This window comes from Anolis carolinensis, chromosome 2, assembly GCF_035594765.1.
Source record: "Anolis carolinensis isolate JA03-04 chromosome 2, rAnoCar3.1.pri, whole genome shotgun sequence".
Taxonomy (NCBI): Eukaryota; Metazoa; Chordata; class Lepidosauria; order Squamata; family Dactyloidae; genus Anolis; species Anolis carolinensis.
The window spans coordinates 74331142-74619499 of NC_085842.1; the positions used below are offsets into that span (position 1 = coordinate 74331142).

The window sequence follows — 288358 nt, forward strand, 5'->3', positions numbered from 1 at the left end:
GTCCTCCTCACAGCCTTCTTTTGAAGCAGATCAAGATGGAGGGGTGGACAGGGGATATCCAGTTGAAGTTTTTTTAAAAATCCCTCTATTATGCACTGTGTGTTAATGTGGGATTTGTGTATTGATAGTGTTTAAATGAAATTTGTGTCTTGCCTTGTATTGCATACTGATTGCATCATCCAGAGTGTACTATAGTCTGTAAAGAGTTAATTACTAAGAAGCTGTGTTGACCTTGATGTGTGGCTGGAACTGGGGAGTGTCCAGACACAAGTGTGTGTATGCATTACTGATTGCATCAGTTCAGTTCTGTGTTGAGTTGAGTGCTGTCTGCCTAGGTGTTAAGTCCTGTGTCCATTGTCTGCAAGCCTGTTTGTCTTGATTATTATTGCTTACAGTAAAACTTTGTATATAGTTTTACTATTGTCTCTGGGTGTCTCTTCGTTCTGCGTTCCACTGACTCCATCCAACTACTGCTGCGCTGCAAAAATACTCTGACACTGTGCACGTATTAGGACCAGTGCATAACGAATGGAATTTTTTTTTTTTAAAAAAACAAGATGCTGTTGGATTTCTCTCTTCTCCGAATTCTTAATTCAATCTCTTTTAAAAATTATAAAATGTAAAATAAAGAGTTTCAGAGAGTTCTAATTGTTCTCCATTTGTGTTTCCTTTGAACGATCTGTATGTCCATTTGACAGCCCGATCAGCTGATCAGCTGTTTCGGGCTTTCAAAAAGTGCACATGTGCCGGAGCAGTCCACACAGGAGGGAAAAAAGGAAAACACAAGTTTTGCACGACTGCAGGGATTACAGTAATGCAAAGGTGAACATTTTTCAGGCTGAATTGGGTTTTACAGTAATGTAAAGGTGCACATTTCTCAGGCACAGCTTTTTAACATATGCTTTTAAGCTCTTTAACTCGGTCCTTTCCCCACTTTGGCTAAACATTGTTTAGCCATCCCTCCTTTTAACCCAGTTACTTCCAGGTTTTTAGCCACATGTAGCAGGGCTTTTAGGTAGTGAATATTGTATTCAGAGGCTATTTCTCCAGTTCTGTACTCTGAAATATCACCTATAGCACGTGGTATCCATTGTCATCTCCTATCTAAGTTAACCCTGCTTAATTTTAAAGATCAGATAGGATTTGGTGCCTTTAAAGTGTTTAGGCCCTATTATACACAAAACAAACAAAGCCAGTTCCTTAGCATGTTCTCCCCTGGTGAATATTAGATCTGGCTCACTGTGTGAATGCAAAAATATGAATATTCAGAAATAAATAATAATAAAGATAGCTTGATCTTTAACTATAAGAATTTTTTGTCTTGTCTTTCAAGACAAATGCTTTCTGTGTTTACTATCAGCTTTATTGTCCTGACTCTATTAGTAGGCTGTGCTGGTACAGCCAAGCTCCAAGGAAGAGGAACACCTCTGGCAAAGAAGCTGGAAGCATTCTTTGTAACTCCTCTTCCTTGACACATTAATAATAATAATAATAATAATAATAATAATAATAATAATATAATAATACGTGGCCCAAATAATTCATTGGAACTTATGCCTCAAGTACCACCTTCCAGCAGCAAAGAACTGGTGGGATCACAAACCTGCAAAAGTATTGGAAAATGAACATGCAAAGATACTGTGGGACTTCCGAATCCAGACTGACAAAGTTCTGGAACACAACACACCAGATATCACAGTGGTGGAAAAGAAAAAGGTTTGGATCATTGATGCTGCCATCCCAGGTGACAGTCGCATTGACGAAAAACAACAGGAAAAACTCAGCCGCTATCAGGACCTCAAGATTGAACTTCAAAGACTCTGGCAGAAACCAGTGCAGGTGGTCCCGGTGGTGATCGGCATACTGGGTGCCGTGCCAAAAGATCTCAGCCGGCATTTGGAAACAATAGACATTGACAAAATTATGATCTGCCAACTGCAAAAGGCCACCCTGCTGGGATCTGCATGCATCATCCGAAAATACATCACACAGTCCTAGACACTTGGGAAGTGTTCGACTTGTGATTTTGTGATATGAAATCCAGCATATCTATCTTGTTTGCTGTGTCATAATAAAATAATAATAATAATAATAATAATAATAATAATAATAATAATAATAATAATAATAATAATTTTATTTCTATCCCGCCACCATGTCTTCATAGGGACCCGGGGCAGCTTTAAAAGGCACTCCAGGGCGCAACATATAACATAAAAGATACATGTGTATAAGAGAATATAACATAAGATTATAACAACAACCACTATCACAAATATAATATCAGAAAAGCACAATTTTAAAACACAGAACCTCTGTTGATACTAACTGCCATTAATTCAAAACTAATAAAAAAATAATGCCGCTCTCCAACATGCAGCTAGGTGTCCTGAACAGAACTTCATTCAAAACGTTCACGCTTCCCTGGCTTAGTGAAAGAAAAGAATGTATGCACCAAGTTTACACAAGTTTGGCTTTTGCAAATCAGATGTGAACCTTGAATTGAAATAGCTCAACCAACTGTACTTTGAAAAGTCCCAGATTCCATGTGTACACAATCATTGGTTTGGGGAAGCCTCTGCAAGGAACCAAATAATTTGGCAAATAGCTTCTCAGCTCAGAGGTAAGACTGTCAGCATTCATATAAAAGTCATGTCATTTCCTTGTTCTTGTTCCAGTGCAGCTGATGGGAAAAATCCAAAAGCACAGCACAGAAAGATCAAGGAAATGCATAGAGTAATCAAAAGCCACCACCAGAAGAAAAGTAGCACATTGAATCAAGTCTAGTCTTGCCCCTTCCTTTGCCATATATCCCTTGCCTCTTGCTTGCTTAGGGTTGCTGGATGAGGACCAGTCCTTGCCTTCAGATTTCCAAGCCTAAACCTGACACTTGGGGATGGCCCCTGGTGAGGTCATTATGCTTTAAGAAGCTACTATGGTTGTTTGCAGCTTGGCAGTCAAACAGGCATCCAAACAAATAGTTTCCTGGTTGGAAATGCAGTGTATTTACACATTGTTAACAGCTGATTTGATTACATTTTGCAAAGTGCCAGAAGCTGCCAAGCCACCTAGAAATGGTGACTGGAAATGTGGAAGGCCGCCTGAACTGGCTAACAATTAGCTTTTTACAGATTCTCCTGTGATGTTGGCAAAAATAAAAGTGCAGTATAACTTGGCAGTATCTATGGCAGACTAGGAAATATAAGCTCTACATAAAGCACACATGCATACAGTTTTTGAAGGCCCCTTAAAATGTTGTGTCACAGATACTCTAAGGGGGTCAGGGCACAATTTACCCATGTTTTAGTTCTTTGGAAGACTTTCTTGATCCTTTTCTCAACACTGGGTATGACTTCTGGATTTTTTAAACCTTGCTTTGTAAAAAGGCCTTCCCTGATCCCCAAATATGACAAAATTGCCCCCTGTGTCTCAAACAAATATATTTCAAATTTTAAAATTCAAATATTTGGTGACATAGGAGAGAAGGGCAAGACAGTTCTTGTCTTTGGACTGACAGAGATATAAGATATGCTTTACTTTTCTTCTTTCCAATCAAGCATTATGAAGGGAAATTGTGGTTAATGCCTATGTATGAACTTTGTGTTGCATTGCATGCAGTTGATAGATTTCTCAGATCTTTTTGTTGCAGTTCATGTCTATTCCTATCTAATGAGAAAGGACTTTAGAGCAAGTTATGTATGCAGTGTGAATAATATGATGGATAGGTGTGCTGTGGATTGCATATTAGTTCAGGAAGTGCAAACTGGATGGCAGGGCCGGCCGGAGATAATTTTAAATATTAAGCGGGGGTGGGGAAAAGCCCCCCCCTGCCGGCGCCGCGGGAGGTGTGACCATGTGCTGCGGGAGGCACATGGCCACGCCTCCTGCAGTGCCGGCGGGCCCCGCCTCCAGCACCCTGGCCCCACCTCCCGCGCTGCTCATCCTGACCCCGCCTCTCACGCTGCGTGAGAGGCGGGGTCAGGGTGAACAGTGCGGGAGGTGGGGCACTGCCCTGACAGTGCCCCGCCTCCCGCCCAGTGCGCCCGGGCCTGGCTGTCCTTGTCCGGCTGGCTGCCGGCTGGGCAAGGCCAGCCAGGCCACAAGGCCAGCCAGGCCAGGGCGCACTGGGCGGGAGGCAGGGCACCGTCAGGGCGGTGCCTCGCCTCCCGCCCAGTGTGCCCTGGCCCCGCCTCCCACGCAGCATGGGAGGCGGGGCCAGGGCACGCTGGGCGGGAGGTGGGGCATTGCCCTGACGGTGCCCCGCCTCCCGCCCAGTGCGCCCTGGCCTGGCTGGCCTTGCCCAGACGGCAGTGGCCATGTGGAGCTCGCTCATCGCCGAACAGGCCTTCCTGTTCACCGGCGAGCGAGCCCATGGTCCCCGCTGGGGCGGGGGAAGCCTGACGGCGCCCCCCGGGGACCTGCGCCCGAGGTGGCCGCCTCACATTGCCTCTATGGTGGGGCCGGCCCTGCTGGATGGGTGTCACGCCCGTGGCAACGGAGCACCAAGAACCAGACGCAGAGACCAATATCTATCTAATATCTTTATTAAGTAAATATATAAAAGTAATAAAAACAAGTGAAGAATATAGTTCAGAAGCAGACCTATCAAATGAGGTCAAATATAGTCCAAAAATGTATTGTCCAATAAATGATATTAGAGTTCAAAGTTTTTAATCCAATAACCGAAACACACACTATTGCCAAGCAATAGTGTGGGGAAAATGCCCAGAGTCTTTGAAGTCCAAGGTAGCTTGAGAACAAGGCTGGAAACAAACTTGAATCATTAAACAAGGTCCGTCACTAGGAACAAGGTGAAACAGAGATTCTAAGAACAAGGTCTGTGGCTAAAAACAAAGCTAGACAAATCTTGAATACTTGATCCGGAAAGCAAGGAACTGGGGTTGCGGACTTTGCGAAGTCCACACAAGGCTGGAAACACGAAGTTGCTCCTGGAGCTGCTCTGTTGACTCCGCAACAATTCTAACGTGCCAGGCACCTATATTGGGGTCTCGTTTTCCCGCCAACGACCTCTTTCCCTAGAGAACAGGAAACGAAACCCAACTTTGTCCAGATGTGAAACTCCTTAGAATTTCCCAAGGGAAGCATGGCTAATCAGCCTGTTGTTTAGCTGCAATCCGTAAGCTCCTGCGAGTCTGTTCTCTCACTCCCCTGTCTGCAGAATAGGACTGTCTCCTAGGGAACGGGGGTGAGGAATGCCCAAGGTCTGTTTTACTGGGTTCTTGGGTGAAAACATCAACATCCGGCAGCTGGAAAGACTCCGGCTCTTGTTGAACCGGTGAAAACCCCATGTTTTCGTCTTCATCTGTCACGATGGCACTAGGAGCAGGACTACAAGGCCCATGAGGCATCACAATGGGTGACCTCTAATATGCAGACTTCTTCCTCTGAAATCTCCAGGATTCCTAAGGTGGTGTGGTGAATGTGCCTGTATGGTGGTGCTATGCTGTGTTTCTGTGGGCCCTTGGTATCTGTTGAGGCCTGTTCTAGGACTCTCCGTGGAAATCAAAATCAATGGATCTCAAGTCCTATTATATATAATGGCATAACGAAATGGGGTTTCTTATATAAAATGGGAAAATCAGATATTTTCAAGCCATGGATTACTGAAACCATAATGAAGGATGTGCATATATGTAGGGCCAAGTATATGTGCTGTTTTTATGATGAAGGCTACATTTACTTGCACATAAATATAACTAGATTGCATTTTAACCTCTGATATTGAGGATATTGAGTAGTGAAGTAGTAATTACTCCCAAGCAAGTGGCCGCAGAAGGCCCAAGAGAATGAAATTTTAATGTGCAAAATGACTTGAACAAAACATACTTTAAATTGTATGTAGTAGATCAGTATTTTCAGATTTTGAATGGTGCTCACATTTTCTGGCATGATAAGTTCAAGGATCTACATTTAATTAAAAACTGAAATTGGTTGATTGTTTTATTATCTGTAGGGTGTGTTTTAAGTGGAGAGGCAAAAAGCCAGGGGTTTTCAAGCCAAGTGTGATTCCTTGGTTACATAAACAGAACTGTTTCAAGGACTCTTTAAGCTCTGCCTGCTTTCCCAACAGACTTTAATTGCTTTTTGATAAGGAGATGAAAAAGAAAACAATTGATGCACCATAGACAGGCAGAAAGGATTATTGGAGAAGAAGAAATAAACTCCATCTTATTGCCAATGAGAGAAGATCTATTAAAATGGCAAATCACAATTAAATTAATAACCATTATTACTTATTTTAGCGGCTCTACTATAGTTGAATTAATACTGGATGTGACCCCACAGCTTTTAATTTTGACCCTAAAACTTGCGCATAAATACTGACTCAAAGAGAATGGGTTGGAGAGCATGCTGGGCAGTCATTTTTGCCTTTGAATGTTTCTCACAAAGCAAGCTTGTCATGTCTGTTTTTCTCATGTAATGTCGGGAGGTGTATCTCCACTATTATAGCACATTGATACCACTTTAATTGCTGTAGTTCCATCCTGTGGAATCCTGGGATTTTTAGTTTGGCATTCCTCTTTTAGAGAGCTCTAGTACTGTAATTCAGGGGAGTATAATACAGAATTAAAATCCCTCATCCAACGACAATCCTAGATTTCTGTGGGAAGGAGCCATGATTCTTAAAGTGGGATCAGAATGGGTAGCAAAGCACTGGTAAGGACAGAGGAAAGTTCTTATAGGTACATCCTGTAGTACAGTTTTGTCAATGTACCTCATTCTAGTGAAGATATCACTGTTTATTTTCCTCGCAACTAGTACCTGCTGTTTTCCCAAAGCTTGAAGAAAGTGGCTGTTTTGGAAAGTTTCAGAATGCCTCTGGCAGCATGACTAGTAATGTTTCCAAACTCAGTACTTTCCTTTTCTCATAACTATCAGCATAAAATCTCACCATGTCATTTACCAGAGAACAAAAGGTATATAATATTGGGGAGAGAATTTATCAGCTTTAGTATCAGGAATTTCTCCCTACACCTGTTGGCACTTTGTTTCTGTAATCTCCAAGCAAGAAAGCATTTTTGATATTTGGATGGCAGCTCAATCCCTCTTCCAAGCCGGTTCCAAATTTCAGCTTTTCCTTTTGAAACAAAACATGCACCAGCTTGTGTATCATGCAGGTTAGCATACTGCAAAGCTTTAGATACACTTTCCTGGCACTCCCACTTTGGCGTGGGAGGTTTTGTCACGCAGGGCCCGTTGCATCACTTCCCCAAGCCCCGTGGGTGAGAAGACAAAGGCCGCTCGAAGGTCTTCCCACCCTTCGCCCCCTAAGGAAGAGGTGGGAGGGAATTTAATATTAATAAAGAGCGAAACTTTGCCCCAGGCCATCAGGTGGGGCTCAAACTAATAAGCTATCAGGATGGCATTCTGTAATCTGTACTGCTAGAATGAGATAGGTACCAATTATCTGCATGGGCCATATAAACACAATTATTTCCACTTTTACTTGGTAGCAATAATTAATAAGCTCCTTAAGTATGCCTTATTATTAAGAGTATAATCAATCTTTGGAAAGAAGCAGAATAATAATGGAAAACTTGAACCCAATGTGAAGGTAGATACATTTGTTTGGCTCTGACACTCTGGATTCTCAATAAAGTCTTTATCAAACTAGTCTATTACTTCATAGCTATCGCTTTGTTGAAACAAATGGAAATAAAGTGGTATGGAAATGATCATTACCAAACTTCTCTGCAATCACATTATGATGCTGCTTTGGCAATGCATGGTCTTGCAAACACTCTTCCATACTAATCCCATATTTCTAGCAATATATGCATACACACCCTTTTATTATTTATTTTTGCCGTGATTGCACAATTACTGCAAAACAATAAAAATGTAAAAGTAAAATTTAAAGGAAAAGAAAAATGGAGTAAAACTGACCTCACTTTTCTTGGAAAGGGAGAGGAGGGAAATCATGTCTGCTCATGCCATGTGACTGCTGGAATATTGGAACTGAGGCAGAAGGAACAATTTGCACCAGAAGGCAGTATTGGGACAGCAGTGATGTTGGGAGCCACTGACAGGTTTCCCCTGTTAATGGAAAGATGCACTCTACTAACAATTGAAATGCAAAGCAGCAACAAGAGAGAGTGTAGTGTGAAAAGTGCCAGCCAAAGATGATATTATTCTGCCATAGTTGTGATTTTCCAGCCTGGTGTCATAAAGCCCTAACATTTAAAATCAGTGAAAGTTTGATCTGTCACACTGCTTTTGCATTCATGCTTTTTAATTGTTTGAGTGACTATGCATTTTACGTGAATCAGTGTCCATTGTTTGTATGCCCAATTCTTATAGCCACCCAGCACTGTTCACAGTCTTGGGTAACTCTTTGTATTAATTATTTTTGGCAGTGAATTCTGAGTTGCATCCACCTGTGCAGACCAATAAAAAGGACTGAGCGAGTGTTTATAAGCATTTTCCTTCTACATTAAAAAGACATTAATTCTCTTTTTTGAGGATAGGAAAACAGCTTGCTTCTGCTTTGTTCTCATCCTCTGATGTTTATGGTTTGGAGTTGCACACCTTGAATAATAATAATAATAATAATAATAATAATAATAATAATAATAATATCTCCCCAGGGGGGATAAGGAGATGATCACCTGCATTTCAGACATCTATTGAACAAAACAGCACATGGTTAAAGAGGCAGTATGAAATCAGAGTGGCACCACCTCTTTATAGCAAGCTCTTTGTGTGCGGGGATGTATCCAAAAGACCTTCTGCAATAATTTCTGATTGTTATCAGATGATGTGGAAAATATCTCATGACAATCACCAATATGTATGGAGAAGTGGCATACAATATGTTGATGTGTGTATTGTGTTCTCTCATGGGCTGCATTTTCTTTTGAACAATTGCCACTGGCTTTTGACCATTTTCCCCCTTTCTGTTTCTACTGCCCTGCTTTCCCTGCCATGCTAAACTTTCAAAGCCTCTTTTTGTAGAAACAATTATTTACATTACTTGTAAATAGTGATTTAAAAGCAATTCACTATTATTAGTGATTGAAGTTCTACCTAGGGCCCATCTAGACAGGCCCAAAAACCGGGACCTGTCTCGGTTTTACTGGAGGCATCCAAATGACACCTCCAGTAAAACTGAATTAATTCTGAATTAATTAGATAACCTATTAGATCCAGGCCTTCTTGAAAGGCCTGAGTCAAATGGGGTAGTGAGTCTTTGGGGATTCACTTCCGAGTAGTCCTAGGACTACCTGGGGGTAGGTCCCCATTTGCCATCCCAAACCTTTTGGGATCCTGGAACCCAAAGGTCTGGGATGACACCCACTCCCTCTCTCTATTTCCCCCTAAAAAGTAAAAAAAAAACCTTACCTGGCCATCATAAGGTTCTTCCTAACGCCCTCCCCGGCCCCCCATCTCCTAGTGCATCATTTCCTTTCACCAGGAGGGTGTGAGGAGGAACATTATGGCAGCAGGGTAAGTTTTAAAAACTTTTTAGAGGGACATTTGGGTGGCTTCGGGGTGGCTGCATGCCATCCCGACTATAATCAGGATAGCATGTAGCCATCTCCCTGGGAAAGCCTGGGTTTTTGGGTGGGAGTGGGAACAGAAATCCGTGCCAAAGCTTTGACACAGATTTCTGGGCTGTCTGGAAGCGCCCATAATCAACAAAGTGTTTTCAAAGTGTGTGGAAATGGGGGGGGGGGGAATCTTGCATGTGCTGAACCCAGGAATCTTACTATGTTACTCTTGAAATATAAATTCATGGTATCTAGGCTGGCCAAAACAAAACAAACACATTCACCTCTATACTACTTGTAATGTGTGACTTCTAAGCGCAGCTCTTCCCTTTCTCCCAACTCTTTTATGTTGAGTCCAATTCGACTGATGCCTGAACACATCTGTTACTGAGGGGTGCATAAGTTCAGATGTATAGTCACATATGTGTTAAAAACCACGGGATGCCTGTGCCGTCCGCCGGACAATAAAAAACTATAAAACTGAAACGTGCTGTCCTTTATCCGGGCGAACTGCAAATCCCTATAAGCTGTCCTATAGATATTGAACGACTGAGTCTGGATAACTTCAAAAAAGGATGTTTATTCATACAAGGTTGTAAACCTGGCACAGATCTTAAAGTTGCAGAAAATGAAACAAATTTCTATAGGTTTTAGGTACAGAATTATCCCTGGTTCCAGAAAGCAAAGGTGATTATAAAACCACTATACCCTAATCACGCTGCCTATATTAGAAGGAGAAACTCTTTCCTTCCCTATCTTTACAGCAAAGATTAGTTCTAGAAGCGACAGAATAACCCTGCTCCTCTAACTAGATTTCCTATTCCAGATCAATATAATTCAATACTTATCTAATTTGGATAGGCTTAGATTGGCCTGATTTTGAGGATGATTTGTCCCAGTTAGCCTTGCACAGCTCCAGCACGTTGGAAGACTATAGCCAGAATGAAGCTCCAAAATGGAGACTAGACCCTGGTAAAAAGGGCGGTCCTAAGATGTTGCATTCTTTGACCAATCACTGCAAAGAAAACTGCAGCCAGCTCTTGCAGATTCCAAGCCATTTTTCCTAGGCTTTTGCAGCCAGAGGCTCAAACAAAATGTAAAGGAGGGAAAACAAACAAACAACCAATAGGTAAGGCAAACCATCGTCCTGGGGGACGGAACACTCCCCGCTAAATTCCCAGGATGTGGGAATTTACCAATCAAAAACATACAAACACCTTTGTATACACAACAATACAAACACTAGAACTTTAAACATCTCCAATAAGCAACACGAGGTCACTAATTGGTCTGTCCAAAATGGACACTTTGCCTCTGTTGCAAGTCTTTAATTGAACTTTCCTGACCTTACCGTCCGGGCAAGGAAAGGTCTTTAATACAATGCCCATGGGCCACGCATGGCGGGGCAAGTCTTTGTCCTTTAACAACACAACGTTGTTAACCTCAATGTTGTCCTGTGGGCTTTGCCAGATTCTTCTAGCTTGAAGCTGGCTTAAGTACTCGGCTTTCCACCTTTTCCAAAAGTGGTTGGCCAAGGACTGCACCTGTTTCCACAGGGCACGGTGAGTTCCGTCCGGAACTGGCAACATGACGTCCTTCCATCCTGGCACCTTTTGTGTCAAAATAAGTGCAGGAGTCAGTGGTTGTAAGTTCTCAGGGTCACTGGTAAGGGGAACCAGCGGCCGGTTGTTGATAATTGCGGTAACTTCCGCCATAAGTGTCACCAAAACGTCATGCGTCAATGACCTATGACTCAAAAACATGGCATTAAGGATTTTGCGACTAATACCAATCATCCTCTCCCAAACACCACCCATATGGGAGGCGTGAGGAACATTGAAAGTCCACATAATTTGTTCAGTATTCGTAAAGTTCTGAACCTTTGGGTCTCTCCCAAACCTAGACACACAATTGAGTTCTTTGGTCGCACCTACAAAATTGGTGCCACAGTCCGACCGAATTGACTTAATTGGCCCTCTGAGGGCTATGAACCTTTTTAATGCGTTTAAAAATGATGAAGTGTCCATCCCTTCTATGACTTCTATATGGACAGCTCGTATTACTAAACAAGTAAACAAAACTGCCCACCTCTTGTTATTTACAACACCACCCCTGGTTTTCCTAGTGACAACCTCCCAAGGACCAAACACATCGATTCCCACATGGGAAAAGGGTGGGTCTGTCAAAGTCCTATCCTGAGGTAGTTCTGCCATCAACTGACTTTGACAGTTTCGCCTAAGGCGCCTGCATTTAACACATTTGAAAATACAACTGTTGACCAACCTTTTGGCATTAACTACCCACAGACCTTCATTTCTAAGGGCTGCCTCAGTTAGAGTTCTACCCTGATGATGGATCCTTTCATGGTGATGCCGAACGAGCAGCAATGCAGTGTGACTATTAGGGGGTATGATGATGGGGTTTTTTATGCACGCCTTGAGTTTAGCTTTGGCTAACCTTCCTCCAACTCTCAAAATACCCTCCTTGTCTAGAAATGGGTTTAACTCATTTAGAAGACTTTGATTAGGGATGTTGAGCCCTTGCTCTAGCCTAGCTATTTCCTGCTTGAAAGCAGATCTCTGTACTGACTTGAATATGACGCTCTTAGCCTTTATCATATCCTGGACCTGTAAAGGCTCACTATCTTTGCAAGCTAAACGATGTATAAGCCTAGCAACTGCTCTAAGAAGACTGTGCCACTCCGAAAAACGTTCAAAACGGTGTGGTTCCAGGCAAGATCTTTGGCCCATCTTGATTTCTGTGGTTGATTTGCAGGCTTTCACCTCTGCACTTCGTGAGACTTGAGCATTCATAATGTCCGAAAACCTTTGCTCATCTTTCGAGAGCGCTGTGGCTTCGTCTCTCTCAGAGACTTTGAAAATGGAGGAATACTCTGGAGTTATTGCTTGGCAGTAGACTGAGATGTGACTTAGGCAACTGCGCACAAGTGTAGGACGTCCACCTTTAAGCACCTGTGCTTGATTGGAGTCCAACGACGATGGTGGGTGCATCTTGTTTATGCACACTGGGCCTGTAACTGTCCAGCCTAGTGGTAGCAGCTGAGCAATGGGTGCCCCTGGAGGTCCCTTAACTTGGTCGTTCACATAGAACAAGTTCGGACAGTCCGCACCAAGCAGAAGGGCAATGTCCACATCTGGACGGAAAGCAGGTATGGCATTCTTTAATCGTCGCAAATGTGGATGAGCCTCCACAACTTCTCTAGTTACAATTTGTTTTTTGTTCCGAGGGATGGAGGAACACTCAATCAGGTCTGGCAACTTGAACTGCCTCTTCTGGTCGCAAGAGGAGACAACAAAGCCAGATGCTATGCGACCCTGCAACTTCTTTTTTCCTGCACACGTAGTCATAGTGTAGTCAACCATCTTGGTTTTAAGGTCAAACATGCGGAAGAACTCTGGAGTAGCCAGGGAGGCGTCGCTCTGTGAATCCAGGGCCACATAGAGTCTCTTTCTAAGCCAAGGGCTCTTGGCTGGATATACATCTGCTAGGCAGATAGGATGACAAACTCTGTACTGGTGCGAGTCAGAACACAGCTCTGTACAGGCGACTGCTGAAACCTCCACCTGCATCTCTGGTACGACTGGCTTGTCGGTGTCTTCGACTGCTGACTTTTCTTTTGGTGAAACGTTCCCTTTGGGGTGGGAGATGACACTGGAGTTGTGCATTGCGGTGCAATGCTTGAGGCTGTTGCATTTCTCACACTTGACGTTTTCTTTGCAGTTGGACGCAAAGTGTGGAGTTGCTCCACAGCATCTAAAGCAGATTCCCTGCTTTTGAACTAGCTGTTGCCTTTCTTTGTATGACTTTCTACTAAACTCCCTGCAGTTGGCCAAGCTGTGAGGCTTTTGGTGGATAGGGCAAAGCAACTCTTTTACCTCCGACCTGGGTTCATCAGTCTTGTGTTGAGTTTCGACTGCCTTTACGCTGACAGGTCTATTGGCCTCTCTAGGTGGTTTCTTGTCTACTTCAGATGCCTTCCCTGGATGGGTCCCTTGGTATAAGGTGGGGAGGCCCGTCTGCGGATCATTCCTTTCTCTGGCCGCCCTGGTGATGAACTGGACCAAATGAGAAAATGGAGGGTATGCCTGGGAGTGGGCCTCCTTGTAGTTGAAGACCTCCTGTCCCCAGCGTTCTTGCAAAGTGAAGGGCAGCTTGATCAAGATCTGCCTCTGGGACAGGTGCTGATCGAGGCACTTCAAACCGGGCAGTTCTGGATTCTCCTTGGCCGACTCTAATTCCGTAAGGAGATCGCTGAGGTCCCACAAGAGTTTGAAGTCTTTGAGTTTCAAAGCTGGGAACCTTTGGAGCTTGTCCATAAGAGATGCTTCAATCTCTGTGCTGGCCCCATACCTCTGCTGCAACCTGGCCCAGGCCTTTTCCAGGGCTTTGTCGGGATCGGCTACGTGGGCTGCGTAGATCTTCTTAACTTGTGAGGATGAGGCTGGGCCCAACCATGCAGCCAGAAGAGTCAGTTCTTCCTCAGGCAATAACTTTAAGTCTCTGATTGCTCTCTGGAAGGTGGCCTTCCAGAGAAGAAATTCCTCAGGCTTGTCCGAAAACTTTTCGACACCCTTGTCCTTAAGATCTCTTCTGGGGCTTCTGATGATGGAGACAAGCTGGGACTCTGGCGTCGAAGGGAACAATTGAGGAGTTTGCTGTTGTGGAGTGGACTCCCACCGTGTACCTTGCGTCAACCTTTGGTCTCTTGGAGGGATGACATCGACCACTGACGAATCGATGGTTCCCTGTGCAGCTGTCTGTAGGGGCCAACTAGCACTCGGCCTTGAGGCCCTGATTGACTGACCTAGGGTTTTAGCAGGAGGCACAGGTAGCTCGAGCAAGGGTGAGCTCCCCGCTATGACGCTCTGCTCTGCAGGAAACTCAAAAGTGACTTTGGGGCCCTGCTCTGGTTAAGGAGAGAAGTCTCCCTGTTCCTCATCCGAAAACTGGCTGTTCATGCTGCCAAGGTGCGCAAACACTTTGGCAGAAGGATCCTGTATTGGTAACTGGCTTACATTTTCTTCTGTGAGTGGCTCAATTAGGGCTTTGGCCAAAGTCTCAGCCCTTACCCTTTTGGCTGCGGCATCCATCTTTATTCTAAGCATTTCTATTTCACATTGCCTTTGGGCCTGTTCTATTTGCATTTTGCTTTGCAGTCGTTGCTCTTCTTCTTTAAAGGGAAGGGTGAGATCAGCTGCCTTAGCATCAGCCTCCGCCCCCGCTACCTTGCTCTTTAGCTCCAGACGTGCAGCCTCCTTAATGTGCAAGGCAGCTAGGGAAGAGATGGCACTCCCAGCAGCAGAAGACTTGCTAGAGTGGCTATGTTTAGATGATGCACACTCCCTTAGTTTAGATACCTGGCTAGAGCGGTTGGACTTAAGACTAAGTGCCACAGCAGGTGATTTTAAAAGATTGGTCTCATGGCTGCATAAGGAAGACTGATTTCCTTTTGGCTCAGACCTTAGATTAACAGGTGGAGAACTAAATTCCAAGGCATCTAGAATTGCCCTCACCTTATTTTCTTTCTCATTAGTGTCAGCTAAGACACTCACTATTTCTAACTCTGAATCCTTGGCGTTAATGCGCTCGAGGACCTGGACTATCTTAGACACCAAACCCCTCCAGAGACCGAAGGTCTCTTCAAGGTCGGTCTGTAATATGGATGGCACCCTTGTAATACCCAAGCTCTCAATTCTGTCCATCAATGTTACAATTCGCTCCCATGCCGAACCTAACCTCACATGGAGGAGCTCCTTTTCATCTATTAGATGGGCTAGCATCTTGGCTGAAGGGTGCTTTATCCTTTGGGGCCTTTCATTCCTACTTTCAGCCTCAGAAGGAGGTATACCATCTGTATCATCTTGAAATTGCATAGACATTATGTATTCTTAATAGCAAGTAAATTTACAACAAAAGCAAATGCAATATATAATACAATGCACAACACTTAACCATAGCAATATATATCACTAAGTAACTATACTTTACAAAGATTGTGACCTTTGGCGCCAGATTTTAGTGGGCAAGCTGCAAAATGCCAACTGACAGCAACTTGCCACTTGATACCTCCCTTGCCCGAGTGACGTAAACTGCCAAAATGGCGACTTCGCCAAATTTTCAAGCACCTCGTGCTCTGCGGCTCGAGGCCTGCCGCCGAAGGAGCACCGAGGCTGGCTTTGGAAAGGAGGAGAGAAAAGACGCCTCCTCCCCGCTGTGAAGGGAGGTCACCACCGCAGGACGATGAAGCAGGTCACCACCGCAGGACGATGAGGCAGGTCACCACCGCAGGACGATGAGGCAGGTCACCACCGCAGGACGATGAGGCAGGTCACCACCGCCAGGCGATGAGGCAGGTCACCACCGCAGGACGATGAGGCAGGTCACCACCGCAGGACGATGAGGCAGGTCGAAGCCGGCCGAGTGCTCCGGCCGAACTCGCAGCAGCGTTGCCAGGCCTGTCCAGGTTCTAGCCTGGTTCTGGTGGGCTTCACGCCTCAGAGCCAGCCAAAGAACTGTCGCTGGTGCTCCGCGGCTCGAGGTCTACCGCCGAGGGAGCCCTGGACGTTGCTGGGAACTGCACAGCCTGTGCAAACCCAGAAAGCCACTGGGCCACGTGCGCACACGCGAGCCAAATAGCAAGGAAATAGAGCCCCACTATTTGACTCCTTCAGGTCTGAGAGCGGGCTCCACTGCCTCAGACGCTGGTAGAGTCTTTAGGTATGCAGACTGAGCTCAGGCGGAAAAGCCGCGGCCTAAACTAAACTTCCTAAACTATAAAAAACTATAAGCCGTGCAAGCTAGCTCAAGCGGAAAAACCGCTGATCTACCTCAAAACTGTGCCGTCCGCCGGACAATAAAAAACTATAAAACTGAAACGTGCTGTCCTTTATCCGGGCGAACTGCAAATCCCTATAAGCTGTCCTATAGATATTGAACGACTGAGTCTGGATAACTTCAAAAAAGGATGTTTATTCATACAAGGTTGTAAACCTGGCACAGATCTTAAAGTTGCAGAAAATGAAACAAATTTCTATAGGTTTTAGGTACAGAATTATCCCTGGTTCCAGAAAGCAAAGGTGATTATAAAACCACTATACCCTAATCACGCTGCCTATATTAGAAGGAGAAACTCTTTCCTTCCCTATCTTTACAGCAAAGATTAGTTCTAGAAGCGACAGAATAACCCTGCTCCTCTAACTAGATTTCCTATTCCAGATCAATATAATTCAATACTTATCTAATTTGGATAGGCTTAGATTGGCCTGATTTTGAGGATGATTTGTCCCAGTTAGCCTTGCACAGCTCCAGCACGTTGGAAGACTATAGCCAGAATGAAGCTCCAAAATGGAGACTAGACCCTGGTAAAAAGGGCGGTCCTAAGATGTTGCATTCTTTGACCAATCACTGCAAAGAAAACTGCAGCCAGCTCTTGCAGATTCCAAGCCATTTTTCCTAGGCTTTTGCAGCCAGAGGCTCAAACAAAATGTAAAGGAGGGAAAACAAACAAACGACCAATAGGTAAGGCAAACCATCGTCCTGGGGGACGGAACAATGCCACAGGATGGCTGCATGCCCATGGAATTTACTGTCTCTTACAAAATCAGCAGATCTGGGGGCCGGGGGGGGGGGGAATCAAGACTTCCTGCCACATTTCTTCCTTGATATGATCCCAGTGAAAATGGTCTCCCCTTAGGCTGCTGTCTGTATCAGGAGGGAAACTCTTATTAAGGTCCATATAATCATGGGATTCTTAAAGATGGGTATTTGCAGATGAGCTATGTAGATACGATGGGAAGTCACGCTTGCCAGATTCTTCATGATCAACATGCAGTACAATTTGCAGTGCAGTATGACTATTCAAACCATGTTCTCTGCCCTGAAAAGGGAATCTGGCCATGGGGATTAATTCTTCTTTTATAGTTTATTAAGATGCCTCTTACATTCTGAAGCATTATAGAGAAAAGAAAAGTTAGGTTCAGAGGAAAAACTGGAACCTGATTCATGCTATGTTAGAAATTATTGCCAAAGTTTTAGTGACTGTCTTAATTTATTTTCAATGAACATAATTATTATGAACAACAACAAAAAAAACATTTATGGATGAGCTGCAATATCATTTCAGCATCTGCTCCAAAGGACATTCTGAAAGGGAGACTAGAAGTAAACCAGCTCCTCTGGCCTCATGCTGAACTCATTTGGATAAGTTTTGCTCAAAATTTGTGTCAAAACTAATGCACATAAGGAATAAGAGGTTGAATGGTGCATGACCAGATCCTTCACATGTCCAGTAGCTGTCTCCTTCGTTTCCTATTAAAGTACTGTGGAAGAACCAAAGTCTAATAACTTCTGTCATGGGGATGTAGCAACAACTATGTTTTAGCTTGAATTCATAAATCTGGATTTTGTTGCAATACTAAATGAAAATATACCTAAGGAGACCAATAAAATTAAAGATACTATATTGTGGACTTCCAAAATAAGTGAATATTTTATGACCCAAAGTTGTATGTAAAGCAGCTGTAGGATTATAAATATTATACTATGTGGGCCTTCTTTTTACAGGCAAGTCTACAAGAGGCAAAAGAAAAGTACAAAGCCAGTCAAGGTTTTTGTGAATAGGATGCAAGTATGCTTTCTGAACAGAAAAAGAGATCTTTATTTTTGTGAACATGTGGTCCTTCCAGTATATTGGGCTATTAGTGTCAGGGCCTACTAGTCATGATTGCTATTTACTACTTTCAGAACTAAAAGTAGCATGTAAATTATTGGCAAAAAGGAGGGGGAGGGCTGCTTGGGCTGCTTGTGGACATCCAAACATCCTGTTGAATCTTATTGTTAGTACCAATTAGAATAAACCTTTTTCATAAGGAGGATTAACCTATGTGTTGTCACAAAATTGATTCAGTTGGGACTAATCAATAGGATTCAGGTCCCATTTGACTATTGTGAGAAGAGAACACTGAATGAGGCAGGACTTCGATCAGATCTAAGGGGCAGCTAATGTAAAGAAAAGGTTGAACGTTGTTATAAAAATGTGGCTTTGTGCAAGCATATGTTCAGAGTAATACTGTATATATTCTATGCATGTTAAAACATGATTTTCAGAGTTAGAGTCACAAACACATAGAATCTTGAGTTGAAAAGTCCACCCAACCTTCTGCTCAGTATAGGATCTCCATGTACAGGTAGTCCCCATGTTACAGATTTGTTTGTAAGTTGGAATGGGTACATTTTTAAAGTGTAACTCCAGCAGCATAGGGAAGGGTCAACAACACCCCTGTGGTGTTTGTTTTGCTGTCCGTGCCCCTCTTCAGAAGATTTCACCTCACTTGCCCCTGTGATAATTGGATTTTGAGGACTATATTTTGGCTTGTTGTGGATAAAAGGATTGGTGAGAAAGCTTCAGTGTAGACAACTTTCCCTGTGATAACTCTTTCAGGGGTAACGTTCCCTTTCTAGGTGTAGATTTCTCTCACTTCCTGCTGTTGTCACTCCCATTCCTAACTCTGAGTTGTTTGTAAGTCTGATGTTTGCAACTCAGGGACTGCCTGTATAGCAGCAGGTAGCTGTCCGTTTTTGAAGACAAATTCCTTCTAATGTTCAATCAAAATTTACCCTCCTGTAACTTAAAACCATGAGATCCGGTCCTACCATCTGGAGTGGCAGAGAACAAACTTGCCCTCTCCTCTCTGTGGCAGCTCTTAAGATATGTAAAATGCACAGTTTTCTTTTCATCAAACTGATCATGCCCAGCTCCATCAGTCTTTCCTCATGTCCTGTTTTCCTTTCCTTTTATCACCCTTGTTGCAGTTTTCTGAAACTGCTCCAGCTGATCTATATCACTCTTAAAATGAACTGATTGCAGTATTCAGGATGAGACCGGGCCAGTAAGGAACATAGTGGGACTGTTATTTCCCTTAACTTGGAAGCTAGACTTCATCTTTTTTGCTGTAGTCCCACACTGCTGGCTCATGTTGTAACCTGCCTCGAGCCACGAAGAATCCTGAAGAATCCATGGATGTTTACAAAATTTGAACATTTAACTATAGGTAAAATGTGGCTATGGGAAATTTTAAAGTGACTTCTGAGCGCAATGAGATAAGTACACTTCTGGGCAACAAAAGTATCTTGACACAAGGGAAAGTGTTGTTTCATCTTTCATAGAAACATCAAATCGTAGAGTTGGAAGAGACCTTGTGGGCCATCCAGTCCAACCCCCTGTCAAGAAGCAGGAAATCACATTCAAAGCACCCTAGACATCCAGCTTCTGCTTAAAAGCCCCCAAAGAAGGAGAATCAACCACACTCCAGGACAGAGAGTTCCAGTATCGAACAGCTCTCACAGTGAGGAAGTTCTTCCTAATGTTCAGGTGGAATCTCCTTTCCTGTAGTTTGAAGCCATTGTCCTAGTCTGCAGGGCAGCAGAAAACAAGCTTGCTCCCTCCTCCCTATGACTTCCCCTTACATATTTATACATGGCTGTCATATCTCCTCTCAGCCTTCTCTTCTGCAGGCTAAACATGTCCAGCTCTTTACGCCACACTTCATAGGGCTTGTTCTCCAGACCCTTGATCATGTTAGTCACCCTCCTCTGGACACATTCCAGCTTGTCAACATCTCCCTTCAATTGGGGTGCCCAGAATTGGACATAGTGTGATTCCAGGTGTGGTCTGACCAAGGCGGAATAGAGGGGTAGCATGACTTCCCTGGATCTAGACACTATAACTCCTATTTATGCAGGCCAAAATCCCATTGGCTTTTTTAGCTGCTGCATCACATTGTTGGTTCACGTTTAACGCGTTTTCCACGAGGACTCTAAGATCCTTTTCACATGTGCTACTGTCGAGCCAGGCATCCCCCATTCTGTATCTTTGCATGACATTTTTTTCTGCCCAAGTGGAGTATCTTGCATTTGTCCCTGTTGAACTTCATTTTGTTAGTTTTGGCCCATCTCTCTAATCTGTTAAGATCGTTTTGGATTCTGTTCCTGTCTTCTGGAGTATTAGCTATCCCTCTCGATTTGATGTTGTCTGCAAACTTGATGATCATGCCATCTAACCCTTGATATAAGACATTTCCTGGGTTTGCGGCTCTTTCTACTTTAAAGGAAGTAAAGGGCTGAGGGCAGCCTTTCCAGCCAAGGCCAACTTGGACCTGATTAGAATCTAAGCCAACTTTTGTGTAGTTGCTGGAGAGAAACCTTTGTTCTTTCTGTTCCTTTGCCCAGTTCACTCTGCTGGGTGAAGAGGTGGAAAAGATTCATACATTCCTAAATTGCCTGCACCGAGTGACTTTATACTCTGTGGCTGTGGTACAGGGTATTGTTATTTACAAAAAGGGAGGTGTGGGATTTAATATTATCAAGAAGTCCCACCTTCTGATAGCAGTCTTGCTGAGATATAAGACTATAAGCTGTGGTTACTCAGTTGCAGACTTCACTGCCCTTGCTCCCTTAAAGCAAACAAATAAACAAAGAAACCAGCAGGTAGAAATGTATGCAAGATTTTCCTGGTATGGAAGCCACAGAGAAGGCTTGAGCTGCTAAATGTCTGCTGGTTATAAATGAGGGAACTGGTGAATGAATGACAGAAAAGAGGGCTAATGAAGAAAAAAAGAGGACCAGTCCTATTATTCAGGGATGCTTTCTTCATAGATATCACTGTTATCAAGGTGTGTCAAACACTGACATATTTATCCCTTCTTTAAGAGCCTGTAGTCACAATCCTTAAAAAAATGTTAAAGGAAAAAATACAGTACAAATGCCTGCAAATCCATTTTTTTTAAGTAATGAGATTAATTATAAAGCTTGATAATGTTGTTTTGCTAACTTTGTTATTAAAGTCTTTAAGATCCTTAAAGCCACAAGAACTGTATACAAAGAAGAGGCCCATAGAAAGGACAATGTATAAAAGTGGGATCACCATAGAAAGGACTCTACTCCAGGTAGCTATCAAATTGATTTCTTAACGGCTGGAAAGAGCCAGCCTACTAATGCTGGACTTAGTGTCTGGGCTTTTGTATTAGTGTCAGCGGCCTTAGTGCTTTCAAAGGCTATATTGATTCGTGTTTGCATTTTAAACAGATGTTAGAATGAAACTGTTAACTAATGTAGCTTATGCAACATATGGCATGATTAAACCTACCAAAGCTCTCGAGACATTCCAGGAGCTGAATTTTGCATCTGCTAGACTTTCTGGAGTAACTTTCCATCAGCCCTATACAGGAAGTGTTACTCAAGCACAGACAGTTCTATAGCCATAATCCTGTTGATGACATTGTGCTGTGCATGCAAAGTGACTTCTTTGTAAAATAAGGAAGCAATATATCCAGCTGATGGTGGCAGTAGTGAAGTTCTGCCTATGAAACCCTTGCTGAATTGCAGTTATACACCCAGTATGTCAATGTACATTGCATACACTACACATTGTGTGCTGCCTCCCTGCATTGCACATTATCCATTCTGCAATGTAATGACTGCTTTGCACATTAAGCCTTTCTCATACATTGTATCATGGAGATACTCAGTGTAGACACAATATAGTACTACTGTAGCGTAACTCTGCTAGTGGATATGTATACTATATGTATTCTAGACACTAGCAATTTCCATTGCTGGTTTGGAATTAGGACATGAAGAGTTATAGCAAATTGCATACTGGTGGGATTTCATACATTCCCTTGTTGGTTCCATATAGATATTCAAATTCTAATAAAACTGGCTGGAATCTTGAGGAGCCCCAAAGATCAAGGGATGTGGGATTGATCAGTACTGTTGCATTCTAACACAACCTTCTCAACTTGTTTGTACAGAAAAGTCACTTCAACATGGTCTCAAAGTCTCCTGCCTCTCCCAAGGGAGGTCCTGAAGGATATTGGGCTTGATAGTAACCAAATAGTAACCAAGAAAAACTAAGTTTTGTCCTTACCTTGATCTTACCTGGTGAACGTTGTCTCTGAAGGCAATTTCAGTATCATAGGCATGCTGGAAGTGGGTCCCAATAATTAGTGATAAAAAAAACCTGTGAGCAAACATGTGCTACATATTTCTTTCTCTTTTAAAAATAATACATGGCCAGTAGATAAACCAGAAAGCAGGCTCAATCTGTGATCAATTGATTGATCTAGTCAACTGGGAAGTGTGAATGTTTGTGTGAATGTTATACATGTACACACACACAAAGAAACATATAACTTTTCAACAAATAATCTTGATGAATACCTTTCACTGGATTGAACTACATTTTCTTTTCTTTTAAACCATTGAAAGCTTACTTCTAGAAGTGTTAATATGTTCTAAAATAATTCTTGGGCAGATAGTAAATAATGCATTGTGTTATGTTTTATACTTCCTTATTTAGCTGTCCTTGGGGACTCTTGAGACAAAAAATTGGATTTAAATCTTATAGTGAAGTAAAACTAATGTTGTTTCTGTACACATTTTTTGGGGGGGGGGGAAATCCAGGTTTCACAGAATCTCTTCCTTTTATGGGCAGAGAAGGATGTTCTAGTGCTTAGCAGGTGTTCAAAAGTGCCACTGTGGTTGCTCCCAAGGTGGTAAGGACAAATTAGGAGAATTTCATGGACATGTTCTGTTCTGCTTTGGGGAAATTTTTGGGGTAAACCTGATTCAAAGCTCCCTCATTCCATGGCACTGAGGATGGGGATTGTATTGCAATTTATATATGGACTTAGGAGCTTCAAGACCCTGTTGTAGTCTGAGATTTCTACAGAAAGAGTAAGTATGGCCCTGCAGTTCTCTGAAATATTTTTTTTAATCCATGAAACAACCATAGTTTGCCACTGTCATTTTCAAATCCACAAATTGTTTTTTTTCCAGTGTCATACTTGGACATAAGTATATGTGATTTAGAAGTACATATAGAGCTCCACACCTGCAACTGTGGCACTGGTTTCTGAAATTCCTGCTATTGTTTCATACAGGTATTTACATGACAATGAATACTTTAGAGCAGTGGTTCTCCAGGTGTTTTGGACTTCCAACTGCCAGAAATCTCAGCCAGCTTCCCAGCTGTTAGGAATTGTGGGGGCTGAAGTCCAAAACACCTGGAGGACTAAAGGTTGACAACAACTGATCTAGATCAATGGTTCTCAATCTGTGGGTCCCCAAATGTTTTTGGCCTACAGCTCCCAGAAATCCCAGCCAGTTTACAAGCTGTTAGGATTTCTGGGAGCTGAAGGCCAAAAACATCTGGGCACCCCAGGTTGAGAACCACTGCTCTAGATGATGAATGCTGCTTTTGTTGTGGTGGGTCAAAACTCAGACTTGTGCGCCAGCTGCGCCCGTTCCTTGGGAGGTCTGACTTGGCCACGGTGGTCCACGCTCTGGTTACAGCTCGTTTGGACTACTGCAACGCTCTCTACGTGGGGTTGCCTCTGAAGACGGCCCGGAAGCTCCAACTAGTACAACGGGCGGCAGCCAGACTAATAACTGGGGCGGCTTACAGGGAGCGTACCACCCCCTTGTTAAGCCAGCTCCACTGGCTGCCGATATACTACCGAGCCCAATTCAAAGTGCTGGTTTTGACCTATAAAGCCCTAAACGGTTCTGGCCCAATCTACTTGTCCGAACGTATCTCCTCCTATGAGCCAGGAAGATCCCTGAGGTCATCTGGAGAGGCCCTGCTCTCAGTCCCGCCTGCCTCACAGGCGCGGCTGGTGGGAACGAGGGACAGGGCCTTCTCGGTGGTGGCTCCCCGGCTATGGAACACCCTCCCCAGAGATATACGGCAAGCCCCAACCCTTTTGAGTTTTAGAAAAGCCTTAAAAACATGGCTTTGTGCCCAGGCTTTTAATGAATAAATGATAAAGACGACCCAGATTGTTATATGGATAAAGTTGGAGGATATTGGACGAACGGATTTTAAACACGTTTTATGTTTTATATTTTATACTGTATTTAATTGGTTGTATTTTTATATGTTGTTGTTTTTAATGATGTATCGGCATCGAATTGTTGCCAATTGTACGCCGCCCTGAGTCCCTCCGGGTGAGAAGGGCGGGATAGAAATATTTGAAATAAATAAATAAATAAATAAATAAAAGCCATAGAAACTGGCAGTTTCATATAATGACAATGGCATCAGTGCTGTCAAACTAAATGGATCTGTGTGCCTTGTGGATATGGTGAACATAAAGATCAGGCATGTTAAAATTGTGGTTCTTTTTGCCTCAGCAGTATATGTGAGTGTGGTGCTTCAGAACAACATTGAACATAGAAGGCTCCTTGTGAACCCATTGCTGGGCAAAATAGATTGTTCTGTTTGTAGAGGGAAATGTTTGTTTCTATGGACAATATTCAGCAAGTGCAAATGCTTTTTTTCTGTCAGGCCTTGGATGGCAGTGAGGGTCATTCAAGGATGATTGCTAACGTGGCTGATATGAAAGTAGAGAAAGTAGGAAAAAGAATGTTTTGGATGTCACTCAAGCTGGTTGTTGGAGAAATCAATACAAGAGCTCAAACAATTCCTGCAGAATATGGCTTAGTGCCAGGTATATAGCTTTGCATTTATTAGGAGGTTACATGGAACTATGGGTAACAGAAGGTCATGCATGGCACTTGACAAATCATAGTTCACTGTTAACAAGTTGCAAACAATTGTACAACAAATGCGAGGATACAATAATAGAGACACACAGAGCTCTAAAACATGGCTTCATCTTGGGGTTTGCTTGTAACAAGATCTCCCAATGCTACATTTAACAAATGGTTAGCTTTATAAGGGAAGAAAACTGTTTTCAATAAGCTGAGAGGGAACTTCACAGAAAGCAGCCATGTAAAGTTGGAACCTAAAGGTATGGGGAGAGCATCATGAAAGCAGGTTGAAAGTCTGTACTCCTGAAGAACAGAATACTGTCACTAAATAAACAAACATGCTGTGGGTTCAGCACTGAAACAACTATGGTCAAAATTTACAACAAAAGGGTGTGGAATGATTTCACAATGAGATGCCTTAGTGCATTTAACGGTAAGGCCACAATATCACAGTTGACGAGGACTTAAAGCATTCTGCTGTATCGCTTTTCCTCTTGGCTTTTAATTTTTTAGTGGATTTTTATTAAATACCTGAAATTTACCTCATTATAGTCCCTTTTTAAAAATAACATATTGCTTAAGACAACAGTTGGAAAAGCAAACAAGGATCATTCACAAGGAGATTATGTTTGCAAAATGATGTTCACAGTAGACATTTGAACATGTTACAGATGCACAAAACCACACTCGCCATGGCTAATCAGAGAAGAGGCTGGCAAAAGATTTCCTCAGGTTCCGGATGGTTTCAGCTTTTGCTTCATCCTCATTCACAGACGATCGAAAGAAAGACGACTCCGTGAAGTTGAAGGCATTGGTTAGAGACTGGGATTTACTGCAAGACAAAAACAATAACAAAAGCCACACAACAGTTAGTATATTTAAAGCTTCCATTCAAATTGAATTAGATTCTGGTGACAGCAGCTTTCACAATTCCCTTTATAACGTTATGTAAATGAGAGCAGGAGATATAAATCGCTCATATCTCACCAGATATTTGACCCTGAGGACCATGTGTTGGTCACACTGTGAGCTCTAGCACTCTGCACTGTTATAGCACCATATTTCACTTTACCTGCCATCATGGCAACATTCTGTGGAATTATGGGGCTAGTAGGCTAGTAAGCCCCAAGACTTCTCTGGCTGAGAGTTCTACGTGCTCCTCAATAAACTGCAAATCTCAGCATCCCATACAGTGTTGCCAAGGCGGTTAAAATGGAATATAGCAATATAACAATGTAGCATGATCGTGGACTCAGATCTGTTCACAGATGTTTTCTCTGGATTTCTTCAGCATATAAATGTTACATAGAGGAATCTCACTGAAATCTCTATGGTCACATCTCTATATCACATTGAGGTTTGGAACAAAGACCAAAAAGAGTGTAATTGAGGTCCAAATGAAGTGGATTTTCATTGAAGGCAAATCGTGTTTATTTGGAAATGAAGCCCATTGATGTCGGTGACATTTGGTCCCTGGTAAGTAAGTAGGAATGCAAGCCTATGGCTTAACTAAGTTTAGTTTACTTTATCAGTGGCATGTGCAGGGCAATGCTAAATATGTTTATTTGGATTCCCCACTTTTAAAAAGTCAGATGTATGTCCTAATAAATCTGTTTAGGATTACAGCTTTATGTATAGGTAGTTTGCGTTGGATTGCAGCCAGTGTGTATGCATCTGGGTCAGTAAGACATATCTATAGAATGCAATAATTCCTGATGACATTTTGTAAGAAAGATTTATCTGTTATATATATTGGATTTATATGCTACTATGTTCCCTAAACAGGATCCAAACCCCAATATTGGGGTGGAGGTGGGAGAAAAGTATCTTACCCAAAGGATCCACTCAAAAGTAAAATGAAAAAGATCTAGCATAATCTAAAGATGTAAAACAATAAAATACAGATCATTGGGAGCAAAAGAGAAAGAATGACAGCATCAATCCCAGTCGTCTAGCTTGGCAACTGAAAACCTGCCAAAACATGCTGCTGTTGAAAAGACAAGGAGTGAAGGCTGCCCAGTTTCCTTGATTCAGAACCCAGGAACAGTCGGGTTTGGCTGAAGACTGAGAGATGTCCCAGAAAGCAGAGCAGTTGTTGGACAGGAAGCCCAGAGCCAGAGTTCAAGGAGGCTGAAAAATGGCTTGGAAACAGGCAGGGAAAGAGGTACCTATAATCTTTTCATCATTTGTTCTGAAATACTATTTCTCAACCAAATGGGACTGGACTGTTCCACCTGTTTTGTCCTATAAAATCCGAGGCTATTAAAAGGAAAAGGCTGCAAGGCTGCAATGCGATGGCGCTTGGGCTTCTTATTCATGAAGCAACCGTTCATAGCTTGCCTGTTTCCAACACAGACCTTTTGTTGGAAATCAGAGCAAGCGACGCAGCATGTGTGCTCAGTCTTTCATTTCTATTGTACCTGTATTTAACATTCCCTGAAAGGAAGGGGTGGAGAGGCAAAGCAGGACCTCACTTGATTAGGAACACAAAAATAAATGGTCTAATTAAATATTTATTCACAGGGCAATAACCTGCACACACATGTTAAGCAAGACCATGTGGGTGAGAATGCAAGGCAGAGACTTGCCAAATGAACTCAGTACAGTTAATCCTATTGGCAATTTGGCTTGGAGGGTTTTTTTTGGGGGGGGGGGGAGTTGGGAATTGAAATACCTCTCTTGTGCAGCTTGTGAGCCCTTCAAGCAGGCTCAGTGGCATACATATTTCAGGTCTTAAGGAATGACCTCAAGGTGAGCCATGCCAGAAAATAAGTGGCTTGGATGAAACATGCTGATACCAGCTGGCATGACAAACTATGATGTTATGCTGGTGTTTCCAGGGAAGTGGCAGCACTAACTCTGGCACTAACCCTGAATGTGATGCATAGGATGGGGGAAGAAAACAGAAGCATTTTTAAAAGTTGTATTTGAATACAGGGCATTTCAGTTCACGTGTCATAAAGAATTGAGATTGGTTTATTATTTGCATTGGGAAGTTTTAAGGCCAGTGTTTCATGATAGTTTTCATAATTAATCTGATGTTAAAGAAATCCTTGGCTTGAATCCTAGTGGTAAGTTTTCAACTACAGTAAACCAATTGAATCAACTGCTGAACAGTGAGTCAACACATAGCTAAACACCACTGATTCAGGGGGTTTAGACTAGGACTGAGGTCCTTCCTTTCTATGTATTTTATTGCGGTCCTTTGAAGCTAAACATAAAACAATGAGGGTGTTTTTATTTATATCTGTATGAGATCCAAAGCATCTTTCGCCATATGCTAAAAGCAATACAGCTAAAATCAACTTTAAATACAAAAAGTTCAAAAAGCATTAAATACAATCCTTTTAGACAAAATGTTAGTTTCAAGCAATTAAAAGTACATTTAAGAAATTGTATCAATTTTGATGGGTCAGGACTCCAATGTTTCTTTCATCCCTTCATGTCTTTCATACTTGGTATTTATTATGTTCACTCATTTTTAGGGAGGCATTTACATGATGATGATAGTTGTCATCCCCTTTTTCGCCTGTGCTCTTCTTTCTTTCAATCACAAAAAGTGACAAGGGGTGTGTGGGAAAGACTTTCCATCTTTTCAGGATGGCTTGATGTGTGCAGTGAAATATAAAACATGCAAACATGCATTTATAACTAGGCACATCTTCACTATTGTTTTAAAAGTAATCAACAATTTACTTGAAGCCTCTTTTTTATTTATGCTACATATCACACCAGCAAGTATGCAGGAAACTTAGCTGGATTTATTAGACTCACAAAAGCCCCGAACACTTAAAGTGTGGAACACCAATTGCAATTTGGGCACATTACTGTATTTTATTGGATCTAATGTTCATCTCATTTTTGAAGCTTTGATTTTAGGGAAAAAAGAATTTTCTTAGATTATGTTTGAGAATTTCCTCTGCATACACAGTACCTTTTTTGTTTCAATGTGGCTTTGTCTTTCCTATGGGGTGAGCAGGAATCTGAAGAAAACCACAAATCATCTGTCTGCATGAATCTATGTTATTAAGTCTATAGGCCCATTCTGGAGGCAGCGGAAACAGGAAGTAGCACTTACCAAAAACACCAGAAAAAAGCCGTGTGCCTGAGGACAAAATGTAGGGATTGGCAGAGAAGTTGGGGCTGGGACCCTTCTCCTTCCTTTTGGAGGTGAGACAGTTTTGGAAGACCAAAAAATGGCGAATCTAAAGGGTTATAACTTGGTTAATTGGAAATAATGGTTTCTTGTTATTGCCTTGTTTGTGACACCAGTTCCCATTAGTCTTCTGTAATTAAGGATCCCAGTAGAGAAAGATTCATGAAGGTGAAGGTAAAATACAAGAAGTCCCCAAGTTACAATAAAGATAGATTCTGTAGGTTTGTTCTTAACTTGAATTTGTATGTAAGTCGAAACAGGTACCTTTTATAGGTAACTCCAGCCATATATATATATATATGTGTGTGTGTGTGTGTGTGCGTGTGTGTGTGTGTGTGTGTGTATGTAGAGAGAGAGAGAGAGGGGGGGAGGGAGAGGGGGGGCTTTGGATAGCACAGGGAAGGGTTAACACCCCTATGATATTTGTTTTGCTGTCTGTGTCTCTTTTCAGAAGATTTCACCTCACTATCTGTCCCTGTGACAATTGGATTTTGACAAATTTGGCTTATTGTGCAAACAAGGATCGGTAATAAAGCTTCAGTTGAGAAACCTTTTCCCATGATAATTGTTTCAGGAGTGAATTTTCCTTCTTAGGGATAGATTCCTGTTGATAGATTCTCACTTCCTGTTGTCTCATCCCCATTTATAATTAGAGTTCAATGTGTTGTCAAAGGCTTTCATGGCCGGGAGCACAGGGTTGTTGTGTGTTTTCCGGGCAGTATGGCCATGCTCCAGAAGTATTTTCTCCTGATGTTTCGCCCACATCTATGGCCAGCATCCTCAGAGGTTGTGAGGTATATACTGCCGAGAAAACACACAAGAACCCCATAATTAGAGTTGTTTGTAAATGGAATGTTTGTAACTCACGGAATGCCTGTATTGTGGATGACCAAGTGTCATATTGAAATATCTTCACTAGAGACACTGGAAGCAATGACTAGAATTGTGTTGGTGACATACACTAGGTAAGTGGTTCTCAACCTGAGGTCCCCAGATCTTTTTAGTCTACAACTCCCAGAAATCCCAGCCAGTTTACCAGCTGTTAGGATTTCTGGGAGTTGAATGCCACTAGATTAACTTGGAATATATGGAATTTTTGGGATGCTGCCAACCTCTGCAGAAAGCAGCTTCCCAGCCCCATAACATGGCCTCACAGCCATTTAGAAACTGGGGAGACTCAGGGAAATCCAGTTGCAGCTTCACAACCATGGAGAGAGGACAGACATTTCTCTACCACATTTCTAGTCATAATACTAGTGCAGCTGGACACTGTCTGGTCATCCCACTCTCCCCCAACTACTATAAGACATGGTGCAGCCAGCGAGGAAGAAGAGAGACAGAAGCAGTGGTCCCAAAAGGCTAAGGTAATGTATTGCTCTCAAATACCAAACAAGAAGTATTATTAATGTTACATTATATGTGTGGCGAGAGAGCACATTATTTAAAAGTTCACAGTATTTCCTTGTTTTTTGTGTTATCTGCTATCCATACCCGCATTTAAAGATTTTGAATTCCATAAAATCCAAGGTTAAAGTAAGTTATATCAAATCTATTCCAAGTGATCAGTTGGGGTTCACTGTGAGCAGTCCCATGTATGGCATGTACCACTTGTGCAATGATTGTGGGCATACATTTATTTTGGCAATAAAAATATCTCGAGGCTTTTAGATGAGCTGTTTTAAACTGGAAATTTGAGGTTGTCTGAGAGGCTAAGGTTAAAAGTTTAAGTAGATAAGGGTTCCTTTTTTCCTCCTCAGCAGTTGTGTTCTAGATAGCAGAAGTGTGAATGAGTCAATTCCTTTTGGAGTGGTGGGGAGAAACAGAGAATGACACATTCTCCAAACCTGGGTTCCTATGAGAAGAAATCTGCATATACTACAATAATTTTTGCTTTTCCAGCATATTATAGTCTTCACTGGAAATTCTCCCATTGCCGGTCAATCTGTTCATTTTTTAACCCGAAGAGGGTATTTGTATTTTGTACAGCTTGCATTCAAACCTTTCTGGCAAATCAGTGCAAAACAAACATGGAGAAAATAAAACATAGTCTTACTTCAGTTGTGGGTGTGACTGAGGCTTCTGGGGTGCCGCTGCTGATTGCTCAGTCTCTTTGTCTGTCTGTGGCCCAGCAGTTGATGGACCTGGGGCCTGGGTGCGGGACGGTTGAATTGCAGGGCCAGGTGGACGTGGAGGCAGGGAACTTGAGGGCTTTGCAGATTGCCCCGGAGGGAACGCACGCTGTGGTTGCAATGGCTCCTGGTTTTGTGACTGCATTCCTTGGGGTTGCACTGGGCCCCCTAGGTTCAGCACAAGAAAAACTTCATAATGTATCAGTAATTTTGTACTGCCTCTTATATCCAACACTCTAAAAATATAATCCTAGAGCCAACAAAATTCAGTGTTAGGATGCCTAGCCAACTTTTCATTACCGTTATTATTAGCCATAATTCTGCACAACTGGAAAGCTGATGGATGTCTACATTAATGCTAAAAAAAAACATTACTGTTAGTAGGCACACTTCCTTGTTGCCTGGGATCAACAATTTAATAACTACCTAAACCAAGACACATTAGTTGCATTTTTCCATAACATTTCCAAACTTCCCCAATAAGCAAGAAAAATTTCGCAAGTTGTTCCATTGTAAACTGAATGCAGTGGCAGTTACAACAGAAATCTAGTAGGTGAAACTTACACAGTGTCAAAAAAGGAACAAAGGTGGGCACAGATCTACATATAATCTCCACTTAGATGTCTCAAACACCTAAATAATTACTATAATGTAAACAGAAATAAATATTTTTTTCTCTGCAATGTATGCGCTTGCCCTCTGTCCTGATGGAATAACATGTTGAGGGGCATCCTCAAGAACCCAGCTGCTTTCCTTTCTTTATTTTTGAACTGGCAGTTCTACAAACAGAGGATATACTCAAATCACAATATCATCCTAAGCTAGTTATTTTGCTACACATTATGCTTTTGGGTATCTCATATGGCCTACAGCCATTTCAGTGCCAGTGCAGTTTAAAGACCAGAAACATAGTTGTTGAATTTAAATATATTTATAGTTTGATCATAGGACTTACTATGCAAACAAATGAATGCTTAGCCAGGGTATATTTTGTCAACAGTTGTACCACAACATAGTGTTATACCAGCATTGCCATTATGAAACTCCTTGGCTAGGACATAAAATATGATGACCCTAAGGAATTCTCCACCCTGGACAGTATGTCTACTCCATGGTATAGACAATTTGACGTATAATATGAGAAAAAACAAAATTTCCTCTATGCTACCAGAAGCTCCTCATTGGAACCTTATCAGATGTTTGCAATTTGCTTGTTCACTTTGAATGTTGGCTGTGATGGGAGTCTGTGCATACAATAACATCTATTCAGAGAAGTGGCTTCTCTAGAAAAGTGATGGGAAATCCACTTCATAGAGGAATTTCGTGTTTGCATCAGAATACACATGAAGCTTCGTATTGGGAAATGGGAACAAACAATATTTTGCTCATTGTAATCGTTAAGGTGTAAGCAATGCTCCCACAAATAAAACTATGTTTTATTCTTCAGGATCTATCTTGATGGAAAGGAAACATACCTGTATTTTAGTAAATAATGAGACAGGTTTGTACACCACACATTAAATTGTGAAATCACATCAGATGATGATGATTAGTCTATCAGAATGATGCTGCATGATCAGCCAAGCTCGCTTTTGTTTAAATGAAAAGTAACTTCTGAAAGCACTCTTTCAGTATGGACAGTCTACATACAGTTTCACCTATAAGTCTATAAAGATTTAATAGATGTTGCAAAATATTTTCTTCTATCACATCCTGAATATCATGTCTACATTAAGGCCAAACATTCATTGGACTTTTTCCTTGGTTCAAAAATCAGTCATTCGGTATTATATAGCTGAGCCTGGGGCAACCTTACTATTTTACTATATGATGATTTTAAAATACCTTGCAAAGTAACAGCCGTTTTTAAAGGAAATTCCTGGGCAAGATCTCTCATTTTCTCTTTCAAGATCACATGCAAATTGATGCAATTATTTCAGAAAAAAAATCTAAAGTAGTAAAACATGTATTCTTTCATGCTGTAACTTGTCACAACTTGTTTTAGTTCTAGGAACATATACTTTAAGAATCACTAGTCAAAGTCCTGCTCCTCTGATGTAGTAGGTAAAAGAGACACATAGAAGAAGAGAAGCCAAGATCATATCTCCTTTCCTGCCTTGAATGTATAGCTTATGTTGGTATAGCTTATGAATAGACCCTATGCTTACTTAAACTGTATGTGTGATGAAATGTTGAAAATCTGTATGAATATATTTCTGTTTACAAGCTTTACCGAATATGTGTGGGTCACAAGTGACCTCAGTCTCCTCATGCTCTCTTTGTAGCTGTCTGGCAGAATGATTAGGTATGACAGAGCAAACAACATTGTGCCCAATAGTTATTTGGACTGTAGCTCCCGCCACCTGCAGTCACTGGCCATTCAGACTGGAATTGTAGTCCAAATCACCTCAAGGGCACTAAAATTGCTTACTTCTGGATCAGAAGGTTTTGCGTTTGGGCTGCTTTGTTTTAGGATAGAAAACCAAGCTTCCTTGATGAATATTTTTGGTTACTTAGAGTTTTTTTTAAAGACTTTGATTAAAAGTTTTTCCCCATTTGGTATGAAACCTTGTATGCCAGAAACTATACACTGAAGACAGATGTAACTTTTCTTTATTGCACATTAAGCTGTACAAGAGATTTCACAAAATATATACTGCAGTCACACTTCAGCATTTGCTCACTTTCTTGCAGCCGGTTTGGTACAAAAAGGCAACAACAACAACAACAATTATTATTGGAAAAGCTTTTACAAAAAAGAAAAAAAATCCAAAAACACACCAAATCCCTGGACATTAATCTTATATTGAAAAATATCACTTCCCTATTTCTCACAATATTGCACCTAAGCATGCTTGCATGCAGAGAGACATTTTGGTTTGCTTCTGATTTGTGGCAGGTAGTACTGGCGTGTGCCCTTCTAAGACCTTTTGTGTTAAACACATTGAAGTCCCGCTGGGAGACAAATAATTTCTCTATGGTCTGCACATGTGCACGTGCACACACACGTACACACACACATACGGCCCATCAACAATGCACAAAAGCATCTGTAAATACTCAAGAGTACTACATGCAAGAAAACACTCATGGCTTGATATTAATGGCATTCAGTCAGTAGGTTCATTTCTTCAACCCCAGGAGGGGGATGTGTTTTGACTGAGATTTGGAGGAGGGGAGCAGAGAGGACCTGATGTGCATGCATTTTACACAACCCAAAGGATTAGTGTGGTCATCAAAAGATCACTAACAGGGCCGGCCCCACCATAGAGGCCACGTGAGGCGGCCGCCTCGGGCGCAGGTCCCCGGGGGGCACCGTCAGGCTTCCCCCGCCCCTGCGGGGGGGGCACTTTTCCCCACCCCCTGCGCGGCGGGGGCGCTTTTCTCCACCCCCGCTTAATATTTTAAATTATCTCCGGCCGGCCCTGATCACTAACTAGTAACAATGACGATAAAAACAGAAGGTTCTTAATTATAGTAGACCAAAATGGGCATGAAACAGTAGCATGCCCACCTAACATCAAAACTGCAATCAAAAGCAGCTTGAAATCATCAGCTTACCAGCTGAATTAAAAACAAGAACAAAAACAGAAACAACTTCCCAAATGTACAACTCCCTCTACAAAAAGCTAACCAAAAATAGTGCAACGACCACTGGATAATGAGCTATAATGCTTTGCTGATAGTGTTTAAAAGGAAAATAATGTCAAATCTTGGCATGGTTTCACATGAAAACAGACTTGATTGTATTTACCTAGGGGACTATTATTAGTATTAGAATCTATGATGAAACAGTTATTTCCTTTGCTCACAGCTATTTCTACAGTATGCTTAAGATGTGCACCTTATGTTTACAGGCTAGATTTTCTGTAATTGTTTGAGTGTCTGCCTGGATATTGCTTGTAAGATTATACACATAGCCAGTGGTTATGTGACAGTCGTAAGCAATTATGGCTATAAGAAAGTTTGGCAAAAGCAAAACTGCTCAGGTCACCTTGCACTATACTTCATATTTACATACACTTGAGTCAAACAATGACATTCTAAGCCTAAGCTTTTTTTTCCTCCTTGAGGGTCGCCAACTGATATGTAAACATTTCTTCATGTTTTCTGTTGCTTATGCTTAAAACAATTAATTCAGCAACAGCTGAATTTTTCTGGTATTTAAATTGTGTGGCCACACTATTAGCTAGTACAGAACAACATAGCCACATACTGCATCTATGAACTATACTGAAAAAAAACCCGGAACCAACAACAAACAAATCCATAAATATTTGAAGATCCCAACCAGAGTGGTAAGTGCAGTATTTTTAAAATAAGGCTTTGAATGGCCTATCAAAAGTTGTAATTTACCTGCATTATTTAGGTAGGAATTTCTGGTAAACACTTGCTTTAATTCTGGGCAAGACCAGATGGCTACTTCATAAACACCAAAGAAGCTCTCTCATTGAACTTAAATACATTCAGTAGCTTCATGTTGAACCAATATTGCACACTGATGGCCCATTTTATAGTACTGAGGCTAAGAATTTAATGCAGATTTTTAAAATAGAAAAAACATCTGCATTGAAAATACAGGATATTTATGCATGCCTTGAAATAATTCCTTCTTATATCATAGGAAATGATGAAAATAAAAATACTAATCTTTCATTTCACCTATGAGTATGAACTCAATAATTAGTAATCTTTACAAAATTATAAAAAGAATGATTTTATTTAATATCCTACTCAATGAGATTTTTTAAAAATATTAGAATAAACTTTCTGTGTTAATCATGCACATTTTTTTTAAAATGACTGTAACACACGTTCTCACACAATTAAGCAAAAGTATTTAAATCTCAACCTGCATTGGTTATTCTTTTTACCTCACAATATAGAATACTTCAAAAAATACTGTCTAACCATTCTTAATATACAGTCAGTCTGACTCAGTAGAGGCACAATTCTTGTACACTGTTGACAACGGCCCTGAATCACAAGTTATACAGAGAAACGTTAAGTAAGCATTACAACACAAACATGAACAGATAAACAACCAGACAGTATAGTTGACACTGCATAGAAAAAACACAGTCCAGGTCAGCACTGAAACAATGCAAAAACTGCACAAAAACTGGTATTGTTTGATTCCTTTTTTTTTTGGCTTTAACCTGTTTATAATCTCAATAATTTAAGTAGCCTGGACTTGTTTTGGTCCTACTGCAACGCCATTACAGTCGAGAATGTACTGTAAACAACCTTGAGGAGGTGGTCGCTGGGGTGGGACTTTGCTTGATTCTGGATCCTTATTTGAGCCACTCTGCAGTATAAAACAAACAAAGCAAAGCAGAAGAAAAGTTTAAGAAGACAATTACAGTATGGTATCATAACAGAATCATAAGTAGGGGATGGTCCTAGTTGATCTTAGGACTCCCATATAACAAGCATATCTTATCAAATAAAAACCAACTCTGAGGATTAAACTCACATAATTCTAAATAGCACTAGAATCCACATCATATGTTCCCCTTACATAACAGCAGGTGCCAAATTGTGTGCTTAACATTTAGAGACATTGCTGCTGCTGGTGGGAAGAACACCAATCCTTTATTTCCCATCCCCACACTGTTGTTATCTATCAACAAAAAACCAGATCCAATTTGTGATAATTAGTCCTTTTCTAAGGGGAGGTGATTTTTCCACAGACTATCAAAAAATGAGGAAAAATTAAATTGGGCCTCAATGCCCTGCAGTGAAAATTTGCCAATAATTCCTGTCAACTATGGGCGCTTTCAAACAGGGGTAAAACCTGCACTGAAGTGGGTTTAAAAAACCTGCTTTGGTATGAGTTTTTGTCCCCCCAAGCCACCCAACACCTGGGCTTTCTTGGGGAGGATGGCTACATGCCATCCAAAACCTAAAAAGAAAACTTGCCTGGACACCATTAAGGTGCTCCTTGTGTCCTCCTGGCACAAAGAAATGATGTGCCAGGAGTTGGGAGGGGGGAATCGCTCCTAGGCTCCCCCTTTTCCTGGCGTGTAATTTTTTTGCTCTTAAGAGGTCACAAGGAGCACCTTAATGGCGGCCAAGTACGTTTTCTTAACTTTAAAGAGTTGTTTTGGGAGTTTGGGGGAGGGGGGGGGAGATGTTGGGCACTATCCCAGACCTTTGAGCTCCAAAAGCCAAAAAGATTCAGGATGGCAAATGAGGACTCACCCCTGGGTAGTCCCATTGAGTATTTGATTAATTCAGAATAACTGAAGTTATTCCAAATTTGTTTTTACCGGGGGTGTCATTTGGATGCCCCTGGTAAAAACCCAGACAGGTCCCTGAGTATGGGACTGTCTGGATGGTCCCTAAGAGAACAAACCCAAGTAGTTTTTAATTGCGTGTTTAGCATCAGGTGTGCTTTGGCATGTACAAAGCTTGCCTGCAACCCATCGAGATGAATTCAATTTCATAGAGTGGTAGATGACAACAAAAAAGAGAGATTTAGCTGGGTGTCAACAGTGAACAATAGCTAATTTACCAGAACACAGAAAGAAATATTCTCAGGAACACAAGATAAATAATTAGCTATGCCACATCTTTCTTGATACCTGTAGAATGTAGAGTTTTATTCTAAAAGAAATGTAGAGTTTTATTCTAAAAGATTTACAAGTATTTCCATTTTCTGATGTAGCAGAACCAAAGGCCCTCTCTCCACATGATTTACTCCTTGGTTCTGTTATCTTGCCCCTTGATAACCTGTGTGGCTCACTTTTTCTGGACACAAGTTCCAAACACAAAGTGAAGACATAGACAGACAACACAGCAGGGGAATATATGTGATGTTGCATAGAGAAACTGAAAAGTGCAAGTCTGGGATAAAGAAATGGGAACTTTATGGAAATCATTCCTGTACACATAAATACAGTTTTGCTAGTGCTCTGCAACTAAGCGGGGGAAATGTTCATGGTTTTCTTATACCTAAAAAAATCACACTGGGATTCTTCACTCTGGAAAGTTTTTGAGGGCAATTTACTGGTGCAGTAATACATCTGGTTTATCTAACTGACACAGGGATTTGTTCTACTAAAAGCAGATAAAAGCAGTGTTTTCGAAGTAACCTTTGGACTAGTAAAAGAACGTCCATATAGAGCTGGAGCATATATAAAATGGAGATTCATATAGTTCGTGCAGCATTGGGAACTTACTGGTTTTCCCTAGCAAAGAAAAAAGGACTATAAGTGCTTCTTTTAAAATTTCCTTTTCTTTTTAGTCTTTGCCTTTCCATTTTAGTTGAACATAGAGATTTTTGCTTATTCAGCCCTAACATTTTTGACTGATTGAAACTGTTAAGGTAGACAGATTTCCTGAAAATACGTTTTTCACAGAAACACATAAAACCAATGTTTATTGGATATGGAAGCATCTGAATTTGCCAGAGGCATTTATTATATTTCTCAAGTGTTGTTTGAGTGTGATTATTTAAAAACTTTATCAAACCAACCAACCTGCAATCTAAGCTTAATATAGACCATCTCAAAGGAAATGCCTTTGGCTTAAATTAGGCTTCCCAGCATGCTAGATCATGCTTCCTGTTCACTGCATTTCCTCAAATATATGCTTTGTTTGAGGATTTTGTAGGCTTAATAGCCCTTGCACCCTTTCCGACGGATGCACTTGCTGCTCCCTAATCACTGGCTGCAGTTCCCTAATTGTATCAGATACACAATCCTTTAAAAAGCAAACATCCACCAGAATTTGCAGGCACTTCGCATCACTCATATAGCCATATCATGCTGGTGAGGTGATTTGTGTAAGTTGAACTAAAATAAATTAATTACTGCAAGAAATTAGGAAGGGTAATGACTTTTACTCAGAGAATTTTGATTTATTTTTGCCCAAGGAGATTAGATGGCTGTTGTGGTTTCTCCATATTTAGGTCTGGAAGTATAAATTACTATCAGGAAAGTCAAAAGCTTTTTACAGTCTGACAAAATAAAGATGTAAATCCTTATTTCATCCTCACATGCAAAAACAAACACGCCCCTCACCTCATGAGAAAACATATGCTTCTTGGTAATTGGTAAGATTCACCCCATATTCAAACATAATATTCTTGATTACAGATTGAACATTTTTCTTCCTAAAGGTATCACTGGATTACTGTAATGTTAAACAGATATATAAATATTATTTAGCTTGTAGTCTGCACAATATGGAACTCACTGCCCATTGAAATCAGGCAAGCCCCCACTCTTTTAGCCTTTAGGAAAGATTTAAAAACATGGCTCTTCCGGTGTGTTTTCGGAGAGTAACTGTTACACACTTTTTTTGTTACTCCCCCCATCATCTATCCTCTAGACTGTTTTTCTATCTTATGTCTCTGTTCCCCGTGGTTTTATTCTTATCTTTTTCTCACCCCAAGTTTTAACTGAGTGTTCATGCGGCCCGCCCTGTTATATTGCTTTTTTGTTTTTGTGTTATACTGTACATGATTATTTATTGTATTGCTGTAATTGTATTATGATATGTTGTTTTTATATTTTGCTATATTGTATTGTCCTGGGCATGGCCCCATGTAAGCCGCCCCGAGTCCCCGTTGGGGAGATGGTGGCGGGGTATAAATAAAGTTTTATTATTATTATTATTATTATTATTATTATTATTATTATTATTATATGGTAATCTATTATTAGAATAGGAGCCCCCAATGGTGCAGTGGGTTAAACTGCTGAGCTGCTGAACTTGCTGACCGAAAGGCTGCCAGTTCGACTCCAGGGAGCAGAGTGAGTTCCTGCCATTAGCCCTAGCTTCTGCCAACTGAGAAGTTTGAAAACATGCAAAATGTGAGTAGATTAATAGGTACCGCTTCTACGGGAAGGTAACGGCGCTGTCTATGGACAACGCCAGCTCTTCGGCTTAGAAATGGAGATGAGCACCAACCCCCAGAGTCGGACACGACTAGTCTTAGTGTCAGGGGAAACCTTTACCTTTACCTTTACTTTTATTATTAGAATAAGGTAAGTGGCCTAATGAGATGCAGTGAGAGTATTAAACTAGTTGAATGGTCAGGTACTCATTTGAGTGAATACTTAGTTTAGAATTAGTTGAATTAAAGCAGGGATAGCAGATCTAATAGTCAGAGCCATTTTAGCCAAGGGTGTGTATGTAGTACATGAGGTGTGGTAGGATATTTTGAATAAATAAGTAGCTGTGATGGTTAAGTTAGAACACTTTATTGTAACTACATGCTTCAGTGCCCTAAGTCATATGTGTCAAACGCAAGGCCAGTGGGCTGAATTGGGTCTGCAGTTCCTGGACTCCAACTTTTGTAGTCCCCATCATTAGCCATCATGACTAGAGGCTGATGGGAGTTGTGAGACAATAACATCTGGAAGACTGCAGTTTGTTCTTTAGTCAGGAGAGTGGGGTTTGAATAGATACAAGGTTTGTGGATATGATGTCTGACTTTAAAATGTCTTTTAACCTTTCCTCAAGCTCAGAGCCATAAATGCTGTCGGGTTGCAATTCCCATGATCGTCAGTCTCCATGGCGGATAATCAAAGTGATGGGGATTGTTGTTCAAGAACATCTGGGGACCCAAATTCAATAAAAACTAAACAGCACCAATCATCATGTTAAAAAAGGTAAGGTTGTCCCTCTGTACCCATGGATGCTCCGTCCAGGGATTCAATGGCCCCTTCAAAGCAACCATAAGGCAAAGTATCCCTCGATGAAATTGAGTTTATCAAACATGAGTCATGTTTGATAAACCTTTAATTATTTTGTAACACACATTGGTTTATGCCAATGTTTCTCAGGCTAACTGAGACAAGTACCATATGTGCCCATCAGCTGCACATTTTTCTTTTTTCTAAATATTCATCGCAAATCAGCAACCAATGGCTTGCAGACTGACTACCACTTTGAGTCAGGGTGAATACAGAGAGGGAGAAAGAGATTGGGGCAGCCCATATTCCTTTTTGGGATATTGGCTTCATACTTTTCAACCATAACAGGCTGTGCACAGTATTGGGAATGATCAACATTTTTTGTCTTGCACACATACAGCAATGCTGGAGCAGGAAGTGGGAAATAAAGAGTTTTGTTCTTGCCCTCGAAAGGATCCCACATAAGATAAAGACCAGTGAAGAGGAGAAGGAGGAGCTAGTTGCTCCTTCTCTTGCCTCAGAACAGAAAATTAAATGAAGCAAAGAATGAGCAGTGGTTGCTCGGAAGTTGAGACCAAAGCAGGCATTTCTATCTACTCTGCTAGATGAGGCAAAGGGCCCTTCCACACAGCCATATAACCCCAAATATCAAGGCAGAAAATTCCACAGTATCTGCTTTGAACTGTGATATCTGAGTCCACACTGCCATATATTCCAGTTCAAAGCAGATAATGTGGGATTTTATTCAGTCGTGTGGAAGGGGCCTAGGATTTCCTGTTAGCTGGAATGGCATATTTCACTTAGTCACAGGATCATAATGGCAGAACAGTGTCAGAAGCTAAAGGCAATTTCTCAAGTAGAACATAACGTGGTTCTAGTTGCAGAAGCATATCAAAAGTCCAAAACCCAAAAGGACAACTTCTAAGTTAGCATCATTTCTCCAGCTATACTCTGATTCAAATATTTCAGGAAGTGGAAAGCCCCAATTGGACCATCCAGTGGGGCTTGTTATCCCTAAAATGCAATGTGTGGAAGCAGGGGCAGGATACCTCTCAATGTGAGATCCTGGGGAACCTGATGAGAAGGTGTGATTGCTCGCATATCCTGTGAGTCCTTCATAAGCATCCATGAAACAGATTCATGCATCTAAGTGCCCACTGTGAGAACAGAGTGCTGGGCCAGACAAGTCTCTGATTTGATCCAGCAGAGCTTTTCTGACATTCTTGAAATGTTCCACTTCAAATGGTTGACCTTCCTTTAGTAGATAAGATATTTCTGCAGGTCTTCAGTGCTGTCTCAGCCTTAAATTTTTTGATTCTTAATTTCAGCATGTATTTGCCTCGAAGATTTGATTTATCGATATGGGCATATTTCTTATTTGCATATTTTGCTGTTCTATATTTCTCAGTCATTTTCCTTCTCAGCAGGGTTTTTTTTAAAACAGAAAAGTCACAATGGGATGTCTTTGCACCTAGGAAGCTTCTGGTAATTATACTAGAACCACTCTTACCTTAAAAATTCAACATGCATATTGCAGAAGACACAACAGAATGAACATATTTGTTGATGAGAGTGACGTGCATTTTTCTACAGTTGTTTTTTAAAATAGACAGTATATAAGTAAATTAAAGACATAAAGTAGGATAGTGCTACTCATAATGGTGGTCCATGGATCGGTGCCAGTCTGTGAATTAATGGCTGCCAGTCTGGGGTGTGTTTCCAGGAAACAAACAAACAATTGGAATCAGTCAACACAAATGTTGTGCTGGCCCAAGCACAGTTAGTCCTAGCAGCCCCCCACTTCTGACAGCTTGAGAAACAATGTTCTAGTTATCTTGGAGAAGTGCTTTCTCATTATTCATCAAGACCAGTAATAAAACTGAGTATGAAGTAAGCTATTTATCTTTTTGCCATATGGCAACAGCTCCATCTGCCGGTTCATTGAGGCAACAGGCATACTTATAAATAACTATGTCTTCATGTCCTCCTGCCTTGGATGTCCATACGTTTTAACTGTATGTATTTGTGTCCTTGTGAATATGCTTTGGGGCTATCCTTATTCACTATCCACAAACAGCTAATCTTAAGCTAAAAACTTGGCACTCGCTGGCCAATAGGAGACCATCTATGAATGGACACTGTCTTTCCATATTGTTGGTCAACAACACCTCACAATGGCACTGATGACCTAAGAAATGCTACCTCAATGCCCCAATCTGGTGTGGGGAGGTATGGAGAGGGAAGGGACAGGAAAAAAAAAACCAAACAGATGAGATAAAACTGCATACTCATTTACTCCTGCCTTACATTCTTTAAGTGAGGGTATGATGTTTTTAAAAAGGTTTTTTGATATTTCAGCCTTATGCTTTGTTTTATGTTGCATGTTTTTAACATGATTTTCCTTGTCATTACAGACTGGGGGTGGTGGGGATAGACATTGCCCTTGCCTTTGTAGGACAGCATCTTTTTGAAGTCTGTCCCGGTTCAGAAGCGGCACATTTTAATGACAAATCCCTACATTGTGATAGAGGGGCCCATAGAGACTGCCAATCAGACAGTTCTAAGAGCAAAACAGTTTGGTAGGCTATTGTAATATACTTGATTTTGGTTGCAGTTTTGTTTGTTCTTGTGAGAAACCTTTGTACTAGTGAATAAATCCTAAACAGAATCTACAAATTTCTTTGCAAAACTATACCATGGAAATATTCTGATGTGACTGTTTAAGGTCAGAGTACTAATACAGATGTAAGATGTTCAGTTAGTTAGGTCAAATCGTTAATTTATTTCTTAGGGTTGTTGTATGTCTTTCAGGCTGTGTGGCCATGTTCCAGAAGTATTCTCTCCTGACGTTTCGCCCACATCTATGGCAGGCATCCTCAGAGGTCAAAATGTCAGGAGAGAATACTTCTGGAACATGGCCACATAGCCCGAAAGACATACAACAACCCTGTGATCCCGGCCATGAAAGCCTTCGACAACACAATTTATTTCATAATTTATTTGTATTAAATGAATTGATTTCAGATGTATATAGTCAGAAACTCTGGGATAATGGCACCCAGTCATGCCATCAAGTGGAGGGGGGGGGGGGGGCAGACAAGAAAAAAATGACAAAAAAATCCTCCACTGTAGCTCACGATTTAAAATTTATTCTGTAATTCTCAATACATTAGTTCAAGGTGCTATCCCACCTTAGTTAAAAATATAATGTATTCACAGTATAGGAGTGGAATTTCCACAAGATGGGGCTATACTCCTAATGGGAAAATGCATATTTTAGGATAGGTGTTGTTTAAAAGCTGCAAGAACATTTTAAAACTTGAAGGACTCTTCTAACAGAACAGGATGACAGATTTACTTCTATGAACCATATGTGTGACATACTGACTTCTGGGGTAGACACATATGTTCATTTGGGATTGGAGGGAGGATATAAGTTTTAAAGTCATTTTAATGTATTTACTGTATTTTAATTCTTTTTTTAATTTTTGTACTGCACTTTTTATACTTGTCTAATGTTGATTGTATAAAAAGTGAAATACAAAAATTAAAAATAAATAAATAGTAACTGTGGTAAAAACTCTTGTCTAGTGTAGATTGTGGTGAGCTGCAGTGGCAAAATGGGTTAAATCCTTGTGCTGGCTGAACTGCTGACTTGAAGATTAGCAGTTCAAATCTGCAAGACAGGGTGAGCTCCTGTCTGTCAACCCTAGCTCATGCGGGGACATGAGAGAAGCTCCCTTCAGGATGGTAACACATCCGCGCATCCCCTGGGCAACATCTTTGAAGATGGCCGATTCTCTCACACCAGAAGTGACTTGCTTCAATTCGCTTCTGACATGATTTTAAAAAGTGTAGATTGTTAGCTGCCTTGAGTCTCCAAGGGGAAAAAGGCAGGGTATAAATGAAGATGATGATGATGATTTATTTATTTACAGCATTTTTACCCCGCCTTTCTCGCCTGAGGGGACATATTATTATGGCTCTTCATAGTTTCCACTGTATTTTTGTACACATTTTTCTGTAAGAAATATTTTTTGCACAAAAGCATGTTTTTGTGCAAAATATAAATAAAGTATCCCTTTGTACAAAATATAGGGGACCAGAAGTGTCTACATTTTAGATTTCAGAATATTTACATATATCTAATGAGATATCTTTCAGATAGGACCCAAGTTTAAACACTGAATTAATTAATATATACTTTACACACATAACCTGAAGGTAATTCTATGCACAATATTTGGAATAATTTGTGCATGAAACAAAGTCTTGAATAATCAGAATAATCTGATTATCTGATTACATAGAGTAATCAGAAAGCAATGGTGTCACTATCTTATCCCATCATATGGACAAATCTGGATTTTTGGAGCGGATTTCAGAATAAGGGATGCTCAACTATGTATTTTTTCAAACGAAGTTGCAAAATGTGAAAAATTATTGAAAAAATTAAAACACTCTTGTAAACTTTCCCATTTCAGAGAAACATTTTGAAATATTCATTTTCAGATGTCAATAAGCAAAGTTTTGAAATAAGCAAAGATTTACATCCCTAATTTATATATTAGTATCCATTTACAATTTACAAAGGATGGCCCATTTTTGGCCTAGATTATGAATATAGAAAAGTACATTCTATATTTTGATTCAAGAGGCTGTTCTTTCAAAGAACCTTTCCAATGGAGATTAGTCATAGTAAAATTCTCATCATCTGTAGTTATGAGGCTGAAATAGTGTTTGTGTCCTCTTTCAAGTGGTACAGTACAATACCGAAACATCAACACTTGCTTCTGTCTGACTGCATTCTTTTTAAATACAATGCTATATTTAAATATTCTCCAAGAACAGGCCAATTTGAGGTGCACCACAAACTCCCCCCCCCCAAAAAAAAATTGTTTACGTGTGGTGTGTTCTTATTTCAAAATATAAATAGAGGTTTTGTTTCTCTTAGAAACTTGTTTCACATCGTTTGACTCTTGTTTAAGCTATTTTTCACAGCTACCATGAATATCTTCTATTCCTAAATTTGTTTGGATTTTGGTTTAAGAAAAGGGGAGTATATCGCAATGTCCACAGGACAGTCTGAGTAATCGTTTATAGTACAATGGCTCTGCAGCAGAACCGTATACTCTAAAGAGGTTAGTTCTATCTCAAATTCCTCCACGTTCTACTGATCATGAGAGAAGATCGTTTGTGGTGGTGGCAGCTATTGAAAAGAAACAACTTTAAGGGTTTTTAAAAATCTGAAATGTGGCAAGATGATGTCTGAGGTCCCATCCACACTGACCATATAATCCAGTTTCTGAATGCAGATTATCTTCTTCAAACTGGATTCTATGAGTCCACACTGCCATATAATCCAATTTAAATCAGATAATTTGCATTCAGAAACTGGATTATATGGCAGTGTAACTGGGGCCTGACCCTCTTCTGGCTCACTCTGGACTTTTAAAAGTTTTTCCAGGAAGTGATAATGATACAATCTTGCCATGAGCCTCTGATCTATCAAAGTACTGAATGATGGAAAACAAAAACAAAGAAAACAGTGGAATAAATGACACTCTGAAATGGCCATTTGAGTTTCCATTAAAGCATGCCACAAACCTGCTAAAAAGAAATGGCACTGTTATTTGAATAGATGGAAAACAGAAACTGGCATGAAATGTACTTGCTCATGGATGGGTGGGATTCAATTCTGACTCAACAAACTGAGTTGAGTTAGGAATAATATGAGGCTGAGCACTGGAACCAGCTTTGGCATGGTGACCATGTTGAAACCAATGAAATAGTTCCTTACTATCATATAGTGGGGAGCCTCGGTGGCGAAGTGTGTTAAAGCATTGAGCTGCTGAACTTGCAGACCGAAAGGTTGCAGGTTCAAATCCCGGGAGGGGAGAGAGCGTCTGCTATTAGCTCCAGCTTCTGCCAACCTAACAGTTTGAAAACATGCAAAATGTGAGTAGATCAATAGGTACCTTCTATGGGAAGGTAACGGCACTCCATGCAGTCATGCTGGCCACATGACCTTGGAGGTATCTATGGACAACGGCGGCTCTTCGGCTTAGAAATGGAGATGAGCACCAACCCGCAGAGTCAGACATGACTGGACTTAACGTCAGGGGAAACCTTTACCTTTACCGTATCATATAGTGAGCATTCATCTCCAGGAATGACTTTTTCTATGGGGGAGCAATCCATGGAGCAAAACACAAATATATTTAAGGTTTTCACAACAGTCCGTATGTGATATACCCATCAGACAGATAAACCCCATGAGAATAAATTAAAACCAATCTATTGAGGTTTCTGTTAAGGAAATTAATTTCAGCTATTAACATGTTGAACTCACTTTCACAAAGGATACCCTTCCAGTGAAGCATGTTGAGCATGGATATTAGTCATGGGCAGCCTGCTTTTCCCACATATCTCTTCTCATTTCAGGGTATATGACCACCACTATGGACCCCACATGCTCATTAAGATCCATTGATCAAACTCTTATCCTTTTGCTTTGATTATGTGAGGTGAAACTACCCATATGAATGGCTAGGAATTCATTATTGCAATAGTCCAGAGGGCTTGGAATGACCTCCACTATGGCTTTCCAGTGGGGTAACAAACCTCAATTATTCTGTGGAGCTTTTGGAGGCTGATTTCATAAGAGATCACTTATTATTTATCAACATGTTATTGCTGTTCTATGTTGAATTATAATTATGTAGTTTGTACTACACTTTACATAAAGTGCCTTGAGCCTTAGAAAACATTTGAATAAATACAAAAAAAAGCATTTTGGCATAAAAACATAACATCAACCCTAGCAATATGTTAAGGGAGCGCACAGGAACAAAGGAGCTCAAAGCACAGTTGAAGAAAGTTGTTGATTAAGTTTAAAGAGTCTATTAAGTGACCCCAATCTCATTTTTAATGTAATTATTCTGCCAAAAAGCAACACCTTCACTTTTCTGCAATCTATTTGGATATTTTAAATTTGTGATATTAGACATTAAGTTCTAAGGAATCATACAAAAGACATTCTATTTGTGCTTCTAAGATTTTTCGAATAGCAACTTGTTTTGAAATTTCATAACATTTTATAACTGAAATCCTTTTTTCCTCTGCAAGCATGTACACACGTCATCAATTCCCACCTGTGGCTGTTGAGTTGCACTTGGTTTCTGAGGAGATGGTGAAGGTGTTTTAGATAAAATTTGGTTCATTCTTGTTACAACAAGCTCGGTTATCAGTTGCTTGTCTTCAACCTGATGCTCGCCAATCAAAGGCATTGCAGAATCCATAACCTAGAAGACATCAAAGTTGATTAGGCAGAAAAATAGTTTTGAATATGTTTATGGTGTGATAAATTCTTATTATCCAGTCTAAACTGTGACGTCCCCCTAGGGAGATAGGGTGGCCTATAAATAAAGTTTCATTATTATTATTATTATATAAAGAATAAGTTATACCTAAATTAATGTTAGTGAGAAACATTGATTACAATTAATTACAAATCAAAGTCTGTGATTCTATGACTACAAAAATGCATCCATTTTTCCTGCAATAAAAGAATCCCTTTGTTGGAGGAAAAAATGATGCATTTTTGTTCAACTGTTAAATGTCAAAATAGAGATCTTATAATGACTCAGCCTCTTTTTGCTATGACCTCAGATGCTGTTATTTTACCACTGATTTTTCTTCTTTGAAGTGTAGAATTGGCTGGATAGGCAATCTGTAACTGTCCTGTGGTCTTAACATAGATCTGACATAAAACCAAATCAGACACAGGCTCCTAAGACACAGGGACTCTTGGAAAGAGATGAGTATTTATTTATTTCCAATATTTATATCCCGCCCTTCTCACCCAAAGGAACTCAGGGCTCAGTAGCTCAGCTCTCATCTCTGGCAATTAGTTGCCTTACTAGTTTTCCAGTAATGCAATTCCCAATGTCTCATATGTAGGCATCTAACATGATAGGCAACACACACACACTTGTGATAGTTCTACGAATTTCTTTTCTGTCAAACATTAAAAGATAGACCTTAAGTTTTTTGCTTTAAAAAGAGTTTAGAGACAGATGTGATTTTACGCTTAGAGATTATGATGATGATGATGATGATTATAAACTATGTGTACCAACAATGACTACAACAGAGACAGATGTTGTGGTATAAATTTAAATATTTAATTCAGAGAGCCAGTGTTTACACTGGAATTTTAGCAGACCTACAATTTTTGGTAATGGAACTACTTGAGTTTCAATGCCTAGGGTTCCCATATCTCTTTTTGAGGATCTTAAGGACATATATTCTTTAACTGAAATGTATTTCCTTGCAAAACCAGAACACTTCTGATTATAACTGTTTTGAAGCTGTACAGATGGGAATGAGTCTTCCTTACACATTCTCATTCAAATTTTTGGAACTACTGCCCCACAGCTACTCTGAGTTATCTGTACTACCAGAAGCTTTGAAGCTAGTCAATAAAGCTAGGATTATGCAACTAGCCTTCTAGCAATTTAATGGTTTTTAAAATTATCATTTGAACAGTCATTCTCAAACTCATTCTGATATAATTTTCTGCCTCACAATTCTCATAAAATATTTCCCTGAAGAAACAACTGCAATATAAAAATGCTTGCAGCCCCCCCCCCTTTGTTCACTGTTACAGAAATATATTAGGATTCAGCCAAAGAAATAGCTCTTGAATCTATTAGTTTTTAATCTTTTAATGTTTGGACTTAACATATCTACTTCTATGAAATTATTTCTCACCACCTGAGAATTCAGATGACTACAGTATTCTTCTCTTGCTGCAAAGTGATTTTTAAAACCTCAAGGCATAATACAAGACACACAATAGAGCCTAATTTCCCAAATAGAGCCTAATTTCCCAAATGGAAGCATTCTAGCCCACTTTTCTACAAAAGCAGAGTGAGGAGTAGCATAATTGTACACTGAAATGAAAATGCAGACAATGTACCAAAGTGTGCAACCATAAAAGCCTTGAAGTACAAACCAAATTACAGGAGAATGATTAAAGCAGCAGGATAGAAGGTCAGAGGAGCAGAATGGTGAAAGGAAACAAAAGATGTACAGCAGGCTGTATTAGCTATAGCTGACATGCGTATTGGATATCCCACCACTGGGACAAACCAGAATCACGTGGTTCTTGCTAATTTGAGTTTTTAAAAAATCACCGTTCTTACTGAAATGTAATAGCCTGAATGCACACAGACAGCTGTATCACAACCTTAAACCGTTCTGTATGAAATCGTTAGTTTGAAAGGCATGATTAATTTGAACATTCTGTTTTTCTACTAACTCAGTGGTTCTCAACCTGTGGGTCTTCATGTGTTTTGGCCTACAACTCCCAGAAATCCCAGCCAGTTTACCAGCTGTTGAAGGTGTTATTGGAGTTGAAGGCTGAGAACCACTGTACTAACTAGAACACATGTTATCCAAGAGATCGTGATGCAACCATTGGATCGTATTTAACTTTTAAAACATTCAGGTCAGGATGTATGTATGAGAACAGTTGCTGCTGTTAACTGACTAGAACTGTAGCACCCTTACCTCCAGACCACAATGGAGCCATGGATTATGACTCTTTTGGCATCATCCAGCCAGGTATTAGATTGGCAACCTCACTGATCATCAGCAATGGCTGATAGCTATTTATGGAGCTCAGCAAAATTGTACTCTGTGTTTCTTAGGTTAATAAGAGGACTGAAAGGGGTATAATTCATGAACCAAAGTATAAGTGCAAAGAAGTGAGAAATTTCTCTTGTGGCTAAATGGCAGGAAAAGAAAAAAAACAATCCCTTCCTCAGAACATGAGCACTAGTACATTGATTATTTATTATTAGATTTATACCCCAGTTTCTCCCAGGAGAACACGTATGAAAAAAATAAGCTTCCTAATTTAGAACTCACAAAAGAGAGCTCAGGGGAGAGTGTGTTGACAGGGATAGAAGCTGTGGGTCTCCCCAAATATTATAGCATTACTTTTCCCGGGGTTATTACATTGCACCATGCTGGGTTCAATATATGGCAACTCTATGAATGAGAGACCTCTGAGAATCTGTTAATAGCAGCTGCTTAAGTTTTGCAACTCATGGCTGTAATTTCCTTGATTAAGTCTATACACCTGTAACACAGGGCCCTTTTCCCACACAGCCATATAACCCAGAATATCCAGGCATATATTCTAGTTTAAAGGAGATAATGTGGGATTTTATTCAGCTGTGTGCAGGGGGCCACAGTCCTCCTGAGGATTATTTCATCCCATATATTTGCTGAAGCCATTCCAGTCATCAGTTGGAGACAAGAAGTAGGCCATCTCTGTCATGGCACTTTTATTGTGGATTGCTCTATTTTGTAGGATTTCTATGGTATGTGAAATGCCAGATGATGTAAAAATCCTTTCTGATTTAGAGTGCTTTCTCCAGTTGTCTGGGATGTATAAGATAATTTTTCAAAATGCTGATCTGCTTGCACTTGGATATTGAATACTCTTTTTATTCGTTAGGATCCAGAGAGAGTCAAATAGGATAAAGAAAAAGGACTTTCTTGCTCCATCCTCCCCACAGCAGACCTTACAGCCTCTTTAACAGCCTTGTGAACAGAAGATGAGGGAATCTGCTGAAATCTCAAGCTCCCAATTTATCGGAGACCCCTTCTACACTGTCCTAAAATCCAGACTATAAAGGCAGATAATCCACATTACCTGCTTTGAACTTGATTATCTGAGTCTACACTGCCAGATAATCCAGTTGAAAGCAGATGATCAGGGTTTTATATAGCTGTGTAGAAGGGAACATAGTCTGTTTGGGAAAGCAGAAGGTGAAGGAAGACACAGTGCAGGTATTTTGTTCCTTAAATTGAGAGTATATGAAAGAAACATAACACTTTCCAATACTTACGATTCCTCACATGCAGTCCCATTTAGCGGGATACTTATTCATGTAAATCTGTTCAAAATATTATGAATAACCTATCTGCAAAAAGCTAAGTGCAAACTGAAGGCATAAATATTTCTTTTTTCATCTTAACAAAGGTGTTTATGGAGAAAACATATTTATCATACCTCAAAAATATAATCCTTCCCATCCTTCCCATGAACTGCTTTGATAGCACAAATGTCCAAACCTCCAAACATTTCAGAGCAGCTGTCAACCCAGAGTTTGTATCTAGAATAAAAAGAAGTTCCAATGAATTTAAAAAAACCGTTTTGATCGTAACAGAGATCTATCGATATAGATTGAGTTGGTTCCCATATTGCTCCTCCCTGTCCCATACACACAAGAATAAGTGGCTTCTCATTTCTTGTAAAAATTCATTTCAAGGGGTTTGGTATTTTTTTTTCTTGGATGCATGTCAGATTCCACATCTGTAGAAGTATTGACTGAAGTGAACAAATTTATTCATTTAGAAATCATTCTTCCTGTAAACTGCCACAGTCACTTGAATCTAGGATAAGTACTCTTTTTCTTAATGGCAACTCTGGAGAAAAACCAAGGCAAACAAATAAAACTGGTTTTGAAAGACCTTTCCTATGCAAACCAAAGAAACATATTGAGGCCTGAATTTTAGTCTTCGTTAGAGTAGATCCATTGAACCCACTGGATCTACTTGTTGGCTCCCCATTCAACAACTGATTGAATGGGTTTACTCTAGTTAGAACTAAAGAACAGGGTGCCAGACTGTTTTTTTTGTTTTGTTTTTTTTGTAAAACTGAAAATTTTCGTATACATATAAAACATATGTAAAGAGATACAGTTGCTAAATTTTTATTTATCGTGTCAGAAGCAAATTGAGAATACAGTTATAATGTATAGAAAAACCACAAATGAAGTTAAAAACTTGGCATTATACTAAATTTCCTTTGACCAGAAGCTGGCCACATGGGCTGTCTCTGGTGTTGCTGTAAGAAGTCCTCCATTGTGCATGTGGCAGGGCTCAGGCTGCATTGTAGTAAGTGTTCTGTGGTTTGCTCTTCTCTATACTCGTGTGTTGTGGACTCCACTTTGTAGCCCCATTTCTTAAGATTGACTTTGCATCTCGTAGTGCCAGAGCACAGTCTGTTCGGTGCCTTCTAAGTTGCTAAATAAGGCATGCTTACACAGCATTTTTGGGGTCAAGAAGTCAGACATCGGCCCCATCTACACTGCCATATAATGCAGCTTCAGAATCCAGATGAACTGCATTGAACTGCATTGAACTGTATTATACGAGTCTACACTACCGTATAATTCAGTTCAATGCAGTTAAACTGGATTCTGAAACTGCACTATATGGCAGTGTAGATACAGCCTATATCAGATACAATCTAATTCAGATCCAAATTATGGATGACAAAAAAACTGCATACAACAAAGAAGATATTTCTAGATTTGACAAAATCTTTCTTCTCATACTTTAAGGCAGTCTTTCTTAACCTGGCTGGTAGCCTTCAGATATATTGTACTACAACTCCCATGATCCTCAGAAAGGTCTGGTGAGTGTATGAGAATCACAGTCCCAAAGGAGCTGGGAACTTATCCTTGTAATGTCAACAAATGCAGTTGGCTGTGTCATGGTTTATAGGCTTGAAGACGAAATTTTAAAAGGCTGTTTTTTTTTTAAAGATGGTTAAAACTCTTTGTCTTTGGCCTTAAAGAATAGAACGCTTATTGTTACAGGCTGTTGACATGAACAAACTATCCCGGTATTCTTTTAAAGGAATCTGATACCTTTATGTCTCAGGCATTATGACCTAAATAGGATGTTTGTCAGAGTGTAGTACAAAGTTTAAATTCTTTTTAAAATCCCAGTCAACTAATATTACTTTGAGAGCAGGTTCTCATATACCATTTCTGGACCTGGGGCACAAATGTTGGTTTTACACAGTTCTTGCTTCCATATATTTAAAAAGCAAATGTGCACCAAAACACTTTACAACAAACACAGGACATATAATCCTTCCCTTAGATTTTATTCACAACTAAGTACAAAATGGGTTGTTGTATGTTTTCCGGGCTGTATGGCCATGTTCTAGAAGTATTCTCTCCTGACGTTTCACCCACAGGAGAGAATACTTCTAGAACATGGCCATACAGCCCGGAAAACATACAACAACCCTGTGATCCTGGCCATGAAAGCCTTCGACAACACATTAAGTACAAAATGTTCAACTGGAAATGATGTGTGTAGTTAGACATTATTCATCTGTTTGTCCTATAGCTGCTAGCTCCATGAGATGATTTATCAATCAATCAAGTAAAATCCACATAAAAAGAGAAGTAGGAGATTAAAAAGTGAATTAAAAGCAAACCTTAACACAGGCATAAGAACAAACACTAAGTTTATGTTCATTCCAAGTCATTTCTGACTTATGGTATTGTTAAGGCAACCCTATCACAGTATTTCTGTTTGGATGGATTGCTTTTGCTTCCCTCCGAGGCTGAGAGTGTAATAATTTGCCTAACGTTGGCCAGTGAATTTCCATGATCTCCAGAGTCATAGTCACATGCTCAAACCACTACACCACACTGATGCTCAAAATAATAAGTATCAGAATTATTTAAAAACATAACAAAAGAGTGGAAATGAGAGTTCAAACAATTTGAGAGAGCAAAGAGCATTTTTGCATAGCAGTGAAAGTATAACAGGATGGGTGCCAGGGAAAGCTCTCTTGCGGATGGAATTTCACACCTCAGGGGATATGATTGAAAAGCCATGATCTTGAGTATATAAGGCTACTTAGAGCAGGGCATCAGATGAAGATGTAAGAGTTTCGATATGAATATAATTGAAAAGATTTGTCTATTAAAATCAACATTATTATGAGCTGCGTACAGAAGCAAACTATACTACAAATAAAGATGATAAAATACTGTTGACAAATACTAACTTCTAGCCAACACCTTAAGTTATTATCAAACCTTGTGCAAAAAAAAAAATCCTAGGGTCCAAAGGAAAACTCAAACAAAATACATTTCAGTAATATAGACAAGAGATTACCGAGAATGGATTACTGAAGCTAGACTGTCTTTATTCAAACAGAACTGTAGCTAGAGTCCTAGTGTACATTCCAAAAGGCATTTGGTGCTCATAATTTTGCTGATCAGGCAGACTTTAAACTAAGTTGTGTGGGGGAGGTGACAATATTCTTGGGAATGGTAGTTTATCAAGGCCTGGAGGGAACAGCCCAAAGCCTACTAAAGGGCTCAGCGCTTTCCTCCTCTTCCTGCATGGCAGAAGAGGGTCGGACTTGATGTCTCCTACTGTGTCTGCTATTGTTATTATTATTACAAAGGCTGGGTTGCCATCTGTTGGGGGTGCTTTGATTTGGAGAGAGTTGGACAAACAGAACAAGTACCAAACAAGAAGAGGACAATAATCTCAAATAAATGGATAGGGGAAATGTCTCATGCGCTCAGATGTCTCTACATCAGGGGTTCTTAAACTTTTTCAGCAGCAGAGCCCTTTTTGAAGCAAAGTTTTTGTGGAGCTCCAAGAAATGTTATATATATATATCAGGCATGGGCTGGGCCAGTGGCAGATGAATGGAGAGTGTGTGAACTAATTCACACAATGCAAAAAAAAAAAAGGAAAGAAAGAACGAACAATACAATATTTAAAATTAAGAACTATTTTTAACCAACATAAACTTAACAGTATTTCACTGGAAGAACCCCGGAGGCCATCTAGTCCAACCCACTTCTGCCATGCAGGAAAAGAACAATCAAAGCCTCCACGGCAGATGGTCATCCAGCCTTTGTAATAATAATAATAATAATAATAATAATAATAATAATAATAATAATAATAATAATAATAATACAAACACCAGAGGCCATCCAGTCCAACCCCTTTCTGCCATGCAGGAAAAACACAACCAGAGCATTTCCAAGAGATGGCCACCCAACATTTGTAATAATAATAATAATAATAATAATAATAATAATAATAATAATAATAATAGCAGAAACACTGCAGCCAGTTCAACCCTGGGGGGCAGCCAGTTCCTGTCATGCAGGAAGAGGAGGAAAGTGCAGAGCCCTTCAGTAGGCTTCGCGGAGCCCCAAGGCTTCCATGAAGCACACTTTGACAACTGCTGCTCTACACTACTGCTTTTACACTTTTAGGACAACAAAACAGTTACAATGCAATAGGCATAACCTAGTGGAACGAGCTATACAATTGGAATGTAGTAATGGAGGGGTAACTTAATTAAAAGAAAAAAAGGAAAACAGGAGAGGGGGTGCAGTCGCATTACATGTCAAAGATGTTTACACTCATGAATAGATGCAGGACTTCAGTCCTGGAAACCAGGTTGATAGCATCTGGATAAGAATTAAGAGAATGAGTACTGGAAAAAAATGTGATTGTGGGTGTCTACTACAGACCTCCAAGCCAGACTGAAGAACTGGATGAAGCCTTCTTTGAACAGATGACTAAACATGCAGAAAGAGGATATACTAATAAACATGCAGAAAGAGGATATACTAATAATACAGCAAGAATGATCCTAATCTTGTGATGACTTTTAGCACATATTTGAGCATTCTCATATTCCATCCATACAAATGTATGCTGGATATGGTGGGAAGCAGATGGATACATCTGCAAAATCTTTATGAGCTGGTCATTGACTGTAATAAAAGTTTACTTACTTACTGCAAATTTTGTGTTAAGTCTCTGTATGAATCTCCATCTGGAATTCAGGCATATCAGATATGTGTAGGGAAGTGGGAAACAGGCTCGCAAAATGGGGCTTTCCTATATGCATGTTAAGAAGTCACATCACACAATGACATTAACTGAATTACTAGTTGTTGCTGTTGTATGTCTTCAAGGTGACTGACATATGGTGACTTCATCTTTGGGGTTTCTTGGCAAGATTGATTCAGAGTAGGTCTGGCATTGCTTTCCTCTAAGGCTGTGAGCTTGCTCAAATCACCTAGTGGGTTTCCACAGTGGAGCAGGAATTCAAATTCTGCCCCTCTAAAGAACAATGCTGGCTCTGAAATATAATACTAATACTTAAAAATGAAGCAATATATGTACTGACATTTTTTTTTAAAAAAAATAGGCTTTGAAAATTAATTAGTGTCTTTGGGGGTCATTGGGGCTTTCATATTTTGTAAATGCAAAGTAACCCAGAAGGAAATTAGTATGAATGTATATATTTGGGAAAACCTACAAGTAAGGCCTACCATGTTACTTAAAAATGCTAGAGTTAGACTCCAACCTTTACACATAAGTCCCAAAGATTTTAAAGCTCATCCATGTATATACAGCGGCATCCAAAGGGCTCGGAGGCAATGCAGCATTGTGTCCTGCTTCTCTTTCCACCAGATGTGTATTACATATGTGGAAAATGTCTGAACATGGCCAAGCTAAATGCAGAATGTCATGGAAAATGAATGAATTAAAACCATCCTCAATGAGAAATATGAAGTTTCTTAATATTTGATGTTAAAAATGTAAAAAATGCCAGTAGTGAAAGAGCTAAAATGCTTAAAATAAAGTCTTGAAGCATCTTAGAGAAAAACGTTGGTCTTTCCCATTAAATGTTGCTTTCAAGCCAAATTTTGGGCAGAAGCTACTGAAAGATATTTGTACAAGTCTGCTACATCTGATATTACTCACAATACCATAACCCTTTTCAATGTGATCCCATCTTTCGTTCCCCATTCCATTTCAAAAGTGTTTTATATTTTTTAATGAAATGACTGCTTGTTACATTAATGCTTGTCTACCTATCTGACATGGCAATTTGTTCCAACATGGCAGATCCAGTGTTTGTCTTCCAGTTTCCAGATACAGAAGTTCTCCTGTGAGAAAACATAATGCATAATGAGGAACACACTCATCACTTCATTTATTATTAGCAGTTCATTTGTTAGAAATGTCAATTTTTAAACAGCAGGCATGCAAAACAAGTTGGAAAATCATAAAATGTAATGATGATGATAATAATAACATTCATTTTATTTTTATTCCATTATGAATAAACACAAGCATTTAATTTGATATGTACAGAAAACAGTAAGTAGGAAGCTGATAAAAGTAAACTTATGCATTGAACCTTTCAAAATGAAAGGAAAGAAAAATACACAGTAACCCATCTACCACCCATCCAGAATTTGAGCTCATTGCAGCTGTATTAAAGGCAAGAATATTCCTGATCCACTTAGAAAAACAGTAGCCTGGACCTGACCCATAATTTGTGTTCTGTTACAATAATTATATGACATTTTAAAGAGCTATTCCATTTATCATCACACTGTGAGGTCTGAATCTACAGAATATAATGTAATTTAGATCAGTGAGCTTCTACATACCAATACATAAATCTATGTAGTTAGTATATTGTTTTTGGAGAAAGGCAAGATGATATAACACAATTTGACAGTTTCCATGTGTAAAATTTTGTTCCTACTGTGTTTGTGTCTTTTTCACCCCATGTCATTTCCTTGAAACAATGAAGTATTCATATTAATAGCCATATGGGTGAAGCTCTAAACATCTGCAGTAGTTGTGGTGCTGGGACTAATCCTATGCTTTATCTTAGTTATCTGACCACTGGCATAAAATAAGCAACTATAATGGAGTTCTTTATCCCCAACCACAGGAGACACAATAGAAAATTACAATACAGGAGATCTTGATTACAGCTTTAAAGCTAGAAAACCAGATGATATTTCCCGTGGGAGCTCTTCAAGTAATTACCCAGTGCTCATGTTTGCATATGCATACAAAAAAGAATGAAAACCATCTGTGGAACATCAAACTGTTGACTAAATATAGCTGAATACACGTGAAGCTTGATAGAAGTTTAATATTGACTTTCAGCATCCAATTTTCATTTTTAAATTGTGATTTAACTGTGAAACCGAAAGGAAATTTGCAATATTAATTTTTTCTTTTCTTGACCAAGCACAAGTTTAAAAAGTAAAAATACATGAAGAATGTGATACCTGTTTGTATTTCAATTTTAAACCAAATCAACAGATAATTTTGAAATACAAAAATGAAGCAAAGAAATTACACAATGGTTTCTCATGGAAACACTTTTATATCCATCCTAGTTTCTAAGAGACCATAGTTGGATCATGAAGACAGTACTGCTGCAGGACAGTAACTTTGTAGTGCATTTGCAATAAAATGTATTTAAAATAAAGTATTGTATTGTATCCTACATTTTGTGAGAACTAGCCCTAAATGCCAGCATGTGTTCTGGTATCATAATCCATTGCTGAGGAAAATCTCAATTATTGGTTATAACATTTAAAGTTCTAGGTTTGGAGCTAGTTATCGAAAGGACATTCTTCTTTCACATCAGTCAAGTAGGCAATTTACGCAAGCCCAATTTACGCAAGGACACAGCATATTATTTGAGAACACAAAAATGCTGGACCATTCCAACAACTATCATGTCAGACTACACAGAGAAGCCATTGAAATCCACAAGCACGTGGACAACTTCAACAGAAAGGAAGAAACCATGAAAATGAACAAAATCTGGCTACCAGTATTACAAAACTCCAAAATCAAAACAGTAGATGGGAATCAACACAATGAGGGCTTGACTGAACAAAGGATGCCCCCAGGCAAGAGACAAAATATTTCCCATGCTAATTAGGGTGATTAACTGAAACATTAATGCTAGCTTCCCAGTGACAAAGGACTCTTGCCACACCCTGAACTTTACACAGATATATATTCTTTCCTTTCCTTACTTAGTTTATCCATACCTCACAACCTCTGAGGATGCCTGCCATAGATGTGGGCGAAACATCAGGAGAGAATACTTCTGGAACATGGCCACACAGCCCAAAAGACATACAACAACCCTGTGATCCCAGCCATGAAAGCCTTCGACAACACAAGCCCTAATTTTCTGAAGTAAGATGGACAGTGTACTCCTTGGTGCTATCATCCTGTCCTTGGAACTCTAAGAGGTATCCCTGCTGAATTATATTAGGTGAATATCCCTTTATTTACCTATTATCCTTTTTTATTCAATTCCTTCCAATTTTTCTCTCTCCCAACCATTCTCTGATTCTGCAAGTCAAATAGAATTTCACACCTATATCCATGTAACCCATACTGTTGTCTATGATTGTTCCAAATATATGAAAGCATTAGTTATCAAGACAGAATGTAAGTCCAATTCAGTAAAGACTATAGCTGAATTTTTATTACTAGCTGAGTATCCCTTACTTGAAATGCTTCTGAGCAGAAGGGCTTTGGGTTCAAATTTTAGAAGATTTGCAAATCCACTAAGAGGTATCTTAGAGATGAGACAAATGTTTAAACACAAAATTTATCTATGTTTCATATGCACTTTATAGACATACCCTGAAGATTATTTCATATGCCACAGTTTTATCAATTTTGTGCATGGAACACTGAACCATCAGAAAGCAAAAGCGTTACTATCTTTTCCACCCATGCGGATAATTCTAGAGTTTGGAGCATTTCAAATTTCAGGATGAGAGAAACTCAGTCTGCATACTTACACATTTATATCCCAACTGGATGCATTCTTATTTTATCAATGTGCCTTTATAACCTGCTGCATTTATAACCTATTCTTTCTATAAGTACTATTTTAAATAATAATACAGTAGAGTCTCGCTTATCCAACATAAACAGGCACCAAAATATCACACTGTATTGAAAACACTGACTACAAAAACATTGACTACTAAAAGGCAGACTGTGTTGGACAATACAGAACGTTGGACAAGCGAAGGTTGGATAAGAGAGATTCTACTGTAATAATAATAATAATAATAATAATAATAATAATAATAATAATAATAATAATAATAATAAACTATAGACTACCATATCTCCCCGGAGGGACTCAGGGCGGTTTCCAACATATATGGCAAACATTGAATGCCAGCAAGGAGAGATAATCAAATTACAACAAAGCAGATCACATCAAACAATATATAAACTACCTAACTTTAAAACTTAATAACAAACAAAATAGTAAAGATAAAACTTAAAAACCCATATAAACAAACGCATAATATAAATTTATTACTAAGTAAAACAACTAGAAGTTAGTGACTAAACCCTAAAGAGAGTTGAGGTGATATTTTTGTCAGGAATGGGTTTTTTGTCACAAGATGAAGGGAAAATAATGTGGATGGCAAAAAAAGATTATTGAGAATGAGGAGTGGAAATGAAAAAAAGACAAGAATGGCTTTTGACAAAATGCATCAAAAATATATTCAAGCCAACTGGAACAGGACTAAAGAACATTAATATTCATGTAGTGTCAAATTAAATTAAACAATAAAATACAAATGGGAAAAATAATTACATATTGTTTGCAAGTAAGACAACGAAAGCAATAAAAGTATAGTGAGTGGAATGATTGCATCTACTAAAATTCATTGGAAATAGAGCATGTGATTTATTCTACAACTCGTTATCATTATAATAGGAAGAAAATGTTCATCATGAAATGAAATTAAATGACAAGGTCCAAATGTAATGATAGCAACGGTATATGTGTTCAATCATTTAATATCAATTTTTTACCCCTTAATACATGTTAGCAACTCTGTTCAAGGTCTCATGCAATTCAGTCTGTTTTCTGAACTTGGAAGGAAATAGTGCTGCAACATTCAGTTGGACTCAGAAGAATCTCAAGTGGGTGGGAGAGCCACAAGCTTTGCAGATGGTGTCAGAATGGTCCCAATTTGCCATGTAACTCTATGGGTACTTCAACAAGAAACAATAAGTGCATGAACAGGAACAGGAACACTGGCACCAACTGGAGGAAGACCTCGTAAGAATTCTAGCAGGATTCCATGAAATCTCATTGCCAAAACTATGAAGCTAGTATGGGCAGAATGCAACAACAAGCTTTTCCAGTGTTTGAATGTTACACTTAAAAAGTGATCAGTAAATAAACCTAAGCTATGAATAAAGTGCAGCTGTTGTATTCCAACCTGCATCTGAGCTGTCAGGTGAGCCTGGGGTTGGGTCTATTCAGCCTGTGATAGTACCTGCATCTGACCTGTCAGATGAATCTGGGTTGGGGCCTAGGATTCCCATACAGCCAGAGGTAAATGATTCTGTACAGCCATAATTAGATGAGGTTGCTGTCCCTGAGGATTCTGGGAGCAGACATACAATGGTTTCAAGCAGGCAGCTTGAACCGCATTCCTTAGGAGAGTCAAGGTCGAGTTATCCCTTGGCAGATGGGCATTCCAGTCTTGATAAGAGTAATGAGGTTGACAGAAAGAAAGCAATATGTCAACAGAGAAAAGAAAGGGAGGTTTTGAGAAGGACCAAGCAGTTACTAATGAGAAAGGGTTTTAAGCAAACTTCCTACTGAAAGAGGCTTTGATTTTAGCTTTAAGTGGAACTGCTCCTGAGAGTAAGCTCAGAGGTGATAACTTTGCTCATCGACAGATTTGATCCTGCTTCATGGCCTCTTGTTTCATGTTTCTTTTGGACTTTCATGCCAAGTTCCTGTAAGCCTTGTATCTTGAGTATTGTTCCAGTTCTTGTTCTTGGGTATTTTGGATTATCAAGTCATGTTCAATGAAAGCATTGCATTTTGAATCTCTTGTTCCAGTTCAGGATCCTGTTCTTTGCTCCAGTTTATGATTCTGTTCCTTGGACTAATTTTGATTACCTTGATTGAAGTTTATTTTTGTGTTTGGATTTCTATGGACCCTTGCTTCAAGGTTTTAGCTTTGTAGACTAAAACCTTGTTTTGTTGACTTTGAAACTTTGATTTGCTAATGCTTACAAATTATCTTCAATAAACAGCTTGCATTGCTTATAGCCTGGGGTCCAGTGTGGTTTTAAGGTGTCTCTGCAGCTTAGGGGTGCAACAGCAGCAATGAGAGTTTTAAGTGGACAAAATTGGGCTGTTTACCTACATGTTGATAATCCCAGTCAGTGCAGTTATTGCAGTCACCCTAAGTGATGGGACCATGCAGGATGATACATATAGGAAGTCCTGTCACCAAGTGGTAGTCCAGGAACTGGACAATATGCAACAAATATGGTGTCAGTCTCTAACAATGGAAAAATAATTTCCAGTTCCTAGCATCAGATAGTTTGAGAAGCACTGGACTAAAGGATTTTCACGTGCTTTGTTTCATTCTCTTGCCTCAGAGGACTTGGGCGTAACCTGCTGCCAGCTGGCATTTGCTGGAAAGGGGAGACTTAACTCCCTTATCTGCTAAGAAATTTCCAGTTGCTTGGCATTTTTTTCTTGCCTTGGAGCATCTCTACATGCCTGGTAGATATTAGCTGAAAGACATCAGGGAAAATCCAGGGAAAACTGCAGGAAATCCTACCTAAACAGTTCAGACTGTGGTGTAGCTGATTAGTAGCCAGCAGAAATAAATCACTACTGACTGAGAGGTCATTGGTTTGAAGCCTGGGTTGGGATTAAGCTCTTGATCATTAATAGCCCAGCTTGCTGCCCACCTAAGCAGCTTGAAAATAGTTGCGTCTGTGAGTAGAGAATCTAGGTACCGTTTAATGCAGGGAGGTTAATTTAACTTAATTTATGACACCATAAAACTGCCAGTGTGCGAAGAGCAATGAGAAAGTACTACCATCAAAAGGACTCAGTGTCACAGTGGATGATGAAGCGGCAGCTTCCCCTGTAGCCAGAATCGAGCATACTCTCATGAAGCCGGAAGCTGGAAAATGTTAAATTGCCTCTATTTTCTGTCTGTATGTTGTATGTCTAATAATGGTATGCCATGTATATGTGCATTGTAATCTGCCCTGAGTGAGAGTGAGAAGGGTGGCATATAATACTGCAAATAAATAAACCAATGAGACACTAGTTTCTGGCATGTTCAATGCATGTGAGTACAATATGGGAACCATATTGTGTTCCTGATACACTTAAATATGATTGGAGTGTGAGAATCTTCTGAAAACTACATGTTTCAAAATGATGTACCAGATTCAAAGCTGGACTACTGTAACACCCTCTACATTGGCCTTCCTCTGTCGGTGATCCGGAAGCTCAAGTTGGTACAAAATGCAGTGGCTCGGCTTCTTGCGGGAGTCCCGTTGAGATGCCACATAACACCAATCTTAATACAGCTGCACTGGTTACCAATTGAGCACCGGATCGCCTTCAAAGTGATGGTACTCACCTTTAAGGCCTTACATGGTCTGGGGCCGATGTACCTGAGGGACCGCCTCACCCCCTACCAACCCCAGAGATCCCTCCGTTCTGAGGACCAAGATCTATTGGAAGTTCCTAGTTTTAAGACCTTGCGTCTAACAGCAACTAGATCCAGAGCCTTTACAGCAGTGGAGCCATCACTTTGGAACACCCTGCCACCTGAAGTTCGTGCCTTGCAGGACTTATCAGCCTTCTGCAGGGCATGTAAGACACACCTGTTTCGGCAGGCTTTTGATTTCTGTTATTGCTGTTGTTTTAGTCTAAAATCTAAAATCTGAGCCCTAGGGGAGTGGCGGCATATAAGTTCGAATAATAAATAAATAAATAAATAAATAAAGCAGTATATTCCATAAGATCTTCATTACAGGAAAATAATTCTGTGCTCATTTTTATTTTCGTAATTTTTCTGTTCCTCTGTTATACCTCAGCCACCTTTGGGTTCTGAATCTGATTCAGAAATGAACTTTGACCAGGATGAAGCTTATTCTGACCTTTTGCCCAGTTCTCCGAGCTCCTTCCAATTACAGATCCCAGCAGTGGATAGCTCCGATGCTTCCTTAATTGGGAGAGAGACTGAAAACATTACTCCCGTGGTAGAACCAGATGTCCCGAGTTCCCCAGGGAATGTAACCTTTAACAGATGGGAGTTTTTGCATCGCCAGAGATCAGAAAAACAGGAGCTTCGAACGAGTCAACGTTTGGCATCTAGAGGGGATAATGGATAGGAGATTTCCTTGGGAACCTTTGGGGAGTTGGTTTCCCTTTGCTGTGATTAGATCTAAGTTCCATAAAAGTGTCTTACACTGTGAACAATTTGTGGTGTCAACGTAGCGACTTCTGAGAACACTTCACCGATTCCAGTTCCCTGATTTCACCAAGCCAAGTCTCCTGTTCCTGGCGGCCGAGCCGAGCCGCGACTCCCGATTTAATCCAGAGTAAATTCATGTCCTTGCCTTGTTCCTGAATCCAGATTGCTTTTAGCTTCGTCTTCTGCCTGCCTTGATATCAAAGACTTCCTAGTGACTTTGGACCTTGTTATTCACTCCTGCTTTCTTGTTGTTTCCCTGCTCAAGAACTTCCCAACAGTTTTGAGCATGTTTCGATTTCTGGACTTTGGACAATAATATTGGACATATCTCTACAACTCTTTGGACTAATTCATACCATATCATAAAGGACTATTGCTCACTCATCCTTTCCACTTATTCTTTCCTGAATTAATAATTGTTTTAATAAAGATATTATATGATTATTGGTCTCTGTTTGGTTTCCAGTGCTCACGCTGCCTTGGGGTGCAACATCCTCAGTGTGTGGAACTAGGTGGAACTAGGTACAGGCAGTCCCCAAGTTACAAACAAGAAGGTTCTGTATACTTGGGTTGTTGTATGTCTTTAGGGCTGTGTGGCCATGTTCCAGAAGTATTTTCTTCTGACGTTTCACCCACATCTATGGCAGGCATCCTCAGAGGCTGTGTAGCATGGATACTTGTTCTTAAGTTAAATGTGTATGTAAGTCAAAACAGGTACATTTTAAGTGTAACTCCATCCATCCATCCATCCATCCATCTCTATCTCTATCTATTTCTATCTATCTTATCTATCTATCTATCTATCTATCTATCTATCTATCATCTATCTATCTATCTATCTATCTATCTATCTATCTATCTATCTATCTATATCTGGGTAGAATAGGGAAGGGTTAACACCCCTGTGATATTTGTTTTGCTGTCTTTGCCCCTTTCCAGAAGATTTAACCTCACTTCCTGTCCCTGTGAGAATTGTACTTTGAAAAATTTGGCTTGTTGTGGAAATAAGGATTGTTGAGAAAGCTTCAATGGAGACACCTTTAGAGACACTTGCCAAATTTGGGGAGATTGGTTCTCTCATGTTCCCCCTTTAAACTTTTGCAACTGCTTTAAAACATGGAAAAGACCAGTAATTTAATGAAAATTTCCTATGGCATATCCAATTTTAAATTTTGTGCAAAACCTTAGCTTTATTTTTAAGTCAAGTGAGTTATTACGTTCATAAATACACTTGCTGTACTTTATATGACAGAAAAAGATGAATTACTCAACTGGTTGTATTAAATAGGATCAGATCCTTTTCATGCATCCCCATTATAGTTGATTAACCATGTTGCTGAAGACTGCAGATAATGTTTCCTCTCCTATGTTAGGATAATAGTAAACCTTTTTGAAGTGAAATCTGGTTATAGCATATGAAAAGGAAATATGAAAGGAATAGAATATATTTGCTCACATGTATGCTTTGTAATTGTTGCCTATCTTTTGGATCCTGATGTCGTATTTGGAGTCTATGTAGGGTTCCGTGGTAGCATAGGTCTGAGTGAGTGCTACCACACTTGCTATATCCTGAAAATCATAATGGTTGTCTACCTTGACCTGTTATCAACCCACAAACATGAGAGACAAAACAGAAAGAAATGTTAACAGTTAGTATTCTCTTACAAAGAAAGCAGTAACCACCCTTACCCATCCCAGTTTTTTTTTTTTTGAAGCACATATTATTTTCTTTTCTAAGTGCTCTTATACCCAGGGCAAAATTGTACAGCCATGCAGATGATGTCAAACTGCAATGTTCCGCAGCCGTAGCCAGCAAGGCTAATGGTGAGAAAAGTTGGGAGATGTAGTTCAGCACCATCTGTTGGGACAAATCCCACCCCTATTTTATGCTCAGGGAAATGAGTGAGTACGAAATACAGAAGACAAAAAATTCAAAATACAGCTACAATTCCCACTATCTGTTCTTAACCAAGCTCAGTTGCTCAGCGTGTCTGCTGTTAGAGGTCTGTGTCTTTTGCATATTTTAACAGGTTTTATATTGTAATCAAATGAATAAAGCTTGATTTCTCCATATTCCCTCTATTCTACTTTAACAGGTTTAATGGGCTACTGCCAAGGCCTTTTGTTGCTCATGTTCTCTGATCTCATAGTAAATAGTTCGATCTAATATGTATTTATATATCTAGTTGCAGATGTTGGCTCCTTTAGAGTGGAAAATACAGAATACATTGTTAACATTAGCATATAAAAGTATGGCATGGTTTATGTTGGGATTACAGTGCTAATAAAATGAGAAAGGAACCTAAATTATGAACTTAGAGAGCTGATTGCCATAAAGAAAGACAAAAATTAGGATCCAACCATTTTTCTCTATCTCTGAAAAGATCTGAGACAAAGATTTCCTTGTTACCCATCAACCTCTCCTATGCTTGTCTTTCTTTTTTGTTAATACGGATAGGTAGGTAGCTGGGAGGGGGCAGTGCAGACTGAATTTAGATTTACTTGGTGAGGAGACAACTATTTGCTTTTTTGGGAAATTGTTCACTTTTTTCTCCCAGAGCTAATCAAGCACACTAAAAGAAATTTCTACACCACTAAAATGAGACTAGGGCCAGTTCATTACAGAACTAAAATGGGTTAAGTACTGTAAAAACAGGCAATATACAGTATTATGGGAACATATTATTTCTGGCTTATGAAGTTGTCAATTTCAGTAAGGAAAGTTCTTACTCTTTGATGTGTCTTTCAAGCAGGAGAATTATAAACCTATTCTCAAGCGATTTACACATATGCCTAAAATTAAGCCTGCAGTGATGAGCTCCTGAGCATATGCCTCGACACAGATTTCCATAATTACTGCCCCGAAGTTTTAACTGATTCCATTATAAAGTATAAATCTTGTCATAGTTAGGTAATAAACTATTTTCCCCGAAGATAGACAAATAGCACCTGCACCTTTCCCATGCCTGAATGAGCGTGTCCAATCTTCACAACAACGGGAAATGTTGGCAATGTCAGCTGAGAGCAAGAAAGAAAGAAAAACAATATTTAAAATGGTTTCTTAAGCACTGAACATTTCATTATCAAGATCAACCTACTCTGTAGGTAGTGAGGATTTGCTTGGCAGTTGGGGTTCAGCTTGTTTTGAATATCTGTATGTGGCAAATTGATATTGGCAGGCCATCCTCATTATTGTGGTGCATACTGGTCCCCAGTCCTGCTTTTTATTTTATATAAGACAAGAAGCACAGTGACTTCCAGCTAGCACCCCCACTTTAATAAAACAGTATTAAATTCACATCTTTTCAACACTTTTTCTGGCAGTGATCAATTCTAGATCAATGTTTAATTACATGTTCCTGCTACAGACTCACCTTTATCCCTTAGACAAAATCTTCTGATATTAAGGCTTCAGGGCAAGGGTTCCGCCTCCCCCCATGTTGTTGAAATGCAATTTCCAGCAGCCTCAGTGAATAGCCAGTGGTGAGGAATGCTGGGAGTTGCAGTTCCATAAAATTGGGAAGCCTGCATGATTCCAGCCCTGCTCCAAAGCTAGTCCTCAGTCCAACTTGATGATCCTTTTCTTTGAATCACGACCCCATGGTTTCCCAGCACAACCTATTCTAGCCGAAGATGCGAGAGAAACCAGGTTGATCCCCATGTTGTTTAAGAATACTGTATTTCATTGCATAATAGTTGCATTTTATCCCCCTTTTAAAAAAAAGGGGGGGGGTGACTATTATGCGAGGAAAACGTTTTGTAGCTACAGGCCTTTTCTTGGTTCCCAGCAGGGGGAAGCCCCATAGGGTTTCTCTCCTTCAGTTGGTGAAAGCAGAGGGAGGCCTTGCAGCTCTTACTGGCAGGCAGGCAGGTGAGTGAAGGCTCACCTGCCCACTGGATTGGCTCTTCCCTCCGAGCGATAGAGGGTTGCCCTGGCCAAGGCAGCCCTATGGAGGTCGAAGGGGAGGAGCAATCCCACGGGTGAACTCGGAGGGAAGGGGATATCGGACAGGTGTTGCCCCTTTGCATAATAGTTATACCCATTAAGTAGAGGTTCAACTATTACGCAAGGAATTTGTAAATACCAAAACTGGGACCTCAAAAGAGGGGGTGCAACCATCATGCGGTGGTGACTATTATAAAAGAAAACACAGTAGCATGTTTTATTTATTTAAGGCATTTTAAGACAGATTGCCAATATGTAAAACATTCTTAAACCAGTAGCAAGAACAATAAATATAACAAGTTAACCCCAAAGAATATGGAAAACATAAAAACTGCAGAAAACATATCTAACCTCCTGTCAAAACAGTGGTCTTGCCTGATCAGCTTGCTTTTAAGCTCCCTGCACTCTGGCCATCTGATGATACATTTCTGAACTTTCCTATGTTTGGCATGAAAGAAAAGTGTTAGGCAGGGAGAGCATGATGTCTTGTGACTGAAAGTTGCTATGGCATGGAGCAAGAAATTCAAACCTACTCTATGGTTTTATGATTCTATGATTTTACGTTTGCATTACATTTCTTTTGGGCAGGATACAAAATTAAAACAGGCATTGCTCAAGCATGTTAGTGATTTTCTAAGGTGATTCTTCTGAGAGCAGCAAACATTTGAGCAAACTATGGAATGGTTAGTTGACTAAGCTTGTGTGGTTTAGCCCTAATCTAGAACAACGTTTTCTTACAATGCAATTCTTTGCATCCTACTTACTATTTATTTCACAAAGGGATCTTGTAGCATCTTTGAGACTAACTGAGAGAAAGCATAAGCTTTTGTAGACTGAAGTCCTAAGCTATGATTCAGCAGGCTGAATGTGTGAATTGCAATAGAAGTGCAAAACCTGTGGGTATGGTGATGAGGTGACAAGTTCAGTTTTAACAATGGTTGTTAGGTAACAAAGGTAGGAAGAAAGATATTGCTTAAAGCCAAGGTGAGTAGATAATCATGAATGATGGAGCCAGTTATGCTGGCTGGGAATTAGAAAAGAGATATATAAAACTGAGCAACAGAGCCCTCATGAGCTAGGGTGTTAACTAATGCTATAATATGTGTAGTGGGACAGAAAACCATGGTCTCTGTTCAATCTACTGTCAATGGACTGAAGCTTGTGGATATATTCCAATTCTGCTGTTTCTCTTTCCAAACAGCAGCCAGCATTACTATATTTCAATAATTCCTCCACCATTCATCTATCTATCTATCATCTTGGCTTCAGACAATATCTTTCATGTTCCTTTTGTCCTGCCTTATCAACTATAGTTAAACCTGAGATATGAATATAAATGAAATATAAATGAATGGGATATCTTGGAGACTATTATATATGTATATGCAAATACAGGCATTCCAAACTGATTTAAAAATTGAAACACAAAACTATTTATTTATTTATTTTAATTTATACCCCACCATTTTCCCCATAGGGACTCAAGGGAGCTAACAACCACACATTTCTTGTCCGAAGCATTTTGGGTAAATGATACTCAGCCTGTATAGCAGTGGTTCTCAACCTGGGATCCCCAGATATTTTTAGTCTACAACTTCCAGAAATCCTAGTTTACCAGCTGTTAGGATTTCAGGGAGTTGAAGGCCAAAAACATCTGCAGATCACAGGTTGAGAACCACTGCTGTATAGTGTAGTATAGTATAGTACAGTATAGTACAGTGAAAGTTTGACTTACAAGCGAACCAACATACAAGTTTTCTGATTTTTTTTTGCTTTGACGTGCAAGCCATGATTTGAGTTACAAGGTAGCGCAAGAATATGCCACCCACCATCTAATGCAGGGCTTTAAGGGAGCAGCCAGGAAAGCTCCTTGCTCTTGTCCTTGGTGTTATTTCTGCAATCACAAAGCTTTGGGAAATTGTAGGAAAGCTGAGGGGCCAGGGGTCTATCATCAGTAAACTAACCCGACTAAAATGGACAAGTTACACAAATATCTGTCATTCAGAAGAATTTTATTGAAGTTTCCCACTCATAGCAGGAAAAGGAAACTTATGTTATTGGCTTATAACCTTTCAATCCTGATGAAAAAGGCAAATGCCGGTGAAGAAGAAGAAAAAGATTACTAAGTGAATTCTGACCTTGAAGGAAAATATATACTCTATACTTAATAAATCCAGTTTGTTTCTTGACATTCTGTTTTATTATGAATTATTATTATTTATACATTATTTGTTATTTATAAAGTACATTTTTCTTATTTAAAAGCACATAACAAAAATTTTGGTGTGGTTTTTGGGAGAGATTAATAGCATTTCAATTACATTCAATGGGGAAATTTGATTTAACATAAGAGCAATTTGAGTTAAGAACTCAGTCACATAACAAATTGAACTTGTAAGTAAAGGTGTCACTGTATAGTATAGGTCTGTCTTCCGCTATCATTTTTTGTGTGCATCAGTATGTGACCTGTGTGTAACGGTGCATTATATTGTGCACCAGGACTTCATTTTACTGAAACTTTTCAAATTTCAAGAAAGTGTCCCTTCTCTGTCAAATATGAAGCAAAAGCCTGCAATGCAGTTTCTGAAAAGTGAAATGGCATTGGTAAGGTCACTTTTTCCTCACATCAACTTGAAAGACATGCCAGCACAAAACCACCTGCATCTGTTTGCCATTTGTCAGGATTCATCTCCTCAGAAGCAGTTAGTATGACTGAAGATATCACTGCATTCTGCTCTCTTGGCTGATTTTAGCATTATAATCCAAAATGAAACTTACAGTTTGGAATGCCAAAATAAAATGTGCCTCAAATCCAAGGCAAAGCAGCTTTGTCCAAAGTGAAATTCTCTCATAACTAAAATAAATAATTGGGATCTTTAATTGTAATATCATCATCACCACCACTACTGTTATCTAATATCCTGACATTTTCCCAATACTGGGACTCAAGGATGCTTACAAATTATTAAAACAAATACAGATTAAAATTAACATCAGTAAAAATATTGATGTGAATTTTAATCTGTAAACATATGTTCTGCCATTTGAAACAATTTCACAGGAACCTACATAAAAGTCTGTCACTCAATTTCTTTGTCTTTGGAGAAACCATTCCCTGCAATCTCTTCTCCCAAACAAACAAGGTACTTGGAATAACAGAAGGTCGAGTGCTGAAACCTGGGTAGCCACCTGAGGAAGTAGCCAAAGCCTATTACAAACCAGTGACAGAAATAGGCTCAGACAGAATCATGAAGCCCAAAATGCTGCAAATGAGAAGAAAAACTAACTGAAGAAGGAAGTAACACTGAAGACCAAGAAGGTGTTGCCTTTCAACTACTGAAAACCCCAAAATTTCCAGCCAAATGGAACATTCCTCACAATGAGGTTCTTGCAATTGACAGAAGGTGGATGTGGAATGATAGAGTGAATGTGTTCAGGCATGTGTGGTGGTCAAACCTATTCAGCCAATTGCAGGTCTGAGCAGGTGCAAGACTCCTCTGCTATTTATATGACTCAGAATCTCAGAAGTGAATGCAGTATATTCCAGTTCTCTAATTGCTACTGTCATCTTCATGTTTTTTTCCCCATGTCAAGAGCAACTTGAGAAACTGCAAGTCATTTCTGGTGTGAAGAAATTGGCCATCTGCAAGGACATTGCCCAGGGGGTGCCTGGATGTTTTTACCATCCTTGTGGGAGGTTTCTCTCATGTCCCCGCATGGAGCTGGAGCTGGTAGAGGGAGCTCATCCATGCTCTCCCCAGGTTGGATTCGAACCGGCAACCTTCAGGTCAGCAACCCAACCTTCAAGTCATCAATCCTGCCGGCACAAGGGTTTAACCCACTGCGCCACCAGTAATGAGGATGGTTGTATATAGATACAAGGCATTCAATTAAGAGATGGCTCCACAAAAGACTGCAATAAAGTGTCACCGTGATAAAGCCCTATCTCAAGTGTGCAATTCCTAATGATTAGAAATGATGACCTCCTCCCCCCCCCCCCCCCCAATGAAGGCCACATGTGAACTTGGCTAGAGATGAAAAACCCTGACATGCACTGCTCTGAAGAGCTTTCAAGTTTATTCTATTATTTTAATTAAAAACCTAGGCTTTCTGAAATTTCAACCAATTAATATTCCATTTACACAATGTATATTCTTGACTCTGGAAATGAGATGGGTTTCTATTCTTATTTGTACACAGTTTCTAACGTAAGATCTATATAAGCTACATTACACCCACAATAGTACAATGCTAAGTAAGTACACATTAAGAATATTGTCACTATACATAATGGGTTAAGGTTTCTATGACCTTAGGAAGATATTTTCTTATGGATATTGTATTTATATATTACATTCAGAAAAATGATGAATGGATGTTGAAATGAAAGAGGCAGGAAGAACTAATAGCACTTGAATTTCTGATTGAAGAGCATTCCAAGTGAAAACTGATTTCTTTGAAATGACAGGTTTTACTGATGACTACTAAACACTTCTGTCAGGAAATAAATTAGAATATGCTATACCACAGAACTTTCACAGTAGACTTTGCTCATGTTTGACATGGAATTCAAGAGCATAGCAACATTTTAAAATACTTTGACAAACTGTCCATCTGCTCCCCTCCCCCCATTTGAGGTCTTATCAAATCTTGTTAAGTCTGCATCGATCATTTTCAAGGGCAAAGCAAATTACTTACTTACATAGGTGATCCCTCGTGGTTCGAGGATGATGGTCTTCCAGCTGTGGGGTCTTGGGGGTGGGTTCTTAGGTGGCTGAAGAGACCTATTCTTGATCTGCATGTTCTCCCGCAGTGAGGACATTGGTTTCCAGGTGGAAGGTGGTCCCAGTCAGGGTTGGCTTGACGGGCCTTCCTCTTGGCACGTTTCTCCCTTAAGCCCTCCGTTCGTGCCTCTTCGAACTCCACAGCACTGCTGGTCACAGCTGACCTCCAATTAGAGCACTCAAGGGCCAGGACTTCCCAGTTCTCAGTGTCTATGTCACAGTTTTTAAGGTTGGTTTTAAGCCCATCTTTAAATCTCTTTTCCTGCCCACCAACATTATGTTTCCCGTTCTTGAGTTTGGAGTAGAGCAACTGCTTTGGGAGATGGTGATTGGGCATTCGGACAACGTGGCCAGTCCAGTGGAGTTGATGGCGTAGGAGCATCGCTTCAATGCTCATCATCTTTGCTTCCACAAGCACGCTGACATTTGTCCGCCTGTCTTTCAAAGAGATTTGCAGGATTTTTCTGAGGCAACGCTGATGGAAACGCTCCAGGAGTCGAGTGTGACGTCTGTAGACCCTCCACGTTTTGCAGGCGTATAGCAGGGTTGGGAGGACAATGGCTTTGTAAACAAGCACCTTGGTATCTCTACGGATGTCCCGGTCATCAAACACTCTCTGCTTCATTCGGAAAAATGCTGCACTCACAGAGCTCAGGCGGTGTTGTATTTCAGTGTCGATGTTGACTTTTGTGGAGAGGTGGCTGCCAAGGTAGCAGAAATGGTCAACATTTTCTAACATTACACCATTAAGCTGTATTCCTGGCATTGCAAAGGGATTAGCTGGTGCCTGTTGGAAGAGCACTTTGGTTTTCTTGATGTTCAATGAGAGGCCGAGCTTCTCATATGCTTCTGCAAAGGTGTTTAGAGTGGCTTGTAGGTCTTCTTCTGAATGCGCACAGACTACGTTGTCATCAGCCTATTGGAGTTATAATAGATGTTGTGGTGACCTTTGTTTTGGCTTTCAGTCTGCTGAGGTTAAAAAGCTTACTATCTGTCCGATAGATGATTTCCACTCCAGTGGGAAGCTTCCCATCAACAAGGTGAAGCAGGGGTCCCCAAACTAAGGCCCGGGGGCCGGATGGGGCCCTCCAAGGTAATTTACCTGGCCCCTGCCCTCAGTTTTATAATATTTTTATATCATTTTTAATACTATAATATATTGTATATACATATAATATTGATAATATTATAATGTTATACAATATAATACTAATAATAATACCATATAATAATATTAATTATATGTTATATATTACATATAATATTACAGTATAGTGGTATAGTTCAATATAATGCTAATATTGTGCTATGCTAATAATATAATATATTGTATGTACATACAGCTGCTCTGAGTCCCCTACGGGGTGAGAAGGGCAGGATATAAACGTAATAAATAAATGTAGTAAATGAATAAATAAATAATTTTAGACTTAGGCTCACCCTAAGTCTGAAATGACTTGAAGGCACACAACAACCACAACCCTAATTAACTTAACTATCTCATTGGCCAGAAGCAGGCCCACGCTTCCCATTGAAATCCTGATAGGTTTATGGTGGTTACAATTGTTTTCATTTTTAAATATTGTATTGTTCTTTTATTGTTGTTGTTGTTTTGCATTACAAATAAGACATGTGCAGTGTGCACAGGAATTTGTTCGGTTTTTCCCCCCGAATGATAATTCAGCCCCTCCACAGTCTAAAGGATTGTGGACTGGCCCTCTGCTTTAAAAGTTTGAGGACCCCTGAGGTGAAGTATCATAGCGATGAAGATGGAAAATAAGGTAGGGGCAATAACACAGCCCTGCTTGACACCTGATTCCCCCTTAAATGGGTCACTTTAGGAGCCATTGATGTCCAAGACTGTTGCTATCATGTCATCATGGAGGAGCCGCAGGATGTTCACAGATTTGTCAGGGCACCTGATTTTTTGGAGGATGGTCCAGAGAGCACTGCGATTCACTGTGTCGAATGCCTTTGCAAGCTCAATGAATGCCATGTACAGAGGTTGGTTTTGTTCCCTGCATTTTTCTTGGAGCTGTCGTGCAGTTCTGGGATTCTGGGAGGGTGTCTTCTGAGACAGGGAGAAGGCGGTTTGCAAGGATTCCCTGCAAGAATTTTCCCAGAGGAGGTTAGAAGGGAGATACTGTGATAGTTCCCGCAGTCTGTTCTATCCCCTTTCTTGAAAAGGGTGATGATGATGGCATCATTGAAGTCTGCTGGGGTTTTCTCGGTCACCCACACCTTTTCAATGAGCTGGTGAAGTTGCTGTATCAGCTCAGGTCCACCCTCTTTGAAAATTTCAGCAGGGATCTCATCAGGTCTGCTGGCTTTGTTGTTTTTTTGTTGGCTGATGGCATTGCTGACTTCTTCCAAACTAGGCAGTGCTGCAAGCTCATCCCTGGTTTGTTGTTGCGGGATTTGTGAGAGGGCCTCTTCGGTCACATTGGAGCTGCGATTCAGCAGGTTCTGGTAGTGCTCTTTTCAACGTAGTGTAATTCATCTTTTGTCCTTCAGAAGTTTGGTTCCATCTGATGAGCGTAGAGGCTGTATGCCATGGTTTCTTGGTCCATAGATTATCTTTGTGGCTTTGAAAAATCCCTGAGCATCATGGGTGTCTGCAAAGAGTTGGATTTCTCCAGCCTTCTTTGTCCACCAGATGCTCTTGAGTTCTCTGGTCCTTCTTTGGACCTCAGCTTTTGCACTGGCATAGATCTTTTTCTTAGCAGCACAGTTGGTGTCTCTCTGCCATGTTTGGAAGGCTTTCCTTTTGTTATCAATTAGCTGTTGGATCTCTTCGTCGTTATCGTGAAACCAGTCTTGATGTTTCTTAGTTTGGTATCCAATGGTTTCTTCGCAGGCTGTGATGATGGAGGTCTTCAGTTTGTTCCAATGTTCCTCAACATTTTCGGGGTGTTCTGTGGGTAGATGATCCTTGAGTGTTGTTTGGAGAAGGGCTCATTTGGAGGGCTCCTGAAGGGCTTGGGTGTTCATTTTGCGCCTTGTTTTTCTACCTTGGAGTCTGCGTTTGGGGGCGATCTTGATAGCCATCGTGGATCAGAGTAACCTGTGGTCTGTCCAGCAGTCATCGGCACCTGTCATGGCTCTCGTGAGAAGCACATCACAGCACTTTCTGGCATGTGTAATTACATAGTTCAAGAGGTGCCAATGCTTTGACCAGGGGTGCTTCCATGATGTCTTGAGCTTGTTTTTCTGGCGGAAGAGCATGTTGGTGATGACAAGGTTGTGTTCTCCGCATTTGGTGAGAAGCAAGATGCTATTCAGGTTGCTGTTTCCAACCCTGTCTTTTCCTATGATCCCTGGCCACAGGTCGGAGTCCCATCCGACTCTTGCATTAAAGTCCCCCAGGAGGATGATTTTGTCATCCTTAGGTATCTCCGATAGGATGGTATCCACCTGACAATAGTTTTTTTGACTTGAGGTCTTCGTCAGCATCTAGTGTTGGTGCATAGGCATATATGATGGTTGGCTGTTGGTTTTTGGCAAGGTTAATTCGGAGGGTTGAGAGTCGTTCGTTAATGCCAATGGGTGCTTCAGTCAGGTGCATCACCAGGTCAATTTTGATAGCAAAGCCAACTCTGTGTATTCTTCGCTCTTCTTCAGGCAATCCCTTCCAGAAGAAGGTGTAGCCACCTTTTTCTTCCTTTAGCTGTCCCTCTCCTGCTCTCCTGCTCTCCTGAAGTACTGCTATGTCAATGTTAAAGTGTCCCAGCTCCCTTGCAATGATGGCAGTCCTGCATTCGGGGAGTTCACTGTCAGTGTTATCCAACAGTGTCCGTACGTTCCATGTTCCAAAGCTCATTTCTCTTTTTTGGCCACAAAGTGGTGACCCCTCTGGACGTGGCAGTCCAGTCAGGGATAAGAGAGGCAGACTATGTTTAGGGCACCTTTTCTAGCCCCGTCCCTGTGTGGTGTGAGCAGAGCAGATCCTAAAAAAGGTTGCTCAGTTATGGATACAGCTGCCGGACTACTCAACTGTCTCAGATCTTGAGGTAGAACGACTGAGTCCATATCCACCGCCCATGTGGCAGTCTGTGAATGGGGCTTCCAGATTTCACAGTCCTGCCCCCGTCGCCACTCGCTGATCACCATGGGAATTTTGTTGGTTTGTTTTTATTTTTCTTGGAAGACGCCTGTGCGTGATTTTTTTTAATGTGTGGAGGTCGGTGCACGGCCGGTCAACACACCGTCTTCACAGAGTGAGGTCTCAAGCAGTGGTGTGATTAACACAACAACAGTGGCTTCTCAGTCTGTTGCAGCCTTCTTCTGCCTTTACAGCCGTTGTAACATGTACCATGTTATCCTCCGCCTGCTCCGCTGTTGAGGTCTTAGGGTCTTCGGATTGTGCTTGGTCTGGATCCTCCCCTATGGCCCCTCCTGGGAGTACATGACTCCAGTGGTCGTGCCTGCAGGTTCATTGGAACACACAAGCCCTCTCACCACTGCAAGGTGACAATCCAGTGGGACTCATGTCCAAGGAGAAAAACACAGGATCTAGCCTTGCATATTGCAACCATTTTTTCTTCAGTAAAGCCTGTAGCTTTTCCAATCTCTGCATTTATTTCCAGTCACAGGGCACTAGCAAGAGCACTCTCCATCTCAACCAGACATCCAGAGGCCTATTATATTTTCCATACTGGATCTCTGCTCTGGCAAATGCCCAACATTTTGCTGTTTGGTCAGAGAGCAAGCGCTTTAATGTTGAGCTCATGCTGGGCCTATGATTTTACAGCTCAAGGCAAATGTTGAAGGCTAAAGTTATTTCATTACCTTCAGGTAAAAAGGAAATCCAGGACTAGGGTATGAGGCTGAAGTAGTCAAACCATCATGACATTTAATTATTCACTCTCAGATCATGGGTTCTCATATTCCTCTAGTAGTCAAACCATATTCCTCTCTCACAAGGCTTCAGCGTATGGTCATCTTACAGGTTTACCTGATGGTACTTGGGCTACCACTAGCTGAAATGAGAGGACATTCCTTTAGGAAAGGGACAATCATCTCAGGAGATCCAGGCAACTGGTAGGGGAAAAACCTGTCTTTAAACCATACACATGCCCTGAGCTATCCATCTGATCTCTTTAGTTGCCACATCTATTTTAGAATGTGTTATATATGCAGACAGAGTGCTGTGCATTCGCCTGTAAAGTATACTGCCTCAACTAGTTGTAGTCAGATGTTGGCATCTGAGACACTTTGCTTGGTCCAGGGGGAGTCCTGTGGGACATGCTTCTGCCAACCACCTGCTGCCACTTGGTCCACTTGATGACTTGCTTATGCAACTTGTGGAGAATGGTCTGGCTTCAATTGGTGTATGGGGGGAGGGGCCTCCAACTGGTGATTATACACGGACTCTGGTTTTGGCTACCGCTTCATTCTGTTTGGCAGCATGAGAATGGCATCTAAACTACATATTGTGGGGAATCAGGACATGAGTCCTGATCATACTGACTTTGAGGTTCTCCTTAAGGACCTTTAGGATGCAGATCTTTAGAACCAGGACTAGCTTGTGGGTTGCTGGTATGCTCTGGTAACAGGAAGATCACAGACTCACTCATACTCATGTTAAAATTTCCTTTATGCTGTTCCTTGGCTGACCACTGATGGGTGGGCTGAGAGATTGGTGCTGACTGGTTTCAAACGTCTGGTACCCTATACAATGCAAACTTTGTCATATTGTTTTGAAATACAATTTATTATAAGAAACTGAAACCCAAAGGTATTAATGATAGAACCTTCTTCCCCTGAAAAAATATGAATCATATGTTGACCTTACATTGTTATTGTGGTGGTGGTACCTTTCAAGTCGTTTCTGACTTATGGTGAACCTAAGGCAAATCTACCAAGTGATTTTGTTGCAAGATTTGTTCAGGGAGGATTTTCCCTTCGCCTCCCTCTGAGGTTGAAAGAGAGTGACTTGCCTAAGGTCAGCCGCTGAATTTTCATGGCGAAGTGGGGATTAGAACTCTGGGCTCCAGAATCTTAAGTCTAATATTCAGACCATTGCACCACACTGGTTTATTGCTTTATTACTCTTATTTTCTTTTAAATTCATTTTATTTTTAAACTGAAAACAAGAAGAACAAAAACTGCAATGCTTTACCCCAGTGAAAATCATTTTCTAACACTATTTAACATTAGCAACTGAAAAGTACTGATATTACCACATAATTTTCAGTAGTTTATATAGTTTATAATCTACTTTTTAAGACCTGACATTTCTCAGAGATTTTTTAAAATCAGGTAAGATTTAGTTAAATGTGCTTCATTCTCTATAAAAAGATGTAAATATAATGATGATATATCTGGTTCTCTGAAACATCAACTTTAATATACTGTCCTTGATATATCCATCTGAGGTAGTCACAGACCAGCAACTCTGACTTCTGTTATGAAGCAAAAATCTCCTATTCCTTACACAAAGGGAAAGGTCATAACAAAGGCAGTTGAAATCAAAAGACTTACATATAGGAAGCAGTTGCCAAGGTTGATGATAATGTCAAAGCTTGCAGGATTTCTAAAACTGATGGCATATATTCCGGTCAATAATATTCTCTAAGCTCCTATAGAGTTTGGATGTTGAACTCATTCCCACTACTGAATGAGAAGGCTAGGATGAGATGGGAGACAAAAGTGTAGCAAAACAATATTGTCTTGGCTGTCAGAGTTATGAGGATGCCACTCACATTATTGGGTCAGACTTTCACTATCACTCTGAGTGACTCAGTCATTTGTCAGCATGTTGAGATTCCTAGGAGATATTATGTGGAGCTCATGATGTTGTACTGGATGCGTCAATCCCAGAATTTGATTGTGATGTATGATAGTATCTTTGAATTTGTACTGCCTTGTTTGCTAATGTGGAAGACCATCGTTGAGCTGCTGAAAGTGATGAGTGTTGTCTAGAATTGAATATTTGTCAATACTTTGAAATAATTTATCACTTTAAACATTTTAGTATACTAACATATTGCTATGGGTCTAACATGGACCAGGTGCTTTGTACAATCATGTAATCTGTGTGAACTCCACAGCTTGTTTGAGATGTGTCCACCGGGCTGAAGAGTATTCCTTTCAATATTGTTTGGTACCATTCATTTCTCAAGAAAGTGATAGACAGAGATATATGGGATAGGATATTTAACAGCTTGTTCATCTGGATGTCAAAATGGTTGATATCCAGCTACATTGAGTGAGTGTTAGGACAGGGAAAATGGTGAGATATAAATAAATAAAAGTAGTTGCAGCAGCAGCAACAACAAAAATTCCCAGTAGAAGTACTTTACATCAATTATTTGGGTCCTCATAAAGCTGGACTTTCAAACAGTAAAGTACTTTGAAAATTTTGTTCCTTCTATATTTGTACTTTCCCTCTGTTTTTGGGAAATGTGGCAGAAAAATACTGTTTTCCCAAAGCAAAGCAACCAACAAAGTTTTGTTAAGACCAGAAATGTTTATTAAGACAGGCAATATCTCATTAAGACATTACATATTATTGCAACACTTTCATTTCTTTTAATAGAACATTTTCACTGCAAGAGTTTTGGGCTTCGGCTCCCTTTCCCTAAGGCCAGCAGGTTTCATAAGTCTGGGTCAGTATTATTCCTGCAAGCGTCCGACTCATGTGTTCCAAAAGGATGGCTTGGTGCTCCAAAGTAAAAAGAGCTGCATTGTACTAACAATTTTCCAGAAGCTTTCTGACCTGTTTTAACAAGAGCTATGGACTACTACGCTGTTGGTTACAAAACAGAAAGCATTTTTTCTCCTTGAGCCGTTGTGGCTTGAAGGGAAAGATTTAAATGCCAAGGTATTTCTGATTTAATCAGGAAAGTTAAATGGGAATTGCATGTGTGTGTTTTGTAGGTCCAAAATATCTGGGTAATTTGAATACAATGCACGTTTCTATCTATTGTTCTTCTGCTATTATTTTCTCATACATTAGATGAGCTTGGTTTTTTTACTCAAAGAAATGAAAAAGGACTGACAAAATCCAATGAAATGATTGGCAAACCATTCCACGCCAGTTTTACATTGTGTCATACATATGAATTATTCATATACATGTATTACTCTGGCTTGTGGTTAAAACTGTTGGTACAAAATCCAGAAACAGCTAATATAAGAAAATCTAGCTGTGAATGTGAAATTTATAAAGTTTGATTATTCATTAAGAGGATTTCATATCAGAAATATAGTCATATTTTGCTCAAGGTATGTAGCACAATGAGTAGCAGGCAGTTAAAGTATCCAGATATTTGCATAACTGAGTTGCTGTGAGTTTTCCGAGCTGTATGGCCATGTTCCTGAAACATTCACTCCTGAAGTTTCGCCTACATCTATGGCAGGCATTCTCAGAGGTTGTGAGGTCTGTTGGAAGCTAGGCAGGTGTGGTTTATATATCTGTGGAATGTCCAGGGTGAGAGAAAAGAACTCTTGTCTGTTAGAGGGAAATGTGAATGTTGCAAGGCCATTCAATGCTAATCAAGGTGACCAATTACAACATTCACACTTGCCTCAAACCGACAAGAGTTCTTTCTCCCATCCTGACATTCCAGATATATATATATATAAACCCCACTTGCCTAGTTTCCAATAGACCTCACAAGCTCTGAGGGTGCCTGCCATAAATGTGGGTGAAATGTCAGGAGAGAATGCTTCTGGAACATGGCCATACAGCCTGGAAAACTCACAGCAACCCAGTGATTCCGGCCACGAAAGCCTTTGACAACAAATATTTGAATAGCCTTTGTTATACCATTTTGAACTCAGAAGGGAGAAAAAGGCAGAGACATTGCAGCAATAATGCATTTCACACAATGGTTCCTACATTTGATAATGGCCACTGGTTGGGGAATGCCCCCCAATCTTCAGGACTAGCCTTTTAAATTGTATTTTTGGGGGTTTAATAGTTTTATCCAAATCTGTACAGGTATGTGGTGTTAGGTTGTTAAATAGTTTAATTTGCTTTTAGAATGTTTAATTCATTTTTAATAATTCTTTTAACTTATTTAATTTAATTGCAAGCTGTCTTGACATCTTATGATATAATATATGATGCAATAATGATAAAGGTAATACTGAATGATAATAATAAAAGCAATTAAGCTTGCAACCCTAATTATTTTTATTATCATTATCACTTTTATCATTATTATTATGTATGAAATAATAAAATAAATAATAATTAGCAGTGGTAAAGTAACTCCTAAGAGGATAATAGAACAGGCCCTCTTATAATTACAGGCAGTCCCCAAGTTCAAACATCGAACTAACAAACAATTCATAGAACCGGGATGAGACAACAGGAAGTGCAAGTAATATACCCCTTGGAAGGGAAATTCATTCCTGGAAGAGTTATTGTGGGGAATAAGTGTCTCCACTGGAGCTTTATCACCAATGTTTGTTTCCACAACTAGCCAAATTTTCTGTTTTAGATTCCTGCAAATAAACCAGCCATTAGGATGGTTTATTCAGTGCCAACAAAGTTTTATTTTAATATCAATTAGATAGAGCTGTAGGCTATTCTTATAAAAAGTGATATTAAAAGATATATTGCGCTGAATAATTTAAATTGTGCTTTGCAGTTTGTTTTGTTCTGCCGTAATAGTAAAAAGCCAATGGTTTGATTTATATTGGCACTAATTATACAATATTATTTTTGTTTAGTTTATCCTTCCCTCTCCCCTTTTGCTATATATTTAGTGAACTACTAGTTTAAAGTACTCTTTATTTGAGCTTAAGCTTTTCTGGTATGGGTGATTTAATTTACATAGTTGTTTTACTGCATTTCCCATAGTCAGTTATGGTTAATTGAATTTATCAGTTAATGGCACTTTCATAACACAAACTGCTGAATCGGAGTGAAACATTTAGGTTGTTTGCATATATGATTTTAAGATATTTTTGTAATATTCTGGAAGGACATGCTGAGCATACTGTGGCACCAGATTGTTATGGTGAATTTGTTTCTACTAAAATTTGTTTCTACTGCAGTGCTATCACTGTGAGAAAGTACTAGGAAATAGCAAAGAACTGGAATAACTAAAGAAGAAAGTACACAGACGGGGTTACAGTTGAACATTACGAAAACAAAAATAATAACAGCAGTTGATTTACATTAAAATAGAATTTTAAGTTATTTAAATAGTGAAAGATTTCCTATGCCTCAGCTCAATCATAAATCAGAACTGAGACTATAGTCAAGAAATGAGAAGATTAATCCTTGAAAGGCAGTCATGAAAGAACTAGGCAACATCCCCAAATGTAAAGATATATTATTGAATACAAAAGTTAAGATTGCCCATGACATTGTATTTCTGATTACTCTGTATGAATATTCACAGAAATTGAATATTCTGTAGGGCCCACACAACCTCCCCAGGCAATTTATTCTAAATATATGATCACAATTTTTTAGAGTTGGTTCTCCAAGGATTACGTAATCTAATACCCCACCCCAATGTTAAAGCTACTTTGATATATACTATTCAACCTCTGTTCAAAAACTTCCATCATGTTCTGGGATATTTCATGTTCAAACAGTTCTTCCCCTCAGAAAATTCTTCCTAATATTTAGTTGTAATCTCGATACTTTTAATTTGAATTCACAGATTTCAGTTCTACCTTCTGAACCAATAGAAAAGAAGCTCATTGTAGCTTTAAATGCTCAAAAATATTTTTTTAAATGCCAGAAATGTGCTTCTCAAGTGTCAAGAAATTTTGATGAGAGCAATCCTGAACTGGTGAAAATCTTTGCAATTTGGGGCTTATTTTATGAAAAAGTCACACATGGTTGTCTTGCACAGAAAACAGTATTTCCTACCCAAGAAACAATGTTTTCTACCCAGAAATTAATGTTTTGACACAAACATATTATCTTATGTGAAGAAGATATAGCAATGAGGATATTTTCTGTGCAAAATTTGCACATATTTTGTTTAGAAAACAGCATTTTCTGTCCAGATAATAGAAAATGCTGTTTTCCATAGAAAAACTATTAATACAAATTTTCCACAGTACGTTTTAAATTGTGAATAGGTTTTGAAAGGAGTTTCAAACTTTTTTAAAACAGGAAGAAAATTTGTATAAGGACTCATTGCTTCCCTATATCATATGAACTCCTGATTGTTTTTCTTCTCTAGGCTTACCTAGCTCCCTCAGCCATACCTCATGGGTTTGGTTTTCAGAAGTTAAGAAAAAATGAGTGGGTGGACATAAAAAACCTTTGTAAAAATGAGTTTCTTTATCTGAGACTTTGATAACACACAAAGCTTAGCAGTTGAGAGGTTTTTGTTATTTTTTTTTTAAACTGTGCCTCTATGAAAGATACAAAACATATGTGAGGGAAGCATTTATCATGCTGCACAAACATTACATTGATGATTCAAATAAGTTACCATAAGATCCATACAAGATCCAACTGTGGAAGTTTTATTGAATTTTTATTTTTGCTAGTAACATTAAGAAGGTGGCACCTTCATTAACAAGGATCAAGCAGTTTTTGAAAATTAAGAAAATTATAATAATCAGCAGGATAAAAACAATGAATTCTGAAGGCAGTAGGGAGAACAGATAACTAATTTCCTAAAACAGCATGAAATTGGCCATGAGCTTCAACTTTAGCAGTATAGCGACAGAGTCAAAGAACCAGTTTATTGGAGCAGTACCAACATGTTATAATTTGTCCGGTGTGTTGCAACATGGTGAAACAAACTACACTTGTTTTTTGTTATTAATTTCTGAATATAAATAAAAAGAATACTCACTTCTGTAGAGCCAAGGGCTATCACCTCATCTATTCATCTGTGAGAAGGGTAATTACTAGCTGAACTAGACTTATGAGAATATGCAGCCTTCAAATTAATTCAGTTTAAGAATGTGGCACCAGTTGAATGTGGCTGGTAAACAGTTTATTCCAAATCAAAGTGTTCACTTTTTTTTTTGCACTGAAACCACCTGACATTTTTTTCTAGTAACATTACAATGTCTAGTTTTAATTTTTGCAATAGACAAATCTTAAACCAGTAATTTTTCACCTTATTGCAAGCATGAGATCTGAAAAAGAAATTCTCCTTATCTTGTCATTCCCTTTACTTTTTTACGAATTCATCATTGGTCTCTAGTTTCAAAAGGCATTTATATACTTCTAAATTACATAGATTTTTGAACTGAGCAAATAAAAGCAATAATTCAGCATATTTAATAATTTCCTACTATTTTATTTTCAAAAAGATATGTACATCATCTATAGCCAAACTGGTAAGAAATATCCACCTCACTGTAATGGTTTGGTGAAGTTCCTTCCTCTGCATTTTGGAATGATGTTATCTTAATTTTGTAGAATCAAGAAGTAGGCAAGAGAAAAGCAGAAGAGGGTCTTGTACAAGCCAAACTCTGTGACTCTGGGCCCATCTACACATGTCAAATGTGTCAGGAAGGAGGTGAAAGGACTCAGTGGTCAACATATGATGCATGGAGTCCATTCATCCTATCACCTGCAACTTGTGACAGTGTAAACCAGTGGTTCTCAACCTGTGAGTCCCCAGGTGTTTTGGCCTACAACTCATAGAATTCTCAGTCAGTTTACCAGCTGTTAGGATTTCTGGGAGTTGAAGGCCATAACATCTGGGGACCCACAGGTTGAGAATCACTGGTGTTAAGAGTTGGGCCACTTCCTATTCAGTAGCAGCTGTTCACATGGCCATCCTGCTTTCTTTGGTCTCAAGTGGCCCGGAGACAGGGGATGGCACTTACCTTTCCCTTCTCACACTTGGCTTATTGGTGACCATCAGGAGCGAAACTCCTGGAGATCATTGCTTATTGCATTAACATTATTATGCTATTTTCTGAACAGTATCTGTACCATTTCATCCCTCCAATGGTGAATAGGTGCCTCCTGTGCAGCTGTAAACAAAGAATAATGAGCCTTCTCTGTCTTCTGTGCAGCACCTCATGAGTCTTCACCATCCCCTTTGGACTCATTTCAAGTTCTTCCATCCCATTATCAATTATTACATATATAGAAGAACAATTATCACATATACAGAAGAACACTCCCCTTCCTTTAATTATGATAAACATGCCATATTTAAGAGGAGGAAAAAATCCAAATTGCACACCCATGATTACAATGCTTTATCTCACAAAATTATTATTTTAAAAATAAATGTTAAATTAGGACATCAAATAAATGTATTTCAAGGTAGCAGCTACACTTCTCTCTTGCAATTCCCCTTCTCCTAGCAGACCCTGCTTGCACCAAACTATGTGGGCTTCACAAGCAAATCACTTTTATTTATTTCGTATCAAAAGAATTGCATAAATTAGTATAAAACTGATTAAAAGAGAAGGAGCACAAGTGGCTAAATATCTTTTGACCACAAACAGGAAACAGCTATTGCGTTGTCTGTAGCCTCAAACAATTATTCCTCTGTATATGAGGCAGGACATTGCAGACAAGCATACAGATGCGGAGTTGTCTGCTCTGCTCCACAGTCACAAAAGGTGGAGGATTCTTTTAGGTAGTACCATTTTGCCAGGTTGTCTTCTGATCTGCCCACTCCACTTCTGAGTCTGTTCAGGGACTTCCAAATTGCCCATTCTTGGTTTGCCCCTGGAGGCAGACCTTCATGGGGGCCCATCCAACTGGGATTTCCTGGCTTAGCTGCCCAAAGAGATGCTCTCGATGTTGCTGAGGGAACATCAAGAGGAGTGGTGGTCCTCATGAAGCCTTTCCATTATTTAAGTCTCCTGGGAGGAGGCTGATAGCCATGCAGTGGATGGCTTTCACAGTGTTCAACCTTGTTTCTCTTATAGTTAGCAGCAACTTCCCATCGCACATCAAGAGGGCCAATGCCAGCTAGCTTGTAGAGTTTATTGACAGGTGTAGGTTTAAGACATCCTGTGATTATTCTGCATATTTTGTTCAATGCTATGTTCACCTGCTTTGCATGGGCAGACTTGTGCCAAACAGGGCAGGCATACTCAGCAGTTGAGGAAGACAAAGCCAGTGCTGATGTACTTATTAATTTTTAGTCTGCACCCCATGCACTGCCAGTAAGTTTCCGCAGGATGTTATTGCGTGCAGCTACTTTGTGCTTTGTGTTAATGCAGTGTTTCCTATGTGTCAGTGTTCTAAGGTGCTTGCGAGGCAGGCGGGACCAAGAGCAGGGCCTCACCAAATGACCTTAGGGATCTTCCTGGCTCATAGGAGGAGATACGTTCGGACAAGTAGAATGGGCTAGAACCGTTTAGGGCTTTATAGGTCAAGACCAGCACTTTGAATTGGGCTCGGTAGCATATCGGCAGTCAGTGGAGCTGGCTTAACAGGGGGGTGGTATGCTCCCTGTAAGCTGTCCCAGTTATTAATCTAGCTGCCGCCCATTGTACTAGTTGGAGCTTCCAGGCCATCTTCAAAGGCAACCCCATGTAGAGAGCGCTGCAGTAGTCCAAACGGGATGTAACCAGAGTGTGGACCACCATGGCCAAGTCAGACCTCCCAAGGTACGGGCGCAGCTGGCACACAAGTCTGAGTTGTGCGAAGGCTCCTCTGGCCACTGCCAAGACCTGGGGTTCCAGGCTCAGCGATGAGTCCAGGAGAATCCCCAGACTGCGAACCCCCAGACTGTGAACCATGTTCCTATGTTGCACCGTATCATAAACTGCCATAAAATCCACAAAAACTGTTCCTGTAACTCAACCTTTCTCAATGTACTCAGTCAGATTAAGAATTTGAGCTGTACAGTTTTTCCCTGGTCTGAAACTTGCTTGTTGTGGAATAAGCTGGGGTTCAATAACAGGTCCTAATTGATTTAATAGCATCCTCTCATATACTTTATATAGATGGCATAAGGGAGAGAATGGTTGGTAGTTCTTGGCATTGGAGGCATCTTTACCAGGTTTTAAAATGGTAATGATCTTAGTTTTCCTCCATAGTCTGGGAATCTGTTTGTATGCCAAGCATTGATTGTAGAATTTCAAAAGCCAGTTTTCAGCTTTGGGGCTGAAGTGTTTGATTTGCTCCATCATCAAGTCATCTAGGCCAGGTGCTTTACCAGCATTGAAACCCTTCCTTTTCATGAATGATAGTCTGTGCAACTAGCGCAGAGACTTCATTCTCAGAAAATGCTGAGAGGAGCTAGGAAAGATCAAGGGCTGAAACTAAATTTTAGCCACAAAGTAAAAGTTTGTATTAGATTTTGACCATGCACTTTTCTTTTGACAGTGTGAGAAAATGGCATAAAATACTCTTGGCTAAAACATTCTAAAAAAGAGAGAGAATGGCTGTTCTGAAAGGCCTTCATGGTTAGTGCTGACAATGACTCATAACAACAACATGTGATGTAATCAAATAAAGTAACCTTTCTTTTGGTACCACAAACCTGTCATACAGTATTTTCACCAATGATGTGCTTTTTTGCTTAAAGGAAGGCGGGCTTACAAGTAAGTGTCAAGTCAATAAATTAGAGGGTCTTATGTCAGGGACATTAGAAGTCAGTTAACATAAGTATATGTTCAGGCTGAGCTGAGAAGGTTTTTTTTACCACCACTCCTCCTCCTCCTCAAAGCATTTAAAGTCTGCTGAAATTGAACTGCTGCTTGCACACAGAAGAAACCAAGCAGGCATTAGGAAGTTTAGATATAAACTCAAGAGTGAACGAACATTTGCCTCCAGCTGGTTAGCAAGCCTTGCTTCATGCAGCATGAATCCTCGCCTCAGTACCTTGTTATTTTCACTGCTACTTCTTCTAACCCTCAGAATTCAGGAGCTGATAGAAGCTTGCAGCTGCGCCCCTGCACATCCTCAGCAGCAAATCTGCGATTCTGCTTTAGGTGAGTCATATTAAACCCTATATACTTTTTCTCCTAGTGGAAGAAAAGCAACAGAATGGGGATTGACTGTAGGCATACTTTTCTGCAGGGCTCTAGGGATCCCATTTTAACCGCAGCAGTTTGGAGCTCTAAAGGAAGAGGTATAAAGATGGAAATGATTTCTGGCATCGGTTGAAAGCATTTGGAAGCAGTTATTCCTGTTTCTTTTGCTTTTCCACTTTCTTTGCAACAATTTGTTGGAATTTGTGCGAAATCTTTTATAGACTTTTTCTTACAGTGACAAAACCTTAGCTGAGATGGACTTTGATGACATTTAAATGTAAAATAATGAGGATATGGGTTACATAACATGTGTATTGTGCATAGATTTTAGGCTTGTCTTACACTGCCTTGTGAATAGAACAGAGTCAGTTCTGAATCTGATTTATTGGATATAATGAGTTGGATTTTTATCAATGTACTCCTAGCAGGCTATTTAAAATTTATCTACAGATGACATTTTTACAAAATATTTCTCTTTCTCATTGCCTAATTTTCATGACAAGCATTCAAGTTTCACAACTAATCAACAGCAGAATAAGAATTTTTTAAACATTTTGAAGTATTTTCACTTTATCAACTCAAATTGTGGCTAGTTGCTTTCCATCCAGAGTAAAGAGTAAATGTAGAACATGAGTTTCTAAAATGTCACAAAATTAGCATTTCTATGGACAGGCAATACGTTCTGCATACTGATTAATTGCTTTCATTTGCTGACAGAAAATCTTTGTAGCCATGACAAATTCTAAACTCTGTTTAATACCATCAATTAAACTGTTCCTCAAGCTGGCTGTGTTAAGTAATGTTTTCATTAAATTACCTTTGCCAGGCAAGCTAGTCGAGAATAATGTAAAGTATAAGAAGAATACCAGTTAGGTTATTTCCGTTATACAGCTATCATGTGTGTACAAAAGTCAAAATAGTACTCAAAATGCATCTTATGTAATTTGTTTGCATTCTTCTAGTGCCTAATATTACTTTGAATGTAAAATATATTGACATAAGTTTGTATTGGTGAACAGATAAAGACAAGGAAAGAAGACTATGTAATTTTACAATGTTTAAACCAAACAGATGTATCAAGATAAAATGACAGAAAAAAATAGGATTTGTTTCTCATTCTATGCATAAGAATTTTATTTTGTATACAACCAAACTGACTATATAAATGTAACTTTTAAATCTAACTAGTAAATATCCTAAGTTTATGTTTCTTTACTTCAAAGCAAGCAACTCCCCATTGCTATGATGCATTTAGGCCCCTTCTACACTGCCATATAAAATCCAGATTATCTGGTTTGAACTGGATTATATGGCAGTGTAGATTTATATAAGCCAATTCAAAGCAAATAATGTCGATTATCTGCTTTGATAATCTGGATTATATGGCAGTGTAGAAGGGGCCATAGATGAACTGTTTAGTTCCTGAGAAGATTAAATTCTCTTTGTATTTAATTTTATTATCTTCAAAACATTCAGTTCTTTTTGACCTTGTCTACTGAATATTTCATTACTCTTTGTTTCTAGCATATAGTTTAGGAAATGAACACTAAAGGCTATTATGTGTGTATGTGACTCCAGCTCACCTGTTGATTTATAGCCACCCCATACATTTCACTGGGTTTTCTTAGGCAAGGAATACTCAGAAATGGTTTCCCCAGTCCCGTCTTCAAAATATAGCCCACAGCACCTGATAATCATTGGCATTCTCCCATCAAATTACTAATTAGGGCTGACCCTATTTAGTTTCCAAGATCTATAGCATACCTGTAAGCTATAGAAAATCTGGATCATGTGGACTTTAGAGAGCTATCCTATCATGTCATATATAATGAGTGAACTCAATTAATCGGTGCCAACAGGAATGAGATCAAAAGGGACACACTAAAACACACCAATTATCCCATTTGAGTAAATCCAAAGAAGTACAAATAATCTTCATGAGGAAAAAAAACCCCAAGTCATGCCCTTCCTGTAAACAGAGACATGAAGACTGAATATGACCTGTGGTCAGATGCCATTATATTTGGATGTCTATTTTTAGAAAACTGACAAATTTTTGACTCTCTTCATATTTTCAGTGTGAATCTAGAATGTAAAAATTACAGAACTGACTTTAATAAAAATGCTAAATCTCACTTTCTTCCCTTTTTTCATAATGTAAAAGTGAACTAGGAACTCCTATCCACAAAAAAGGAAGTATGTATTATATAATAGGATAAATATCAGATTTGTGTCAATATGTCTGATTAAAAACTCTTCTTTCCCACCTCGTAACTTTGATTTTTTATTTTTGAAATATTGCATGTAAAAGAGAAAGGATAGCACAACTTTGAGTTGGGATAGCCTGAATAAGTAGCACAGTCAGGTGAAATGTATGTGAGGTATGATACCAGTAAATACATTAATAAAAGGGCTTCCTCCATCATGAAAAAAGATATACAGAGGTAAAGTGGGTACAACCTAGAGAAAGCAATGGTCAGTCTAGTTTTGCTCTGGAAGAAAAGGGCTACAAGAGATTTGGGATGGTTGGTCTTCATGCTCCTACCCAAGGGCTATAAGCCTGCAACAGGCCTTCTACAAATGACCTCGGACTAATTCAGAACTTTTAGCATTCCCTAAATGAAACCAGGAGTACTTTAATTGTAGCATTTGTTTGCGTGATTAGTGGAGTGAAATTTGTGCTATTCCTGGCAAAGTAGCTTTTGTTGTTTCAACCCATGCCTAGTTTCTAAGCGCTTTACACTATCAAACAGGCCGAAGTAGTTTGAAAGAAGTCAGATGGGACATTGACATTGAAAGATAATGTGTAGGAATACTGCACACAGAAAATATGGATATGGATTTTAAAGACACATTAGGCACATATATAGCAGCAGAAGCTGTGTAATGCAGTAACTTATACAAAAACATTGTCAACGCAGATAATCTAACAAACTAACTTATGTGACCCATTTCAGTAAAACAATGGACATTTCCAAGACATGTCAATTTTTTAAAATTACCATCCTACCCCAGACTTGTCTTAATTAGGAAACTATTCCCTTCATTATGTTTTAGCTTATACATCAACAATTGTTTAAACTTCTCATTATGTACCTGTTCAGGACTGTAATCAATGCATATTTGTTTCTGCATGCATAGTCCACAGAGCTTACTACTGTCGACACATGGGTCACTACCACCCCTGCTGCCATCACTTACTCTTGATGAAATGGAGGGTGACGCTAAGTCTACCATAGATCATCTCTCCTCCTTAGGGGGACCTGAGTGTTGGACTATGACTCTAAAGAACAAGATTTGAGTTCCCATGCAACTATGGAAAGCCAGTGACTAACTATGGACAAGTCACATTCTTGCAGCCTCAGAGGAAGGCAAAAGCAAACCCTCCTCGAACAAATTATGTCAAGAAAACCACATAAGGTCACAATAAAGTCACAATTGTAAATGACTTTTAGACAGACAACTCTTCCTGTTTTTTTCCCTTCTGAGAGGTTCTGTCCTGTCAATCTCCAGGGCTTTAGAGGGCAGATACTCCGGTATGTCTTTCTGGACCACAGACAAATGCACCACAGACCTCTTGCATGTCAACCATATACTGATGCTGAATTTTACTGGCAGATGTGACAATATGGTGAACTGGAATGGTGGCTGCTGAATTTACACGATGAAGATGGAAGTATGGCTTCTGCTGGGTTGAAAGGAGGCTATAGTGGAGTCACATAATGCTTGGTTGCTAATCTCTTGCCGATATTTATGAGAATCTCTTTGAGTCCTACCTCAATGTGCTTGGTATTGAACCTTGGATGCTGAGAAAATGAAGCATGTCTTCTACCACCAAACTTCTCTTGCTAATAAGCCAAAAGATTGACATTCCTAAATTTGAACAAGGAAGCACTCTTCAAACGTACTGTGCTGCTGCCAGTGAGTTATGGGAATACAAATGAATTTTGGTTATGGAATCTAAACCTGAATTGGCCTAGTGAATTTATGTTGTATAATTTGCAAGCTCAAGGATAGAATTCTGAAAGCTAAAAGATGCATTTTTGAAGCTTTAACACTTGTACTTGAAGAAGAAGCTCACCTGAACATCTCTCTCTTAACTGAATGCAAAGCTTTTGAGGGACAACCTCTCATCCCTGTGAAGTTTTTCTTTGTTGAGTTCATATGTAATCCTATTTCTTGGGTTTAAGATGTAGTCATTAAGATAACAAAAAAAGCTGTGTTCCATATGGGCTCCTTGATATGTAATGTACCAATTAACAGGCTTCTGTAAATGTGTTCATTTCCTAGACAAGCTGTGTTTTCCTTGCTCAAAATTGGGTTGGGGAGCTTTTTGGCAATGGAAGTATTTTGGAAATATTTTTCCTTCTTTTATGAACAAACCCACAAAAATCAACATATGAAATGTGAAAGTCCTTGTCAGCAATTCTATTATGATTTCTGAAGCTCTGGAGCACATAAAAACCTGCTGACATATTAATCAGCAAACTTGGGTGAGCCAGTATTTTACCACTGAAAGAATGAAATGAACTAATTTATATAATTATCACAGTTAGAACTTCTAAATTGACTACTATTCATCATGGTAACAATACTCTATTCCAGTTAAAATAAGAGTATTCCATAGAGCTAAAAAGAAATTGGATGAGACAGCCCATACTATCGCACACGACAGTGCCTTCATAATTGCAGTTTTGGTTAACCAGACATTTTATATGTCCCTATTTTCTTCAGGACTGCAAGACAGAAATATCTTTCTCAATATTGCATTTCAGACAAAACATGTTACATTTTTTTCTAGAAGCCACTGAATCAAATTTAGAACTTTGTCACCCATTGATGGGATTTCCTGGTACATTATCTCCTCTAAGTAAATGTGTCGTCCATCAATATAAAGTGGCTAACATGCATTTTTCATCTACATTACGATTCCTACAAACCATTTCTCATCTACTGTTGGCTAGAATTATAATCCCCTTCCCTCTTTCCTCTCCAGAAGAGAAGGTTGACAAGAGATAAGATGGCAATGTATAAATATGTGAGGGGAAGTCACAGGGAGGATGGAGTAAGTTTGTTCTCTGCTGCCCTGGAGACTAGGACGCAGAACAATGGCTTCAAACTACAAGAAAGGAGATTCCACCTGAACATTAGGAAGAACTTCCTCACTGGGTTGTTGTATGTCTTTCGGGCTGTGTGGCCATGTTCCAGAAGCATTCTCTCCTGACGTTTCGCCCACATCTATGGCAGGCATCCTCAGAGGTTGTGAGGTATGGATAAACTAAGTAAGGAAAGGAAAGAATATATATCTGTGTCCAAGGTGTGGCAAGAGTCCTTTGTCACATACAACAACAGAAAGGAAGAAACCATGAAAATGAACAAAATCTGGCTACCAGTATTACAAAACTCCAAAATCAAAACAGTAGATGGGAACCAACACAATGAAGGCTTGACTGAACAAAGGATGCCCCCAGGCAAGGGACAAAACATCTCCAATGCTAATTAGGGTGATTAACAGAAACATTAATGCTGGCTCCCAGTGACAAAGGACTCTTGCCACACCTTGGACACAGATATATATTCTTTCCTTTCCTTACTTAGTTTATCCATACCTCACAACCTCTGAGGATGCCTGCCATAGATGTGGGCGAAACGTCAGGAGAGAATGCTTCTGGAACATGGCCACACAGCCCGAAAGACATACAACAACCCTGTGATCCCGGCCATGAAAGCCTTCGACAACACAACTTCCTCACTGTGAGAGCTGTTCAGCAGTGGAACTCTGTGGCCTGGAATGTGATGGAGGCTCCTTCTTTGGAGGCTTTTAAACAGAGGCTGGATGGCCATATGTCTGGGGTGCTTTGAATGTGATATTCCTGCTTCTTGGCAGGGGGATGGACTGGATGGCCCACGAGATCTCTTCCAACTCTATGGTTCTGCTGAATATCTTAGAATAGGGTGGGTGTGGGCGAGAGCACTGTCCTGCAGGCCACAAAAAGTTTAATCTTTAGGCTGTCACAGAATTTTCTTGAAGAACCTTTTTCATTTCTGTAGCAAGATCCGCAAGATCCATTAAAAGGACATCTTGCTAGCCTCAAATCCATGTTTTACTACATTTTCAGGTGTAACAAATCATAAAACTTTTGTGAAATGTTCTGTGGCAGATTGACTCAGCTGCCTCCATTTCTGGAATCTTCTGTGTTGAAACCCATGTGCTCTCAGCTCCTCCTTCTTGCCTGTCAAATTATGTCTTCAAGTTGCCTTTTAAGTTGTAGTGACCCTATGAATTTCATAAAGTTTTCTTAGACAAGGAATATCCAGAGGTGGTTTTGCCTCTGAAAAATAGACTTCTGGAGTTGGTATTCATTGGTGATCTCTTAGTCAAGTGTAACCCAGGGCTAACCCTGCTTAACTTCAAAGATCAGACAGGATATGGTGCCCTTCGGGTATACACCAGTAAAAAAGGGAAAGAATTCCCTGGTATAACTTCCTGGAAAGGTTCATGTTTGACAGTGTAAGATACAGTATGGATATATGGCTTTTAAGAGAGTTGTTCTTTTAAGAGAGATGATGTTCTCTTTCTAGTAGTTAATTTGGAAAGGGAGACCTTAACAGATATAGATATGATGATTGTGATACTAATACTCTATAAGTATTTTCTTCTAAGTCAAATGTTTCATTTAACTTAAGCGGCCTTAATAGCCAAATGATGTAACTTGTATGACATCTCATGAATATGGTGTTGGTATGAAAGCTTTGTCATATAGAAGGGAGATAACATATCAAACAGCTAGGGAAGAAAGAATCTTAAAATTCTTGATTTAATAACTGTATATGTTTAACATTCAAAGTTACAGCCATGTTAATCTGAAATATGAGTGTGCAAAGTGATCTTGCAGCACCTGGGAGGGAGGGAAGGACAATTTAGCCAATAGAGGCAGATGTACCATAATGAAACGTATTAGAGAACTGTGGTGTGTTTTTATATAGCAAAGTTTATGTCGTTTTCCTTGACTTGGTACCTTCGCATTACAAAAATATGTAGCAGTAGAATATAATAAACAAAGTATTGGATCTGTAACAAGTATTTTATTTTAATTTATTTGCAGTGATTCGAGCAAAAATTTCTAGTGAAAAAGTGATTGCACCAAGTGAGGATCCTCTTCATACTCACAAAATGATCCGGTATGAAATCAAACAAATAAAGGTACATCAAATCCCTTGCCTTCATTTAAGCTAAAAGGCTACTGCTAAACAAATGCACAATTACTTTAAAGACGGCCTCAGTAAACATTTTTTCCTATGAAACTCATGCCTCAAGCACTGACAATCCTCTGATGAGACTTTACCCTGAATTCTGTTGTATGAAAAATTAAAAGTCAGACCTATACCATACAGACAGCATGTTATTAGAAGCCGAGAGCATGTTAGTGTTCCAGAGATGTGATCCTCCAAGAGCGTCTTTGAGCAGTAAGTACTGCAAATGAAGCCTATATTTACTGACCAATGACTAACTACAAAAGAAAAGCAATTGGCAAGCTATGGGAGGAATGAAAAGCTCCTGATTTGACAGTGAGTTTGTTTTTTCTTAGCACTCAAGGAATTCCCATTTCTAGTAACCTGCTGTCTCTATTATATGGTTTGATCTTACAAGCAAGGCCTTCTCTGTAGCAGCCTCAATATATATCTACACTGAAAGTTAATTCTTCCCCTCAGAAATTTTGCTGCTGTGCCATTAAAAAAAAGATATTTTGCTGTTATAGTTTATTTAGATTGTACCATTTTGTGGATATTTTGTTATTACTGTTTGGAGATCAATATGAAAATATGATATACCATTTTCTAAAAATATAAGCCAAAAGGCTACCAGCAGAATTTTTTCCCCTAACACAACACTTATTTGGATTGGATGTTGAAGGTCCTTACAGTGATGGTGCCCTCTCTTTAAATTAATCTCCCATGAAACGATGTCAAATGCGATTTTAAACTAGTTTTCATGTGTCAGTTAACTCAGAAGGTCTCTAATAACAACTTGAGGTAGCTGCTATCCATTTTATGAATATAAGAGCATGGTTTCTAGGAAAAGTAAATAAAGTGAAATATAGTGGTTTGGACTGAAACCACCTTTGGAAATCCAACTGTGGGATACGCTGCTGAAAGTAGAGAACCATACAGTCCACCAAAAGGTGTTGTAGAAATCTGGAGATCCTCCAGAATTGTGTGTAACTATGATCTCATCTACATGTAGCTCATAATATGTGGCCAGTCTGAAGTACCAATTCTCTTGACTGGCCCCAAGGGTGGCTATACTCTGCATGCTCGCCCTGCAGGGGCAACAGCGTGGAGTCCAGGTGGTACAGTGAGGCCAAAACCAGTTCGGTCCTGATGGATGGTCCTCACCTTGCCTTTCTTGTTCTCACCACCACATGGCCGCAGAGCTCTTGACCAGGGGCTTTTGCTGAATTAAACTACAGCAAAAAAGCAGAATACAATTTGGGATTGTTATGTGAATATGGGGCAAAAAATTAAAATACATGAAAAAAGTGAGAAAACTACCTGGTAAACTTAAGATACAATACTATTCTCATTTTAATTGGAAACAAGGACCACTGAAGTGAATGGGACATGCTGTTTGCAAAGGATTTCATAATATTTTGTGAGGAAAAGCTTCAGCAGACTTTCTTTTGCACAGGGACCAAACTTTGACCTGCATTTACACTTCCACAGTTTCTTTTAGAATAAACAATGAGGTATATAATTTACCATTTAAATGGTAAAGAGGATTTATGGGCACCCTGTATTTATACACTGAAGGGATTCTAGTGATTTCTGTCATTTACAAAGCAGAATATGTTTATATAACATATAAACATGTTGTGTCAAATGTATCTATTTGACCTAAATAGTATTTTTTTTATCAATGTTATGTCATGGTGCCAGCTAGCATTTACTAGATCATTGCTATTTATTTGATTATATTTTCCATTTCAGCATGTTCATGGACTATTAGTTACATATTTTCAAACATTACTAAAACTCTGGCCTTAGTTGTTAAAACTGCTTATAACTGTCAACATTTAGTATAATCTAATCACATAACAATTCATGGATGGCTATTTTTCAGTAATGTTACTGTAAATTGTGGCAGGCATTAAAAAGGTACTTAATGTTTCAGGTTCCTTTTAAACATGAATATACTGCAACAAATGTTTAATAAAGCCTTCTACAGTCCATTATATTTGATAAATATTCTACACATAGTATAGAATTGGAGCTGAGACTGACATACACATTATGAAAATGTATATATGAATTACCATACTTTCTAAATGCATATATACACATTTATAATGTGTATATATGGATTACTTTGTAAATATATATAAAAAGTGAAACTTTGGGAGCAGATGTGCTGGTATTCTAGTAAACTGTGTGATGGGTTCTCATGCAGGTTTCAGAGAAAAAGAAACTGAAATAATCCTTTTGAAAATAGAGGCACGGGAATGTCCGCACTGATGATGTTCTTACAAAAAATGATACTAGTAATTGGATTTAGTACAGCACTAGAATTTATCCTTAAATAATTGGCCAGCTGAGACATTTCATTCTTATTTGAATGAAAAACTTGTGTATTAGACATCATTACAGATCAGTATTACCCCAGATGGCTGTCCATGGACTAGTGCCAGTTCCTGAACCATTGGCTGCTGGTCCCTAGTGAATTTCAAGGGGAAAAACTGGACCCAATGAACACACAATGGTAGTTTCTGCTGTGGAAAAACGTCAGTTTCCAACATCAGATAGTTTGGGATGCACTTCATAGATCATTCATGATACTATTAGACCTAGTAAGCACCATGTAGCATTTCTAAATGACAGAGACAAATATTTCAGAATAAGCCTCCAGTTTTATGTGTTGAACTGGCTAGTAGGCTCAGTTGATTAGTCATACAGTGTACAGATCCTTGTGCGCAGAAGCCCAGAAGAAGCTGCAGAGATGAGCCACCAATAAATGATACAGTGACGGCTTGTTGCACTGTCTGCCACTTGATTTTCCCACACCATCATCTTCACCTAACATTACTGGACATAACAATGCATCTTCATGATAGTAGGAAACCAAGCTGTGTTAAACAGAGACAGTTTTTAACATTTTGTGTGGCTCATGGATACAATTAGCAAAAATCCTCTTTTTTGTCCTCTGCCCATATAGATGTTTAAAGGATTTGAAAAACTGAAAGATGTTCAGTTTGTCTACACACCTTTTGATTCATCACTTTGTGGGGTGAAACTGGAAGCCAACAACAAGAAGCAGTATCTCCTTACAGGTAATGTTTTAAATGCCAGAACGTAGGCACAACTATACAAAGTTCTGGGCACTGATAATAATCAATGATGTATTTTATTAAAATGTGCCATTTTGCGAATATACTTTAATGTAAATTGTTAGCTTGTTTTTTGTATTTGTATATAGGTTTGTAAACTACTAAAATAATAAATGAATGCATAATTCCCTCCAGGCAGCTAAGGTCTGGAAGAGAGGAGGTTTGAAAGAGATATGAGTAACTCACCCACCCATAAGATCAACTGAGTTATTTTGTGGCCCACAAGAGCCACAGAATGTCCTGTATTCACTACCTGGAAGTAAACTATATTGGACTCAATAGTACTTACTTTTGAATATATACATAAGGTTATGCTTTTATCACAGGAAGAAGTAAAATGTTGATTGATTTGGTAGTGTGAATTGCACACATGGTTTTCAGAACAACTACTGTTTTGTTGTATTCCTTAATTAGGACAAATTTTAGATGATGGCAAAGTTCTCGTCCATTTGTGTAACTACATTGAACCATGGGATGACCTTACCTTCTCTCAAAAGAAGAGTCTGAATCAGAGATATCAAATGGGCTGTGGCTGTAAAGTAAGTATGTAGCAGTGCTATGGATCCCATTTTACTCTTCGAGCAAAAAGAAGATAAATTCAGGAAGTCAATTCCTTTTACTTGACTATTTTGCTAGAATGCAAAAAGAGTGCTTTCTAAAAACAAAACAAAACCCAGGCCAATCTCACTAAAAATGATGAAGACAACAATTTCAAACAAATATTCCAGGCTGCTCTGATCAACATTGGAATCTGTCTACTTATGTTTCTTCTGGAGTGGCTAGAGTATTGAATTGCTCTAATCTATCCTGATCCCAATGAAAACTTAATCTATTCTAGACAGAATAATTCAGATATCAACATCCCCTTGCCCAATCCATGAATAATGTAATAAACAACGTAATATATTTCTTAACCCACATATTCAAAGAGAGATTATTTTGAGGTTGTGATGAAACACAAACTGAATTTTTAAATGTAAAGTGATTTATGTACTGTAAAAACATTTTTTTCTTGTGCTTAGGGTACACGAAATGCTCTAGTGGTGTGAGTGTGAAACTGGTGTAGTAATATAAAATAATGTACATATGTAGGCTAATATCCCTGTTGATGTCTCTGGAAGAACTAATGAGCTGCAATGTCTATAATTGATTTCCTGACGGAATCTATTGAATAAGGTAGCCACACAAATATTTCATCACCGGATTGTGGATTCCGACAATCACATGTTGTTAATGCAACATGGAATTTACCACATCTACCTTCATGAGAATTTGTTACCATGATAGAAATTATACTCAAAAGTGATTTATTGATACAGAATCTGAGCATGTGATTATACAACAGGCACAAATTTAATCCCTTTTCTTCTGAACTACACATATACTCCTTAAAAAAACACATCCACCACGGAAAAGAGAAATATAATACTCAGATAACATTTATATGCATAACAGTAGTTTATATTAGAAATTCTACGTACTATGATGGAATATTCTTGCTTGCAAACCTACCTCCAGTACCTTTTGTGCATAATGCAGATACTCAGCTGGTACTTACACTGCCCCTTTGATCTATGATGGCAATATTGGCACAAATTAATTGACAACTTGTTAAAGACATTCAAAGGAAGGTGACATCTCACAGAATACAGATAAAGTATTTAAAAACATTCCAAAATTATTAAAAACACCTTTTTATGTGTTACAAATCCTGACATGAATAATCCTAGACTGGAGAATCTTCATAGTTTGATACTTATTCTGAGTAGAATTTGAATGTGTCTGTTTTTCTGTGCCAAAAAAACTATTTCCTGTTCTATTTATTTATCGTGTCAGAAGCAAATTGAGAATACAGTTATAATGTATAGAAAAACCACAAAGTTAAAACTAGACATTATGCTAAATTTCCTTTGACCAAAAGCTGTGCTGAAATTTTTGTACTGTAATTGGGGGATTTCCTGTGCTGAAAATATTGTACTGTAATTGGGGGATAATTCAATACAAAATAGTATCTCAATGCAGAAATATTATTTTTTGTATAGAATATGGTTTTTGATGTGCAAAAAAGGCTATTGTTGCATACAAATTTTGAACAGCAAATAGTCTTTAATAGTGTCTGTGGAGATTTTGAATATGTTTGCAAAGTAGAAAGAAAAATGTTAAAATTACTCATTGCTTTCTTCAAGATTAGTGAATAATTACACAGTGTTAACAGGATGGGTCTATACCATCTTATGTTCCTATATTAGAAGAGTCTATCCACCATTTCATGTCAGAGTATATATATTATGTTGGTCCAAAGATCTAACCTGTTCCATGCATAAGAATGCATCCCTGTATTCATCATCTCAAATTAACTGAAGCTTTCCATATAATTCAGAAACAATGTTATTTTACTGCAATTATTTTTAATGCCAATACCTTTGTAAATTTTGTGAAATGGAATTTTATGCATTGATACAGTGTGTTTTAAAGACAATGGAATTAATGACATTTTCTGTATTTAGATTTCAACCTGCTACATGGTGCCTTGTTCAATCACTACACCAAATGAATGCCTGTGGACAGATTGGCTGATAGAGAGAAAGCTGTATGGGCATCAAGCAAAGCATTACGCCTGTATTAAGCGCAGCGATGGAACATGCAGCTGGTATCGGGGTGGTCCTCCTCCAGAGAAGGAGTTTGTAGATATGAGTGAACCGTGAATGATGTAATTTCTTCCAAAGCCCCAGAGGTCATGTCCATCCAAGTTCATGCACGCTCACTGCTGCTTTGAACTTCTGACAACTGTCTCTTGCATTGAAACAAAAGAAAATTGTCCTGTGCCAATAAAGTACAGAGTTCATAGAATTGGCATCCAGACAAGAAGAACAACAAATCTCCTGGAGGTAGCTGCCTTCTACCATTCTTTTTATAAAGGGGTGCTATGTGGGAAAACTGCTTTATTTCTAAGAACAGTAATTTTGCTGGGTTTTTTGTTGAAAAAGATCAAAATGAATGTACCCATACAAAACAAAATATATTAAAAATTTGACTACTATTTTTGTTAACAAAATGAATTACAAAACATCTTTTTTAAATCCAAAATTGTATTTTGGTGGGAGTCGTGGGGATGAACACCATTCTGTGTAGTTCTTTTTCTGCAGTGTAATGTTATGAGACAAACGATCTTGCACAATGTATTTGTAAGATTATAATAGCCTTCTGTAAAAAGCGTGAATGATTAATTTCTCATGCTTCAAATAACACAAGTGAATTGTTTTGTTGTGCGAGCATCATTTAAAATGCTTTATTTTACCTTTCTGTGCACTAAAATATATCTAATCTAGACTTATCTGAAGGATTCATCCAAAAGTATATCACATCAAAAAAAACATCAAAAGCAGATGCAATGTAGGAATCCAATATTATATAATGTAAAACAGAAAAACAGGTTGATTGCTGCATTTCACTACCAGAAAAGTAATATTTATCAAACAAAGATTTATTATTCTATTATGTAATTATTATCACCTTCCAGGATCAGAAATGATACCATCACATACTATCCCAAGTTTTAAAAAATTAAATCAATCAATCAATCAATCAATCAATCAATAAAAATGCTGGTGAACCTCCAGCAATACGGTCACCAGGGTTGTCATTTTTTCCAAGCAACTTCCAATGGTTTGAGATGTACCTAGTTACCACATTTTGGTAACTATCTGCATGAACAATGAAAAAAGGAAAGCATGGATGAAAGAAGGAAATGGTACATAATCATATGTAAACTGTTTAGTACATCAGCAATGGGAAGGGCGTCCCCTGGGCAACGTCCTTGCAGATGGCTAATTCTCTCTTGACTCGGGGAAAAAAAACCCACGGCAGGTAAAGTGGTTTCAAGCTGTTTTAATTCTACAGTTGTCAGTTTAAACAAGGCATACAATCATGCCACAGTAGACATATAGCCATAAATAGCAGCTGTATGTGCTCTCTTTAAGATTCTACACATTATGTATGTTGTCCTCAAAACTTTGGTTATAGGCTGATTATAAATAAGGCTATGATTTGCAAACTTGACTCTTGCATTATATAGGACAAGAGAATCAGTTTTTATAGCTTAGTGGCTGGGCAGAAAATATACTCTTTTAAATAGCACTTTCTCCTCATATTGTTCTGATATTTAAATATATTAAAGAATCTGATTTCATATACAGAATTACTTCACACATTTCATAACACTGAGCTGGTGAAAGTAAGGGCTTTGTAAGTATGTCAGTATTTCTATGTCTAATTCAACTACAATGTGAAACAATTTAATGATAGATCACAATTCCCCTGCCCCAAGTGCTATCTCGATGCAGAATTAATTTTTTAAAGGGATACCAGGCAGACAAATAGTTTCAAGTATGCTAACCAGTTCAAGTCTTTTAAGGAAATACACACTTCACAATCATCTCTGAAGTGTTGGCCCTTTCCAAACCTCATACCAAGGCAGCCACACCTCAGATAATAATTTAGGCCATGTGGCATGCATCAAAGCTGGATGCCACATGATCTAAAGCAATAAAACTTTTGCTGGCATTCCTGTATTCTCAGTTGGGACAGTTAGGAAGTGAGTGCCCTGATGACTTGGATGCCTGTATTACCAGATATGCAGAGGAACACTTATCAGATTCATTATTTAAAAGCAGTCTTAAATGTTTACAGATTCAGAATATAAATTTAACTCCTTAGTTAAGAAAGAAGAAGCCTTGAAAGAAATTTATATTCGTGCATATAATTAACATTTTAAAAATACCATTATACCAAGAGTGGGCAAATATTCTTCTTTTTGTGCAGCAACTTATTCAAGTGTTCTGTAGAGTTTGGAAACAATGAGTTCTAAAGTAATATTTTATTTGGAATTATTTCAGCAGGAAGGATTCCCAATGCAATTCCTTTCCCCCCCTCCAAATAATGTTAAGTTATTTGAATGTTCATTTTTCAAAGAATGAGAACTGGTCATCTTAGTTTCTTGTTCTGTATCTGGTCAATGAACAATGAAGATGACATCCTCCAGCAGTCCTGGAGGATGATGCCGTCTTTATGTGTCAGCCTGTAACAATTTTGATAGATGCTACTTGGCCACCCAATTTCAAACTCAGCCCCTAAATGGTAGTTCATCAGGAGACAGATCTGCTCTGAAGGCAGAAGGATTATTGCAAGAAGGAATAGTAAATACTTCTTCCTGCAGAGATCCCTAAAGAATATATGCAGATATAACGTAACATGATTACATATGTTACTAATAGGGTTAAGGCTCCAATTTGTTACTACAACTTTTATATTTTATTAAGTCCAATGAAATAATTCAAGTATATAATATCTGCAAGAAGAATAAAAGCACTCCAAAATGAATTTCCTTTGGAATCTGATAGTTTATTCTCATATATCTTAATATTTCAAAAAGATGATATATTCTCAACCATAACCTCCAAGGTTTTTTTTAAAGGGAAGACGAGAGCTTGAATTCCTAAGTCTGTTTATTTTTTATTATAGTGAGATCAAAATTTGAACTGTATATTTATTACAGTATGAGGTAAATTGGTAATAATCTGTATACTTGTGTTAAATATTAATGAATAGCTTGTATAAATAAATGAATTCAGCAAGAAACGTATTCAAATAAGCACTCTTACACTACAATAAATAGAGTTAGAATTTTGCTTTTAAAGTACTTTCTAATAATACTAAGCATAAATAATGTTCTTGCTAACCATAAGACCAAGGGATAATATTCCACTGAGGGGACTTTTGAAACTGTTTTCTTTCTCCCTTTCAACTCTTTTTATGTCTTCTGAAACCCAAGTTGCTCAGATACTTTTTTAATGGCTTCATTAAATAAGAATTATTATTTAGCAATCAAATCTCAACAGAAGAAAGAAAACAGTCAGCATCACTAAACCACATGCTACTGTAGCAAAATACTGGCAGATCACCTGTTATCCGTAATTCTGAAATTCAAAATCATTCAAAATCCTCTATATGGGTGGCTGAGATAGTGACAACTTCACTTTTGATGGCTCAATGATCATAAATTCTATTTCATGCAGAAAATTATTAAAAATATTGTGTGATTGCTAAATATTTCTGGGAGTTGAAGGCCAAAACGTCTGGGGACCTACAAGTTGAGAACCACAGTAGTAGAGTCTCAGTAAGTCCTATTATAAGGAGTTTTATTTCTAAGTAAATATGCATAGAATTGCATAGATACAGACATTCTTTTAAAAAAACCCAATAAAATGAGTAAAAATGTCTCTCACATTTTAGTGCCATTACAATGTTTGGACAGCTGAATATGCTTAAGTAATTGTTGATAGAAAAGGATGATGGGGGAGGGTATCAGCCATCAATGAATTACAGAATAGTGGATAAAAAGAATATAATAAAGATTATTTTAATATAAACACCTTGGAATTCAAGCATTACAGATGCAGGAAAGCACTATGAGGAAAGAAATTCCTTCCTGATTGTTTGTGTCCTTTGTTTTTTCTAGATTCTGTAAAAAAACAAACAAACCCTAAACCCCAATCCAACAATAACTGTGTTTTACATAGCAGTAAATAGTTACAGAATTTGTTTGCTCGGTAACTGACTCATCATAGTTAAGTTTTATTTGAAGCCCTTCAAACAGGAAATCCTGGCTTAACTTAACACTTCAACATTTACATAACATACATATGAAAAAAATATTTTGATTGACTTTTCTATTAGACTGTGTCTGCTTTATTTAGCCTACCATATATAATTTTGGATTACATAAATATCTCAATAGTAGATATTCTATGTTTTGAAGGAAGTGGTTGTCAATCACTGAAACAATAAACAGAATTCCTGTAGCTGTAGATAAGACCCATTTCTTTATTAGTCTAGGTGGACATACTATTCAGACAAGCCTGAATAGGTATCTGCATTTTTTCTGAGACATAGCCTGAGCCACATTAGTTTTCCCCACCATGATGTTTTCACCCTGGGTGTATCTACCTTCAAGCCTGTTAACTTATAGGACTCCATAGGGATTTCTCAGCAAGGAATACTCAAGAGGTGGTTTGCCAGTTCCTCCCTCAAAATACAGCTTACAGCACATGGTGTGGTATAGTTTGGCATTTGCCCTCTCACTCTGTGTGTGCAAGTGTATTGCCAATGTCATTTCCATTGTGTCACACAGTGAAAATAAAAAGAATCACTTCATAATATAATAATAAAATCTTCCTGCTAATATAACAGGATGAATGGACCTCTATATTTAATTTTTTGTCTATCTTGTGTGAAATCTCTCAATTATCTCTGTTAAAAGGCTTACCAGATCTTCAAACTACAACAGGAGCATAAACCTAGAAAAACCTCCTCAGGTTATGCATGTAATAAGTAAGAAAAATGGGATATGACCCTGGCAGGAACGATGGCAATTGCAGCAGGTACTGGGCAATTTTTTTCCACCTGCCAAAATATGTTTTGTGGATCTCCCTAGTTCTAGATTGTCACATTACTTGAGACAATCACCTCAGACTGTAGGCTGGTCAACCTGTAACCTTTTCTTACGTTAAAGCAAATCTGCACAACCTATGGCCCTCCAGCTAATTTGGACTTCAGCTTCCAGAATTCCTGGCCATTGGACAAACTGGCTAGGGCTTCTGGGAGTTGGAGTCCCAAACTCCTAGAGACCACAGGTTGTGAAGACCTATATTAATGTGAAAGCACATCATGGGATTTTTTAATCCAGTGGTTCTCAACCTGTGGGTCCCCAGATGTTTTGGTCTTCGACTTCCAGAAATCCTAACAGCTGTTAAACTGGCTGGGATTTCTGAGAGTTGTAGGCCAAAACACCTGGAGACCCACAGGTTGAGAACCACTGTCTTAATCCCTAAATGCAGTTGTTTTTAAAAACTCAGCTACAATGTATAACAGGATTATTGTTGTTTAGTTACATTTTATTGCCTTTTTAGAAGTAAAAGGTCCATTGCTCCTGCTTTGTAAAAGAAGAAATACAATGGTATCTGATCTAGCAACCTCAACACTTTCAGGACGTAAAAGTCTCAAAATACTCTCTAATTCCACAATATAAAATTCTGAATAGGAAGAGGACAGAGAAAGAGACAATAAGAGGAATTGCAGGGACTGTGAGAAACTCTTGATGCATTGCAAAGTATCGGCACAGACAAGACCTTTCAGTAATGCGGTTTGGCTCCCATGTTACTACGGACAAAACTCACTCTCTGGATCATGCCACAACAGCAGCTTAATCTCTTCATAAAAACTCCAACATCTATGTGCCATTTTACATGACTCATTGTCTGGACTAATGAGTTTACAGAGTCTTCCTCAGAGAAAGAGAATGATAGCAAAGAATATTCAAATTTACAGTAATCTTTACACATTTGAACCAGCCACATTAATAGAATACTGAAAGAGGGTAAACTCATGTTTGTGTTATATTCTTAATTTTATGCAGAATATTATATTAATTGGGAGTTAGCAGACAAAAACATTATTTTAATATGATTATTTTGTTGACTGATAGAGAGGGAGAAACAGATAAAATATTTTAATATATGAAAAAGGAAAGCTATATGCTCAAATGAACTCTTTTAACATCAGAAAACTAGATAATATAAGGACTGTAGTAATAAACATGTTTATCCTGGAATAAGTGCCACTATGCAGAAAAGCACTTGCTTCCATCAACATATGAAAATAATACAGTCTTTAGAAGCATACTGTGGAACAAAAAGAACTTATGCTATAATTCTGTACATAGTTATTTGGGAGAAAGCCCAAATACTACTGCACTACTTTTTTGAAATAAACATGTATACAATTATGCTATAATCACTTTTCGGATTTGATACAGGATCATTGAATGTTGTACATGTTAACAGTATGGTACGTTGCAGAACCAGCTGTTTTATATCTCCTTGTGCACAATTTGGTTTCCAAATCTTATAAAGTAAGTACCTCAATAATCTTCACCATTGTTATTAACGTTGTTACCAATGCTGAATAATTAGCAGAAAACAAGTATATTCTCTACATATAGATAAATGCTATGGAAGAAATCTTATACAAGACTTTTTTTAAAGCAAGTTTCTAGACATTATGATGTTTGAAAGCTCTTGGGTATGTAAATTAGATGATCTCTACTAATCCAGTGGGTACTCCTGCAATACACCATTAGCCAGGAATTCCTGACTACAGCTAAGATTTTCAAAGACTATCTCATTTGTTTGCAAGGCAAGAGAGAAACATGCTAAGAATACAAATGACAGAAGCTAGAAATCAATCCAACAGAGCCTAAATTAAGAGGTACTTCAGTTTCAACATGTATTCCTAAGCACTCAGGACTTAGCCTTCATACTCCATATAAATTAAACATCATGCTTCAACCTGTAATAGGCCTCATTTGGCTACATTTGTACTGTTTTTGAAAAAAAAACAACAACTCAAAAACGCTACTGTATTAGTACTCAAAGTTACCAGTGCTGGAGGAGACAGAAATAAGCTTTACGATGTAAACCGGTGTTTTAACTTCTACATAACAAACATGGTATTTTACATTTTGTGGAAGATATTGGGTTTGTTTTCCCCAACAGTGTTCCAATAAGAGACGTATTACTGAAATGTTACATCATAGAAATCATACTGCGGTAATTTTGCAACTCTATTTCTCCCATGGATGGCAGTAAGTACATGCTACAGACTGGTATTACCTGATGCCAAAGCAGACTGCTGGCCACCTGTTCAGGAATTAACATGGCTTTTTGTATCAGGTGCTCACAATTAAACACATCACACTTGCAGTACTTTGTTTCACTGCCATCTGGCATGCACAAATTCCAGATATCTTTCCAGTCTTGGAACTGGGGAGGAACAGTGATTGCCCCTGCAGTTGTGCAGTTGCACACAGACATTTAGAAGCATAATCTAACTATGAGGATATTCCTCTCCAGTTTGAGGAAGAACAGGGCTTGGTTTGGCACTGGATGTAAATACAGCGCTAAAAAGACAGAGTAAGGTTGTTTGGTACAATTCTAAGACATCAAAGAATTTCGGAAACATAGCAAAATATATTTTTTGAAAATGTTTATAGCTGAAGGCAGAGTTGATATCATCCCTGGAGCTGTACTGGATTTACTTGGTTTCCGAGTACCCTGAAAGCATAGTGTGATGGTGGATGACCCCCAAATTCTTTTCAAGAAGATGCCTAGAGTTTCCCTTTGCTCTGTGATTCTGAACACTCCCTCGTTCTAGGGACAGTTCTGGAGCAGGGGGATGGAGTGTAGGATTGTCTCTCACTCTAAATGGGTTGCAGCATAACGTGAGAGTCAAAGCTCAACCCTTGTATATGTAGCAAGGCCCTGGGGATAGTAAAATTATTAATGCCATTAAAAATTCCTGGACCACTCCCACCCCCACTTTCTCTCATGCTAGAACCCTTTCCCAGACAATGATGGTGGGATGGGCCCTTCACCTGTGACCTTTGCGTCCTTTATAGGCTTACCCAGTCCCTCTGCAAGCGGGATACCCTGTTGGTCTTCCTGCGACACAAAGGCCAATGCAGCAGGTGCAAAACATTTATCACTAATCAGCAAATGCAGCCTGCTAATCCTAGGGGGCAATGGTCCTAACTTCAAATATCCTTACACATACCATGGCATACACACGAGTAGTGTACTTGATTTAATCTGTGTCTTTGCTGGAAAAGATTATCTCTTCTCACAAATTGAAGTTCTTCCCAGAGCTGATAGTGATAATCAACCAGTCAGTGTTAAGATCAGGGTACCATCGGACCTTAGATTTACTAATGAGCTTGATCACTGGATTACAAACAGCACTGAGGTATAACTAAATAAAAGAATTGGGTGGCATAAGGTCAACATTGATGCGATAAACAGGTCCCTTGATTCTATAGACTTTGCACATTGGTCAGCTACAATACAAGCCTCCTCATCCGATTGGACAGCAGTTAACTCGGCGATTGAGAATATATGCAGCCAACTAAAAATAATTTAACTGAGAATGCTACCCCATCAATTACCAAAAGATATAGAGCGGATTCGTTTGATATTGATTGCCAGTCCATTAGGAAAAGATTTAAGAGCCTAATGAGAAAGGCGCAGGGGTCTCAGTCTAAGACTGTACATAACAATATGTTAGAACTGAGAAGGAAATATAAGCAAACAACTAAAGTGAAAAAGAAAAACCATTCAATATCCATCTGGAACGAGTTAGAACTCCCAGCTAAAGGGAGGAACACAGTCCTCTTCTGGAATTCAGTAGCTGGAATTCTTAAAGAAAGGAAATATGCATTTGATGCCCCTATTCCTGCAGCGAATTGGGAGATCTACTATTCACAACTGTTTGCCCCTTCGTCCCTTCCAAAGAAATATCTTACTCCTAGTATAGACAGCCTCGAAACTCTGCCAGACTGGCTCCTGACTGTACAGGAAATAAAGAGTATATTTGAAAGCCTTAACAACAATAAAGCTCCTGGAGAAGACTTTTACCATCAGAGTTATTTAAATCCAACCCTGACTGGTGGGCCCCCCTAATAGCAGGTCTATGTAATCACATAAATAACACTGCCAATATTCCTACATGTTGGAAATTGGCAATAATTATCCCTATTTTATTTATTTATTTATTTATTTTTCAAACTTATATGCCGCCACTCCCCTAGGGCTCGGAGCGGCTTACAAGAACCGACTAAAATTAACAATTTAAAAAAACATTTTAAAAACATCTTTAGAAAAAAAAACATCTTAAAAACATCCTAAAAGCACCTTTTAAAACATCAGCAACAGAACTCAAAAGCCTGCCGAAACAGGTGTGTCTTACATGCCCTGCGGAAGGCCAACAAGTCCCGCAAGGCACGAACTTCAGGTGGCAAGGTGTTCCACAGAGATGGCGCCACTACTGAAAAGGCTCTGCGTCTAGTTGCAGTTAGACGCAAGGTCTTAAAACTGGGGACTTCCAACAGGTCTTGGTCCTCAGAACGGAGGGATCTCTGGGGTTTGTAGGGGGTGAGGCGGTCCCTCAGGTACATCGGCCCTGGACCATGTAAGGCCTTGAAGGTAAGCACCATCACTTTGAAAGTGATCCGGTGTTCAATTGGTAACCAGTGCAGCTGCCGTAAGATTGGTGTTATGTGGCATCTTATTGGGACTCCCGCAAGGAGCCGGGCAGCTGCATTTTGCACCAATTTGAGCTTCCGGATCACCGACACAGGAAGGCCAATGTAAAGGGCATTACAGTAATCCAGTCTCGAGATGACTGTAGCCTGGATCACTGTAGCCAGGTTGTCCCTAGATAGATAGGGGGCTAGCCGTCTAGCTTGCCGAAGATGAAAAAAGGCAATTTTGGTAACGGCGGAGACCTGGGCCTCCATCGTCAATGAAGGGTCCAAGAGGACTCCCAGACTCTTTACTAGTGAAGACGGGCGTAGCACTTCGCCATCCAGGGTTGGCAACTGGATATCCCCACTGCCCGGTCGGCCCAGCCATAGGATCTCCGTCTTTGCTGGATTCACCCTCAACCTCATTTACAAAAAAGGGTGCAAAAAAATCCAAAAAACTATAGACCTATCAGCCTAATAGATATAGTGGCCAAAATCTATTCTAAAATATTTCTTTCTAAATTAGAGCTTTGGGAATATGAAAACAAAATCTTATCAGGAAGATCCACCATGGATAACTGTTTTGTCCTAAACCACCTAATATATAAACATCTAAAAAGAAAGAGCAGACTTTATGTTGCTTTCATTGACTTAAAAGCAGCCTTTGACAGCATCAACAGTGCAGAAACCATCATCATCATCATCATCATCATCATTATTATTATTATATCATCGTGTAACAGTAGATGGTATGTTTGAAAGTGAAAACAGAAATATTTTTAGCAGGAACATGAAAAGTAAAGACTGAATTTAAACACAAAACACAACTGTTATCAACAATTCCTAAACTAAATACATTTTTTAAAAATCAGTAGATTATATAATCTAGCAAAACCCACAATACCATTTGAAAATGAATTGGTGACAGCTGTACTTAAAATATACACAAAATATGCATTTCAATGTCTGCAGTTTCAAATGGGTAGTTACTCAGGTTCAATCAATAGGATTGTCAACAAAGCAACAAAATGTATTTTATAGCTCTTTTCCATATCTCCAAGAGGCAACTGTTATTTATGTATATTAACTACACCTACCATTTCCTTGTGATTTGGATAAAATGTCTGTTCAATAAGAGGAAACTTCTCTGGTCCCAGGGTTCTGTAGATGGATATCAACTGGGCAAACTGCAGAAAACAAACAAAACTTTACACTCCAGGGACAGATTGTGGAGGAATACTTTAGCACTATTGCATATAATTATGTAATTAGTATATCAGAAGGCCACAAGGCAGTTCTAAGGTGACCTATAACTTGCCAACTTATTACTATCCACCTACAGAGAAAGAAGATTAAAAGTGAAATGGGCAGATACAGATTGTTTCACTTCAGGTGAACACAACTTTTTCACTTGATTGCAACCATGAGAAGTCGGAGAAAAGGAGCGGAGTGTGAGAGTTCCCATGGGAATAAAGTGGTTTCCTCTCTGGGTGTACGCACATTTGTTAGCCTTCCAGCCAGCTGTACTTAAAGGTTTGTAAAATATATCAGCACTAGCCCTGTGCTGGCTAGCACTCTGCATTTTTCAGTCCAGTATTCCAGACCTGCATGGGATATACTCTGACCAGCTGCACCTGGTTTTATGGTTTATTCCAGAAATTTCTATGAATTTTTAAAAATGCACTGCTTCCGTCTCTGTGCTGCAGTACACAATGAGTCAGCTTCAAAATGCATTTACAGATGCACTCTTAAAGAGCTGAATTACTCTTCAATGCATAACACAGTGAAAGAACACTATACTCCGAAAATAGCATCTATCTATTGACTAATATTTCAAGACTCTTCTAGTGGTATTTCCTAGCCAAATGTATGCATGTCAAAGAGGTTAATATCATTTTCTGTGTAGCTGATTTTTATTCATAATCTAAATGTTTTTTCAAGGAGCAATAATAAATAACATACATTAATACCAAACAGACAGATACTGAAAACATAACTAAATTATCACCTATCTTGCACAAATTGTGCTGAATTTCAATTTGTTTCTGAGGTCAATTCAAAGTGCTGATTTTGACCTACAAAAGCTGAACTGAATTGGAACTAAGATATTTGAAACATCTCTTCCTCCAGCTACAAATGAAAGCAATGCCATAAAGGTCCTCTCATGTGTCCCACCACCCTGGAAAGGGCAAGTATACATGACAGAGCTTTCTTAGTACAAGCAGAGCCGGCCCTAGGTATTTTTCAAGGGTAGGCGAACAGAATTTTGCCCCCCCCCCCCCCCGCAAAAAACCAATCACTGAAAAATAAAAGCGTTGGAGAAGCAAAAATGTTTGATAATAAGGAGGGCTTAAGGAAACGCCTATTAAACATCAAATTACAAATCAACAGAAAAAGCAGTTCAATACCTTGCGGAGGCAGGAGACAGGAGTTGCGTCGATGGCGCAACAAGATGGGCCACAGGCAACTGCCTAGTTGGCCTGGTGGTTGAACTGCCTCTGAGTACAAGCAGCCCGACTGTAAAAAAAAATCCCTTCTAGAAAATGGCAGGCTGACTCCAACCCAAATCTGAATTTCATACAGACCTTGGACCAGAAAAACAGCAGAAACGGTTCCCTGTCCATAGATTTTAAACTGTTCTAACTGTCTGTGGGGTTTAAACTATTTAAGAAGCTTTTGCAGCCTGTTTTAATTTTTTAATCTGTTGTAAATAGCCTGGCAGACTGGGATTTATTTTTTCCCTCCAAATAAGAATTTTACTCTCTCAAATGAAGTTCTTGATTTTCTAGCATTGCAGAGAGTGAGACACTGAAAATCATTCACATTTCTTGTTTTTCTGTGGTCTCATTTCCTTGATATCTTTCTTTGCTTCTTTTCTTTGGATGCCTCAACTCAATTTCTAAATTCTCAACTGAAATTAGAGGTTACTACAATGCTAAATCGTTGTGGAGGGAAGGACAATTACATGGGCCGCAGAATTCTTTGGCAGAGGGCATATGTGTGTGCCCCCCAAATAACTATACTGTATGTCTTTGTCATTATGTGCTGGCTCCTACTTAAAAGTCTGAAACATTATAAACTTTTTTTTCATGGGGAGTTGCCCCATCCCTTGATCACCAAATTCAGAGGTGACAGAATGTTTTATTGATCTGGATCCATTTAGCTGCCTGCATTTCTAGATAATCTTTTGGGTATGGTTGTGGCAACTGTCATTTGGGGTGCTTCCCAAATTACTGCCATATCTTGAACTTTAATTATTGGGGTTTTCTTTTCTATATTCTGTGGTACTTTTAATGTGCCTTGCTACTATAAGGGATTAGGGGCTCCACGCAACTGTATTACTCAGACTTACTTTGAGGTAACAGTGAGAATATGTCTTTAAATTAGCATTTTGGGAATCCCACCAATACATTAAATATGTGGTCATCCCAATCCATTCTTGTTCTCTCTGTTTTGAGGGGACGAAAGATCTAGTTTTCTCAAAAGTGCTGTTCTAATCAATAATTACAATTTCTTTTCTTATGAGAATTACTGGAATGCTACTATATATTGTCAAACTACAACCATCCCTGCTATACCAAGATTATTGGGAAAAAACACCTTTGGTACATGTACAAACTTCAAGTTTCAATTGTTAACTCTGAGGAGCAAGGTAAAATGATTAGCATCAGTTTTAAGGAACTAGTATCAGTTACATTTCAGAGCATTCACAATGATAAAAATAGATTGACAAAAACCATAATTTAGATGGAGGGGGGGAGTCTCCCAAGAGGAGCCATCTCCAGCTTTGTCTGCAGCATTGGGATGAAGGGAACTCCTTTCCCTCTCCCAACAATATACATATTGTTTAAATCTATCAGATTACTTACCACCCAGGGCTTGTCACAGAAGTTGTAGATAGACTCTAGGGAGTTAACACTTGGAATTCCAGCATAATGCATCCCAATAATTAAATTACGGAAGTCTTCATTTTCTGCCATGCTGAATGAGTGTTGTCGAACAAGGACAAAGTCAGGCTTGAATGATCTAAAGAGAATTGGATTGTTTTTAAAATATACCCCAAAGAAATAGCAGTTTTACATTAAAAGAGTAAATGTGCTTTACAAGGGTAATTCTACTGAGGCCAGTAAGATATTTTTTTGGAAAAGGCAGGTTTAGAATTGGATGGGATATCCAGCATTAGATTACTGGGTAACACATAATAAAGAGTTTCCTTTGAGTTACATTTCATACCCATACAGCCTGAATCTTACAATATCTTAGTCTTAAATATAATCAACAGCAGCTTTGAAATCTTTTTATATTTCAAAACAACTTATTTTTAACAAAAGCTACCAATTTATGTGTTCTATGATGGCAGTGTAGGCATGGTGGGAATCAACTGGAAAGACCAACAGTATTTCTGCTGTTCCGCACATTCCTCACTATTTCCTTTGTTGCCTATGGGAAGGCTGATGAGAGATGCAGTCTGACAACGTCTGGAGGGATGCATGAGTCCCACCCCAGCTTTGATTATACATCTATCTCTATTTCATCTCCGATTAGATACAATTAATAGATATTAATGTGTTATTAGTACATAACACAGTTAATCAGCAGAAATATTTGTTAGTGTTTCTAGTACAACTGTTAGTGTGGACCAGAGAGGAAAACAAACCCAAACAGGGTATCACAGAGCAGTAGCTCCCTTGTTTTCCACTGTAGTGCACATGCAAAAATATTCAGCATATCAGACCATTTATGAGATTCTCATAAACACAGGGTTCTTGCCCCCTGGAATGCTTGACACCAACCCTTTGTCTATGTATGTACCAATGGTGAAAAACAAGAAACAAGATTCTGCATTAAGCCCATGAGCAGAACTGTACCTAGGAATGGGTGAAGTGTTAGTCAGCAAAAGGAAACACAGTTAAATTAGTTATTTATAAGATGGTTTTTCTGTTTGCTTCAAAGAGACAGGTTTTCTGTTTACTTCAAAGTCTACCTTGGTGCAACAGGAGACTTAATTTATAATGAATCGTCTGTCCTGAAAAGGCAGGAAGTTTTAAGCAAGTCTGTACAAATATTTAATTACCTTTAAAGAAACAAACACATTTAGTTAAATATCATAACAGAGCAACCATTTTCAGAAAATATTTTATAATTCAAAAAAATCAGCCCACACAAGGTTAATTTCATTACTACATGTTATTATTAAGGGGTTTGTTCTTTTTCTTTAACGATACCACTGCTATTGAAACACCAAATGCTAATTAAAATGGACTGTTATATAGCTCTAAAAACATTTCTTGTTTTATCAAAAATAGGAATAGGATAATTAGATAATAGGAATAATTAGATAATAGGAATCAATACTTCAATCAATCAGACTAGCTCTGATTCTTCCAAGTACTTCATATACATTTATTTTAAACTTCAGAATAGCTCTGTGAGATATGGTAGTTGTACTCTTTCAGATAAAATCAACTTGTACCAAACAGCTGCATACATGTGCAGTCGTCTAGTTTCATTCTGCAAAAACAAGCCCAGTAGTGGATTGTGGCACAAAAATGGCTACCATAAAAATTTACAGTAAAGCTAATGAGGTACACTAAATCAAAGTGCCAAAAGACAATCTAAAGAACATCACTGTGAAATTTAAAGTTTGTGTAAAGAAAGGATTTCTACTACTATGCCTAATTGACCAGGTCCCAGAAGAACTTTGGATTAAAACCATGAGCATTATTAGGGAAGAGCCAAAAAGCTGGAGCCAAAAAGAAAGAAAAACCTCATTAGATGACTGATGAAATTCTTCAAATAGTTAGAGGTAGGCAAGAACCACAAGCAAAAAATTATACACACAAGTTTGGAAACCTGATTGCAACTAGAATTGTCAGGTAATTAATTGCCAGGAAATCTTCAATGGGACAAGGTTCTGTCCCTTCACAGATTTTGTAAAAATGGGAATTGTTTGTGAGACAATGCTGAAATTCTCTCTTCTACACAATCATTAAAGGGCTAGCAGCCTTGTCACTTATTTCTTTTGGAAACTCTAATTGCTACTGTTACTGCACAGCAAGCTGTTCATAGGGACAAAGGGAACTATTACAATAAATGCAAAATAATAGAAGAACAGTAAAAAGGGTACAACAAGAAACCTCTTCCACAAAATCTGAGAAATTACATGGAGATTGAAACAAAAAATAGGAATACTACATGGCCAAAAGGGGAACACATTAAATGATCATGAAAAATTTTAAAGGTAGTGAAAGTAAAACACGGAAGAATCAAACAACATAAATGAGAGAGATTCCTTCTAGGAACACCTTTGATGAAGAACTCACACTTTGAGAAAGTGAAGTGGAAACTGCTCTCAAGCCACTTGAGAGAAATAAATAATCAGGAATGAATGGCATACCAACAGAGCTCTTTCATGCTACAAAGACTGAAAACACTCAACATACACATTAGGAGTGTGCAATTCAGCTAAACTCCTGTGCCATTTTTGGTGTCTGGATTTTGGTGGTCCCCCCAATCCGTTTTTTGGGAGTCTCCTGAATTGGGGCGGGCAAAATTCCATGTTTTGATCCAGCAGCTAAAATAGCTGTTTTTTGCTCTGGGAAGATTCGGCCCATCGGCAGCAATGAGGGAACTTCCCAGGCTCCCCTTTCCATCATTTTTAGTACATCAGTCTTAAGAAACCCCCTTATATACTTCAATAACACCAGGTTAAAGGCACCAAACTTAAGAAACCATCCTTTCTGGGTTTTTTCTCTCTTTATATCCTTGAATAACATCTAGGTTTAAGTCATCAGACTTAAGAAACTACCTTTTCTGGCATTGTTTCTCCCTAAATCCTTCAATAAGACTTGGGTTTAAGGTATCAGACTTAAGAAACCACCTTTTCTGGCATCGTTTCCCCCTTATATACTTCAATAAGACCTGGGTTTAAAACATCAGACTTAAGAAACCACCTTTTCTGGGATCCTTTCTCCTAAGATCCTTCAATAAGACATGGGTTCAAGGTATCAGACTTAAGAAACCACTTTTCTCACATCATTTCTCCTCAATGTCCTTTCATTAAAGCTGACTGAGAGGTCATGAGTTTGAATCCAGCTGGGGTTGGAATGTGCGCTCGATCATTACATAGACTAGCTCGTTGTTTACCTAAGCAACCGAAAGACAATTGCATCTGTCATAATAGGAAATTTAGGTACCACTTTATGCGTCATTATAAAAATGTCCAGCAGTGTGAGGAAGAATGAGGAAGTACTCCATCAAAGACTCGGTGTCACAGTGGATGATGAAGGAGCAGCTCCCCCGTGGCCAGAAGCTGGAAAATGTTAAATTGCCTCTGTGTCTCTGTCTGTATGTTGTTGGTCTAATGGCATTGAATATTTGCCATGCATATGTACATTGTGATCTGCCCTAAGTCCCCTTCAGGGCAAGAAGGGCAGAATATAAATATAGTAAATAATTAAATGAATGAATGTCAGAATCCTTTATAGATTACACCAAAGCACACAGCATTTTATTGTTTTTGTACCACACATTTGATGGTCCTGGTACCTAGAATCTGCAAAAGAAGCCAGTGTTACGAGAGAATATGATCCCATCAGGTGAGTTGTTCCTTGTCCCCACTGCAATTCTTTAAAATCTCTTCTTGTTTCTCCTACTACAAACAGGCAACTGAGGAAAAGGAAGGATCTCAGGACAGCACTATAGCCGCTTGCATTAACTGATGGGGAGCAGAATGCCATTTAGATATTTTGTCTATCTAGACTGGGGCACCCCTGTTTCGTTGTGATGTTTTTACACTACAAGTTTTAAAAAGCTACTCAAAGATCTGTCTGGTGGCAAATGGTTGCAGCTTGTAAACAGAAAAGCCATGGATCCTGCTGAATGATACTCTCTAGAATTTCATAAGAAAGGATTCAAATTTTAGACACTATAATTTGTGATCAGATTTCCTCCTGATTTGTTACTTTTAATTTTGCGAGTGGGATAGAGGAACTTACCTGACAACTTTTGTGCCATTTCGGAATGTCTGTATGTCTACAGCATAATTACCATCTGCATGAGCTATCAAATTTACTTCTGAAAATTGTGCCTGCAAGACATAAAAAACCCAACTTGCATTAAAAATATGATATATTAGATTCCTCATATATTTGAGTTTCTTCTCTAGCTCCAATGGGTATTCTGGGCTACCTTTTTTAAATATACTGTGAAGCAAAGTCTAAACATTGCTTCACAGTGAACTGTATTAAGTATTGCTAGCTACCTTTTAAACATTGCCAAGCAAAAAAAAGTTTAAACAATTCAAATGCATGAACTAAGAAAACAATCAATAGTTTGTTTCATTGATGATATTATCCCTAGCAGTTTTTCTTGATGCTAATTTTCTGAATCACCTGTCCATAAGCCACAAATACAACTACTTTTTCTTTTTCACAGTTTCTTTTTTCACAGTTCTATACTGTATCCATTTTCAAGTATATTTCTCATCTTTTCCTTCCATGATTTTAGTATATTGTTTCAAGGCAATATTTCTTAATGTTATTTTACATGCATCTTTTGTTGCTTTAAAGTTCAATGAATTCTCTTTCAATAAATCTATTTTTTTTTCAAGTCACTCAATTAACTTTTCTCTTCTTCAATGATTTGATTCACTTTTAATAATCTCCAGTGCCTCCAATAGATTAAAAAAAACCCTCTGGTGATCACTTTGGGGATGTAAAGCACAGTTTGCTTTACGTCCCCTAAGATTTTCTATATAGGGATTTAGTCCAAACAACAGTTCCAGCTCTATCTCAATTAAAGTTTTTAATGATATTCATAGAATCATAGAATTGTAGAGTTGGAAGAGACCTCACAGACCATCCAGTCCAACCCCCTGCAAGAAGCAGGAAAATCTCAATCAAAGCACCCCCGACAGGTGGCCATCCAGTCTCTGCTTAAAAGCCTCCAAAGAAGGAGCCTCCACCACAGAATAGAATAACTTTATTCATTCTAATTCAGCCATTTTACCTCCCTTCTTTGATAATGTAATATAGTTATTGATCTCAAATTTCTTTGAGATTATGGTGATTTACTCATAGACTTCAATTAGTTTAAAGAGTTATAGTCAAAATATTGACTGGGCCAAATAACAGTGAAGTTACATATTTCCTATTACAGCAGCTCTGCATGTTGCTCTATTTCTGGGAACAATTTAAGATATCACACAAAGGCTTGTACAGTTAAGGTTCAGTATTGTTTAAAATATTTTAATTCTCTGATAATTTAATTGCAAATTAATAAATTTTGGTACATTTTAATAATAATAAATAATAATAGTGATTTTATTTTTAAACCACCCTCTCTCCCTGAGGGGACTTAGGGCGGCTTCCAAAATAAGGCAGTCATTCAATGTCCCATACAATATAAAATAGCATCTTAAATTAACATTTAAATAGATTTAGAAACAGATTTGAATGTATGTCTTTGTGTGCATTTATTTTAATATTTTGTTTTAATATTAGGTCTTAGTGTTTTAACACGATCGGTTCATTGACCTCCCTCGCCTGTCCCTATTTTACTCATGAACTTTACTCAGAGCTTTGCACTAATCACTCTTTGTACATAGTAATTGATGTCTTGGTTTTAATAATTCTCTTGTTATTTTGTTTTATAACTATGTTATTATATTGTGTTTTAAATTTATGGACTGTTTTCCTTATGTAAGCCGCCCTGATTCCCTTCGGGGAGATGGAGGCGTGGTACAAGAATGAAGTTGTTGTTGTTGTTACTATTGTTGTTATTATTGTTGTTGTTATTATTAAAAACCGCACTGAGTCCCAGTTTTGGTTAAAGTCTGGATATGAATGAATAAATAAAAGTTGTATATTGACTTTATTTTTTTCATACAAATGTTTGTTTGGGTGCATGCCTCAAGTCACTTCTGGTGTGAAAGAATCAGCTGTCTACAAAGACATTGCCTAGGGGACGTCCGGATGTGTCATGATCCTGTGGGGAGGCTTCCCTCATGTCCAGTAAATAAATAAATACATTACAACTGTACCCTTGATTTCGTTTCTGATAAGATAAATCAATCAATCAGTCATACAACTATGCTAGCTATTGCAAAAGATTTTTGCATTGTAAAGATAAGATAGAAAGGCAATAGCAATTAGTTATATAGAAATAATTCTGAGTCAAAGTATTGTTCATAAGAGATTAATTACAATTAACTATAAGAACTTACTGCAAAGAGTATATCAAACTTCATACAAATTCCAAAAGAAGCTATTGTACACATTCAGAAGAAAACCATTGTGATGAATTTATATCATTTGCATTATATTGGATTATATTGTTTTTCAAAAATATTTGCAATATTTTGTGATAGCTCTTTGAGCAATCAAATGTTTATATAACAGCAATGCAACCTATTTTCAGCAATCCCAGTACTCTCATTTTAATGAAACAAGGGGATGGAGAAAATTGAATGCATAAAATTGAGAGTAAGTTTCACACTTAGTACCTGCTCAACTTTGATATCATATTCTCCGAGGACTTTTTTCCCACGAAAAGATTTGGTCCTGAAAAAGAAAATAATTATTGTAAATACCATGCATCTAGTATAAACATAACATTATAAATAATCATCCTTTAGAAAGCTGTATAATACATTTTTACTATTATTGAACTTATTTGATGTAATTTTACATCTAATTAAATTCACCTATTGCAAACATTCTGTTTATCTCTGAAATTCTAAAAATTAAAAGTTTTTGTTTTGTATATCTACACAATGAAAGGTTGTTATTGAAAAATATTTAGAATCTATTGATTTAGTGGCATATGGTCTACATTCCAATTAGGACAAAATATTCCCTCAGATTCACCTTTTCTTTCTAAACATCCTCTGGATGAGGCAATGATTAAACATCTGATCTCTGGCGTGATTCATGTTTCAACAAATGACTTCAGTTTTGAAAATAAACACTAATACTGGAGCACTAAATTATGCCATCTGGAATCTTAACAAAATGTTAAACAAAACGAGGTCAGGAATACTTCCAGTGACTTAATTCCACAGAAGCATTAAACACTGAAGCAGAGAAGCATTAAAAGCTTCCTGAATGTTTTAGGCTTAAAAATGCATTTTTGATTCTTTTTACACAAGCAAAACTTTATAAATTGTCTCAGACTCCCAGATTTAGAAGACTAAATTCTAACAAAGTTTTGAAGTGTTCATTGACTGAGAACTTGGGTTGTTGCCAAAATTAAGTGGCGCCTTTCAGTGCTCAGGGGGGAAAAACATATCAAGAAGCCTTAATTATTTCCAGCATACCAACTTGGGAAATTTGTAACCATGTTGGAAATATATTCATTTAATGCCTACATCACACCCTTCCAAGAAAAAAGAGGGGATATTAAACACAGGAAAGCTCCAACCAAACTTGTTTGATAGTGAGCTGTGATCCTCTGCTTGGCCAGCCTACTGGTCAGAAGAAGATCAGCTTGCCAGTTTGAGAAATGCTAACAAAACATAGTTTTTTTGATTGAACTAAGAATAGATCTGTTACGTTGGAAAAATGATGGATATTTTCCTGCTTTTTACAGCCCGAAAGTGTTTGATCAATAGAAATAGTCAATGGTTCTCATGTCAATGGGGCAAATGAATCTAATCTAGGTTTTTGTTGCAACTTTAAACAACCATTCAAGATACCGAACCCAATCGTCTTTTAAGCTGGCACTAAAACCCAAAGTAGATCAATTTGCCCCACTGCTGTTGCTTGCTGCTGTTGTTATTCACTCCATTTCTATCCCATTTTTCTCCCCACAGGGACTCAAGGCGGCTAATAATAACATGACACAACCAAATAAAATTTTAAAACAAGGTGAATACAAAATTTAAAAAATTAAATATTTCTGTCATAAATACAAGTTAAAATAAAGTTAAGCTACAGTAAAAAAATGAAATGTAAAACTAAATATCCCCCAAAATCCCAGCCACAACATTCCCAGCAGCATGCTCCTAATCCTGCCTCAAATGCCTTGGTAAAAGATAGCTTGCCTATCAGAATCTAGGTGGCATTTGTACTCCCCATGATTTATATTTTAATTTTAGGAATGAAAACTGTACTTTTATAGTTTGAACTCCAAGAGGTAGTTTTATCTCAGACTAAGTTAACAAAAGAACATCTTGAAATTACCTCGCTGGCCAGACCTGAACTAAGCACCAAGCATTTTTACCTTATTGTCATAAACCATTGTTTAACATCTTACCATGAATTGTTTATGAATTGGGGTTAATTATCAAGGTTGGGCCTAAGTTGAGGGTTAGGGAGGGCTATTTTGATGAGGGTGGGGAGGGATGGCCTGTTATTAGATCAGTGCTAAGTACCAAACATATCTCGACCACAGAAGACTAGTTACTTTGGCCAGACTATGTCAATGCACTTGGGTACTATACCAAATAAGGAACTATATAAGCCTGTTATAAGATCACTATTTCTGGACATTTTAACTGTAAATTTATTATTGCCTTTTAATCTCCCTTTCCCCCAGTGATTATATTATAGAAATTGATGAATTAGATCCCCCCCACCTTTAGCACTTTAAGAACTTTAAGGCAGGAAGGGAGGCAGTTAATATCTGGGTAACTCCTAAGGTGGGGGAGGTGGGGAAGGAAAGAGGTATCTTTGAAGGAGGCTGGAGTATTATACAGCAAAAACAGGACTCATGCCCATATTTAGAAGCTAATGCCAGCTTTATGATGGACCATGTAGAGGGGGTGGTGGTCTTCCATCAGTCGGGGGGGGGGGGGAAATAGAGGTGGTTCAGGGGAGAAGGAGATATGGGAAAGGGAGGCCTACATTAATTTGGCCTAGGGAAAGGAAGAGAGTTCTTGTAGATCTAAAACGGCCTCCTGACATGGTAAACTTGGGTACCTAGGCTGGTGGTCCCTCCGGATTAAAGGTGGTGCTGTTGAATGCCAGGTCTGTCAACGGAAAAACAGCGATCATCCAGGACCTCATCCTGGACTAGCAGGCAGATCTGGTGTGCATAACGGAGACCTGGCTGGATGAGGCTGGGGAGGGATTAGTCTCATACCATGCAGCACCAACCTATATCTGGAAGGCGGGGAGGCGGTGTCGCAGTGGTCTATAAGGATTCCATCTCCCTGACCAGGTGCCCCATCCCGCAGTCAACCTTGTTTGAATATGTCCACCTGAGGGTAAGTGACCAGGACAGATTAGGGATTCTGTTAGTGTACTGACCACCCCGCTGCACTACAGTCTCCCTGCCTGAGCAAGTGGGGATAGTCTTGAGCCTGGCATTGGAGTCCCAACGACTCATTGTGCTACGGGACTTCAATGTCCATGCTGAGACTATCCTTACTGGATCGGCTTAGGACTTCATGGCCACCATGGCAACCATGGGCTGTCCCAATTAGTATCTGGTCCCACCCACAGAGCGGGACACACACTTGACTTGGTTTTCTGCCAGGGTTGGGAGGAAGATGGAGGTGTGGAGGAGCCGATCCCCACTCCGTTGCCATGGACTGACCATCACCTGATCAGGTTTAGGCTTACTGCACCCTCTAAACTCCGCAGGGGTGGAGGACTTATTAAAATAGTCTGCCCTAGGAGGCTTATGGATCCGGATCGATTCCTGACAGCTCTTGGGGAATTTCTCACCACCTCTGTAGCTAATCCTGTCAATGCTTTGGTCTCTCTCTGGAGTAGGGAGCTGTCTAGAGTAATAGACACAATTGCTCCGGAACATCCCCTCTCAAGTACTCAAGCTAAACCAGCTCCTTGGTTAAACAAGGAGCTGGCAGCAATGAAGTGAAAGAAGAGGGAACTAGAACGTTTGTGGTGTTCAAGGCCGAATGAGTCAAACCGAAAACAGCTATGTTCCTATCTTAGGACATACGTCGCGGCAATAGATGCTGCAAAGAATTCCTTCTTTGCAGCTAATATTGCGTCTGCAAAAAACTATCTGGTGGAGCTGTTCCGAGTTGTCAGAGGGTTGTTAAATCCCGTCTCTCGAGACGGGATCCCAGACAACTCTGCAGCCCGCTGTGAAGCATTTGCTCTGTTCTTTGCGGACAAAGTCGCTCTGATCCGCTATGGTTTTGACACCATATTAACGGTATCTTCTGAGGATTTAGCACGAGCACCTGCTTGTCCGGTTTTGATCGATTCTTTTCAATTGGTCCAGCTCAAGGATGTGGACAAGGTGCTTGGAGAGGTGAGGGCTACCACATGCATCCTAGACCCTGCCAATCCTGGCTGGTGAAGGAAGCCAGAGGGCGTTTGGCGGAGTGGGTGAAGGTGGTGGTGAATGCCTCCTTTCGGGAAGGCAAATTTCCAGCAAGTCTTAAATTGGCTGTGATCAAACCGCTGTTAAAGAAACCATCACTGGACCCCACTCAATTGGACAGCTATCGGCCTATTTCCAACCTCCCCTTTTTGGGCAAGGTTGTGGAACATGTGGTGGCCGTGCAACTCCAGGCATTCTATCTAGATCCGGCACAGTCTGGCTTTAGGCCGGGACATGGTACTGAGACAGCCTTGGTCGCCTTAGTAGATTATCTATGCCGGGAACTGTACAGGGGGAGTGTGTCCCTGCTGGTTCTGCTGGACCTCTCAGCTGCCTTCGATACCGTTGACCGCAGTATCCTTCTGGGACATCCTGCGGGGATGTCCCAGAAGTGAAACATGGTGAAAGTCACTTTCAAAATGAATAGTGGCACTGAATCCCTCCACTCCCAAGGAAATACGTCTGAATGTTTCTCCCCCTCCTTTGTACCTTTAGGCTTCTGGTAGATCACGGTTCCATAATCCTAGTCTTCCACTAAGCCAGCAGATGGCATAGTATTGGACTGCAGTTTTTCTAAAATGCACCATATTATCAATCTATATAAACTGTAGAAAGACTCAAATAGCAATATGTTTGGCTTTGGGCCAGACAGTCCTCAAGCTAGACTTACACACAACTCCAAGTTACGAATGGCAGTGAGAAAACAAGAAGTGAGAAGAAATCTAGCCCTAGGAAGGGAAATTCACTCCTGTAAGAGTTCTCATGGGAGAAAAGATGTCTCCACTGAAGCTTTTATCACCAACCCTTGTTTCTACGATAAACCAAAAATTTCAAACTCCAGTTATCACAGGACAGAAAGTGAGGTGAAATCTTCTGAACAGGGGCACAGACAGAAAAACAAAAATTACAGAGGCGTTGATCCTTCCCTATGCTATCCTAAACTCTCTCTCCCTCTCTCTCCCTCCCCCCCCCCTAAATATTTGCCTGGTGTTGTACTAAAAATGTACCTGTTCCGACATATACAAATTGAACTTAAGAACAAACCTACAGAACCTATGTTGTTCGTAACCTGGGGACTGCCAGTATATTTAAAATATAAAAGGACATGTGTCTTGTTTATGCCATAATGAGTTTTCACTGAAGATATCACTGGGCTTATAGTGCCATAACTGTAGTGTGAATGGGCCACAGGCCCTTCCCCACTGTCTTGCTTCGGTGTAAACTTCCTGTCTTCTTCCCTTACAATCTTTGTCATTTTGCAACTTGGTTCTAATTTCAAAGCATTAGAGATACTGCAAATGTTATCCTGAGTAAAGCTTAGATAATGTTTACAAGTCTCTCTTAGTAATGAAATGGCTATATAATATAATTCCTGAACACCACACACTTTCTTTCTTATTGTTTATTTAAACTTTATTTCAAACCCCACTTCTTGCTTCTTAAAAGAAAACTTGTTTAATCCAAAACAGCAGTGAAAAGGAAACTAATCCATATTCTGGATGCTTAAAATAGCCAGAATAGCAGGAAGCAGCTGTAGTTGATTGCAGAGGAGGAAAGGGAGAGAAGGGGAGCCAACGCCACTGGTAGCTCATACCTCAGAAAGAATAATAGAATCATAGAGTTGGAAGACACCATGTGGGCCATCTAATCCAACCTCCTGCCATGCAGGAAAAGCACAATCAAAACACCCCCAACAGATGGCCATGCATCCTGCGTTTAAAATTCTCTAAGGAAGGAGCTTCCACCACACTCCAAAACACAGAGTTCCACTGTTGAACAGCTCATCATTTTCCCAATGGTAAATGCATGGGTAAATTTAATTCAAAAGGGGAAGACAACTTCTCCTACTTTTGGTAATATCAACTGGAGGGAACATCATTCTGGATCTGGAGAAAAAAGAACAATTGGGGCAGTGTGGTCTCCCCAGATTCTTCATTCTGGTTCTCAGTGGCTATTATAGGGAAGGTGAAAAGAGCACCCCAAAATCACTGGCCTGGCACAAAGCTTTTGGTTAAAATCCACATCCTCCCACAGCATGTTGTCTGACAACACTGTTAAAACTCGAAGTACCTTGAAAGGAAGTGCAACTTCTTCATCTCTAATGAATGAGAATCTGTATCTGAAGGCCACTGCCTTAAAATAGCTCGGTTTTCTGTGATGACTTCCTTCCTTGTGGGAAGAATTCAAAATCCCTTAAAGCTCTTAATGTTTTGCGTCCAGACCAACGCTACTCAAAATAGCGTTCCCTGGACGGATGCCGAACCATTGGTTGGTGGTTTCCAGTAGGTTACAAGAAAGGAACCCATTTTAGCCAATGAGTACAAAAATGATGTTTGTCCCCAGCACCCTGGGAGGAAAAATGCCACTCCCCTCATCAGATAAACTAAGAAGTACAGGTCAGCTCTAAGCAAGTGTTAAGATCTTTGAGAGAGCTTTCTCCTGGCCCAACCCTATCACAGGCGCAGTTTGTACTTTGTTGTTGTAAGCCACCTTGGTCCCTGTGCTAACAGAAAGGCAGGATATAAATAGAATAAATACCTGTGGAAACCAGAATGGTTTATTTTCATAAGCGGCATTAAGAACAAGAGTGGAAAAGCAGAATGAGTGGGTGAGATTGCTCTTCCACTGTGTGGAATAAGATACTAAATATAAGATGCATTATTAAAGGTAGTAGGAGCCCCTGGTGGTGCAGTGACTTAAACTGTTGAGCTGCTGAACTTGCTGACCAAAGGTCAGCAGTTCAAATCTGGGGGGCAGGGTGAGATCCCGCTGTTAACTTTTGCCAACCTAGCAGTTTGAAAACATGCCAGTGTGAGTAGATCAATAGGTACCGCTCTGGTGGGAAGATAACAGTGCTCCGTGTAGTCATGCCGGCCACATGACCTTGGAGGTGTCTACAGACAACGCTGGCTCTTTGGCTTAGAAATGGAGATGAGCACCAACCCCCAGTCGGACACAACTAAACTTAATGTCAGGAGAAAACCTTTACATTTACCTTTACTATTAAAGATAGTGATGGCAACTAATCAGAATCAGATTTCAGGTGCAAATAACTGATTTCGTTCTTGAATGTGAGCATGGAGATATTTTCTCAGCTGATTTATAAGAATTTGTAAACATCTTCAGCTGATTTTCACATCTGAGGACTTCTAAAGTGATATTTTAAAGATGTTTGCTGTGCAAAAGGAAGATTTATTATGGTTGTACAAGTCCCCCTGGGGAGATAGTGTGGGCTACAAATAAAGCATTATTATTATGCCCTTTCGATCTGAGCTCACTGATTCCCTCTGGATGCAGGTATAAGTGCTAGCACAGTTGTTTGTAGATTTTGGCATTGTTTTCAGGAGTGCTGAGAACAACCCTATCTTTTCTACTGTTTTTGCATTTTTGGACTGTGTGCTTTTTCTACTCTCTGGTTGAGTGTGTAGGTGGTGATGGCTCTTCTGCTGACATGGTACTGTCCCATCTCCTCATCCTGACCACAGTGTAATTGGTATGCAGCCACAATCCTATAATCACTTGCCAAAAAGCTAGTCCCCTTGAATTCAGTGGGAATTACTTCTCACTAGACATACACAGGATCACACTCTTGGGAGTTCTCAAAAATAAATGTGAATGAAGAAATAAGAACAAAATCATAATCAATGTAATTTTGCCTTCAAAGCACAAAAGGGTACCTTTAATATTCTGTTACCAAAGGCAAACAGAAATAGGTTCAATTTACTTCTTCTTTTTAGATGAGTCTGCTACTGAAAATGTGCTGGAATGATACCCTATAATTTGCGAAAGTACGAAAGGTACTTTTCTTACTTTGAACCACTTATTTTTGCTATAATAAAAGTCACAATATTTTCCTAAATGTTTTTTTTTTTTTTGCTCAATGGAGCATTGTTTTTGTAAACTAACATAAGGTTGCAGCTAGCCAATGTTTTTTCAGTGAAAGATGTTATATGCTTGATTATCTCACTGAAGTATTGGGACTTAAAATAATCTATGCTTCTTTCTTTTTTTCTGAAATGTGTACCACACAATTATATTTTTTCTATTAGCACATTAATTCTTAACATTATTTATAATCATACCTTTTTGTTTTTCTCTAAACTGGTTAAGTAATATGTTTTCCCAGAAGTTATCATAGTAAAATTTCACATAGATTCAGGCAAGCATTGAAAAATGTTGTGTTGGCCTCTTTAGGAATTTCAGCCCCTTTATGGCACCAAATACATAGGTTACTGGACAAAACGTGCTTTAAGAAATGAGACCCAGAACTACTTTTATGCAGCAAAGATAGAGTAAGTTTCATGGTTTAGGTGCTAAGACAAAGTTGCAACTGTTTTATGTGGACTGTCATAAAATAGAGCTCAGTATAAAATTATGAAAAACAGGATTATAATGAAACCATTCCATATCTTGGAACACAACTGACAACAGCTACAATGATAAGTTTCAATTTTATTTAGTTAGTAAAGATGAAATTGGGCTAAATGCAGTTATTACATCTCAACTACAGAAGAGTCAGTTAATCACTAGAACTTGGCAAATAGTTGGAACTGCACGAGGTCAGAAGAAGCATGAAGAAAGAGCTACTAACAACACCGTATCCCAGCAGTTGCCCTCTTCCATCCTCAAAGGCATCATGCCCCAGTCCTTTCTGCCACCTCCACTGTTTCTATGCACCACTTCATGATTAGGGGCTTATAGAAAGATTTCTTTTTTAAATCCATGGTGGGGGTGAATTCACCAATATGGACCCATGGGCATAGCGAATCCACTCTAAAACATCACTTTTCTTAAAAATTGCTATCACTTAGACACAGCTATTATACTTTCATAATTTGAATGTGGCTTCAGTAGAATTAACAGTGATTAGAACATTCCATTTTCTATTCCTAAAATACAAACATGCCATGCCTCTGCTCCCATTACAGGAATATTAATTTTGCTAAATGTTTTAATTGGAAAGAATGAACATAAATGTTCCCCTATTCATGCCCTCAAAGATGGGAATCAGATATAAAACGTTTTCAAGATGTTCACACATTCCAGATTTCTTGTTGCTTCAGGTAGGATGTTCAAAATCTGTCCGAATAGATATTGCCGTTTGAGGAAAGCCTTGCTATTGTAATTTGTCAGATACAACAGTAATTTTATAAAACAAAGACATGTTATTTCTGTAAGGTTGTACTGATCCAAACAAAAGACTTGTTGTACGAGTTTGTGGCCCTCTAATCCCCTCGAGGAGTTACCCCACCACCACTTCCACCACCCAAAACCTAACTTTATCGGCATTCAATGCATATACATTTCTAATATGCTCCAAAACTTTTTTGTCCATTTCTCAGTGTGAGCAAACAAAGTTCTTTTCCTCACCTGTCTCAGGATTTAGCTAATGTCTTCATAAGTTTATTCAATTGGTTTTTGTGTGTGTGGTAAAACATTAACTTGAAACACAGAGATGCTGGTGTCTGGTGCCCTCTTGTGTAGAAATAGGTGGATACCAATTCAGATTAATTTTACACTACTAATATATGCATTTAACTTCATTTTTTTTGGATTTCAAAACAACATTTTAACAATCACCTTTATGCTTTTTGAATTTTGTAATATGAAATGGCTAAACAGCTATTGCTGTCCACTCAGAATTCTCTACTTTATCAAAGTAGTCACTATTTATTGAAATATTATGAGATGAAACATTAACCCGAATGCTAAATGAGTTACATTAATCAGTTCTTATTATGAATATTTTAGCTGAATGTATTTTATATATTAAAAATGCACAAGCTATATACCAATTACTCACTATCTTTTATTAATACTGATTCAGCTGATCTATCATCAAATGCATATGACAGCAAAAAAAGAAACAAAAAAAACCCCTGAGGGCAATAGAACAAGGATTATGTTAGCAATCACTAGATCTTCCAAGTTGTCATGTGAAATACATCACAGGTTGAACGAAAGTAATTGTTACACAAAAAGAGAGCAGGGACTTGCAGGAACTCATACGCCAAGTCCAGTGCCCTGACATCTACATTAGACTTTCTGTCAGTACTGTTGTTATAGTGTACTGCAAAGAAAACCCAATTTGAATTCTACAGTTAAACATAACTGTTTTTTTTTACCAATCAACCCCCAGAGGTGCAATGGGTTAAACTAAATCCTTATGCCGGCAGGACTGCTGACTGACAAGTCAGCTGTTTGAATCCGGGGGAAGCGGGTGGGCTCCCTCTGTGGGGACATGAGAGAAGCTTCCCACAAGGATGGTAAAACATAAAACATCTGGGAGTCCCTTGGGCAGCGTGTAAAACATAAATACTGTTTGTAGCCATTGGTTCATCCAGTTCAGCTTTATCCATAGAAACAGGCATATTCTGTCCAGTATAGTAGACAGGTGTCCCTTCCAACCCTATTTGGAAATGCCGAGAATTAAACATTTCCAGTGGAAACTGGCAGCTCTTATTTGAATTCACTCTGAAAATTTAGTCTGAACTTTAAAAAAGCTCTCACACTTGTTGAATCTGTTTTGAGGAAAAGACCATGGCCTTGGGTATCTCCTTAAAGTTCAGATTTAAACTAAAAGCAGATTTTTTTCTGCTTGTTATGAATTATGTTGATTTTTTAAAGAAGCTAGTATTGCAACCATTGAACCAAATAATTACCTGGCTGCTATTCACATATAGTATCCTTACAACATGTACATGAAAACAATTAAGCAAAGCATTCCAACCATATTTGAGACCTTGGCAGTGTAGTGCAATTTTCAGAAATTGATAAAATTTCAATCTCAAAACCACAACATATGAAGAAATTCACTCAAATGTTCCATTAAAAAAAAAACAAGATGAAATGGACTCCAAACTCTAGTCCAGTGGTTCTCAAGCTGTGGGTCCCCAGGTGTTTTAGCCTACAACTCCCAGAAATCCCAGCCAATTTACCAGCTGTTAGGATTTCTGGGAATTGAGGGCCAAAACATCTGGGACCACAGGTTGAGAACCTCTGCTGTAGTCCTCCAGATTTTTTTTTTGGACTTCCAACTGCAAAGTTATGACCAATGAATATTAGTAAATACACCACAGCCATCTAATTCTTTCTTTGTTCATCTGCTAGAGGAACAATTGCATAAAGCACAGACAATCTCAATACAATAAGCATAATAAGATAATGATTATCTTTCGTATTCTGACTTTGAAGTATCATCATCCTACTATGGTAGAACACTAATCCATCCCGCTGCCAGAAGAGAAGTCATCACAAGTTCTTGATTGAATTTAAATACTCATATGTTGCTTGTCCAGGTAAAGATATAATAAAACTCAAGCATGCATGTACAGATACATGCACTCACCCATTCACCAAATGAGGAGCAGTGGCAGGGGAAGAGGAATGAAGAGGAATGAACATGATTTCTACCTGGGATCTCACATAAGTAAAATAAAATATAAATAAGATTTAATTAAATATATGAATTACCATTAGAAGTTGGGAAACAATGATCAGAATCACTGAAAGAAAGACGTCAAACCTCCAGCAATATTCAACAAGATTTGGGGGAGTGGACAGAAAGAGATTTTTACTCAGTTGGCACTCTCCATGACCTTGATATGGTCAACATAGTTGTCTCCTTAAAAGCTATCTGTTCCCCTACCCCTAATGAAGGTTGCTTAACTGGGAAGAGATGTAAATTGGTCAAGGTCTGTGCAGATCACAAAGAAAGCAGGCATGAAGAATACGTGGCTCTCTGTCTTTCTACCTGTGATTTGGGACTTTTAAGATATGAAACAACATTTTGAAGAGCTCACCATTGAAATATGCAGCAAATATGACTCAGCTATAAGAAGCAGCTTAACTAAAAACATTGCATAGTAATAAAACATCAGACATAAATCAAGCGAGCTTGTCACCTGTACAATTAGCAGAAACATCATTTAGATTGATTGCAAAGATTTGTTTTGTTGCCTTAGCAAAGAAAGCTATTTGATATGTAACATAATCATCACAGTTGGACCGTAACTAGTAAATTTTCACATAAATACATTAATCTTGCAGAAATACCAAAATCTTCTCCAAAAACATTTCCCTAGCTATGTAGGGCAAAGCATTAAGTTATGTAAGATAGCCCAAAAACACAGCAGCCATGATTTAAATTTTTTTTTTAAAAAAAATGAAATAAAGAGACCAGAAAGAAGAAAACAGATCTAAAGGGCCATTTCTTGACCTATTTATTTATAAGAACGTCTGGCATAACCTGTGAAGGAAAAATAATAGTTAAAAGGATTTAATTTGTAAGATTTAACTCATGGTATATTAGCCACATAGTGAGAACTCTTCCTGGGCAAGGTGTAAATTCTTCTAACCACCTCCAAGGACCTACAGGCACAAAAGATCCCAAAGGCCATCCAAAATTCTTTGGCTGCACCTCTTGGCCGTTCATAACTGGAAAGCCATCCTGAGGGTGCTCCCTCCCAAAGCTCAGAGTTCTTTAAGAGTGAGAACCCTCATTCCAGCCCCAAAGGTGGTCCTCTTTTCAGACATGCCAGAGGATCAGCTCAGGAAGGGATAAACTTAAGGCTCCATTAGTCCCAATGCCACTAATTTTTGATGATGAAATATCAACTAGAGATGAAGAAATTAGAATTAGAGGCAGAAGCACAGGATAAAGAGAGACAGGCACAGATGGAGAAGATGAAATTGGAGAAAGAGGCAGAGGAGAAACAGAGACAGGCACAGATGGAGAAGATGAAATTGGAAAAAGAGATAGAGCTGAAAAAGTTGGAGATAGAATGGGAAAAACAGAAGCTGACACTGTCTCAGCCTTCTGTGGTAACACAACCAGGAGCTCCTAGTGATTTAGCCTTAAAGAGGTTTCCTAAATACACTAAGGAGGATGTGAAGATGCAGCGGACTGAGCTCGCACCACTTTTGAAAATGCCATTGTGCCCAGGGGATTCTAGGTGCCTGATTGATTATAAGTGGTTCAAAAAGTGGCAGAGATATGTGGGTTTTGGAAGCTGGGACCTGTATTATGCAGGAAAACCTGATTACTACCCAGGACCCATTGACAATGCGAAACTTTTTGAGGATTCAGAAACTCAAACTTTAAAAAAGTATCGCATGGATAAAGTGGATTATGAGGTGATTCCTATTGAAGCCTGGAATAAGTTAGTCAATTGGTATGGCTGTACAGAGGGACAGAGACCAATTGAGAGGAAAGTTGTGGAATCTGGCAAATATTTCAAATACTGTAGAGTAGAAATTTATCCGTCAGAGGTGAAGCTATCTCAAAACAGTGACTCTACTGATCATATAAGCTCTCAATTTAAACAAGCAGAAGATTCTACTGAAGATGGAGGAATCATAAACCTCCAAGAAAAATTATCTGAGTCACAGCTTGAGACTCATTGCGTGGCTGAGGTAAATGTGTCACCAGTGGCTGAGGTCTCTATTCAGTGCCATAGTGACACAGGAATAGAGCAAGCTGAGGTAATGCAGGATTTAGAAGTGCCAGCCATTGATGAAGATGATTTGCTTGAGCACTCTAAAGAGATGAATGTTGGTATAAGGAGTCAGAAGTTGGTGGAAGATGGCAGTTGTTCAGGACAGACTTTACAGTCCAGTACTACAAAGGGCAGAAGTCTGGATGCCTCTTCACAGTCTTCAACTGACTCTATCTGCTCAGTAGTTACCTCTTTGGTCACCACAAGTATAGAGCATGGTCAGCAGTTGTGGCCAGAAAAAAATTTACCTCAGGAAACCACCAAATTTGATCCAGTTGAATTGCTATGTGCAGGAGAGCCTAAAGGACCGGTAGAAACCTGGAAGGAGGACAGAGCACTGACCGGTACCTCAAAGAACACCTTTGTGAGAGGAAAGAAGATGGACATTTTGAGCCTGTGGTTCATCGCCAATCGCAGGGGACCAAGAGACCGGCAGAGGTTATTTTCCAACGGAGAGAGTTATGAGGATTTCAATGCGGCAGAGATTTACAGTTTCAACTATAATCAGTTTGCTTTCGATGTTCCACGAAAGTGCTTGGACTATGTTTCACAAGATTTCTTAAATGACTCTTGGAAGTTTCGTAAAAGACATTTTGGGACAGAGGGAGTTCATTGTGTTGCTGGGAAGGATGAGTGTAATTGTCCCCAACAACACGTTAACCTCTGGAATGCTCCGCAGAGTGAAACGTCGAGGAACTGTACCAACTGGGCTGGAGAGGAAGATTGCTATGAGTTGGACAAAGTGTCTGAAAGATGTTTTGGTCCAGTGTATAAATAAAGACTTGGGAGATAACCTAGAATAAAAATTAAACTGTTAGAAATATGTTTTATGGAAAATGTATTTTAAAATGTCTTTTGATTTGGGTTTGGGAATCTTAACAACAGAAAAGATGGTAAGATATGAATATGTTATGTGTATGTGCAACATTGAAGGTTTGTATTTATGGTTTATGTGTTGCATGATAAAAGGATAAGATTATATGTTAAATGTATGTTAACATGTATTGTTGTATATGCTTAGATACAATCCATATTATTTTTGACTATTCTGGGATATAGAAAAGTCAAAAATAATCTTTATGGGTTGGGAGGTGTAAAGAAGTGTGATGTTTTAATTTATGGATGACATGTTTGTTTGATTTTGTTTAAACAGTCAGGTTTGGCTATGTTTAAGTATTAGAGTTGCTATTTCGTGGGGGAAGGCAGGTTACTCTAGCAACGGGGGCGGAGCCAACCGCCATTTTGAAAGGAAAAGGGGGAATGTTTTAAAACCCAGTTTCAGTCTGTGATTTTGAGTCGCAGGAAGAAGACTGATTCTCATGTGGAGGATCAGGGTGACTCAAAAGAATTTGAGTCAGGTCTAAAATAAAAGGATTTATTTTAGACAGTCTGTGATTTTAAATCACAGGGAGCAGTCTGGTTTCAAGACTGAAGGGAACCAGAAGGACAGACCTCTATTAGGCCAGACTAAGCAAGTTAGGGGACTTGTTTAGGGTCATTTACAGAGGCTGTGGATTAGGGAAAGTTAATCCCAGTAGATCCAGGAGGATCAGGTTTTAGTTTAGCTGAGAGGAAGAAGTATTTTGAAAGTTTGAACACCTCATATCTGTTTGTAACCATTAAGCTAAGTGCCTTTAAAAAGTTATAAGAAACCATCAAGCTCTGTACAAGCAATAAACTTGTTTTGATTTAATTCCATCTACGTCTCTGTCACAATTATATACCAAGTTAAGCGACATCATCATCTGAGGTAAAATAAACAAAGAAATCATTAAAAAGAACCAGTGCCATCTGCCTGACGTCTCCTCAAATGGTGGCAGCGAAGAAGATAATTAAATAAATAATTAATTAAAATCAACATCCATAAGACATCTTTATAATTGGTGGTATCTGTGTGTGTGGTGGGATCAAAAAAAGGATTCCTCCCTGTCACACTTCTCTACACACCTCTTGGCCGTTCATAACTGGAAAGCCATCCTGAGGGTGCTCCCTCCCAAAGCTCAGAGTTCTTTAAGAGTGAGAACCCTCATTCCAGCCCCAAAGGTGGTCCTCTTTTCAGGTCATTAACCACCAAAACTTATAGGAACTGTTATGCAAGTCCACCCTTTACCACCTAAAAGGGGGGAGCGCCACAGTGCCCACCAGGACTATTTCACTTTTATAATACCATTGATTATTTTTTAACTTACTCAGAGAAACCTATTGAAGTGATTCCACCCAAAGCCAATTTCCGCACCCCTCTGAAACAGTGTGGGGTAGGCGCCCCCACTTGCCCAGGAACACTTGTGGAGGGAAATGTCTACTTGGCCATAGCACAACCAGTGTAAACTCACACTGTCCACAGGGTGGGAGGGTAGGTCATGCTGAAGTAAAGAGAATGCCAGGGGGCGGAGCAGTTCAATATCCTGCAGCTCCGCCCTGTCATGTAATTGGGGCTGGTGAAGCCAACTGGCCCCACCAAGTATGGTCTCCTTCATGGGGGCCTTCAAATTCCCTTCCACACCTTAGGATTTGCCTACCGGTTGCAGGTTGTCGCACCTCAGGCTAAGCTCACCTTGCTAGGATACCCAGTCAACACACAAATAGTCTTTTAAGGTCTTTATTAAAGCAAAGCAGAATATAGATCAAGCAAGCAATCAAAAAATAATTCAATGTTGTAAAGAAAGAGTCCAAAGGTACAAAGGAATCAATAGTACATTAATGTCCATCAGTACAAAAGGCAAGGTCCATTGGTTCAAAAGGCAAAGTAATAGCAATAATCCATAAAGCACAGAGTTAGTCCATGAAGTTCAAAGCACAAGGTCTTAGTCCATAGAATCCAAAGCATGAAGTTCAAAGCACAAAGTCTTAGTCCACAGGATCCAAAACACAAGGTCCAGAAATATAAATAATCCACCAAGCAAGGTATTAATCCATAGGAAGCAAGGAACAGGGTCCAAGAATGCAAAGTAATCCCAGAGGCAAAGTGTAGTCCTGTCACGACCCAGGCTGCAGGGCACCAATAACCATACACAGAGGCCAGAATCTATCTAATATCTTTATTAAGGAAATATATAAAGTTAATAAAAGCAAGTGTATGAAATAGTCCAGAAGTAGACCTTTCAGGAAAGGTCAAAATTAGTCCAAAGAAACAATGTCCAATATGGAATATTAAGGTCCAAAGTTGTAATCCAATAACCGAAACACTCACTTGTCAAGCAAGTGAGGGGAGATGACAAGGTCCTTTAGTCCATGAACTTGAGCAAGGCTAGGAATGACTTGATTCTTGGAACACAAGGCTTGATTCAAGGCAACAAGGAAACGAGGAGCAAGGACAAGATCCGTGGAATTACTTGGCAAAATCCGGAAAACAAGGCAAGGCTGAGTCCTGGAAAACAAGGCAAGGTCCGTGGAGGTAAACAAGGCTGGAAACGGGAACGAAGGCTTGGAAACGGGAGCGAAGGCTTGGAATCAGGAACAAGGCTTGAAACAGGAACGAGGCTTGGAAACGGAGCGCGCTGTCCACACACAACTTACTCCAGTAGCTGACGAATTGACTCCGCAAGATCCCTTTGTGGGCAAAACACCTAAATAGGGTCTAGTTTTCCCACCAAAGAGCAGTTCTCTGGGGAACCAGAAACGAAAGCTAATCTCTGAGTCCAGATGCATGACTCCTTAAAGTTTCCCATGGAAAGCAGGCTTAATCAGCTGAATTCTTAGCAGCTATCCTAGCACTCCTGCGAGACGCTGCTTGAACTCCCCTCTGTTGTTTACAAAACTCGTGGTGAGAAAACACAGGAGATTTAGGCTCAGGGCTTGTTTGACAGACTTCTGGAAGACAAATCTCTTGCAGGTGCAAGGTTCCCAAATCTGGCTGGGAAGGTTCCAATTCTGACTGAGACGGTGAAAAACCCAAGTTCTCCTCTTCATCTGGCACTACAGTACCAGAAACGGGACTACATGGCCCATGACTCATCACAAGTCCTTAGAAAGCACAAAACAAGGCCCTAGACTCCAAAACGCTGGCAAGGGAAACATGCACACAGATGAAGCGATGAATTGCTCTGACAAAGGGCATGGTCTGCACAGGCTTCTTTTAATAACAACCCAGGAAGGCGTTTCTTTTCCCACAGCTTGATTCTTTCGAACGCTCTCTTTTGCGCGCCAAACGGTCACTTCTGCGAAGCTCAGAGCCCCGCCAAGACAAACGGTCTTGTCTGGACAGCTCAGGGCCACTGTTATCTCGCACCTGGTCTTCAGTTATCTCGCACCTGGTCTTCATTATTTCCCAGTTCTCCAGTTTCCTCTTCATTATTTCTTCAGTTATCTCGCACCTGGTCTTCATTATTTCCCAGTTCTGCAGTTTCCTCTTCATTATTTCTCACAACTCTCGGATCCTCCTCAAAAACTCCCAAAGGAAGAATGTCAGCCTGACCGTTATCTGACTCTTCTGGGGCCAGCAGGTCATCCTGCTCAAAGCGAAACTGCATGTCTCTAACAGGAGGCTCAGACTGCTGCAAAATCCCAAAACCAGAATCCTCTTCTGTTCCATCTTGGAAACCAAAGTCCCCTTCAATGTCATCATCTTGAACGTGGCCAGCCTGTGGCTGGGATACAACACAGGTTGGCCAATTCTGTGACTGATATATCACCCAACTTTTCTTCTCATTTGCTCTTTTAAAGAGTTTGTGGTGAAAGAAGATCAGAAGATGTATCTCTCCTTTTACAAACAAGTTAATTGTCTTCCAAAATCCAGTTTCTAACAAGAAGCTTTGTTCTAAAGAAAGGAATGTGGATTTCCACTGCTATTGCCAATATAGATCCCTCTCACCAAATTTTGACAAAGTTCTAGGAGTTTCATGTTGTTATGGTTTAACTTACCAAACATAACATCATATCAGATTTGAGTAATAGGTTCACCAAGTTTCTCTAAGGAACCATATCCATCTTTCTGTACATCTGTCTGGTCTGCTTACCTAATACCTCATCTTTCTCCAAGACTGAGATCCAAGAAGCCCACTAACTTTCTGCCTTTAAAGTAAAAAAAAACTTGCAACTGTAGTAGTCTTTTATATGGTTGCTTCAGTGTTTTTAGGGGAATTTAGCAATAATCTATTCCACTTTGGTATAGGTGAGGGAAGAAATATGCTCTAGCTAGCAGTTATTCTTGAGGGGACGGTGTGTGTGTGTGTGTGTGTATATATGCAATTATCTACGAAAAACTATCATGTTACATTTCTCATAATTAATTATGTGGTCTATCAAAAACAATAAAGTTAATTAACATCTTACCTGAATATAATCAAACAATACACAAACATTTGCAAACACAACTAACACCTTTTTTAGTTATACCTTGCAAAAAGGAAATATTTTAATTCATTAACCATGTTATTAATGTAGAAATTGGGCAAAAGAAAGTACTGAATTCCTCTGTCTGTACAAATGTTCTCCAGCAATCTCTCATTTGTATAACTCGTAGCTCTTACAGTTTTATTTTATACTATTCCTTATCCAGGAACAACAGTCCCTTGTCCCCTCTAAAGTTTGTCTTTCAATCTGCTCTTATTGATTAAATCAGAGGCTACAGAGGAATCAATAAAAGCAGCAAACAAATTACACTGTGCACACAAACAGCTGGTCCATTTTGTTAAGTGCTGCTTGCTCTTGGTATGAAACAATGCTCCCCAGTTAGTTTTGTTTGGTAACTGGAGTCTACTCTGGTTTTACTTCCAAAAGGTGACTGGAGATTGAACTACAACTGCCAGGATGCCAAGTATTTGCAGGCAATTCACATTCTGCCCACACACAATCTGAAAGCCAGTGCAGAAGAAACAAACAAAAGTAGCATGGTATGATCAGTCACTTATATCTCAGACTAACTACTGTTTTTTTTACACGAGCGACAGTTTCTAAATTCAAAGGCAACTTAGCTAAGAACTAGGCTAAGACATATTGCTGCCCAAAATAGAACTGCAATTGTTTCCATCTGCTGCCTGCCAGCACAGGAGAAGGGAGTCCTGCTGACCCACCTCTGGCCCTGCTACTCTGGCCCTGCTACTCTGGGGTAAGGAGGAAAGGAAGAGAGTGGAGGAAGCCCTTAAAAACTCCTGCTTCTGGACTCTTCTTGCTGTTTCTATCTGCTGCCTGCCAGCACAGGAGAAGGGAGTCCTGCTGACCCACCTCTGGCCCTGCTACTCTGGCCCTGCTACTCTGGGGTAAGGAGGAAAGGAAGAGAGTGAAAACATCTGTGTCTGGACACTTTTTGTTTCCATCTGCTGCCTGCCAGCACAGGAGAAGGGATTCCTGCTGGCCCACTTCTGGCCCTGCTACTCTGGGGTAAGGAGGAAAGAAAGAGAGTGGAGGAAGCCATCGGACCGGGAGGCTGCCTTCACTGGAGTCATCGCCTTGCCACCTCAGAGGGTCCGCTTGGACAGCTTTCGTCGGACTGAATGCTCCCCATTGGAGATTTTTAGATTCGCATATGGATATTGCTGTACTTGTCTAAAGAGTGTCCCTTATTAGATTTAATGTGTCGCCGCCACTTGGCTTTCTCCCCATTTTTGTTTCTTACCTATCCCTTTTAAACCTATGTTTTTAGCAGTGTGAGTCAATTGAGTATACTTAACTCACATTGTTATAATTGCTCTGAGTAATTAGTGCCTTGGTGCCTTTATTCAGGACTGGGTTGTGTAGAAGAAGGAGGGTCTGGCTAGAAGAGTAGTAGAGTTGTAGTAGAGAATGAGTCAGATAGATGCACATGGGAACCACGATCTATCCCAGTTATGCCACCTCATGGGTAGATCGTTTAGCCTCGTCCTCTCTCAGCTCGTAACAGTGAATGAGAAATTAGATCATCTCCTCAAAGGAATTTTGTTACTGGTAAACACCACTAGACTACAGGATGTTCCTGGGGAGGATAATAATAATACTGGTTATGATCTAAAGGAGGCCAGTTGTCCTTCAGATTTGGTGGGAGAGGTAGAACTTGGGCTCCAAAAGGGTATTAAGGAGCTAAGATTAGAAAATGACGAGGTTGAGGGAGGGAATGATTTGTTTGTTGATCAAACTGTTCAAAGGAGGGAAGGTATGGATCTAGATTTGGCAGCGGTGAAGCCGATAACTAATTCTCCGTTGGAGGGGGATTTCTCTCCTCCATACGTAGAGGATTACTATGAACATCTTGTACAGACGAAACAGCTGGCTTTTCAAATTGAAGACTCTATATTGAACAGGGGTAGATGGACCTCGGAAAGAGTGATCCAGAGGTCCTTGGGTCAAATTCTTTCAAGGAGCCTGACGACAGTCAAGATAAAGATGATCACTTGGCTCCATAAGGGCTATCAATCATATGATCGCTCTTTACGCCTTATCTTCACTTTTGAGGATAAGTCTATAACAGAGGAATTATGGGCCCTTAGGTTCCGGCTGCTCTCATGGGGCATTACCATTAGAAGAGTATTTGTGGACCCCGTGATTCGCCCTTTGGTGGCCAACCTATCTTTACACACTCAACCATCTGTTAGGCCCAGAGATAATAGGATGTGTAGTCCTCAGCGTAGGCTCCCCCCTTTAGAAAAGTCTCAATTAGAGACTCTGGCCCAATCATTTTCCGTACCAGACCAGCAACTTTCACCCTCTTCAACCTCACTACGTTTTTCCAGTAGGCCCCATTTATCCCCTTCTTTTGAAGTAAAGTTAGATGGTGTGTCTAGTAACCTTTTGGATCCAGGGAGCTGACTAGATTCTCTTAAGGATGCTCCAATTGAGCCAGACTCCTTGGGGGGTGGGGAACAGGCGGGGGGTGGCTCCATCGAGGTCGTGTGGGGGAGGAGGAGGAATTGCCGTCAACGCATTTCCAGGGAGAAGCGCAACAGGGTTCTTGCGACCCTGGAGAAGGATAGGTGTGGTAGCCTCCATGGTAGCCCCTCCCGGCTGAAGGTCCTGCTGTTTAATGCCAGATCCGTCAAAGGTAAATCATCTATTATCCAGGATCTAATCATGGATGAACATGCGGATCTGGCCTGCATCACCGAAACCTGGTTGGATGATCTGGGTGGGGTTAGTCTTACCCAGCTTTGTCCTCCGGGTTTCGGGGTGCATCAGCAGGCTAGGCCAGGAGGGCGGGGAGGTGGGGTTGCGGTGGTCTTTAGGCAGTCCATCGCCCTGGTCAGATGCGTCGCTTTGCAATCGGTCGGGTTTGAGTGTCTCCACTTGAAGGTGGGTACCCGGGACAGTTTGGGGATTCTGCTGGTGTACCGTCCACCCCGCGACACAGCAGTCTCCCTGCCTGAGCTAGCAGAGGTGGTTTCTAGCGTGGTGTTGGGTTCCCAGCGCCTGTTGATGCTGGGCGACTTCAACATTCACGCTGAGACCACCTTGACAGGTGCAGCTCAGGAATTCATGGCCGCCATGACGACCATGGGTCTGTCCCAAATAATATCGGGTCCCACTCATCAAGCTGGACATACACTCGACCTGGTTTTTGTTGCGGGCGACGGTTTGGTCGGAGTGGAAGAGCAAATTATTCTTCCATTGTCATGGTCCGACCACTATCTGATCAGTTTAAGACTAACCGTCTCTTCCAACCTCCGCAGGGGTGGTGGACCAATTAAGATGGTCCGCCCCAGGAGACTTATGGATCCTGAGAGATTCCTGAGGTCTCTTGGGGATCTGTCTACCATGGAAGCTGACGATCCTGTCGATGCCCTGGTCACTCGTTATAATGGCGAGTTGTCCAGGGCAATAGACACGATCGCTCCTGAGCGTCCCCTCTTGCTGCGTGGAGTTGCCCCAGCTCCCTGGTTTACTGGGGAGCTGGCGGAGATGAAACGTGCAAGAAGGAGACTAGAGTGCCGCTGGCGGACAACTCGTGACGTATCTGACCGAGCATGGTCTAGAGCCGCTATTAGGGCCTATTCCGCGGCATTGCGGGCAGCCAGGAAAGTTTTCTCGACTGCCCGCATCGCGTCTGCAACAAATAGATCTTCAGAGTTGTTTCGAGTTGTTGGGGAGCTCCTCCACCCTCCTCAGGTTGGGGGAGCACCCGACATCTCGTCAACTCGGTGTAGCGAGTTCGCTCACCATTTTGCAGACAAAGTCGCTCAGATTCGTTCCGACTTAGACGCCGGCCTTGATGCATTGCCAGGTGAGGTAACCGAGGCATCTGTCTGTTCGATCTTGTGGGATTCGTTTCGGCTTGTGCAGCCTGATGATGTGGACAAGATTCTTGGAGCGGTGAGGGCGACCACCTGTGCCCTTGACCCTTGCCCATCTTGGCTCTTAAAACAAGCCAGTGGAGGGCTAGTTGATTGGTTTGTGAGAATAATCAATGCCTCTTTGGAGCAGGGCATATTTCCATCTGGCCTAAAACAAGCTGTGGTGAGGCCTGTTTTGAAGAAAGCCTCCTTGGATCCGGCTAACCTCAGTAACTACAGACCAATCTCTAACCTTCCATTCTTGGGCAAGGTCTTGGAGCGGGTGGTTGCTTCCCAGCTCCAGGGATTCTTGGAAGATACGGATTTTCTGGACCAATCGCAGTCTGGTTTCAGACCTGGCTACAGTACCGAGACGGCTTTGGTCGCCTTGGTGGATGACCTCCGCAGAGAGCTGGACAGGGGGAGTGTGACCCTGCTGGTTCTCTTGGACATCTCAGCGGCTTTCGATACCATCGACCATGGTATCCTTCTGGGACGTCTCTCCGGGATGGGCCTTGGGGGTACTGTTCTGCAGTGGCTCCAGTCCTTCCTAGAGGGCCGTTCCCAGTTGGTGAAGCTGGGGGACACCTGCTCGGACCCCTGGCCATTGACCTGTGGGGTCCCGCAAGGTTCCATTTTGTCCCCCATGCTTTTTAATATCTACATGAAACCGCTGGGTGAGGTCATCCGGAGTTTTGGAGTGCGGTGCCATCTCTACGCGGATGACACCCAACTCTACTACTCCTTTCCACCTAATTCCAAGGAAGCCCCTCGGATACTGGACCAGTGTCTGGCCGCTGTATTGGCCTGGATGAGGGCGAACAAGCTGAGGCTCAATCCTGACAAGACAGAGGTCCTCCAGGTCAGTCGTACGTCTGATCGGGGTATTGGGTGGCAACCTGTGCTTGACGGGGTTGCACTCCCCCTGAAGGCGCAGGTGCGCAGCTTGGGGGTCCTCCTGGACACTGCGCTGACACTTGAGGCCCAGGTGTCGGCCGTGGCTGGGAGGGCCTTTGCACAACTAAAACTTGTGCGCCAGCTGCGACCATACCTCGAGAAGTCAGATCTGACCATGGTGGTCCACGCCTTAGTTACCTCTAGACTGGATTACTGCAATGTGCTCTACGTGGGGCTGCCTTTGAAGACGGCTCGGAAACTACAACTAGTACAACGATCGGCAGCCAGGTTTCTAACTGGGGCAGATTACAGGACGCGCTCAACGCCGCTGTTTAAAGAGCTCCACTGGCTGCCATTTATTTTCCGAGCCCAATTCAAGGTGCAGGTTATCACCTACAAAGCCCTTAACGGTTTGGGACCCACCTACCTTCGAGACCGCATTTCCCCCTATGAACCCGCACGACCTCTTCGCTCGTCGGGGGAGGCCCTCCTCTCGCTTCCACCAACTTCGCAGTTGCGGTTGGTGGGGACGAGGGAGAGGGCCTTCTCCGCCGTGGCCCCCCGGCTGTGGAACTCGCTCCCCAGGGAGATTAGGCAGGCCCCTACCCTACTCTCATTCAGGAAGAGCCTGAAAACTTGGCTATTCCAGAAGGCCTTCGTTGACTGATCCTTGTGGGATCATGTTATTTACCTATTAAGCAGTAGACCCTCTGGATTGTTTTTAGGATTCATTCAGCACTTTAAGTATTACACCTGCTGCATAATTATCCCTCCCTGATAACTTGATATTACTTTGCACCTTGGCCTGGATCTTTTGACCCAAATCGGGATCTTAATATTATTGTGTATATTGACTTTTATGACTGTTTTTAATCATGTTGAAGTTTTACTGCTCGGTTTAATGTTTTATCTGATTTGTGCTGTCGTGTCTGGGCATGGCCCCATGTAAGCCGCCCCGAGTCCCTCCGGGGAGATGGGGCGGGATATAAGAATAAAATTATTATTATTATTATTACCTCCCAAATAATCAAGTATACAGCAGTACTAATTAATCAAAATCTAGCTAAGTTATTGTATGTGTGAGGCAGAATTTTAAACAGATACCAGTCACCCATGTAAGGATAGGATATTATTAACATCTGGTTTCCTTTTCATGACACTTAAAATTCACTTCCTGGTGCAATCTGGCTGACCTGGGACAACCACGATTCCTGAGAACTTTAAGCTGTGTTTGGAAGCAGTGATGAGTTGGCTGCGAGCAAGTAGACTAAAAGTGAATCCCGCAAAAACTGAAATACTCTGGCCCGGCCAGCCACCAGAGTTAATCCAGTCACTGTCTGATTTTGATGGGGAAATTCTGGTTCCGTCTGCTACTGTTAAAAGCCTTGGGGTTGTGTTGGACTCATCGCTGATGATGGAGGCCCAGATCACTGCCATAAGTAAGCAGGCCTTTTTTCATCTTCGCCAGAGAAGGAAATTGGCATCCTACCTTTCAACAGAAGCATTGGCAACGGTAATCCATGCAACAGTCACCACTAGGTTGGATTATTGTAACGCCTTATATGCCGGCCTTCCGAAGACAAAAACCCAGAAGATCCAGATGGTCCAAAATGCGGCGGCCAGGCTGCTAGCGGGATCATCTATAAGATCCCCTATTACACCGATTCTGAAACAACTGCATTGGCTACCAACAGAACATCGGATCTCTTACAAGATACTGATCCTAACATTTAAAGCTCGAAATGGCCAAGGACCATTATATCTTAGGGACCACCTCATTCCTTGTATTCATCAGTGGTCACCTCAATCCTCCCAGGAAAATCTCCTATACGTACTGGGCCCTAGGGAGGTACACCTGGAAGCTACAAGGCGTAGAGCCTTTTCGACCTATGCTCCAATTCTGTGGAACTCATTGCCTCCATATGTTAGAGCAATGTCGGAGTTGCGACCTTTTGTAAAAGCGCTCAAGACTTGGCTGTTTGGTTGTGTATTTAAGTAAATCAGATCTAATTTGCCAAATAGTCACTGTTGAATGTTTTTATGTTGTGGAATGATATTTTAAATTGTAAGTCGCTCAGAGCACTCTGGTGGAGAGCGACTAATTAAGAAATAAAGTGAAGTGAAGTGAAGTGAAGTGAAAAAGAGTGACTTGCCCATGGTCTCCCAGTGGATTTCCATGACGGAGTGGGGATTCAAATCATGGTCTCCTGGAATACTAAACCAATACTTAAAGAACTATACTGTGGCAGCTCTACATATAGTTCCACCCCCACCACCAGCACTATCTCTCTGTTTCTCTCTCCCCTTCCCATTTGTCCTTGCAAAAGTGGCAATGTCCGTCTTGAGCTTATTCAAAATTCAACGAACTAATATAGAACTTCAAAACAATAATGCTCTTCATTAAACCTGCATAAAATACTATTAAAATTTATAAGAAAAACAACCATACAAAATAGTATGATGAACCACTGCCATCTACTGGTTAAATGGCTTTTTCAAGATAAGTTTCTTTTGCCACATAGTAAAATATATTTCTTGTTTTTCTTTAAAGAAAATTATGACAAAATGCATGTGAGAGAAGATATTTCATACAACCATGGTAAAAGATGCACTGTCACTTTACATATTAGTTATTACTCCTCCTAAAACTTGAAAATTCAATAATACCAGAACCGTTGTCTTTATTAGACTTTTACTACAGAATGTTCTCCAGCATCAATTCTCCTTGATTTTTATCCTAAATGAACTCCATCTGAAAAAATGTTTCACAGACTTTAATGGAAGAAAATCTCTTTAACTTTAGTGGAAACTTAATTTCTAAATGTCTTTAGATCCAGGGTCTCACCTCAGCATATTGCTTCAAAAGACAGGGAATTAAACAGGGATCAGCACAGATGCAGTATATTAATTCCTACAGTAATCTCAAACTGACAGGTAGAGAAGCTTTCGAAAAATCTCTTGTGAAGGACACAAAGAGGTAATGTAAACATCAAAGTCAAATAAATGACCTTGTCACATGGTTTCTCTAGTATTCAACTGGAAAATAATTAGAGATTAGCATCAATCTCAAAATTCACTGTAGAGTCAGTTTTGGTGTTTTAGAAAATGGTCAAACTAAGCTTGATCTGACATTCAGCCCAAATGCAAGTTGAGATTTAGAAATCCAAAGATTTGTGCTCACCAGTGACTATTGATGAAAATTTTAAAATATTTCGAAACCCTTTCCCTCAGAATTGGACAACATTAAAGACACAGTAGGGATAGATAAAACTTGCCAAATCCAAAAATGTTTGGTGCAGGATTTCTTGTGCTTGTAAAATTTGATATTTTTTTTTTCAAAAATAAATCTGGCAATTTGTTGCTAATTTTTTGGCGGAACTGGAAGTAGCTTTCTGAGAGATTCAAGGCTGCCAGTTCTCAGATGAATAATGCATTTGGGGAATACTTTAAAAAAGGACAGACTGATCACCAGTACTCTGATGACAGGAGAGCATAAAAATTGTCCCTAAGTAATGACATTGCAAAGTTTTGGAAAAATAGTTCATTTACCCAGTTTCCATATCAGGCATCTTCTTTGAGAACAAGAGACATATAACAATAATTAAAAAACAATTACAGGAAGTTACAATAACTAAATTAAAAAGCAATTTTTTAAATGAATCCAACTGGATGCATTGTTAACATCTTTATAAAAGTAGCATTTTAACAAAGAAATGAATACAAGTAGTAGCAGACGCTAAGTTCTAAAAGGAAATAAAGGAAATAAATTGACAGTGGTTACTTGATGATGCAGCAGTAACAGTAGCTGCAAATTTTCAGAACAATGATCTCTCAGTAAGGCCCCTGCTACACTGTCCTATATCCCAGGATCTGAGCCCAGATTATCGGCTGGATTATATGAATCTCCACTGTCAGATAATCTGGGATCAGATCCTGGAACATAGGAGCAGTGTGGCAGGGGCCTAAATCAGAATATTATCAGCAAGGAGAGGTGATGCCAAGTTTGTTATTTTCAGGCTTTGGTTACAAACCTTAATCGCTCAGTATGTAGGTGAGCATTACAACTCTTAAAAAGTTTTTACAGATTTTGATCTCAAGATAAAGAGAGAAACAAGTGCTTCTCCTATTCACCCACTTACTCATTCAACCAGCAGTCTAAAAATTTCCTCTGCTCCACCAACTTTCCCAGATACCAAAGCTTAATTTTCCTTGGGGTGGGAAACAATACTCTCTCTTTCAACACCTACAATATAATAGTGATCAAATGTCAACTGCCCTGGAAAATGGAGTTTAATCAGGAAAAAATCTTGGCTTATGTCAGCACCACTGGTTTGCCTAGCCAACTAGAACCAAAAGAGTGAGACTACATCTTTCCATTATGTCTAGAATGCCTAGATAATTCTGCCTTGAATTATTTTTCCTAAGTCAAAATTGCATCTCAAGAGCAGTATCAAAATTATCATCTACAACGATTAGCATTTTAAAAAGTTAATAATAATAATAATAATAATAATAATTTATTTTTTATCTCCCCGGAGGGACTCAGGGAGGCTTATTATTTTACATAACAGATGCTGCTCATATTCGCAAACGAATTAAAGAGAAGACTCACTAGGAAGCAAGGGAATTATATAAAAGAGGAACACAATAAATCTTCCACCCAAAGCCACAAAGAGAGGCATAACAAACTGAGTTGGGATGCATGAGTAAAAAATTATTAAATCTATAAACATCAGCTAGACCTGGAGATACAAATTCAGAACGAGTTGGGTGGGATTACATTTCTCCTCAAATCTCAGGTCCGTAGGTTTTGTACTCTCTGATTGAAGACTCAGCCTGGTAAATAATAATAATAATAATAATAATAATAATAATAATAATAATAATAATAATAACTTTATTTTTATACCCCGCCTCTATCTCCCCAAAGGGGACTCAGGGCGGCTTACATGGGGCCAAGCCCAAATAAAAACAACAGCAATATAAAACACAACGATAGACAAAAGACATGCACAATTATAAAAAATTAAACATTAGCCAATAAAAACAAATGACAAGAACTAATAAAAACATGGATTAAAATGGAGAGGTTGTAAAAGTAGACTGGGTAAGGTGCACCATATAAATATTGTAAACACGAGGTGACTGATAAAGTGCTGCAAATTCTTGGAAGTGTAAATTGGGATGGGAATAGACCCTGTGTCTATATCAAGTTGACAAAGGTAAAAAGTGCAAACCGGTACAAGAATGGTCACAGATACAGATTGTTATGGGGATGAGCAATCTTTATTCAAAGGCCTGAGTAAAGAGCCAGGTTTTCAAGCTCTTTCTGAATGCTACCAGGGTGGGGGCTTTCCTGATTTCCCTGGGGAGTGAGTTCCAGAGCTGGGGGGCCACCACAGAGAAGGCCTTTTCTCTCGTCCCCACCAACCGCGCTTGTGACGGAGGTGGGAGCGAGAGGAGGGCCTCCCCCGCCGAACGAAGAGATTGTGCAGGTTCGTTGGGGGAAAGGCGATCACTAAGGTAGGAGGGTCCCAAATCGTTCAGGGCTTTGTAGGTGATCACCTGCACCTTGAATTGGGTCCGAAAGGTGAACGGCTGCCAATGGTGCTCCTTAAGCAGGAGGGTTGACCACTCCCTATAATTATCTCCAGGTTCCAGTGTTGGCCTGGAGTGTATCTGCCCAGTCAAACCTAGTGTGCCAACTATACCTATTCCTGGAAATGTTTGATCTGGATACAACAACACATGCCTTCAATGCATCCTGTTTACTGTAACACATTTTGTGGGAGGATATTTTTGGAAACTGTCTGGAAGCTTCAATGTGCCCAAAATGCAATGAAAAGAACTACTTAGCAGTCTGGTTGCAGTAAACATGATCTTGTCACAACATTTCACTAGTACACTGTGGCTGGACCAAGACTGCCGGACTCTCTCATGGGAAGCTGATCTAACTTTCTGTGCTTCTTCCACTGGTGAGTAAAGATCTTTATATTTGGGCAGATTTTTTGCATATTATCTGGTTGTTGCTGCATAGTGCTGCATTTTTATTTTCATAAATCACAAGCAGGCTAATCTGCAGAGACACAGTCTGCTAGCCTGGCCTCAAGCCATAAAGGGTTTCATAGGTCATAAGCTCAGGTTTCACTGGTGTTTCAGCACTCAGTTGAACACTTAAAACTTGTGTTCTAGCTGTGACCGTTCCTAGAGATATCACACCAGGGCATAATGATAAATGCCTTGGTTTCATCCCATTTAGATTGCTGTAATATACTCCCTTTGACAAGGTCTTGGAAACATCTGGCCAAAGATGGGGAGGATACAGGAAGTATCAAATCAAAGAGGACTAGTATGTACTAGTCCTCTGATCACTCGAAACAGCTCAGCTAGACGGGTCTTTGCAGATGCAATGTTGATAGCAATGAACAATTTCTCTGCTACTCTCATTGCCATAGGCTTTCAAATACTCTCTAGCCCATGCTCGGCCAGATTTGCTTTGAGTTCTCCACCAATGTCACTCTAGTCTCCATCTCACTTGCTTCATTGCCACCAACTCCTCGGAAAACTAAGGGGTTGGTTTGGTTCTGCTCTGCAAGAGGGGATGTTCAGGAACAATTGTGTCCACCGCCCAGGCCATTTCCCCCCACTGCCCTGGCCAATACTCCTCAAGAGCTATCAGGAAGCAATATAGATCCAGAAGCCTACTGGGATGGAATATTTTCATAATTCCCTCACTCTGCAAAGGTTCAAACTTTGACCAGATAGTGCTCTATCTATGACAACATATCATTTCTCCACTTCTGTATCAACATCCAATCAAAAATAGAAAATGAAATCCAGAGTGTGCCCAGGAGCGTGAACGGGGCCAAACACCACTTGACATTTTAAATAATTAAACAACCTATAGAATCTAAAAGGAATCTAATATGAATATATTAGTTTTAAATATGTCATAGTTCACTTCTCTTTGTGAAACACTGCCATGAAGCTTATTTGGGCACATAAATATGCCTCTTCCTTTAGATTGAAGTAGGGCACATTAATATACAGCAACAAACAAATACATAATATGACTAAAACATGACCACTAATTAAAACACATAATTGGTTAAAAAATCATAACTCCAGTTAAGAAAACATACATAGAAAAACAATCCAATCATAATTTAAAAGCTCATAATTTAAAAGAAATTGTTTTTAATTAACCCAGACAGTTCAATCTCTTTCAGCAGGTCATTCCACAATTTGGGGGCAGCTGGAGAAAATGTTCTCTGATTAACAGTTGTCAAACTGGTCCTGGCCGACTGAAGTAAATGTCCCCCAGAAGACCTGAATGCATGGGGCAGATTACATGGCAGAAGGCAATCTTGTAGGTAACCTGTGCCCAAAGCATATAGGGCTTTGTATTTTGCCTAGAAACAAACTGGCAGCCTATTACAACCTGAACTTTCCAGAGACATCTGGTTGACCATTATCTGGACAGAACTCTGGACTAGACAGGCAGTTTACTGGTCAGATCCAGCAGGATACAGTCTGTGTCTGAATGAATAGAATGGCCTTCAAACATCATAAATATTTAAAACACATTTGGAAACATCAGATATCATAAATTTTTCAAATACATTTTGAATCTCTTACTAACAGCAACACTATAATAATGGAAGAATTATGCATAGTGAAAACAATGCAATGCTATATGGAACGTAATTATAAAGAGGATGACAAAATAAAGGATTTTACTTTTGTCCCCCTTTTCACTCTTGATATTTCTAAAGGATTCCAGGCATATGTTATCATGAATTGAAATGCTTTGTTTTAATGTATATGACTATTTTATTATTTGTTTGTTTTATGTGGCATCGAATTGCTGCCTATTGTCAGGCCGCTGCCTATTGTCAGGCCCCATCAGGGTGAAAAGGGCAGGGTATAAATACAGATAATAATAATAATAATAATAATAATAATAATAATAATAATAATAATAATAATAATAATTTGCTTTTTAACTGCCCAATTTTCCCAACCAGAGTATCTAACCTTTGTGAACAAGTATATCCTTTAAAATATTATCTCAGTGCAAACTATGAACTCTATAAAATGTTTTAAGGATACAAGTCCCAAGACTCAGTACAAATCTCAGAACATTAAGAGAGAAGCTAGTTTCTAAATCATATTTTGTTCTGGGGGAGGGAGAAAGTAGTGAATAGCACCACAGTGAGGATGACCTTTATGCAATGTAAAGGCTCAAGCTTTCATTTAATAGCAACCATGTTATTAATTAGAAAGGGTTTAGGATTGGTGGTCACAAAAGAGTCCACTGTGTGGTTCTTTTCTTTACAAAATATAACATTGAATATCAAGCAATGCTATTGTGAAAGGATAGTGAAATAATTTAAATGAAGTCAGACAAAAAAGAATTCCAAATAGTACCAATTAAATTTCACAGCTATGACATCAAAAGATTTGCTCTGTGTGAAAGCCCTGTTGAGAACACACTCCTCGAGTGATATCTATTCTCATATCTTGGTATCCTTGCTCTGTAGGGACCTTTAACTTTCCCTTTCAAATGGAACAGAAGGTAAGCCATTTAAGAGGCAGTCTGATTTACAGCACCAGAGACAAGATGATTTTATCAAGCATGCCACCCCATTTTCCGAGTGAAATGAACAAAGTACTTTAATCTCTAAACCTAAAAAGGTGGGTTTGCTTTGACATATTGTTGCAACAGATAAAAAGTAAGCATTATTAAGGGGTTTACCTAGTGAAACTCACTTTAAAAAATATTTTTGGGAAGTTATAAGCACAGAACTGCATTTGTGTCTCTGCAATCTTAAATCTAGTAGGAATTTTAAGAAGGTGCAATTTAATAAACATGAGAAGTGTACATTACACAAAAAAGGAAAAGGTAGAAAGTTGCCAAAAGTAATGGATTAGAGCAAAATAAAGGATGATTTAACAGCTTTCATAACATTGCTACAAAGAAGTATTTCTACAGTGCATCTAGATATGCATGACCTGAAAAAAATCCTATAGCAAATTCCACCTTCTGTAGACGCTTACATCTTCCCTTGCAAAAGACTATTTTCAAATCTTATTAAAAGTGTTGCGCTCACAGTTCAACCCACCCAGATGTCTGCCTTATGATTCTAAAAGAGGCTATAATTAGACCAATTTTGAAAAAGCCATCTCTAGACCATTCGTTAATGAACAACTACCAGCCAATATCAAATCTCCCCTTTTTGGGCAAGGTTCTGGAGATCATGGTGGCCTCACAACTCCAGGGGTTCCTGAATGAAATGGATTATCTACACTAATCCCAGTTTGGTTTCAGGCCTAGTTATAGGACTGAGATGGCTTTGGTTGCCTTGGTAGATGATCTATGTAGAGAGCTGGATAGGGGGAGTGTGTCATTACTGAGAAGTCTCTTGGACCTCTCAGTGGCTTTCGATACCATTGACCATGATATCCTCCTGGACAGCCTCATAAGGAATGGGACTTGGAGGCACTGTTTTGAAGTAGCTTCATTCCTTCCTGAAGGAATGGCCCAGAAGGTGGTATTGGGGGACTCCTGCACAACCCCATGGCCGCTGTCCTGTGGTATTTCACAGGGTTCAATATTGTTACTGCATGTTATTTAACATCTACATGAAACTGCCGGGAGAGATCATCCAGAGGTTTGGAGTTTGGTGCCATGTTTTCCACCAAATGCCAAGGATGGTGTCCTGAACCTGAGCTGGATGAGGATGAATAAATTGAAATTGAATCCTGACAAGACAGAGGTACTCCTGATCAGTTGTAGGGCTAACCAGGGTCTAAGTTTGCAATGTGTACTGGACAGGGTCACACTCCCCTGAAGTCACAGGTCTGCAACTTGGGGGTCCTTCTGGACTCAAGCATTGACCCTGGGTGTCCAGGTGTCGACAGTAGCCAGGAGGGCCTTCACACAGTTAAAGCTTGTGCACCAGCTGCGCCCATACCTTGAAAAGCCTGATCTGCCTATGGTGGTGCACACCTTAGTCACATCCAGACTAGATTACTGTAACGCGCTCTACACGGGAATGCCTCAGAAGAATGTTGGAAACTTCAGCTGGTTCAAAGATCAGCTGCCAGATTGCTCATAGGAATGGGATACGAGGAATGAACAACCCCTCTATTAAAACAATTGCACTGGCTACCAGTTTGTTTCTGGTGCAATTTAAGGAGCTGGCTCAAGACTATAAAGCCCTAACTGGTTTGGGCGTAGCCTGCCTAGCTGACCTCATCTCCTCCTATGAACCCACATGAGCCCTGAGGTCTTTAGGAGAAGCCCTGCTATCGGTCCTGCCATCGTCTCAAATGCAATTGCTGGGAATGAGAGAGGGGGTCTTTTCGGTAGTGGCACCAAGGCTCTGGAACTCCCTTCCTAAAGATCTTAGAATGGCTTCCTCCTTGCTTTCATTTAGGAACCAAGTTAAAACTTTATTATGGAAGTAGGACTTCCCTGAAGGAGAATAGTGGTATTGCAAAACACCAGATTTATGTGTGCAATGTGTAAATTATAGTGAACCTTCAGAAATGGATTTGACTACAGCTCAGGAATGGTTTGTAATGTTTTCGTTTACATGTTGTTTGTTGTTTAGAGTCCCGATCTGGGAGAAAAGCGGGATAGAAATAAATTAATAAATAAATTTTGCCAGGAGGTTTGAAATGAAATTGCCTCTGACTTCTGAGATAGGGGTTCAGAAATCTCCACTCATATGCTCAACTTTTAGGAAACCCATATCAGAAAAATAAATATCCTTTTTGACTCTTTGAAGGCACGCCTTACCTATAGGAAAGGAGTCATGCCAGTAGCAGCACAAGGCTTGTTGTTGTTGTTAACTACCATCAGCACAGGTCTCGTAGACTCAGAGCCATGAGTCCCTTGATTGATTCTATCTGGAATGCCTTTTCCTTTTCCCCCACTGCCTGCTATCTTTACAAGTATTATCTTTTATTGAATCATTTTCTCATAACATGTCTAAAGTATAACAGTCTCAGTTCAGTCATCTAGGCTTCAAGGCAGAGTTCAGGCATGATTTGCTCTAGGACCCATGCATTTGTCTTTTCAGCAGTCCATAGTATTTGTACAACTCTTCTCCAACACTACAGTATGCCATATTTCATAGGAGTTGATTTTTTTGTTATTTTTCTTCATTACCAGCTTCATTACCCAGCTTTCAAGCCAAATATAGAAATTTTAATTATGATGGCATGGATGATCTTTTCTTTGGTATTCAACAGGATATCTTTATGCTTGGGGATGTGGTTCCTGACCTGACTGGGTGCAAAGGGAGGAATTAGCCAGTTGGCCTTCTTTCCTTCCTTTTGTTCTTGTATTCCAAAGTGTGATATCCACTGACAAGAAAGGTACAGGGCTTCATGCAGCTCCCCTCCCCCTGTGCCTCCCTCACCCCGGGAAGGAGTTTTGTCTCAGCTGAGAAGCATGAGGTGGCAGAGGAAGTGAGCTGGGCATGGCCACAGGAGGCATTGCTAGCTGACTGGATGGTATTTGAATTGTATTTTGCTTTTTTATTGATGTTATTATTTTTCTGGATTATGTCTGGAATGGTGGTGAGTTAGGATTTGCGGCCACTGTATCATTTACAGGGTGACAAACTAGGCCTGAAACTACCATTTTGGGGCTCAAATGAAGTTAGGCCATAGTTGAGTAGCTCCGAAAAGAGGCCTTTGTTGTCATGGTTTGTTGTACCTGTTGTTTAGATCACCCCACCATCTGCTGGTCATTTGCCTGGGCAGAAATGAAGGCCTTGCACAGTTTGCACTGTCAAGAGGTTAAGTTTGGCACCCATTCATTTAGAATTGGAGTTATCTCTACAGCTTTGCTGTGGGATCTCAGTCTATGCAATGTATTGGGCATTGGAGTTTTTCAATTTTCAAAAGATATGTGTGCCCTCTCAAGCTTTTTTCCACTGTTCTAATTAATGTTTTTTCCCCCTGTTATGTTCTAAGTGCTGTTAGAAGAGATGAAAGGTCCTTATCTGAGGCTATACTGTAGTATGGTTTACTGGGTGGTACACCAAGCTCAAAGTTGTGATTTTAACCTCAGCAGACTAAAAGCCAAAACCAAAGTCACAACAGCATGTGTTATAGAGCTCCAATATGCTAATGACAATGTAGTCTGTGTGCATTCAGAAGAAGATCTACATGCCACTCTAAACACCTTTTCAGAAGCATACGAGAAGCTCGGCCTCTCATTGAACATTGAGAAAACCAAAGTGCTCTTCCAGCATGCACCATCCAATCCCTCTGCAATGCCAGGAACACAGCTTAATGGTGTAACATTTGACAATGTTGACCATTTCCGCTACCTTGGCAGCCACCTCTCCACAAAAGTTAACATTGACACTGAAATACAACACCGCCTAAGTTCTGCGAGTGCAGCATTTCTCCAAATGAAGCAGAGAGTGTTTGAGGATCAGGACATCCATAGGGACATGAAGGTGCTTGTTTATAAAGCTATTGTCCTCCTAACCCTGCTATAAGCCTGTGAACCATGGACTGTCTACAGACATTACACTCAATTCCTGGAAATAGTCCATCAGCATTGCCTTCAAAAAATCCTGCAAATCTCTTGAAAAGACAAGCGGACAAATGTCAGCATGCTGGAAGAAGCAAAGACCACCAGCAATGAAACAATGCTCCTACGCCATCAACTCCACTGGACTGGTCACGTTGTCCGCATGCCTGATCACCATCTCCCAAAGCAGTTACTATACTCCCAACTCAAGAATGGGAAATGGAATGTTGGTGGACAGGAAAAGAGATTTAAAGATGGGCTCAAAACCAACCTTAAAAACTGTGGCATAGATACTGAGAACTGGAAAGCCCTGGCCCTTGAGCACTCTAATTGGAAGTCAGCTGTTACTGACAGTGCTGCAGAATTCGAAGAGGCACAAATGGAGGGCTTAAGGGAGAAACGTATCAAGAGGAAGATGCATCAAGCCAACCCTGACCAAGACCGCCTTTCATTTGGAAACAAATGTCTTTTTTTTTTGCAATAATTTTTATTGAAGGATTTTTCTAGGGATAGGGATAGGGAGGAGGGCAGGGGGGGGGAGAGGAAAAAAAAAACCATCCGCTGGGATAAGGGGGGAGGGGGAGCAATATGATAAAAGCTGGAAAACAAAAGAGGGAAGGGGAAAAGAAAAAAAAAGTTGATAGAGAAAAAAGAAAAAAAATAGTCGAGCTTCCTTCCTTCATTGAGGTGGGGGTGGTGCAGGAAAAAAAAACCAAAAATGCAAAAGAGTATAAGGGCATAAATTCAGCAGGGAAAAAAAACCTCCATCATCCTTCTCTTTACTATGTCCTATTGTATATCCAGATTTGTTGTATGACGGGTTTATATAATCAGCTTAGCCTTGTTTTCTTTCATCCATTCTTTGAATACAGTCCAGTCAGTCTTTTTTCTAGTCTTTAACTGCATTGGTGCAATCTGTGAAGTCAGTTCATCCATATTCATGATGTCCAGCATCTTCTCTAGCCATTGGTCCTTTGTTGGTGTCACTTTCTGTCTCCACACTCTAGCGTATACAATTCTCGCGGCAGTAATAATATAGGTGAAAAGCTTGTCTGTGTTTGTACTCCAATCAGTGTTAGTTAAGCCTAGTCGGAAGAATTCCGGTTTTAGAGGGATTTTTATTTTCAGAATTTTCTGACTGATCTCATGTATCTCTTTCCAGTAAAGTTTGGCCTTATTGCAGTTCCACCAGAGGTGGTGAAAGGTTCATTCAAATTGGCCACATTTCCAACAGTTTCCATTCAGGTCTTTTGACATTTTGGCCAATTTGTGTGGGGTGAAATAGCATTGATGGGTCATCTTAATTAGATTCTCTTTTAATTCGTAGGAGTATGTATAGTTCATTTTTCTTTTCCAAATTGTCTCCCATTCCTCTAATGTAATTGATCTACCTATATTCCTAGCCCAATTTATCATATATTGTTTGACAACTTCCGTCTCGGTGCTCCATTCAAGTAGGGTTTTGTAAATTTTTGTTACAACTTTCTTCTTCTCTTTAATTATCACGTCCCAATAGGATATCTCTGTAGCGAATCCTACTTTTTTATCCTTATTGAAATACTCCTGCAGTTGGTAGTATTGGAGCCAAGATATCTTGGTGAGGTTTGTGTTAATTTCATCGTGTGATTTCAATCTGAAGTCTTTGTTTTCTTTTCTCAGTATGTCCTTGTAGACTGGCCACATATTCCACCCCATCTCTCTTCTTTGGAACAATTCAATTGGTGAGACCCACAATGGGGTTTTGCTGTAAAATCTTGTTTTATATTTCTCCCATGTTCTCAATAGGGCGGACCGGATAAAGTGGTTTCCAAAGTTCTTCTCTTCCCCCCCCCCCCCGTACCATAGGTACGCGTGCCACCCAGCTCTGAGATCATGACTCTCTAGTGTGAGTAGTTTTTTATTTTGCAGTATGGTCCAGTCTCTGACCCATTCAAGACAGCATGCTTCTGCATATAATTCCAGGTTAGGCAGGCCCAGTCCTCCTCTATGTTTGTCATCTGTTAAAATTGTATATTTGATCCTTGGTTTTTTATTGTTCCATATGAATTTTGAAATATCCTTATTCCACTGCTGAAAGGTTCTTTTATTTCTGATTATCGGTAAATTTTGAAAAATATATAGCAGTTTGGGGAGTATGTTGGATTTTACAGCGACTATCCTTCCTAGCAAGGAAAGTTTTAAAAATGACCAGTTAGATAGACTCTTCTTTTTTCCTTCCACTTTTTTCATAATTGTTTTGAAAAAGCTGGCAGTTTTTTGCGGTGATGAAGATTCCAAGGTATTTTAGTTTAGTGGTAATATCTAGACCCGTAAGTTCTTTTAATTTTTCCTTTTTTTCCTTTGAAATGTTTTTCGTCAATATCTTTGATTTGTCTTTATTGATTTTGAAGCCTGAGACCCTTTCAAAGTCATCAATTTTTCTGAGCCAATTGTGAATATTATTTAAAGGGTTCTCAATTGTGCAAATTAAATCATCAGCATACGCTCTAAGTTTGAATGATTCGTTGTGAATTTTTGTACCTGTCAGCTGTGGGTCTTCTCTGATCAAGTTTAGTAATATTTCCATAGCTAAAATAAAGATCAGCGGTGAAAGGGGGCAACCCTGTCGCGATCCCTTTTCTATTTTAATTTTCTTTGACTCCTGGCCATTAATTTGTAATTTTGCCTCTTGCTTATTGTAGATGGCTTCAATTGCATTATAAAAATAATGGCCTATATCCATTTCCTTTAGGATCATTTTAAAAAAGTTCCAATCCAACTGATCAAACGCCTTCTCAGCGTCCACTGATAATATAGCTAGTTCCTTCTCATTGTGGGCTTCGTAGTATTCAATTGTATTAATAATGCCCCTTAAGTTGTCTCTGATGTTTCGGTGTGGGAGGAATCCTGTCTGCTCTTCTTTTATCCACTGTGTTAAGAACACTTTAAGTCTATCTGCGATGATGTTGCTGAAAATCTTGTAATCAATGTTGAGAAGCGAAATTGGTCTGTAGTTTTTAATGTTAGTTGGGTCGGACCCTTCTTTATTGATTAATATGATATTAGCCAAATTCCATGTTTCTGGGATTTTTCTGTGGTGCAATGCCTCGTTCATTATTAATTTGAGGTGTGGTTTTAAAACCTCTTTAAATTTCTTGTAATAAGTTGCCGTTAGGCCATCTGGTCCTGGTGCTTTGCCTATAGCTAATTTATCTATTACTCTTCCAGTTTCATCCTCTGAGATATCTTTGTTAAGTGCCTCTCTCTCCAGTTCTGTTAAGCGGGGAATCTTTTGTTGCCCTAAATATTGGTTTAGATCTTCCTTTTTAATGTTGTCCTTCTTGTATAGGTCCTCAAAGTACTTATTAAATTGTTTTAGAATATCTTGATCCTTTGTGTAAGTTTTATCCCCGATAATTACATGTGAGATATGTTGTTGAAACAAATGTCTTCACTGCAGAAGAACATGTGGGTTCAAGAATAGATCTCTTCAGCCACCTACGCATCCACCGCCAAGACATTACACCTGGAGAACCATCATCCTCAAACTACGAGGGATCGCCTGAGTAAAGTAAGTAATATTTTAATCATTTATCTCAGTGGGCTTGTTGTAGGGGTTGGGCCACTTTCTCCCACATCCCACCATAGTTTTCTGATGGTGAGAGATCCACAGAGTAGCATGCTGTTCCTTAGAAACTTGCAACAGAGCCATGTTTGCTGGCCTGGTAAAGGTAAAGGAATTAAGCAGGTGCTTGTTCATTGTCTGTACCAGGTAGCAGATGGCGGAGGGAAATATATGACTTTGGTGTATACCTTGAAGGTTAGGACTCAGGAAAGATCTCTTTAGGTTTTGGGACCTGAAGGATCGAAAGGAGTTCACTCTTAAGACTGACCCGGGGGCTTGAACTCACTAATAGCATCCTGGAATTTGAGTAGGAGTGCCCTGTGTTTGCCTTCCAATGAATGGTTGAATTGCCTTCAAAGTTAAGGTGTTTTGCCCAAGAGAAGGCTGTCAAGTGTGGGTATTTGGCCTCAACTTGACCCACATCAGGTTGTTTCCCTGCTTGCTCCTTTCCAGGTTCACCATAATTTTAGTAAGTTAGAGGTCAAATAAAATGGTATTTATTTAACCCATCTTTCACTTTTTGGTCTCATTATTCCATAACTAGTCATCATAGGATCTCTGTGACAGTGCAATCTGTCACAGTTTAAAATAAGCCAAAACTATTACATAAGAATCATTAACAAAGAATCCAGTAAATATCATAGGGACAAAGACTTTTTACTCATCTAGTCAGGGCCGGCCCCACTATTGAGGCACCTGACGCCGCCGCCTTGGGCGCAGGCCCGGGGGGGCGCCGTCAGGCTGGGCGGGAGGCGGGGCACCGCCCTGACGGTGCCCCGCCTCCCGCCCAGTGCGCCCTGGCCCGTCTGGCCTTTTCTAGCTGGCCAGACTGCAGCGGAGGTCCCTGCAGGCCGCAATCGCGGCCTGCAGGGACCTCCGCTGCAGTCTGGCCTGCTAGAAAAGGCCAGACGGGCGAGCGGGAGTAGCGTGGGAGGCGGGGCCAGCTCTGACGCCGCTCCCCCCCCCCGCCCAGCGTGCCTTGGCCCTGCCTCCCACGCAGCGTGGGAGGCGGGGCCAAGGCACGCTGGGCGGGGGGGGAGCGGCATCAGAGCTGGCCCCGCCTCCCACGCTACCCCCGCTCGCCCGTCTGGCCATTTCTAGCAGGCCAGAGTTCAGCGGAGGTCCCTCCAGGCCGCGATTGCGGCCTGGAGGGACCTCCGCTGCAGTCTGGCCTGTTAGAAAAGGCCAGACGGGCAAGCGGGAGTAGCGTGGGAGGCGGGGCCAACTCTGGCGCCGCCCCCCCGCCCAGCGTGCCCTGGCCCCGCCTCCCACGCTGCGTGGGAGGCGGGGCCAGGGCACGCTGGGCGGGGGCGGGGCCAACTCTGGCCCCGCCCCCCTCACTATTCGCCCTGGCCCCGCCTCCCACGCAGCGTGGGAGGCGGGGCCAGGGCACGCTGGGCGGGGCCAGGGCGCCGGTGGCGGGGGCGCTTTTCAGCACCCCCGCTTCACATCAAAAAATATCTCCGGCCGGCCCTGCATCTAGTTTATCAATACATCTTTTAAAAATATGAATAACCAAATAAGCACAAAGTAAAAGAGATAACATTTTCTGTGGTGACTGACTTCCATATTCAACAAGAATATGTGATTACAGTCATTTAGAGAAAGGAGGAAGAGTATATGCCCTCTTTCCCTGTCCGTAGTATGATGAAATTAGCTTCAGTTGAGTGCATCATTCTGTTTCCCAGATGCAGTAGAAACCCCAAGGGTATGTATAAATGTTGATAATACTGCCAGATGCCAAGCAAAAGGCAAGATGAAGAACTACAGTTTTTCATATGATGAGATTCTGTTGTTGTTATCATCTATTAAACCTTCTAAAAGTTTTGTTAGCATTATAACTACTTCATATCTCTCTACTTTTACATTTTCAAAAGTAGGACATCAACCAATGTTGTTTTTATCTTATTCCCAAGAGTCCTAGAGACTATCCCAGGTGCAACCTGAAATCCTATGATCAAGTTGTAGTGTCTGATTTGCATTTATGCAGCTCTTTCCTTCCCTATTTCATCTTAAGGCTCTGACTAGGCATCATTTTCCTCTTTTGCCTACACTCTTTGCTTTTTGAAATATCTTTTTTAATAAAAATATCTATAGATTTTCAAATTGTGCACATTTAATGACATTTAAGTTGGTTCAAGAAAAGAATCATTATCATCGGCAATCCCTCATGTCCAAGTATGATTACCTTCCAAGTGTAGAATCGTGGTGGTGGGTCTGTAGGTGGCTGTAGAGACCTATTCTTGGATTGCATGTTCTTTTGTAGTAAGGGCACTGATTTCCAAGTGGAAGGTGGCCCCAGTCAGAGTTGGCTTGAAGCACCTTCCTCTTGACACATTTCTCCCTTTCGCCCTCCATTCGTGCCTCTTCGAATTCCACAGCAGTGTTGGTAACAGCTGACCTCTAGTTAGAATGCTCGAGGGCCAGGGCTTCCCAGTTCTTATCATCTATGCCACAGTTTTTAAGGTTAGATTTAAGCCCATCTTTAAATCTCTTTTCCTGTCCACCAATGTTCTGTTCTCCATTCTTGAGTTAAGAGTATAGTAACTACTTTGGGAGACAGTGATCAGGCATTCAGACAACGTGGCCAGTCCAGCAAAGTTTTTTTAAAAATAGTTTTTATTGAATTTAATTTTTTTATACAATAATTACTTTTATCACATAGCAGATATTTAATGTATCGTACAATACTTGCATCATTCTTTTATATCTACTGTTGATTTATATCTACTACAATGTTAACATTTGTCCATCTATATTTCTTCACCACTGTGTATCCCTCCCTCCTTCCCACCCCGAGCCACTTCTTATGCATTGTATAACCAAAATCTCATTTCTTCCTGAGGCGGTAGCCCTCATCCCTTTTTTTTAGTCCTTTCTCAATAAATTTCCCCCATACATCCTCAAAATCATTTTTTTCCATATCCCTCTTTTAACTTTTAATTTGCATGTTAGCTTATCGTTTATTGCCAATTTCCATACTTCCTTATACCATTCTTCAATCTGAACATCTATTACATTTCTCCAGTTCCTTGCTATAAGCAGTCTTGCTATTGTCAATAAATTTGTTATTGCTTCTTTTTCTTTTTTATCCATCTTATTGTTATTATAAATTGATAATAATGCAATACCAGGGCTTCTTTCCAATTTGATGCTCATTATATCCTCTATCTCTTTAAATATTTTATACCAAAATTTCCTTACATATTTACAATGCCACCACATATGTATATATGTTCCCACTACCTGACAGCCTCTCCAGCAATTTTTTGGATGGATTTTATTAATATTTGACATTTTTAATGGCGTTAAGTACCATTTCCAAATTATCTTATAATAATTTTCTTTAACTCTTATTGATAAATTTTTCAAGTGCCTTTGTTTCCACAACTGTGACCACTCCATTTCATTTATTTTCATCTCTAACTCCTCCTCCCATATTTCCTTAAGAAATATTTTTTGCCAGTCCAGCAAAGTTGATGGCAAAGGATTGTCACTTCAATGCTGGTGGTCTTTGCTTCTTCCAACACATTGACATTTGTCTGCCTGTCTTCCCAAGACAGTTGCACGATTTTTTGGAGGCAATGCTGATGGAATCATTTCAGAAGCTGAGATGATAAAAACAAGGTAATAGACATGAGGTCGGTCAAGCACAGGGAGAGGCCCTTGCTCTCGTGCCACTCTTGAAGTGGCTCTCCCAAAGGGGCGAACCATTTGTCCCCTGGCCTCCAGAGGCAAGCAGGTGTTTCTGCTAGGAGTCCAGAACGTGCCTTCAGTCAGGGCTTCAGTTCATGAAGAGCCAATCCTCTACACCAGGAGCTGAGGTCAGAGGCAGTCCACAGCAAGCAAACCCTGCCAGCTGATGTTCCTTCTGGCTCTTCTGGATGGTTCTGTGTGCCACTGCCATGAACTGACATCAGACCTGTACATTATAAACTATTTGTCAAATTTTAACTGTTGAAAATGTTCATTTATGTCTACATGAATATACTGAAAATCAAAAAGTGTCTTTTGGAGGTAGGAGCTTTTTGAAGTCTTTGAAAGCATAGATGTTTCCTTTGAGTCCTTTACTATATTTCTCTTTGAAATGATTGTCAGCTATGCTACCAGAGGGAATGAGGCTAAATGGCTTGAGCAAAGATCTGTCTTAAAGGTATATGAAATCTGGGATTGTCCTGGAACAGGTGGAGAGGACATCAATGTGAGACTCATTTGTAGACAAGATTTTCTCTGTAAGTTAACACTGTAAACACAAATTGGATATCATGGCTATAGAAGAAAATATGAGTACTGTACTAGTCGAAAATTATATCAGTATGCACTAAGAAAATTTCCAAGAATTAACCTAAGATTAATGTTTGAAATGAAACAATTTATCTTAAAAGAGTAAAAATCATTATTCGGAATTTCAAAGTCATTTCTTTTCTCTCTCTTGTTCCGAACTCCAATAAAATTCTGACATCTTGCAAAATCACAAAGGTACATCTGTCTTTTAGATGGAATGAGACAACTGGGTCAGAGGGCTACCATAGCTCCCAAGGATCCAGGAAGAAACAATATAACTCTCAAACACTCAGCTCTTTTAAGGCTGCTGCTCATCTCTCCCTTGCCGACAAGAAGCTCAAATGGAAAAGCGAGTCAGAGTGACTCTGTGGAGACTGCACTATAATTCTTGTTGCATAGCAAGCCATTAACACCATGCATTTCTAGTGGCCTAGGACAAAATTTAGTATTAGGAGTTCTTCAGAAGGGCTAATATATTATTAATCATCTCAAATGTCTTCCACCAACCAACATATTCTATTGATTCCAAAAGAAGACTAGCAGGAAACTTTGCATAGCAAAAACATGGAATCTACTATACATTCAAAACCCCTATTTGTTCATTTTAAATTCCCATATTGAATTAATTAGCTGAGGTGGGCCACCAGGAGGCATACACTATATTTATAATTCTAGAAAATACATACACAGGTGCACATTAGATTTAAATTTGATTTATGGTAGATTCTTGCAAGCCACAGCAGGAACACAGTAAGAATTCTAACTGCAAAGACTGCCGCTAATCATCTTTAAAACCTTCAGGGTTGTTCTGCTGCAGTAACATAAGTCAGCCCAACAATTTATAATGAGATAGCAGTCTTTATGTGAACTGCTACAAAAAACAAGTTATTAAATGTGGTGCAGCACCTTTATTTAACAGAACTGAATACCTCAGGAGAAGGGCATACTTTTGCACGATGTCGTAGACAATTTGCCAGAGCTATTGGAAACCATCAGATTCTGGTAAGGCACACAAATATTATGTAGATGCCAGAAACAAAATTACAGGTTCCAGAGTGATAACTGTGCTATCCATTAACAGCATTGACTAACAATGCAAACTTCACTTAAAGATGTGTCCGGTGTATTTGGTTAGGATTAGAAATAAGGCTCCTTTCTGTTGATAGAAATACCTTTCTCTTGATAGAAATGCCATTCTTCCACTCTTTAATCTCAGAGATTTGTCAATAGAGCAGTCTGCCGGTTAAGAATTGACAGCAGAAGCCTTTAAAAAGGGCAGAGAATGCTGTGGGGCAAGGGAGGAGCCAATCTAAATATATTCTAGCCCAGAAATAGATACAATATTGGCACAAAACTATCCAGAATCACTGTCAGCACCACAGCCTGAAATATATTTGGGTTTAGCACAGCTTTATCATTTAATGAATAATGGCCCTGCAATATGGGAAATTGTAAAATGCCTATGTCTATAACCATCATTGAGCGTTTTAATGCAACATGTCCCTAACAGGCATATTAGCAACACATACATTCGTACTGACCTTCATTTGCCACTATTGCAAAGGACTTATCCTTTTCAAATTATGCAAGTTACTCACGTATTTCAGTCTGCTCCTAGCCTTTATCCACACTTTTAATAAGGGAATCCTTTTTTTAAAAAAACAGCATGGTGAAATAATATTCAAATGCTACATAAAAATATATTGCTGGTTCTGAAGAACGTAAAACACTTATCAACTTTGTGCCAGAGTGACAACTAAAATGTTTTTCAGAAGTTGAAACATTTTTCTTGTCTGCCCACCTGAATAGCACTCTCAGGTACATTTTGTTAGTCGTGTTTAGGGCAGACAGATTCAACACTATGGACTCTAGAGGCAAACGGAATTGTACCAATTCTTCTCTGCTGACCCGAAAACATGGTACAAACAGCACATACAAAGAATGAAGAAAAAAATACAACCATGTCTTAAAAGAAGAAAGTATTGAGTTTTTTGCCTTAATTTTATTGAGTTTTTAAAAAGATCTAACTTAAATTCCCCAATTAAAATAAAATGAAATAAATGGACACAAAATAAACAATCAAGGCAATACTAAAACAATCCTCAAGACCTGACTCACCAGAACTCCCACCACTTTTTTATCTCCACTTTAAAAAATACAAATAAAATGAAAACTAAAAATTACATAGAAATGATTAAAAGCATGGTTGACTTCTCTCCCCCTGAAGCCAAGGTATCTGTCAGAATATTATACTAATAATTGCTTCATCTTCTGCTAAATATAAACAAATACTATATAGTTAAAATTAATATTAATTAATATTGATACAATTTGAACATTTTACTAAAATTCAATTCTTGTAATTTTATCTTTTATAGTTTATCTCAATTTTCCAATAAATGATTGTTTTTTTCCCAAGAATTAAAAATTGTAAATATGGAGCTGAGGGACAGTGAAAGTAAAATATTCTGAAGTAAAGTATTTCTATTTTGATGCCTCAAACCTCTTTTGATTTAAATGATATCCTCTGTCCATTTAGGAGAGTTCACAAAGGCATACACCAGGTAGAAACTGTGTACCCAGAAACAGAAAAAAATATACCAAAAAACAATTACCTAATTAATAATTTATTGAAGTAAATATGTATGAGACTTCATATTGGTTCTCCTGCTGCACAAAAAAGCAATACAGCAAGAGGAATGAACAAGTAATTCACAAGTCTCAGCGACATAAATACTAGCTTGTTCAGTAGCACATAATCAACTGAGTTTTCCTGAATAGAAACTGAGCCTCGGGAGATTTGCCTTCCCATTGTATGTTTGATAGAGTGCTCAACTGCATGCTTGATCAAACAGCCAATTTAGTTTGGCTTTCAGGCATTTATTAAATCATTATGCTATTCAGCTCTATGGTTTCAAGAAACACAGCCAAAGGAAACGGATGCTAGTGGTTGTTTTGTGCCTGAGTTTGCCTTTGCTACCTTCTTAGGGGACCATCTACATGACCCAAATGAGGTGGAGAAGGGATGAATGGACTCTGGTGACCACATGATGTATGGAGCCCATCTACCATCTACCAAGGTTGCTTAACAGGGCCTTGACCCACATTTTAAAAAGTCATGGGATGCTCTGGAGCTTCTCTGAATTTTGTGACACTGATCAAGAGTACCCCACTACAGATCAGCTCTGAAGTATGTGGCCCATGTAGTTTCTGAATAGCCGAATTTCCCACACAATGACTTTTCATGGCTGAGTGAGGATGTGAACCCTTTTCCTCCAGAGTCACAGTCTAACACTTAGATCAGTGCATCACAATGACTTCCTAAACTGGCAGTTACAGTGCCTTTAAAATTCTTCAATAACTAGTAGAACTGAAGAATGTATTAATATGGGGTATTTCACTTTAATGTACAGTACTTGCATTGTACAGAAGGATCTTGATGCTTATAGATATAGGAATAGATATAGGAATAGAGCTTCAAAATGCTATAGAAACAATATACAACATCCAAGAAGCAAAAATGATAATAAATGGAGTAGAATCTACAAAAATCCAAATCCAAAAAGGCACTAGACAAGGATGCCCTCTCTCACTGCTCCTCTTCATAACGGTATTGGAAATACTACTCAACATCATAAGGGACGATAAAAATCTAAAGGGTGCAGAAATAAAAGGTCAAAAATACAAGTTTAGAGCCTTTGCGGATGACATGATATGTGTTATTGAAGATCCGATAAGCAACGTGGAAAACTGGCTAAAAAGAATAAGAGAACTTGGTGACATGACAGGACTGAAATTAAATCTAGAAAAAACGCAGGCCATAACGAAAAATATCTCTAAAGAAAGACAAAAGTTACTTACAGATAGAACAGGTCTAAACATTACCTCAAAAATGAAATATCTGGGCATTTACATTTCAAACAAAAACAACAATCTACAACAGAACAACTATGATCCAATGTGGAAAGAAATTAAGAAAGATTTAGAAAACTGGAACAACCTAGAATTATCACTGCTAGGAAGAATAGCATCAATTAAGACATTCGTCTTACCCAAACTTCTCTACCTCTTTCAAAACCTTCCAATTCTCCGTTCACAGAAACCCTTCCTAGAATGGCAAAGGGACATCTCCAAATTTATATGGAAAGGTCAGAAACCGAGAATAAAATATATACACCTGACTGATGATAAAACAAGAGGGAGGATGAGCCTCCCCGACCTTCGTCTATACTACGAATCTTGTGCCCTAACTTGGATCAAAGATTGGCTATTTCTAAAGAACAAGAAAATCTTGAATCTAGAAGGTTTTGACCTAAAAGCCGACTGGCATTATATATATGGCACAAAGCAGACAAAAATGATGAGAAAATATTCAGAAACCATATAATAAGAACTTCACTAAACAAGATATGGGAGAAATATAAAATAAGAATGTTCACCAAGACTCCAATGTGGCTATCACCACTAGCAATAACTCAGAAGAGTATCCAAAGCAACATAAACTGGCCCACATACAGAGATGTCCTCACAAGTCAAGAAAATGAATATGTACTAAAATCACAAGAAGAAATATTGAAATCATTTGGTCACTTATCATGGATCCACTACAGGCAAATAAAGGAAGAATACATTAAGGATAAACAAGATGGCTTCATGAAGAAAGACTCAGAATGGGACAAAATTCTAGAGTCCGAGAACAAATTAATTACAAAGATATATAAGAAATTCTTGGAGTGGAATACTGAGGAAGAACAAATTAAGGGAAGCATGGTGCAATGGTCCTAAGACATAGGAAGGCCTATAAGATATGAGGAATGGGAATCAATCTGGAAGAAAAATATAAAACACACATATGCAACCGACTTAAAAGAAAATCAATACAAAATGATCTACAGATGGTACATCACTCCAAAAAAAAATAAGCCATTACAACAAAAATATTCAAATAAAATGCTGGAAATGCCAGGTGAATGAGGGCAGTTTCTACCACATGTGGTGGTCCTGTCCCGAAACAAAGAGGTACTGGAAAAAAATCCACGAAGAATGTCAAAAAATAATGGGAAAGAAACTACATATGAGACCAGAACTATATCTATTGGGTCTTAAAAATTTGAAATTGAACACAAATGAGGAAAAAATTCTAAACTATTTGGTTATAGGAGCCAGGATTGCCTTCGCCAAACTATGGAGAACAAACCAGATCCCTTCAATCAATCAATGGCTATTAAAAGTATGGGAAATAAAGACCATGGACAGACTAACCTTCCTGATGAAGAAACACCATGGACAACCAATAAAAGAAACCGACTGGTCAACATTTGAAGAATACATAAGGAAAAGATGGTCATACTTCGAAGAAATTCCATAAGAACAAACAGAAATATACAAATCTAGCAATACAATAAGTTGCTTCAGGAGGCAAATGGACCCCCCCCCATCCAAAGGGACAGTTACCCATGGAATAGCCGACACCACAACGGGACTACTCTCTGACATCCAAAGACTCAAACGACTTTCCCGAACCTCTCTCTAGCCCCCTCCCCCTCCCCCCTCCTAAAACCCACCCCCTCTGTTTTTGTTTCTCTTCCTTTCCCCTTTTTCCTCCCCCCTCTTCTATATCCTCGCACCCAGCCCCACCCCCTCATCCCTACCCCCCTACTCCCCTCTCACATTTTTGAACCCCACTATTTTAAACCTGTATGCAAAAATACTTAATAAAAATTATTTAAAAAAAGAGAAGGATCTTGATGCTATGAAAAAACATAGTATCCAGTGATGTCATGGAGAGACAAAAGATTAATAAAATCCGTTCACTTAGGTTACATCTGTGAACGCTCATTAGATGCCAGATGCTATACCATTTGCATCAATTAGACAACATTAAACTGTTCAGTAAGCAAGACACCAAGAGTGAATTTTACTGAAGCTGATTATTTAGGTATTGGAATCTACTATGTTTTTCTCCTTGGCTGCCTTTTGTGATCTTTTGCTCTTTCATAATATTAATTAACCATTTAAAGATGCATCAGACTGTTTACCTGTATCATTAGTATTAATATTTATACACTAGCTGTGCCTGGTCACGCGTTGCTGTGGCTTATGGGAATCATTTGTTGACCAGGTGGAATAGCAGTAAATAGGCTTGCAGCCTCAAAGCCTGGCCATTTTCTTCTTATGCAAATCTTTGTTTGGTGAGCTGGAATACAATGGAATAGGCTTGCTGCTTGGACGGCTGGGTACTTGCGTTCTAGGGGAATGGTTTTTTGGTTAATTTGAAATGCACTGAATAGCCTCGCTGCTTCAAAGCCTGGCCACTTTTTATATAGGGGCATCGTTCCTTGGGCAGGTTGAATGGGACGGAGTAGCCTTGTGGCTTCAAAATCTGAGGGTTTTCTATCTAGGGTAAATCTTGGTTGGCCAGGCTGAACAGCACTGAATAGCCTTGCTGCTTGCAAGCCTGGCCACTTTCTACCTTGTGGAATTCTTGGTTGGCCAGGTTGAATAGCAATGAATAGTCTCAGTGTGGCAAGTATGAATGGTGCAATTAGCCAACTTGATCACCCGGGCGATCGGCAGCCGCGTCCAGGAAGTAAGGGCAAAATGGCCTATCTGAGCTGTGCGCATGCGCAGAGCACAGATAGGCCATTTTTCCCTTAGTTCCTGGACGCAGGCGCAGATCGCCCGGGCGATCTGCGCCTGCATCTAAGGAACTAAGGGAAAAATGGCCGATTTGTGCTGTGCGGTTTGGCGCGGGCGCAAGGGATCGAAGCCCCACGCCAACAGCGGCGGTGCGACGGCATCGGTGGCGCTACGGGCCGCTGTCGACGCCTCGACAGCGCCCCTAGCAGTCAGCGCCCGAGGCCGCCGCTTAAACAGCCTCGTATGTTCAACCGACCCTGAGTGTAGACTCATGGCCCTACCACACACCTATATAACCCAGAATGCCAAGGCAGGATAATCCACAGTATCTGCTTTGAACTGGATTATCGTGAGTCCACACTGCCATATTATCCAGTTCAGTGTGGATTTTATACAGTTGTGTAGAAAGGGTCTCATATAATCAATTTGCCAGGTGAAATTCAGTTCTTCACAGCTAAAGTCAAGCCATTGAAAAGGAAGGGTTTGGACTCTACCCTAAAAGTAAAATCTATCATAAAATGATACTAAGAAGACAGATCTTATTCTGGATTCTAGATCATCTGAAACAGTAACCTGGGAGTGCTATTCAGGTGCTTGATGGGCAGAGTGGGGATGTTACCATATTCCTGGCTGCCTCCTCTACATTGAAGAATGCACTATCATTTTCAATATGGGCTCAATGAACACCTTAACCACCACAGCTATACAATGGAATTGAGCTATAAATGGAGCTCAATTAATTGAAAAACTGTTTTACTCAGATTGAAGTAAACAGAACGGTAACAAAACATATTGAAATCAGAACTGCTGATATGGTTTTTGGAGCAGTCATTTCTGACAGCAAGTTAAAATTTTCAGAATTTCTTTAAAGCAAAAGCCAAGTGAAGGAAACATCATGAAACCTAACATTTTAATTTTTGTCAAATGTAAAGCTTATTTTGTTTTACACTTCTACATTTACTCTAGGTAATTTACCTTGCTGGTATTGGCAAGTGTGGGGGGTGGAGACAGTGTTCCTGAGAGAAGAAATTCAAGTGCTAAAGATAATAGATTAAATATTATTGAGATAATTGGGCAAATAGTACAAGAATGCAACAGCAGGAGGGAAAAAGAACTTTAAATAAGTATTTAAGTCAATTGACTTAGATATCTCTATACTACTACACTGAGCATGACAAATAACCCATGTGAACTTGAACTCTTAACACAGCAAAGCAAATATAATATAAAAGACATCGCAGTAAGCTGGCAGGTTGGGTCTCATGAGCTGAATGTAGTAATAGAGGGATATAGCCTATTTGGGCCGGGCTGTAGTGCAGCTGGCTAATAACCAGCTGCAATAAATCACTACTGACCGAGAGGTCATGAGTTCGAAGCCCAGGTCGGGTTAAGCCCTCGACCATTAAATAGCCTGGCTTGCTGTTGACCTATGCAGCCCCGAAAGACAGTTGCATCTGTCAATTAGGGAAATTTAGGTACGCTTTATGCGGGAGGCTAATTTAACTAATTTACAACATCATAAAACTGCCAGCAAAAGACGAGGAATGGAATGAGGAAGTACAGCCACTACTGGACAGTGAAGCAACAGCTCCCCCTGTGGCCGGAATCGTGAAGCTGGAAAAAAAAGTTAAATGCCTCTGTGTCTGTCTATATATGTTGTTTGTCTGCTGGCATTGAATGTTTGCCATATATGTGTTCATTGTAATCCGCCCTGAGTCCCCTTCGGGGTGAGAAGGGCGGAATATAAATACTGTAAATAAATAAATAAATAAATATTTCAGAGCAATACCCAAACAGAAAAGGAGGAGAAGGAGCCAAGAATGGCTACACTTGTGAAGAGATTCATGATTTTAATCCTGAAAGCCAGATTGAGAATATATTTGCCAAGAATATCAGGTCCAACAAATTCCTTACTTGCTTTGAAGACAGTTATCTAGAAGATGGAAGACGCGACAAGAGGATCTATTTTAGATCTGATCATAACCGAGAATGATGGCCTGGATAATCAGGTGGAAGTGGTAGGATTCTTAGGATGAAGTGATTACATCATTCTAGATCAGTGGTTCTCAACCTGTGGGTTCCCAGTTGTTTTGGCCTTCAACTCCCAGAAATCCTAACAGCTGGTATACTGGCTGGGATTGCTGGGAGTTATAAGCCAAAACCCCTGGGGGCTCACAGGTTGAGAACCCTGTTCTAGAGTCTGTTATAGCAGAAATGGGAAGTCAAGCATAATCAGAAACACATTCTAGACTTTTAAGAAGGCTGATTTCAATATACTTATGGAAATTCTGAGTGTGATCCCATGATCAGTATTACAAAAAGACAAGAGACTTCATGATTAAGGTGAGTTTCTTAAAAGCGAGATATTGAAGGCACAGCTCCAAATAGTTCCAATGAGGAAAAAAATGAGAACCACGATAAATGTATAAAAACATTCAAATGAAGGAGAATGAAATGAGAATTTATTGAATAAATACCCTATATAATTTCTGGTATGCGATGCAAGAATAGTGATAGTCAAAGTGTGGAAAAATAGAGAACGTTGATACAGAATTGGTTAAATATTGGCCATATCTTATCTAAGAAATTCACATATAAAGAAAGATTAGAAATAAAAGATAATTTATTTGAGGCTATAAGGAAACAATTTATTAGATATATATGTAGGGCCAGCAAGTTTAAACCACATTTCTCTTATGCTTTCCCATGGCTTGGCTCCACCGCTCTTTTCTATGCAGTTTGTAGGGAGCTCTGTGAAAACAAAGCTCAGCTCTACAACAAAGTAAGCTCCCCACTTCGTTGTAACTTTAAGCTAGATTTGGGAGAGAGTCATGCCACAAACTAATTTTTTATAAAGATGCAAGAAAGTTCACTTACCGACTCAACTAAAAGATATGAGTGGGTTCATTTCTCACAGAAAAATAGGAACTGTAGTTTTCTTCCACTTCACTACTTCCAGAAGGGCTAGAGAGGCTAACACTTTAAAATGAAAGCATAAAATTTGCCCTTAGATAATGGTTTAAATAGGCATTCGCTAGCACATCTCAAAATCAGATAATACGAGCTCAAGCTACATATTATAATATGGCAACACTGATTAGACAGACAGTACTTTCCACGCCAAAAAGAAGCATAAATCCTTAAACCAATTATCATTTTTCTAATCAATTATGGTGCTTGTTAGCTGTTATTTTATCTAACAGTGCTCATAAATTAGACACAATTGAAACATCTTTTTTCCAATTGTGTTTAAAACACGTAAAATTTACTGTGAAAAATTATTGGCCTTGCACCATCCACAATTTTCATTAAGCATCTCAGCCTTGCCTTGAAATTGATTAGAGTTGTAAGATATAGATCCTGAAGCAATATACATGATTTTATTGACAGCTTCCTACATATTAAGCTATGCTTCCTAGTATTTATTTACTGATTTTCCATGCATTGCCTCTCAGAGGTTTTATTATTAATCTGTCATCACTAGAATAGCATCTCTTCCAAACCCTTATTTAGGCAACAAGGAGCACTAGTTAAACAAGATACAAAATGGGTTTTTAGGTTTGCCAATTCAAAATAATCTTAAACCCTGAGTTTTTTCGTCAAAATCTGAGGTCAAAGATGGTCCCTGGTAGTGTCTTATGCATCAACCTAATTTGCTTACAGTTTCTCTTTAATACATACACTCACGCACATAGAATATATTTTCCTATTTGCAAATTAAGGCAGAAATGTTAGCTAAAGGAGCTATTTCCAGATGAAGCTGAAAAGAGGGGATTATTCTGTCAGTCTTATGTTCCGGTCAGCAAGTGAGCCAGGAACCAGGTGATAAGAGTATAACATCTGTCAAGAGTCAATTCAATCCAGGTGAGTAATCAAATACCCAGCAAAATGAAGGAAGACGCAATAGAGTGGTCATCAGCTAGGCCAGAAGTTGTTCAAGTCAGTAATTCAAATAATAAAAGCCAGCAGGAAGTAAAACTAGACTTTAGCAAGTTCAAATCAGAAAGTACTAACACCAGAAAAATATTGCTAGTCATAAAGAAAGAGGGCTGGAATCAACACAGCTGCCAGGGAGTGGCTGGGAAATGTATTGGCAGGTAACTAGACACCAGATGCCAATTTCGGTTAGTATCTCCTACCTCAGTGTTTCTCAACCTGGGGGTAGGGTCCCCTGGGGGTCGCAGGGTTACATCTTGTGGTGCCAGAGCACAGTCTGTTCAATGCCTTCCAAGTAGCCCAGTCTTCTGTGTGCCCAGGGGGAGTTTCTCATCTGGTATCAGTCACTGATTAAGGTTCAGGGTTTTAACCTGCCACTTTTGGACTCTCGCTTGCTCAGGTGTTCCTGGGAGTATCTCTGCAGATCTTATAAAGCTATTTCTTGATTTAAGGTGTTGGCATGCTGGCTGATATTTGTACAGAGGATGGGCCAGAAATGTTAAAGCCTTGGTCCTTTCATCACTGACTGCTACTTCCCAATGGATATCAGGTGGTGCAATACCAGCTAAACAGTACAATTTCTTCAGCGGTGAGGAGCGTAGACATCCTGTGATAATGCTGCACGTCTCATTAAGAGCCACATCCACTGTTTTAACATGGTGAGATGTATTCCACATTGGCGATGTGTATTCGGCAGGAGAGTAGTAAAGCACAAGGGTAAACGTACATGGTTGTGATCCCCAGGTTGTGCCAGTCGGATTTCATACGATATTATTTCTAGCACCCACATTTTGCTTGATATTCAAGCAGTGCTTTTTATAAGTCAGAGCACAGTCTAGAGTAACTCCCAGGTATTTTGGTGTGCTGCAATGCTCTAGTGGGATTCCTTCCCAGGTAATCCTCAGAGCTCTAGATGCTTGTCTGTTATTAAGATGAAAAGCACAGTTCTGCATTTTAGATGGATTAGGAAGACTGGAGAATCAGAGCCAGGCCCTGAGATCTCTATGTGAGTGTGTATGTGAGTGTCAGAGAGAGGGAATGAAAGAGAGATCTCCCCTTCTTTGTGAGACTGAAAAAAAAAATTATACAGTATGGTCATTTTAAAAAGTCTGTGGGGTGAACTGAACAAAGATCAGCCATCAATTACAATATTGTCTCTCTGACCTTCGTAGTGCAATTGTTACAACAGAAAAAAATAAAACTCACTCTTTGGAGACTATCAGATTTTATTATAGCTGCAATTCAAGACCAGTAACATTAATAAGCCAAGTTTCCATTTTCCCTAGGTTGTTGCTTAGTGCCACAGAAGATTGAGGTACAAACACTTCAGAGACTTGTTAAGTAAAAGTTAAATATAAAAGCAACAGAGCCACAGAGTGAAACTCTAACCCATGATCTATAGCAGAATGAGTGGTCAGGTGTCTCCATTCTGTACCATCCTCTGTGAACACATTAATCATTATATGCAAACAAAAATACCAACTGATTGCCTCTGTTACTCAGCAAGCTGTTAATAATTGCGGTGAAAGTAATTTATATTTTAGATCAAGATAGGCTTGACGATTTTTCAAAGAATAGGGCCCTCCTACACTGACAAATCAAGTGAGCCTATCTGGCATCCAAAACGCAGATTGGGCCCTCTTTGTGGCCCAACAGGGCCTCCCTGAGCCACTTTGGTGACAGGAGGGAGTCTCAGTGCCGTTTCCTTTTCCTTGCTTCTCATTTTACAGAGAAAGTTCTGGGTGTTATATTTGACAACCCTAATCATATAGGGTTGTTGTGTACTTTTTGGGATGTATGACCATGTTCCAGAAGCATTCTCTCCTGACATTTCACCCACATCCTCAGAGGCTGCCATAGATGTGGGCAAAACGTTAGGAGAGAATGCTTCTGGAACATGGCCATACAGCCCGAAAAGCACACAACAACCCAGTGATTTCAGCCATGGAAGCCTTCGACAACACACTACATACAATCATATAATTTAAACAATCTGTTTACAGGATTAATACCAGAATTTCTGAATCAAAACTCTCCAAAATACTGTTTCCCTACTTGAGACCCTTCACATCCCATTGCTAGAGCATAGCTCACTAGCTAACTATACTGACATGTATAGTTATGCAACATAAAAGGCCTATAGTTTGCACATACAAATATTTAAAAAAACCCTTAACAGCTAGCCAATCTTAAACGTCTAACTGTAGAAAGACTTCAAGGAAAGTTTCTGTGTTTGTGTGTTATGATTAATTCCCTTTAACTTACATTTTACATTTCCTAGCAAAAATAGTTTCACAGAATCTAATAATGAAATGTTTCTTTGTATTTCTTTTGACATTTGACATTGCGTAACCTATACTTAGCAACATACGTTATTAAAAATATATGGTTTTGTCACTGAACTATACATTTTCTAATGACCTAATAAAAGACAGTTGAAGGGAGATGTTCAGTCACAGAGCTTTCTGGGTCAAGCTGATATGTGTCCTACTTCAATAAGAAATTCAAGTTATTCTTACAATAATGTCCTTATAAAAATGTTCCAAGGGTTTTTTTTTTTTAAGAATGTTATCTTCCCTTAGCCAAAGGAGCAATATAAGCTTAAAACAAAATGTTAGAGATGAATTCTGAGCCATTCAGTTGTCATTACCTAGGCTATGCTCTAGCAATGGCATGTGCAGGGTGTCAAGTAGGGAAACAGTCAGCATTTTGGAGAGTTCTGATTCAGAAATTTGGATTTTGGCATTGGAAGACTCTGGCTTGAAACCAGATCTCTTCCTAGTTCAGGCCTTTCTGTAGCCTTCATTCCTGATAGTTCTACTACCTCCTTGCATTTCACTCTACCTTTCTCCTCCTGACAACCTTCTTATGGTCCCCATGCTTTTGCTGTTTATGTCTATCAATGAGTCATACCTTTCATTAAATCTTTTCCTTTATTGTTTCATTGGTGATATTAGGATTGGACAATTGCCAGCTCCAATAGCTCTGCTTTCCCCAACATTGCTCCTTGTTATCAACCATAAATCCATCTTTTTAACTCTCTCTCTCCTTTGAACAGCTGTGGTGGTAACAACAGCCACAGGAAGAAAAGTGGCTGCCTCTAAATTAGAAAACACCACTTTGTTGTGTATGTTACCTTTTAAAGTTGGCTTCGAATGGTGCATACTCCAATCATCACAAAAATCCACTTTTTAAAAGCTGCCATGGTGTTCCTGTGTGTACAATGCTGTACTGTGCTGCAGTAAGCAGTAGACTCCCTCAAAAATATTGATAGTAGGATAGTAGTAGTTTGTATATCTTTTAAAGGAAGTGGTGTCTTGAACCAGAGTGGTTTGTAGGATTTCTTAGAGAGATTGGGGGGTGAGAGGTAGCTAAATGGGGGCATCATGAAAGCTACCTCAATCCATAGTATATGTGAGTCTAGACTACAAAAGAGGAAACAATCATTTATAATCCACCTCTTGAAAACCATTAATTCATCAGTCTGAATTCCCTGAATGCAAGAACAAAGAGTGGAATCTTGAAACTGAGATTTGGGTTCAAGTCAAATGGAATGATCTCCAAATTGGTCAAATCCAAATCAGGCTGCTTTTAAAATCATATTCTGAGGTCAAAACTGGACTTTGCATGAATTCTAAGTCATGACCAAACTGTCACATATGGTTGGACACAATTGGTGACAAAATGATTGATAATACAATGTTTTGAAGTTATATTGAGGCAATAGTAATGAGAAACATCTCTGCTCTCCTAAGTCTGTCTGTTGTAGACTTAGCTGTTTAATTGCCTAAAAACAAAACAACAAAGATCATAAGTATCTTTTCGAAACAGAAGAAAAATCATGTCCTAATGGACTTGCGTTCATACTGGAGTGTGCTGACAGTCATTCATAGCACCTGCATACTCATTAGCACAGCTTGCCTTTGTTAGCAGCATCTTTAGAGACATGTACTTAGCTGACTCATACACTATATTTAGAAATAGCATATCATATCACAGTATGCAATTAAAACTATCTTCACTGTGACTTTGTTAACTATCATGGTCATAGTGACTGATGGCAAATCATAATTAGTATTTCTTCATATGTTCTGTAGCAATTTTTTTTTAAAAAAAATCTGTACTCACATTTGCTCTATAATTGGAATGCCATTAAAACTATAAATACTGAAATACTTATTTCTATGCTGAGAAATCATATAATTAGGAAGACAATATGTACTATTGTTTAGGGACAAAACAAAATATGCTATAAATATCAATTTTCGTAAGCACACTATCTCTCAAGTTATGTTTTAAATGTTAAATTGTATAAAATGCCTTTTTGCAGTTCTACTTATTCATTTATAGAAAATTTTCTTAATCCCATTAAAATTCTCCTTCATTACACTTTAAGGTATCTTAAGAGTTCAACATCTAGCCATGTTTCTTGCTTATGAAGGCAGTTTTGAATATTTAACCAAAATTTAGACTCATTTACACTAGTTCAAGTCGTATCAAATCTTATAAATTATGTAAAACACAAGAAAGATTGAAGTAGAAGGGGTGAGTCAGGAAATATAATCTATGAGGAAAGCAAGCATGCATTTCACTATTCATAGGTTATTTATACACCTATCTGTTATTCTTGGGTTTTCTAGCTTAGATCCAGGCTACCTAGCCGATCATATCTCCCTGTATGATTCCCATAGTGGGAATCAGAAGCCAGACAGGGAAGGGGGGGGGATGGGAGCAGCTAGGGCTTTTCCAAAAAGAAAGAAAAAAAGAAAAAAAGATCTCCCTGTATGAATGTGTCCAGGCATTGAAGTCATCAGTAAAAGCCCTTCTCCCAGTCCCACCACCATCACAAACAAGGGCAGCAGCCACATAAGATAGGGCCTTCTCAGTGGCTGCCCCTAGACCAGTGGTTCTCAACCTGGGGTCCCCAGATGTTTTTGGCCTACAACTCTCAGAAATACCAGCCAGTTTACCAGCTGTTAGGATTTCTGGAAGTTGAAGGCCAAAATCATCTGGGGACCCCAGGTTGAGAACCACTATCCTAGACTCCCTTGTGAAGGAGTCCAGAATGGTCTTCTCCTTGCTGTTCTTATGTCAGCAGGCAAAACCATGCTTATTGTGATAGATATTTAAAATAGAATCATTTAAAAGAATGGGCTAAGGGACACCGTGTTATTTAAAACTGGACTAGTTTTAATAGCTAGTTATCTTTTTAATTACATTTTATCTTTTAACTGTAGGTTTGCATTATTTTAACACGGTGAATAGTTTAATTCTGTTTTAATGTTCACTTTTTGTATGCTCTTAGCTATATTGTTCTTTTAAAATTGTATGCAACTAAATTGTAGGAGTCACTGTTTGGGGAGAAAAGTGAAATTCAAATAAATTCTTGCCTGGGGATGGCAGGACTCCAAAATGTTTGACAAAACTTTTGTCACTGAATTGTATCTCTGATTCTTGTCAACCTGGTGTGCATATTTGCAACCCCTCATATAAACTGTTCAGCAGCCCTTCAGAAAGTGTATTTATTTCAGTTTTAAAAGGTATACAGTTAAAGGTTAGTAAAGGACTTAGGTGTTAATTTCAACTCAAGCACACTGATCCAGTGCTAAAGCAGCAATAAATGGTTGGCTACAAATAGCAGAGAATCAAAGGATGACCTTTTTAAAAAATTGGAAATGTTTTGAAAGTAGAATATGCAGAATATTTTTTATGTATAACTGAATCACAGCATGTTTGCCACCTCCCTACTCTCTATCAAAAAGTCTGGTCAGTGGTATAGAACATATTTTGTTCATTTAATGCAGTGGGTCTTACATCTGATTTTAAAGAAAAACATAAGCAGTTTTGGAAAGGCATGAATTAAGCCAGTGGTCCTGAACCTGTGGATCCCCAGATGTTTTGGCCTTCAACTCCCAGAACTCCTAACAGCTGGTAAACTGGCAAGGATTTCTGAGAGTTGTAGGCCAAAACACCAGGGGACACACAGGATGTGTTAGTGCAAAAATTCAAGGTATGTTTCTTCTCATTTGGGAAAAAGGACAGTGATTACAATACATGGGTTTGGATAAATAAATATTTTGGCCCCAATCCACCAATCCCCTCAAAGCATGTCAAGAAGGATACTGACAAGCTAGAACATGTTCGGAGATGGGAGACCAAAATGATCAAAGGTTTGGAAAACAAGCCCTATGTAGAATATGTTTAGCGTGAAGAAAAGTAAGCTGAGAAGAGACTTGTCTCAAGAACCTAATTTATGTAAGTGAAACTGGAAGTTATCCTAGAAAATTAACCAGAAAACAAACTAAATGCAAAAATCTGATCCACACTAAAAGCACAATATTATTTTCTTCTCTTCTAGAATGGCAAGAAACTGCAGGGTGGAACCATGTTTGTCTGCAGGAAATATAAAGCTCATTAATATTTCCATATGTAATAGCCATATGCTTTTCAAATGAAGAAAAATGTGCCAGAATGTTAAGTTGAACATTAAAAGATTCTGGACACAAGCTTGTCTCTAAATATTTATAATAAGAAAAGATTATGAGGTTAATGATGAGTGACAATGGATTATGAAGAAGTCACTCAACATGATTCTAGCATACTGCTGATATATATCCCCCATGTCATTGTTCTGGTTTTGTAAATGGCTTTCGTCCTTGAAAATGAAGCCAAACACAGATTGGAAATGAGAGGAAGCCCATGCTGAGCACAGGTGTGGGTCTGCCAGAGGCAGCCAGAACAAATGAACCAAATAATATTTTTCCCATCCTGGAATTCTTCCTACTAACACTGTATTTGAAAAAAAAACTATTTGAGCACAATTTCCTAAAGTACATCCCCCTTGGAAACAAGGGATAAAGTGACTAAACACTTTTTAATTTGATGAAAAGGAATAGCATTTTAGAGGATTAGTGGGTATTAGAAAAGTCAGTATTGCTTTAAGCAAAATCACTGAAAGTAGTGAAGAAATCAGTAGTACATCTTTGTAACCATGGCTTTTTTTGGTTTGCATTCCAAGCAGCAAATTGCTGCTACTTTGCCTTTGTGGAATTCTCATAGCAAACTATATATTACATTCAAATGTTTGTAATAATAATCAAGTAATTTGTTGTGGCATCCCTTTTCCCTTTTAAACAAAAATTAAAATTAGCAATAAGAGACTGATTGTGAAAATAGTGATGGGGAAGGAGTGCTTAAACCTTTCTCTGCTGGATATTTTACTATTCAGATTAATTTTCTCCATTCATTTCCTGTTCATTTTCCTTTCACCCAGGTTCCTGTGGTATGTTTTATTGCTAACAAGAAAAAAAAATCAAACATTATTTTCTCCATCACTCCTCTAATCAAAACCAATTCACTCTAAAAGCTATTTTGAAAAAAACTGTCAGAGTTTAATTATATTGATTTGAAGGCTATAGTTTGCTCTTTATATATTGCACAATTCAGAACAATTATAATGTCCCTAAAAATCAGCATTTTGTCACCTTGTACTTATCGTATTTTTCAACCTTTTAATAATGAAAGACATGCACATATGTTCAAAAAATTTCTGAAGCCTGTATTAGAAATACCGTGCCATCAGGAATATCACAGGGCAAGAACAACAACAAAATGTATATACAAATTTTCTTGCTGGGTAAGACCAAAAGGTTTAATTCAAACACTGACTACAGAAATCTTTTGGATGCACGTAATAATAATATGTGAAGAAAAAGGTATTAATTACTTTATATCCAACTGCCATTTTGTTATTGTTACCAATGGCAACTGAAAGTCTTTTCTCCATTTATTGATTTACTGGTGTATATTCCCATCGTTGCCCAGGTGTTGGAGGGTCAGCTACCCACTGATTTTCTCCTTTCTCCAGCTCTGGGAAAGCCTACTTCACAATGTCTCCATGCCAATGCTCTGGCAATGGTGGGTCTTTCTTTCCTTTTTCTGTTTCCTTCAGGTTCAGACTATTTGACGAGCCACATCTCTACAGACCAACTCAGACACTGTGGTCACTGGAGGAGGCCCTGCTCTAGGTCCCACCCCTGTCCCAAGCGTGGCTGGTGGGAACGAGAGAAGGCCTTCATGGCTGCCTCCTACCTCTGAAACTCCCTTCCTAAGGCATTAAAAATGTCCCCCTCCCCACCTTCAAGAAGCAGCTGAATACCTACCTTTGCTCACTGGCTTATGAGGAGGAAGAAGAATAGATGCTATACCTCTCATAGAATCATAGAGTTAGAAGAGACCTCATGGGCCATCCAGTCCAACCCCCTGCCAAGAAGCAGGAAATCACATTCAAAACATGTCCGACAGATGGCCATCCAGCCTCTACTTAAAAGCCTCCAAAGAAGGTGCCTCCACCACATTCTGGGCCAAAGAGTTCCACTGCCAAACAGATCTCACAGGAAATTCTTCCTAGTGTTCAGGTGGAATATCTCTTCCTGTAGTTTAAAGCCACTGATCCACGTCCCTGTAGCTTTCCCTCAGATCTTAATACTTGACTGTCATGTCTCATCTCCGCCTTCACTTCTGCTGGCTAAACATGCCCAGCGCTTTAAACCATTCCTCATAGGGCTTGTTCTCCAGACTCTTGATAATTTTAGTCACCCTCCTCTGGACACATTCCAGCTTGTCAACATCTCCCTTAAACTGTGGTGCCCAGAATTGGACACAGTATTCCAGGTGTGGTCTGACCAAGGCAGAATAGAGGGGGAGCATGACTTTCCTGGATCTAGACACTAGACTCCTATTTATGCAAGCCAAAATTCCATTGGCTTTTTAAGCTGCCGCATCACATTGTTGGCTCATGCTTAACTTGTTGTCCACGTGGACTCCGATATCTTTTTCACATATACTGCTGTCAAGCGAGACATCCTTCATTCCGTATCTTTCAATTAATTTTTTTCTGCCTAAGTGGGGTATCTTGCATTTGCCCCTGTTGAACTTCGTTTTGTTAGTTTCGGCCCATCTCTCTAATCTGTTAAGATCGTTTTGAATTCTACTCCTGTCTTCTGGAGTATTAGCTATCCCTCCCAGTTTGGTGTCGTCTGCAAATTTGATGATCACACCCAGGGCGATTTCAGGGAGAAGAGCTGAAACTTTTTTTTTTTTTTTTAGCAAATCATGAAGAGTAGTTCCTTAACACAAAATAATTTAGAAATTCATTGTTAAACTTCCGTGGACACTCAAGACAGATAAACTTCAATGGCCACTCATGGGGATATGGTTAATCAATTAAAATTTATGAGTTAAACAGATTTTTTTTAAAAAAAACCTTGTTCATGCCTTGTGTTTTATTTTGGTTATTATTACATCTTTTCCCTCTCGTTGCTTTCTGTCTTTCCTTCTTCCCTTGCTTTTCCTCTTACACTGTCCCCTTCTTCTTCCTTTCTTTTTTATTCCTTCCTTTCTCTTCCAATTCTTTCCTCCTGCCTCCTTTTGCTTTCTTACCCCTTTCCTCCCTCCCTTTCCCTCCCTCCTTCCCTTCCTTCCTTCTTTCCTTCCTTCCTTCACATGAGAAAGGACACTTCACCTAGCAACAGCCAATCTGTTTTCTTTATTTTCTTTTCCTCAGCTCTGAGCCCGAAAGGGGTGCGGTTTTTTTTGTTCAAATCTCTCAATCATATTAGGCTGAATAATGAAGGGGAATGTGTGCCAAGTTTGGTCCAGATCCATCAAGCTATGTAGGAGACTGTGTAGTAAAAACATATGTGCATACTTTGACTTTTATGAATAGAGATAGATTTTCCCTTTACAACCATATAAGACAATGAACATTACCACAACTTCTAGGAGTGATCTCTGAATTATGTGAATAATTTTATTTGACTTGTAGTTAATTAATTGACTCAAGCTAATTGCAAGAACATGACTTTAAAACTGGTATGAGGAATGGATCCTATTATGGCTTTAAATGTCACCAGAAATGCTTTGAATTCAGACCATTATATGGTGTTTGTAAGGTGTTCTAGCCAGCAATCATGTTGCTGCATTTTGCACTAGAATCATCTTCATGAAAAGCCCAAAGTAGAATGCATTACATAGTCTAATCAGGAATATCTATAGAATCTATGTCAGCAATGATATGTTGAACATCAAGATAGGCTGGAGTTATCTGTAGGAAATTCAGAACATAAACTTTTTCCTCAGTTGTGAAAAAAAAAAATGAAGCTATCACATGATCTGGTGGCCTGATAAAACAAAACATTGATGTTTGTGACAAGCCTTTCTACAAATATGTGGTAATTGAAAATCAGCTCATTATATCTGGATCAAAACTCCTCATTGCTAAACATTCTGCAAATATTGAGTATTGTTGCATACTATCCACACACATGCCTTCATCACTAACTATGTAACTATGAATAAAGCATTTCATTTACTTTAGGCTACTCTTGTATCATTGATGTATTAATTTTGGCTCATTAAAACATTCTGTTTCCATCAAAATTGCTAGAGTTCCCAGGTTGAGTCTTAGATATTTTGAAATGTATTCTAGAAAACTTTCAATCAATCTTGGTAATTATTGCCCCAAATTTCAGAACTAAACAAATGTTTTTGCAGAAGATTTTATAAAGGGACTCCCCTTTTAAAAAATACCAAAATCTGCTGAATTTTTTTTCAAAATTTCATTTCAATGGGATTTCAATGTTACAGCTAAATAAGTATTTTATTACGTGCATAACTATTTTAATAGATGCATTGATCAGTCAATATTTTAAGTTTTTGAATGATTAAGTTGTTCATATTTAATATTTCAACAACAATTTAATTCAGCTAATATTCAGCATAATATTATCAGTTTAGAGAAGAACTGAATCTCGTTATCCACATAAATGAGAATTGGAACCTTACTTCACTAGTATGAGGAAGGAAATTACATTATCATTCTTTTTCAATTGCAGTATCAGTCTTTAAAACACAAGCAAGAAAGTGGCCATAATGCAATCCTGTCTAACCCCTCAATTAAGCTTTTTGCAGAATATCCATATATAAACCTTCTCTGACCTGTATCACACTGTTATACTATGAGCCTTTGAATTCAGAACAATAATTTCTGCTTGATAATTGGATGAAAGAATCTTCCAAATCAAAAGCCAAGGATAGATCTGCTAATGTTGCAATCAATTACTTTAGACATCTCTGTGTGAATTTGTTTATTAAATTATATAAAAAATAGATTAAATTATCATGTTTTGTCCTTTATAGAATCCAGTTTGCTCTTTGTTGATATTCCCAGGTGTCTATTTTATCTAATAAATATTGAAAATAAAGCTTATAAGCCATAGGCTTGCAAGTCTGTCATTTTGTCACGGTCTAAATTATTACCTTTTTTCAAAAACAGGAATAACTCCTCCAGAGTACAGTCAGGAAAAAATATACTTCCCATACTACTAATTAACATGAACAATTTTTAAAAAGAGGGCCGCACTGTTTAAAAGAAGTCTGAAAAATCTCAGGGAGAACATTTTTCATCCTGAAACCTTTATCTTGGCCAGTGTCGTGATCTCATGATCTCGCCCTCAGTCTGAAATGACTTGAAGTCACACAACAACAACAATCCTAATTAACTTGACTATCTCATCAGCCAAAAGCAGGCCCTCACTTCCCACTGAAATACTGGTAAATTTATGTTGGTTAAAATTGTTCTTCATTTTAAATATTGTATTGTTCTTGCATTTTTTGCACTACAAGTAATATATGTGCAGTATGCATAGGAATTCGTTCATTTTTTTAAAAAACTATAGCACAGCCTGCCAACTGTCTGATGGACCATGAACTGGCCCTCAGCTTTAAAAGTTTGAGGACTCCTTCCTTAGAACATCAATTTTTGGAGGAGAAGGAAGAAGAGGAGAACTACCCCCCTACTATCACTGTAATTTCTAGAAACCAAGTTTTTTATATATATATATAACTTCTGCCTTTGGGGTATGCTCCAGACTGGCTCAGATTTACCAACTTATGCAGATACAGCCCAAGGCATCCTATGCACACCCAGGGACTATGCACATAGGTTATTTCAAATGTGTGAAAACTATCTTCTGTTTTATTTCTGTTATTTTTCCATCTATTTATCACTATACAATTATACATTGTATCATTAGTGACTTTGTAATACTTCGGTGTACCCCTTGAACCTAGGTATGGCAGGACATGAGTAAAAAAAAGACCCCAGACCTTTATAGAAAAACATCAGTTAGAAGATCAACATGATAGATATTAACACTGATATATTTAAAATAGTGATTGTCTTTTAAAACCAATGAAGAATTTGTGGTGACAGTACCTCCAATTTCTACCATCTTTGCATGAAGCACCCTTCCACTGACTTATAACAATGATCCATCAATTTATAGCAGTCCAGGAAGTTGTCATCCAGAGCTGATTTCTAAGGAAATCAGCTTTTATTGCTGATTTCTAAGGAAGCAGTCAGTAATTTTGAATCCTGGGTTTTATATTCTGCCTTGCCCCATATAATATGAATGGCTTATAGTAAAACCAGATTAGAAGGTACTATATTCTACATTACTAGCACCCATATCCTAAGTGATCACTAGCATTTGTAAGAGTACAAGTAATTCAATTCAGTTCTTAACTCAAAACCCAAATCTTCCTCCTTAAATCTCTGATATTTTTATTTTCTCTATAAACTATATAGAATGCCACAATGTGCCCATTTTTCTTTAGTAAATATTTAATAAGGTAGCTCTGCTGAAGCAGATGTGCAGAGTATCCCCTAGGGTTAGTCTGGTTTACTTCTCTGTTGTGTACATAGCCCACTTCATTTACATCTTCTTCTTATTTTACTATTAAGACATCGGTTAAAATTTTACCGGTATTTCTACAATGGCGGTCTACAGATTAATAACTAAATTACATTTTTAACATATGCAGGCATAGTATTTTTTTCTAAAAGAAATAGAAGGTTGGCATTTTGGGGCCACTTAATATAACACATGGATTCATTGTAAGCATTGCAACCAAAAGTGGATAATTCATCTTCTCTAATTTGTTACTTTCCAAAAAAGCCAAAAGAATAATCCATGGTTTTATTTAAATTTGCCTCTTTGGTATGCTGGGAGAGAAAAGAACCATTGGGGAGAAAGTACTTGTATTTGGAAGCTCACCAGCAGAACGTTGGTACAACTTCATACTGACATAAGACCTGGCAATGGGCAGACTGTTGCACTAGCCTTGTACTCAAACAGATACATGCATTTTTGCAATATAACAGTTCATAAGACTGATCTGTAAATCACCTGTAGTAGCATAATATAAAAAACTGTTATCAGCAGGTGAACCTCTTTCTGAACTCTATGTGGACCACTGCACATGCATTCAAGTCCCAACACATACATACATGTGTGTGTGTGTGTGGGGGGGAGAGTTTCCCCTGACATTAAGTCTAATTGTGTCCAGCTCTGGGGGTTGTTGCTCATCTCTATTTCTATACCGAAGAGCCTATGTTGTCTGTGGACACCTCCAAGGTCATGTGGCCGGCATGACTGCATGGAGCACCATTATCTTCCTACCTATTGATCCACTCACATTTGCATGTTTTCAAACTGCTAGGCTGGCAGAACCTGGGGCTAACAGCGGGAACTCACCCCACTCCTCAGATCTGAACTGCCGACCTTTCGGTCAGCAAGTTCTGCAGCTCAGCGGTGTAACCCGCGACACTGCCAGGGACTCCATATCGATGGCTAGACTTAATGTCAGGGGAAAACCTTTACCTTCGCCTTTACCTAGATATAGCAACAATACTACAATGTATACATTCAACTTTTGACACACATGTAGTGTGCCAAAAGTTCCAAGCATTCAATGAGGTGCCAGTGAAGTACTCGACTATAGGACTCTTCTGCCCCTGCTGCTTAGTTATACTGCTGCATTTGAATTTAAAGTCCTAAATAATAAATACAAAATAGAATCAAATGCAATATAGAAATAACACTATAAAGAATTTACCCTTTTGTTTCCCTCCTAAATACCACTACCTTATTAAAAGTGAAAAGAGCCTCAGCAACTGCAGCTCCTCTCCAGCTGTCCCTCTCCTTCTGCATTCAGTCTGCTTTTGTAGCCTCTTCCTTGAGGTTTTCCCACACAGTGGGTTAAACCAAGGCCCCATCTACACCTCTAGAAAATGTATTATAGGAAACTCATTAGCCTAGGGCATCCAAATGGTGCACTGAGGCTAATGCCATTTAACCCAGGATAAGAGTTTATTCAGGCTTACACCCATCTTTAAAAAACCTGGAAAGGTCTGGATCTTTCATGAAGATCTGAATCTTTCAAGGTTCAGGCAATGGAGATGGTCACCTGGGACTCCCATGCATCCCCACAGTCATCTCATAGTCCCTGGGCTCAGGCTGCCTGAGAAGGTGGAATGGCAGTGCCTCTCTAGCCTCCCTTCACCCTGATCCCCCTCCCCCCAAATGGTGAGAAAACCTCTTTACTGGAGGCTTTCTCACCATTTGGCTGGAGGCTGCCTTCTTTGTGGATCACCCTCACTGATGATGTGATGAACCTTTGGAGAGGGGTGGGGGCTTCCTGGTCCAAAGCTTGATTGCATTATCAGTTGGGCGATCCGGGGAGAAGACATTCTACATAATGGTAAAGGGAGGCTCAGGAGGCGGTGCCCATGCCCAGCTGTGCCAAACCAGTGTTGCCATGACTAGAATGTATGGCTTCTTCCCACCAGTGAGGTGGGGTATAGCCCCATGTGTAGCCACAATGGGGCTCCAAACCAGCATTTCATGTGTTGGTTCAAGCTGCATTATGTGGCTATGGAGAGGTGCTCCAAGTTTCATAAGAACAGAATTGTTTTATGATTTGTTTTATTGTTGATTGACTTGTTTTATTGCTATGTTTTTATATTGTCTGATGTCTGGGCTTGGCCCCATGTAAGCCGCCCCGAGTCCCTTCAGGGAGATAGGGCAGGGTATAATAATAATAATAATAATAATAATAATAATAATAATAATAATTATTATTATTATTATTATTATTATTATTATTACACAAGCATGCAGAAGAGTTGTGTGTAAAAGGGACAAACCAGACAAGAGGCTGAGTGAATGCCACTAGCAAGAATGCCACCAGATACCTGAAACATGATACAGCTGGATGTGTCCATCCAAGCGAACACAAACAACCCTGAAATTTAGCTCATGACTCTGTCCTGATAATCAGCCCATCTGGACAGTAGCTAGAACTACCTACTCCACATGATAAACACCATATTGAAACAGCCTAAGTAATGTTTAACACATGGCTTTTAATAGCTGCAGCTTTCCAGCATCTGGAGTCTGAGTTTCCAGAAAGCCAACACATTAAACATCATATTTTGATTGAATTTGTATAATGGATAAGAATTCACACAATTAGACTTTCCTGGGGAAACAATTTTGAAACATGTTTTAAATACACGTGGGAAAACAACTCTGGCTCTATTATACAATTTTTTCTAGGGTTTATGAAATTGTTCACTTAGGGCTAAAATGTCATGACATTTTATGTGTCCATTTTTTGAGAAATGAAATAGCAGCTATTGGAAGAAGGAAATAATATTAGAATCACAGCACATATGGAAAGAAATATAAAATTTCCCATCACCTGCTAAGGTCCAGATTTTTAAAAATCCATATACATAACTAATTGCAATGTGAAGAAAACTGCAAATGACATCAAGCTGAAAAAGCAGTTTTCATAAGGAAAGTCTTTTTTTAAAAAAATCCTCTGTTGCTACAGTCTCAGTTATACCCAACTTTCCCCAATAATATCCAAGCTTTTTAAATGTTAAATACAAACACCTGTTTAATATCACATATGGACTGACCTGTAGAATACTATGACTAAAATCAATGTTTTATTTATTAAAGTATTTGCAGCCTGTCACTCATTATCATAGTGGCTTACAAACAGCAATAGGAATATTCGGGTTGTTTCAAAAGGAAGTTCCATTGACTTCATTGGATTTACTGCCAAGTAGCTATGTGTACAGTCTAAATATACAAATATGATAATCAAATGACAAAACATAACTGATAGAAATTTGCAGCAGAATAGCTAGACTTTCAAATTAGCTGATGAAAGGATCCCAAAATGACTTTGAGAGACTAGGTGCTGGAAAGTGGAAAATACAGGAGCAGTCTAAATGTAGGAATAGTCTGAGGCCCCATTCACACAGCTGAATAAAATCTCACAGTATCTGTTTTGAACTGGACTATATGGCAGTGTGGACTCAGGGAACCCAGTTCAAAGCAGATTCTGTGGAATTTTCTGCCTTGATATTCTGGGTTATATAGCTGTGTGGAAGGGCCCTGAGAACAGGGGTGAACTACTGTGCCAGGTTGCGGAGGGAGCAGATTAGCATCTCCAGTAATGACCTGCAACTCCCAACCTTGACAAAAACTGAAACAACATTCCTTTTTACTCCAAATGCCTTCATTTGTATTTTAGAATGTTTTTATGAATGTTGATGTAAATTAATAATTTTAATCTGATTTATGTGTACTGGATAATTTTTATATGTGTGTTTATTGTAAGCCACCCTGAGTCCCCTCTTGGGTGAGAAGGGCGGGATATAAATGTTGTAATAATAAAATAAATAATAAATTTAAAAAACCTAGCAGGTGTGTAAAATTGGAAGTGATCTAAAGTTTTAAAAGTGACTACATTTTAAAAGGCCTATCTCAGCCCCAAAATGGCTGAAGGACAAAAAAAAAATGGCACAAATACACCATATATCCCAGAGATCATTTGGGGGCAACCCCCCTCTTTTTTCTTTTTTCTTTTTTTACCTCTGGGGGACCACATGAAGCTTGTGGGCTCTGCCTACTCATGTTTAAGAATTTGAATAACAAAATGAGAAGCCATGGTACCCAAATATTTCGACAATTATTTTGCAAAGATAAAGATTCAACTCTGACATATTCTTGTCGGAGACACCTGTATCAGATTAAAATAACGGTGTGAATTTTATCTCCTGAGATGGGATTTCAAAGATCCACTCACTATATTTGTCATCTCATTCCCTCATCCAAAACAGGCAAAAATATTGATGAGATTTTTTTCTCTTTATAACAGCAAACTCTATGGGATTCAACTTTAGTATGCAAGGTACTGCCAAGCTATCAGTGCTTGGTCTATAGCTGTATCTTTTGTTATTAGTGAAACAGTGCCTTCTTTGCGTAATTACTTCAGAGCAAAACTAAATGTTGCAATTATGTGCAATCAAATTTGAACTTGGCAATAATTAACTTGGCAGTTTAGAAACTGTGCATCAATATAAGCCAATAAACTCTTCTTCTCCTTCTCCCACCTCCCCATATTTTCTCTGAACATCACTGGCAAGTATCGGTATCGGCCATACTATCAAACCACACACCAACCTAATTAGAGGAATGGATAAAACAAATACAAGAAAAGCCTGCTGGCACCTGTACCAAGTTTAGCTGCCACATGAAGCATACACTAACATAAATTATGCCCTACAGCTGGAAAAGCTACTATATAGCACAGACAAATAATTTTTGAATAGATGTTTCTATTATTAACTTCTGACATTTATTTCAAACAATTCATAATTCTTTCATAACCCAGAATAGGTGACACTGGGTCAAAGCCAACATAAATCATATTTAGAATATATCCACTGAAAACAATGATTTTTAAGTTAATTGACACTTACATCCCATTGAATTAAACATTCCTTCCTTTTGTTGTCTTATGCCTTCAAGTTATTTTCAATTTATGGTGATCCTAAAAATGACAGTACATGCACTGGCAACCTCAAGGTTGGATTTCTGCAATGTGCTTTACATTGGGCTACCTTTGTACCAAGTTTGAAAACTCCAGTTGGTTCAAAATACGGCAACCAGATTGGTTACAGGAACATCCAGAAGTCAGTATATTACACCCATATAAAAACACTCCACTGGCTGACAATTAGATTCTGGGGAAAATACAAGATGTTGGTTTTGACCTTTAAAGCACCAAAATGGTTTGGGTCCAGAATTGTCTTCTCCCTTACAATCCGCCCTGAACACTGAGGTCCTCTGGAGGTGGCTACTCCAGTCTGCCAGAACCCAACTGGCAACCGTCATCCAGAGAACCTCTTCATCAGCTGCCACAAGACTGTGGAATGACTTCACAGAAGAGCTCCGACAGCTAAATCAGCTGTTGTAATTTTAAACACATCTGAAGACCTATCTTCTTACCCCGTCAGTTTTGATCATGAATTGAAAACGTGTATTTTAATATCTATTTTATAGAAATACATTTTAATAGGAGTATTTTATAGAACTTTTACAATGATTATGTGTTTTAACTATGTTGCAACCCACCTCGAGCTACGATGAGAAGCGAGTAAAAAATAAAATCATCATCATCATCATCATCATCATCATCATCATCATCATCATCATCATCCTATCCCAAGGTTTTCTTGGCAAGATTTTTTCAGAAGGCTTGTTATAGAGATTAAAAACAATAAAAAAGCAAATGTAGGGCTGCTGCATACAGGTAATAGCAAAATGTTAACGGGGACAGAGAAAAAAATAGAACTACTCATCACGTCTCCCAATAGGTTAACAGTGCCCAACCTGAGGATGACAGAGCAGAGGATGCGATAAGGGAAATGCAGCAAAGAATACATAGGGGCAGAGCCAGTCCAACAATGAAGCACATTAAGCGATCGCTTGGGGCGCAAAACATACGGGGGCGCAGTCGAGACTGCTTTTTCTGTTGATTTGTTGTAAAACATGATGTTTTGGTGCTTAATTTGTAAAATCTTAATTTAATTTGATGTTTAATAGGCTTTTCCTTAATCCCTCCTTATTATCCAACATTTTCGCTTATCCAACGCTTTTATTTTTCAGTGATTGGTTTTGGGGGGAAGGGCAAAATTCTGTTCGCCTACACTTGAAAAATACCTAGGGCCGGCTCTGGATAGGGGCAATACAGGAATATCTAGCAAATCAAAAAGAATTAAAGACTTTAGGACTAGATTATCTAAAATGGGAGACATCTGGCTTGAAAACAGTACATGTGAAAGGGATCTAGTAGACCACCAGCTGCACATGAGTCAACAGTGTGATGCGGTAGCTTAAAAAGCCAATGCTAATCTAGACTGCATTAATAGGAATCAAGTGTTTATATCGAGGGAAGTCATAGTCCCATTCTGTTCTGCTTTGGTCATGCCTCACCTGGAATACTGTTTCCAGTTCTGGACACCACAATTCAAGAAGGATATTGTCACGCCCAGGCAGTGGAGCACTAAGAACCAGACACGGAGGCCAAATACAATCTAATATCTTTATTAAAGAAATATTATAGTAGAATAAAAACAAGTAGAAAATGCAGTCCAGCAATAGACCTTTCAGATAAGGTCAAATATAGTCCAGAAATATTTTGTCCAATATATAATATTAGTGTTCAAAGTTGTAATCCCAAAACCGAAACACACTCTACTTCCAAGCAGTAGAGTGGAGAAACATCCAAAGTAATTCTAAGTTCAAAATAAGTCCAAAGCAAGAACTGGAAACAAGGCTAGATACTTGAGACAAAATCCAAGGCTGGAAACGAGACTAGATAGTTCTTGAAAACTTGACAAGGCAAATCAAGGCACGGCAAGGCAAGGTAACTGGATTTGCAGACTTAATGCAGTCCACACTCGAAATGGAGCCGAAGTTACTCCTGAAGTTGATCAGTTGACTCCGTACGGATTTCCCTGTGTGGGTAACTTTTAAGAGCTTCAATCTTCCTGCAAAGCAGGTGTCCAAAGCTTCCTTTCCCAAGGGAAAGAGAAGCGAAACACATCTTCTTGCAGCTGCATTCCTCCCTTCAATTTCCCAGGAGAAACTTAGCTAATTAACGTCTTGTTTGGCTGCTAATCTGAGGCTTCTCCTTGTTGTTTCTTTCTGGCCCCGACTTGCAGCATAGGAATCTTTTCTCAAAAAGGGAGGAGAGGCACTGGGAGAAACCTGTTCAAGCTCCCTTTTAATTAAGTCCTGGGTAGATTAGTCAGCAACAGGCATCTGGAAGAAATCCGTCTCCTGCTGAGACGGCAGAACACCCATGTTTTCGTCATCATTATCCATGATGGCGCTAGGATCAGAACTCTGAGACCCATGAGACATCACAGATATTGACAAGAAAAAAGGAGAAGGCTGAGAGGGGACATGATAGTCATGATTAAACATTTGAAAAAATGCCACATTATGTAAGGGGCAGGTATGTAGTCTGCTGCTCTGGAAACTAGGGCACAGAGCAATGGATTCAAATAGCAGGAAAAGAGTGTCTGTGGAAGCTTTGGGCATCTAGATTTATCAAGTTCATCAGCCTTTACAGAATACAGTTTAGCTGAAGTCAAACATACACTAATAACCTCAAAGTATCATAATCTAATGCATTACATATGTGACAGTTTTAAGTCTAATGATGTTACTGTTTATTTTTTGTATATTTAATCACATTGAACTTTGATTTTTTTTTAATGAACATTAGTCTGAAATCCAGGTAAGGTAATTTTAAAAACAGACTGAATTATATTTGGGAAAATTAAAGTTGTTGATTTTACTAAAAACTTGTGTATTAGTTTTTACAATGGGTATTTTATCCCATATGCTGATGTCTGGTGTGTTTGTACATTTACATCATTGGTTTACTAAAACTGTGCATACTGAGATGCATAAGAAACCTGGTAAAGGTAAAGGTTTTCCCCTGACATTCAAGTCCAGTTGTGTCTAAGTCGAAGAGCCAACGTTGTCCGTAGACACCTCCAAGGTCATCCTGCTGGCATGACTGCATGGAGCACTGTTACTTTCCTGCCTGAGCAGTACCTATTGATCTACTCACATTTGCATGTTTTCGAACTGCTAGGTGGGCAGAAGCTGGGGCTAACAGCGGGTGCTCACTCCACTCCCTGGATTCGAACCTGCAACTTTTCGGTCTGCAAGTTCAGCACCTCAGCCCTTTAACATGTTGTGCCACCGGGGGCTCCCACAAGAAACCTAGTAATTGCTTATTGCCAGTTGTTTTTAATCCATGCCTTCACAAACACTGGTTGCATAGTCATTACTCAACCTTTTCTTTATCAGCATCCAGCAAAGGTGAAACAAATGAAAGAAAAAACGCTTAAATGATTTGGACATTTCTATTTGCTAGGCTTGCTCAAATAATTCGTTTTCCCTGTTTACCGTTATTGATTCGTTTTTTTCGATTGTTTTGAAGCAATATCGAACCTTGGTTGTCCACACGTCTGGATATCGCGGTTTCGAATCGCGAGAGGCCGTTTTGTCTTATTTCTTCGTTTTTTTCGAAAAGAAAAAAAAGCTTTTGCAAAGCACCCAAACTCCTTTCCTTTTGCCCCTCAGCCAATGGGAGGCTCAGCCAATGGGAGGGGGCGAGGGGGAAGGAGGCCGAGGAGGAGGAGGAAGACGGAGGGGGGAAATGGCCACCGCCGCCGCCGCCTCGCCTCAGCTCAGTGCATTAATTAATTGGGCCTTAATGAGCCCCCTTCCAAGCCAAACCCACCAGAGAAACACCCTCAATGCAAACCTTGCAACGTCCTTCTCTCCTTCTTGGACACAAAGGCAAAGGGAGGAGGCACTTCGGGTTCCCAAGCGACCTGAAAAGAGCCATAGAGAAAGGGAGAGCCAGTGCGCATGCTCCACCCTCCAAGGCACACAAGGGGGGAGTTCGCATGGGAGCCGGAAGTGTTGGGGCCTCCGTCCCTCCCTTGCTTTTCCTCTTTGGTCTCCCTATCTTGAACACAGAACACGCATGAAAAAAAACACACCATAATTTCACAATATATAGTTTAAATAACAAAAGGAAGAGGAAGGAAGAGGCCCGGGATGCGAGGGGGTGTGGGCCAGGCCCGTCCTCGGCTGCTCCCAGGGGCCCAGATTCGCACCCTCCCTCCCCCCAATACAGGTCTCCAGTCCATACTACGCTACATGAACTTGAATGGATACTGTGGTTGTGTTGTCGAAAGCTTTCATGGCCGGGATCACACTGTTGTGGTATGTATTCCGGGCTCTATGGCCATGTGCCAGAAGCATTCTCTCCTGACGTTTCACCCACATCTGTGGCAGACATAGAGGTTTTGACGTCTGTGCGAAGCTAGGCAAGTGGGGTTTATATATCTGTGGAAGGTCCAGGGTGGGAGAAAGAACTCTTGTCTGTGGGAGGCAAGTGTGAATGTTGCAATTGGTCACCTTGATTAGCATTGAATAGCCTTGCAGCTTCAAAGCCTGGCTGCTTCCTACCTGGGGGAATCCTTTGTTGGGAGGTATTAGCTGGCCCTGATTGTTTCCTGTCTGGAATTCCCATTTTCTGGGTGTTTCTGGGAAGGTAATGGCACTCCATGTAGTCATGCCGGCCACATGACCTTGGAGGTGTCTATGGACAACACTGGCTCTTGGGCTTAGAAATGGAGATGAGCACCAACCCCCAGAGTCAGACATGACTGAACTTAACGTCAAGGGAAACCTTTACCTTTACCTATACACACACACACACACACACACACACACACAAGCAGGGACTGTGATGACCCATGGGCCTTGTAGTCCTGCTCAGGACATTGTAATCCCTGATGAAGAAGAAAACTTGGGTTTTTTACCTTCCCAGTCAGAACTGGAATCTTCTCAGCCAGATCTTTCACAGGCAGATCTGGGAACCTTGCACCTGCAAGAAAGTTGTGTCCCAGAAGTATGTCAAACAAACCCAGAGCCCACATCTCCCGTGTTCTTGCGCCGTGAGTTTTGTAAACAACAGAGGGGTTTGGAAGCAGCTTCGCGCAGGAGTGCTAGAATTGCAGCTAAGAATGTAGCCAATTAAGACTGCTTTCCGTGAGAATCTTTAGGGAGTCAAACATCTGGTCCCAGAGTTTAGCTTTCGTTTCTGGTTCCCAGAGAACTGCTTCGGCGAGAAAGTTAGACTCTATATAGGTGTTTTACCCGCGTAGTAACTTCGCGGAGTCAATTCGTCAGCCTCCGGAGCGAGTTGTGTCTGGACAGCGCGCTCCGTTTCAAGCCTCGTTCCTGCTCAAGCCTTGCCCTGCTTTCCAGCCTTCGCTCCAGTTTCCAGCCTTTGTTTACCTACGGACCTTGCTTGTTTTCCAGGACTATACCTTGCCTTGTATCACGGATTTTACCAAGTTATTCCACGGACCTTGTTCTTGTTCCTTGTTACCTTGTTCCACGTTTTAAGCCTTGCTTCAAGTATCAAGTTATTTCCTAGCCTTGCTCGAGTTTATGGACTAAAGGACCTTGTCATCTCCCCTCACTTTGCCTGGCAAAGTGAGTGTTTCGGTTATTGGATTACAACTTTGGATCATAATATTTCGTATTGGACATTGCTTTTTTGGACTAATTTTGACCTTTCCTGAAAGGTCTGCTTCTGAACTAACTTTTACATTTATTTTTATTAATCTTATATATTTCCTTAATAAAGATATTAGATAGAATCTGGCCTCTGCGTATGGTTATTGGTGCTCTGTAGCCTGGGTCGTGACAGTTTGACTCCGCCACCCTAAGCACCAATTAACCTCGGCCAGAATGTCTACCGGAACCGTACCTGGGCCGAGCGGCCAGCCGATTACCTACACCATCGACAAGGATGAGGTGGATCGAATCCGTGATAAGCTCAATGCCCAGGATGGAGAAATAAAAGGTTTGAAGGAACGCGGAATCCGTCTACCGGCCATGGCGTTGCCAACCAAGTTTACTGGAGAAGCTTCTAAGGTTCATGTTTTCCGTCGCCAATGCCAAGCTTATCTAGAGGCCCGTGCTGCCGAATTTCCCCAAGAAGACATCAAGGTGGCATGGGTTTACAGTCTTCTAGACGGGCCAGCGGCCAACTGGGCGACGGCACTGTTCGACCAAGCCTCTCCACACCTAAGATCCGTGCAACGCTTCTTGGACCACCTTAAAGAGACTTGGGGAATCGAGGACAATTTGGAGGCAGCCGGTCACAAACTCCGTCGCCTCTTCCAAGGAGACAGACCTATGTCTCAGTACATAGCCGAGTTCCGAGTGCTGGCCCACAATACCGGCTGGAATGATGTAGCCCTCAGAGGACAATTCCGGGAGGGTCTCAACATCGAAATGCTGGAGGAAATCTCCAAGGTGGATCCTCCCCAGACCCTCGAAGCACTCATTGATCAATGTTTACGGGCTGAAGTCATGATTGCCAACAGGAAACAGTGGGTTCGAGGCCAGAGCGGTAGAGCTGGGGCAAAACCCCCCGCTCCCGCCAGCGTTCAGCCACGTCCAGTGTGGAGACCCCCACCACCAACCCCATACCCCAGAGGAAGCGAGGAGGTGCCGATGCAGTTGGGCAACGTGCGTCCCAGATTAGATGCCGCCGAGAAGGCCCGTCGTCAACGCTTAAACCTCTGTTGGTACTGCGGGAACGGGGGCCACTTCGCCAGAGAGTGCCCAGCCAAAGGGAAGCCCGCCGCCCGTCTTGCGGCGGCGTCCTCCACGGAGACGAAGGCGTCTGAGCCGGCTGGCACACAGCCGGCGGGGGAAGCCAACGACCGGGCGTAGAGAGGCTCGCCAACCCGGTCAAAAAACCCGTTCAAGAGCCGCCAACCGGGGTCCTGTTCCTTCTCGTGGTCACCTTATGGTCAGCAAAAAGGGGACCCGTCATGATCCACGCCATGATAGACTCCGGAGCCACCAACAATTTCATTGATAGAGAGTATGCCGACTCTCTGGGATTACAATATCATGATTTCGAGAATGCCCGTGTGGTGCAAGCCATAGACGGCCGCCCCCTCAAGACGGGCCCCGTAAGTCAGTGGTCGGAACCCACCAGGATGTGGATAAGGGAACATATGGAAGAGATTTCCTTCTTTGTTACCGAGGTTCCCCATTTCCCTGTGATTTTGGGAATTCCATGGCTGACTCTCCACGACCCAAGCATCTCCTGGTCCAACAGAGAACTGCAGTTTGCTTCACAGTACTGCCAAAACCATTGCCTTGTAGCCAAGGTCTGCCATGCCACAGACACCGAGCCCATCATCACCCTGCCCAAGAAGTACTCCAAGTATTGGGATGTATTCAATGAAAAAGAAGCCGAGAAATTACCCCCACATAGACCTTATGACTGTGCCATTGACCTGGTGGAGGGGGCCCCGATCCCGCGAGGGCACCTATACTCCCTGACTGAACCAGAGCAAGAAGCTCTCAGGGAATTCATAGAGACAAACCTTCGTAAGGGATTCATTAGACCCTCTCAATCCCCAGCCGCCTCCCCAGTGATGTTTGTGAAGAAGAAGTCAGGGGAACTACGCTTGGTGGTGGACTACAGAGCATTGAACAATATCACCAAGCGGAACAGCTATCCCCTGCCCTTAATCTCGGATCTACTGGATCGGCTTCGAGGAGCCAAGGTTTACACCAAGCTGGATCTTCGGGGGGCTTACAACTTAGTTCGCATCAGAGAAGGGGACGAGTGGAAGACCGCCTTCCAGACCAAATTCGGATTATTCGAGTCCCGAGTTATGAATTATGGATTATGCGGAGCTCCCGCAACGTTCCAGCATTTTGTCAATGACATTTTTCAGGACTATCTAGATAGGTTCTTGATAATCTACCTGGACGATTTTTTGGTGTTTTCTAGATCACAATCAGAACATGAGAACCACGTCAAAATGGTGTTACAACGATTGCGGGATCATGGACTTTATGCCAAGTTGGAAAAATGCGCTTTTGATCTACAAGAGGTAGATTTCCTTGGTTACCGTATCTCGCCTCTAGGGCTCTCCATGGATCCAGCCAAGGTTTCAGCAGTATTGGAATGGCGGGCGCCAACTAACAAGAAAGAGGTGCAGCGTTTCTTGGGGTTCGCGAACTATTACCGCAAGTTCATTCCAGATTTTGCCCGCTGGTCTGACCCAATCACTAGCTGCATCCGTGGAAAACAGCCCTTCCGCTGGACTGATCAAGCAGAGAAAGGGTTCCAGCAACTAAAGAAATTATTCACGTCCCAGCCAATTCTACAGCACCCAGATCCTGGAACCCCTTTTGTTGTGCAAGCGGACGCCTCTGATGTGGCAATTGGGGCTGTACTCTTACAACCGGTGGGAGACCACCTTCATCCCTGTGCCTTTTACTCCCGTCAACTAACCACACCAGAGAGAAATTACACCATTTGGGAAAAGGAACTACTGGCCATAAAGGCAGCCTTTGAAACTTGGAGACATTGGCTAGAAGGGGCCAAATTTCCCATTGAAGTCCACACTGATCATCGAAATCTAGAACATCTAAGAACTGCCCGCAAACTAAATCAGAGGCAGCAACGTTGGGCTTTGTTCTTTGAACGTTTTAACTTCCAGATTCATTATGTGACCCCAGCCCAAACCAAGCAAGCAGACGTCCTGTCACGTAAACCGGAATACGCTGCAGGACGCAAGGAGACCTTTGAATCCCAATTACTACAACCCGAGAACTTTGCCACGCTCACAGTGGGGAACACCAAATCCACTCCCATTGGTTCAACTTCCTCTACTCCAGGACCCATCTGTGCTCAAGAAATCAGGGCTAGTCAGCAAGCAGATGCCTGGGCGCAGGACCAACTTCGTCAAGGTCTGCATTTTCCCTTTTCGCTTAAAGATGGACTGCTATGCTATAGAAATCATGTTTATATCCCACCCGGACCGGGCAGGGAGAAAGCGCTTCGTCTGTGTCATGACTGCAAACCAGCAGGGCATTTCGGACTATTTAAAACCATGCATCTGATCCTAAGGGATTTTTGGTGGCCCAAGATCCGCAAAGATGTGGAAAAATATGTCAACACCTGCTCAGTATGCCAGCGCTCCAAGATAAGAAGGGAGAAGCCCTCAGGGCTTCTGCATCCCCTTCCTACCCCATCTCGGCCATGGGAAATAATTTCTGCGGATTTCATCACTGACCTACCACCTTCCTGTGGATTCACCACGATCCTAGTGGTGGTGGACCTTTTCACCAAGTTAGCCCATTTCATTCCTTGTGAAGGTCTTCCCACGGCCAAAGAGACTGCAGATCTATTCCTTCAACATGTTTTCAGACTACATGGATTGCCCAAGAGTTTAGTCACAGACCGTGGATCTCAATTCACCTCTCGTTTTTGGAAGGCACTACAAAAACTATTGGGCATAGACTCTCGCTTATCTTCAGCTCATCATCCCCAAACAGATGGGCAAACGGAGCGCACCAATGCCACTTTGGAGCAGTATCTTCGCTGTTATGTAAACTACCAACAGGACAATTGGGCTTCTCTGTTACCACTGTCAGAGTTTGCCTATAACAATGGAGTTCAAGCTTCTACAAAAGAAACGCCGTTCTTTGCAAACTACGGCTTCCATCCACGTTTCTTTCCCCCTGTCATTGAAACTTCAGAAGTTCCCGCAGCAGAGGATTGGCTGCAGGAACTCACAGCGGTACAACAACTTTTGCTCCAGCAACTAGACCAAGCCAAGGAGGACTATAAACGCCACGCTGACAAACATCGCCAGCCGGGCCCCGAAATCAAGGTAGGAGATCGGGTTTTTCTGTCCACTCGCTTTCTGCCCTCCCACCGCCCTTGCCGGAAGTTAGATGCCCGTTTCATTGGCCCCTATCCAGTGGTGGCGCAATTAAACCCCGTGACTTTCAAACTCCAACTTCCGCGTTCAATGCGCATCCACCCAGTGTTTCACCGTTCCCTGCTCCTTCCGGCGGATGGTGTGCGTCCTGATACAGACCAACCGCCCCCCCCCTCCTGTTTTGATGAATGGGGAGGAGGAGTTCGAGGTTGAGGACATTTTGGATTCTCGCTTTCACCGCCGCCGCCTACAATATCTCATTGACTGGGTGGGTTTTGGCCCTGAGGAACGCTCTTGGGAAGACGCCTCCACAGTCCATGCTCCTGATCTAACCCGTCGCTTTCATCAGACCTATCCCGCCAAGCCGCGACCTCGCGCCTCGGGGAGAGGGCCCCAGTTTGGGAGGGGCCTTGAGGAGGGGGATAGTGTGATGACCCATGGGCCTTGTAGTCCTGCTCAGGACATTGTAATCCCTGATGAAGAAGAAAACTTGGGTTTTTTACCTTCCCAGTCAGAACTGGAATCTTCTCAGCCAGATCTTTCACAGGCAGATCTGGGAACCTTGCACCTGCAAGAAAGTTGTGTCCCAGAAGTATGTCAAACAAACCCAGAGCCCACATCTCCCGTGTTCTTGCGCCGTGAGTTTTGTAAACAACAGAGGGGTTTGGAAGCAGCTTCGCGCAGGAGTGCTAGAATTGCAGCTAAGAATGTAGCCAATTAAGACTGCTTTCCGTGAGAATCTTTAGGGAGTCAAACATCTGGTCCCAGAGTTTAGCTTTCGTTTCTGGTTCCCAGAGAACTGCTTCGGCGAGAAAGTTAGACTCTATATAGGTGTTTTACCCGCGTAGTAACTTCGCGGAGTCAATTCGTCAGCCTCCGGAGCGAGTTGTGTCTGGACAGCGCGCTCCGTTTCAAGCCTCGTTCCTGCTCAAGCCTTGCCCTGCTTTCCAGCCTTCGCTCCAGTTTCCAGCCTTTGTTTACCTACGGACCTTGCTTGTTTTCCAGGACTATACCTTGCCTTGTATCACGGATTTTACCAAGTTATTCCACGGACCTTGTTCTTGTTCCTTGTTACCTTGTTCCACGTTTTAAGCCTTGCTTCAAGTATCAAGTTATTTCCTAGCCTTGCTCGAGTTTATGGACTAAAGGACCTTGTCATCTCCCCTCACTTTGCCTGGCAAAGTGAGTGTTTCGGTTATTGGATTACAACTTTGGATCATAATATTTCGTATTGGACATTGCTTTTTTGGACTAATTTTGACCTTTCCTGAAAGGTCTGCTTCTGAACTAACTTTTACATTTATTTTTATTAATCTTATATATTTCCTTAATAAAGATATTAGATAGAATCTGGCCTCTGCGTATGGTTATTGGTGCTCTGTAGCCTGGGTCGTGACAGGGACTATATATATATATATATACACAATATATATCACACACACACCAATTTAACAAAGTTTCAGCCACAAAAGCAAAGTTTCTGAAGTAGAACAATGACTTTCACAGTAAAGACAACCCAATTTAACAGGAAATAAGACTTTCAAACCAGGAACAGATTACTGCAATTATTAAAAAAAGGTTTATTATAAAAGCTATGAAAATTTGCCAAAAATCAGAGGATAAGGGAAACGTTCCACATTTTGGTGAGCTATCACTGTTAAATGTGTTCTACCACTGTACCAAGTTTGAAGAAGATCACTCAAAAAATGAGGGCGGGAGAGCCCCCTAAGTCCCCCCCCCTTCGGGCTGTTTTTGGGCCACCGCGCATGCGCGTCCGCCATTAACGAATTAATTTAGAAAATAACGAATTTTCGTTAATTTCGAAAAATTTTGGGGGCCAAATTCGTTATTAGCAACAAAAACGAAAAAACTGCCCCCTCTAGTATTGAAACGAGTTTAGAATCAAATTTTTCATGGATCGATCAAGCCTACTATTTGCACCGTGATCTTTAAATAACATATTTAGCTAATGAAATGTGTGTATGTGCTCAATGTCTCGTAGTTAAGTTCAATGTCTGAGCGCTCAATGTCTCGTAGGCCCAGCTTGCAGGACCTACAGTCAAGTGCCGAAAGCTCGATTGTAGGCCTTGCAAGCCAGACCTATGAGCCATCAAGCACTCGATGGCTCCTAAGCCCGGCTCACAGGGCCTAGCGCTTTGCCGCCCAAGGCCTGATATATTTTTTTTGTTTTGTTTTTCAGACCTTGGATGGAAAAGCCCATTCATTCAGGTGCCCATTTTCATCAGCGGCGGACGGAAACAGAAATGGGGCCATACAAATGGAACAAACAGAAACAGCAAGTAATGTTATACAAACGCACAACTCTAATGAGTATACAATTCAGCCGATGAACAATTGTGTTTCAAAGCATTCACACACAGTTCTTTTATCTTTGTCAAGACAAAGACTGAATACACTAAGATTACACTTTTGAAGAAGGCGAAGCAGAAAGCTATTACTCTAGTTTACTTTCAAAAGGCTTTGTGGTTAAGTTCAAAGAAACCTATATGCACTATTGTTTGCTTTCTATAATACAAATGACAATTGGAACAGTGAATAAGCAGATTTTATGAGCCCAATAGAGAAAAACATCCGAAAAATTAATGGAGCAGAGATTTATGTTACCATGGGGACAAGTACAACACAAATGCAACAAAACTACTACTACTGATGCACATAATCATGAACAACCCATCTGGGCCATCTTATGTCACTATGAGTCTTTATTACAGCTTAAAGTAACTGAGAATTAATAGTCTAGGTGGGGAATATTTCCTATAGTTTTCAAGTCAAAAGTTTAAAGCTAAAATTTTAATGTCCCCAAATTAAAAATTAGATGATAGTTAAAATGTATTTCAGTTTTCTGAGAAGCTTTCTGGGCTGAATCCAGTAGAATAAATCCGCTACTGCTCAGACCTGATAAAACACATGTGGGTGGTTACACTTCAGCAATGTCTCCAGTCCTCCCTTCTGTTAAATGCCTCCAGTTATTTTTCTTACACCCACACATGCTCTCTAGTTTCACACATAGAAAATTAATGAAACCATTCTGACACTAGAGGAATAACAGGAACAGGTATGCACTGTTGAAAATCTGCCATGTTGAAAATCTACTGGACAATTCTAGGATGTGTAATATCTTTGTGTGCCTTCAATGTTTCTGACCTATGGTAACCCTAAAGCAAACCTGTCATGGGATTTCCTTGACAAGAGTTGCTCAGAGGAGGTTTTGCCTTCCTCTGAGGCTGAGTATGATTTGCCCAAAGTCACTCTTGAAAAGACAAGGCCAAATTAACAAGTAGTAGCCCAAAACTGCCTAGGCAGCTCCATGCTTGAATCCCAGTCTGTCACTATAAATCAGGCCTGCACAACTTGGTTCTTGTAATTTTCCAATAATAAAAAAACTTCTTTAAGGCAGATGTGCAAAGAGCTGACCAGCAAAGGGAAAGCCCAGGGAAGCCCTTCGTGGGCTGCATCTGGCCCGCGAGCCATATGTTGTGTAGCCCTGCCCTTAATCACCCAGAGTGGGTAAATGAAGAAATGCAATACACAAAAATAGAACAATTTATCTATTACCTTGATCATGCGGAAAGTACTTGAAGCTGCACATTGCCATTTATGCTCCTCACCACCATGTTCAACAAGACCTCTTCTATGAGAAAATTAAACCCAGTTTTCTGTGTGAAAAGCCAAAGCAGCCTTCCCAAACATGATTCCATTCAGACATGTCTGTTGTTCAGCAACTTCCAATCATGCTGGTTGAGAATGGTCAGAGTTGTTTTCCAACACATCTCAAAAGAAAACCAGCCGTGGAAAGGTAAGGTAAAGAGGGAGTTTGGGTGGAATTCTATGAAAAGGGATGAATGAAGAGTAATAATAATAATAATAAATTACTAGCACAATACTAGTGTTATTTATATGAGAAAGACTACATCATCTGCAGAATAAAATACACCAGAAAATGTGATTCTTAATAACTGAAAAGTCAAGTCCTTCTTTTTACAATTTTTAAGAGCATAGAAAGTTCACATGGACATACTGGGTTGTGAAAAAGGTGACAGTCTTGGGAGAGGTACATTTTGTATCAAATATTATCTCTGCTGTAGTTCAGTTGTTCTGGGGGGACTTCATTGCAAGCAAAGACCTCTCCTTTCTTTTTGGACAGGCGGGAACTGAGATACCTGACAATAAATCATGTTTAAATTTTACTGTCTTTCATCTCGGTCCCCAAATAGGCAAAAAAAGGGGGAGTGCCCAGCAAAGAAGTCCCTCCAGACCAAATGAACTACAGCAGAGATAACATCAGATACAACACTGTCATTCTCTCCCCACTCATCTTCTTCTTTTTTCTATATTGCTGTTTTGTTGATTTTGTTTTGTGTCAGCCTTCAGCTTCCATTATTTTTAACAGCTATACTTTTGTGAATTGTATTTAGAGCAAAGATGATGGGTGACCTTATAAAAACCAAAATATGACAAGAAAGAATTTATTTTGCTTTTATTATTTATGGGAAGTCAAGGAACATAGGACCATTATGTCACCCATACCATTCAAGCAATACAAGATAATAACATAAAACACGGTTAGAGAACTCACTATTCTCAAAATATCATTTTCTTTTAACTTTTAAAACATACTGGAATGAATCATTTTAAGTACCAGTAGGTATTTGGGACATGTAAGTATTTTGCTTCCTTTTCTAGAACTGTACTTGTTATTCCTTCACAAGCTCAACATTACATTTAATTAATGACATCGAGATCCTGACAGAATACATTACATGCTATTTATAGTAATGTTGTGATGTAATCTAAACTGAAATATAATGACATCTGAAAGGCCACACAAGCTTTATGAATTAATGGAAATCCAGATTTCCATGATTCATGTCCCAAACTCACAAAACCAGAAGTGGCAACTGTGGCCCTCGAGACATAGTTGAGTTGCAAATCCTATAATCTCTCCACCACTGGGTAGAGCTGATGGTAATTGAGGGCCAAAAGTATTGGGAAATACACCCATGCTACCTTCCATCTCACATTGGCTCTCATTCATCTATGGAAAATATTCCAATATTAGTTGGCTAATGCAGTGCAGAATTTCATATATTTCTGTTAGTCATGTGTGCCCTTGATTATCTCCAGTTTACAAATCATTTAGAATTTAACATATTCTTTAATTAGATTAAGTCTGACTACACAAATCAGATTTAGAGGTATAGCAATACCTAAGAGCTTAAATATTTTATAAGAAACAGTACACAACATCAATTCCTTCAGTGAGTCTGATGCACATGTGAATGTTACAGGGTGACCAAAAATGAGCCATTTCAAGTATAAAAGACAAAATTAACCATGGGTATGAGCATTAATTGATTCAAGGGCCTTCTGACAAAGATGAGGTATCTGTTCAATTTTCTGAACAGTAAGGTATCTGCTTAAGTTATTACTGGATGAAAGGTATACCATGTCCCTCTTATGATAGCATTTACATAGCATTTTTAGCTTAAGAAAAAAATAGATGATAAAAGACTTTCCAAAAACATGTTATATATTTCTAAATATATGTGGAAATAATACTGACAATGTTTCATGGAATAAGGGGAAAGTTCAGACTCATGTACCTGAAGAGCATCTTCTCCTGTACCAGCCTACTAAGAATTTAAGAGAAGCTCAACCTACTTGGGATCTAAAGTTTGAGACACTGACACTTGAAAATTAACTTTTCCAATACCTCCCTATCTGAGCTAAGCAACCTGTACTTACAATGTCTAAAAAGAGTCTTGCCTAGGGCCCTACCACACTTTGGTGGCATTTTGACTATAGAATTCACTTCTGGTAGAGATTTGGTTGAGCTTCACACTGTTGTTATGCAGGAGTGAGCTGTGGCAAGTCCTATACCAGTGGGGCAATAAATCTACTTTAACCAATAGAGCTTCACAAGACACTGAACCCCATTTCCCCAGATAGGGTTCAGCACTTTGGATTGCCCCTATTAAGGCTATAAAACTTGGAGTAGATTCACTGCCCACTCACAGGAAACCTTCCAGCTGTCACTGGGAGTGTGCTAAAATATTTGTTATTCAAAGTTAACTTGACATGGTTAACTATTATCTGAGGTTTCATGCATTCAAGGGATATCCAAGAATGTAACTCCTGAGGATATGGGGATCATATTGTATTGTTGTGATTTTAAATGTCTGCCGTGTTAGTTGGGTTATGTTGCTATGACAAAGGGCAAGCTACAAACATAACTGAATTAGCTGACTAATGGCTGGCTATTACTGTCTTTTTTTCTATTTATTTTTTTGGCACTGAAAGAAAAGCAAAGTCAAACTCAGTCTTAACCAATCTTGTCAAGAAAAACTCATGACCTTATGGTCACCTTAAAAGGTCACCGTAAATGGGAAATAACTTGAAGGCACCCATCAACATCAAAAAGTTTGCATTTACTGCGATATTTGTAAACCACACTACGATCTCAGAGAGTAAGTGGTAAATCAATAACAATTATAACAATAACCTTTCAGATTTTTGAGGAGAAAAGAGCCATATGAAGCATAAGATGGAGAAAGAAGATGAACATATGTGAATTGGCTTTATCTTTATAGCCAGAACAGAACTTGTTAACAGGCTGTCAGCTAACATGATATTTGGCCAATGAATAAATAATTGTACTAGTTACACAATATATGTGTCTGAACTAACAAGTGATAGATGTCAGGAATAGTCAGAAACAATCAAGAAAAGAGGAGCTGAGGCACAAAAGCCAAATATCAAAGGTTATGAGTAAGTCAGGAGCAAAAAAAACCAAAAGGCAAGGTCAAGAAGCAAGCCAGATGTCAAGACCAAAGGACAAACAAAAAACACTGGAATATGTCATAGCTCAAGAATACTGCTGTTCATGACCTACGGTCCCACTATTCTCTCTCCTAGCTTCAGTGAACACAACAGTGCCACAAGAATAGAACCATTTTTATGCTTCAACTTAATATTAGGTATTTATTTAAGAAAATTTGTATCTTACTCACAAGGATTCTGCAGCTCAACTGTAACCAAATCTATTTTAATGTAAACAGTAGTTTTCAATTTAGTTCAATTAAACACAATATTTTGCTTATTGTTTTCAATTTAGAGTAAGATGGCAGATTTGACCACGAGTGAAATGGCTTCATCATGAAGTTGGTGAACATCAATTAACTCATTCTTCACTAAGGCATTTTCCACCTTTAGCTATACTGTATTTCCAAGATTATTGCACAAGTTTTGAAGATAACAACATTTATTGATAACACCCTTTCCCCGATGTTTTTATTTTCTTCCACAATTGTGTTGTAGCATTACATGTTGTGTTCAGTGTAAAATGTAATACAGTGGTTCATTTTTTTCATTTCCCACGCCCACCCACTTCCACACCACTGAATCCGCATACAAATTGGGAGTGGGTGTCTCCATGATCTGAACGTAGGGGAAAATCCAAATCTTGCTGTAGGATTCAGATTTTCTCCTGTTTTTTTTTTAAACCTGAGGTGGGACCTTACTAAGCGGCATTCTCCAGGTTAAATTGGATTAGCCTGGATGTCTTTTATATACACCTATAGATTGATCCAATGCCGCAATAGCTGAAATTGTTAGTGTAGATGCACCCAGATATATAGTTATCTGCCATGTGAAACCTTTGTTTGTACTTATTATTTTAAAGGTGAAAGTCCAAATGCATGGACAGACATGCAAGCAATATTAATCCCCCACCACCCCATGATTTTGCTACCTTTCTCATGCCTGGATCTCCCGACTCGCAGAAAAAGAGGAATTTTTGCCTGCTAATTAGCATTGAAGTGTTTACAACCTTTGATATGATGATAAAGTCAAATTAAGATTTTCAAACATAAGAATAAAAACAGACACTGAACAAATGTTACAAAGAAAATTAATAATTTCTGTATTTTTTCCATTTCTAAGCTAGTGTAAAGCCTTTGTCATGTTTGAAAGGTCTGGCATTATTATTATAAAAACACTAACCCCATTTAGAAAATAAGATCACAAAAGCAAATAAAGAGTAAATGAAGTCTAATTTGCATTTTTAAATAAGTTCTTTTGCAGTCTTTGTGCTGTTTCCAGAGTCAAAAAGGACATTAATCATATGACCTTGATTCAAAGAAGCATTTATGACTTTATTAATCAATTAACACATTTTAAAATTATTTTAGTAAAACTTCAGATGGTGATTCCTTCCCCAGAAGAAGCATTGCCTATTTTTTTTTGATCATTAAGAATACCTTTCCAAAATTGCTGTAAAATTGCTAAAATTTCTTCAAAATCTAGTGCTTTGTATGCACATTTGTTCAACCTGCATTAATCTGATGGATTAAGTGAGAGCCCTGATTAGAATGTATTCAAGTAAACCAAAGCAGAGCTCACAATTCTGTCATTTCAAGAACCAAAAACCTAACATCAATTTTCATCATCTATCATAGGATAAATATTGTAAACAAGACTCTAACATGGCCAATACTGAAAGACTGTTTTCTTTAGATTCTTAATGTTTGATTTCTGTGTAGTTGTATGAACAAAAACATAGACCTAAGAACTAAGACAGGTCATTAAGAATGGGAAGGTACTGCTGTTAAGTAAATAGCATGTCAAAGCAGCACAATAAATACATTCCTGAACTGAGGCATTTTATATGCCTCAAAGGATTTACTGCAAGTGGTTTCTACTGCTCTCTTCAAAATGATAAAGTCTTTAAAAAATAGTCCTTTCAGCAAATAATCAGTTTCCTGCATGTAGGAAAAATGGAATTGTTCAGAGAGGCACATGATTTAAGAAGCACATCTCTGCACTAAGTCAAAAGGCAGAGGAGTAATCATTACAACTTCAGCAGGAAATCCTCCCGAATGAACTGTTTTAGTAAAGACTCAGAACAACATTCATGTTGAGGCCACACTATGTTCAAAACACACTGTTTATTCACAAAGTTGCTTCACTTAACATCCGTTCAAAATTATAGGCACTGAGATTAGTGAAGTGTGTGCATGCACAATTAAAAACTGTTCCTTTTGTAACCAATCCAAGTAAAAATGCTCAAGTTCATTTAAAACTAGGAATCAAAATGCAGTTGGATATCTAGAAGAAACACTTTAAATATCTAAAAATACAATACAAAGGTTGACGGTATGTGTTCCAATCTCTGTAACCACACACCACCACAGTCCAGCTTCTCATCTATGCCAAGAACACAAGACACCGTTTTCAAAGGGAACTATTATGAACAGCAAACAAGATGAGACATGGTCATTTCATAGACACAAGCAGATGATGCAAGGAGATTAGGCAACACAATGTTCCCTCACTTATCGTGGGGGTTACATTCCAGGACCACCTGCGAAAAGTGAAAATCTGCAAAGTAGGGATGCTATATTTGTGTTGTTTACAATCTCACTGGCAAGTAGTGTCTCTGTCTGCCGCTGCCTTGTGAGGCTAAAACAAAACTGCTTCTGCCTCCTTTTATCTCCCTTCGGCTTCTCCTTCCTTCCTTCCTTCCTTCCTTAGGCTTCTCCTTAGGAAGGAAGCAGAAAAAGGGATTTATAATATTACTAGCTTTGCCCGGCCACACGTTGCTGTGGCTTATGGGAATCATTTGTTGGTCAGGTGGAATAGCAGTGAATAACGTTACAGCCTCAAAGCCTGGCCATTTTCTGGAGTAGCTGGAGTAGCACCCTCAATCAAAGAGCTGCTTTGAAGCCTGGCTATTTCCTTAGTAGGGGAATCCTTGTTTGGCCAGCTAGAACTGCACTGAATAGTCTTGCAGCTTAAAAGCCTGGCCGCTTTCTACATAGGGCATCCTTTCTAGCCCTGGTTGTATGGGACAGAGTAGCCTTGTGGCTTCAGAGCTTGGGGGTTTTCTATCTAGAGGAAATCTTGGTTGGCCAGGTTGAATAGTACTGAATAGCCTTGCTGCTTGCAAGCCTGGCCGCTTTCTAACTTGCAGAATCCTTGGTTGACCAGTTTGAATAGCAATTAATAGTCTCAGTGTGGCAGGTATGAATACTGCAATTAGCCACCTTGATTAGCATTTAATGACCTAGCAGCTTCAAAGCCTGTTTGCTTCCTGCCTGTGATGTTTGGGTGCTAAATTCATAAATACAGTAATTTCTACATAGCATCACCGTGCATTGAACTACTTTTTCTGTCAAATTTGTTGTATAACATGATATTTTGGTGCTTAATTTGTAAAATCATAACGTAATTTGACGTTTACTAGACTTTTCCTTAATCCCATCTTATTATCCAGCATATTCATTTATCCAACATTCTGCCGGGTTGTTTATGTTGGATAAGTGAGACTCTACTGTATATTTATAATCTTATATTATCTGCTTAGATCTGGATTATATGAGGCTCCTTCTACACAGCTGTATAAAATGCACACTGAAGTGGATTATATGGGAGTGTGGACTCAAGATAATCCAGTTCAAAGCAGTTAAGATTATAAATGGGCAATATAGCTGTGTGGAAGGGCCTTGAGTCTACACTGCCATATAATCCAGTTCAAATCAGATAATATGTATTTTATAGGCAGTGTGGAAGAGGCCTGATTGAAGAGGCCCTGGACGTCATTAAATGGCTGAGTGGGTTGCTAGGAGACAAAGTGGGCAGAGCTTAGCCTTATAACTGGCAGCAATGGGGAAAAAACAGCTATTCCTCTTCCTCTAATTAGGAGATTCTAATGGTTGGCACATTTCATATTTTTCTACTACCTACTATGGTAGTATATGAACAACAGTTCTAAAAACATTAATCTTCAAGATGCTTTTGTTATTATAACTCTTTTAGAATAACAAACTCACAGAATCAAAGAGCTAGAACAGATCCTATAGGCAATGTTGTCCAACCCCATCATACAGAAATACACACACTCATCAGAGGATCCCACTATCTCCCTACACTATCTCCCCACACTATTGACTAATTCATTTCAATTAGAAACAGCTGGTCCACTTGTTAAATCCAACCATGTCCCATACAAAGAAATTGTCTGTAAGGTTAGTGTAGAATTTGTTGAACCTTTCATTCCTGGAAAAGCTTTACTGCCAACATGTGTCAGGATGGTTAAAGTTTACCAGTCTGTTTCATATGCTCTAATTATTTTATTATTCATTATTATTCATTTATTTCTATCCCACTTTTATCCCTGCAAGGGGAGTGGCTTACAACCTATAAATTCAAACAGCTACAGTAAAAAATACAACATAAATCCAAGTCATGGATCTCCTCATAGGCATGCCCTTGGCACAAAATGCTACTCCTCCTCCATTTCATTCTATTTATCTGGAATAATTTATACCTCTCTAATCATTCCAATCACGAGACTCATCCCACTAGGTTCCAATGCTACCTATTAAATTTAATTTGCTGAGTTCTCTAATTGTATTAAAAATTAAGCTAACATTTTAATGCATTTGCTAGCAACCTCCCCACCCCCCATGCTGTTTAACGTATACATGAAACCACTGAGAGAGGTCATCTGGGGTTTTGGAGTACAGATGACACACAACTATACTACTTCCCAATTAAAGCCAAGGAAGCTGTCCTGACCCTAAACCAATGTCATCAGTAATGGACTGGAAGAGGACAAACAAATTGAAACTCAATCCTGACAAGACAGAGGTACTCCTGGTCAGCTGGGAGACAGACCAGGGAATAGGGATTCAGTCTGAGATGGATGGGGTTATATTCCCCTTGACGAATAAGGTCCGCAGTTTGAGGGTCCTCCTAGACTCAGTGTTGAACCTGGAGGCCCAGGTAACTGCGGTGGCCAAAAGGGCCAACTGTGCCCGTTCCTTGCGAAGCTGGATGTGGCCACAGTGGTACATGCCTTAGTTACATCTCATCTGAATTACTATAGTGTGCTCTACATGGGACTGTCTTTGAAGTGTGCTCAGAAACTTCAGCTGCCAGTTTGTTTGGGCACAATTCAAAGAGCTGGTTCTGACCTTTAAAGCATTAGATGGTTCGGGTCCAGGCAATTTGGCTGACTGCATCTCCTTGTATAAACCTGCCTGGGCCCTGAGATCATTAGGAAAGGCCCTTCTCTCAGTCCCATCTCCATCTCAAGCTCCATTGGTGGAAATGAGAGAGCGGGCCTTCCTTCTCAGTGACTGCCCCTCGACGCTGGAACTCCCTTATTCCTAGGGAAGCCAGAATGGTCCCCTACCTGCTGACTTTCCAGTAGAGGCTAAAACCTTTTTATTTAGGCAGGCTTTTAAATAAGAAGGCTTTTAAGATCAAGTCAGAAGGTGCTTTTTATTATTAAAAATGTTCAATTTATACAACAAAAAGGAGAAAAAACAGGAAAGAAAAAAAAGAAAAATGGGGGGGGGGTAGAGTTATTATTAGTAGATTAAACCATGACAAATATTAAATATGTTGCAAAAGAAAAGGGAAGAGGTTAAAGATATGGAGGAAGGGCAATGTACAGTTTTCTTAATGTCCTTATTACATTGGAAAAAAAATCAATTTCCCCCCTTTTTAATACATCTATTTCTGTATATCAATTAGAAAGATTATGTGAAATACCAAAAAACCATGTAAAAGGAGGAGTGGTGCTGTCACCAAACATTATGTCCAATAGCTGTATGATTTTTTTGTTTTGAATGTGTTTATGGATTTTAACTGAATTATTTAATGCAAGTGATATTTAATCCTGTTTTAATGTTTGTATATTTGTAGATTTTAAATTGTACTGAAATGCTTTTAATGTGAGCTGTTTTGAGTCTCCTTGTGGAGCGGAAAAGCGTGATATAAATAAATAAACGTAATAATTGGCAAAACATATTGCAAGATAACAAAAAGAAAGTCTGACATCCCTTTGATATAGATAGAAACAACAGAGGTAGGGAAAGTGGCATTAAAGCAAAGAGGGCAGAACAATATTTGTTCTGTTCTTTATACTTCAGGATCACTTTCACAAGGGTAAGACATATGGAAGCAGAAAATAATGTGGTTTAAAAAAAACTGTGAAGAAACAGTGTTATTTAGGAGGGTAGGATTAAGTGCCCTGCAAAAGAAACAGTGAAAGAAAAGGGCATATCAGCAAAGAAGCCAGCAGACTTAAAATGACAAATGGTAGAGATGGGGTAATGTAACGAATCTAGATCTGTTTTTCCTATAGGCTTTTAATAAATTATGTAATAATATACATATTTTTGAAAATATGATCACTTTTGTGGTGAGAAGCATTTTTCTAACTCATGGAAAAATGAACTCAAGTGGAATTCTTAAAAATTATAATGAAATGCTGGATGACTTGAATGCCTCTTGTTCCTGTAGAATAATTTTCGACATAATTTAAAATGTCCTGCAAATCAGATTTCTTTAACAAGGAAGAGTATTATATTGTCATAAACTATTGCAAATTGGATTTGTTCACATTGTGCCATTGAAGTTGGGAGTTTAACTGACTAAACATTATTTCGTTTCACTCTGATATGTGACTCTAATTATTATTCTTATTAAACTTTATTATAACGAAGTCATTATAATTCTTATAGTCAATGCAGAAAGAGACAGAATAAAGTTGAAAGATAGACAGCAAAGAAGAATGTATTGTTCTGCCACAGATCAGTACAATTAGAGAATTTTGCAATATTAGAATTTTTAAGACTAACGAAGGTTCTTGATGAGTAAGCTTTCCAAACAAGGCATGATTTTAAAATTAGTTTTCTACTACCTTCTCTCATGACAAAAGTGAGTTGACTGCATATGTTCTAAACCTCATATATACTTGGGATGCTTGGATCTGGGCAGCGGCTTCAAGCTAGGCCCAATCATGGTGAAATAGCATTTGAAAGTCTTTGTCTATATGGAAAATTACAAATTTAACATACTTTCATGACCAAATGGGAAGTAGTGATAGGCCTGGACTTAGTTGCAGCATGGCTATAGATGAGTACTCAACTATTCTCAAACTTTGGTCCTCCAGGTATTTTGGATTTCAAATCCCAGAAGCCAGAGATTCTGGAAGCTGAATCACAGGTTGAGAACAGCAGGTTTAGATACCATGCTAATTAAAATTGTGATCATTACTACTAGTCCTGGATAAACTGCTGCATAGCTTTATCCTTGCAGTACAAATAAAAGTGCACTTTGGAGGTGGAATACATGTGAGAGCCAGTAATTTATACTGTTTGAATGTTGGATTAGGGCTCTGGGAAACCAGAGTTCAAATCTCTTTTTAGCCATGGAAATCTACTGCAAAACTCTGGGCAAGTAGCACATTTTCAGACTTAGAGAAAAGCAACAGCAACCCTCTAAACAAATCTTGCCAAGAACACTCTGTGACAGAGTTCACCTTAGGGTTGCCACAAATTAGAAATGGCTTGAAAGCACGCAACAGCAACAAAGAGAATATTGAAGCCACCATATATTGTTGGACTTCAACTCCTATGAGCCAGCCTGATGAGTAGACAACCATAATGGAAAATGTCGTTCAACAATATCTGGTTTGGGGTGGGAATAATGTGGACCTCCACAACCAAACATCAGCTTTAGCTAGTATAGCTAGCTAATGGTGATGAACAATGTGAACTGGTGTACAACAGCTGGAAGGACCCTGAATGAACTACACGCATGTACATCTCAACCTATCTCTCTTGTGTGGTAGGCTGAGATATGTGACCTTTCCCAAATTCTGAAGCCAAACATTCTGAACTAAATCCAATAATAGTTCTGACTAAAGTAGGCCTACTAAAATAAATGAGATTTACATGAGCCATGGCCAACATTCCCATTCCTTGCAATGTGTTTTCTCAAATTGGGACAAAAATTAGATTTGCCCTTTGGTGTTAGCAACAATCTCCTGACATTTTGGTCCCAAAGACACAATAATTGTTTTTGAAACACAATAATTGATCCTATGGTATATTAACCAGCAAATATAGTAATTGGGGTAGCAAGAACAGTGGAAAGAGGAAAAAGTAAATGTTCAAAAATGGGAGCAGAATTCAGAGGTTATTCCTTGCCTTCCGCATGTCACCAAAAGAAGAAATAGATCCCCCCCCCCCCACACACACAATTCCTATCAAAACTATGCTTTGAGTTTGAGTACTATACTTGAGTTTGTAGTACATGTACAACCATTACAGAGAATACCAGAGGTCCAGGATGACATAAGAAGAAAGTAGTATTACCATTGAAATGCATATCTTGCAAAGTACATAAAATGATAATTTAGAATTTCATCCAAAAATTCATCCAAATCTCTCATAAAAAATTAAAATGCACAGAATTTAAAAAAAATTCAATGACATTTCAGTTGTACAAAGGTTTTTGCCTATCCATCATAGAAAGCAAATGTTTATATCTGAGTAACTCCTTAGAGGATAAGATTACTTCTTTCCATCACAGAAATCTTGTCAATTATGATACACTGTAAAACTCCACATCCACCCAAAAAGAAGGACTCATGATACCAAGGAATCAAATGTGCTAATGAAATGATTCAATATTCTGAAAAGGTAAGTTGTTTAAATTTTTAGAGCAATTATCCACTTTCACCTAATCCATCTTGCTGTTTGCAAGAATAATATTAATGTTGTATGAAACCATTAGTAGCAAATAAGGACGTTTTCAAAATACAGGCAGTCCCTAAATTATAAACATCTGACTTACAAATGACTCATAGTTAAGAATAGGGGTGAAATAACAGGAAGTGAGAGAAATCTACACCTCGGAAGGGAAATTCACTCCTGGAAGAGTTATCATGGGGAAAATGTGTCTCACTGATGCTGTATCATCAATCCTTGTCTCCACAACAAGCCATTTTTTCAAAATCCAATTATCACAGGGACAGAAAGTAAAGTGCAATCTTCTGAACAGGAGCATAGACAACAAAACAAACATTACAGGGGTGTTAACCATTCCCTATGCTATCCAAAGGTAATATAGTTGGCTGGAGTTACACATAAAAATGTACTTGTTCCAACTTAAACAAATTCAACTTGAGAGCAAACCTACAGAACCTGTCTTGTTCATAACTTGGGGACTGCCTGTATTCTGAGATTATTACCTGGCATCAGTAAAAATTTTGTTAAAATGTAAAACACCGGTGTTTCAATTTAAAAACAGTAACACAATACACAACTTTCTCGTTCAGATATGGTCCTTGCTCTCTGTTTGGTTTTGCTGGGTATTTTTGTAAGCTTGCTGCTGTTGTTTAGAGGCTTTATTTCGTATTTAAGAGGGAATACAGACTTCGTTACACATCTTATTCTTAAAATAACAAAACAGAAATGTTACTTTTCCTTTAGCCATCCAGATTATTAAGACAATTCATTCTATCTGTATTTGTACCATCACTGACAGACAGCTTTAGTCTAAATCTTAAGGTCAGCACACAGCTGATGCTTCTCTGTATACTCAAGATACAGCTGTGTTCAACCAGCTTGATTCCCAAATGCCTGCTATGTCAGCCCCTCCCTGCTGAACTGCTGCTATTTATGTCAAGGGTGAGTTGGATTTAGCAGAGGGAATGCATATACTGGCAGGAACAAGGAAAAATCCAATTGTATAATAATTTGGTGATTCTGTAGACTATGCTTCTAAAAACGATTGTGTAAGGATAGAAACCTTAACAGAAAGCCAGCAAGGTGTAGTGTTTTGAGCACTGGACTACAAATCTGCAGAGGAAGGTTTGAATCTCCGCTTAGCTATGGAAACACTCGCTGAACCTTAGAGGAAGCCAAAGGCAACCCCTCTCTGAACAAATTTTACCAAGAAATCCTTGTGATAGGATCAGCTTGGGGTTGCCATAAGTTGGAAACAACTTTATATATATATAAACTAAAGGGGTTAATTCTTTTTAAAGAAAGCAAATAATGTTACACAAACTGTTTTCTGAAAGCAAAATTTCACCTCAAAGCAACAAGCATCTGGAATTGGGTGTATTCTCTGTGAGAAATCTACATATATTGCCATTCAGGTCCTTTCCATGAAAATTCAATATTAACAAAATCTATCAGAGAAACATAATTATTTATTTATTTCATACACTTGTATCCCATCCTTCTCACACCCGGAAGGGGACTCAGGGCGGCTTCACAACCACAAACATTAGATGTCAAAACACAATTATAAAACAATTACAATTAAAACACAATTAAAACATCAATGATAAAAACATCATTTAAAAATTGCACAAATCTAAGTCATAGTCCAGGGTCTATCCATTATCAGTCACATAAATCATTATTATTATTATTATTATTGCTGCTGCATTTGCTGATCAAATGCCTGGTCCCACAGCCATGTTTTGAGGGTTTTTTTCCTGAAAGGACAGAAGAGGGGGGGGGGGGGGCTGACCTGTTAAACACACTAGTTCTCCTTGTCACTCAAAAACACTAAGCCCCTCCCCCCATTTCCAATGTCTATTCTTTCTCTACACTGTAGCCTATCCTAGGGTGCATCTATGCACCCTAGGATAGTGGCATTGATGCCACTTTAATTGCCATGCATTCTGCTATGGAATCATGGGAGTTGCAGTTTTGCAAGAAATTTAGCCTTCTCTGCTAAAGAGTACTGGTGCCTCACCAAACTATAATACCCGTGATTCTGTAGGATTGAGTCATGGCAGTTAAAGTGGTGACAAACTGCATTAATTCTACAGTATAAATGCACCTCTATTCCATAAGGCAGTGGTTCTCAACCTGTGGGTCCCCAGGTCTTTTGGCCTACAACTCCCAGAAATCCCAGCCAGTTTACCAACTGTTGGGATTTCAGGGAGTTGGAGGTCAAAACATCTGGGGAACCACAGGTTGAGAACCACTGCCATAAGGTCTCCGATCCCTCTGGTGTAGCATTTTGGGGTACAGAGAGGCTACCAAGGGGAGGAGGTGAAAATCTCCTTCAGTCGGGCCAGATGCAGATACCTACATTTGGAGTCAAGTCCTTAGTGTTGCCAGTGGAGCAAAATAGCTACTACAACATGATGTAACAATCTGATATTTGAAATATATTTACTTTATATTGGATCAATCCCAAAGAATAGCTATACTTATTTATTTGCAATTAGATGATTTACAAATATTTTAATAAAGTAAAAACAAAAACAATTCAGCCATAAAATATTAGAATGTCAACACCAGGAAATGTAAACAATAAAAACAAAAATAAAAACTAAGAATGGAACACCTAGCCTGGAATCCAAAGCTCACGAAAGATGATGGAGAGCATTCAACAGTTAGGAGCAGTCACTGAGAAAGCTCTTTTTTCTGGTAGCCACCCTTCACACTAGTATGGACATCAGTAACCAAAGAGCTTACAAACCACACGGGAACATATGAAAGCAGGGGTTGTTTAGTAAACAGGTGCCAAGCCATTTGGGCCTTTAAAGGTTTAACATTAATACTTTAAATCTGCCCAAACCTGACCGGTAACCAATGTATTTCATACACATTGAATATCAATATCCTACACCAGAAACATCAGTCAATAGGTTCACACACAAGTATGAAAAATGAGATTCTTACAAATTATACACATACTCACAAGATGTCCTGTCTGATTCATATGATCAAACAAATGAATGTTATTTTTCATATAGTAAATCAAATGAGTATCATTTTCATGCTTAATGTAAAAAAAATCCCTAATAATTTTGTGTCATGTAACATGCAGCTTCAACTCATTTTTTTTCATTTTTAAGCAAATCCTTAGTATATTTTGCAAAATCCAACTTCTGACTTTGAAAGAACAAAGCTTTCCAAAACAAAAACAGCTGTTTTCTACACAAGTTTAGAAATAACCTTAGCTGGAAGATATACAAAACTGTATACACTTTAGCTGGGATTTTTAGATCCAGTTTATTATTTAGATCTGGAAACCTGAGATGTTGTTACAATGTCCAAACCAGAAGCCACCAATCTGTTACAACAAGCATAAAGATGCAAAGAGTGATTGAGAATGGAAAATATGAGGAGTGAAAGGCAATGTTCAAAAATACACAGTCACCACTAGGCCAGTATAGAAAACTGTTTACATTATATTGGTGCATACAAGCCAAAAGGATATTCTATTTTGGCAAACATTTGACAATTGCAATCATTAAACCTTATATACAGTACATCTTGCATTTCTGGAACAGAGCAAGGTGCTTCCAGTCTAGCATTCTGTTTTTAACAGCAGCCATCCAACTGCATTCTCAAGAAAGACATAATAATCTCACATTATTTATCCCCAGCATTTAGCACAGTGAGGCATAATGCCTCTGAACATGGAAGCTTCATTCAACCATGGTGGCTGGTAGTCATAAATAAACCTATTATTGGATGTGACTCATACTTTACAAGCTATCAAAGCAGTGTCACCTCCCAACTTGGAATAATGCATTTTACTTTAAATACACAATACGATTTTCATTTAGATATTAAGAAATAGTATTTCATGCAGTGGATCCTATTGGTTTGTAGTCTATAATTATCATTTACATATAAAATTATATAACAAGGGGATGCAGACTATTTAAATAAGGTGCTAAGTCATTCACTGTATTTTTTTAAAATATTCAACGATAATAATATTTGCTACCATACTCAGACAAAAAAAAATGAAAGACTGGAAACGTTATGTTTCATTTTCATTTTCAAGCATATTATAAAAATAATACCTAAAGACAACAATGCTAGTCAGTGGCAGCACAGTACTATTTTATGTAAGTCTACTCAGGAGACCCATTGAGATTAATGGGAATTAGCCTGTTCTGCTTAATCATATAATGATTACAATAAGAGTATGTTGAATACAGTGGGTCTTATGTCTAAACAGATGTATGAAGGACTGCCCTGTTAGTCTTTGCAAGTCATTAGCGCACAGGCTTTCAGGGCTGATACACAAACATGGCTGAAAGGTACAGAGCCAAGTCATGATATTTCGTATCATAATCTAGGCGCATTTCATGAGTATTCTTGATTTGGTGTAAACATTTTCTTTCTTTTAAAAAAATACATCTAATTTGAAACAGATCTCCTATTTGCCTTCTGTCCAGACTGCTGTTCAGGTCAATACCTGACTAGCTTTAGCAATTCTGCAGAATTGGGTGCTCCTAGATCAGAGTTCACAGTGTAAATACTGTATTTTTCAAAGCACCGAGCCAAAAAAAAAAAAATCAAGGTAATTACTCAGATACCAGGGAAACATGGTATATTTTTGTGTTGCAGGAATCGTAAATGAATGTATATTTACTATAACATCAAAGACATTTAAATTATTATCGGTATTTACTTTCAGTACTTCATATCTGTTGAATGTAAACTCGCCAATGGGATGGCTGGGACCTGTTTAAAGAGCTACTTTGCATTTGTTACTCCAATTTAAAATGCATTTAGGAAAAAAAGATTCCACCTAAGCACTCCCCTGACAGTAAAAGCTTTTCAATAGTGGAAGAAGATGCCTTGGAGTGTGTGTGTGTGTGGGGGGGGGGGTGTCCTTCTCTGGAGATATTTAAGCAGAGGCTGGATGGCCATCTGTCAGGAGTGCTTTGATTGTGTGTTCCTGCATGGCAGAATGTGGTTTGACAGGATGGCCCTTGTGCTCTCTGTTTCAGATGCTCATCGTTTGTAGGCAAACCTCATAATGTTGCACCTATCTCTTTGTAAACTGCATGTACAGTATCTATTTCTAATCTCCATGTCATCCCCGACATGGCTCACTATTCCAGTGTAGCTTTGAGAGAGCTCTTCCCTTATTTCTCAAGAATCACATGCAGCGATCATCATGTGCTATGCTCCACACTGGTGCCGTACGTGAAATTTGCCAAGCACACGGTGTTCCCATCCATCCTGGAAAGCTGCAATCAATTGTAACTTTCCAGTGCAGGTGTATTTGTGTATGTGGGTGGGTGCATCAAGCTGCCTCTCAAGCCAGGGCAGCCCCATTCATTTTTATAGCATTTTCTTAGGCAAGGAATACCCAGAGGAGGTTTACCAGGCATTCCCAAGGACACTCAAATAAGAGCGTCACGTGTCAGGTCTGACCTACCCCTTCCAAACAAAAATACAGTAGACTCTCAACTAACCAGAACTCAAGCATTTGGAGCTCTCAAGCAACCAGCAAAAAAGTCACCTCAATAATACCACATTCACAAAGTTATTATAATACAGCAAAAATGTTTTACATTACGTTTGCCTTTACTTATCTTCATGTGCTTTTAAATGACTGTATTTCAATATTAACCTCAAGTTGATACAGATTGTATGGCATGGTGTAGAATGGAGTATAGTATTGCTTATGCCTATTTTTAATAGAACTCTCAAGCAACCAGACACTACCTTTACCTGGCATCTACTAACCCCCAGGGGTGCCAGATAAATGGGAGTTTGGTGTAATAAGGGAGTTGTTGTTGAAGGCTTTCATGCCCAGAATACTGGGTTGCTGTGAGTTTTCCAGGCTGTATGGCCATGTTCCAGAAGCATTCTCTCCTGACGTTTCGACCACATCTATGTCAGGAATCTTCAGAGATTGTGAGGTCTGTTGGAAACTAGGCAAAGAAGGTTTATATATCTGTGGAAGGTCCAGGGTGGGAGAAAGAACTCTTGTCTGTTGGAGGCAAATGTGAATGTAGCAACTGATTAGCATTGAAAAGCCTTGAAGCTTTAAGGCCTGGCTGATTCCTGGCTGGGGGAATCCTTTATTGTCCCTAATTGTTTCATGTCTGGAATTCCCTGTTTTCAGAGTGTTGTTCTTTATTTACTAGCCTGATTTTAGAGTCTTTTTAATTCTAGTAGCCAGATTTTGTTCATTTTCATAGCTTTTCAATGCTAATCAATGTGATCACGTGCAACATTGACACTTTCCTCCAGCAGTCAAGAGTTCTTTCTCCCACCCTGGACCTTCCACAGATATATAAACCTCCCTTGCCTAGTTTCCAATAGACCTCACAACCTCTCTGAGGATGCCTGGGCAACATGACATGAGAGAATGCTTCTGGAACATGGCCAGCGAGCTTGGAAAACTCACAGCAACCCAAGGAGGAGTTCTTTCAGATGCAGAATATGTGGGGAAAGGGGCAAACCTCTCTTCCCAGGTGATTTCCCACTTGGGCATGCAGGAGGCACCCATTGCCTTCCTTGTGTGCTCTCATTTCTGGGGGCATCTATACTATAGAATTGATACAGTTTGACACCACTTTGCCAAGGCTCGGTGTTTGGAATCAGTGCCAAAGCTCTGAGTTATGGGATCCAAGGAGCTGTAGTTTCACAAGGTCTACAGCAGGCATGGGCAAACTCCGGCCCTCCGGGTGTTTTGGACTCCAACTCCCACCGTTCCTAACAGCCTAACACCGGCTGTTAGGAACGGTGGGAGTTGGAGTCCAAAACACCCGGAGGGCCGGAGTTTGCCCATGCCTGGTCTACAGTCTTGCCTGCCAATGAGCACCGCGCCTCACGAATGGCAATTCCCAGGAGATCAAAGCATGGAGGCATAACTGCCAGGGCTCCCTTCCTCCCTCCCTCCCTCCCACCCGGGTCCTCCCCAGTCCTCACCACTCCGTGTGGGGCTCGTCGATGACCAGCAGGAGCTTGAACTTTTTGGCCGCGGCCGGGGAGACCGAGCTGGCATCCACCAGCCCCGCCGAGGCGGCCGTTTGCTTCACGGCGTTGGAGAGCGAGCTGAAGAAGCTGCTGCCCACCGACTGCTGGGGCTGGGGCTGGGGCTGAGGGGAAGGCTGCGGCGAGGCCGAGGAAGGCGGCGGTGGCTGCTGCTGCTGCTGCTGCCTCCGCTCCGAGGCCGGGGAGCCCGCGGAGGGAGCTGGAGCTGGGGCCGGGGAGGGCGGCGGCTGCTGGGGCTCCGGCCGCTGCAGGTCGGTCATGTAGCCATTGGGCAGGTTGGCGATGAAGCTGCTGTCCGAGAGCCGCCGCCGCAGGAAGTTCATCATCTGGCCGCCGCGGGAAGGGAAGGAGGACTGGCCGCGGACGGGGAGAAGCAAGAGAGAGCGGGCGAGAGGTGCAGGGAGACGCCAGCCGAGCAAGGAGTGCCGCCTGCCTGCCTGCCTGCCTGCCTGCTTGCCTGCCTGCCTGCCTACCAGCGCCACGGAGCCGTCGGCGGGGGCTGGCTGCCTGGCTGCCGCTCCGCCGCCGCTCTGCCCTTCCACCGCCTGCCCCTAGGGGGCGCTCGCCGAACAGGCCCCGAGCAAGAGGAGGAGGAGGATGCTGATGCTGCTGCCGCTCTCGGCGCCCCCGGAGTCCCCTTTCTGGGGGAAGCCCTCCCTCGCCTATCCCCGCCTCTCTTTTGGGAAACACCTTGACCTTTCAGATGAGAGCCCCAAACGCTTTTATAGTAGAATCTTCTCTTGCGGTATACAATCAGGTGCAATTATGCAAGGCAATGGTTTCAGTTGTTAGACTGAAGAACCTGTTATCTCTGATCTCTTAGGAAAACAGAGGTTTGCCAGTGTATACAAATAAAACAGCAGTTCTTCAGAAGTATTAGAATAATAATAATAATAATAATAATAATAATAAGTTGTTGAAGGCTTTAGGGAGTGGTCAACACCCCTCTTTGAGCAGCTCCACTGGCTACCAGTAAGTTTCTGGGCCCAATTATAAAGCCCTAAACAGTCCAGGACCTGCTTATCTCCGTGAACACCTCCTCCCCTATGAACCCACACAGGCCTTGAGATCTTCTGGGGAGGCCTTCCTCTCGCTCCCACCCCCGTCTCAGGCACGGTTGGTGGGGATGAGAGAGAGAGAGAGAGGGGGCCTTCTCAGTGGTGGCCCCTCGGCTCTGGAATTCCCTCCCCAGGGAGATCAGGCTGGCATCTTCACTATCCATCTTTCGAACGGACCTTAAAACATGGTTATTTCAATATGCATTCGAATAAATAGTCCCGGTTAGTTATTAGTTGCCACAACTTCTGCACTTTATCACACTCCACTCTTATTGATTGAATTCTGTAATGGAGCCCCCGGTGGCCTAGGAGATAAAAGCCTTGTGACTTGAAGGTTGGGTTGCTGACCTGAAGGCTGCCAGGTTCAAATCCCACCTGGGGAGAGCGCGGATGAGCTCCCTCTATCAGCTCCAGCTCCATGCGGAGACATGAGAGAAGCCTCCCACAAGAATGGTAAAACATCAAAACATCCGGGCATCGCCTGGACAACGTCCTTGCAGACGGCCAATTCTCTCACTCCAGAAGCAACTCCGGTTGCTCCTGACACGAAAAAAAAACCTCTGTAATGAGATCCTTAATTCCGTCTTGTAGAGTCTGCTGAATTTTATCTTACAGTTTGCATATTATATTCAGACTCTAATGTTCTAATGTTTTGATGTTGATGTTTTATGCTGGTTTGTATGTGTATACTATTTTACCTGTTTTACATTGGTTTAATTATGCAGTATTTTATTGTATGTTGAACCTGGGCTTGTCCCCATGTGAGTCGCCCCGAGTCCCCCTGGGGAGATGGGAGCAGGATATAAAAATAAAGTTATTATTATGATTTAATGACCGAAATCACTGGGTTGCTGTGAGTTTTCCGGGCTGTATGGCCATGTTCCAGAAGCCTTCTCTCCTGACGTTTCGCCCACATCTATGGCAGGTTGTAAGGTATATTGGAAACTAAGCAAGGGAGGTTTATATATCTGTGGAAGCAGAACCATAGCCAGAAAAAAATGTTGGGGGGGGGGGGGGGTGAAACTTGTTTTAAGCAAATCATGAAGAGTAGTTCCATAATGCAAAATAATTTAGAAATCAGGCTCCATTGATAAACTTCAGTGGACACTCATGGGGATTTGGTTAAAAAGTTAAAATTCATGAGTAAGCCAGGTTTTTAAAAAAAACTTGAAAATTTTCAGGAAGGGGTGTTGAACTCCTACCCCCCCCCCCCCTTGGCTACAGCCCTGTGTGGAAGGTCCAGGATGGGAGAAAGAAATCTTGTCTGTTGGAGGCAAGTGTGAATATTGCATTTGATTACCTTGATTAGCAGTTGATGGCCTTGCAGGTTCAAAGCCTGGTTGCTTCCTGCCTGGAGGAATCCATTGTTGGGAGCTGTTAGCTGGCCCTGATTGTTTCATGTCTGGAATTCCCCTGTTTTCAGGCCCCGAGCAAGAGGAGGAGGATGAAGAGGAGGAGGAGGGGAGGATGCACCACCAGAGTCTCCTTTTGGAGGGAAGCCCTCCCTCACCCACTCTCGTCTCTCATTCACCTCAGAAGTTTCTTGGAAAATGGCATTTTGGAAAACACCTTTTGGAGATCATCAGTTTTTAGAAAAGCATGACCATTCTTTCAGAGAAGAGCCCAAAATCCTGTAGAGTAGAATCTTCTCTTGTGCTATACAACTGGATGTAATTATGCAAGGCAATGGTTTCAGTTGCTAGACTGAATCACCCAGGCATGGGCAAACTTTGGCCCTCCAGGTGTTTTGGATTTCAACTCCCATGAGTCCTAACAGCCGATAGGAAGAACCTGTTATCTCTGATCTGTTAGGAAAACAGAGATTTTGCCAGTACATTAAAAAACCAGCAGGCTTCTTTGTGTATCTCTTGCCAAAATGTCTTTCCTTTGGTACACGACCACCACATATACTAGAAAGTTCCTTCTTGATTGCCACATTTCTAGCAATTATTTTGTATATTTTATAATATTTTCCAAATGAAACCCAAGTACTATTTACTATGGATCTAAAGATGGAACCAAACAAGGAATCACTTTTTAATTACCTAATTACAATGGTGAGAATACTATATGCCAGAAAGTGGAGACAACAAGAAATACCAACAAAATCTGCTTTGAACTAGGTTGAGTCCACACTGAGTCCCATTACAATCTGCATGTTTGACTTTTACCACTTTGATTATTTGCAGATTTGATTAAAATGTTATCTTATAATCTCTAGGTCCTTCAGTGCAACTCTATGGACCTGGAGGTTCTTAGAGATGTGTCCTTCTGTGTTTTAAAAATGTGGGTTTTATTCATGGCTTGTCCACTTTTGTGGGAGTACTAAGTGAAAGGCATAGTAAAATGGTGTCCCTTCTCTAAAATGGAAAAATAACGGGGAATATTTTCAAGCCATGGATGATTGAATTTGTGGATAGAGAGGACCTTCTGTACACTTACCAAGGTGGAATGGTGATATTCAAAGTACACAAATGGGCAATAATGGCACTCAGACAAAATATATTTGGGAAAAGTGTTTTTGTAAATTCTTCCTATGTCTGCTTCATTGGCTTTTCTTTAGGTAACCAACAGGTATTTTCCTCTTCGTTTGGGTAAGGCGCTAAGCTCCCTTTTTTCATAATGCATCGAATATGAGCCAATAATATTTTTAGGAAGTGTATCAAAACATAAACCAACATACATGCTTTACCTTTGTCATATATCACATATGTTTCAGCCTATGTTATTGTTGATGTACTTACTGTATACTATGTATGTACTTAGTATGTTATATTTTATATTTTAACTATGTTGATTGGGCTCGTCCCCATGTAAGTTGCCAGAGTCCCTTCGGGGAGATGGAGGTGGGGTACAAAAATAAAGTTGTTGTTGTTGTTGTTGTTGTTGTTGTTGTTATTGTTATTACTATTATTTTTGAAATAAACTCATACAAGGTGAAATTTTCAAATCCAGCTTTATTAATTAAAAAGCTAGACATCAAAATGAAGCAAACAAACATTTATATATAATTCAAGTAAGTCCATACAACATAAAAAGGTAGAATTATAGTTTTATTTCAGGTAATATAATATCTGCAGCACAATAATAATGCCTTGCACAAGTCATATTTTTAACAAACACTTGAGGCTATTAGAACAAATGTAGCAATGTGCTTGATTACATATAAATATTTAAGATATCAGATAGGTGATTTTGTTTTCATCCCCTCAGAATAACATGTCACCAGAAGCTTCCATCAGCAATTTTCTGCAATAAAAAGAATATAAGCAGCAATATCATGCACAAGGTGAAAAACTGACACATCGCACACCACACCATGGCAGAGTAAGTATATATAATTCAGACCACTTCTGTTTGATGTTGTAAACACATACGTATCCCAAAGTTTCCTTATATTATTGGTCTTGTCATAGGATTCCAGAATCTCATTACCTATCATTAACACTGATCAAAACTGAACACCTGGGAAAAGAATACCTCTCAGATTGAAAGCTGCAGTGTGAAGACATCATTTGCAGCAATGTACCAGGTGGGGGCAAGGAGTGATAGAAACCTGTCTTCATATAACATAGTAATTAGACATTGTGATGCAGCTAGCCAAGGTGATAAAGCACTTAGCTGCTGAAAACAACATTACAAAGGCTGTGAGACAGTCCTATAAAAAGAGTGCTAGCAGCAGATATCTAGTAGTTGGACTTATTGATACTTATTTTTTCAAAATATTCTTCTCTTCTGTTATTTTAGTCAGATTTTTGGGGGAAACCCTGCTTTCCACAGCCATAACAATAAATGATTTCTAACTTTTGGGGTAAGTTTTTATTTTGAGCTTTTTTTTCTGTTGTTTGTTATTGTGTGCCTTCAAGTCATTTCTGATTTAGGATGACCCTAAGATGGGGTGTTCACAGGAGTGTATGGGGGTCTATCTGGTGAGATTTCTTCAGAGGGAGTTGCCCTGCCTGTTTTTGAGACTGCGGATGCACCTACACTGTTGAATGAATGCAATTTGACACCACTTTAACTGCCATGGCTCAATGCTATGAAATCCTAGGAATGGTAGTTTTTGAGGTGCCAGCGCTTTTTGGCATAGAACGCCAAAGACATTGTGAAACTTTAGCTCCTATGATTCCATAGCACTAAATCATAGCAGTTAAAGTGGTGTCTAACTGTATTCATTCTACAGTATAGATATACCCCAGAGCCCAAGGCCGCTTAGTGAGTTTCCATAGCCAAGCAGAGATTCAAACCCTGGTTTCCAGAATCCAACACTTTAGGCAACACAATGCTGTCAAAATTTGGTATATATACAGTACTTTGCTGCCAGTGTTTTTATTATATTTTATCATTTGGTTGTGTTTTATATGTATAACACTATTTTCTTTTCATATATTACCCTGGTGTCCTTGAAAAAAGAAGGGCAATATATGGATCCTATGAAAAAACAAAAATAAGAAAGGATAGTGAGTGCTGCTGTTATTACAAGGACTACCAGGTCAGTTGCGTCCCTTTATTTGCTGGAATTTGTTGTAAATACTAAACAGCATCAATATGTTTCTCCTAAAAGAGTCATCAAAATCAACTGTCTCGTTTAATCAGGATGGAATAGCAGCCAAACCTAGAAACAACAAGCTCAGTATGTGATTACAAACACTGCAGGGAATTTTTAAAGCAATCACCATGTGGCAAATATCTCTGTGAATTCATAGAATCATAGAGTTGGAAGAGACTTCACGGGCCATCTAGTCCAACCCCCTGCCAAGAAGCAGGAAAATCACATTCAAAGCACCCCTGACAGATGGCCATCCAGCCTCTGCTTAAAAGCCTCCAAAGAAGGAGCCTCCACCACAGTCCGAGGCAGGGAGTTCCACTGCCGAACAGCTCTCACAGTGAGGAAGTTCTTCCTAATGTTCAGGTGGAATCTCCTTCCCTGAAGTTTGAAGCCATTGTTCTGCATCCTAGTCTCCAGGGCAGCAGAAAACAAGCTTGCTCCCTCCTTTCTGACTTCACATATTTATACGTGGCGATCATGTCTCCTCTCAGCCTTCTCTTCTGCAGGCTAAACATGCCCAGCTCTTTAAGCCGTTCCTCATAGGGCAGTGATGGGCAACCTTTTGAGCTTGGTGTGTCAAAATTCGCGAAAGAACCAAGCATAACCCGGGTGGTGTGTCACTTCGAGAAAAAACCCATAATTTCTCAATATTTATAGTTTAAATAACAAAATTGCATAATTGTAACTATATTTAATACAGTGTTCTCTAACTTATCACGGGGGTTACATTCCAGGCCCACCCACAATAAGTGGAAATCCGCGAAGTAGGGACACTATATTTTAATAAATATAAGCATCACTCCCTCACTCACTCCCTCTTTTAATGTACCGTATTGCTCAAAGCCGCTCCCTCTTGTTGCATAAGGCAATATGGCTCTTGCCGCTAGTGTGTCAAAGGGGGCTCCACCAGGCTGGGCCGCTGCCTCAGTTTGCGATGAGTGGCCAAAGCCCCGGATGAGGGAGTGGAAAAGGAGGGGGAGCGTCGTCCAGGCCGAGCGAGGGAAGGGGAGCTGAGGAAAGGGAGTGAGAGCCACCACTGGCCTCTGAGGCTGGGCCGGGCACACAGAGAAGCCGCTGCTGTGGCTCTGAGGAGGGTTTTTGTTCAGTCACGTCAAGCAGCACAGGCAGTGCAGGTCGTGGAGGGCACCAGGTAAGCTTGTGTGCAGAGAAATTGTAAATACCATTTCACCAAATTTCTCCAAGCTGGGATGGAGGGAATCTGTAACAGCTTTATACTAACAGCTGGATAATTCACAAGTTACAGTAGCAATGCTTCTTGGATTTTTCCTAAAGTTTTATTGTTACTATGACAGCAGATACCAAGGGGATACCAAGTCACCTTCTCTATCTTTTGAGAAATCTATACAACAACCAAGTAGCAACTGTAAGAACAGACCATGGAACAACAACTGGTTCAAGATTGGAAAAGAAGTATGGCAGGGCTGTATACGTTCACCCTACCTATTCAACTTGTATGCAGAACACATCATGCTAAGTGTGGGGCTTGATGAATCCAAGGCTAGAATTAAAATAGCTGGAAAAAACATTAACAATCTTAGGTATGCAGATGATACCTCTCTGATGGCTGAAAGCGAGGAGGAGCTGAGGAGCCTTATCACCAAAGTGAAAGAAGAAAGTGCAAAAGCTGGGTTGCAGTTAAGCATCAAGAAAACCAAGATTATGGCAACCAGACTGATTGATAACTGGCAAACAGAGGGAGAAAACGTGGAGGCAGTGATAGATTTCATATTTCTAGGCACAAAGATTACTGCAGATGCAGACTGCAGCCAGGACATCAGAAGACATTTACTTCTTGGGAGGAGAGAAATGACTAACCTCGATGAAATAGTGAAGGCTAGAGACATCACACTGGCAACGAAGGTCCACATAATTAAAGCAATGGTATTCCCCATAGTAACCTATGGATGAATAGAGTTGGTCCATAAGGAAGGCTGAGCAAAGGAAGATAGACACTTTTGAACTGTGGTGTTGGAGAAAAATTCTGAGAGTCCCGCAAGAAGATCCAACCAGGCCATGCCCAACTTTCACTGGAGGGAAGGATATTAGAGGCAAAGATGAAGTACTTTGGCCACATAATGAAAGCTTTGAGAAGATCATGATGCTGGGGAAAATTGAAGAAAAAAGGAAGAGGGGCCGACCAAGGGTAAGATGGATGGGTGGCATCCTTGAAGTGACTGGCTTGACCTTGAAGGAGCTGGGGGTGGTGACAGCCGACAGGGAGCTCTGGCGTGGGCTGGTCCACGAGGTCATGAAGAGTCGGAAGTGACTGCATGAATAAACAACAACAATGACTTCAGAAGCCTTGACACCATATTACATTCTCCACAACATCCCGAATATAATATGGTCCTAGGGTTTTGGGTTGGTAGTGACAGATACCACCCCAAAAATATGAAGAATATTCAGAAGGAAAATCCAGAAAGCTGCCTTCTTTTCCAGTGGTATGTTGGAAAATCTCAGGATTTTTTTCACAAAAAAACCCTGATATATTTCAGCTAAATGTTTATCTTCCCAGTAACCCTATGAGGCATAACAAAATAAAGAATAACATGTGGAGCAAGCCATATACTCCAAGAATGTTCTGGATCATACCAGGGTCTAGACAACTAGCCACCAAGAAGTTTTGTTGTGTCATGGAATAGATATTTTTGGTCATTTTTCTGTGGTGTTTAATATATTTAATATTATGTGTTTTGTTATTCTATTTTAGTTGTTCTTATTAATGTCTCTTTATTCTCTTTTGACAGAACACAGTACATTTTCTAGACAACTAAAGAAACAAAAACCTCAGCACAGACAGTGCTGCCCGACAGCAATTGTAATAAAGGGCTGTCAGTGTATGTACTACGTAATGTCTTGGGCTGCTGTCCATGGTGCTACACAATTGAAAATAACATGGTCTCATATGTTTCAAAGCTAGGTGCTAGGATGTGGTGCTTAATAAACTGAGATCCAAGACGTGTGGCAGTGAGGAAGGGGGTGTCCTCATATACATTCAGTTCTTTGTCTTCACAATTTCATGGTGCCTGAAGATATCCTTAGCCACTTTTCAAAGATTCAAAAAATGCGAATTGACTTGTTTTCTTCAGTGTGTTGGGCAGAGTGCTACAGCTTTGCTTTCCTGTTGTCCAAACACTGAAGACATTGAATAGTTGTGAATTAATACTTTCAAGAATTTGCATTTCCCTGGGAGACTTTTGGAGCAGAGGGCATTTATTATTCATTCAGCAATCTAAACAATGCTTTCTTTTTTCTCTCCCCCTTCCTTCTCCTTCCTTAAAAAAAACAAGACCTGTTTAAGCAATGTAACTCTTTACTTGCTACTTTGTGAACATATGTATACTCTTTTTCTGGTATACCTGAGTCTAGACAACCAGCCCTTAAGAAGCTGGATGTGTCTTGTCATTTTTCTATTACTTTCAATATCAAAAAGTCAAAATGTAAATAATTCTGTTCATGCACATTAAAAACCTAGAATTATAATATATTGAAAACATATCTACATTTTCATTTTTGGCTCAACTAAATCATTTCCTTTCAGTCCAAATATTGGGGATAAAGGCAAATATGCAGTCAAAACTTGTACAAACATGCACAAGAAAATATCAGCAGGCCCAAAAATTTGCAGTGCCAAAGTATCCATAGGAAAAATCAGTAAATAAATAAGAATAAACCCTAAGAACTACAGAACTAGGGAATGCTTGCTGTTTGTGGAAGGAAACAAAAATGAAGGTGAAGTGGGGCACAGAATGGAATGTGGAAATGAACATGGCTGTCTGATCCATGGACAAAAATACTTCACAATACAACATTTTGATGGAAGTTCATTAGGCATCATCTCCAGTGGTTCAGGTATTAAATAGTAATAGTAAATGACAATTTGCTGGTTGTGAAAAACAGCCATAAATGTGTACACAATTTGAGCTAATCCATGGAACTGAATCTCATTCAGTGAAATCATTTGTTTTCTGGATTAATGGATACATAGTAATGTCTTCTTGTTCTAATTAATTAATGCATTAGTTAGTACAAAGTAATCACGGATGTCATGTCCTGTGAAACTCTGATAAGCCACAATACAATTTCTAGTAAATAAGGAATTCAAAAGGACAGCAGCTACTGAACCATAAAATTGAATTACTGATACAGGTTTTATTTGTGTTTTCCAAGACATTAAAACAAGTGAAAGGATAATTTTCTGTAATATGGATAATGCTTTATTAAGCATCAGTGGTGAAAGTTAACATTTACGTTTTTGGGAAAATATGGATGGGTATAACTGAAATCCAATATATCAAGCTTATGAACAAAATAAGGACAGGCCATATAGTAGCACAGAAATACTCAGAAATATTACTAACATAGCATAATATCTTGTTTAAGGAAAACTAGAATATTGATGATTGGGGAACTTTGGCAAAGGCAACTTGCTGCTATGTATTTTGTATTCCCAACTTATGGTGACCCAAAGGCAGGCATGACAGGTTTTCTGGAGCTGAGCGTGTGGGACTCATCCAGTTAGTTTCCATGGCCGAGCTGGGAAATGAACTTTTGTCTCCAGAGTTGTTGCCCAATGCTCAAACCACTGCATCACACTGGCTTTCTATAGGCATGTTAGAGCTCTCAAAATGTATTAGGAAATTCTTAGTCAATATTGTAACACTGTCACAGGAGAAGCTTGACCTAAGGTCCAAAGTAAATCTCTGACTCATAGTAATTAACCTTTCAGTTTGAGATTCACTTTGAACTCATGATCAAACCAACAGCCTTGAAAAATAATAGCTTTAAGGATTTAGCATCTTATACAAACATATATACACACAGATCATTCTATTTCACCACTACTCTTAACTTAAGAAATAAAATTTACATATGCCTAAGAAATTTGCCTAAGATTTTAATATGAGATTTATAGGAGAGAACCAATATGAAATGTTACTTACTTACTTACTTAGGCGATCCCTCGTAGCTCGAGGACGATTGTCTTCCATCCTTGGTGTCTTGGGGGTGGGTTCTTAGGTGGCTGAAGAGACCAATTCTTGACCCGCATATTCTCCCGCAGTGAGGACATCGGTTTCCAGGTGGAAGGCGGTCCCGGTCGGGGTTAGCTTGACGCTCCTTCCTCTTGGCACGTTTCTCCCTTAAGCCCTCCGTTCGTGCCTCTTCGAACTCCGCAGCAATGCTGGTCACAGCTGACCTCCAATTAGAGCGCTCAAGGGCCAGGGCTTCCCAGTTCTCAGTGTCTATGCCACAGTTTTTAAGGTTGGCTTTGAGTCCATCTTTAAATCTCTTTTCCTGCCCACCAACATTCTATTTCCCATTCTTGAGTTCGGAGTAGAGTAACTGCTTTGGGAGACGGTGATCGGGCATTCAGACAACGTGGCCAGTGCAGCGGAGTTGATGGCGTAGGAGCATCGCTTCAATGCTCATCATCTTTGCTTCTTCCAGCACGCTGACATTTGTCCACCTGTGTTCCCAAGAGATTTGCAGGATTTTCCTGAGGCAACGCTGATGGAAATGCTCCAGGAGTTTGGTGTGACGTCTGTAGACAGTCCACGTTTTGCAGGCGTAGAGCAGGGTTGGGAGGACAATGGCTTTGTAAACAAGGACCTTGGTATCTCTACGGATGTCCCGGTCATCAAACACTGTCTGCTTCATACGGAAAAATGCTGCACTCGCAGAGCTCAGGCGGTGTTCTATTTCAGTGTCGATGTTGACTTTTATGGAGAGGTGGCTGCCAAGGTAGCAGAAATAGTCAACATTTTATAATGTTACACCGTTAAGCTGTATTCCTGGCATTGCAGAGGGATTAGCTGGTGCCTGTTGGAAGAGCACTTTGGTTTTCTCGATGTTCAGTGAGAGGCCGAGTTTCTCGTATGCTTCTGCAAAGGTGTTTAGAGTGGCTTGTAGGTCTTCTTCTGAATGCGCACAGACTACGTTGTCATCAGCATATTGGTGTTCTATAACAGATGTTGTGGTGACCTTGGTTTTGGCTTTCAGTCTGCTGAGGTTAAATAGCTTGCCATCTGTCCGATAGATGATTTCCACTCCGGTGGGAAGCTTCCCATCAACAAGGTGAAGTATCATAGCGATGAAGATGGAAAATAAGGTGGGGGCAATAACACACCCCTGCTTGACACCTGATTCCACCTTAAATGGGTCACTTTGGGAGCCGTTGCTGTCCAAGACTGTTGCCATCATGTCATCATGGAGGAGCCGCAGGATGTTCACAAATTTGTCAGGGCACCCGATTTTTTGGAGGATGGTCCAGAGAGCACTGCGATTCACTGTGTCGAATGCCTTTGCAAGGTCAATGAATGCCATGTACAGAGGTTGGTTTTGTTCCCTGCATTTTTCTTGGAGCTGTCGAGCAGTGAAGATCATGTCCCCTGTTCCTCTGGAGGGGCGGAAGCCATTCTGGGATTCTGGGAGGGTGTCTTCTGAGACAGGGAGAAGGCGGTTTGCAAGGATTCTTGCGAAGATTTTCCCGGCGGAGGTTAGAAGGGAGATACCACGATAGTTCCCGCAGTGTGTTCTGTCCCTTTTTTTGAAAAGGGTGATGATGTTGGTATCCTTGAAGTCTGCTGGGATTTTCTCGGTCACCCACACCTTTTCAATGAACTGGTGGAGTTGTTGTATCAGCTCAGGTCCACCGTCTTTGAAGATTTCAGCAGGAATCCCATCAGGTCCGCTGGCTTTGTTGTTTTTTTGTTGGCCGATGGCATTGCTGACTTCTTCCAAACTAGGCAGTGCTGCAAGCTCATCCCTGGTTTGTTGTTGCGGGATTTGTGAGAGGGTCTCTTCAGCCACATTGGAGCTGCGATTCAGCAGTTTCTGGTAGTGCTCTTTCCAACGTAGTGCAATTGATGTTTTGTCCTTCAGAATTTTGGTTCCATCTGATGAGCATAGGGGCTGTATGCCATGGTTTCTTGGTCCATAAATGATCTTTGTGGCTTTGAAAAATCCCTGAGCGTCATGGGTATCTGCAAGGTGTTGGATTTCTTTTTTTTAAAATCATCTTTATTAAGTTTCATATACATGTTAAAATCAAATACCATAGACGTGGTTTCAGGGATTAGGGTTAGGTAAGGGGGGGTAGGAGACGGGCAGAATAATAGGGAAAACAAAGGGGGGGGGGAGAAAGAAAAAAAATTGAACAATATACAGGAAAAAAAGGAAAGTTAAGAGTTTAAAATTAAAATATATGAGTGACTTCCGATCATCTTTCTTGAGGAATCACCCTTTCCCCTTTCCCGGTTGCCTTCTTTTTCTTTTTCTTTCTTCGTTCTCCTATCTTCTTTCGGTTATTTATTGTGTGGAGTTTATGTTTTCTCATTTTTTTTCTTGTTCTGTCTTTTCATGGTGTTTGTTCAAATAATTGGTGATTCGAGTCCAATCTGTCTCTTTTATTGCTTCTCCTTTACTTTTTGTTATGAGATACGTGAGTCTATCCATATTTTTTATTTCCAGAATTTTTGTTATCCATTCTATTTCTTCTGGAAATGATTTTTCTTTCCATCTCTTTGCAAAGCATATCCTTGCTGCTGTGGTTAATAGGAAAAGAAGTTTGTCCTTGTTTTTTTCTAATTTTTGATCGTTTATTCCCAGTAAAAAGATCTCTGGTTTTAATGGTATCTTTATTTCTAACATTCCTTGTAGTTTCCTTCTAATTCCCCCCCAATAATTTTTTGCTTTTTTACATGTCCACCACATGTGGTACAGCAATCCTTCTCTTTCTCCACATTTCCAACATGATGTGTTCATATTTTTGAAGTATTTCCCTAATCTTTTTGGTGTCCAGTACCACCTGTGCACCATCTTTGTCCAATTTTCTTTTAGATCAGTTGAGCATGTATATTTCAATTTCTTTTTCCAGATTTCCTCCCATTCTTCTTTTCTTATTACTCTTCCTATATTTTCAGACCACTTTTCTTGGTGTTTCCTTGTATTTCCTTTCTCTGTTTCCCACTCCAATAATTTTTTGTAGATTTTTGTTATTATTTTCTTTCTTGGTGTCATTATTTTGTCCCAAAATGTTTCTTTGTCTTCGAAGCCTAACCTTTTATCTTTTGAGAATTTTTCTTTAATCTGCCAGTATTGGAACCAAGTTATATTTTTGTCAATTATATTCATCTCTTGTTGCGTCTTCAGTCTCCATTCTCCTTCCTGCTTTTCCATTAGGTCTTTATATCTCGGCCATCGTTTCCATCCCATTTCTCTCCTCTGCGCTGCTTCCAGTGGTGACAGCCAAAGTGGCGTTTTTTCGTAAAACTTTTTCTTATATTTCATCCAGACCTTTAGAATAGCTGATCTTACGAAATGGTTTCCAATTTTTTTTAATTTTTTTTCTTTCTCATACCATATGTATGAATGCCAGCCTGATCTTAATCCTATCCCCTCCAGATTTAGTATCTTATCTTTCTCCAATTTCGTCCAATCTCTGAACCACATCAGGGCACTTGCTTCAAAATATAATTTCAAATCTGCCATTGCTAGTCCCCCTTTATTTTTTTCCTCTATCAAATTTTTGTAATTTATTCTTGCCTTTTTCCCTTGCCAGATATATTCCATTAAATCTCTTTTCCACCCATTTATTATCTTTTGGTTTCTTATTATCGGTAAATTTTGGAAAAGAAATATCATCTTTGGGAGGATATTCATTTTCACACTGGCAATTCTTCCCAATAGGGATAGGTTTAATTTTTTCCATGTTTCCATTTCTTTATTTATTTTCTTCCATTTCTTTGTATAACTGTTTTCTAATAGTTGTAAATTCTTTGGGGTGATTATGATGCCCAAATAGTTTATCTTTGTTGATATTTGTATATTCCATCTTTCTTTTATTCTCTCTTGGTTTTTCTTTGTTATATTTTTTGTGATGGCTTTCGTCTTTTCCATATTTATTTTAAATCCTGCTACCTCTCCAAATTTGTTGATTATTTCCATCCAGTTTGTTAGATTTTTAAGAGGTTCTTCTATTATGCAGATTAGGTCATCTGCAAATGCCCTCACCTTGTATTCCTTCCCTTGTATTGTTGCTCCTCTTAGTTCTTTTTCTTCTCTTATTCTATTCAGCAATATCTCTAATGTTAATATAAATATTAGAGGGGATAGGGGACACCCTTGCCTTGTGCCTTTTTCTATTCTTATTTTGTTCGTCTCCTGACCATTTATAATTACCTTGGGTTCTTGCTTCTCGTAAATTGCTTCTATGATGTTTTGGCAATAATATCCTATGTCCATTTCTTTAATTAGCATCTTGAAAAAATTCCAGTTGACATTATCGAATGCTTTCTCTGCATCCAGCTCGAGAAGGATTACCTCTTTCTGATTTTTTATTTCATAGTATTCTATCAGGTCTATGATTGTTCTTACGTTATCTTTCTGGTGTCTGTTCGGTAGGAAGCCCGTTTGGTCTTCTTTTATCCAGCTATTTAGAAATCTTTTAAATCTTTCTGCAATCACATTGCTGAATATTTTATAATCTATATTTAATAATGAGATCAGTCTGGGTCCGAGTTCTCTTTGTGTATTAAGCATATATTTGCTTCTTTCCATGTGCTTGGCATTTTCCTTTGTTGTCTTATTTCGTTCATAATAATTTTTAGATAGGGCATTAGTTTTTTTTTTGAAAGATTTTGTAGTAAATTGCCGTTAATCCATCTGGGCCTGGGGCTTTATTCGTTTTCAGATTTTTTATGGCTTTCGTTATCTCCTCTTCTGTAATCTCCTTGTTTAGTTCTTCTCTTTGTTCTTCTGATATCCTTTGTATTCCACTCTGTTCTATATATTCTGTAATTTTTTCTTTATTTATCTGTTCATCCTGATACAGTTTCTTTTAGAATTTTACAAATTTATTTCTTATTTCTTCTTCTTGGGTATATATCTTGTTTCCTTCCTTTATTTTTGTCACATATGTAGCTTCTCTCTTTTTTCATAGTTTTTTCGCCATCCAGCTTCCTGGCTTGTTTGCGTTTTGAAAATAATCTTGTTTTATATGCTTGAGTTGGTTTGCTCTTTCTTCCATCTCTAGAAGTTCTCTTTGTTTGTGTAATAATTTCAGGTTTTTTTGTGCATCTTCATTCCTTGGGTTCTTTTTTAATATTTCTTCCTCTTTATTAATTTCTCCCATTATTTTTCCTTTTTCTTGTATTCTCATCTTTTTCTTTAATGCTTTTTGCTGTATGAAGTTTCCCCTCATTACTGCCTTGCTGGCATCCCAAACTGTGTATAGATGTACGTCTGATGTGTCATTTTGGTTGAAATACTCTTTCAGCAATTTTCTGTTTTTTTCTATATCATCTTCCTTTTTTAATAAGTTGTCGTCCAATTTCCATCTTATTGATTTTCTTGAATTATAAATTTTTAGTTAAATCGGGCAATGGTCCGAATCCATTCTTGGTAGTATCTTTATACTTTTTATTTTTGTTACTAATGACTTTGAAACCCATGCCATATCGATTCTCGACCAGGTTTTATGCCTGGTCGAGTAAAAAGTATAGTCCCTCGTTTCCTCATTTTTCTCTCTCCAGGCATCTACTAGATTTAAATCTTTTAACATGTTTATCATTTGCTTTGGTAAATTCCCCGAATTACTTGTTTTGTCTTTCTTCTTTCCTATTTCTTTACTTCTATCTATTCTTCCATCAATTACTCCATTATAGTCTCCTAGGATCAATAATTGGTCAAATTCTTGGATATTTATCTGTTCCTGAAGTTTATCTATAAATGTCCTTTTTGAATCATTTGGTGCATAGATATTACATAGCAATATTTTCGTATTCTGTATCATAATATTTACTCCTACAAACCTTCCATCCCCATCCTTAAAGGCCAAATTTGCTGGGATGTCTCTGTGTACATATGTAACAACACCCCTTTTCTTCTCTGCTGCCGAAGTGTAGAATACATTACCCAATTTTTGTTTTCTAAGTGTGCTACGTGTCTATGAGCTATATGTGTTTCTTGTAATGTAATAATTTGACACTTTCTTTTGATTAGGGAATCAAATATTTTATTTCTCTTATTTTGTGAATTTAAACCGTTAATATTATTGGTATATATCTTTATTTCACTTGACATAGTCCTTCCTCCTTTTGGATTTCTTCTTCTTTCTTCTCTCCTTCTTCTTCTTGGATTTCTTCAGCCTTCTTTGTCCACCAGATGTTCTTGAGTTCTCTGGTCCTTCTTTGGACCTCAGCTTTTGCACTGGCATAGATCTTTTTCTTGGCAGTTGGTGTCTCTCTGCCATGTTTGGAAGGCTTTCCTTTTGTTATCAATTAGCTGTTGGATCTCTTAGTCGTTATCATCAAACCAGTCCTGATGTTTCTTAGTTTGGTATCCAATGGTTTCTTCGCAGGCTGTGATGATGGAGGTCTTCAGTTTGTTCCAATGTTCCTCAACATTTTCGGGGTGTTCTGTGGGTAGATGATCATTGAGTGTTGTTTGGAGAAGGGCTATTTTGGAAGGCTCCTCAAGGGCTTGGGTGTTCATTTTGCGCCTTGTTTTTCTTCCTTGGAGTTTGCGTTTGGGGATGATCTTGATAGCCATCGTGGATCGGATTAACCTGTGGTCCATCCAGCAGTCATCAGCACCTGTCATGGCTCTCGTGAGAAGCACATCACGGCGGTCTCTGGCATGTGTAATAACTAGGCTTGCTCAAATAATTCGATTTTCCCGTTACCCGTTATTAATTCGTTATTTTCGTTTGTTTTGAAGCAATATAGAACCTTGGTTGTCCACACGTCTGGATATCGCGGTTTCGAATCGCGAGAGGCTGTTTTTTCTTATTTCTTCATTTTTTTCATTAAGAAAAAAAAGCTTTTGCAAATCACCCAAACTCCTTTCCTTTTGCCCCTCAGCCAATGGGAGGCTCAGCCAATGGGAGGGGGCGAGGGGGAAGGAGGCCGAGGAGGAGGAGGAAGACGGAGGGGGGAAATGGCCGCTGCCGCCGCCTCGCCTCAGCTCAGGCCTGGAGAGACCGAGAGGGGCCCGGCGGTGAGGAGGAAGAGGCCCGGGATGCGAGGGGGTGTGGGCCAGGCCCGTCCTCGGCTGCTCCCAGGGGCCCAGATTCGCACCCTCCCTCCCCCCAATACAGATCTCCAGTCCATACCACGCTACATGAACTTGAATGGATACTGTGGTTGTGTTGTCGAAAGTTTTCATGGCCGGGATCACACTGTTGTGGTATGTATTCCGGGCTCTATGGCCATGTGCCAGAAGCATTCTCTCCTGACGTTTCACCCACATCTGTGGCAGACATAGAGGTTTTGACGTCTGTGCGAAGCTAGGCAAGTGGGGTTTATATATCTGTGGAAGGTCCAGGGTGGGAGAAAGAACTCTTGTCTGTGGGAGGCAAGTGTGAATGTTGCAATTGGTCACCTTGATTAGCATTGAATAGCCTTGCAGCTTCAAAGCCTGGCTGCTTCCTACCTGGGGGAATCCTTTGTTGGGAGGTATTAGCTGGCCCTGATTGTTTCCTGTCTGGAATTCCCATTTTCTGGGTGTTTCTGGGAAGGTAATGGCACTCCATGTAGTCATGCCGGCCACATGACCTTGGAGGTGTCTATGGACAACACTGGCTCTTGGGCTTAGAAATGGAGATGAGCACCAACCCCCAGAGTCAGACATGACTGAACTTAACGTCAAGGGATACCTTTACCTTTACCTACACACACACACACACACACACACAAGCAGGGACTATATATATATATATATATATATATATATATATATATATATACACACAATATATATCACACACACACCAATTTAACAAAGTTTCAGCCACAAAAACAAAGTTTCTGAAGTAGAACAATGACTTTCACAGTAAAGACAACCCAATTTAACAGGAAATAAGACTTTCAAACCAGGAACAGATTTCTGCAATTATTAAAAAATGGTTTATTATAAAAGCTATGAAAATTTGCCAAAAATCAGAGGATAAGGGAAACGTTCCACATTTTGGTGAGCTATCAGTGTTAAATGTGTTCTACCACTGTACCAAGTTTGAAGAAGATCACTCAAAAAATGAGGGCGGGAGAGCCCCCTAAGTCCCCCCCCTTCGGGCTGTTTTTGGGCCACCGCGCATGCGCGTCCGCCATTAACGAATTAATTTAGAAAATAACGAATTTTCGTTAATTTCGAAAAATTTTGGGGGCCAAATTCGTTATTAGCAACAAAAACAAAAAACTGCCCCCTCTAGTTTTGAAACGAGTTTAGAATCAAATTTTTCATGGATCGATCAAGCCTAGTAATAACATAGTCCAAGAGGTGCCAATGCTTTGACCGATGCTGCTTCCATGATGTCTTGAGCTTGTTTTTCTGGCGGAAGAGCGTGTTGGTGATGACAAGGTTGTGCTCTCCACATTTGGTGAGAAGCAAGATGCCATTCGAGTTGCTGTTTCCGACCCCATCTTTTCCTATGATCCCTGGCCACAGGTCAGAGTCCCTTCCGACTCTTGCATTAAAGTCCCCCAGGAGGATGATTTTGTCCTCTTTAAGTATCTCTGATAGGATGGTGTCCAGCTGACAGTAAAAAATTTTCCTTGATGTCTTTGTCAGCATCTAGAGTTGGTGCATAGGTGCATATGATGGTTGCCTGTTGGTTTTTGGCAAGGTTAATTCGGAGGGTTGAAAGTCGTTCATTGATGCCAGTGGGTGCTTCAGTCAGGTGCTTCACCAGGTCGTTTCTGATAGCAAAGCCAACTCCGTGTATTCTTCGCTCTTCTTCAGGCAGTCCCTTCCAGAAGAAGGTGTAGCCTCCCTTTTCTTCCTTCAGCTGTCCCTCTCCTGCTCTCCGGGTCTCCTGAAGGGCTGCTATGTCGATCTTAAAGCATCCCAGCTCCCTTGCAATGATAGCAGTCCTGCGTTCGGGGCGTTCACTGTCAGTGTTATTCAACAGTGTCCGTACGTTCCATGTTCTAAAGTTCATTTTTCTTTTTTGGCCGCAGAGTGGTGACCCCTCTGGACGCGGCAGTCCAGTCAGGGTAGGAGAGGCAGACTATGTTTAGGGCACCTTTTCTAGCCCCTTCCCCGTGTGGGGTGAGCAGAGCGGATCCTAAAAAGGGCTGCTCAGTCATGGATACAGCTGCTGGACTACTCAACTGCCTCGGTCCTTGAGGTAGAATGACTGAGTCCATATCAAACGCCCATGTGCCAGTCTGTGACTAGGGGCTTCCAGATTTCACAGTCCTGCCCCCGTCGCCACTCGCTGATTGCCATGGGACTTTTGTAGGTTTGTTTTTATTTTTGTTGGAAGACACCTGTGCATGATTTTTTTTAATGTGTGGAGATTGGTGCACAGCCGGTCAACACACAATCTTCACAGAGTGAGGTTCCAGCAGTGGTGTGGTTAACACAAAGAGAGTGGCTTCTCAGTCTGTTGCAGCCTTCTTCCGCCTTCACAGCCGTTGTAACATGTACCATGTTATCCTCCGCCTGCTCCGCCGTTGAGGTCTTTGGGTCTTCGGATTGTGCTTGGTCTGGAACCTCCCCTGCAGCCACTCCTGGGAGTGCATCACTCCAGTGGTTGTGCCCACAGGTTCATCGGAACACGCAAGCCCCCTCACCACGGCAAGGTGACAATCCATCGAGGGGGAATATGAAATGTATCTGTCACATGAGTCATGGCATCTTTGAAGTAGCAATATAGGCTCTATTTTGTTCTTAAACATTTTGTTGTTTGCGAACCTGAGTGCCTTGTTATAGGGTTGCATATAATTAATAAAGTTTTTTGGTGTTTGGTGTAACAAAGTATTACAACAGAATTGGGGAGTGGAAGTGAAGAGAGCATAATTTTGTTGATTATTTCAACTAGCAACTGAGATTAATCACTATTTGGCAAATAGCCAAATAGTGATTAATTCTAGGCTTTTATTGGCATACATGTCTAGCTGAAGAATTCTTTGAATAACCCCCAGTGTTAGAGTCACCATTAAGGAGATAACAAATGTGTCATTCTTCCTCCTTGAGTATATGTTCTGCATGTAGATCCTCGTTTTTCTGTAAACACAAAACACTAAACATCAGAAACCTCCTTTAATCTGTGAATCTTCTGTTATTTTAAGAACTCTTTTTCAACAGACCTTTGGCTTGATCCCGCTTAGGACCTCATCACATGCAACACTCCCCTCCCCTACTTCTGAACACTTCTAAAACAGTTTCCTAACAAAGCACGACAGAGCCCATCAAATGACGCATAGACTTCTACCTGTCGTCTGTGATGCTTCATCAGGGAACAGTTTTAGAAATTGGGGGGGGGGGGGCAGAAGATGGGGAGAAATCATCTTCTGAACTCATGGTTTGCATGGAAATGGGATAAAGTGGGGGAAAATATGTGGGATGGGATCTGTCAAATTTGTCTATACTGAATCGCTTCAGTGATGTGGAGTAATGGGCATTAATATGGGTGGTCTCCTACTAAGCATTGACATAGCTCTCTCCCAAAATCCTGCTTTGTGCATTTGCTGTGGCAATTTTTTAATTAATTTAATCATTAGAAATACCAAAATTTCAAGATATCACCACTTTGTTTTTCCTTTCTCCGTCATAGTAATTTTGGCTTTTGAAGTTGTCCTACTGCTAGCTTTTTAACTCCCCCCCTTTTTTTAACCAATTACAGTCATTCTAGGGGGGCTGCCTTAAGAACTATGCCTCCTGTCTCCTTAAGAGTAAGAGGATTGGAACAGAAAGCCAAGGAGTCCATGGAGAAAAATTGTATAGAAAATTGCCTCCTGCCTCCTCTAAGCAGATGGTTAAGCAGGGAAGAGGCAATCCTGTTTGATGGAGTAAGTAAATTTTTTGTTTTCTTCACCATGCAAAGATGATTCCACATGCAAAGCTGATCCCCCCCTGTTTTCCCTAGCTCCATCTCATGAAGTCATTAATGTGACTGGAATACAAATATTAAGAGCTTATTTTTAATCATGGAAAACTTTGAAATTGTGAAAAAACAAAGTTAAAAAGCTAGCTATAGCGCAATCTTGAAAGTCAAGATTACTATGGACCTCATCCCATAGTGGGGGCAGAAGTGGGGGGAATTTTAAACCTCTTTGCCATATCTGTCTTTTCCGTGCCTTCCTGCCATGAGCCACACTATTTTAAACCCCGTTGCCATGATCTGTTCCTCTCATGCCTTCCTTCCCTGGATTAGACCAGTGCTCTTTCAAACCTTTTGGTTATGATCTGTCCTTCCCATGCAATCTGCCATGGACTAGACCAGTGCTATTTTTAAAACCTTTGCCATGATCTGCCCTCCCTTTGAATCCCACCACTTTTAATACTGCTTTCAACTGAATCTTCCCTCCACTTTTAACACTGCTTTCAGTGAATGTTTCCTCAACTTTTAACACTCCTTTCATAGTTCAAATCATAAGTCTGGGCATCAATGTGATATGAGCACTTATAAAAGTATGTTCAAATGTAAGGCAAAATCATACAGTTATTATACATTGTTCCTGAACACTTTATAGTTGGTTTCTTTTTAAAAGGAACCCAAATGTTTAAAAGCTAGCAACAGTGCCATTTTGAAACTCTAGATTACTATGAAGGAGAAAATGCAGCAAAAGCAAAGTGGAGATATCTTTCAATAGCATTATTCCTTAGGATTACATTAATATATATATATATATTTAAAAAATGACTGTTCCAGGCTCATGCAGAAGGATTTTGTAAAAGAAGTGGAGCACAGACTGCCCATAGGAACATCCATTCCTCCACATCACTGAAACAATTCAACATGGGTGATTCTGATAGATCCCATCCCACATGTTTTTAAGGACTTCCTTTCATTTCCAGGTTCATCGGGAGCTCAGAAGACGGCTTCTTCCTGACTCCTCTTCCCTCCCATTTCTCAATAGTTCTCATGCAGCTCAATGATGAAACACCATGGACAACAGCTGGAAGTACTCTTACGTTGTGTGAAGGGCTTCATGGTACTTTGTATTAGAAGTGTGGAAATGGGGGTGAGGTTTGCGTATGGTCAGTCTTTAGTGATCACTGAGGAAAAGCGCTATAGTGCAGAGCATTCTTCTAGAACGCTTTCAGGCCTGGTGGTGATTGATGATACTGTGGATGTTTATTGACATTAAATAAAGAAACCAATCCTCATGAAACATGTTGCATCTCACTCGTCCATCACATTGTTGAGTTGTACAGGGAAGTTCTTTTCCATTCACCTGGTGTTCCAGATTGCTTTCCACCAGTTGTTCAGAGTAAATCCTCCTAATTTCTCAGATGTGGCTGTTTGAATACAATTTTATTCTCAATACAGTAGAGTCTCACTTATCCAACATAAATGGGGCGGCACAACGTTGGATAAGCGAAAATGTTGGATAATAAGGAGGGATTAAGGAAAAGCCTATTAAACGTCAAATTACGTTATGATTTTACAAATTAAGCACCAAAACATCATGTTTTACAAAAATCTGCCACTTGTTTGGGAGTGTGGCTGCACTTGTGTTGTTAGCCTGCTGTGCGTTGCTGACTAGAGAAACAGCTGTGGATCTGGGCGGGAGGTAGACTGCATTGGATAATACAGAACGTTGAATGAGTGAAGGTTGGATAAGCGAGACTCTACTGCAGTTGTTTTTCTGTTCACCTACTAGAATACTCCTCTGCCATATCATTTTTAGCAAACATATATTACTATTCCACACACTGTCTTACATAACTTACATTGCACTCTTTTCAAAAACTGTAACTTTCCTCTGCAAGAACCAAAGAAACATACTGTACGTCTACTGAGAACAGAAGAAAAACCAACATATATTTTCAATTGTGCAGCACATTTATTAGTAAGCCTTGGAGGGTTAACAATTCATTTCTATGCATTAGATTCTGTACAAAACTAGATTTCAATGACACATGTGGAAATTAGGTCCTTTCTTTGCCCCAGTGAGCAGAGATAACTCGAGGCCTCTGAAGGGTGCAATACATGCAAAGATTATTTTCAACTGCAACTTATAAGTAGGAAATGGAGTGTCTCAGCAGAAGGCACAATATATTAGAAATCAAAACTGAATAAATTAATTGGAAGAATATATAATACAATGCTTAAAACATCTTAAAGAATCAAGTTGTAACTTTGGTATGTATGAGCCAACTTGATGCAATATGCATCATTAGCCACAATTAGCCATTTATGCCACTCTGCATTTGCCTCTAATCATCCTCTAGCCTCCTAATTAAAGCTTATTGCATTCCAGCTGCTTAGTGATTTGGTCTAAGAATTCAGAAATAAAGCCTTATAGTTAACGTATTCTGAGAGGTATTTTTTTACCCATTGATATTTCCCTGTCTTTTGACTGGTGCTTTTTTCCCACATCACAGAAATGTAGTTCTGTATTTGAAGATAGATAAACAAGTCACAAAAAAAGGACACTCCTTGTCTTTTTTATTGCTCTCAAACATGATTTACCTTTTTATAAGACTAGAAAGCATGATTCTAACATTGGGGTACACTCAGGGCAAGTTAAAGTATCAATAATGTTTTTTCATTGTCTTGTAGCTTCAGCCAATGGCTGTTTATTTGTTGAAAAGGTTTCCTGTCCAAACAAGTGATAGAGATGATACAGTAGCCTAGGCACCTTTTTATAATTTAAAGAGCTGTAACATAGAAGGTGGAGCAAGCTTATTTTCTGTTGTTTCTGAATGGAGTCCTCATGCCAGTGGTTTCAAATGATAAGAATGAAGGTTCTGACTATTCTCTAGGATGAACTTCTTGGTAATTACAGTGGAATAGGTTCTTTTTGAAACAGAAGATCAGTCATCTGCCTTTTTAAAAAAAGAGGTTGGATGCCTAGATATTTGGGAGCTTTAGCAGTGCATGCCTGCATGTCAGGAAATTGGACTGGATGGTCCTTGGTTGGGATAACTTCCAGTTCAATGAATATGTGAGATTGCTATCCACTGCTTAGAGTTATCCCAAATCCAGTTGGCCTTCCAAATTTGCAAAATTTAATTATTGATTAAGATAGTCTCTCTTGGAATCTCTAGGCCCTCCAATGAGACTCTGTAGTCAACTTCTGCTGGGCATTTACCATAAAGTTGTCTTGGAGGGCCTAGAACTTTCTAGATAAATCATTTCTCTAAGAATGCCTAGGTCTTCCAGCACAAATCTTCTGGTGGAAGTTGGCCATAAGGTTGCACTGAAAGTCCTAGGAACTCCTAGAGATGTTCTCTCAGATTAAAAAAACAAAAACAAAAAACAAGTTTTTCATTTGCAGTTTTTTCACTTTTGCAGGAGTCCTGTGTTCCTAAACTACTGAATGGAGGGATGACTAAGCTGTCTCAGTCTGGGTTAATACTTGGATGGGAGATCAACAAATGCCAGGTGCTGTGGGAAATATTTCAGAGTAAGGAACTGACAAATCCACCTCTGAATATTCTTTGCCTAAGAAAACCCTATGGAATTCATGCAGGTGCTATAAGTCAACAGCTGACTTGACGGACCAGACATATGCACATAGCTGTCATAGCCCCATCCTAGGGGAAAGGTGAAATATAAATAAATATAATAGTCTGAATTCTATTGTTCATCCTCTTTACAGAACCACTAAATCAATGGAATTTGCCTTTATTTTGATTCACCCCCTTCAGCCACTTATTCAATGGGCCTGCACTAGTGGGAATAAAATTTCATGATGATGATGATGATGATGATGATGATAATGGCGTGAATTATAACTCTGAATTGTGTTTGGCATTAACAAGTGCCTTATAATACAGTTCTGTTCACAGCGTTAAATTTATAACGTTAAATAGCGTTAAATTTATATTTGTGTGTAAAACACAAATTATAATCTCATAAATAACTCAATACCTAAACTCTAATTTTATGTTTTCAATTTATATAAAGTATTGCCTTTCTCCTGGCATATGACACAAGGTGGTTTTATTAATATAGATTAAAGCCATCCTGAACCCCCACGGGGAAATGGTACAGGATATAAATAAAGTTTTGTTGTTGTTGTAAAACAAAGTAAAGTTAAACTCTAGTAGCAGGATTATTTTAAAAAATTAACCATTTTATTAAAACACCAGTTTAAAACAGCCTGAAACACATCTAGGCCCCTCAGCACAAATTTAAAGGCCAACATAGTGAAGCAGACAAAAGAAGAGCATGCCCCTTTAATCTACTTTATGTTGATATTAGCTGTGCTCGGCCATGCGTTGCTGTGGCAAAGTGGTGGTGGTATTGGTTAAAAATTGTTGTGGAATTTTTATTTGATGTTATTTGTATTTTTAAATTAATTTTATTGTAACTTATATTTTTATTTATTATATTTTATTTATTATAGTATTTTATTGTATTTATTTTTAGTGTTTTTAATTATTTTTAGTGTTTTTATTATTTTTATTGTATTATTTGTATTTATGTTATTTTTATTCTTTTATTATTATTTGTGTTTTTATTATTTTATTTTATTATTTGTATGTATTATATTTTATTATTTGATAATATTATTTTTTATTATTTTTGTTTCTCTTTGTATTGGCTTGCTCTGAGTTCTGTGGTCTGCCTGGTCATGTTCCAAATGTATTCCCTCCTGATGTTTCGCCTGCATGTATGGCAGGGAACTTCAGAGTTTGCAAAATGTGTTGTAAGGAAAGGAAGTAGGGGTTATATATCTGTGGAATGACAAGGGTGGAATAAAGAAGTGTTGTCTGGTTTAGGCAAGAGTGAATGTTGGAATTGGCACTGAATAGCCTTGTAGCGTCAAAGCCTGGATGGTTCCTGCCTGCCTGGAATGAACAAAATGTGGCTCCCAGTATTAAAAAAATCTGTGAAATCAGGACAGTTAACTAAAGAACAGCACTGAGTAATCAGGGAATTCCAGACATGATGTACTGAGAGCAAGCTAACATTTCCCAACAAAGGATTCCTCTCCGAAGCAGGAAGTAGGCAGGCCTTGAAGGTGCAAGGGCATTCAATGGTAATCAAGGTGGCCAAGTGGAACATTCACAGTCACCTCAGACAGATAAGAGTTGTCCCATCCTGGATATCATTGGTGAGATAGAAATAAACATCCCACTTGTCTGTTTTCAAACAGATCTCATAATCTCTGAGGATGCCTGGCATAGACATGGATGGCCGTTTGGCAGCAGATAGGGTCGTGAGGGAATGGGATGTTTAATAGGCTTTTCCAGAATCCCTTCTTATTATCCAACATATTCAGTTATCCAATGTTCTGCCAGGGTGTTTATGTTGGATAAGTGAGACTCTACTGTATATTTATAATCTTAATTTATATCTTATATGGAGTTTTGTAATACTGGTAGCCAGAGCCATAGCATAACTCAGCCATAGCAGAGCATTTGATGAACCAGCCTGGACACAGGATACTATTTGAGAACACAAAAATGCTAGACCATTCTAACAACTATAATGTCAGACTACACAGAGAAGCCATGGAAATCCACAAGCATGTGGACAACTTCAACAGAAAGAAAGAAACCATGAAAATGAACAAAATCTGGCTACCAGTATTACAAAACTCCAAAATCAAAACAGTAGATGGGAACCAACACAATGAGGACTTGACTGAACAAAGGATGCCCCCAGGCAAGGGACAAAACATTTCCAATGCTAATTAGGGTGATTAACTGAAACATTAATGCTGGCTCCCAGTGACAAAGGACTCTTGCCACACCCTGGACTCTACACAGATATATATTCTTTCCTTTCCTTACTTAGTTTATCCATACCTCACAACCTCTGAGGATGCCTGCCATAGATGGGGGCGAAACGTCAGGAGAGAATACTTCTGGAACATGGCCACACAGCCCGAAAGACATACAACAACCCTGTGATCCCGGCCATGAAAGCCTTCGACAACACATTAAATGGTAGATGCTTCCAATAGGTAAAGTACAATAAAAACTAAAATCTAACACAGGGTGTGGCTGCACTACGCAGTTACAGCAATTTTGTATCACCATTAGTATGCTTGGGAAAAACAGGCCTTAAAACTGTTTTTGTGTAACATCTGTTTGTGTTTTGCTACAAACTGGATCAACTAGCCATTTGCTGTGGCTTATCATCAGATTTCTTTTTTAATTCTGCAATATGCCCTCTTTTTGTTCTGCGGTATTGAGCAAAAATTCCTTGAGCTTAATTTCATTGACTCCCATAAAGTAACAGATGGAACTTTTACAACTCAGTCTGAAAGATATTGTTTCCATGTTTTATGAGGAATGCAAAATGCTTCAACCACAATCCCAGCTAAAATGCCTGGCTTTCTGTTATTGATGAGAAGACTGAAAAAAAAAAACAAAATAAAGTAATAAAGAATGAAAGTTAAGTTAATAGTGGGGCTATAGCCCCAGGATATTGGCTGTAGCAAACATAGCTGGATTCACTTCTGAGAGTACATGCATATAGGACTGCCTGGTGGAGAAGAACTATTCTGTTCTTACACTTCCCTTGCCTGTGTAAGAAGGATATCATAAATAAATCCACTACTTTCCAGTAAGGCATCTTGTTTGAGTAATAAGGGAGGAGAGGTGGTATTACTCAATAGAATTGACTACGTTAAGGAAGTAGAAAGACATCTTTCTGATAATCTATTCTATAGACGTATTCCCAAAGATCCCATAGATAAAATCAGATCCTTTATCTGTATAGTTTGTTCTGAAGGCCTCTCTTTGGGATATAATGTTTAATGATATTTAATACATTGTTATTATTCCATTAGTGGACACTTGTTAGTTCAAGCCCTTGGGAACCCATTTATTCTTAAAGTACAAATCGAGACAGCCAGCATGATATAGCGGTTTAAGTGCTGGACTAGGATTCTAGGAGATGAGGGTTCAAATCCTCATTTGAGAAAAACCCACTTGGTGACTTTGGGCAAGACATCTTCAGAAGAAGGTAATGAAAAATGTTTTCCAATAAAAATTTGCCCAAGAAAACCCCATGATAGATTTGCCTTAGAAATGTTATTACAGTAGAGTCTCACTTATCCAAGCCTCTGGATTATCCAAGCCATTTTTGGAGTCAATGTTTTCAATATATCGTGATATTTTGGAGCTAAATTCGTAAATACAGTAATTACAACATAACATTACTGCATATTGAACTACTTTTTCTGTCAAATTTGTTGTATAGCATGATGTTTTGGTGCTTAATTTGTAAAATCATAACCTAATTTGATGTTTAATAGGCTTTTCCTTAATCCCTCCTTATTATCCAAGATATTTGCTTATCCAAGCTTCTGCCGGCCCGTTTAGCTTGGATAAGTGAGACTCTACTATAGTTAGAAATGAATTGAAAGCACACAATAACAGTGAAAGTAGTAAACTGGATGAAGCTAGCAACTTGTTCACTAACAGTGCTGGATTTCCCATTGTGCTTAGGTGTGCTTAAGCAGAAGGCCCCATTAGCCAGCGGGGCTCATCTTCCTGCAAAAATAAAAGTTTTATGATGGATTTTTCATATGTGGTGCAATTCCAAATTTGAAAGTGTTCTGTTTTGGAGCAATTAAGACATAATGATAGAGTCGATCGTCTATGGGAATGTGCCACAAAGCAGGCAGTATAGGTTTACCTACCTCCTTCAGGGCCCAAGGAAGGTGCCTCATAACTTAACTAGCACAGGGCCTCATTTGTGCTAAATCCGGCACTGTTCTCTACTCATTGGTTTTAGTGTTGCTCTACTAAAAGAGAGAACCCTCTCCATCAGCTCCATATTTTTCAAGTGGTAACATGAGCTTAGGCACCTTATGAGAAAGAAGGCTATTTATATTCTGATGTATGCCCAAAAGTTATTAAGGGGTTTTTCTTTGATTTCAGTTTTTAAAGCAGTATCAGTCAAAGCTTTGATCAACTTCTCTTCATTGCTAATACAGAATTTTGGAAGTATTCTTCTTCAAAGGCAATAGCAATCCAGTTGTTCTCTACTCTAGGTTTTGAGGTATACTTCTTGAGAGATTATTGTTGCTCTTTCAAGGGTTCAGTTATTAGAAAATCTTTAGCTTTTTCTTAGGAAATTGTGTAATGTTTCAAATGCAGTATCTCTGGTTGATCTTTTCTGATACATGACCTCCAAAAATCAATTTTTAAAATCATCAATTCAATTTTGTCTGAAACTTTGAAGATTGTTATCAAACTATTGGAAAGTGCCAAATTTGCCTATTTGAAGAAAGATATCTGATAAATATACAAGAGCCTGAAGTCAATTACAGTCATGTAAGTTGTAAACAAGTTAGAAAGGATGGTCAAAAAAGCGGGGGACTTGACCTCATTTCTAAATTTGAACAGCTGGATAAGGACTTTACCATGGAGCAAAGTACTCTTCACATAGTACTTTGAAAATCCTTGAGTTTCATAGAATCATAGAATAGTAGAGTTGGAAGAGACCACATGGGCCATCCAGTCCAACCCCCTGCCAAGAAGCAGGAAATCGCATTCAAAGCACCCCCGACAGATGGCCATCCAGCCTCTGCTTAAAAGCCTCCAAAGAAGGAGCCTCCACCACAGCCTGGGGGAGAGAGTTCCACTGTCGAACAGCTCTCACAGTGAGGAAGTTCTTCCTGATGTTCAGGTGGAATCTCCTTTCCTGTAGTTTGAAGCCATTGTTCCGTGTCCTAGTCTGCAGGGCAGCAGAAAACAATCTTGCTCCCTCCTCCCTATGACTTCCCTTCACGTATTTGTACATGGCTATCATGTCTCCTCTCAGCCTTCTCTTCTGCAGGCTAAACATGCCCAGCTCTTTAAGCCGCTCCTCATAGGGCTTGTTCTCCAGACCCTTAATCATTTTAGTCGCACTTCTCTGGACGCTTTCCAGCTTGTCAACATCTCCCTTCAACTGTGGTGCCCAAAATTGGACACAGTATTCCAGGTGTGGTCTGACCAAGGCAGAATAGAGGGGGAGCATAACTTCCCTGGATCTAGACGCTATTCCCCTATTGATGCAGGCCAGAATCCCATTGGCTTTTTTAGCAGCCGCATCACATTGTTGGCTCATGTTTAACTTGTTGTCCACGAGGACTCCAAGGTCTTTTTCGCACACACTGCTGTCAAGCCAGGTGTCCCCCATTCTGTATCTTTGATTTCCATTTTTTCTGCCGAAGTGAAGTATCTTGCATTTGTCCCTGTTGAACTTCATTTTGTTAGTTTTGGCCCATCTCTCTAGTCTGTCAAGATCGTTTTGAATTCTGCTCCTGTCTTCTGGAGTGTTAGCTATCCCTCCCAGTTTTGTGTCGTCTGCAAACTTGATGATCGTGCCTTCTAACCCTTCGTCTAAGTCGTTAATAAAGATGTTGAACAGAACCGGGCCCAGGACGGAGCCCTGCGGCACTCCACTTGTCACTTCTTTCCATGATGAAGACGACGCATTGGTGAGCACCCTTTGGGTTCGTTCGCTTAGCCAATTACAGATCCACCTAACCGTAGTTTTGTCTAGCCCACATTTTACTAGTTTGTTTGCCAGAAGGTCATGGGGGACTTTGTCGAAGGCCTTACTGAAATCCAGGTACGCTACATCCACAGCATTCCCTGTATCGACCCAACTCGTAACTCTATCGAAAAAAGAGATCAGATTAGTCTGGCATGACTTGTTATTGGTAAATCCGTGTTGACTATTAGCAATGACCGCATTTGTTTCTAAGTGTTCGCAGACCACTTCCTTAATGATCTTTTCCAGAATTTTGCCTGGTATTGACGTGAGGCTGACCGGACGGTAATTGTTTGGGTCGTTCTTTTTTCCCTTCTTGAAGATAGGGACCACATTCGCCCTCCTCCAATCTGCTGGGACTTCTCCCGTTCTCCAAGAACTCTCGAAGATAATTGCCAGTGGTTCTGAAATAACTTCCGCTAGTTCCTTCAGTACTCTTGGATGTAGCTGATCTGGCCCTGGGGACTTGAATTCGTTTAGAGTGGCCAGGTGTTCCTGGACAACTTGTTTCCCTATTTGGGGTTGGATTTCCCCCAATCCTTCGTCCATTCCATGTTTCTGAGGTTGAAGATGGCTTTCTTTTTGTGAGAAGACTGAGGCAAAGAAGGCATTAAGTAGTTCTGCCTTTTCCCTGTCCCCTGTCGCCATCACCCCATCTTCTCCTTGCTTGTGAGTTTGTGAACTTTGACTAAGATTAACCAGTTTCACAGGTTCATCAAGAATGTCTAATTTACCAGATAGATGCTTAGTTGCTAGGCTTTGCCTGTAGATGCAGCAAAGACTCCAAGTCTCACTGGGGTTACATATTGCATGACCATGAAGACTGGAGTAAAAACCTGATAGAGGCCTGTCCGTCCTTTCGTCTCTCCAGTTCAAAGGTTGCACTAATTAGACAAATTAATGTCCTTTTCTTTAAAGCAACAATCAACAACATTAAACATATCTTCATCTCTTGTGTGCTCTGACAGATGAAAAAGCAAACGTTTTTTTTTAAATTTCATTACCTTTCAAATAATTACTTTGCAATAACAAGCAAAAAAAATGACATAAGCAGCATCTGTACTTTTATCAAATTGAATAGTGAATAATTTACGATTTTTAATTCTTCCTCTTACTAATGCATCAACACCACGAGAAAAATCTGTATTCCATGAGATATCGTGTTATTTGAAAGAGGGATAGTGTCCATATTCCTCACATGTCATCTCCAAGTACACATAGTACATCATCTTTTACACAAGTATTAATTAACTTCTCAGCTATAGTATGATTCTTTCTTAACACAACAAATAACTATCGTGATAGGAGGCTTCAAACACATTCTTGTTATCTTGTTAGTTGGTGACAAGAACAATGTCATATTCTCATGTTTTGCCAGGTGGTGAAAAAACCTTGTGTTTTCTGTTTATATAGCTAGCATGTTTTGTTTGCAAATGACAGAAGAGTTAAAAAAAAACGTCATTGGGTAATACCTCACCACACACTGGGGCTTAGGACAGTTCTTATCTCTATGTATGAAAATCTATATTTCATGTGTTCATCACAATCTTTTCTCTTTTTTTTCTGTCCAGACAACTGCAGACTGTGCCTTCTCACTGTTTTCCACAAATGTGTTAGACATGCCTTGAGAATTCCTGGTGATCGTTCAATATCCGATTTTGTTTTAGCTTCTTACTGATCTGGTTTTCAACCATGTATACATATCTGATAATTCATATATTACAAATTTAATATGAAACTTAAAATGATGAAAAAAAGAAGATATGTAAACAAGACCCAGAAGAACTCACTCATTGAACACTGCTCACACGAGTGATGGAAGTGTCCACTTACATACAATCACATACACCCTCCCCCCTCCCCAGTAATAGCACAACATCACTTAAATGTTCATGGAGCAGACAAAAGTGAAAGCTGAGCCTATGAGGATGTACCATTGGCCGAAAGAAACAAGTAAGGAATAGGGTTTTTTCAAGATTAAATAACAAAAAAAACAAAACCCTTTGATCAGTCATCTTAATGTTCAATTAATTTCACAGCATTTGAAATTTGCATATTTTCTTACATTATTGTCATCTATTGGGGGTGCTTTGATTCTGCTTTTCCTGAATGGCAGGGGATTGTACTGGATAGCCCATGTGGTCTCTTCCAGCTCTATTATTCTTTGATTCTATGACTCTATGTGCCTTTTCCTACTATTGTTCATTTTGCATATTCCTAAATGTCCTGTTTTAGTACTCATTTTTGTGGAAAAACAGAAATATACATGGGATATATTCCCTGTACTCGTTTTATTTAATCTTGTACAACAGTTGAACAGAAAGAACTACAGTAGAGTCTCGCTTATCCAACGTAAATGGGCCGGCAGAACGTTGGATAAGTGAATATGTTGGATAATAAGGAGAGATTAAGGAAAAGCCTATTAAACATCAAATTAGCTTATGATTTTACAAATTAAGCACCAAAACATTATGTTATACAGAAAACAGAAATTTGACAGAAAACGTAGCTCAGTACACAGTAATGCTATGTTGTAATTACTGTATTTACGAATTTAGCACCAAAATATCACAATGTATTAAAACATTGACTACAAAAATGCATTGGATAATCCAGAATGTTAGATAAGCGAGTGTTGGATAAGTGAGACTCTACTGTATTAAGTTTTAAAAACTTATCACACAGAATGCACAAACCATACATCGGTAGTATCTATAACAAACATCAGGTGATTCTAATCATGCCTTCATCCCTCTGGATGGTAGACAGGCTTTACTGAATTTCTCTGATTCTAAGAACCACCTTCTCTTGGAAGACAGAAGAGAGAACTGGAACTGCTGACTCATATAGAAATGAACACATGAAGCGGATCACCAGCTGAAACTGAATAGCTAAGGAGAATTGCACATGATTAACTTCAAGGACACTTGGTTTGCTATTGTTAAGAGCACATACACAGTATGTTTGAAGAGCACAATGGGGAGTTGATTAACAGATGGCAGAATATACAGTATCTGCATTCATAAAAATAGATAATCATCACTCATGATACACTTGCTTCAGTTATAGTAACCCTTCTTCCATGCAACCATAAATTCAAAAAAATAGTATTTATAAATGGGAATTATTAGACAGATACAGTACATCTATGTATACATGCTACATACAACAGTAATTTTAAAATGGTGCCTTAAAACTGGCCAAAAACTTACAGGTCTTCAATAGTCGAAATATTGCTACTCTAGTCAAGCATACCAAATCATGTATTTATATAGTCTCAGGAAACACCTTAACCAAAAGCATATGTTACTGCCACTATAAAAGGTGTAACTCTAGACTTCTCTGTTGGAGACTAAACGAGCTCTTGATCTATTCCAGCAAGACAATTCTTCTTCTTAATTCCTTCCAACAAGAACTTGATGGCAGATCAGAATATTGCTGCAAATGCAAAAAAATTGAGATATGCAAGTGTCTTGAACTTGAATGAGCTCAATGATATTTCTATATCTGAAGGAATTTGCACAGAGAAGATCTATATACTTCATATTGTGCATCCTGGTTGGACACTGCTGGAACAATGGGTAGCAACCGTGGCTATAAACAAAGAATATGAAGCACATTTCTTGTTTTTAGAAACAATAATGCCCATATTAACTATACATTATTTCCCCAGTTTGTATGTCATTCTAGGATAGGCCAAAAATGTTGTCTTTATTTTTCTATTAGATTGATCTTGGGAGCTAAGCATAGTCCTGATTAGTACCTGGAAGGGAGACTGCCAATGAATCCCTATTTTTTAGAGGAAAACCACCTTATTTGCCTGAGAAATCCCAATAAAATTCATGGGGGTGCCATGTCAACAGGCAATTGAAGACACACACACACACACATGCAAGGGAAGGAGGGTTAAAGACTCAATGAATTTTAAAAAAAACAATGTTCTGGGTACTAGTAATAATAAAAAGTCACACTTTGTTTTTTATTGAAATCCATCTAAAGTAGAACAAAAGAAGCAAATTCTGATGTAGTTGTCAAATGCTGGTTTTTCACAAATGCAGATGTGCCGGCAGCTTTTATGAAAGTATATGGTTGCCTATTTCACAGAACAGAAAGCAACAATAACTAACTTTTGGAAGAAAAATGAAGCCTAAAAACTGCAGTATGCATATTGCAAGTAATTGCTTATGCCAACATCCTGTTTGACAGTTTTATTGTGTGAAGTTATACTGCTTTAGCTACTTTAGAATTACTGGATTACACCATTGCACAACTGACCAAACAACTGGCTATACAACTTTGCATTCTGCTGGAGCACAACGGCCAGATGATTCCTGTAAAGCCATGGAATCAAATCGACAAAACAAAATTTGGTGGAATGTGGGCTTGTGCAATTCTCAAAAGTGCAGTCATCTGCATAAAAACATTTTGCTGTTGTGTGTCTTTTAGTCATTTCTGACTTAAGGCATCCATAAGACAACCTTATCACTGTGACACCTCAGGGCAGCATGAGCACTGGGAATCAGACACGAAGGCCAATAAACAATCTAATATCTTTATTTAGGAAATAAAGGAGACAACTAAAAATAAGCAGAGTATATAGTCCAGCAGTAGACCTTTCAGGAAAGGTCAAATTTAGTCCAGTAATGTGAAAGAAGATATCCAGTATTAGAGTTCAAAGTTTTAAATCCAATAACCGAAACACACTCAAACCTTTAGGCTGTTTGAGTGGGGATTAAAGCAAGATCTGTCAAAGAGTTCCAGGGCTCAAATCCGAGGCTAGGATGCAAGGCAAGGCAAAGTTAGTCGTGGTAAAGCTGAAACGCTGTCCAGGCTTGACAAGGAGACGAGATGCAACACCGGTCTACTCGAGAGTAGCACGCTGCAGAACTAGAGTCGATGTGAATTCCTCAACTGACATGAACACTGCAAAGGACAATTGGCGCCCAGAACTTTTATGGGACTTCGCTCTCCTTTCCAGCCAGGTGCCTGAACACTCTTTCCCAAGGGAAAATGGACTAAGTCAACAACTTGCCAGATGCAATCCTCCCGGGAAACTCTCAAGGGAACCGGCTTAATTAACACTTGCTTTCTCCGCTAATCTAGCGCTTCTCCTCAAATTCTGCTTCTCAGCGCGAGATGTTTCCCAAAACAATTTGCGGTCAAACATAGCGTTCTCTGGAGAACCGGGCTGTGAGTCAAGGCCCTTTTTAATTAACTGTGGGCTAAAACTGTCAACAGGGGACATCTGGAAGGGAACAGAATCGTGGGGAAATGGCAGAAACCCCATCTCTTCTTCGGTCTGATCCATAATGGCGACGGGGTCACGACTGGGAGGCACTACCATCACATATTTTCTGAGGGTGAAACTGTGTGACTTGTCCAAGTTCATCCAGTGGTTTTTCATGGAGGAGTGGATTTGAACCCTGGTCTCCAAGGTTTTATACCAGTGTAAATCAACAGCAGACGCCTGGCCATTAAAAAGAAGAAAGTAAAGATATTTGGGTCTACCTGGTAGTTTATATCCTCTCTGTTGCACCCACCTGCTTGAATGATTCAGATTGTTTCTTGCAAATTCTGATGTTCAGTTTCCAGCATTTTTCATTTACTACTATTTTCCATTCTAACTCTTTGTTTCACTTCCCATACAATTCAGGAGCAACTCTTCATGGAGCAGAAAAGGAAGGAGGAATTAGCAAAATTCACCTTCTTTCTTCTTCTAGCAGTGGTTGAATGTAATATTTTCAATGCAACTCTATATGGGTATACTTCAAATTAGGCTCTATTGAATTCAGTGAGGGTACTTACAGGCTTAATAATTTTGATTTAGAGAAATTCAGTGCTGCCTGGATCCTGTTTAATATTAATGGTACTTCATTTACCACAACTAATGCAAATCATATGAAATTCATCAGTATGCAGGCATAATTAAGCTTCCTTGCATAGAGTTCATCATCTGCTGATAACTTATTTCACACTGTAAATGAGAAAATAATTGGAATCTCTAGTTTTATCACACTGAGATGCACCTGGAATATTGCTGCACTAAATGATTGTCTCATGTAAATTTATAATACAATAAACATTTTTGCTAAAGTATACCAAAATATTAAAGAGATCTCCAAAGCATAGAATCCTCTGAAGCATAGAAAACTGCCAAAAGCATGGCAGAAAAATAGTATATGCTGGTGTTTTTAGACACAAAACAGGATATGCTTAACACCCAGAATCCATATCAAGGAAACTCCCTACTAGGCATGTGCAATCCATGAAAAAAATGGTGCAATACTCGCTTCAAAGGTAGGGGGCACTAGTGCTTCGTTTCTAAAGTCATTTCCGAATTTTGAAGGTAAAAAATTCAAAACTTTCTGAAACTTTGGATGCACTTAGTTAATGGCGCATGCACATGCACATGAAGAAAACATTGTCGTCAATGGGGAAAATTGAGGGGCCTCTCTCTCCCTCATTTTTTGAGCTATCCTAATGAAATTTGCTACAGTGGTAGAACACAAAAACCACTGTTAGTGCACCAAGTCTAAGAACATTTGACTTATCCTCAGATTTTTGGAGAATTTTCAAAGTTTTTATAAAAAAACATTTTTAAATAATAACAAAAATCTGTTCCTGGTTTGAAAGTGTTATTTACTGTTTCATTGGGCTGCCTTTACTTTGAAAGTCATTGTTCTACTTCAGAAACTTTGTTTTTGTGGCTGAAACTTTGTTAAATTGGTGGACAGTGTCCCAGGAAACCATAATGTGCTATCATAACACCATGTCCCTTGCTCAAAGACAAAGTTTTGGCAGTGTAATAAAATTTTGCCATGTTTCTATGACAGAACCAATTAGGAGATGACATTTATCACCCAGGAACAGAAGTCATAGTACACCATCAAATCACTTCTGACAGATGTCCATCAGCCTCTGAATAAGGAAATCTGTTCCTGGTTTGAAACTGTTTCATTGGGTTTTCTGGGGCTGAAAGTGTGTGACTTCCCCAAGATCACTTAGTAGGTTTCCATGGCTAAGTGGGGAATCAGGCCACAATCATAGTCCAACTCTCAAAAGGGGCCCCCTGATTCTTCCTATGAGGTTTAAAACCTCAGTCTTTTGTTTTTTATGAATGCTCCCATGAGAAAATGTATTAAGGATGTGGTGAACTACAGTTCCCAAAACTCTTGGGTCTATCCTCCCAAAACTCCCCCAGGATTCACAGCTGGCCATATTGGGTCTCTGTTCCAATCTTGGTCCAGATCAATCACTTTTCTTCTTATCCCAGATTATATGGCAGTGGGGACTCATATAATCCAGTTTAAATCCAATAATCTGGGATCAGATCCTGGGAATTAGGGCAGTGTAGATTCGCCTGAATCCACTTCCACATTGCTGTTATACGCCAGCATCTGATCCCAGAATATTTGTTCTGAACTGGATTATATGAGTCCACACTGCCAGATAATCTGGGATAAGAAAATAATGTCGGATCAGATCCTGGGAATTAGGGCAGTGTAAATTCGCCTTGAGTCCCCTTCCACACTGCTATTATATCCCAATATCTGATTCCAGATTATCTGCTCTGAACTGGATTATATGAGTCTACACTGCCAGATAATCTGGGATAAGAAGATAATCTAGGAGTGGGTTTCTTCCCGCACTCAGGAGTGGATGGGTCTTTCACATGTCACATACACACAAATATAGAGCGAATTTTAAAAGGAATACTACTAAAACATAGATTTAAAATGCAACCTTTTCCCTTCCCAGAATGATACTATTATATATAGATAGATAGATGATAGATAGATAGATGATAGATAGATAGATAGATAGATAGATAGATAGATAGATAGATAGATACAGTGTCAAAAGTCAGCCGCCAATTAGAGAGCAAAATAGAGTTTAAGCGCAGGAAGACGAAGTGGTTTGCAAGGGAGATCCTCACTCCTTCTGCAAGCCCTGGTTTAAGCGCAGAAAGATGAAGTGGTTTGCAAGGGAGATCCTTCCTCCACTTTTGCAAGCCAAGCCCCGGTTTAAGCGCGGGAAGATGAAGTGGTTTGCAAGGGAGATCCTCCCTCCTTTTGCAAGTCCCAGTTTAAGCCCAGGAAGATGAAGATCCAGGCTCCCTCCACTTCTGAAGCCGGTTTAAGAGCCCCATAGAAAGCAACCACTCCAAAATGGAAAGGGGGATTTATCTCCTGAATAGCAAATGTTGGTTGAATTAAAACACTTTCTCATATATCTGAAGGTTATCCGAAGGTATTTTGAGGCATGGGCACCAACGCTTTGAATTGGAAGGTTAATTCTGAAGCGCCAAGCCACCTCAGAACCCTGTTCAGATCTATTACGAATAACTAATTTATTACGATTAATTACTTTTACGATTTTTTCGTTCATGCCTACTCCCTACGTATCCCATAGCTAGTTTAATCCATGTTAAGACACCTTCAGTCAGGTTTTCAACATAACATTTTGAAGGAACAATACTGCTAATGGAGAATGAAGTTAAATACCTGGAACACCATTTTATGACAGTTTCAAATGATACAAACTTGCTACTGTTCATATTAAGCTACATTCCCTGTTAAGCTACATTCAATCTGCTTAAATGCCATGTTACAGGTTCTCTCTCCAAGGATGAGGATTGCAAGGTTTTAAGAGAGGAAGATGGCCCTAATAGCTGTCTGTGCCATTTTTGCCAGGGAACCTGGAACTGAAGTGACTAGGGTCATCACCATGAGTAGTTACTCAGTGGTGCTTCATCAATGTGCAACTCATTTTGAATCTTTACCAAAATGCAAGATCATCAAAGGCTGCTAAATATTAGGACTATCACTGAGTTACACCAAATTTTCCTGCTAAAAATAAGTGGATGAAGCTGAAGATGAAACAGTAGCAGCTGGAGATGCTTGTCTGCTCTGCTCAGTGCTCAGTTGCCAAAACAAAGGCTGGAGCTAAGCCTCTCCCAAGATGTGCTATAGAAGTCCTACTCAATTCAAAGGCTTTTTTTGTCTCCAACCTTGGGTTTCAAAGCAAATCTACACAGCCTTCGGTAGCTTTCTTGATTAGACACCAGCCATAGGAATAGTCAAGTCCAGGTTGTAAAGACCAAGAGCCTCAACTAGGCATGACCTACATAAATGCAGCTTCTCCTTGAAGAGCTAAATCTCTTTGACCTCAAAGGAATTTGTTTTCAGTGTTAGCATGACAGCTAGAAAATATTATCTTGTGAGAAACTTTTGAGCAACATCCATTTGTATGTTCTAATACTGTCAGCTTTCTCTACCAAATGCTTTCTAGTTTAGATTGTATGTGATTCATTTTTTCTGCCCACTTTAATTTTATTACTCTACCTCCCAATTTTATTTTACCAGTATTTTTATTATAACCACATTATATACCACTCAAGCATTCAGGTGGAAATATTCACTCCGGCAGTTAAATTTCAAAGCCTTCATTGTCTAGTAAAGTACCTGTGCTGGGGTTTTCTCTTGCATTTATTTTTGATGAAGAAAAAACTCCCAACAACAATGGAAAGATAAACAATTCTTGAGAGTGCTTATAAGAACTTGTTGACATGATATATGTACCATAATAGCAATTTGCTAAGAACACAATTATATCACCAAGAACAGAAAGTTTTATAGCCATAGCAACTAGAAGTCAAATTTAGAAGACAAACACTTGCATTTATAATGAGAATCTAATGGAACAGTAGATATATACTACATTTACGACATATATTTTTCAGGCATATAACACTATAAGATGGAAGATTTCAAAGTGTAAACTGCTTCCTTCTAATTCCTATGTAAATAGTTTAAGGCAGTAGTTCTCAACCTGTGAATCCCCAAGTGTTTTGGTCTACAACTCCCAGAAATCTCAGTCAGTTTGCCAGCTGTTAGGATTTCTGGGAGTTGAAGGCCAAAACATCTGGGGACTCTCAGGTTGAGAATCACTGGTTTAAGGGAATACAATCATATATGTAATTGAAGAAGAGCCCACCGTCTTGAGACTATGGTAGAATCTTCTTGATTGGAGGTTTCCAGCAGAAGTTGGATGGCTATCAGTCAAGCAGGCTACAGTTCTAGATTTCTGTATTGGTAGGAGCTGGATATGATGACCCTTTGAATACTTTTGGATACTTTCCAGCAATACAGTTCTAAAATTGTATGATTTGAATACCAGTAAAATAAGATATAGATACAAATATAAAAAACAAAAAAGTAATCAAAGCCTGTTTACACATCAGGATCAATTGGTCATGCCCAGGCAGCTTTTAAAGAATCCTTTGAATTTTTTTTACTTAATAATACTTTTTTAAACAAGAGCCTGAAGCTGAAGAGAAGCTGAAGATAAAGAAATATCCCATTTTATCTCCACAAAAGCAAGGTTAAATTGGACTGGGTTAAATTCCCGGTTGCTTGGATAAAGATTAGTGTTGAGTTTAAGTGGAATGAAAGTGCAACCCATTAGAATTTCTCCTCACATTATAGAAGTAACAGGACAGTTTTATAACACACAGCTGTGTTTATACAGTTTTTTTTACATCATGTAGTTTTAGCAAAGTCATCACTCTGATTTCAAACATCAGTAATGCATGCATGCTTGGCACTATTACTGTCCTCTTTTTAAAGAAAGAAATTGTTTATTATGTCCTCCACAGAAGTTATTTTTTTAATCAAACTGAAATAGACATAGCTACAGCTCTGGGTTGATTTATTTCATAGTGTTAATTGCCGTTCTTTTCTTAAACCTATGTATGAACTTAATAATGTGCTAGCTTTGCTATGTTTTTCACTTTTTCATATGTAATATACATATTTATTCAAGTATAATGCATCATAGAATGCAGTGTGCACCTCAATTTTGAAGGTGCAAATTACAAAAAAAAAATGGATTTGCCCTTAAATGTAATGCACCTAACAGTGCGCCAGGAAGGCAGGCAGCATGAAAGAGATCAGGTCGAGCCTGGAGAGTTCACCAACTGGCCTCATTCATGAGTCCTTCAAAACCAAGAAAAGTGTGATGACTCATGGGCCATGTAGTCCCGTTCCTAGTACTATTGTGGCAGATGAAGAGGAAAACTTGGGTTTCCCACCGTTTCAGCCAGAATTGGAGCCCTTGCACCTGCAAGATGTTTGCCCACAAGAAGTCAGCCAAACAAGCCTTGAGCAGAAATCTCCCCCGTTTTCTCGCCGGGATAATTATAATCGAGATAGAGGCGCTAGGGAGGCGAATCGCAGAAGCGCCAGAATTGCTGCCAGACAATTAGCTGATTAAGCCTGTTTCCCTTGGGAAATCTTAAGGAGTCATGCATCTGGACACAGTATGGGTTTCACTTCTTGTTCCCCAGGGAAAGTGTTCTTGGCGGGAAAACAAGATCCTATATAGGTGTTTACCCGCAAGGAGATCCTTATGGAGTCAATTCGTCAGCTTCGGGAGTGAGATCGTGTGTGGACTACGCTACTCCTGTTCCTTGTTTCCAGGACCTTGTTCTTGTTCCAACCCTGCCTTGTTCCCCGGACCTTGCTACGGACCTCGCCACGGACCCTGTTCTCGTCTCCTGCTTCTTGTTGCCTCGAATCAAGCCTTGTTCGCCAAGAATCTAGTTTGCTCTCCAGCCTTGTTGTCAAGCTCTATTGGACTAAAGGACCCTGTCATTTCCCCACACTTTGCTCGGCAGAGTGTTTGTTTCGGTTATTGGATTATAACTTTGGACTCTAATATCTCATATTGGACATTAATTTCCTGGACTATATTTGACCTTTCCTGAAAGGTCTGCTTCTGAACTTTATTCTTCACCTGTTTTTATTGACTTTATATATTCCTTTAATAAAGATATTAGATAGATTCTGGTCTCTGCGCATGGTTATTGGTGCTCTGCAGCCTGGGTCTTGACAAAAAGGCTTTTGAAAACCTTGTAAATGAGGCCAGTTGGGAACTTTGTGGGTGGGAGGGGGACAACATGATGACAAAAGACCCCGAGGGCCACCCAGAAGTTAGGATCTGTGGCTCAGCACCAGGAATGACTGAGTCAGCCGCTGGGTGCTCCTCCTCTGGGTTCCCCTGAGGCAGCAGCTGCTGTTGAAAACAGCCTTTTTGCCTCCTGACTCCCCATTCAGCTTCTGGGATTCTGAGGCCTTTCAGGCCTTTTTACGCAGGTGGGTTTATGTGTATGAATCTAATGTGCCATTGAATCTAATGCACATCTCAATTTTGGTGGTGTCCAAAACTGAAACATGCTCAAACTGTTGGGAAGTTTGAGCGGGGAACAACAAGGAAGCAAGGCTGAATAACAAGGTTCCCAGTCACTAGGAGATCGTGGATATCAAAGCAGGAACAAGACGAAGCGAAGTTCAAACTTGATTCAGGAACAAGGCAAGGAAGTGAATTTACTCCGGTTTAAATCGGGTGTCGTGGCTGAGCTTGGCCACCAGAAACAGGAGGCTTGGCTTGGTGAAATCAGGGAACTGGAGTCGGTGAAGTGTTCTCAGGAAAACACTACGTTGACACTGCAAATTGTCTGCAGTGCAAGGCACTTTTATGGAACGAAGATCAGATCCCAATGAAGGGAGACCAAACTCCCCAAAGGTTCCCAAGGGAATCTTCATATCCACAATCCCCTCGAAATGCCGAGTGGTTACTCCTTCTAAGCCATTGTTTTTCTGATCTCTGGCGATGCAAAAACTCCTTTTGGTTGAAGGGCACATTCTCTGGGGAACTCTGGACATCTGGTTCACCCAGGGGAGTAACATCTCCAGTATCTCTCCCAATTAAGGAAGCATCTGAACTATCAACAACCAGCAGCTGTAACTGAAAGGAGCTGGGAGAACTGGGCAAAGGGTCAGAATAAGCTTCATCCTGGTCAAAGTTCATTTCTGGATCAGGTTCAGAAGCCAAAGGTAGCTGGGGTATGACACACTGTAGCAAATTTCATTAGGATAGCTCAAAAATGAGGGAGAGAGAAGCCTCTCAATTTTCCCCATTGACGATAATGTTTTCCTTCATGTGCATGCGCACCCACCATTAACAAAGTACATACAAAGAATCGGAACTTTCGGAAAGTTTTTAACTTTTTACCTTCAAAATTTGGAAATGACTTTAGAAACGAAGCGCCAGCGCCCCCTACTTTCGAAGCAAGTTTTGAACCATTTTTTTTTCATGGATCGCACATGCCTAGTATCTATACATTAGTTGAAGAAAAGTGCATTTTACAGGAAACATATTTTCTGTATATATTGAGTTTGCTTCCAAGTTTAAGTCTGCATGGAAATTTTAAACTAACTTCCAAGGACAATGAGAATTTAATTTTTAAATACAATGTGCTTTCATAAGTTTCACTGAAATAGTAAAATAATAGTACTGACCTAATTGTGTTACCATTAAGAACCTGACATAGTATTGTTACAAAGGCTCCTGAATAATTATGAATTTGCCACACAGAAAAAGTGCAACAACTCAAAATAACATTAATACAGCCTGTTTCCATTGATTTGCCACCATTGCCTTTGCACAGAATCATCCCCTGAATTATTATTTTGAATGCTGTGAAACCTGCTGATAGATTGATTGGGGAGGACCTTCAAAGGCTAGGATAAATGTGTATTATATTTTGTAATTAAATAGCTGCTGTGTAGTTTGAACTTCTGGGGTGCAATAGGAAATTAGATTGACTGTAACTTCTGGTATACTAAATGTAAACTGGTTTTTGAAATCTGGGAATGACTTTCTTGACTTGAATTTGTTTCTAAATTGGTCCAATTATATGGGATTTCCTGATGGTTTTGTCACACCTCAATAACTATCCATTTCATTTGATTGATGCTCCTGAAGTCAGACTGTTTTGACACATAATTTTTGCAGTGAATGACTGATGTACCTTTATTGCAAATGAAGTAAGTGGAAATGAAAACAATATGAGTAAAACATGATAGATCATACCCATTAAATAAATTTGAACCCTGACACTTTTGATATTTCACCAATAAAGATGTCTTTATTCCCAATTTAAAACCAATCTTATTCCAGCTGGATTAACTGCATAATGGGAACTAGAAATACATGACACAGTAGCTAAAGGGATACCATATGCTAGGCATGTGAAGTTCACTGGAAAATAAAAAAGAAGGCAATGTTTGGTTATGCTGTACAGACACTGGGCAATTTGACAGCTATTACTTTGGAGATAGGCAATTTGTGATGTCATGTGGCTACATTACAAAATCTCACTTCAAGCGTGAAGCTTACCCCCTCACCATCAATCCTATGGCAGGGAACCTTTTTCTGACCTCAAGTAACTTCATAAGTGGGGCTCTGCTTAGCAAGGAAAGAAGTGGCTGTGCTTCGCTGGCCCCAAGGATAAGGACTCTAGTGAGGGCTCTAGTCTACTTCCTCATTTGGTTGAAGAGCGGGCAATGGCTATAAGAAGGATGAGGAAAAATTTGTCTGGACTGAATTTGGGCAGGGAAAATGTGAGGCCATCAATATATTGTCAGGGCGGTGTGTTCCCAGTAGGTGCAGCACTATGAGGGGGATTATTGGTGTAGCTCCAGGGCAGAATATTCTAAATTGATGTATTTTGTTTATGTAGACAACCAGCATGAGAGGAATTAGGAGTGTGTCCTGCTTTAACAAAGCTAAGGTGTCCAGCATTCATGACCTATAATCAGGATGCCAAGTTTCATTATCAGAAAGAAGTGTCATATGAGCAGATCAAGAATGACACTGAATGGAGCCAGAAGTTCAGTGCTTATCTTTAATTACGTTGATTACCAACAGGAACAAAGGAACTAACCTGAGACCCAAATAATGCCATTGTTTTCAATAATGGTTGGTGTTTGCACTTGCCTTTTCTAGGCAGTAACGTCTGGTCACACCCAGTGCCCTGGCAGAATTTGATGACAACCTCCTTCAGCCATGCTCTTCCTGAAACCTTGACTGCACCCTCTTAGTCCATCTCAGGGAAAGGGTCTGGACCAGACGCTTGAGCCTCCTTACTTTCTTAGGACTCAGGGAGCAGGAGTGGAAGTAGGGATGTCTCTTCTGCTACTGTCTCCTCCTCCTGATGGTCTTATCCCGAACAGATCTATTTAAAGATCTGCTGAGTCTCTTCCGCTACTGAGCCTGCTTTTTACCCTCCTTCAGAAGAGTTGGAATGAAGGCAGGGAGAGATGGCATTAAAAAAGGGATGGAAAATGTGCAGTGTGCAACCCACAGCCCCACATGTAGCTCACCAAAGCCTTTTGTCTGTCCCTCAGACTATACTCCTTAACATTATATTGTATTTTGCTCACACCCAAAACCATGCACATCTTTTTCCATCTAAAACTTGTTTGGAAAACTGTAGGTTTTCAGAATTATGCATATTTGTGTCACTTCCAGTTTTGCCATAGTGAAAAGTACAACATTCAGGAGTCCAGGTTTGTGATACCAGCAATGTCCTGAGTAGAAAGGTGAGAGAGTGTCTCTGAGGTCTTGCTGGGCTACTTATTCATGCACAGACATCTCTGTGATTTGTGCCTCTGACATTCCTCAATACAATATTGGCATAAGAACAAGCCTAAACATTACTCAGCATTGGATGCAGTCCAACTTAATTATCAGTGCCAAGCCAGCTGGCCTGAAAACATTTTGGTAACTGACACCTTACAATGCTGGGGTTTCTGTTTCTATTGGGTCTTGGAAAAAGGAGGCGGGAGACTTCAGCCCCTACTATGATTAGGCTGGATAATGGAGGCTCCTTAGCAATTTGTCCCAAGGGTACTAAATAGTGAAACAATCAGAAAAATGAAAATAGTTTTTGTAGTTAAGACTTCCTAGGAATAACAATTTTATGCACACTTACTTGGGAATAAGCTATACTTAGCTCAAGGAGGTGACTTCTCAGTATATACAGAATGACCACAATATATACAGTAGGGATGTGTGCAAATTTTTTTTCCTTCATTTCCTTCATGCTATCGTTTCGTTTTGACTGTTTGTCTACACAAAACAAATGACGACATTTTTGTAGGAAACAAGAGGCGACACAAAAATGAAAGCCGTACAGTCATTGTTCTTGCTTTCATTTTCCTTTCGTTTTGGCCCCGTAACAATAAGCAGGTACTGACAGAGGGCTGCTTTCCCATTACAGATGATGTGTACCAATGGGTGTTAATATTAATATTAATAACAATAGTTGATCTGGGACCCTGAGTCTGGGAAAGGAGTGCTTCCTCATTACATCTGATGTAGACTAATGAGTGTTAATATTAATATTAACAACAATAGTTATTCTGGAACCCTAATCTGAGTCTGGGAGAGGAGTGCTTTCCTATTACATCTAATATGGATTAATGGTTGTTAATAATAATATTAATATTAATAACAATAGTTATTCTGGGACCCTAAGCTGAGTCTGAGAGAGCAGTGCTTCCCCATGACAGCTAATGTGTGCCAATGGCTGTTAATAATAATAATAATAATAATAATAATAATAATAATAATAACAACAATAGTACTCTGGGAAAGACCGAAATGTTTTAAAAGTTGGTGGGCTAAAAGGGGTCAAAATGCCCTCCGTTTGTGATTTTCACCCCTCTAGCCCAAAAACTGTACAGGGAGGGGAGTGAGCCTCAAAAGCCCTCCCATTGTAGCCAATGGTCTGATTTTTTTTTTTCAGCCAAACGAAAATTCTGTTCGTATAGGCGCCCCATTTTCATTAGCGGGAACAAATATGGAAATGAGACAAAGCAAATGAAACTACAAAAAACTAACAGCAATTCCATACAAAAGCACAACATACAGTATCCATGAGAGATACATTCCTGAACATAATGTGGAAACAGGAAACTATGGGTAAGAAGAAGCCCCATTGAAATGAACTTTTGCAGAAAATTACCATGGAGTAATACTGGAAGAACAAGAGTATTTTTATGGAAGTATCTTCTTTAGTAATTTGTTATAACGTTAAGGGCTATGTTATGATAGCCCTTAGAGACATATTATAGAATTGCCCAGAAGACCTAGAAAATTCCTAAAGATGACATATTTTGTTAGATGTGGGTAGATAAAACTGCAGGCATTGTCCTGCAGGCGTGGGATCATACTATATTGTGTTTGAAAGAGAAATACATATTTCAGTGATGCTGGATGGGGAAGATAATTTGGTCACCCTTAGAAATATCTGCAAGTAAACAAACTTGATAACAACTTGTTTCCAAACATTCAACTTCCACCAACATTAAAAACAGTATCAGGGTCTCTGCCATTTGTGACTCTCCCTAACACTCACTATTACTTTATGGGTGGTTTCACCACATTGCAAGCATTAGGTGGGAGAATAGTGTATTGTTTGTTTGGTTTTACTGTTTTATACCACACGAAGAATTTTATGGAAATGTCATACAAAATATTATAAATGCATTATTTGTCTTGTTCAGCAGAATTTGCAGAATATTACTTTCATAATTCATATTTATCATTTTGACAAAAAGATTTGAAAAACAGAGCATTCTCATAAATTCTATATAAAGAAAGTCTCCTTGAAGAATAATCACAACTATTTCATAGTCATATTTTATTTCCTTTTTACAACTCATATAAATCTATCAGAAGCTTTTATAATTATTCTAATTGTTATGGATTACTAATATCAAGGGAGAAAAATATTTCCAGATACAGTTTACATTTAAATTCAGTGTGGATTATTTTATCCATATTTTTCTCTATAAACAGATGATTCAATCTGTTTACTAGAGGAGTAAGTCACACTATGCCTACACACACACACACACACACACACACACACACTCACACAATGAATTACTCATAAACAAAATATTTTTAACTGTGAAACATAAAAAATCAATCAATTTCCATCTTACTGCTCTCAGTTCCAGACTTCCATTACTTCCCTCCCATTTCCCCCCATTCTGTACTAACCATTGTATGAGCGATTGATCTTTACAGTGATACCTTGACTTAAGAGCTTGTGACTGAATTCATGACTGGGCTCTTACCTCAAAATGCACTTAGCTCAAATTGAATTTTCTCATTGAAATGTATTTAAATGCTATTAATCCGTTCTGCTCCTTGAAGTCCCAGTTTTGTTACATGTTTTTAAATAAGAAAATGTACAAATAATGTATGCATGCACATTCACATTAAACAATAAAAAAGATGAACTTTAAAATAGTAGAAGCACAAAGCTGTGACAAGGAAGCACAAAGCATCGTTTTCTTCATACTGTACTCATTCCAGCCTCCCTCCCTCTCTTGCTCTCTAGCCCTCTCCATGAAGCCAAACATGCCAGGTATAAAAACCACACAAAATCAACTAACCCAAAGTTCCTCAAAATGCATAAGAGCAAAGCAGATAGAAAACTCCCAAAGCAGACAAAAGCGTGAGACATGGAGGCATGAAGCATGGAGGCAGCTCCTTTGAAGACCTAACACTCACATTTCCTCTGTCCCTCTTGGGACACCCTTAAGTAGAGGTACCATTTTATATGGATTAATTACAAATATGTACAGTCATCCCTCCACATTTGCTAGGGTTAGGGCCACAGGACCCACATGAAAGTGAAAAACCAGGAATAATGAAAATGCTTTTTTTGTCTGAGGGAATACCTCCCTTCAAATGTCCAGATCTTTTAGCATGACTCTGTAGTCAACTTTCACTGGAAACTGACAGTAGAATCAGTCTCAGAGACCTTCTACATATGCCCAAAATCCGTGATAGGTAACGGGTTTACCTGAGGTGTCCAAACGACAGCTCAGGCAAACATATAGGAGGGGTCTGCAGACAATGCAGGTCCCTCTGCAGAGTCCTCCTGATGCTTGGAAATGAGGTATGAGGAGATGGGGGGGGGGGGGGGGAGAGAGATGAGGGATTTCTCTCCTCCCCCTCCTCTTCCTGACACATCATTTCCAAGGGTAAGGAGGACTCCCCGGAGAGGCCTGGGCTACCAGCAGGCCTCCTTGGTTAAGTTTTGAGGAAGGAATGGGGGGCGGGGTGGGATGCCATCCTGGGTCAACCTTTGTTTGACCCAGGATGGCATCTAGCCACCTGCCAAGAGAAAGCCCGGGGTTGTGAGAGGGGGTGGAGAATCAAACCCAGGAGGAAGTGAGTTATTTTCAAATCAATCAAACCCACTTTCTCCTGGATTGTAGTATAGTGTAGAAGGGCCCTCAGAGAAGCATATTCTCTAGAAAATCATTTCAGAAGAAGCTGAAAAAGTATTATGACAGAGAAATAATCTGAACAGGGTATTGTATAATTTTTATATGTGTGTTTATTGTAAGCCGTCCTGAATCCCCTCTCAGGTGAGAAGGGCGGGATATAAATGTTGTAATAAATAAATAAATAAACAGTTGGAAAATATCCTTCTCTTTGGCAGAATATTTTAGGAATGGAAGTATCATGAAATAATGAGTTTGGGCACTGTGTTTCTGGACATATGTATTCTCTGTTCCTAGTCAGAACATAAATTATCACAAGATTACTTGTGAGTTGCTTGCCTGAATTATTCACAACATCTTTGTGATTTTCACTCTCTATTCTTTCACCTTTATTGAAAAAGACCTTCCATAGTGAAACTGCTCTTGCAATGGGCTCAAGTGGCTCAAGTTCCCTTGGGGTGCAAAGCCCCCTTCTGATTATGCTGATAAAATAAACAAGTATGGCCTGGCATAATTATGAAGCCCTGTGAGGCATCTATTGTCGCAGCTGATGTTTGTGTGTTGAATACCAGCCTCAAGCCTTTCTCAAATGTACTGCGACACATTTCAGAATGCATTTAACTCCAATACAGCTATATCCTATGCAGAAGAGTAAACCTTTTAGAACAAAAACTGATTTTGGGAGCATTCCAAATAGGTATACAGCAGTGACAACTCACCAAATATAAGAGTGCCATTATAAATGTACGACAAGCAAGTGAATTATGGTGATTCAGTGGCAATAAATAGGATGGAATGTTTTTGCTTGTTAGCCAAAAGCGATAACAATATGACCCGTTATCCACAGAATCGATATCTATGGCCCCTTCCACACATGTAAATAAAAATCCCACATTATCTGCTTTGAGTTGCGATATATGGCAGTGTGGACTCAGATAACCCAGTTCAGAGCAGATATTGTGTGTTTTTCTGCCTTGATATTCTGAGTTATATGGCTGTGTGGAAGGGCCCTATGGTTTCACTTACCCACACTTCAAATATATCCCTCCTAGCAGTGTTTGAGGAATTCTGCGAATATGATTCTATGGTCTTCTGGCTCAAGCATAACATAGCAGTGGAGGACTTAGACAGGCCAACAAATACAAGTGTTTGTGGACCTGTGTAGTTGTATAACACTGCGGTGTTGCAATGGGTTAAACTTTTCTGCTGCTAAACTGCTGATCTTGAAGGTTGGCAGTTTGAATTCGCAAGACAAGGTGAGCTCCCATCTGTAAGCTTCAGCTCTTGCTAACCTAGCAGTTCGAAAACATGCAAATGTGAGTAAATAAATCGGTACCGCTTCTGCGGGAAAAGGCGAAGAGACGCTCCAAGCAATCTTGCCAGCCACATAACCAGGAGGTGACAACTTGAAAATGGAGAAAAACACCCCCCAGAGCCAGAGATGAGCACCACCTCCAGATGCCAGAAATGAAAGGAGAAGCCGTGCCTTTGTTTGTTTGTCTGTCTCATATTATATGATTGTAAAGGTATTGAGTCTTTACCTATGTATGTAAAATGCTGTAATCTGCGCTGACTCCCCTATGAGAGAAGGGCGGAATATAAATAAAGGGTGTTGTTGTTGTTGTTGTTGTATGTTTCTGCCCCAAATACAATCAAAATATAGGGTTTGCTATTACCTGCAGTTTCAGATATCCAAAAGGGGAGGGGGATGTCTTGGGACATTTCCCCTGTGGATATAGGAACATGTTGTACATAGTTTCTAGTCTAGATATTTCTACAACTATCAACTAATGTTTTAAAATTAGGCTTCTGGAAGAGGAGCACATTTTTGAAGCCTAGTGAAATCTGGTGTTTTCCAACATGTGCCTGCAGAATGGGGTTTTTACAACATTCAAATCCAATATTATCTAGCATATTTGTAGTACAGTATTATGCCATCAAGAGCTTTCACCTAGACAAGAATACAAAGAGTGGACCATTATAACATAATTAAGAATAATGACTATCTTTTATTTCTTTTCCAGCTGCCCAAGAACAGCTGAAAAGTCTGAAGACTTTCTATCTGCTATACATATCATATCTCTTCGCTTTATGCATTATTCATGTAAGTGGAAATACAAAATCTTTTATTCTTATCAAGCTTACGTAACCTCATGACTCAGACAAACGTGCAGAAGAAAAAAAAAAGGTCTGAAGTCTATTTAATATAAAGCATGAACAAATAAAAATGCCAAAGGGTCTTTTTTGGTGGCTGTCATGAAAAGGGGAATCTTATTGCTTTGAAAGTTTCACTTATGCAGTGTCTCTGTTACTGTGGAATGGATCATAATTATTTGTTTCTTTCTTTGTTGTCAAGCTATTTAGCACATCATTGCACATTTAAGCTAGCTTTATATGAGAAAGGTGCATAATTTATCTTTGTTTTCTATAGTTAGCTGATTAGGTTTTAAAACCTAGCATTACAAATTGAAAGGAATATTTAGAGGATAGTGCTTCCAGCTTTTCCCCCTCTGGCTCTCTGTCTCTCAGAGTAATTTGACAGTGAGTGGGTGCAACTTGTGGACCAAAAACCTAAAATGCTAGATTCATCTGGAACAAAGATGCTGACTAAAATGCTCTTATGTCTAGGTTCAGTTTAGCAAGTTCTTAGGATTAGGAAAGGCTTAATTTGTGAAACAAAACAATATCAGTCTATTCTGCTGATCTGCAACCTTCCCTTAAGCAATTTTAACTAAGGAATAAAATAATGTTTTATACTTTATTGTATGACAATATATTTTAATAAGACAGAAAAGCTTGGAGAAGAGAATGATGCTGGGTAAATGGAAGGAAAAAGGAAGAGGGGCCGACCAAGGGCAAGATGGATGGATGGTATACTTGAAGTGATTGGTTTGACCTTGAAGGAGCTGGGGTGGCCACGGCCGACGGGGAGATCTGGCATGGGCTGGTCCATGAAGTCATGAAAAGTAGGAAGCAACTGAATGAATAAATAACAACGCATTTTAATAGTTGTTATGTGCCCTCAAATCAACTTCAATCTATGACAATGTTTTCTTATCCAAATTTCTTCAGCTAAGGTTTGCCATTGCCCTTCCCTGAGGCTGAGAGAGTATGGCTTGCCCAAGATCATCCAGTGGGTTTCTATGTCTCCAGATGTTACTGGATTCCAGCTCCCATCAACTTTATTTGGCATGACCAATTGTGAAAGTTTATGAGAGGTGTATTCCAACAATATTTGGAAAACTACAGGTTTCTCAAGTGGTCTTGAGAGTAATTGTTGTAACTGAGGCATCACCTTGAATTCCTTGCTAGGATTTCCATTTTGCCAGCCTTTGAAGCTGTCAATTTATGTCAATTTCTTACATAATGAAGAGATTGCTTCTATTCACCCAGTCATGCCACAGCTGCTAACGTACTGTCCCCTTCAGATGTTACATTCTTACTGATTTGAATAACTTTGTTCCTTTTAATTGTTTTTTCTATGAATCACTGCCTCCCCTGCTTTCCTTTGCCAATTCTTTTTGCTGATTAGCCAAAGCAAGAGCACCAAGGGAGTACTAAGAAGGAAAGATTACTTTAGCAAGAGTGCTACTTCCTACAAAATGTTTCCTAAGGCAGCTACTTGATAGTATGAATGATATTCTAGACTATAACTATGCAAGTTCAAAACATATGCCATCTGCAGTGCTATTACAGCTGTTGAAATAAATGTTCACATATGCCTACTCAAATTTATGTTAACACGTTTCAGTATCAATGTGAAAGATCAAATCCACAGTAAACATATGTTATGTTTACTTTCTATAACCCACAACTGATTTCACTTTGCTCTCCTTGTATGCTGAGTAGCTATATTTCAGAGTATCTTGTAACTTCTCCATCTCTGTAGTAAACACCACTTTGAGGCTGGATCTACACTGCCCTATATCCCAGGATCTGATCCCAGATTATCTGCTTTGAACTGGATTATATGAGTCTACACTGCCAGATAATTTGAGATAATTAGATAATCTGGGATCTGGTCCTGGGATATAGGGCACTGTAGGTCAAGCCTTAATAATTTTACCCCATTAAATAGTTAAACTTTATTTTCTTTCAGATTATTCACCACTAATGTGATAAGCCTCGTGTATTTTACAGTTTTCATCTGCAATGTACCTGATCTTGCCCTATTTCAGAATCTACATTAGTACCTTGATGGAAAAAGCATGTAGGAATATCAAGGATAATAATAACAACAACAACAACAACAACAACAACAACAACAACAACAACAACTTTATTTGTATTCCACCCTATCTCCCCAAGGGGATTCTCCGAGGATCACTTCTATAAAATGAAGTGTTGAATAACCTTGGAATTAAGAGTAATCTTCTGTGAAGACCTTTAAGGGCTTGGGTTGTCAACAAAATCCTCCAACTTGATCTCAGAGGATGGATTACCTTTACAAGCTAACGTTGAAGCCAGAGACAAATTCCTGGCTTTCTTCTGCTCTCAACACCTCCCTTCCTGCCAGGTCTTTTTTCATGTCATCAAAACACACTGTTCTTCCATTCCCTTACCTCTCAAGTGGCAGCCAATCCAACTGTGCTTGGCAAAACACGTTGTCTGCAAGTTGTTGTACTGTTATGCAACCAATAGGAAGAGACTGAAGGGAAAGAAGTGTATTCTGTCTTCTCACTTCGTGTTCATACATACAAAGTTAGCAAAGAGGAAGGCAATTTCATGACTGGTGGAGACTACAAAAGCTGTTGGAAGTGGGAGAGGCATTTCCCAAAGCCTCTGAACTGGATTGGAAACATAATTTATATATATTTTATTAATGTGGAAGATCTTGATAATTTTCACACCTTGGGAAAATTTGAGGAGGATGACAGGTTGATCATTTATTAAGCATGTCAACTTAATCTTATTTCCAAGAGACTTCGACAAGGTCTCTTGTCAAAATGCCCATTTCTTTCTACTTGGAGAAATTATATTTGGACCAAAATTCTAGAGTCTCCCAGCTTACTTTTCAGTCTGACAAAGAAAGTTTTCCCCAGCTCTGCAGCAACTTTTGAACAGCTGATACTTTTGCTGGCGGCTGCCTAATGAAACTTTTAAAAAATATGTTAATTACTAGAGTAATGATTACCATTCTTTCTGTTTTCACTCCCCTTTTTCTTCAGTAAATGGTAACAACCTCCAGCAAGAAGCAAATGAACCATTTCTTAAAGGTTCTTTGTTCACATAGAGAATTAATGGAAACCAAATTTCCATTGACAAATCAGTCTTACCTTCTCTGTTTAACCTACTTTAATAGTTCGGTCTTTCTTACTTTGCCCTTTTCAATACTTGTATAGCCACCTTTACATGCTGCAATTGTTTCCTCATGTCTAATGACCGGTATGACTATAACAAATACAAATCCACATGATCTACATGAAGATAATGTCTATTGAGTTTTATAATTAGAAGTCCTACTAAACATTTCACCTGGAATACTATGTCCAGTTCTGGGCACCACAGTTCAATGAGGATGTTGACAATTAATTTATTAATGTATTAACTTTAATTTTATTTTGCCTTCTACTGATAAAAGGCAAGCAAGAATGGAGTCATTCTGGCCCACCCAGGGGGGGAGTTCCAGAGTCTGGGAATGAATCCAGAAGAGGCAGCCAAATTGGTAAAAGGATTGGAAAGCATATCCTATCAGGAGCATCTTAGGGTTGGGTATGTTTAGCCTGGAGAAGAGAAGGTCAAGATGTTTAAGTATTTGAACGAGTTGAAGATGGTGCAAGCTATTTTGACTGCTGTTCCAGAGACTAGGACATTGAGCAATGATCCAAACTAAAGGAAAAGACATTCCACCTAAACATTAAGAAGAATTTCTGGGTGGTAAGAGCTGTTCAGTAGTGGAATATGCTGCCTCAGGGTGTGGTAGTCTTCTTTTCTGGAGGTTTTTAAGCAGAGGCTGGGTGGTTATCTGTTGGGAGTTCTTTGATTGTGTATTCCTGCATGACAGGAGGCTGAACAGGATGGCCCATGATTCCATGATTCTAAAGTACTGAGCTGTATAGATTTGTGAATTATATTTCGGGAGACATATTGAAAAAATAAAAAAGTGAGAACTGTTGTACCAATTTGGTTCATTAGGCATATGATCCCGTAGCCCTTCCAGTGCAGTGAAGAAAGGTATTGATTATGCAGCTTCATTTAACGAAGATCAATGCCACCTGATTATAAGATTCAGTTGTTTTCCCATCTTTATCGCTGATGCAATTTTTAATGTCTGTTTATTTCATATAGTTTTCTGTTGTGGACCACATGTCTGTTTCCAGTTTTATCCAAAGGCCTCCTTTTGTCCCACATTTTTGTGTGCCAGTAACAAGCCACAAATAAAAGAATCTGCGCCCTTGTGATTTTTACCAGACACAGGATCTGGTTCTCTTGCTTTCCTTTATTAATTTAAAGGCAAAACTTTGCAGTTGAAGAATATGAAATCAAAGCTACCAGTGAACCCTGTAGTCTTTTTTCATTCTTTCAGATGACATGGGTTTACCTTTATTATATTCTGACTATTCCTTTCGCTATGCATGGAGGAATTGCAAATACTCCTTTGGATAGAAAGACCAGGGGTTCTTCTAAGAGGAAGTATGTGCAGTGATGGAGGGCCAAGAATCTATACTGTTCCAGATTTTAAAAGCAATTTGTTACTTTTCTTAAAATCTACTTTTTAATAGAAAATAGGAAAACCAAAGATTCTTGAATCCAGCAACAATTTCACAGGGAAGGGATTGCTTGTTATGAGCTACTTGTTTTGAGCTAGGGCCTTACCTATTTGAATTCAATTCAGTCATAATAAAGTTTGAGATTAGAAAGCCAATCCCATTCCTTTCTCTGCTTACTAAAAGTCTCATTTTTTCCATATGACATTTTTTAAAATTAAAGCTTGAGTTGCCTGTTGAGAAACAAAAGGAACACTGTGGCAGAGACTCGGGTCTGAAACCTATTCTGAAACCCACTGAATCTTTGGTTGGAACTAATCAATAGGATTAATGTCATAAATGTTTAAGTGTAGCAGTTTGATTTAGCCACAAGATTAGGTCTTTTATAATTTATTCTATTTGTTTCCTAATTGATAGATCAACATTTCTTTAGCTGCTTCATATCTTTGGGGATTGTTGTTGTTATGTATCTTCATGTTTACTCTGATTTATGTTATCTTAAGATTTTCTTGGCAACATTTATTCAGAAAAAGTTTGCCATAACCTTCCTTTAAGGTTGACGGTGTCTGGTTTACCCAAAATTATGCAGAGGCGGTCCAACAATGAGGTGAATTAGCAGTTGCCTGTGGCGCAAAACATACGGGGGTGCAGTCGAGACTGCTTTTTCTGTTGATTTGTTGTAAAACATGATGTTTTGGTGCTTAGTTTGTAAAATCTTAATGTAATTTGATGTTTAATAGGGTTTCCCTGAATCCCTCCTTATTATCCAACATTTTCGCTTATCCAACACTTTTATTTTTCAGTGATTGGTTTGGGGAGGGGGGTGCCAAAATTCTGTTCGCCTACACTTGAAAAATACCTAGGGCCGGCTCTGAAATTATGCTATAGTTTTCCAAGGCTATGTAGAGATTCAAACCCTGATTTTACAAAGTTGCAGTCCAACACTCAAACCATTACACAACCCTTTCTCTCCCTCTTTGAAGATGACTACCCTAAAATATTTAAAGCTAGCAGGCTGCTACTTTCTTGTGTAAAGTTCCTGTTGGCATGTTGAGAGATTAAAAGACACGTCCTGTCAGATTTCTAGCTGTTAATATTCAGCCTTAAAATTTTCCCATACTTATAATAAGAATCCAAGCTTCTGAATGGTTCCTTTAAGGTTGGATTACGTGACTAATATACCATTTCTAAATAAACCAATAGTTCAAGGGTTGAATGAAAAGTAATGCCTCCACCTTTGTTACTTGGGTTTTGATGGGAATATTTTAATTAATCAAATGCAGAACTAATCCTTAGAATGTGCTCTTTAACTACCACTATTCAATTTTCCACATAATCACCAGACAATTGGATACATTTCTGCCAATAATGAACAAGTTTTCTGAAACCGTCATGGAAGAAGTCACCACTCTGTTTCTGCAACCAGCGTCTCACAGTATCCATTGTGCACAGCTCTTCCGATAGCCAAGCAAAGCAATAATGTGACCCATACAATCTTGTGAAATGTTGATTATGCTTGAAATTTCTCTCTGAGTGATATGACGATTATCCTGAATCAATCTGTCAACCTTTTGCTTGTGAAACTCGGTGGTTACTATCACAGGACATCCAACTCTTTGTTTGTCACACAAGTCAGATGTTCCCACCTCAACATCTTTAAATTTAATCGCCCAATGACACACAGTATGCACATCAACACAATCACCATAAACAGCTTGCATTCTTTGATGAATCTCCTTTGGGGTGATACCTTCTACTGTCAAGAATTCAATGATTGCACGTAGGAGCAGGGCAATCAAGTTACCTATGCATTCTCTCAAGCAACACAGCAGATAATTGATTTCATAGTATAGATCAGACCCAGCTACAGGATATGAATGTTGTTATGGCACTCAGGTCTCTTTGTACCTTCCACTCCCATAAGGACATGGAGATATACTGCACCAGTATTGCATAGTAATCTGCATTGACACCTACAATAATGTTAGTTTAGGGAATTACAAGATGAATGAGTGGTGTACTAGAGTATGTAGCCCACTTACCGATATTTTGGCCCTCTCTTTATACAAGTGAGTAAGCAAATTAAGCTAATGTAACTTAGTCTGATGAACAAACCTAGGATTATAATTTACTTTGACCAAACAACTATGATAAATCCTGGTTTAAATCGGATTTATGATCTTAACTTTCTTTGAATACAACAATCCAACTAAGCTTTCTCTGGCTGGTTTGTTTACTGCATGCAGTTAGAGCGAAGCGAAACCTATGGAATTGTTTGCACATATGTGTTTCTGGCTTGGACTGTGGCTGAATAATTTAGAATATTTGGTTTATTGTTATGTGTGAAAGTAGCCACTGACAGATGTGGCACTCCACAGTTTCAGACATAATTCCTTCTCAGACCTTCCTAGATACAACAGAGAGTGAACTAGTGACTATAGCATGTACTATACTGTTATATTATAGTTCTCAATCAGGGAGCCTTGGTCTTGCCTTAAATATGCATGAGCTATCTCCTGATGCTTGGTCTTGAATTTCTATGTTATTTCCTTGTCAACACCAGCGTCAACACTGGTTCCTTCTGATTGCTGGAAAAAGAGAGGTAGCCAGTCAAGCACATTGGAATTCAGCTCAGCAACACAATATCCCAGGTGGAACAATGAAATCTTTGACTTGCATAGCTAACTACTGTGTGCTACTATCTTGGTGGCTTAACTTTAGAGTTATGTAATTTGTGAGTCAGGTATATGGATTTAAGCCCAAGCAAAAAGAGGGATTTTACCATAAGCCACTATCAGAAACCACATGTTGGCATACAGCAGTGTCAGAACTTAATAATTATAGATATTCATTAAGATAAGATGTTGTATTAATAAATGTGAATAAAAATGAAAGAATGGTGTAGCACAATTAACATTTGCCATTTTATCCAAAGCCATCCAAGTGCTACAGCCACCAATCACTTCTGTTACATCTCAAGGGCACAATCGTAATCTTAACAGTTGATGACTTTAAATATAAAACATAGCATTGGTTAATGTATTCTGGTAATTAGTGTATATCTCTGTGTTTCAATTAAAATAATTGCCAGTTGGGCATACACAGTGACCTGCTCAATGTCCTAGAAGAATACAGTGGCATTGTGATGCCCCAGTTGTGCAACATTTTTCCATTGGGTGACAACTCTGGTTTCATTCTGATGCCAAGTTAAAGCAGGCTTCACAATTAAAAACCTTTGAGGTGTACTGATTTCACCCAGATTTACACATGGCATACATGGCTTCAACATGTTTAGCTTCAAATTGTTTTGCCTTATTTATTTTATTTTAACTTATTTATATATTTCTACCTTGCCTTTCTCTGCAAGCAGACCCAAGGCTGCTTACAGCATGTAAAGCATACAATACAAAATTAAAACATAATTACCAAAGTGAAAAGCCGGAGCACCGGTGGCAAAGTGCATTAAAGCACTGAACTGGAGACCAAAAGGTCCCAGGTTCAAACCCCGGGAGCGGTGTGAGCGGCCGCTGTTAGCTCCAGCTCCTGCCAACCTATCAGTTCGTAAACATGTCAATGTGAGTAGATCAATAGGTACTGCTCCGGCGGGAAGGTAACGGTGCTCCATGCAGTCATGCCGGCCACATGACCTTAGAGTTGTCTATTGACAATGCCGGCTCTTTTGCTTAGAAATGGAGATGAGCACCAACCCCCAGAGTCGGTCACGACTGGACTTAACATCAGGGGAAACCTTTACCTTTACCTACTAAAGTGAAAACATAAATAAAATCACATCTTTGGTTTATTGTTAAATTATCTAACATGTATTTACTCTGTTTAAATTACCTTTTACATTTTAAAATGTTAAATTATTTCAGTTGGTTAACTTGGTACTGTTTGTATGCCACACTCAGATCCTAACATATAGTGTGAATATACATATTTTTTAAAAAACAAATGAAGATCTTGCTGTTGTTATTACAGAAGCGATAGATGCAAAGTGTTGTCGAAGGCTTTCATGGCCGGGATCACAGGGTTGTTGTATGTCTTTCGGGCTGTGTGGCCATGTTCCAGAAGCATTCTCTCCTGACGTTTCGCCCACATCTATGGCAGGCATCCTCAGAGGTTGTGAGGTATACCTCACAACCTCTGAGGATGCCTGCCATAGATGTGGGCGAAACGTCAGGAGAGAATGCTTCTGGAACATGGCCACACAGCCCGAAAGACATACAACAACCCCGATAGATGCAAACTTGGCCTAAATAAAG

At 39.7% G+C, this 288358-nt stretch overlaps 2 protein-coding genes across 2 annotated transcripts; one reads left to right on the top strand and one right to left on the bottom strand.

Moving 5' to 3' along the window:
- Positions 1-25015: 25015 nt before the first annotated feature.
- On the bottom strand, positions 25016-227707 carry syn2 (synapsin II). The gene is made up of 13 exons (XM_003217671.4): positions 227140-227707; positions 122648-122705; positions 120141-120232; positions 116013-116169; positions 113241-113330; positions 67963-68025; positions 66464-66606; positions 57766-57840; positions 52107-52209; positions 48172-48321; positions 36618-36678; positions 31295-31538; positions 25016-25917 (listed from the first exon to the last, which is right to left on the bottom strand). The coding sequence occupies exons 1-13, from the start codon at positions 227529-227531 to the stop codon at positions 25782-25784; spliced, it is 1764 nt and encodes a 587-aa protein (XP_003217719.2). The 5' UTR covers positions 227532-227707; the 3' UTR covers positions 25016-25781.
- timp4 (TIMP metallopeptidase inhibitor 4) lies at positions 89192-103641 on the top strand. The gene is made up of 5 exons (XM_003217672.4): positions 89192-89586; positions 96735-96832; positions 99839-99953; positions 100425-100549; positions 102518-103641. The coding sequence occupies exons 1-5, from the start codon at positions 89457-89459 to the stop codon at positions 102713-102715; spliced, it is 666 nt and encodes a 221-aa protein (XP_003217720.2). The 5' UTR covers positions 89192-89456; the 3' UTR covers positions 102716-103641.
- Positions 227708-288358: the final 60651 nt, after the last annotated feature.

Excerpts from the sequence above, each read along its gene's own strand:
- syn2 (XM_003217671.4), bottom strand. The coding sequence starts at position 227,531 with ATGATGAACTTCCTGCGGCGGCGGCTCTCGGACAGCAGCTTCATCGCC. Across the intron at positions 52,210-57,765 it reads CAAATTGCCATGTCAGATAG|ATACAAACTCTGGGTTGACA; the intron begins GTAGACAAGCAT and ends TTTTTATTCTAG. Across the intron at positions 31,539-36,617 it reads CCAGCGACCACCTCCTCAAG|GGGGCCCAGTGCAACCCCAA; the intron begins GTTGTTTACAGT and ends TGCTGAACCTAG.
- timp4 (XM_003217672.4), top strand. The coding sequence starts at position 89,457 with ATGAATCCTCGCCTCAGTACCTTGTTATTTTCACTGCTACTTCTTCTA. Across the intron at positions 89,587-96,734 it reads AATCTGCGATTCTGCTTTAG|TGATTCGAGCAAAAATTTCT; the intron begins GTGAGTCATATT and ends ATTTATTTGCAG. Across the intron at positions 99,954-100,424 it reads GAAGCAGTATCTCCTTACAG|GACAAATTTTAGATGATGGC; the intron begins GTAATGTTTTAA and ends TTCCTTAATTAG.